The sequence below is a fragment of the Crocodylus siamensis genome, chromosome 4 (genome assembly GCF_052110815.1).
Source record: "Crocodylus siamensis isolate JL-2025a chromosome 4, ASM5211081v1, whole genome shotgun sequence".
Taxonomy (NCBI): Eukaryota; Metazoa; Chordata; order Crocodylia; family Crocodylidae; genus Crocodylus; species Crocodylus siamensis.
The window spans coordinates 87,009,367-87,297,724 of NC_143398.1; the positions used below are offsets into that span (position 1 = coordinate 87,009,367).

At 43.6% G+C, this 288,358-nt stretch overlaps 1 protein-coding gene and 1 long non-coding RNA gene across 8 annotated transcripts; one reads left to right on the plus strand and one right to left on the minus strand.

Moving 5' to 3' along the window:
- Nucleotides 1-1,479: 1,479 nt before the first annotated feature.
- Nucleotides 1,480-140,917, minus strand: ATF7IP (activating transcription factor 7 interacting protein). Of its 7 annotated transcripts, none has more exons than XM_090042749.1 (16): nucleotides 140,750-140,917; nucleotides 89,455-89,630; nucleotides 76,133-77,199; nucleotides 63,442-63,531; nucleotides 57,947-58,092; nucleotides 55,519-55,656; nucleotides 54,879-54,944; nucleotides 53,358-53,434; nucleotides 52,755-52,843; nucleotides 51,302-51,940; nucleotides 49,832-49,899; nucleotides 30,621-30,699; nucleotides 17,201-17,359; nucleotides 15,472-15,657; nucleotides 7,667-7,779; nucleotides 1,480-7,208 (listed from the first exon to the last, which is right to left on the minus strand). In XM_090042749.1, coding segments are annotated over exons 2-16 (3,336 nt in total). In that variant the 5' UTR covers nucleotides 89,457-89,630; nucleotides 140,750-140,917; the 3' UTR covers nucleotides 1,480-6,791. The 7 variants fall into 7 exon arrangements, with proteins under 7 accessions (XP_089898875.1, XP_089898877.1, XP_089898878.1 ...); XM_090042751.1 differs by lacking the exon at nucleotides 89,455-89,630 and adding an exon at nucleotides 128,469-128,531; XM_090042752.1 differs by lacking the exons at nucleotides 89,455-89,630; nucleotides 140,750-140,917 and adding exons at nucleotides 48,135-48,437; nucleotides 140,461-140,702.
- On the plus strand, nucleotides 140,651-145,152 carry LOC149865967 (uncharacterized). The gene is made up of 3 exons (XR_016441821.1): nucleotides 140,651-140,785; nucleotides 143,016-143,135; nucleotides 145,094-145,152. It is a non-coding gene; the product is annotated as an uncharacterized LOC149865967 (long non-coding RNA).
- The last annotated feature ends 143,206 nt before the right edge of the window (nucleotides 145,153-288,358 follow it).

Consider the following 288,358-nt stretch of genomic DNA (forward strand, 5'->3'; position numbering starts at 1 on the left):
TTAACTGCCCCATGAATCAGAATTTAAGCAGCAAGAGTACAGGTCCAAGCCAGCATGACTGCCAGTGTTCAAGCTCTCACAGGCAGACATTCACCAAAGTAGAGTTGCTGTGCTGTTGTAAAGGCAGAGCATCTTGCCTGCACCACTGCTCTTCCGTGGCCACAGCTCAGAATGTGGTACTCTCTGGTAGAGGGCGCGCTACAGCTAAGCTTTAGGCTTCATTCACTCTCACCCACCTGGGCTGTTGTTTACACCAATGCAAAGTGCATGTAAAAGGCTCCTGGACCACGTTGGCTGTGTTTTGCACTTAAGTTGTGCCAGGGTTAATGAGTATGTTAGGTGCAGGGAAAGGGTTCCTGAATCAACCAGAGGGGTTTAGGCCTCCAGTGTAACATGCAGCCTAAGACCGTTGCAGAGCACTTCAGTACCCAGCAGAACCTGCCCCACAGACCATGTACAACAGGTAGATTCTCATCTCAAATAAAACCACAACATGCATTAAAACAGGCCAAGTACAACTGTGCCCAGAATTTGGCTGGTTGTCTGATCGGAACCAATTTTTGGTTAGCGACAAGCCATGTTTCACGAATTGCCAGAACACTAGCGTTACTAATTCTTCTGCTACAACTAGGAGGCTACCCATGCTCCACTATTTCTGTTTTCTGATAGAGATGGGGAAACAAAGAGGTGATGTGACCTGCCCAGATTGCTGGGTCTGTTTGCTTCCTTCCAAATACTCTTTTTTAAAAATAAATTCAATTCACACGATACCTTTAACTTACTTAAGCATCTTAAACCAAAGAGCTTTTATAGAAGTATGAATTCCTTGAATAGCAGGACATGAAGAAATTCCCCTCTCTCTTCACTAGAATTGCTGTTTGTAGGCTCTGATCCTGGAGGGACTTGTGTATTTAAGCTTTATGCATTCAGTTAGACCCATTGACTTGAGTAAGACTACACAAAGCGTGTAAAGTTAGGACCATAGTTAAGTTTGACAGTCCAGGGCTTTAATGCCAACATTGCAGGAAGTGACAAGACAGCTCTTTGTAGGAACAAAATGAGCACGTGGTGGTGGGGAAGGAAGGGTAACACCCAGGCTTCTATTCTATTTTGAGAAGACAAGTTCTAACATGGGTAGCTACACATGACCTGTTAGCTTGTGTTGTCTGCTTGGGAGAGCCTGTGGCATAGAGCCTATGCAACTCTACTTTACAGAGTGAAACGGGAGCCTGGAACAGCAAAAGGTGCTAGAGAAATTATTTTGGAAGGCTGAAAGATTAAAATGAGACAACTCTTCATATTCCCAACAACAAATTGGAGTCCAAAACACTGAGAAAGGCTTAAAGATCCGAAACTCTTGTGACTTGCTGTGGCATTCCCCAGCCATCAGGATCTTTATAAGAGCTGCAACCCTGTCATTTGTGAAAGACAGGAGTCTCCTGAGATGACCAGAACACCAATCACAGATGACTCAACATGTTAAAAACCCAGTAGTTTATTTCAAAGTATAAATTTCAGGCTTGTTGGACAAAACCCCACTACAGTAACACTTATACACACACTAATCTACAGTACATACAAAAATGGGGAGGTTTTGCAACTGCCCAGTTTAAATTGGACATCAGATAGGTCCTACATTATCCTTATTTACAAGTTCAGCTGCAAAAGAAAATAAAAATCAGACTGAATTTTCTACAAAGGATTTCATATACTTGAATATTTTAATGGCTGATAAATTACTGAAGCCAAACAGGACCCTCACTTGGCTACCCAGTTCCCATATTTACAGATACACTCCATTAAATTCAGACAGCACTTAACAAAATTATTTGAGGAAAGAATGCTCAGCCTGCACAATTAGATGAGAAACAAAGATGAGTTCCAATGGGATACTGATTAAATTGGAAGATAAAGTAAAAAAACCCCACTTCATTCACATTTGGTACCTATTCCTGTTTCATTTTCCCCACCAGAAGACTGTTGTAGGGGATGCTTATATTTTTGGGTGCACTGCTTATATAGTATAGCAATGGACCAGACGCCTCTGGACTCCCTACCTAGTTTCTACCCTTTTCCCCCAAAAGAAAAACCTAAAATATAATACATCAACAATATCTATATACACACACAGACATCAATAATATATATAATCTCTCTCTAGATATATATCTAGAGAGAGAGATTATATAAGTTATTGATTTATATATATATATATATATATATATATAAAATCAATCAAGGCTTTATTTAAAAAATGTAGTTAGGATTTATTTTTGTTGCATAAATGAAAATACTAAAGAGCATAGAAGGCAGCAGTATTACAGCTTGATTTTGTGCAGTGTCTGTAGTACTCTAATACTGGGGCATGGCTACTCAGGGAAACAGAACACATCTGGGCCTGTTCCTCCATATCACATGGATTCTAGTTCATTAGATACTCGGCTAAGCAGCACAGAGAAAGGGATGAGCTGTAGTTGAGTTCCAGTACAATACTGCGATCATTTCCTAGCTAATCTTCAACAACTGCGCCCAATTCTGCTCCTACTGAAGTTGTTTGAAGATTTTCCCACTGTTGTTATTATTTTTTTTTGGAGGAGGCAGGATGTGCAAGGGGAAGATAACAGAGGCACTGCCACCTCCCAGTTCTTGTGCTAGAAATTCAAATCAGGATGGCTGAGTGCCTGAATGCTTGCGCTAGATAATCTAACATTCATCCAAGCCGGGTGGCGTGCAGTTTGGTGCAGGTTTTTCTATCGGGTTCTACTCAGGTGAGGCTGACCATATTACAAAAACGTTAAACACATGCCTGAATATAGGCATGAAGGGAACTGACCACTACACCCCACTCTTCCCGTAAGCTGCTGTCATTGGTTCAAGAATACAGAGAAAAAAAACAAAAAACACAGGTACCTACAGGTTATAAAACACCACCGTTTTAATTGAATTTGATAATGCTTTCTAAATAAGCTAAGCAATAAAGTGGGGCACAGGAGGGTCAGCAAGCTGGTGTTGGGGGGAAATGGATGGAAAATTATAGCATTTTGCTCTCAGCATTCTATTTGTGTACAGAAAGGAAACCAGTATCACTTTTCTCCAGCCAGAAATCAAATTAATTTTATACTGTTCACAATCAGGAAATTCAAGTTCTAACTATTATAATAGAAGAAAAGAACCATTTAGAAATGAGGACAGGAAATGTGGCTAAAGATGCAGTATTGCAGTTGTTAAAACCTGGAGAACAAGCTCCAATTTGGTATGAGGATATATCCAGTGGCAAGAATAAAGCCCGAAGCAGGAAGCAGCTTTTACATTGCAGTACTGAGAACACAAAAAATACTCTGACAAAGTGCAAAATTGAGATTAAAAGACAATCCTGCTTCAAATGTGGTTTAGTTTATTTCTGAACAAATATTGGAAGCTTCCAATAAAGATCAACTATTGGGACAAACACTTCCATGGAGATTATCATCCTGAAAGCAGATCGAGTTTAGTCTTGTGCTGACTACTCCAGGTTTTTTGAAATACTTTGAAAGAAAGTATTTTGCAGTGTAACTAGTTATTCCAGAATGCTTGTGGCAAGAAGTTTTGAATTTAAAAATGGTTTCTCTTGGGCAAGGTTTCTTCTTTTTAAAAAAACAAAAGATCACAAGACAAGGAAATGCAAGGGCTAGTATGTAACTCACAGCTAAGGCGCTCAATTTCATTTCTGTCAGATTATACAAGAGAAAATATCCATTTTAAAAACTGATTCTACTCTGAAACATCTATAAAATGTGGCCTAGTACAGTTCCCTATTTATTGTGGGAAGGACCTGTAGGCCAGCAAACTGGAAGACATACAAACTCACAGCTGGTAATTTTAAAATGTAACAGTGTTCTTCACAAAGCATAAACTGTCACCACCTACTAAAATGAGTATGCACTTGGAATTCACTTAACAATTAGGTTTGAGGGAGGCAGAAGAGAATCCAAGGCATTTGCCCACAGCTGTGTTAGATCCAAAGAGTAAGTCATAATTGATAACTTTTTTAGGATAACTAGGTAGAGAGCTGCTGTACAAGAAGTCAACATCCTATAGTCAGGTTAGAGTACAGCTGAATCTTAACATTTCATAAAAAGGTGATGCACCCAGTTCTGAGGATTCCTAGAGTTTGTTTTAGGGCCACAAAAATCAACTTGAAATTTCAAGAATTGCTCTTGGCTAAATTTCCCTCTTCATTTATTTGTGGCCCAGGCTTCTCAAAAGGTCTCTGAACACAATGTTAAGATGGCTCTAAGTACCATTTCCATCAGCCACAAGAAAAATCTCTGCCAAGGGTACCTGTTCCTCATCAAGACAAGATTAACAACAGTCACAGACTGGAAAAGGGCAAGAAACAGACTATAGACTGTTCTCTCCTACATGTACTGAGCTGGAGTTACAGTGGAGATGATATTAAATAAGCAGCATCAGGTCCAGGTAGTGGGTTTTTCCTCTTTAAACTAAAAATCTCTTTGTACTGAAACAGCTTCTCCCAAGGTCTTTGGTACTACTTCAAATACAAGATATTAAAACTAGTCCAAGGAAGACTACACGGACCTAGAAACTGGGAGAAATAGCATTATGAATGGCCACTGTTGGCTGTTTTAATCTCAACTTTACATACATAAACTAAATGCACTATAAAGCAGGTCTTATTTCTTGAAGATGGCAAAGAAAGTTAAACCCAGAAAATTTAAAGGCATTATTGATTCTTGGCACCAGTGAAATGGGGTGCCTGTTATTCAGCTGATGGGTTGGACAGTGTCCAAAGCTGCACCCCAAAATTAGAAAGACCCAAAAAATTAACCTGCCCCTAACAAATTCCACAAAACTTCTGTTCAAAGATCAACGGTATTTCTTACTGTATAGCTGCTAAAGAAAAGATGAGGAGGTAACACTTCCTGCTCACCTGAAAGCATGACAATCCCAGTGCCAGGCTGGAAGGAATACATATTACAGAACAGAGATGGAACAAAGAGGTGAGGGTCTCTGAAAAGATCCTGCCACGGTGTGCTATTCTACCAACATCAGCACTTCGTACGAACAAAATTAACTTACATCTTACAGCCTTGCAAGAGATTTTAGCAGCACATTTGGCATTTAAAGGCTTTTTTCTTTTTCAACTTTGTTTTAGTTTTAAACCAAGGGCTTTGAAAATTACAAGAGAACGCATGCACGCATGAGAAACCAAAACCAACCCAAACACCTCAGACAGCTCAGTCTGGTGCTGAAATGTGTCAAGGATGGCTTCATGCTCCCATTCCCCTGAAGTTGATTAATTTTGCTGAGCAGAAAAGGCGGCAGCAAACTAGGTCTGTTCTTCTGAAGGCTGCAAGGTTGCACCTTACCTGCCTCTCCTTGTCCATATGTAAAGCATGCTCTGTGTCACTATTCAAAACCAGGACAGTAACAAAGGCATGGTGAGGAGGAGGAAGCTTTCCTTTAGGCTCATCTCAGAAGCATCATGAAAGCTCCTTTAAGTCTACAACAGCTCCACAGCTTTTGGGCGAGTGAGCAAAGTAAGATGTCCAAAACTGCTCTGGGTTTGGTGATTAACACATGCAGATGGACAAGGGGCTGGGAAAAGACAGGAAATGGGAGGCCAACTTAAATGTTGACACCTTCTTGTACTAATACAACATCCAACCATGTGTGATGAGACTGAAAGCTTTCACTGTGCCACACAGATTTCCTTTGGCTAATTTGTAGCATGCAGCTTTCCCAGAACAGGAAAAAGGTGCTGATGTAGAACACTGTCTTATATTGCCTACAGTCATCTTCATAGGACAAAACCCAGCCATTCCAAGGATTTTAGTGGAAATTAAGGGTGCCAGGTGCTACACTTCCTGGAACCTACAGAACTAGACAAACGATCTGGGGCCAGAGAAACTTCAACAGACTACACGGGGAAAGAAAAAAGCTAACCAACACAAGAGATCTGGCTACATTTATTTCTGAAAGTACTCTTTAAGGCACAAAATAAATTTAAAAAAAAAAAAAAAGGGCTGAATGTATGGGAGGAGAGGACAGATAATTCATCTGAGCTAGGAAGGAAAAATGCAGTCTCTACAATCCAGTTTCACATCTGGCTTGACAATGCTCCCGGACCCTGGTGGGAAGCAGGGAGTGAAGAGAGGTTTGTATCTGTGGGAGGTAGTGGATGTTTCTTGCACCACCTCCAAATTTACACACACCCCCCTGCACTTGCCAAACTCAAGCTCCCTTGTCGCCTGGAGAGCACACTGCAGTGTGCAAGATGAGTCCAGGCTACTCAGTCTTTCAGCACAAAAGAAGTCAGACCCTGAATCCTCTTTCCCCTCACAGCCTGCCCATTGAGTGGTGGGGAGTGAGCGGGCAAGTCTGTTCCTTGTCCTCCTGTTAGCGCCATTTAACTGTTCTCTGTGGTATAGATGTGCTGATTTGCTTCAGGCAAACTGTGCAATAGATCATCCTGTTCCCAGTCTGAAGCGAAGGCCCAGATATCCAGGTCCCCCCCTGGATAAAGGGTTGGTATCTCTGGGTGAAGCAGCTCCAAGGGCAGAAGAAAATTTTGATTTCAAACTGCCCAAGACTTGAACTGGCCAGGAAGATGGGCTCTCTCGTGGCAGGGTGAGTATTTATTTTGCTCTTGTTTTTCAATGGATGTAGTGTATCACATAGGGCTGCCCAAAATTATCCTGTAGAGAGTGAATTTCATGCATGTGATTAAACCCCAAACTAATGTAACTCTTGGTGGTGGGGCAGATTTAAAGGCTGCAAAGATCTCTGGTTTAACTGGCCTGGGAAGAGATCACATCTGTGGACTGGGGGTCGCAGAAAGGTCCAAAGCGTCCATAAATGTCTTTAGCTCGGACAGCAAAGTAATATTTGCTGCCAGACACAAACTGAGTGAGAGTGCATGCCATTGGGAGGGGAAGGGCTTTCACCTCCCCAATCTTCTTCCACTGGGAGGGCATGGTGGCGCTTGGGTCCTCATGGTAGGCATACAAGTGGTAACTGTCCACACTGGCACAGCTCCGGTCCACTTCCATGACACTCCATGATAACACAATACCATTCTGGCTTTGTACTCGTGCCAGCTTTAACTGAGGCTTCTGAGGCAGACTGGTGTTGGCTGCTTCAGGGGGCAGGCGTGCTGGCTGCGGGGCCTCCGGCAGTGGTGCAGGATGCACAGGGCGTGGGGGCTCCTAAGGAACATAAAAAGGGTATAAAAGACACAGTCCATGGCTTCCGCTATACAGCAGTCCCTTTTATTGCCAACCCACACATTATATCCTTAGTCTTTGATAGACTTCAGTGACTTCTTATAGCACCAGAAGTCTTCTCCTGTCACTACAGCTTGACCCCATGAGATCCCCTGCTAGTGCTGTTCTGTAAGAACATCAATCCTCAAGTTGTGCTGTGTAGATCACTGGTGGTCAGAAGGACACTTGCTGGTGGTGCATCATGAGGTCACACGGCTACAATTCTGCTTGTTAGCAACTGCTGTGGTAACAACAGGAGGATGATAGCAACCACCTGAATGGAGTGGGAGGAGTCCACAATACACATCCACACTACAAGTAGCTTGCAAACCTTTGATGCAGCAACTGACCTGTGAATGGTGACATCAGCATAATGGTAATTACAGAATAACTGTACTTACAGCATGCACCTGTGGTGGCCGGTGATGCACTGTGAGTTGCGGGGCTCCGGATCCAAGAGTTAGCCCATTGTTCACAACATACGCAGTTGTTTGAGGCACTCGCACTGTAACACCTGCAGGGATAGTAGAAGCACAGTTAAGACTGTGGGTATTCAATACTTTGGGCCAAGCAAACCTTCACAAAAACTGAGCACACATAAAATAAGACTTGTACAGAAAGGCAAAAAGGGCCTTAATGAGGTGGTGCTCCAAGAAGGGAAGAAGACACAAACAGGTACTTTCCTCTCCCAGCAATTAAGGAGAGGCAGCAAGGGTAGGAGTCTGGATTAGCAACGGGAAGATGAGTGCCATCTGAAAGTCCATCCAGGGAGTCAAGAATAATTTTTAGCTCTGGCAAACGACAGCATTTCCCTCACCCCTGGCCATGTATCATAAGCAAAAGCAGATTGATTTGGAATGGGGAAGCTGAAAACCACCGCCACAAAATAAGATTTACCCCATGTATCAGTGCCAAACACTGTGGGTACCACAGAATGAAGCATTTCATTCCATCTGAGAAGAGCTCACCTACAGAAGGAAGTGCTCTGTTTTATGAGGATATATACACAGAAATTATCATTAAATTAGAAGCCACAGGGAACCATCCTGCACAGGCAGGAATAAGTTAGAGAACTTACAGATGACATCTGGAACATTTTGACAATTCCCAAGAAACTTTACCTTGCACCACCTTTAGTTCTTTGTTAGACTGCATGCATACATTGGTGACGCATAGGTGGTACATGCAGGTGCATGTGCACCCCCTGAGATCGCCGTGCACTCCCTGGAAGCGCCAGCCATGAAGCCGGAAATGCACCCCCCCCCCATTGGTGATCTAGTGCCCCTTCAAGACTCGAGAGGCACCAGCCCCCCATGCATGCATATATACATACATATATGGTTGGAGTGAAAGTACTCCATGAACTTCAGTTCAGGTTTTTTTGGCCAGAAGTGCATGCTGTGGGCTGCAACATCTTGTGCCACCAGCCATGGGCACAAACCATTTTAAAGGCTCACCAAAACAGGATCCAGGTGTTATGCAACTCCACAGTAGCAAGGAAGGAGAATTGGTCATAGTATACATAGACTACACAGCTCAAAGAATGACCATTACTGTCAAGTAAAGCAATTTCTTCTGCCCATAATGCAGTCCACTAGGGCTGTATGAAGCTTTGGTAGCCGATTCAATCTGGAGAAGATTTGGCCCGATTTGGGGACTGAACCTCCAAATCTGAATCGAATTGGGAAACCAAGTAAGAGCTCTGAATCAATTCGAAGCATCCAAATTGATTTGGAAAGATTCAGACAATTCAGAGATTCAGCCATAGACTAAACAGGCAGCTGACAGCTGCCTCCAACTGGTAAGTCTGTTGGGGGTGGCTGGGGGAGGGCAGGACTGAGGCTGGGACAAGCTTCCCAGCTGGGACAGGGGACTACTTGGGGAAAGTAGGGGAGCATGGGATGTGGGTGCAGCAGCACTGGCTGGGGATGGGGGCTCTGCCCTGCTGCTGCCTGCCCAGCCAGGGCAGGGGGCCAGGATGCAGGCAGGACTCACTCCAGGTGGAAGGGGGCAAGTGGCAACACGGCACGGTCCTCGCTTCCAGCGCTGCTGCACCCACATCCCATGGCTACTGCACCGGCTGGCAAGCAGTGGCAGGGCAGAGCCCTTGCTCCCAGTGCTGATGCAGGTGTGGCAGTGCTAGGAGCAGAGGCTCTGCCCTGCTGCTGCCTGGAGTAAGCCATGCCTGCACTGTGCCTCGCCCTGCCCCGACTGGGCAAGCAGCAGCAGAGCATAGCTCCTGCAGCTCCCCCCACCGGGGCAGAGGCAGGCATAGCCAGAAGAGCCATGAGAGAAGCCCCCATGACTGCCTTGCCCAGCCCCACCCCCTGCCCAGCCCAGCTTCCCAGTACTTTAAAAAAATAAAACAAAAAAAAAGCCCCATACTCTCCAGCTGTAGCAGCCTCCGGGTGCTCGTGGCAGAGCCCCCCTGCGCAGGGCAGGGCAGTGGGGATCCCCCCACCCCCTCCTGGCACCTGTGCATCAGCTGTGCAGTGTGGCTTGGCAGGGTGCTGTGTGCTGTCTAGAAGCTGGGGCTGCTGGGGCTGAGTGTTGCCAGGCTCTGGCTGACATGTGGGGCCACCCCAGCTCTCAGGTGAATCAAACAGAGAGCTGGGGAACTGAAGCAGGGCCTGGGGAATCCAGATGGGGAATCGAATTGATTTGGTTCCCCAGTTCGATTCGCCTGGGAGCTGGGGTGGCTGGGGCTGAGCACTGCCAAGCTCCAGCTGACACATGGAGCTGCCCCAGCTCCCAGACAGTGCGTAGCACCCTGCTGAGCCATGCTGCACCCACGCCATGAGGGAGCTGCCACGCAGGTGCCAGGCAGGGGAGGGGGCAATCCCCACTGCCCCGTGCTGCATTGGGGGGGGGGGGGCCTCTGACACGAGCGCCCAGAGGGCCCGATTGCTGCTCCTGCAGCTGGTGAGTGCGGGGCTTTTCCTTTTCCTTTTAAAGTGCCAGGAGGCTGGGCTGGGTGGTAGATGAGGCTGGGCAGGGCAGCCATGGGGGCTTCTTTCATGGCTCCCCCTGCCCAGGGAGAGGCAGGTACAGCCAGAGGAGCTATGGGAGAACCTGCAGCCGCCTGGCTGTTCCTGCCTCTACCTGGCCAATCTGAATTGCCAAATTCCCCGAATCAGCACCAAATCTTCCAAAGCTGATTTGGCCGAACTGATTCAGGACAGCGATCCAAGACTTTGAATCAAATTGCTGTCCTCCAAATCGGCAGAATCCAAATCGAATACTTCCCTATTTGCACAGGCCTACAGTCCACTACTGGTGACTCACACTTTCTGACCTGTATCAGAGGAGATGTGCTTTAGGAGTCTGTCTGAAAATAACTGAGGCAACCCTGTGAAAATGAGCATCAGATCTGATGCTTTGTAATGATAAGCAAACATATGCACTGCACCCCCAAACAGGTGCTTCACTTTCCAGTACTGGAACATTTCTCAAGTTAAAGAAGCTGTTTGAGCTCTTCTAGACAAAGACTGTCATCTCAACTCTTGATCAAAAGTGGCCACTTCATAACAGAGCTTTATATGACTTATGAAAGTCTAATTAGACAGTTGCTATAACGTGTATTTTCACTCTCTTCCCATAAGGTTCAATTAATAGAGGGATAACTTGAGTGTCATAGTCTTTTCAGTTAGCAAGAATGCCCTGAGAAAACTTTGGGTATGAAACAGCTTTACTTTTGTTTGAATGTAGCTTTGGGAAAAAACAGGTAGGTGCTGAGATGAAAAGTCAAAGGCTGCAGGGACAGAGTCTCACAGTTGCTCTATTTTTAACATTCTCTCTTCCCCTTCTGGTAGATGCTACTGCTTCTAAAACAGTTATTTGAATGGAAAAGTAGAAGAGAAAACATGCAGCTCTCTACCCAAAAGGCAGACCCTTTAAACTTATCAGTACCTGATTGAGATCCTAAGGAGGGAAGAGGCTGTTCTACCTGTAGACGTACCTGCATAACGCCTTACTAGAAGCTAATGGTATGTAAAGGTGGAATGCCTCTTGACTGGAAGTGGAAAGGTATCCCTAGATGATTGTTAGGGAGACTCCCAAGGAATTCTTTAGTGACAGAAGATAAAGTCATCTGCTATTTCAATCCAAAACAACCAGCTGGTGTTTATGTGCCCTAATAATGAACCTCTTCCACTTGGACAAGCAGCTTCAGAGCGTCCTTTTAACTGAGGCTGAGAATGTTCATACTTCAGCTGACCAAACCCTCTCAGCTTGTTTTGTCCAATCAATATCTATGCCTTAACATGTAGGGACCATAGAACTGGAGGAAGATTCTGCCAGTTTGAGAGATCCCATTAGCTAGAAAGGAAATTATACTGGGGAGGGGGCCTCCATGAAGAAATTTTCAGGTCTGACTACAAGAACCAAGTAGCTCACTCATGCTGGTGCTACTATGATTATCCTCACTGAATTTTTCCTTAGCTTCCCAAATTTATTTTGGATCAGCATAATGAAAAGGTAAGCATACATCAGTTCCAAGGAACAACAGATCAGAAATACATCAGACATGACCTCCTTTGGGAAAAATGTGAAGATAAAGTCTGGCGTGCTAAACTTGTGTGTGCACAAGAAGCTTCCTCAAACAAGTTCCAAATGATGTCTTGAAACCAATCTCAGATGATTAGTCAGGTCTACTAAGGTTTGGTATCTTTCTTGGTGCAAACAGGATACAGATCAAATAGCTCATTTCTATACCCCACAAAAAAGAAAACCTGTTACCAAGCAGAGCATATATAATAGGAAGATCCAGCAGTAGAACTAGTCTACTTCTGCCTAGGGTATCAGATCTGGTGCTCTGATGATACCAGTGACAATGACTGGTGATACAATAGCACAGGGGTGAGCAAAATGTGGCCTGGAGGCCAGATGCGGCCCGCCAGGCCATTCTATCCAGCCCGTGGGGCCCTTTAAAATTTAGAAAATTAATATTAATCTGTCCTGGGCTGCCAGTCATGCAGCCCTTGATGGCTTGCCAAAACACAGTAAATGGCCCTCTGCCCAAAATAACTGCCCACCCCTGCATTAGCATATCCTCTTCTAAAGTTCTAAACTTTTGGGTGCTTCCCAGGTGGTACACGTTTTCTGTGCTGGTAACAGTATAACTGCCTGCCTCTGTTGTGTTCAAGGCTTCATACATGTTTGCTTTTATACAGGAGTACAGACTCCTTGGGAGCTCTGCATTGCTCAGAATCCTCCAGAGAGCATAAAATCTCATCTATCTAATTTAAAACTCTACATCCCTTAAATGGAAGATCTTTAATTTAAATTTACCTCTTTAGGGACTCCTGATAATTTGAACTCAGAGAATTTCCTTATGACACTTATGGTGTCAGAGCATCAAGGATCACCTGGACTCTGGAGAAGCATGTTCTACAATTTTACATTTGTAAACCAAGGACAAAATCCCATAAGTGGTCTTGAGGAAGCCTACCAGCAAATTTAGAGACAGAGTCCCAAATTTAAGTAATCGTGCATTGCCAGTAGGGTCTGGTTACTGGCCATTTTAATTTGAAGATTTGATATTAAATATATTTTCCATCCAAATTTATCTAGTTTCTTCAGCTACTTGTCTTAAAATGTTGCTTTCTGCTGAGCAGTGTACATATAAAATTGAGTACGAACATGGACACATTGACCTCTCCAACAGGAATATCTTCAAACAAAAGTCTCCAGCTCATTGAGTTCAGCTTAGAAAAGACTTACAAATGGCACATTATCTAGTATGTGCTCCTCATCCAAACACAATACGCCTGTGGTGTGCACATCATTTAGAGGCACTGTTGCATGCCTAAAAGAATTATTAAACCTGGATATCTGTGTGGAGTCAAAGACAGTTCTGGATTCCAAGGCGACTCTCAGGCTATGTCTGTACCTGCAAATACTGCACTTCCTGCTCCGCTGTCAGGACAGAGCCAGGCACTTCTAGTAGTTTCATGCAGCAGCTATGCTTCTCGAGAGTCATGTACACCATAAGCAGGCACCAGGGGCTGACACAGCTGTGACAGCTGGCAGAAAGCACAGGAACATATACATCAGTGACTATCGACCAGGGTGTCAAGAAACCCTGTGTTTCCTTGAGATCCTTTCAAGGGTGCCAAGGGGATGCCATGCAGTGTTATTTGGGTGGGCTACCATGATTCACAAAATAAACTCAAAGATTTCCAATAGGAATCCACAGTATTAAAAACATTCTTATCAGGTGTGATATTTCCAAGTTCTCTGCAACAGAAAAGAGTCAAAACCTAAGTTTCTAAGGGGTGCCTCAAGTCTAAAAATAAACTTACTGGTCTACGTGAATCTTTACCTGGCTGCCAGGTGGCAGCAGGAGTCTTGCTCTACTCCATCAACGGGCTGTAACTCTGTTGGTAGAAGGAAGCATTCTGCTTTTTCACAGAAGTTTAGATACAGATGCACTCAACATTTTGCCAACAGAACCTGAGTGCTGCTAATAATACTTTGCTGTATAGATTAGGCCTCAGACAAAAATGGACAGTCTTCTTTTTGTTACAGAATAAAGAAAACATTTATCAAAAGAACGCTCAGAAGTAACCCCAAGATTGTCTGTCTCTGTTTATTCCTATTTACAAAACATGAGGCTGATCAAACAGTGAGCCAAGAGGCTCAGAGGTCGTCACAAGGTGCCACTTGCAGCCAGGGGTGGGGTTGGAAGGGCAAAAAGGAACTAAAAGACAGGCGAAGTGACCTCTTGCCCCCTTATGCAATTGGGTGCTGGCATCAGGACATTTCAGGCATGGTTTCCACAGGCCCTGCTGGCCAAATGAACAAAAACTCAAGGGCATGGGCACACATGCCCATCAAGCGTGGAATATGTATGGACAAGCACTCAAAAGAACATTTTCTGCAGACTGGCATTCCACAGTGATCTCTCAAGTACTGACCAGGCTCTGGTATGTTCAAGGCCTGAGGCAATACAGCTGCAAGAAATGAATTGCAAAGATTCTGTTTAGGCTTCATTTGCTAGAAATATACTGTTTTTACTGATACTCTGACAAGGAGGCCCATCTCAAAACTAGGGATTAATTAACTCAAGGCGCATACAACTAGCAGATATGAGTTTGCTTCATTCTCAGAACAAACAGTGGTAGTGACCATTTATAGCTGTCGCGGTAGACACGTCCATAGCAAAAGAAAGGAGACAGATGAAACAAGGAATTATAAAAAAGCAGTTAAAAAAAAACTTGCACTAAATACAGAAGTAGACTGATGTGTACATCTAAATTCCTTATACCTGACATAAGGTATTTACTCAATACTAAGAGGAGGTTCCCCATAACATTTAACATGGGGAAAAACCCCCACCTGTCTTAGAATTGAGTATGAGGCAGCAGGAGGCAGGCTGCAGCTCGGCCCTGACCTGGATGGGGGCTGCACCCCCTGCCACATCTGCACTCCCTGCCTCTCCCTTTCCAAGCCTTGGGCCCTTACACAGTTCAATTTCCTAGCTCCCCTAATTAAGTAATTAGATTCTGTATATGGAAAAATTATAACAAATTCATAAATTTCTCTGTACAGAACCTAAGTATTTCGGGGAAGGGGGAAGAGTCATCTTAAATTCAGGGCAGTCTTGGATTTGGTAAATATGGCAAGATTGACAAAAAATAAAGCTTGTTGCCGGGGGATAAAACAAGTTAATTTCCCATAGTATAGAGAGGAATTCACTAACACCTACAGCACATATTCTGCACAGCATGGGACAATGCAAGTTATGAATTTACATTAAAATGTTAGATGTGGAAGCTGAATGCCCAATTTGTAAGCCATGCCTGATTTACCATGCTGGTTTAAACAGTAACATATAACAGTAAAACAACAAATTGCTTAACAAGATTTCTTATTTCCTAATCAGGGTATCTTAACAGACATCTCTAGCCAACCAGATGTTTAATTACATTACGTGCTCATAAATGGTTTGGGCAAATCATCGCAAAGTGCATGCAAGGGAGTGTCACTGACTGCAATGACTCCCACCTGCAGGAGTTCAACCTTCCCTCATCCACGTTTGCATGAGGGGTGCTTTCAGGTAAACAGTCTTAATGGTATGAGATTCACTCACATCTTTGTAAACTAAAAATTCATCCCACAGCTTTGCATAGCACTGTTTAAAAAATCCGGGCAACAAGAAATCTGGTGTTATCAAGATACAGTGAACATGAAAAGGGACTCTTACCTCCACTCTGTGGGTTGACCTGCCTTAAACCAGGGCTCTGCATGACAGCTCCTCTCACAGGATTCGGAGCTGGAGGTGCAGGAAGAGTAGTATAGACCACCTGATGGTTAGCAGGAGCTCGTGGTACAGGGAGCCTTGCAGCAGTCTGAGTCACTGGACGATGTGTTACATTCACTGTTGTCGGAGCTGGAGGAAGGGGCAGGAGAGGGGGGCAGGGAAGAAAGGAGATCACACACTGAAGTTAGGAGTAGTCCTAAATTGGAGTCATAAAGATTAAAATGAGATCCCATTTCAGAATGCAGACATCTTATATGACTGAGCTGAGCAAAGCAATAGCAGTCTTTATGCGACTCAACTAGCTGTATGTGTTTTTAGGAAGAGATTAAGAGGATATAGCAGGTTATGGTCTAAGCAAAACTGAAACATTTTTGTCATTTCCTTAACATGTGGAAATAGCAAAATACATGTAATTTCTACGTAAACAAAGACAACCATTATAGGATACCCCAAAAAGTAAAGTTTAGGCCAAAGAATAACATTTTAGCAGGACTGCGAACACTCCAAAATGGACACACTTTACTACTAATTGCATCTCTTCTTCAAAATACTAGTTGAATTCTGATTCCAAGTGCTACTATGGGAAAGTCAGGCTGGTAGAAGAATCAGCAAAATAGATTTCTGAGGGCAGGAATCTAATAATTTCATGGCTAACTGGAAATTTTTCCTTCACATCCTTTTGACTTTGAGTCACGCTGTAAAGATGAATAAACTTGCTTTAGTGTCTAGACTTGCACAGCAACCACAGAACCTATTACTAAGGTAATTTGCAATCCAAAGAACTGTGTCTTCTGCCATGCCACACATGCATGGCAGGAAGCACAATTGGGATTTGATCCCCGATCTGACAAATCATGTGCTATTGTTGGTGCAGAGGGAGCCTGGGATTGTGATCTCAGGCTCCCTCTGCACCACCACACAGCAAGCTGGGAGCTTGGTGTTCCCGTGGCTCGCAAAGCTGTCAGCTGACTGGCGCTCCCACCTGCAGGAGTGCACAGGAGCCAAGGGCTCCCATGTGCTCCTATAGCCACAAATGACAATCAGCTGACTAGCACTCCTAGCTTCAGGAGCACATTGGAATCTTTACATACGCTTGGTTAATCACATCTTAGGTGTAATGTTTGCCAGGGGCCTGACAGCAAGTTGCTGGACTCGTTATTCTGGTGTCATCCTTTCAGTTATTCAAACCCTGCAACTAGTAGGGTACCTAGTACCTGAACACCCCTCTCTTGGACAGCTACTTATATCTTTTAGTGGCCTCTCCAGCTGCCTTTCACACGGCCAACAATGTTGCTAGGTGGGAATCTTCTACTGAACCTCCTCTTTTAATTGGAGTACAAGAAACAACTTTGTCCTGGACCATTCAAGGTTCTCCTTTTCTAATTCTGTGATTGCCAGAAAGGGGCAGCTTCTATGGGACCTAAAGCATCTAAAGCTATCCTGGACTTTGTGCCCTTCCAGGATGAGCATCTTCCTCCTGCTTCACTTTTTATACCTTTGAAAGAACCCACATAGATTAGAAAAGCCTGGCTGGGCCTTAAAAGAAGGACAATCTGCTAAAATATGGTCAGAATATTCATTGGACAAATGTAAGCAGATGCAAGGAATATACAAGAGCCTGTTTTTAAAAGACAAATTGCCACATGCATAGAACTAGCCAAAAGGAAGTTACCTGTAGGTAGTACATGTATGGTGGTCTGGGAAGGTCCACTTGTTGGCACACCTGTCTGCTGCAAAGGAGTCGTCTGCAAAGGCTGCAAGGGGCGAGCCACGGGTTGGGTGGATAGGCTCATTCCAGACACACCTGACGGATTCTGCTTTTTGGCATCTGCTTCAAAAACAGAATGAAATGGTAGACAGTAGCAAACAGAATTTGAAAAGTCATTGGGTTATTCTAGGTACTTTCCCTGCCTCGCTTGAATCACAAAAAGTCTTCCACTATGCTTGCCAGTGTGGGGGCTCTTCCATATTTTCATTCTTCAAGCTATTATGAAAAAAATCCTCTTAAGGACCTGACTCATCATCTTGATCTGAGACTCTAAATATTTCATTCTGTTATCACCACAAAATGCTTGACAGTCCACTGACAGTTCAGAGCCAAAAACCCATGAAGCCCCTGGCCTCTTTACTATTCATTTCATCCAAGAAGAGCACAGACTGACTGCAGATGCTTCCTCAGCCTGACAGAGGGTGTTTGTGCCCAAAAGCTGGCAAAGAAGAATTTTTTCCAATTACTGGAGTTGGTCTAATAAAAGATATCACATTTACCCAAAGAACCTTGTCTGCCTGTGTCCTTAGACCAACATGGCTAGAACCTATACTCATGTTACTCCTACAATGTTTAAATACTTGAAGCAGTGATTTTTCAACCACCTCCAACTGAAAAATCTCTTCCACAACTCAACAATTATGCATTATTTTTTAATTCAGTAAAGACATGGTGTACTTTGCTGAATAACTGTGGTCATGCTTCAGAATTTCCCCGCTCCTAATACTGGCTGACATGCATGCGTTCTCCTACTGAATTCATTCCTTTTAGCCTAAAATTAATTTAATTGCATTTCTCTTTTAGAATTCCTTCCAATGTTTTTTTTTCTAAGAATGATATAAATTATGATGCTCTTTCTTGCATCAAGATGCTGCTTACCTTGCCCTGCTGGAGAATGCGGAGAAATCCTACCAAGTAAAATACTCTTACGTGCTTTAGTAAAAGCAAGTTAAAATTAAGTATATCGCAATTCCTTCATCTACAAGGCTAATGAGGAAGAGAAGAGACAGCTGATCTGTTCCTAGATGTCCTGGATGCTGTAAGCAGATGGGGGAGGGATGTGTGAGGGGCGTGCGAGACAGCTACAATGAAAAAGTGAATTTTCTAGTGCTAAAAATCCCACATAAACAAGTGTGCCGAGGAAAGCTTTAATGGTTCTCCCAAAAGACCTGGACTGACAAGTGTGCTTCTAGCACCCACTGACTTATTTCAACAGCCCACCCAGAATTTTAAGATGCAAAGAATCAGACAAAATCAGCACTAGCCTCTTAATAAAGTACCAGTACATAATGGCGATAGGAAACAACATGCTTTTTTAAGGTGACAAGAGACTGCATTAACTCCATTAAAAGGTAGTAAAAATGGTTTCAAGCTTCAGGCCAACACAAACCCTGAAAAATACTCGAAGTGTTTCCACTCTTCAGAGTTATTTTTATGGTCTTACCAAGAGGTTTCAATGAAATAAAACAGCTGCTCTAAGAAAACAAAGAGAATCCTTACCAAAAAATCTGACCTTGGTTTTGACCTCATAAATTTTAACACAAACAGCAAATAGTTTTAAGCAGTACCCTTCACAAGCTGTTCTGTGGCAGTACGAAACTACCGTTAAAGACCACTTAAACAAAAACGCAATTACAAACATTAAGAATTTACAATCTTACTATTTTCCTACAATCGGACTACTCAGTATGTTTCAGCGATGTTACTCAAAGGACAAAGTAGCAGTGAGTGAAGAATGAAAACCTTTTAGAACAGGTGGGCAAAATATGGCCCGCGGGCCGCATCCGGCCTGCCAGCTGATTGGATTTGGCCTGCAGGCAGGCACCCACCAATATACTGTATCCAGCCCTGACTGTGGCTGTCCCTGCTGCACTCTGCCAGGGGCCGAGTCCTGCCCAGGGCAGAGTGTGCTACGCTCCTAGCCTCCTCCGCCAGCAGGCAAAGCTTCTGAGCAGGGTGCCTGCTGCTGCCGTTGCCCAGGGAACAGCTGGGCTCCCTCAGCCTCCAGCAACTCCTCCTGTCCCTGCTGCAGCGCTCTGGGCAGCAGGTAGGAAGGGGAAGCTACAGTATTGAGGGGAATGGGGTGGGCTCTGCCTGCAGCTCACTCTGGTCCTGCTCAGGCTGGGCAGGGGAGCGTGTATAGATGGAGGGGAGAATGGGGGACACAAAGAAGCTTGGCTGCTCACAAAGCCCTGATGGGCAGGCAGGGACAGACAGGAGTGGGGAGCAGCAGCAGAAGCCAGCGTGCAGCTCCGCCAAGCAGGCACATGAGAGAAAAGCAACGGCAGCAGGAGCCAGCACAGGCTTGGCTGCAGCCCTGCCAGGCAGGTGCAGGACAGAGACTAAGAGAGCTCGTGATGCCAGACTCAGCTCCCTGCCCCGCTCCTCTCACGCAGGGGTGTCTATTGGTGCCAGCCAGTAGGAGCTGTTTTCCTGCCCTTTGCAGCACACTGCAAGGCAGGCAGGCAGCGCCGATCCCCTCCCCTCTCCCCCGCCTGTGACGGGCTGGGCTGAGCCACATCGCAAAGAGCAGGCGGGGGGAAGTCCCGTCCCCATGCACTCACCCAACCCACCTACACCCCACACATGTGCCCTTACCCCCTGCTCCCCTCCATACCCACATACACAACCAACACTGTCCCACACCCCCAACCACATACATCACACTCACATACTCCCACACCCCTCATACACACAGACATGCACCCACATACCCTAAACACACCCTACACCTCAACCCCACACCCCACACCCACACCTCCCCACATTCACCCACACCCCCTCAAACCCACACACGTCCAACAGTTCCACTGACACTGAAACAGTAATTTTCCCCACACCCCACATATACACCTGAACCCCCCCTCACCCACACCATACCTACACACCCACACCCAGCAATCCCACACACCTCACCTCCCTCTCCTACCCCTTCACACACAATATACAAGCAAACCCCCACCCCTAAAAGGAGTACTTCATGGAAAAGGGGAGAGACGCGCAGTGGCAAAGGTCAAGAGTCAGGGGCAGGGCCACCCTCGTGGCACTTGATGCCTCACCAAAACTTGTTAAGCGGTCCTCCAGCCAAAATAACTGCCTTCCCCCATTTTAGAATGAAAGTGCTTTAAGACAAACGAAGATGAAGATCTATTTCACAGAAATGGGAACTATTTCACAGAAACTGCCTGTGTGCCTGCCTTCATGAACTGAGCCCTCCCATAACAGCAAGGTATGGCTGACATCCTATAAGCCGTTGCTTACTTAGATACACAAACAAGTTAGCATTATTCCCTAAGAAATCTTTTGCCTACCTTCAAATGGTAGCTTTTTGCACAGAAAACCAAATATTTCCCCACAATCAAGAAGTTATTTTGCTCTCTCCAGAAAGGCAGCCCATTGGTGAGGGCTACACCAGTTCACTACAAAAATTATATCAAATTGCTAAATATTTACACAAAAAGGGCAGTGGACAACCATGTTACAGTGAGGAATTTAGATGTCATCGATGTACTGAAACCAGCGAGCTAGAGATGAAAGTCTATAAATCCCATTACTAAGAACTCAAATCTTTTTCAAATCATCTTATCTAGAAACAACAGCTTGTAAAAAGATGGTATTTCTGTGACAACATGCTTCAGATTAATTGCAGAGTTTTATTAAAATAATCCAACTAAGCCTCTTAAAATTTGTTTCCCAATCATTACATTTCAAAATAAATAGATTTATTCAACCCAAATTCTACAGTTTATATATAAAACCGCTATATTAATCTACAAAAGAAATTCACTTTGATAGCAGGAATAATGAGATACAGTATGATAAAATTAACAAATGGTTATGAATAATAAAAATACCAGTTATGTGACAGAAGTGAAAAGGGTAAATTCTCAAATAAATAAAAGAAATTGAAACCAGAAAAATAGGTGAATTTGTACCTGCAGTACTTAAACTGAATAGTTAAAAACATTTTTAGAAAAAGAACAAGTACAAAGAGAACTACTTTTCTGATCCCCATTTCATGTACATCACATTTATCAAAAAACCTATGAATGCTTAACCTTTGCTTGAGAAAGTCAGAGAACTGCAGGAGAGCTTACTGTGCTCCTGTGCAGCCTCAAGTGTCATTGATAAATCAAGAGATCAGTTCAGATTCAAGAATGTTCTGTTGTAAATTATACCTGGAGAGGAAAAACCACAACTGCTTTTCAGACAACAGGTTTAGCTGTAGCACCCACTGCCAAACGTGCATGTGTTTAAACAGATATTAGCAAACTGGCAGTGGAAGCAAAACTCAGTGCTTAAATGCAGTTAACCTGCGACAGATTTCTGTTTTCTATCACAGAACATTGTAACAATGGGTGTATGCAACTCTAAGTCTATTGAGCAATGATTTTTTTTATTAAATTTATCAAATAAGAATATCTAGAAAACAGAAAATATAGCATAAAGCCAAGAAAGCAAAAACAATAATTCAACTACAGACCTGTTTATGGTCTGATGTCAGTAGCAAAAATAAAAACAATGTTTGAAGGAAAGAATGCAGACATGGAGTTAAGTGGAAAAACATGATAGGTTTTACCAATAGCATCAATTACTTGAGCCGTGCTATTTGAACTTCATTGTCTGGTAAAAGAATGGGTATCTATTCAACTCCCATGACTGCATTAACATACTGCACACGATACCACATGGGAAATTATTAAACTGCAGAATATCATTATTAGTACAGGAACTGTAATATAGGTAAGGAACTAGCTAAAGGGAAGACAATCATGGGTAGTTCTGAAAACAGAATAACTGGGGTGGAGAGCAGTTAATTGTGGTAATTCCTAAAGGATTAGTTTTGAGATTGATTTTCTTTAAGATCTTTATTTAATGCTGACACAATAAGCAGAAATGTGTTAATGGAACTAGCTGATGAAACAATGCTGGGCAGCACAGCCAACACAGAGGACAACTGATTTATCACAAAAGAAGATGACCTTGGCATTACAGTAATAAAGACACGATGAAATTCAATAGTTCAAAGATCAAGGTCACATATTTCAAGACTAACAAGGAATTCTACTATGTTTTGGAAATGACTGAGGAAGAGAAAGACTTGGGTATATTAATTGAGTGAAGAATAACTGAGCCATCAATGCAATGTACCTATGATAAAGACAACTATTACCTTAGGATGCATATCAGATTACTTAATTTCAGCAGACCCAGGGAAGAACTAAATGCCACTATACATGGTGCTAGTAAGACCTTTTATCTCAAATAGTATATGTTCTACTCACTCATATTCCACAAAGATAAACTCAAAACTGAAACAGGTACAGAGAAGGGCTTTAATGACCATCAGGAGAATGAAGAATCCATCTTATGTAACGAATACTAAAAGGATTTGCTTTAAGAAAAGCAAAGCAAAGGCTGAGAGGCAATTTGGTTGCTTTATACAGTATAGATACATCAGTCAGTGAAGGGGAATGAACTTTTTAAATTAAAGACCAATCCTGGCACAGAACTAATCTGTACGAACTGGTCATGAATAAAATTGAGCTGGAAACTAGATTAACTTTTTAAATCATCAGAAGTGGGAAACAACCTATCTGGAACAGCCTTCCAATAGAAATACTTGAGCACGGACCACCTTTTTGCCATACTTAAATACTGCCTACTACACTGATACCTGAACAAGAAAGACTAGGGCTCCTAGGTACAAAGCTAACATAATTAATTTTAAGGTGTGGCCCGATAAATTTATGTATGAGATTATATGGATGTAGTTAACTGAACTTGACAACTCAGGAAATCCTTTCCAGCCCCATTTCTTCCTATGGAATCTCTGATTCAAATGTTACTATGAATTCAATTATTTTTTAAAATGTTTAAGCAACTTACAGTTTGGATCTAAATGGCAGTCTATATACACAGCGCATTCTAGGTAGGAATATGAGCTGAGTTCTAACTTGAAGTTCTTAGGCAAACAGAGGAAGAAAAAAGGGAGAGAAAATTATACACACATGCACATATATTTAAAAAAAAATTTCACTTCCCACTACTCCCTACAATCTTCAACTTGGATAAAAGGGGCAAAGTAAGTTCATGGAAGTCATACTTGCAGGCTATGGTCTGCAAATATTTTCATGTAATATGGCAGCATAATATGCACGGGTTCCCAGAAATAAATGGGCTATCTGCCTCCTCTCTGTACATTAGTTGACAATGTAACAGTATCAGGAAAGTTATCTACCACCGTTAGATTAGCTTACTTGTTTCTTGTACATGTCAACTCTACAGAAATCATACTAGTTTAAAGGTTACTATTTAGATAATAAAATCAAAGGCTGCCATTTATCTCATCATCGTCCTAAACTCCTGTGAACATAGATAGGTTTCTCCCCTCATATGAAGTTCGGTTTCCTTCAACTTGTTCTCCCATGTAAAAGACACCTGGATGTCTGGACAGCATTTTTTTTTTTTTTTTTAAAGAGTCAGATGTTTGTTGAAACATTAAAAACACTTGTTTACTTAATTTAGATTTCACCATTCTTAGAACTGGGGACAAGCTTATACGCATAAGAAAAAAAACCTCAGCTGATCCAGAGAGTAGGGAGCTGAATAATCACACCCTTGAGTTATTTCCAGCATGATGTAGAAATCCACATTATCTATCCTCTATGCTTACGTAAAATATACAAATGTGAGTACTGATGGCATTGGTTTGAAATCTTGCTGGAGCCCTGCATTTCTCTCTGGATATTCTATGCATCTTACAATATATGCTCTATTTTAGCTGTACTGTCAACATAAGAAAATGGAAATTCCATTTTAAGAGCCGCACCATAGTGCTATGTTTAACAGAAAATCTACTGTATGGTAGACATCCATCCTTTCATATTTTTGTCATCATGTTTCCTGACAATATGTACAAATTCTTAAGTGCCAATGGGTCACAGTCCTATCAGTTGGTTTATGAAAGGAAAAGAATGTTATTTTCTCACTTGGTTTCATTGGTCTACACACCAGCTCACATGGATCCATCTCTTTGGACCTTAGGGTCAGGAAACAGCAGCTGGCTAATCAGGAACAAAGTTGTGATACTCTCTGCTGGAAAATTCCTCCCATGCTGTAATCTCAGGTTTGACTCTTACAAAAAAAGTTCTAACTTTTGGAGTAGATTGTTTATAAGGAGATAACGAGAATCTATACCAGCTACAAGAATTGAAGGAAAGGATATATGAATATCACCCTCTACAAGTTTTGGAATTGTGGGAGTGACCTCGCTAAAGGAATGACTTTATGGAGGTGTTCAGTGGAGGAACTGTTTAATATCAGACATATCCTTCCAAGAGCTGAAAGATTTTCAAACAGGTTCTCTCATTTAAAGGATATGAAGATTATCTTACTTGTTTTTCTTAAGGCACCTGATTACATTCAGGTAAAACTTGACTTGATGTTAGAATGCACGCCATATTTTTGAGGCGGTTTCATTGGCCAAGAATGCTGTTATAAGCGCTGTTTGTTTTTTGCTGCAGGAAGTACTAACAAGAAACATGTTTGTAACGTTGCGTCATTTTTGTGGTTGTGTAGTACTTAAGTTGGAAGGATAATGAAGCAAGATATAGCTGTCTTTTCACAAAAGTTAAAATGTTAAGGCTGTGTTTACTACTATTCCTATTTCCTAATTTTCAAAGGTGTAATGCAGAGAGTCTTCTCTGCATCTTCTGTGGATAACACAAACCAGAGTCTGCAACAGAATAAGTTCTGCTGAAAAAAACAATTCCCTTTCTTACTGATACCACTGTACCTGGCCTGGCCACTGAACCTGGAAAGGTCCAAAAATGACAGAGTCTATTAAACACTGACGCCTGTGCTGTTATAGTGTTTTTCAAGGAGAAGCTTAGGTCTGATAAGAAACAGATGGACAACTGACTTATAGAGGTCCACACTATAATTGAAAGCCTGAGGCATCTATATTTACAGCAAGTGAAAATGCTTTTGGGATTGTTTTTTAAAGTAAGACTAGTGGCAAGAGGTGTAAGGTACTGCAATCATTTTGGTGCAGACCCTTCTCTCACAGCACGTTGAGGCAAAAGAACGAAGAATTTTGGCACTGTCCACTTCATCACATTGGTCTGCTGCTGTTTGTCAATTTAAAGGACCAAACCAAAATGATACAATGGTAGCCTTCCATTAACAAAGGATCTTCAAGATGTTGTAAAAATCTGTAGAGATCTCACTGCAGGTGCCTGTGCAACTCTGTATGTGAGACTGGACTTTTAGCTTGCAGATCTGTCTGATCTGTATGTGCCCCATATGCTGCTTCCTACTCCTTTATAAGAGGATACAAGCTGTAACCCTTCTGTGTTCCCTTGAATTCAAAGCTTGTGTTACTGAGGATATGTAAAATTGAAATGGAATGTGGAATCCACGTTGATTATATCATCACAAAGGCCCATCCATTACTATAAGAGAGCAGATCTTTCTTTGAGTGTTTATCATTGCTAAGCCAGTTGTATCAGACTTCCATGGGTGGTGAAAGAAGGGAGTTTAAGCTTCAGTCAGTTAAAAAAAAATGATTACAGTACTGCTCTCCCAAAGTTGGCAATGCCAGGGCAAAACATTTAACATGAGTCTGTTGAGGTTACTCCATTTTGCAGTTTTTTGAGGTTGGCACATCCCTCAGGCAGTAGGTATTTTGACAGTACAGGTTTGGAGGAAGACGCTCATGAAATGCCTGGAAATTCATTAGCTGAACCGCTGAGATTCACCTGCAAGGTGGTTTAGCCTTTAAATGTCCTGGAAATGGTGCAAAAAAAAGACAAGGAGACAACTAGAAAGACTGAGGACTGTTAATGCAACATAGCAAAGTTCAGGAAATATCCAGAATCTGCACAGCTTTTCTCCCAGCCTTGACTGCAGTTTTGGGAAGATGACCAGAAAGGTAAAGTGGTTTGGGTGGAATTCTGAGACCGCTTTCGGGATGAATTGGAGATGTGGTCTCAATGCCATCCTGTCGTCCTAAAAGTATATGGAAGGTGACGATGGCATGAAGGCTCAGAGATTACTGGCTTGCCATCCTGAGGTGATGGCCAACTTGACGAAACAGTTGTGTACAAAACATTAGGTAAGTTTCAAAGACATGCTTTATGAGTGTCAGAAAAATAGTGTTGATATTCATTAGGGGGAAATATTTCTAATTAAAGAGTAAATATGAAGGAAGTCCTTGAGGGATCCGATACCTCCGTATGTGAGAAAAATTGAGTATGACCGTAGTAGAGTATGATATGCAGAAACTGACAGCAGATAAATTCAGAAAGGAAAATCCAAGGCCTATCTTTTTTTTTTTTTTTTTATAGGCAGGATGGAGTTGAAGATCTTTGGTATCTACTGGGTCCCTCATTTACCGAGAGGACAACCCTGACTAGATGAGAAGCTGAAAAGTTGCAAAACAGCTCATCAGGTCAATCACTGCCGTTTCTGTCTCTGGAATCCCAGGAACCCTCATAAGGAACTCCTGGAAGAATTTGAAGTCATCATGCACTGATACTAAAGCCAAAGATACTGCTTTATCAGGAAATGAAGATGATAAAATCAAAGGCTGATAAGTAATGCCAGTTCTTCCTGTTACTTTGGTGTCAGGAATCAGAATCAAATGACTGGGAGAGTTATCTCTTTCCCTTCAAGTGAGGTGGAGACCAACTTCTTGATGGAGAATACTGTCAACTTCAACAGGGTCACAACAGAATATCACTAAAGTACAGATGGTTTGTTGGATACTGACCAGTCCAGTGTCAGGTCTAACAAGCCACTCACTGGGCAGCTGAGCGCTTTAGGGAAACCTAGCAGATTTCATAGACATTAGGGCTGGAAGGGACCTCGGGAGATCATCGAGTCCAGCCCCCTGCCCAAAGGGCAGGAAGTCAGCTGGGGTCATAGGATCCCAGCAAGATAAGCATCCAATTTACTCTTGAGCATCCAATTTACTCTTGTAAATTACTGTGGTGTCAACTGCTGACCTCAGGGAAGAGTTTTCTACTTAGGGATGGTAAGGGTATAAACCTCAATAATAGCAAGGAGGCAGAGATCCTCTTTAGGTACGGGGCAAAAAAGAGCACGGTGCTCTCAGTCCCAATGTCTGTAATGGCAGAAACAGGCAGTTTGGTACACACTGGCTGTCTTTGATGTCTATCACAGAAGTGAAGCCCAGGGGAGAACAACAACAAACAATGCCTTGCTAGAGTTGGAACTGGTACCCATGGGATCCTGCTTGCCACTAACTTCTTCCTTACTCCAGCCGTCAACAGTATGTAGGACTCAACAGATTTACTTCAGAGAACTTACAGGATCTTCCTTAGGGCATACACCGACCACTTAGTGGACTGTTTGCATCTTAGTTCACAGCAGCATCCTCCTTCAGCGATGGACTGACAACAAAAGTGTTCACTGTGGCTTTGGTGCTATTGACATTGGACCCAGCTTGGGTGCTGAAACTGCTGGCACCAGATCTATCTGTGCCAGGCTTTGGCATTGCTTACCTATTATACAGGATACTGGATGATGCTCACTTGTCTACTAGGAGGATCCAAGGGCTCACCTCAGAGTCAGAAACAGTCCATGAAGGTCTCATAACAATACAGAGCTTCCTCCTCACATCTGGTATGTTTCCGACAGAAAACACTATGTATATTGAAAGTGTAGTCAAGTTCAGGCAACTCTCATAGGGAGAAGCATCTACTGTGCCCTTTTTAAAGGAAACAGCCCATTACAAAGCGGACAGGGCTGGAACTCCATAGGTTTCAAAACTACTACATTAAGAAGCCTTTATAGGAAGGTCTAACCGTGAACCATTTGATTCAGACAGAAAACCACTTAGCTATAGTCCCCACACTCCTTAAGTAAGGATGATATCAATGAACCATAACCATCAGCTGCCTGTGTCCAGCTTTGATCAGATTTAGATTAAAATAGCAATGAAGAACTTTGATTAGCTGATTATAATGTAAGAAGATAAATTATACACTGTAATTTCAAATCAGACATGATAATTTTCTCTGCCACATCTGGGAAACAGATAGTAATATTTAGCACTTTTGCAGCATTTTTCATAGGTAAGTGTCTTCACTCTACACACAAGAAAACGAAGGCACAGAACAATGAAGTGACTGCCCATCTGAGTCTTTTGCCCTTTCTACAACTTCCTTAATTTCATTTAGGCTGAAAAGTGATCACTTTGTGCAGAATTTCTGGAACTCTTGAGACAACATCATCTGTTCTGGCACTGAACATTGAACAAACCAAATTTAAAAGGCGGCCGATCTTTTGTCAATTAAAAGTTTGACTGCCATTTGATATGATTCATTTTCATGTTTCACAATCTTACTCAATTCCCTCTATGGTCTCATCTTTACAGGGTAATAATAAATGGGGTATAATGAATAGGTAAGATGAACTAAAAAAAACACATAGAAAACTGACGTGTAACGCAACAGCTAACTATTGGAAACCCTCCTTAATAGAATTTTCAATAATTGAGTCTACTTAGGGATCTACTCCTGATAACTGGGAAAAACATCTTTTTGCTGAAGACTAGTCTTGATTGTACGAAAGATAGGCTATAAGAAGAATGTATTAAAGGCAGGCTATAAGAAGGGCCAATTTTTTTTTTTCTTAAGTAAAGAATTACTTCCTTCTATACTCTTCCTGAGTTACAGGAATATTCTTATGGAAAGGGTAAAATCACAAGAAAATGTTTTTGCCTTCCCTGAGAAGTGCATACATGTTCCATTAGGAGTTCTGACAGCAAGCAACAGAAGACAGAGGTTGAAGACTCACGTATATCTTGAGCTGTTTCGAAGGGGGAACGTTTCAAAAGGGTAGTTACATTTTAATTGTTACATGTAAATGAGCTAAGAACTACAGAAACCTCTAACTTCAACACAGTATCACTTATATCTGTCCACTCACAAAAACATCATTTCACTTGGAAGAGGAATCAAGAGATGCGTCAGAGTACTTAGAACCTATAGAATGTAATAATAAATCTGCAGACAGATTATAGAGAGCTAAAGATGAAGTTGGAGGGCTCTTTAACAGTCACAACAGACTCTGGAGCTCCTGAAGGTAGAATATATATATTAATATACAGTCCAGAAGGTAGTTTATAACTGGGCCTGGAAATATATACCCCTTTTTTTTCTTTGGGAAGATTCCTATAATCTTTTTAGCTACTGAAGATAAGATGGGTTCTTACAAAATAAATATATTGTAAAGCCAAATAGCCAGAGTGAAAGAAGTTGTGAAAAAAGTTATCTAGGTGTTTCTTTGGTGTAAAGTTACCTTTTACTGGTAAAAAACATTTGTTAGAGCTGGACGTCACAGTCATCTGATCTACTGTACAACAAACATCTCCCCAAATCCCGTTTGTTTTCTTTGGTATTTTTGTTAGTTTATTAATTTAACTGCACAAGTGTTGAGTTAACGATCTTTTTAATTGAAAACCAAGCTTCAGTGATGACAGTGGTAAAAAGTCCTAACCGCCTATGCTACAGCTTCTAGTATTTCGAGCAGTGGTGATGAATTATAGTTATGGAATTTGTTGGCACAAATGAAGCCAAAGAGAAGTTGCATGATTTTGCATTACACTTGGCCCCATACTTTTCCATCACTTTGAATCCTTTCTGATGCTAACATAATACTGTTCTTTTATTCAAGGAAATGCTACTATATTTTTCATACTTTCTAAAAAGAGGGGAAACACAATGAGGTAAGACTAAAGTCCCAAAAAACCCCGTGTGTAAAATTTTTTTACCGTAGCAATAATAGTGCAGATGTCTCGAGAAATCTGACTTTTCAGTGATAAGATTTCAAAGAACAGTATACCTTTGAGTCCCATACAATTCAAAATGTTCATTCTAACTGGCTTAAGCATCTGGTTTCCTGCTGATAAGTACAATTTATTTAAGATCTTTCATTATAGTGACATTCTCCTGAAAGCTAGGAATCCCACCCCCACCTCTTCACATATACAATCCAATATAATTCCAGATTGTGGATCAAGTCTTTTCACAATTACCTGAGTTTAAAAGTTGTAAGGGCATGTGTGCTTCCTTAAGAGAGAGCAATGAAAAGCTGTGAGCAGCTTTGGTGCCACCAGAGACTATCACTGTTATAGTTTTCCTGTCATCACCCCCTTCCCCTCCCTAAGACTGATGTATAATCCTCCAAAAAGCAGTAGGTACTTGTTTCTCTGGATTATCCTTCAATAACAACGGGATGAAATACTATCAGTAGCGATTTTTTCTCCTTGATAAAAGTGTGCCGTTAGACTTACCTTGGGAAGAGCCATCATCTTCATCATCCAGTGTGAGGTCTATGACGCCTCCTGAATCACTTCCTGCGACCTTTCCACTCTGAAAGACAAAACTCCTGCATTTTGCAAAGGCAACTCCAGGGAACACAGAAGAAGGTGTGTGGACTGAACTTTAAATACAAAGTAGCTCAGAACTGAAACACTCTGCTTAGAGGGTGTAAAGGGCAGAAGGAAACTAGAGGTTAATTCCCAAGGAGTGGGAAGAAGGAACAGAATAACTGGTGTGCAATACAATATTATTTAAATAATTTTAAAATGTTGGGATGATGTAGTAACAAGACTGCTGATAGAAGACTGAGTTTTTTTTACTATATACTGTATATTAACGTGGGACTTTCCATACAAGAATCTGTGTTCTACCACAAAAGTCACAGCAGACTACACTGTCCGGAGAAGTTATAGGAAGCTTTGGTGATGCTACAAGGAAATGAGCAGTGGCAGAGTGGTTTTAACCACCAGAAAAACATATTAAAATAAGCAGTTCGGTTTGTCTCCAATGTAATTAACTTCACAATGAGAAAGGGAAAAACTGCATAGGGATCTGTATGTTTATAGGGCATGCCAATTAGATAACTAAATGGGAACAGCATTCTAAAGTCTTTTTATTACTTTAGTTTTAACCATGTTATAATGTTGAATTGACCTATAGATGTGGAGCAATTTGGAATCACCCTTTTAAAGACAATAAACAACTTCTTTGGCCTTCATGAAGGCTGAATGCTATAATACTCTCCAGCAGTGGCGTATTCAACCTTTTTTTCATTTGTGGACCTCTAAAAAAAATTGAATGGAGGTGCAGACCCCTGTGAATTGTAAAGGGTGAGTATTCACATACTTTTGATTGTTCATAGCCATCTTTTGATAGATCATACTCATTTATTTATTTTACCCATTTCTGCCGACCCTTAGAGATAGCCTGCCGGTCCCTCTTGGGGTCTGCAGACCACGGGTTGAAAACCATTGCTCTAGAGTATTGTTAGAACAGAGATGATTTGCCTCCGAATCAATGGGCTTTCCTTGGACATTCAGGCCTTTTTATCTATGACAGGAAATGCGGGAAAGTACATCTTTCGAGATCTCTACACACATTTTTGGAGATGTAGTCTGTGATGTGAACTCCTGGTTCTTTAAGTCTCCTGAAAGCTTTTGAATCTTACTGGTTTATGTAAGTGGCATACAGATATTTCTGGAGTATATTAAATGGCTACAGATTCAGGAACCAAGCTAACTCCCAACTTGTTTGGGCCGAGAGTGACCATAATTGATTTTATTGAAGAACGAACATAAAATAAGTGGTATGGGACAGAGTTTCATGTATTGACAGTTGAAATGCCAACAAGTATGAGAAGGTGAAAAATAGTCAGTGCTGTCAAACAGGGACACACACAGTTGTTTTCTTTATGCATGACCTGGATATTGCTTTCCCTGAAGACTGCCACTGTAACTGCTAACATCTTTGTGAAAATCCTACATGAACCAAGACTAAATCTTGGGGAGAAATTTTTTTGCTGAGGGCAAAGGAAGAGCAACCTAGAATCCCATCAGATTCCTGTGTATCTAACTGGATTTGTTGACCATTGAATTCTTCTGCTCTGTGACTTTTATAATAGAAGGATTTCCACCTGGAGTTTTCTTCATCAAATGAACTGATCAACTCATCTTAGGGTTTAGACACGACACTTTCCCCCTGATTATTTGATTAGCATGAAAGAGAAGAGATTCCTTCAATTGTGAGGCGATGGAAGGCAGATAATGCATTATCCCTGTTAATTATTTCTTTTCTGAGAGGAAGGAGAAAGGGGATTCACTAAGGAGTCAAAGGAAGAAGAAAACTAAAATGCTTAACCCCAATATAGTTTACAGATTTATCAGTTTGAAGTGATTTTCTTTCAGTCCTTCTGCCCTAATGAATTTAAGATCCTTAGATAAACCTCTAGAGAAGAGAAAGGAACTAGCAGAGAAATAGTCTTGGGAGGCCAACTTAACCTATGCTATTCACCTAACACACCTGCAAAGTTGAATTTGGGGAATTTGAAAGACCAGAACTGGGAATAAATTTTAATCATAGTATCATAGGAAGGGACCTCAGGAGGTCTAGTCCAATGCCTTGCACAAGGCAGGATCATCCATCCCTGTCTAAACATTAACTATTTATTTATTCTACCCATTTTTTTTAAACCAACTAGAATGCAGATATCATTTCTCCAGGTAATCTATTTCAACCAACCTCATAGTGAAACTTCTTGCTCATATCCAACCTAAATTTCCCTTGTTACAATTTAAGACCATTATTTCTTGTTCTGTTTCCTGAAGATGCAGAAAATAATCTATCACTAACTACCCTCTTTGCAATTATCCTTCAATTATCTGAAGACTGGCATCAAATCCCCTTAGATTTCTCTTCTCCAGGCTAAATAATGCCAGTTCTTCCAACTTTTCCTCACAAGTCTAGTAGGACTAGAGTGTTGTTGTAGCTGTGATAGTCCAGGAAAAGTATGAGGCAAGGATTTTATTGTGATACTGTGTATTTTAATGGACCAACTGTATAGTTATATAGCACCTGGACAAACTTTTGGTTACACCTTTTAGTCTTGTGCAGAATATGCCAGAAGATCATTTCCCTCGAAGGAAAGACCAAAGAAGGAGTTTAGCACCACAGTTGCCTGTCTACAGTGATGAGTGTCTGTTATTCTCTGTTGTTACCAGGATCAGGATTTTGATTCTTTAGAGCAATGGTGACCAACCTTTTGGACTGGCGTGCCACAAATTGAACTCTTTACTTTCCTCAAATGTCCCCAAAGGTGTACCTGATAAAAGTCTGTACTCTGGGCATTGAAGTGGAGACAAGGGGGCTTGAGTCTCTGTCCATATGGAACAGAATGGGAACAAAATGCTGCTATGAGATAGGTGTTACTGCCAGGACCCTTCCCTGGCCTCACAACTACTGGTTTTATATTGTGCACAACTCTCCAAAGCCCAGAATTTGGTGGCAGCTGCAGTGCCACAGGTAAGTTAAGTTGGTTCATGGTGATGACACCTGATATCTCCTCTTGCCACAGCATCCTGTCCCTACTCCATACCACCAGAAACTCCACTCCTGCCTCTCTTCTATTGGTCCCTTTTACTGAGCGCTCGGGTACAGTGTGCCATACACACCAGTTGTCTGTACCACTCCAGTTTGTATGTGATGCTCTAAAGCAGGATTGGCTAAACTGAGTTGACAAGCAGAGGGAGAGGGAGAGGGAGAGGGGGAAGGCGGGGGTGAAGTATTACTTAACTCTACCTAGGTGGCATTAAATTTCCAGGTTCTTGCAGAGTTCCTGAATCCAGAAAAAGTAAACAATACAGAACATACAAGGAATCAGATATCCAAGCGCTAATTCATAAGATTTGAGGAATCAGCTATCTAAGAGCCAATTCATACTGCTTTTGTAAAGTGAAGTGTAATTTCTTCACAAATGACGAAACATTCTGCCTAATACAATATAGGTTATTTTCACAAATGGAACGGCCAGTTGGTCAATATTTCAAGGAGAATTGTCACTTTTACCATATGATAGGAATGGGATGGAGAGACTGTAAGGAACTTTAACTACTTCAAACCAGACTATCATGGCCAAGTTGTTGGGGAAGAAGAAATACTTTCCTGTTTTTTCAAGGAAATATCTTTTTTTATTTGACCCCACCCTCCACCTTTTTAATTGAAGGAATATGTTTTGAATAAGTAAGGGGAACTGGATCACTCTGATCTGTGGCATATCACAGAATAAAGGAAACACTCTGATGCTCACGGCGTCTCACATAAAGCTAAAAGTGACCAAACTTGAAAAGCTTTATGGCCTTCTTTAACAGCAATAGATCCACCTCTGCTACATCTAGTTTCTTGAATCCCTCTCCAAAAGCACTGCTGCCTCTTCATCTTCACAACAAAACAGAATAGAAATTATAACTGGCACTTTCTGAAATTTGTGTTTGTATGGTCTATTCAGACATTTTACATCATGAGAATTTGGTATCTTTTAATATCTAATGGTCCTATATTTGCTTCTGTAATAATGACCTTCCCATAGAGTTTAGAAGAAAACATTTGATTTTGGCTTATTATAATAATAGTTTTGTACCAGTACTGTTAACATTTTGTCAATTTCTATTTAAAAGGAATCTTTTCCTAGTAGTTTATGAATTTAGCTGAAAAAATGTTATGTCCTTAAAATTAATATATAAGGTCTTCCTGAATATGACTTATTTTAAAAACAATTACAGGGATTCAGTAAGCAAAATAAAAGCCTTGTGGAAAGTAATCTTTATACTGTCTTTTTCAGGTCTTATTCAGACAGTTTATGTGTTTGCTTTTTCAAATTGGTGCGATGAAGTAAATCAATTCATGGCCAAGTGAAGCTCTCCAGACTAGTAAGTTTTCCTTTGATGTCTACTGTGGAGTCTTTTGAACAATATTAGTAATGCCAGGTGGAACTGCATAGGAGAAGCATGGGCAAGCAAAGACGACAAAGAGGCAAGACAGGATAATAAAAGTAAAGGGAAAATAAAAGAAGAGGAACGTAAAGGTAGAGGAAGAAATAAAAGGAAGCAGCAGGGGAGAAATAAGAGGCTGAAGATGAAACCCAGTAACGATCACCTTCTCTGACCAACTACATTGTGTAAGTGCTCCATGCTACCACTAGTTTTCTCATTCAGCCTTGCCGATTTTATTTATAATACATGGTGAAGGGGAGTGAGAAGAAACCACACACCCAGTAGGCAGTACTTTATTTATGTAAATCCCTCTTAAAAATGTATTTCTTTGGCAGTGAAGAGCTACCTAAACCTCCCTTCCAGTGCCACCCTATGTCTATAAAGTGGTATGCATATATCTCTATGGGACCTGTGCCTCTTCTCAACTGGCTTGCCAGGTGTTGCAGGAAGAGCACAGCGCGTAAGGAAGAAGACCATACTGACAACAGCTTTTTCGTATGACCAGCAAGATCAGAGTAGACAAAGGGAAAGACATTAGGCAGGACTAGTGGAAGGAAAAGAAGTACAAAGTCCAGAGGATCTTCAGACTCATGAACAAAACTTGGCAATTCTGTTTTTATGGATTTAATTCAGAGCCTCCATTAAAGATAGTCTAAACTTATAAGGCTCAATGCAATGCTTTAAAAGGCGCATAATGAAAAGCAGGTATAAATTGTATTTAAAAATACAAAATTTTTTAATATTTATATTTAAAAGTTGGCAGTCTTGAGGCTTCTGCTGAAGACAGCTCTTTTACTAAAAAAGGATCTGTGCCACTGGTTGTTCTTTAAATCCATTTTCAGAGATTATATCTGCTGGAAACCCGCTTACTGTCTTCTAGCTCAAGAGTCTCTAAACAGGTGACTCTAGTGAAAAAAATTAGATTTTAAGTGTGAACTACAATAACAAGGGGTTTGTGCTCAAAATTTTGTATACCTCCAAATAACAGAATGAAATCCTCTGCCTCCCCCAATTCTAGCTGAACATTTCTTTTTAAAAAGAAAACTGCAGCAATGAAAATCACTTGCACTGACCAATAGGATAGGCCTTGGGAAGATTGGTACTAAATAAAAGCAAGAGTAGAGAGATATTTGGAGACTTTCTGGAAACAGTGTCACACAAATGGTGACAGAAGACAAAGGAATACACTACACATTTCAAGAAAGACAACTTTTGGTGGAATTAAGGTGCCTGAAGCTAACTTGTTAAAAATCTACAGTTGCATTAACCTGAACTGGTAATGAAATCCCTTTATTTTGGGAGGCTGCAATAACATTTATCTTCATTAAATTTGGGTAAGGGTTAATAATACTTCAAAAATTGGCAATTTTTCTGAAAGACATGTATCCACGTCCCGCAACACAATGAAAACTTCAGGTGCTTCAGTGATTCTGAAGTTACTCCTCCCTTGGCATCTGGAGACAGTAGCATTGGTTATGACATTGCACTCTAGAGCTACAACTTTACATAAGTTTTGGACATTCTGTCTGACGCTCTCTGGAAAATGCAGGGAAGACAGACAGACTCTCTCAGCTCTCCACCAGCAGTTTTTTCAGACTACAATTACTATGAATGAGTTATTAACAAGCTAAAAAAAAAAGAAAAAAAGGCAGCAACTTTTTTTGGGGGGGGAGGGGGCAGGGGAATCTTTATATGCAAGGAATTAGATGAAATAAATTTAAGGTCAAATGGTGTGGTAGCTGCCTGTTTGATCAAGACAGCTACCACTTTAATAATCAACACAAAGAGATGTATAATAAATATTAATAGCAAATACCCTTTTTTTTTTTGAGAATCCAAGCTAAACATAATATAATCTTTACCACTAAAACCTTCAGTTTTTTGGCATGCTAAGCATCAAAATGTTGGAGGTCAACTGGATGTTCTTCTCAAATTGTAAATAATATACTATTCTCGATTTCAAAACTGTTTTGGTATTATATAACGCCATGGTCCACTAATCACATCAAAGTAACAATGCACTGTTATTAATGTAATGTAATGCCACCTGCTTTTTTTTTTAAGCAAAGAAACATTCCAGTTAAAATATAAAATTGAAAAAATTGAAAAAAATTACAATACAAAACTAAAAATTAATTCCAAACTAGAAAGGATTGAGAGTCTAAAGGCTAGCTGTGGCAGGCCTACAGTACAAAGACAATTATTATTGTTGTTAGCAGTTGCTACAAGCACAAAAAAAGAGATGAAATAAATTCAGAGTGCTGTAAAACAGACACATTTGTGCAGCATCATAACATCACAATCATACAAGACGCACCAAGGCGTTATATAATAGCAAAAACGCATTTAAGATGGGGGGGGTGTTAAAACTGAGTGCACTCTGCTTATCTACCATATTTTGGAGTCTGGTACTGACTCCCTTCTTACCCATGTATGAAACTTGTCATTTCAGGGGACACACACACACACACACACACACTTAGCCACATTACTTCAGCAACAAACAGCACCATTTAACACGTAGTAAATGGCATTTAAACACACACACACACACACACACACACACACACACACACACACACACAATTAGCCACATTACTTCAGCAACAAACAGCACCATTTAACACGTAGTAAATGGTATTTAATATTCCAGCCTTGGAAAACTTGTCATGAAAATTTACCAACTCAAATATCAGATCTATTTGCCAGTCCTTACATAGACAAAGATGAAAGTGATCATAATGAAAAGGCTAATAGGTTATTTGTCTGGTACTCCAGGCAAGTAGAATTTCACATGGCTGAAATACTTGTTATGACAGTGCAGATGCACACAGACAGAGTACATATTCTAACAAAAGACTTTTTCTGTATTATCTTTAGGAAGAGACTACAATGTTCCCCTTACTCTCATTTAGAACTGCTTATTACTTTGTTCAAAACAGGAACAAAGCAGCAAGAACAAAAGGATCAAAGAAAGAGGGACCAGCAGAGTAACCAGTTTTAATACACTCCTATTTATTATATACCCTTTCATTACATTACTGCAAATAGCGTAAGTTGGCTCTATTTCAATAGGTTTAAGATTCTTCATTATCCCACAATTATAAAACTTACTAGAACCTAAAAGCAAGATCATTGGCTTAACATTTTCTTGTTGGAGTTAAAAGTAAGGAAAAAGCCACTGACCATGCTTCAAAACAATTTTTATCACTGCCTGCTGTGGCTTTGCTTTTTCTGAATAGCATAGTTAAAAGGGTATATAATACACACATGCACATACATCCCTATTTAGTGTCTGGCACTCTTGTAAGGTGAAACATGTACTTTGCTCTCTCAAAATCTATCACTTACAAAAAAAAAGATAAATATAGAAAGGGTACTATGAATAAAGAAAGATCCCAGTACTGAACCAATGAGATCTATACACACACACACTAAATTAATTTAAACCTCTCTCTCATTATCTATCTATCTCCCTTGATAGGTTTAATTTAAATTTAATACAGCCCACTTGTACCTATTACCAATGACTTGCACAATAGAACTGGATGAATCTAGCCTGAAATCATTAGTTAAGTTTGCCTGTTGTTGAAAATTGCTGTCAGTAATTGGAGCAGTTCATGAAGCATAGAGAGGTCTTGGGAAAGATGCATCATTTTAAATTTAGGATTTTTAAAAAGAGAACTGCTTTATCCAATAGCACTACATACTGTTGAATAGGGCAGGACTCGTATAGGATTGGGTGCAGGTTAGTACACGCTGCGTTCCCCAGTTTCTAAATCTTAGATGTAGACTTGATCACAAGTAAAGGTTCCACCTTACAGGTTAGAACTAACTGAATTTTAGCAGCACAAACAGAAATCCAATATCAAAGACATACAATTCAACTGTCTTGTTTTACATAGATAAATATACATTGTTTATTTTCAGTGAAGAAAACATGAAATGCAAGGAAACATGTTTACCTGTAATGTTCAACAATATACAAGACTGATATTAGCTGCTTATAAATCTTTAAAATTGACATATCCACTCTAATCACATTGTTTACCCAACAGGCTCTACATTCACAAAGTTTTGTCTCAGTGAAGGGAAGGGGATAAAGGTTGTAAATATAATTTATCTTTTAACATGTTATCAAGTGAATTTAGAACTGCCAGCAAAATGGCCTCCATAAAGCTTTATTAAATACTCAAACAAATCAAGTAGCATTGGAAACAATGGGAAATGAAACAGGCCAGTATTTTTCATCATGTTAGTTAAAAAAATACAATGCACAGATAAGAAAGACACGGACTCAGAAGACTAAGATACACCACAGGCTAGGATAAATTAAAGTGCTCAACTGACATAAGGAGGCCCACCCTTAAAACAGATGGAAGATTTTATCCGATGATTTTTAATGCAACTATTCAAATTTGTTCACTTATAACTTAATCACGTCTTTCATCCTTATAATAAAAAACAATATAATAAATTCACTCTATATGCTATAGTTGTATGTTTATATATAATACATTATATATATTATATATAAATCTAGTATATGTACTGGGATTCACAAAAAATATATATTTCCCAAAACATTGTAAACATTAGTAATGTAATTTAAAAAAGCACGTGTCTCCATACAACCAACCAGTAATATACACCTCTAAATATGGTAAAAAGTGCCTGCTGTGTCTTCAAAAAAAAAAAAAAAATTACACTTTTAGGACCTGAGGCACTGGGAGGGTTGTGAGCAAGGAACAGTGACTGGATAGTAAGAGCAATCCTTTCTATAGCTTTGTGTGTAGAGAAGATAAGCGTTAAGAGAATTTAACAAAGGACCTAATAAACAAATTGAATAGGCTTTCTTCTCTCCTCTCTCCATATTTTCTTTTGGGGTGAGAAGTGAATGAGCGACCAAGCAAATGTGCACATCGAAGGCCTGGGAGAGAACTAGATCAGCTTCAAGGTGAAGCTCCTTGGAACACTTGCTGCTTACTGGTAGCTCTGTCTATGCTGAACTTATTAAGTATATACACACTGCGGAAGCACGAGTGCAGCACAGAAAGACAGACATGCTACACTAGAACAAGTAACTATGATAATTTCAACCAAAATCCTCAGGGACTTGGCATTTTAGACTATTACAATTCCAGAAAGGTGGGGCAGAGCAGGATGGCAGTGAGAAAGGTGAGAGAATCAGAAAAAAGTGCACGTAAATGATAAAAATTGATTTTCTAGATCTCATACACCAAACATTATAGTTTCTTTAAGCACAAACAGATTATTTTCATAGTAATGAAAAGAATAAAATATCTCAGCCCGTTGTGAGGAGTTAGGCTTACTCCCTAAGAAATGGTTCTCCCTTGGGGTTGCGAGCAGACTTTCTTAGTCTCTATTTGAGGGAGACCAGGGAAGGGAAGCTCTTTATGGTAAAAGCTTCCATGGCTTCTGACAGCAAAGCATTAATTTCTGCATGAAAAAAGTATCTGATGATTGTACAATAGAGAGAACATGGTCAATTCCCATGCTATTTTGAGAGGTCCTGCTGAGTCACGGCCACCCTAGCATGGATCTTAGTCCTTAAGAGAGTCAGTAAAAGCTCAGTGCTGCTTTCTGCACTTGAATGAAGCTTGAAGATCCAGCTCTTTGGACAAAAAGAATTGACAGTCGCTTTAAATGCATGTCATATTTAATTTTAAAATGAATTTTGAGCATCAACTTTACAGGTCTGGAGACCAAGATCCTCTCTTTATAATTAAAGCATAAGACAGGAAAAAAGTAGGTTCAGCCTCTACCCTCCTTGAGATCAATGTTGGCACTACTAATAGGTAATCTGATTAATGTCAATTTTGACAGATTCTATGATGCCACCTTTGCCACAAGTAACCGGGTGGAAATCAAATGAACTTATTCTTCACTTCTGTCATAACTGAATTTACATTATAAGTAAAACACTCTCACATATTTTGTACATAACTTGAGTAATCCTGCCTCAAAAGCTTCATATTTTCTGCCTTTGGTGGTACATGTTTAAACTCTTTAATAGGGTGGAGACTATTGATTCGGCTCTGACAGGACTGAAATAAAATAACTTTTCTACTATTATTTAGCAATGACCTAAGCTCCTTCAAACACATTTACTCTTGTTCTAAACCAGTAACAACATTATCCACTTCAAATTTTTCCCCATACTAAAGATAAATACCCCTAGTCATACTGCAGTCAATAGCATCAGAACAGCAAACATCAAATTTATGCTGACAATAGGGCTCGTATAGGTAAGACTGAAAAATTTAGTTTTACAGATCAGGTACCAAAAATCTGTCCCAAAGGAACAAGATACCCAGAGTTGTAACAAGAGTCCATTTTTTCCCTCTTTCTCTAATTTCCACATAAATTTCAGCGTGAAACCACTGGCTTTGCAGTATGCCTGTACAGGAAGTAGCACAAAAGACCAGAGCAGGGCATGTGGGCAGTATGAACACAACAAGCAGCAAAGAAAAGAGAGAGGAAAATGCATCACAACAGCACTGTTTTTGCTGGATAACATTCAACTATAGCAAGTCACAACAAAAAACAAAGAGCTACCTGAGATATGGATGAGAAAATTTTGTTTTCTATATTAGCATACATGGCAGTAGTATAGTGCTATACAGATATTTTCATATTAGTAAAAACTTGGAAGAAGTTTTCAAAAAAAAACAATTCACCATTCAAGCAATGAGGATCATGTTTTTAGGAATCCCTATTTTAAGATCTTTATTGACTCTAAAATTCCTTAAGGTAGACTACTGCACAATTTCCTTCTATTATAAGAGGTTATAGTGTTCTTCAATTTTCATATTTCCCTTTATATAGCTAATAGATAGAACTGCTTTCCCTAATACCCCAGCTTAATTTGCATCATCCTTCAGTAAAATTATAATCCTGATTCTATGACTGTCTTTATACAGAGCCAATAATGCCACAAATGTAACCCTGTAACTAACTGGAATGTGGACTGCGATTCTGAACTAATTTAACACAAATTTATTTGGCAAGCAACCAAAGGGACAGGACCATTATTATTTAAACAGTGGCTTGTGAAATAACTGTCATACATAAAATCAAAGATTGATATAGCCGTTGTATTCTTTAATGCACTTTTCAAACTGTTATACTGTCTCACGTTCCATAAGAAAATGGAACATATTACACCCATATTATGGACTGGGAAACCAACCTAGTGACTATAATGACTTGTCCAAAGGCACTAAAGGAGCCCTGGGGAGTCAGGATTAGAATTAAAAAATTCCAGGCACCTACCCTTCTTTTGATCAGACCTCTTTATAGTAACTGATTTGATACCCAGCATCTTTTCTAGCAAGAAAAGACCTCTTTTGAATTAGGGATTTAATACAATGGGTTTTCATAGAGGTATTTTAAACCATTGCAAATGAATCAGATTTGCCCAGTGAAGTTCTTAGTAGGATGGTCAAAGTTTCATTAAAAAACAACGCCCCCCCCACCAAAAAAAACACAACAAAAAACCCACAACAAAAAGCTGCATACTTCCAAAGGGCAAAAATGTCTTTTAGCAGTCATTTTAAATACTTTTCTCTCTGAAGCAGCCTCCTTTTCTTGTGGTTTCAAAGCACTGTCTCACATTTCTTAAAATACTTCTGTGTCCTATTGCAAATCAACATATGCAATTGATTGAGTAGGTATGAGAGCTACACAGAACAGAAATGTTGAGGGAAAACACCACCTCTTGTTTTTACTTGCAATAATTTTAAATGTTCTATGACATGCTAGAAATTTTTTTTTCAAGAAGAAATACTATTTAAATTGTTGAGTGTCCCTTTAATAAGTTTCCTGAGATAGGGTAGAGGAGAGTACAAAAAGTTGTTAGCTAAGCTGTCCAGTGTGGCTCGTTAAAAATTAATGTCTACGCTCCTCCCATTTCCTAAATAGCACTGAAATAAGCATCAATTATTTTTTAAACACACTTACTCTCATGTGACAAATTTTTAGCCTGTAAGAAGCTACTTCTTTGTGAATATAGTAATAGATCAGCCCACTGCAAAGCAGGCAGTAATACCTAAACTAAATCTGGAGTGGAACTATAACTAGAGGATTTGTCCGTATTGACTCTGTTGCTAGCTCCTCTTCAGTGCATACCAAACCTCAGAAATGAAATGAAACACGAAACCATCTTAGAGTGGACTGCCTGAGCACACTCTCCAGCACCTCTGTGATCCTTCAGGGCAGCCCTGAGTGCATCTATACAGCCTCATTTCCTGGATGTGGTGTGTACTGAGCAGGTACGCTTCTCAACAGCAGTCCCAGTTGTGGAACGGAGGCAAAACAGAAAAGCCTTATTTTGGACAGGGTTAGGGGAAAAGTTGGAAGAAAACAAGATATATACTTCTTTTTGGTGAAAGAAACTGAGGGAATATTACTGCACTGATACAAGTGCTTTCAGACAGTTTTACAAATGGTACAGTTATGTCTCAAAAAGGGAGAAAACACAAGCATCAAATGTTGACAAAGTTAACAGTTCATAAACCTTTCTGTCAACTGCAAGAGAAACACCTCTTCATCAGGGACAAAAAGGGTGATGAAAGTCAGGGGACACAGAGAAATGGTATGTTCAAAACTACAAGACATGCATGGAAACAGTGTATCAACTCAACCTATTCACTTCTAATGGAGTAATTCTGTTGCCTGATCATCTCCTATGAGAACACATTTTCCTCACTCCACACTGCAGAGTAGCTCCCCACACACTTGCAGCAGTTGCTATAGTAGTATTAACACAGGTTGCTATAGCTGAGGTGCAAACTTGCCGCGCACTGGCTGCAGCAGGAACACCAGAATGCCCCTAACCTCCCAAAGTCTTCACTTTGTAGGTGCAGCCCCATGCCACATGCCTGACCAGTGAGTTTATTACAGGCAGTCCTTGACTTACAATGTTTAGAATTACAACATTTCGCACTTACAATGTTTTTAAAAATTGACACCCTGTTTCAACTTTATGACGTCAGTTTTGACTTGACAATGCTTGATCCGATGCGATGCCACGCCAGCGAACAAGTTCACTGCATCATTCATCTCCCTGGAGAACATCTGTCCAAACTTCCTTGGACACTTTCTTTAAGAAAGCAAACAAGACTCCAGAAAAACCTGCAGCCAAGATTCCTGAGAGGACTCCAGCCAAGGACCCTTCAAAAAGTCCAACTAAGAGCCTTTCAAAAAGTCCAGCAAAGTCACCTCAAAGAAGTCTTTCCAAATCAATATGATTGCTATTTACAAAATAAACACATTAATGTAGCTATATTACTCTTCTATGATTGACAGAGTACAAAATTCTGGGGTATTTTGGGTGATTATTTGGGTTCAGGAACCAATCCCCCATTTATAACCTTGTTTCTTATGAGAAAATTGGTTCCCAGTTGCAACTTTTCGACTTAAGATGCTGTTTTCAGAAACCAATTGTGTTGTAAGTCCGAGGACTGCCTGTACTTGCAAATTAAACAGAGGATGGTCAAAGTTCCTCTTGAAACCCAGGGGAAGAACTGGATCTGCCTGCTCATCCAGCTGGGCAGAGTGGGGAAGGGGTATGTGTGTGCCTGACTGGGGACAGGGGTGGCAGTGGCAACCCAAGCAAGGCAGAGAGCAGGAGCAATTCCTGCGCCTGGCCAGCAGCTGGTAGGGAGGGGTGGTGTAGGGCAGCCTGTGCATGAAGCAGCTCTGTGGTGGGGCTAAAGAGGCAGAGCAAGGAGCATGTCCTAGGAGTACTGGGGGCCCCAGTATGCATGGATGGCAGCTGGCTGGGCAGTGGCACAGAATCAATGCCACTGCAGCTGTGGGTGGGTGCCCTGGTAGCTGGACTGGCTGTATGGGACAAGCCCTTTGTGTCCACAACTGCCCAGGTCAGTTCAGAGGCACCAGTGGGCCTGGAGCCCAGGAAATATGTACTGTGGGGGCTTGTGTGCTCGCTGCCATGCCCCCTGCACAAGCTGACTTGGAGGTGCTGGTGGTTCCAGAGCCTGGCAGCTGCCCACCACAGGGCTTATGTGCCCACAGCCACCGCCACTGCGCCCCATGGATGAGCAGGCACCATGCAGAGGGTGAAGAGCAGCAGGCACATGAACCCCTGGAAAGGGTGGCTGCCAGGCTTTGAGCTGCCAGCACCTTTAAGCCAGCTCGGGCAGCTGTGTGTACAAACGGCTCATCCCACATGGTCAGTTCCCCATGTGCACCTAAGCTCTGCCTTTTCAGCCTCGCTGCAGAGCTGCTTCATGCAAGGTTGCCCTATGTTGCCTCCTCTGCCAGCTGCAGGTTCCTCATGCTGCTGGCCAGGTGCAGGGCTTGTTCCCACTCTCAGGCCCCTGCTGCCACCCCTGCTCCCAGCCAGGCACACACATACACCCTTCCCCCCTCCACCCAGACAGACCTGGCTCTTCCCCTGGGTTTCCAAGAGGAATTTGACTGTCTTCTGTAATTACTTCTTCTAAGTAATAAACTCACTGGTCAGGGTGTAATAAACTAGTCCTTTCAGTTTTCATGTAGACAGGACCCAGCTGCATTTCTAATTAGTCTGTAGTCTGCTGGGGTGAGAAAAAGAAATAATCTCTAACCACTGTTGAAAAAATGGCCAGAGACAAGACTTCCTGCAAGTTGCATCAGAATTATTCCTTAGAAGAAATTTACCATGTAGAAGAGTAGAGAATATACAGTTAGATTCTCGAGCCAGCCCTCACTGCAGGGTACAGAAGGGCAGGGCCAACCCTGCATCCCAAAGCATGCTGGGATGCTGCAGGACTCATTTAACTAAAACCAGGAAGGGGTCTGGTCTAGAAGTTTCACAAACTGATTTGACCTAAATCAGTTAAGTCTGATACTATATACAAGCAGGTTCATCTTAAATCAGTTTCAGCCATTTTGAAACTGGTTTGTGTGCACTGAACTTCTGTTCTGCTACAGGTTTAAACCAGTTTCTGATCACTTAAACTGGTTTGTGTCTAACTTCCATCCCTAGCCTCTGTGGCAAAAATCCTGGGGGTGGCAGGAGGGAACAATTTTGCTCCCCCATGTACTAGGGAGCACAGGGCTGGGCAGCACAGGGCTACACCTGCATAGCAAAGACCCCGGGGAACAATTCTGGGTCCTCTAAGTAAGTGCTGAGGTCAGGTGCCCTGCTCCTACTCCCCCTTCTTTGTTAGACTACTGGTCCCAGTTCTTATCTTACTAGGAATGAAGGCAATTCAGGCACAAGGAGAGGAGGTGATCAAATAACTGCTTGTGTGTTAATGCATGTGTATGTGCCGTAATGTATTTGTATCTACTCCTCTTATTTTGCCTCTTCCTGTGAAGATTCATTATCATGTATCCGTAAAAAGCTACATCAGGGCCAATAGGCACCAGATGGCTCAACAATAAATATACTCTCCACAGCTGCAAGATATAAAGTCATACAGTGATTGAAGAAAGTTTATGTCTTCAGTTAAGTGGCAATCAATACCATCCCCGCATTATTTGAAATGGTTCTGCTTGGCCACTAGAGTCCCTGCTGCTGTTAACGGTCATCCACTCTCCAAGCCCTGCTTTTATAACTTCTGTTCTGCAGCTCACTTTGGGGGGCGAGCAGGATATTTCTTCCTGAACTAAACAGTAAGAAATGTCCTTAGTAGCCTAAGACCAAAATAAAGCAAAGCAATATGAGAACTTTTCCTTTTTTGATAATAGCAATGAATCTTAAAATCAGTTTCAGTTACAGTAGTGTCAAGTCATTGGTTCTTGTTTTAGCACATGGTTTATAAAGACAGGTTCATTACAACATCCTTGAAGACGGCTGGCAGTTAGAGACACACTAGTTACATCCTTAGGAACCAGCACCTTGGAAGAGCTGTGGTTCAACATGATGTGGCTTTTAGAACTCAGAGCCATACATCCCCCAGAGATTAAAGTCACAGAGTTAGAGCTGGGTATCACATGGTTGCTGGCTGGTGCAATAGGTTTCTTAGGAAATAAAGACATTTTGTTTTGCTCTAAAATGGCATGATTTATGGAAGAAGTAGAGGCACCAGATGCTGGCTCTTGTATCACTTCATTTGGCATAGTGTTATATAGGTAACTGGGGGGATTCTCCATTATATCGGACCAGGCTCTGTAGCGAATTTCTGCAGCTCCCCAGTAATGTCTAATAGCAGACTCAGAGCGATGGCCTGTCACTGCCATGATCTCTCTAGGCCCCAGTCCTGCTTCACATAGCAGCTGGATGGTGGTAGTTCTGAGAGAATGATTGGTATACCGTTGGGACAGCCTGGCTGCCACGCTTATTCTGGGCATCATAGTACCTAAGTAGTTTACTCCCATAGGCTCCCGTTTGTACCAGACAGGCTGCTCTTGCATCTGCTCTAGAGTTAGCTTTAAAGGATGCAGGTAAAAAGCAGGGGGCTCAGGAGGCAACTTAGACAAATAAAGCTCCAAGGAAAAAACAGGACAGTTTGGGTCCCCTGGCATATCATACATTTTCCCCATTTTATGGGGATCTTCTGCATTTTTCCCTTTGCCAGGGCATCTAAACATAGCATACCGACGCCCATTCTTGTCCTTCTCAACCACAAAGGCATCTGGAGCCAAATCTCTTAAGATTTCCCTCCCTCGTTTGGCAAAATGCAATTGCAAATCAAACCACACCTTGTTGACCAAAGCCAGGGGACTGTGTAACCCCAACACTCCAGACTGCTTAATCTTACGCAGGTCCTCAGCAGCTATGGGAGGGTGGTGGTGAGTTTCATCCTTTCCCTGCATGCGCAGCATCTTCAACACACTCACAAACACCATGTTTGCACTACCAAACTCCTTGTCCTTCATTAGGCAAATCTGACGATTATATGGTGGCATTTTAAGGTGCCGGTTCAAGCCAGCACGCATGGATTTATAACTTGCCACACTGTAGGTATTTCCATCATGGTTCCTTATTGTGTAATAAAACTCTCTTAAAATATCATTGAGTTCAGTTACTGGCACCAATTCAAAACTAGGATCCTTGCCATTTTTGGCCAGCCACTGCTTTAGTAGATTAGCTGCCCAGCCAGTCTGCTTGTGGGTGTTTTTGATGCTCTTAGCATCTTCTTCCTCTTCTTCCAAGTCAAAGAGGACATCCTCAGGGAAGTTAAAATTCGGCTGCGCTGCTTCTACTGGTTCTTTACTTTCTGATGAAGTCTCTTCCTGTTTCAACTGGTTTTTGAAACAATTGATCAAAGTTGTACCATCAAATATGCCACGGGTATACAGCGCACTGCAAACTACTTTTTGTTCCGAAAGCTGTGAAGTGTGGAGTAATACATAACGTTTTGGGTTTTACATAATAAAAAGCAGGTGGCATTAATTCGATCTTTAAATGACATAGGATGTCTTAATATCACACCTTGCTAGCCAATTTTTAAAAAAATTAGATCATTAGTAACCATGGCATTACACATGCTTTAACTTGTTTCATTCAAAGTAGCCCTAGAAACATATAATGTAACAAAAGGCTGAAAACCGGAAAGTATAATTTTTTCTCCATTCATTCAACAAACCCACCACTCTGACAGCCCATTATCACCACCAACAGGGGAAATTCACTGTTTCTAAAAAAGGGTTTTCCAGGTTTCAGGCTTTGCCAAACATGAAATGTACTTAAATGTATAATCTTATTCTTAAATTAATACCTGTTTTGAATCCATAAATTGGTCAACCTTCTCCATACTGAAGAGATTAAATATACATATCTCAACTATGGATTACATTTTTGTAGCTATAATCCACAGGTATCTATGACAAATTAAGTTCCAACCTACCACTCTTTAGCTACCAAATGCCAATATTGTTTGTGGGGCAGGATTTGGTCATTCCTCACTGTTTGTCAGCTATGCTAACTCTGCTGCTATCATGCTTGGGGAAAAAGGTTGCCAGATGGAATTTTCTTCTACTTTCACTGGGATGTCCAGCAGATTTAACACTATCTGAATGCCCGGTTAGACAGGGAAATTTTGCACAGCAGCAGCTGACTTGATTTTCCTCTTGCGCTAGTTATACACACTCGTTTAAAGCCACTAAATTCTGTAAAATTCTTTCTGATTAATACCAATATAAGTTTGAGGTGAATCATATCCTATGCTTTAATTATGAACTACGATACAGAGAGAAAAGATTACAAATAATTTAATAAAGGTTTTATTTTTCCCTTTCATCAAGATAAGGAGATCAGGATACTGCAGTTTCCTCTACATTTTCCTACAGAACGTTGTGGCATGGAACACTGGCTGAAATATCAGAGGTCCAATTATTGTAATCACCTTTGTTAATCTTCTTTTTGGCATTATGGGGCAAGGAAAGCTGCACTCATTTAATAAGTTTATAACTTTCAAATTGGGATCTTTAGAAAAAAATCTGGGTTTGATCTTTTGTAATTTTCTCTCTAATATCAAATGTATTTCTAGGGTTCTTCTAAAGCATTAATTCATTTCACACAAACCGTACTGGGACTCTTTGTAAGGGTAACCAAGAACTGATGTTTTCAGTGGAAAAACAAACAAAGGAAGACACTGTAAGCAGGAAGTACAGCAGAAAAGAAACTAAGTATTTAGTTTTAAGGAAGAAATGGTGGGGGGGGGGAATACTCCTGTGGATTATAACTTATGAATTTTATACAGAAGCACAACCCAACAACCTACCTGTGCTGTGCTCTCTGCTGCTCTCTTGTTTGCTGAAGCATCTGTTGGTGGTCTGTTTATCTGGTTCTCTGAGGGGTCAAGAAATGATTTGTTAATTTGCAGTTTCTAACTGATGACACATTAGATTAGATTTAATAATAAAATACATTGGGTGGAAACATTCCAAAATTAAGTTTCTTACTACATTCTCACCGATCTGTAATAATTATACTTTAACTTCTATAACAGCACTTTCCACTAGAGAGCTCAAACTACTTTACAAAAAAGGTATGCATATATTATTACCACTTTTCAGAGGAAGTAGCAGATTAAAAAAAAAAGATCAAAGCAACATTCCAGACATCACATTCCTCCGTCATAGGTCTCTTAAAATGCCCAGTGTATTTCTGAAACAGCTCAGCAGCCCTCTCCAGTGCAAAAATCCCCTAAATCTTCCTTTTCATGTATTTAGGCATATAGAAAATTAAGCGAAAAACAAAGATATCTATTCACTTATTTCACATATAATATAAACTCATCCCGAGTAGAGGATGAAGAAACAGATTTGATCTGAAAGGTATATATGAAATGTGCAAGAGTAAGCTTGATGAATGAAGCTTCATAACATGTAACTTAAGATAGCATTTAAATGAAATAAAATTAATTCTGATGCCAAATTCTGAGTTTTTAAAAATATCAGATAACAATTTTTCTACAAACGGTTACATGCAATATTATTGCTTTGTCAGAGGGAGCCAGTTCAGTTTGATAGAGAGGACCATTCACAGAAACATTTTAAAGCAGCTGCACTTAAATTGATTCTAAAACTGCAGAGGAACAGCAACAGCATCATTACATGGCTGGAGATGCTAGGAAATCATTTTAATCATTTCGGTTTGATATCATATAAAAACATTTGTTAGACTCAAAGGCTCTAACTGAGCATCCATTTATTAAACAAATCTTTCATTTTGCTTCAAAAACAGTTTGGAAGTTATCTGCTCTTTTAAATTTTGGGATTTTGATGTTTATTCTGATATACTGTAGAAGATGTACTCCTGTGTTTTAAACAGAATTAATACAGTATTTACTTTATTTGTAATGTGCTACTGCTTTGTAAAGCATCTGGCTTACATATAAAAATAAATACCAACTATCAGCAGCAGACAGAGAGTTTCCATTCATTAGGAACATGATATAAATCCAATTATAAACAGAGCAGCATTTAGAGGGCAAGAATTTATGTTGCATCTTATTTTAAAAAATTCAGGAATAACCAAAAATGCACTTTTTGGTCTCAATTATTTGGGTCAAACATACTTTTGATTTCAGCAGTTTAGAGAGTAATGTAAACTAGCAGAGCTATCTCAGTAAATTAAACACAACTGCCATAGAAATAAACTTGACTTCTAGCTTGTTTAAAAGCTTCACGTTTCCCATATGCAGTTATTCTATCTTCCATTCCCAAATAAATATTCAAGCATTGCTTACCAACTCTAGGTGCTGTGGGAATGGTGCTTGGTTCGGTGGGAGTTGTATTACCAAATGCAGACAGAGAGATCTTCATCTGTATGGGACCTCGATTGCTGGTAGGATTATACAGTCCTGAAGTACCCACTGTGGGCAAAGGAGTCCTTGTGGCCTGGGCGACAGGATTTGCTGTTGAAACAGCCTGAACTGCCAGTGTTGTCCCTATTGACCCAGCACTGGCTGGAGAGTTTCTCTGAACACCAGGGCTGGGCACAGATGGACTGTTATTTGGTTTAGTTGGGTTAGCTGATGCCAAAGACACTGGAGTTTTAGCAAGACCACCAACAGCAGATGGGCTTTGTACCGATATAAATTCAACATTGCCTGATTGCTGGTTAGTGACCAAAGTCCCTGTGTGGCTTTGCAGAAGCTGAGGCTGGGAGGACACTGTAAGAGGTACATGCAGGATTACAGGCAAAGGCTGCAATGAGACAGACATAGGCTGAGTGTTGCCACTGGGCACCTGACTTGTGCCAACAACAGTAGCTGCACTGGCTGTAGGAAGAACAGATGTTGTCAAGGAACTGGAAGTCACTGGAGTCTGAGGTTTGGGATGTCCACTGACCACTGTCTGAGGAGCAGCAAAACTAGGAGCAGACACTACAAAAAAAAAGACAGAAAAGAAATCAAATATATGTACCAAGTTAGCAGCTTCATTTCAATACCATAACGTAAAAAATGCAATGCCAAAATAATACATTTATAACTATAAAATTATTTTAAAATGTTATATTCAGTTTGTAACTTTTCTTTTTGCTACTTATATTTTGTAACTGTAGTCACATACATGCATTTCCTCAGAACATGATCCCTGTTGTATTAGGTGCTGTATAGATATCTAGGAAGATGACACTTTTGCCGTGAAGAGTTACACAGAAGATATTTGTACATTAAAGACTAACAACCAAAAAAACTCCACACAAATGACACGAAGAACTATAATAAAACTGAACTCATATTTACAAGAAAGTGTTACTAGACACACCTTCTTCAAACAAAAGTAAAATGCCATGAGAACCACATTAAAAAAAAAAAAATCATATTATGGAACTGCACAGCAGCCTGTTCTTTAGAAAATACAAAGGCTGTCATTACAGCCTAGTTATGCCTAGGAAGACCCTGGGCCCACAGTAACTTCTGTCACAGGGTTGAGGGCAAAGTTAAGAAACACTTTATCCTACATGTAGTTAGCTTAGCCAAGTGCTTGTTTGTAGAAGATGGTTATATCTTTTCTACAGAACCGCCTTCATAATTCTCAAGGGAAGTCAAGGATGCTACTGCTTTATATGTTGTATGTTAGAGTAACTATAGTCCCACTTTCCCTATAAAATTCTAATATGAAAACCTTACTTTTTCCATTAAATATATAAAACACACTGTATAATATGCTTCTGGAGACCAGGACGGTTTTTACCTGCGTTCAAGGGGGCTTGAAAAGTTGCTGGTGTGCTGTCACCTACGTTCCTCTTGGATTCAAGCATTTGTCTCACTGTGCCAGCATTTCTATTAAATAAAAAATTATATCAGGATCTCCCAGTCCTGAAGTGCCACAATGAGTTTTTTTATTTGTCTATTTTGAAAATTCTCCTACTACCCTGCAAATGAATCCAGCATGCCTCTTCCACAACAGATACAACACTCATACACTATTTTTGACACATTTATCCAGTTTGCCTTCCCTTATGACAAAAACTTTGACTTATTTTTTAAAAGATTACTTGAATTCAGCTTTACACTCATCTGTTCAACTTGAACAATACCAGGCTTAGGTTAATTAATTTGCTACAGCCCTTACGGGGAGTACTGTAAGAAAATGAAGAGCAGGCATTCACCTTTGAACAGCAATGGAGGGAGAGAAAGGACATTTATAAATGTTTGAAGAAAAAAAAACCTACTGAAACAAGCATAATCAGGGTATTCCATGAATTATTTACAGAAAGATCTGCTATTGTACTTCTTCTAAAAACTCACGCTCTAGAAAATTTGAAAATGACACAGTTGTGTCTTCATTCCTCACCGATATGTCAGACTGTTGGTGCTTCCAGTGTCACCTGCTGCTTTCCCTGGAGAAAAGGGCGGGGGGTTTGGCGTATTCTACAAAGAAACATAAGTCAATTTGAGATCTTTACTTCAGATTATATAGTCTATACTTGTCCATTTTTATATTACTTCTCACTGCCAAAGAATCAGATACAAGATGAAAAAACACTGTAGGATCTCCAAAAGCCCTTTAATCCCACATGCTGACTCTTCACTTTGTTTATTAATCCTGCCTTCAGATGTTTTCCACCAGAGGGAAATCAAGATTTCTTCTGCAATTCATGTAACTTTCAACCTCTAACTTTTGCTTTGGTAACTTATTCAAAAGGTTTATTCTGGACTCCAGGAAACAGGCCTATCTGTCCTGCCCCTATTTATTCATTTTTCTTAATTTCCTCCTAAAATGTGATGAGAAAGGACGAGACAATCTTTTGGATCTGCCGACATATGGCTTTCTGGCTGAGAAGCACTGTTGATTCAATAAAAGATAAATCACCATAAAACCTTTTCTTTTTCTGGAAAGACATGGCTACACCAACACTCCAACCCTATTATTTTCTGGCTGGGGAAGGCTGGACATGTTTCCCTTTAGAATAATCTGAACTCTGCTCCTGGATGGAGGGGGAGGGTGGGTCAAAAGCACCTGAAGTCTCAAAAGCCCCATCCTACAATCTAGTGGAACTGTGTCTAGTTGCTTCATTGCTATACAAGAATTTGGAATCTTATATTGCCAGAGTGTCCAAAGGGACCTTAAAGTAAATCATCAGGCCTTTGACCTTTAAAATAAAGAGGGAAACTCTAACCTTACTGTAGTCTAACATAGGCAACAGTTCCTAAGTAGCAGTGTCCACTAGTTATTAGAATCTTGCTTAATAGAATAAGTTGCATATTAGCATCAAAACTCAAAAAATAAACAACTAAAACATTGCAGTACAGGCATTTTCTGCTATTTAGTTAAATCTCCCTGAATAGAACCAGGGAGATACAGCTAAATCAACATCAAGATCTGAAACTGTACTTTATACGTGCAAGCTGTTTCATCCAACTTTTAGAACCAAATTCGCATGCGTGTGTACTGAATGGCTAGCTAATTTGCTATGCAGCCAACTATGAAAAATGAGTATATGATCAGGACATCCAAATAGACCTTTTACTTTTTTTCTCTTTATATATTGCCATTGCTTTTTAGAATTGCTGTTTATTAGAAATCAAAAGTGTTCTGCCAAACGCAATTCTAATAGATGGCAGACAATGTACTTAATTGGAAAATAGCGCTATATATATATATATATATCGCCAACACCCATTAGCAGAACAAGCAAACCAGGGCAATACCATTCTTCACTTTCTGCACATTAAAGGGTGAAAAGTTTCTTCATGGACAGTATGCAAATATTTTACTGTACTTTTAGGGAATTCACTTCATACTGAAATTCATATTCCCCCTAGGTAATATTCATACTAGGCCTAAAGAAAAATTAGAAAGAGCAATGCTTACTTCTTGTTTTTTTTTCAAATTCTCCTCAGCTGTTCCACAACGTTTTGCCAATTTAGCAATTTTAGCCTAAACAGGCAAGGGGAGAAGACCAGAGAACATTTACAACAATTAAAATTAAATCAATCAAAAGATTCAGACTAAGAGCATAAGGTAAATCAACATCCTTAAAGTAACATCAGGGAAAATAATGTCTCCCCTAAAACAAGTCACAACCTTCAAATTTTCAGTCTCCAGTGGAACTGGACATTAAAGTACCTAGTCACAGGTCTTCATTTAAATATATAGCAAAATGCAGCCCCCATTCTCCCTTCATTAAAAGAAAAGGGTTTTCATGTAGGTCATTTATTTGAAGAATATCTAGAAAGCTTGTCAGCAGAACTGAAACTGATTTACTAATAGCTAAAATATGAATTTGTCAAAAGGGATTTTTTTAAATGATTAATTGCTTGCTCGCTTCAGTCTAAGCAGCGTGATTATTTCAGGGCTTTTCCACCTCACCATCTGCAAAACTATCAGGTTGCTCTCATTTGAAAAGTTAAATGGATTCAGTTAGTAACAGATAGAGGGGTCCTATTAACCAAGAAGCTATTTTTTTTTAAGCAAAGATCCCATACAATTTAAAACATATGAATATATATACCTGTAGTTCAGTAAGCACAGTTTTATGCCTCTTGCTACACTCTATTTTCTCTACTCGGGTTTTCAGATCTGTCAGAGCCTTTTCAAATTCAGTAACCTGCAGGGCAGTAAGTTTCTCTTCTAGCAATCTCTGGATTACCTAGAAAAATATGTAAAGCATACATTACCAGCCTTTGAGAGGGCTGGAATATTTTTATGTACAACATGCATGATCAGAATTTGTCACGTACAAAAGACAGGCAGCTACGATTCTTGTCAATGAAGACTTTCTGGCCACCAACAGTTACGGTATTTAAGTATTTTTTGAAGCTGCACTATTAGAAAAAAAATTTTATACTGAGTTTTAACAGATATAAATGACCCTATATTAGTTGCTAAACAAGTTTCTCTTTTTACGGTAGGATAAAAGTGTAAAACCCTACAGTACCAATATGATAAAAAACTTAATAATGGCTTGAAGGCAGCACAGTATTGTGTATTCACAGAAACAGAGCTCTCTCACCTTATTCCTCTCACTCAACACCTTGATGTTTAAAAAAAATTGAATGTAAGATGCTCAGTAGGAGGTCTTAAGTAGGAGGATTATTATTAACAATTCTTGCCTTTTAGAAATATTTTTCTCTAGCATAATGGCTCTGTGTACTCTTATGTGGAAACTAAAGCTACCAAAGAACTGGAAGAGATACAACTGAAAATAATTTCTGCAGAAGTTCTATTGCTTTCAACACTAAAGATTTTCCCAAACCAGGAAAGTGTAAAAGAAGCACAGTTGTTTCCTGGAAATTAGAAAGAAAACCTTAAGAAGAAACAGAAACCCTACTTGTTTCCTTCTATTCATAGAATATGGTGACAAGCCTTCTTCGAAAACACTGGACTAAGGATTCCCATACAAGATTTAGAATCAACTAATGAGGCCATCAAGGGAAAGAGCAACATTTACAAAATACCTGAATTCTTAATTGGTAGAGCTGAACCCTTAAGGTTGCCAATACAAAAACATGCCTTCAGTCTCAATAAACAAGTTCCTTAGTGAAGGTGTTATTTTAGGTCTAGTCTACAATATAGATATGCTACTGCTTTAATTATGGCAGCAGCACTACAGCAGGTACCCCTCCTCCCTTCCTGAAGTTTAAGGGCCATTTACTTAAACTAGCAACAGGTAGCCATTAGCATATTTTCCTCACATACAAAGCACATCTTTTCCCCACAAAACCAACCTCCCCCCCCCCCCACCTAAATTTGGGATGTTAGATGGGGAAGCTGTTTTCTTTGCTGGAAAAGAAGCAACCCTACAGACATATGGGATGCAACTGCCAAGATGACAAGTCTTACATTAATCCTCTCACGGCCATAACTATTGGCCAGCAAGTGAGTCGGAACTATTTTGATGAGGCTTGTGATGGGGAAACAACACTTTCTTTATAAAAACGTATATCAAGAACTACTTACAGTAAAGAACCAACAATCCTGCTACTGCCCTAGCAACGGTCTGGGGCCTAACCTTGTGCAACGGAGTAAACCCTCCTGGAAACAGCGACCAGTAAGTGTGGCAGACTAGGAGCTAGTCTGTCTGAGAACTGACATCAGGAACTTCCTGCTGCCACACAACTCCCAGGACACTAAGTTCCCAGAAAGACTTATCTATGGCACGCAGTCAGATGTGCCTCTGAAACAAGTCCCCCCCGCCATATTCTGCCTTCCAAAAACAAAGTGCATATTTTATTTGGGGGTGTTGTATATAAGAAAATACAGTATCCTCCATGGACCAGCCAGTAAAGAACAAAGCATGACACTAGCAAGTGAGATTGCGTGTAGAGGAACAGACCCAGTCTAAACATTTGGCAGAGACTCAGAAATTGTGCGTTTAAGTGACTAAAACTTAGCTCTCCCATAAGAAATCTAAATTATGCTCCTAGCCTAAGTAATGACATGGTTCTCAGTAATAAGGGTTGAAAAGAGAACAGAATTAATAAAACTAGTTAGGAGATATAGTGAATCTAGAACTCATCGACTCTTGGTTCAGAGTAAGGTGCATAACAAGATCAATCATTGATCCAAGTGTAACAGCCCATTGGGTTAGTGCAGTTAAGGCACACCAGTTTCTGTAACCAAGGGCACATGAGGGAATGAGATGGCTAACATCACATCTGGTCACTTTTGAACCCCAGACTGAATACATCTGCAAACTGCACAACTGAGGCAGGCCTCAGGCAAGTCCTGAGCAAGACATACATTCATACCCTTAGCAAAACATCATAACAGTTCTACCAACATGCCCCCGACGTATACCTAATCCAGTTAGTCTTCAGTACTTTGCAGGTTAATATGGAAATTATGTTTGAATAACAAGAAAGCCTATCACTAAATATGAGACTACAACAAAATCCAATTAAAAAACAAACAAGGTCCATGCATTAAATCTACTGTACCTTTTGCACCTTCTGATTAATATCCCCTCTAGCTGTAATTTTTACTTGGAGTTCTGCTTCATAATCTTCTTCCATGTATCGACGGCGTTTGGAATGTATGCTGTCCATATCCTCTGACTTGGAACGCTTCCTTCTTGACACTTCACCTGGAAGCATATGGTGCAATTACTACTGACACATCTTCTAAAATCAACCACATAAACTCTGCAGGTAGTCTTCTTTTCCTTCAGCCCAATCATTCATAATCCAAAGAGAATGGGGATCTTGGAAGAAAGCTCAGCTTTAAATAATGGTTCTGAGACTCATAAGCCAAATACAACCCCATGCTGTTGTATCAAAGCCCTGTGTTGAGACGATACACACACTCTAGCAAAATACGGCCTGCATTCGGCCTGCCAGGCCATTCTATCTGGCACATGGAGCCCCTAAAAAAATTAGTAAATTAGTATTTATTTGCCCTGGTTCCCTGTCAAAGGTGGCTGGAGCCAGAGGCAATAGGACCCAGAGGGAGCCCTCAGCAGGCTTGAGCTGCCCATCCCCAGCCAGTTCCCTGCTTTCCTGCTCTTGCCCTGCTCCAGCACCACCTGGCTGTGGCTCCCAGCTGCATCCCTGGACCACAGAGCATGGAATTGTGCTGGTAAGGGTGTGCATATGTGTGCATGCGTGTTGGCAGGCATAGGAGCAGAGTGTGTGTGTGTGTGTGTGTGTTCATAGGGTGAGTCCCACCCACACACCCCTCCATACACATGCACCTATTCCTCCCCTCTCACTGCCACACACAAACCCCAGCCACCCTCCCACACCCCACATACCCGCAGCCCCCACAAACCTATACACACTCACAAAATACAAGAATAAGACTTCATTGTAAGCTACTGTGAAGTCACTGCTGTGTACACTACACAAACACATGTAAATGAGGACAAAAATATTTTTTGAAATCAAATTAATGCATGTTGTAGATGATCACTTTTTAGAATATAATTTGGTATTTTTCTGGTTCTGAGGTGGCAAAACCCCTTGCTGAAAGGAGTACTTCTGGGGGCAAAGGTCAAGGGGTGGGACTTCCGGTCACAAGATGGCAACTAGGGGGTGGGGCACCTGTCAAGGGGTGGAGCTACCCACACATCCCTTGACAGCTTGTCAGAACTCCGTAACCGGCCCTCCCCTGGAAATAATTGCCTGGCCCTGCTCTATACCCAAGAGTGCTAAAAGAATTGGGTGATGGAATCGTGCAAGCTATGGTCAAGGTATTTGAAGATTTCTGGGACCTCTCCTGAGTGCCATGAGACTGAAAGAAGGCCAATGTGATGACTATCTTTAAGAAAGGAGGACCCTGGGAATTACAGGCCTATCAGTTTGACCTCAATCCTGGGCTTCATTACAGGCAGGTCATGCCAGATCAACTTCATTTTCCCTATCCAGACAGTGAGTTACCTGGTCATAGAAGGAAATAAGGTTGATGTCATACACGTGGATTACAAAAAGGCCTTTTACAAAAAAGGCCTTTGACCTTGTCTCCCACGATGTCTTCATGGTCAAATTGGGAAAAAGTGGCCTTGACTACTTCACAGTCTGGTAACTAGGTAACTGGCTCCATGGTAGGACCCAAAGGGTACTGACTGATGGAACTGAGTCGTCATGGTGGAAGGTGACCAGTGGCGTCACTCAGAGATCAGTACTTGGACCAGTACTTCTCAACATGTTCATTAACAATTTGGATTCGGGTATTACAAGTAATCTGGCAGTTTCCTGACAACACCAAACTATGGGGGAGCGTCGTCACACTCAAAGAGACTGGCAATACAGGCCAACCTGGGCAGGCTAATGAAGTGAGCAGACCTCAACCTGATGTCATTTAATACAGAGAAATGCAAAGTGCTCCATCTGCGGAAAAATAATCCACAACACACTTAAAGGCTCGGCCAGCACCACAACTGAATGAGACCTAGGTGTCATGATAGACAACAAAATGAACATGAGCCACCAACGCGATGCCATAGTGGGCAGAGCTAATCAAACACTGGTATGCATCTACTGAGGCATCTCGAGCAAGGCTAAGGATGTCATCCTCCCATTCTACTCAGTCTTGGTGAGACCGCAGCTGGAGTTCTGCAGCCAGTTCTGGGCACCACTCTTCAAGAAGGATGCGGAGAACCTCGAGAGAGTCCAAAGGAGGGCCACATGCATGATTAGAGGCCTAGAGACCAGGTCATACAAGGAAAGGCTGAAAGACTTGGGACTAGTCAGCCTGGAGAAGAGAAGAGACTCAGAGGGGACTTGGTGGCCGCCTGTAAGTACACCAAGGGTGTCCATCAGGGCCTAGGGGAGCAACTTTTCACCAAGACCCCCATCCCCCATGGAGAGGACTAGAAATAATGGGCACAAGCTGATTGAGGATTGCTTCAGACTAGACATAAGAAAAAAATTCTTTACAAGTTGAGTACCAAGGGTTTGGAACAGGGCCCCCCAGAAGACCCTGTTTGGAACAGCCACCCAACCCTGGCAATCTTTGAAAAGTGTCCTGATACCCATCTTGCTGGGGTCATCTGACCCACCAGGCTTTCCTGCCCAAGTACAGGAGGGCTGGACCCAATGATCTGCAAGGTCCCTTCCAGCCCCAAACAACTGTGAAACTAAAAAAGCAACCTTTTAACCTTTAACATTCTGAGAAGTACACCACTCCTTGGTAAATTAAAATAAAGTAAGAAGAACATGCCTGGCCATCCTGAATACTCAGAACTTTTCAAACTGTTCTTTAAATAGGAAGATCATTCTAGCACCATTCTCCCCTTTGTGCTTGCTTCTTTAAAACCAGCCTTCCCTCATTTCTCAAGCACTCTCCTAAAATTAATAATGTAACTTCTGAAAAATACCTTTCCCTAAAAATCCATTAGCCAAAAAACTTTTGCCTTTTTTCCCATCTACTTGAGTATGAGCCCTTATAGGCTCCAAACAAGTTTTATGCAGGCACCTCCAAACTCTGACTGAATGACTTGATCTTAATGATCACTGCTAATTTGCAAACTTATGGCACCATTTCTTGGATGAAGGAAAACAACTTAAACTAAGACAGAGGAAATTCACTGACACCTGTACACAAAGATGGAGAGTGGTAGGACTCCCTACAAAAAAAGTCCCTTTGCAGCCTTTCTGCCCTGGAAAAACACCTGTAATGATGTAAACATAAACAAACATAGCCTGGCTCAGTTAGAAACTAGGGAGGCTATGCTAAACATCTAGAGCAGGGGAAGGCAAAATATGGCCCACAGACTGGATCCAGCCCACCAACTGCTTGGATCCACCTCACGGGTGGGCACCCAACAATTAACTGTATCTGTCTTGTGGCTGGCCCTGTAACACTCTGCAGGTGGCCACGCCCTACCCACCCCCACCCAGGGCTGCCTGTGTTGTGCTCCTGCTTGTGTCTGCTGATAGACCCAGCCCTGGTCAGCATGCACAGGTTCCTGGTGAGGCTGCTTGAGGTGCAGCTGCCTGGGTACTGCTTGGTTCCCTCTGCCTTCTGTGGTTCCTCCTCCTGTCCTTCCTGTGCCACTCCCCCACAAAATATACAACAGTAAGACTTTTTTGAGCTATTATGCAATCGCCTCTCTCTGTATATACACTAATCAAAAACACAAATACAGGTTTGCCTTGATTTACGTGGATTTGATTTATGTGAATTCACTCTTATGCAATGACCCTTTTGTACCAAAAATTCGTTATATGTGAGGTACATTTGCATATATGCGATTGGCATAGGCCTGGAGCATGCTACATAAATCAAATTCGCATAAAGCAAACCTACTTTATACAGTAATGTAAGAAATAGAGACAGGTTCCCCTGTCGACTTCTCCCACAGCCAGCTGGGGTGAGTGTGGAAGCAGAAAAAAGGAGCCCTGTAGTACAGGACATGGCACTCTCCCCAGCCCCGGCTGCAGCAGCTCCAGGAGCTCCCAAAAGCTACTGCATTGCACTGTCCCCTGAACACCCCAGGGCTCTGCCTGCCCCCACTTACCCCAGCTTCTGCTGCAGCTGTTTGGGAGCAGCTGATGCCAGCTCTCTGTAGCTGCCAGGCTGCACCGTGCCCTGGTGCAGGCAGCTGGTGCCGGCAGCTCTGGAGGCTGCTGCAGCCAGGGCTGAGGTGGAGACAGGCAGTGCCGGGAAGAGCCTGGAGCCCTTGAGCCTGCAGCAGCCGCTGTCTCCATGCTGCTCTCATCTGGCTGCAGGCGGCTGCCCATGGCTGTAGATGCAGCCCTAGGAGCAGTGGATATCACCTGCTTGTAGCTGCTGGGCTTTGGTGCATCGAGGGGTTTGGGGCATGGCACAGCCCCCGACCCCCAGGCTGCAGCAGGGGCAGGTAGCCACCTGCAGCTGGATGACAGCAGGAATGGGCTGGCAGCTGCTGAAGACTTGGACCAGCAGCTGCTGCAGACCCTTGGGCTGGTTCCAGCCTGCTCTTGTCTGGCTGCAGGCGGCTGCCCATCCCTGCTGCAGCCCTGGGAGCGGTGGATGCTCCGAGGGCTACAGCAGGGGTAGAAGCCACCTGCAGCCAGATGAGAATAAGCTGGGGCCAGCGGCTGCTGCAGGCTCAAGGGCTCCAGGCTCTTCCTGATGCTCTGCCCATCTCCACTCTAGCCCTGGCTGCAGCGGCCCTGGGAGCTGCTCGTACCAGCTGCCTGCACCAGGGCACGGTGCAGCCCAGCAGCTACACATAGCAGGCACTGGCCGCTCCCGGGACAGCTGCAGCAGGAACTGAGGTGAGTGGGGACAGGTAGAGCCCTGGGGGGTTTGGGGTACGGTGCAGCCCAGTGGGTGCTGGCAGCTCCCAGGGCCACTGCAGCTGAGGCTGGGGTGAGTGCTGTGCCCCACACCACCTGGGGTTCTGCTTGTCTGCACTCACCCCAGCCAGCCCCAGGAGAAACTGACAGCAGGACCTATCCCTATTTCTTACATTATGAAGTAGGTTTGCATTATGCAAATTCAATTTATGTGGCACGTACTGCATAAACTGAGGGAAACCTATAATGACAAAAACTATTTTTTGAAATAAAAACTAAAATGTGCTGTAGTAAATGTTTTATTTTTAGTATGCTTGTCTTTTATCTATAGTTTGTTAAAGTAACTTTTGAAAGACTGCGTGTATGGCCCTCGACAGCTCACCAAAACTCTTTAAGTGGCCCACCAATTGAAATAACTGCCCACCCTGATCTACAGGTAATTGATTTGTATAAACACCAAGAGAGGAGGGAAAACTGAGCTTTGTACAAAGAGAGAAAATTAGGATTAAGGGAGTCAATTTAGCATATGAAACAAAAATTGATTTAGTAAAAGCCTGACCAATGTATTCCATAGTTTTTTGTCTCCTCTACATTCTTTGCATATAGTACATCTTGTTTTTTTGACTGTGGTACTTCTTACATTTTTTTTTTTAATTAACTGCATGACCATCTAAACTATTTGTCAATGCTCATAAAAGTTTGAGTCTACATACTTTTTTCTGAATGTTTCTCTTCTTCTTTATGATCTTCCTTTTCGCCTTCTTTATCGTGATCCTTTTCTTTTCCTTCCTTCTCTGTCTCTTCTGAAAATACAAGAGAAAAAACTTTTTATTTATTTACATTCATTAGTAAAGCGTGATTAAAATAGGAAGCCTCATATACAACCTACACTATGACTAAAGAGCCTTGCAACTTGCAGTGTACATTTGTACAAAACTATCTGAGGAAGGAAAGAAGAGAATCAGGTGGTTGAATAGGAGGTATATACCTTGTGAACAAAACAAACACAGCACAATACAGTACAAGCCTTTTAACATGAACTTCTCCATTTCTTTAAAAAGCCAGGAAACCACTAGATTTGCTAAAAAGTTATATTTGAAATGCAATCAAGTGATTAGGCTAAAGTAAAATTAAAGTGGCTACCCACCTTGTATCTTATTTTGCTTTCTGATGTGCATGAAAGGAGAAGGTACTGGATGTAATTCTTTGCTAAATAAACCCCCTCTCATTTTTTTGTAAATAAATATATATTTAGATGATGTTTGAAACCTTAAGGTACAGAGGGAAAGGGGGTTTTATGTTTCTATTCCTCACTAGCAATTGCCAACTTTTATTTAAGTTTTCAACTTACTAAACAGTTTAAAGTTATCCTGTTATTAAGCACGGCCTGATAATTCATTTAACATTTTTTAATTGGTTTAAAATATCATGAACATGGCAATATCTTTATAAGGGGCTAAATAAAACAGAAGTTGGGGAATTCCCAGACCAAAAAAATAAAAATCTGTTAAATATAAGACAATTAATGCATTATAAAGGCTGCGTGAAAATGGAAGTGTTAGTTACTAATAGTGTTATGTCCATGTTGCACACTTACTGCATGTTTAGCCTGTTCTTGTTGAATTCATAACTTATTATTATATATATTCAAATCCAAGACAAGGTTCCCCCCACATTCAACAAGAGGGGAAAAAAGCCTCATCTTGAATTCAAGTACAGGCCATGCCACGGCTAGAGCTGCTGTCTGACCAGGGCTGTGGTGTCTCACATGGCAGGGGAGAGACTCAGTGGAGACAGTACAGTGCAGGAGGGGCTGGGGAAAGCACAGGGGAGAGTGAGTAGTGCTAGAGTTGGGGGGTGGCGGGGAGGGAAGACCATGGGGGAGATAACACAATGACAGAGGAGCTGCTGTGGCTCTAGCTCTGGTTCCAGGCCCAGCCTCGGCCAGGGATTTGAGTTGCTGCTGCTGCCAGGCTGGGGCCAGAGCCACCATGTGCTCCATGCCTCAGGTTGAAGCTGAGGCCAGAGCCTCTGCGTAGAGTAAGCAGTGCAAGTGGGGAAGGCAGCTAGCAGGAAGAGGGAGACACCAGGTGGTGGGGAAGAAACAAGGGGCAGGCTTAGGCTGCCTACTCCCATACCAGTGCTTTCCCCACTGCAGTAGTCAGGAGGATGAATTTAAAATAAGCCCCCCCAATATTTCAATTCTATATATAGGAAAACTAGAAAATTTAAGTTTTGTTATAATATGTATAGAATCTAATTATTGGGAGGGGGGGAATGGGGAGTCATCTTAAATTCAAAGTAGTGTTGAATTCAGGAACAGGCTGTCCTCAGACATATGACACAACTGGTTCCTGAAAACCGTGTCTTAAGCTGAAACTAACTTTGAACCGATTTTCCCCTAGGAAACAATGTTATAAATGTGGGATTTGTTCCTAAACCAAGGCCCAATACCCTATCTTCACCAAAAATATCCCAGAATTTTGTACAATCAATTATACGTGAGTAATATAGCTACATTAATGTATTTATAGTGTAAATAGCAATCATATTGATTTGGAAGGCCTTCTTTGAAGGGACTTCGCTGCACTTTTTGAAGGGCTCTTGGGTGGAGTCTTCTCAGGAGTCTTGTCTGCTTTCTTAAAGAAAGTGTCCAAGGAAATTTGGACAGATGTCCTCCAGGGAAATGGATGATGCAGCAAACTTGTTCGCTAGTGTGGTGCTGTGTCAGATCAAGCATTGTAAAGTCAAAACTTGCATCATAAAGTGGAAATGGCATCAATTTATAAAGGCTGTAAGTGAGAAACATCGTAACTCAAAATGTTTTAAGTCGAGGACTGCTTAAAAATACAGGTCTATTCATGATATTAAATATACATTTAATATTAGCCAAGATACAGAATACAAACTAGTCAGCGTTGCTATAGTAGCATTACTTCAGTGCCAAAGCAGAGCAATTTAAATCCCCATCTTAACTGCTGGGCTGGAAAGTGAGTTGAACATTTGCCACTCTTCAACACAGGCAGAAATATCTATTATTGGGATGGATGAATGTTGCCCCTATAGCATTAATAGCACAGTGACTATTTGTTTAACTCGTGGCAGTGATTCTTAACCTTTTCAGGCTCAAGATCACCTTCATTAGACTCAAGACACCGTTTAGAAAATGTAAGTTCTTACTTTTCACTTGTTTTTTGACCATGGAAAAACAACAGAGGAATTTTCTGTTGCAAAGAACTCAGAAAGATCACAAAAGATCAGAATGTTTTTTTACACTATGGATTCCTCTTTGAAAACTTTGGATTTATGTTGTGGATCGTTTGTACACATAACAGTGCCGTTGTGTGGCACCCCATGGCACCCTTGAAAAGATCTCAATGCACCCCGAGTGTTGTGGCACCCTAGTTGAGAATCACTGTGTTATGATGATATATTTGTGCAACAAGAAAAATGCATAAATTTGCAAGAAAACAAAGATTTCAAACTGTTAAATTTGGTGACAAATACAAGGGTGCAAGATGTGCCCTTTTCTAGTGACTTGCAGGGAGTAGGTGCCTGTGCACATAATGAGTTGTTTGCTAGGAATGCGCGAAGTGGGCGGTACTTAATTCCGATTCAGCCCCGATTCAGGGGACAGCAATTCAACTCGCCAATTTGGATCACCATCCTGATTTGATACAGCTGAATCTGAAGATTCGATGCCAGTTCACAGAATCAGCGATTCAGCCATAGACACAGCTTTGTTTTTTGTACATATCTTGAGGTACCAGGTGTGGCTCGGGAATGCCAAGATGGTGGAACGGATGGCATGCGGGTGGGTAGGTCCCGTGCACGCTCGGCAGTGGACTGGAAGTACTTCTGGTCCACTTCTGGGTCTGTTGTCGAGTATGCAGGGGAATCCCCCGCACTCCCATAGGATGCTCCATCCGTCCCACCATCTCAGCGTTTATGAGTCGCGCCTGGTACCTCAAGGTACATGGAAAAAAACTGTAACAAGCTGCGTCTATGGCTGAATTGCTAAATCTCTCCGAACCAAATCAGAGGCTTCCAATTTGATTTGGGGAGATTAATGGGTCTCCCAATTCAATTCGAATATTTAGCCGCCAAGTCAGGCTGAATCTTCTCTGAATCGAATCAGTAATTGAAGCTTCGCACAGCCCTATTGTTTACCTTGTCTAGGCAGCTTTGCTGAGCTGGGCTGATTGCTATTCAGACCCACTAGTTGCTGTCCTCAAAGACAATAAACTTTTATGAGCTTTTGCCACCAACACAAATTCAAGTCTTCCTTTCTGGGTTGCACCCAAGCTCCAGGAGGCTGCTTACAATAAACTGCTTCTGAGAACACCCTGACCCAAACAGCCTGAAAAACAAGAGCAGCAGCAGGCAAGAGACTGGTTGGGAACCCTCCCAACCCCTGCGTCTCAGAACAACAGATATGGCAATATATTTACAACACAATGAGGGTGGATCTGTACTACTGAAGGTCTCCACAACATTATCTTTTCTTTGCCCCGTATGTGTACTGGACTAGTAATATACTCCATCCCCAAGGGAGTGTCCTCAAGTAAATCACAGATTTATAGAAAATTAGGGTTGGAGGGGACATGAGGAGGTCATTAGTCCAATCTCCTGCTCAAAGCATGATCACCCCCAACTATATTACCCTAGCCAAGGCTTTGTCTAGTCTTAAAAACCTCCAAGGATGCAGATTTCATCACCGCTCTAGGCAGCCTGGTCCAGTGTTTTACTACTCTCCTTGTGAGTTTTTCCTCATATCTAACCTCAACTTCCCTTGCTACAATGCCATTGCTCCTTGTTCTGTCATCTGCCATCACTGAGAACAGTCTCTCTCCATTCTCTTGGTAACCACCTTTCAAGTAGTTGAAGGCTGGGATTTAATTCCCCTTTAGTTTTCTCTTCTCCAAACTAAACCCTGTTCCCCAGCCCCCTAACCATTTTCACTGCCCTCTGCTGGACTCTGTCCAAATTTTCCACATCCTTTCAGTAGTGAGGAGCCCAAAACTGGACACAATACTTCAGATACGGCCTTATCAGTGCAGAATAGAGGAAAATAATCACTTTCCTCAATCTGCTTGCAATGCTCCTACTAGTGCAGCCCAGCATACTCCATCCCCAAGGGAATGCCTTCCTGGCTCATACTCAGCTTACTGTCCACTGTAATCCCCAGGTCCTTTTCTGCAGATCTGCTGGTTAGCCAGTTGGTCCCCAGGCTGTTTCGGTGCATGGGATTGTTCTGTCCCAAGTGCAGGACCTGCACTTGTCCTTATCATGTGATTTCTTTTGGTCCAATCCTCTAATTTGTCAAGGTCTCTCCGAATTCTAGCCCTACCCTCCGGTGTATCCATTACTCTCCCCAGGTTGGTGTCATTGCAAACTTGCCGAGGGTGCACCCCCATCCCATCTTCCAGGTTGTTGATGAAGATATGGAACAAAACTAGCCCCAGACCTGACTCCTGGGGCACTCCACTTGATACTGGATGCCAACTGGACACTGAGAATGTTGTGGGAGACTGTACCAAAAACCTTGCTAAAGTCAAGGTATATCACATTGATTGCTCTGTGATCACATCCACAAAACCAGTTATCTCACCATAGAAGGCCATCAAAGTTGGTCAGTCATCACTTGTCCTTGGTGAATCCATGTTGACTGTTCCTAATCACATCCTTCTTCCACATGCTTAGAGGATTCCTTGAGGGCTTGTTTCATGATTTTTCCAGGACTGAGATGAGGCTGACCAGTCTGTAGTTCCCTGGATCCTCCATCTTCACTTTCTTACAGATGGACACTATTATTACTATTATTTGCCTTTTTCCAATCATCTGGGACCTCTCCAAATTACCACAAGTTTTCAAAGATAATGACCATTGGCTCCGCAACTACATTGCACAACTCCCTCAACACCCTTGGGGTGCATCCTGTTCAGCCTCATGGATTTGTACACATCCAACTTTTCTAAACATTCCCTAACCTGTTCCTTTGCTGCTGTTGGCTGCTCACCTCCTCCCCAAACAGTGCTGCCAGTAGTCTGGGAGCTGACCATGCCTGTGAAGACTGAATTAAAAAAAAGGATTGAGTACTTCAGCCTTTTACACATAACCTGTCTTTAGATGGTCTCCCCCATTGAGTAAGGCAGGGGTTGTCAACAAGGCGTACGCATACCCCTGGGGGTACCTGGAAAGGGCCTAGAGAATATGTGTGGGTGGGGATAAAGCACTGCCATGCACCACCCTGCACAACTGCCTCCCAGAAGCAGGGATTGTGGGGGAGGCGGCAGGGGAAAGAGAGGGAATAAGCACAGTGGCTCCCCTCTGAAGGCTGCACAAGCACCACCCAGCTGGCCAGACGTGGCAAGGGGGAGATCGCATGTGCTGCCTGCCATCCACTACCCTTCGTCGCTGCCACATGTAAGGCCCCCCCGCCCCCATGTCCTGTTGCCGCCACTCCCCCCACCAGAAGTGTATCCAGAAGGGGTACAGTCCTCTACAAAGGTTGAAAACCTCTGCAAGGGATCAACACTTTCCTTGATCTTCCTTTTGTCACCAACTTATTTGTGGAAACCCTTCTTGATATCCTTCATGTTCCTTGCTGGCTGCAAGCCCGAGCATTTCATCCCTGCATGCACAAACAATACTCTTCTACTCCTTAGTCATTTGTCCAAGTTTCTGCTTCTTGTAAGCTTTCCTTTTTGTGTTTTAGCTCACTGAAAATTTTCCTTGTAAACCAAGCTGGTCTTCTGCCATACTTGCTAGTCTTCCTGCACATCAGGATGGTTTGTTCGTGGACTCTTAGTAAGGTTTTTTTAAAGTTCAGCCAGCTGTCCTGAACTCCTTTCCCCACCTCAGACTGGCTTTCCAGGGCATCCTGCCCATCAATTCCCTGAGTGAGTCAAAGTCTGATTTTCTGATGTCCAGGGTTGGGTCCTTACTCTACTACTCTCCTTTCTTCCTTTTCCTCAAAATCCTGAACTCAAATCATCTTGTGGTCGCTGCTGCTCAATTTGCCATCCACTTCTATATCCCCTACCAATTCTTCGCTGGTTGTGAGCAGCAGGTCAAGAAGAGCATGGTCCCTAGCTGGCCCCCCCGCAACAGTTGCTCCAGGAAGTTGTCCCCAACACTGTCCAAAAACTTCCTGGATAGCCTGTGCATTGCTGTACTGCCCTCCCAGCAGATGTCAGGGTTGGGTTATTAGAGTTTTCCATGAGAACCAGGACCTGTGATCGAGAAACTTCCACTAGCTGTTCGAAGAAGGCTTCATTCACCTCATCATCGTGGGTCTGGTAGTCTATAGCTAAGGACTTAATTCACAGTTTTGTGGAAATGGTAAAATCCAGGATTGTCCACCAAATCAACAACAAAAAACCCTTCATAAAAATAAAATGCTGGTTCCCTACTGGGAGCCAGTGGTCCTTGCTGCCAGGAGGGGAAAGAACTGGCTGGTAGGGTGGCATGAAGGGCAACAGAGAAGGCAGTTGCCCCTTTGTCCCTCCTCCCCACCAGCCTCTCTGGGGTGGGGGCAGCATGTAATGCCTGTGAAATCAGTTCTGCATGCTGCGAGCAGGCCATGAAAAACCCTTTGTCTCACCGTGATTTAGGTAGATCTCCATCTATAGCAGATATGTACCACAACATCATCCTTTTCACTAACCCCTCTGACCCTAACCCTGATGCTTTTAACAGGCTTATCTCCAGTTTCATACTGGAACCCTGAGCAATCATATGGCTCTTCTATATAAAGCATAAGTCTACCTCTTTTCTCCTGTCCGTCCTTCCTGAACAATTTATAGCCGTCTGTGACAGTACCTCAATGTTGTGAGCTATTCCACCAAGTCTCTGTTATTCCAATCATGACAGTTCTAGGACTGCGAGAGGACTTCCAATTCTGGCTGCTTGTTTCCCAGACTCCGTGCATTTTCATGTACAGACATTTGAGGTAACTAGCCAATTGCCCTATTTTCTCAGGAAGAATGAAGGTTTCCCCTGTTGCCCCTTCCTGCTTGCGCTTCAAGGTCACCTGCTTCCCCACTTAACTCAAGGCTTTGGTAAATATAGGTAAGAAACAAATGAAAGGAGACAGAAGCAGGTCACATGTTGCTCGGTGAAGCCACACTCTTTCTAAACTGATGAATAACAGAATTAAGTCTCTTATTACTTTAGGTTAGGGCTGCATGAACTTCCTTTGTGCAGGTGGTTAGGGGAGGGAGGCAGAGGAAGCTCTTATCATTCATGGCCTTCCATTTTCAAATTCAAAGGGAACTAAAAAGGATGTTAAAACAACCAGGAAATGTGTCATCAAACAAAAAAGAAGAAAACACAAAAACTCCTTTACATGTCTCTTGGATACCAGTAAGACACAGTGAGGAACTGACTACTTTACTGCTGTAATGCTTCTTAAAAGTTTTTGCTTAAATATGATTCTTCCTGTAAGGACTTGGTAATATATTGGTTATAGCAATATACCTCTGAACAGTAAAATTTCATGTACTGTGAGCTTGACATAACTTAGTCTACTCTGTAGTTTGTACTTTGCTCATCACAGTATCCGAGCACCTTCCAGTAGTACAAAAAGCAATACGACTAACATCTCTCACCAGACATTTATTCTCTCACCTAGCCTTCGCTGGGAGCAACATATATAGTGAAATGTCTTTTTTTTAGCTGAGACCTTGTTTGGATAACTGTTTCACTTTGGCAATATGCATGTTGTATGTATATCAGAGTGCAAGGTCAAAGAAATGTACTTCATGCTTGAAAGTGGTGAGGATCAGGATAATGCTTAGTTTCTAATGCAGAACATCCTGTACCCTGGCACTCTCAAGAAAGCTGGTTTTCACAGAGATAAGTTTTAGCTGTCTTGCAGCACAGTTGTCAACCACTGTTTTCAAGCCTGAGCTTTAAGCAATCTTTTAAAAATCACCCAAAGTATGAAGCACCTGCACCTTGAAGTAAAAAATTGAGACCTTTGGATGCCCATGTAGAGAAAAAAGAACAGGGCTGATGTGCTTACAGTAGCCTGCCTTGCTGACATGCATTGCAACATTCTGTATGACTTCTTAAGTACTGAACCCTTTGCGCATGGATGTGGTCCAGGTGAAAAGAGAAAGAATAAACTGAGGCCAGGTCACCATCAGGAAAAAGGGAAAAGAATCTCTTAGCTACCTGGGCAATACAGCTGTTTCTGAGAGTCAAAGTGTTATGCAAGAGCTTGACATTGTCAATAAATACTGGCGCACACCTTAAATACAGATTGAATTTGACTACTTGAGCATATATGCCTTCAAAGGAAAGGGCACCCAAAGATGGCAAAACTAAGGAGAATAGAGAGTTGAGCCGTGCAATTCACATAGTAACAGAACAGAATATGGGGGGTGGAGCTAGACTCGTCTCAGTGGTGGCAGATGGCAGAAAAAGGAGCAGTTGTCTCAAGGTGCAGCAAGGGAAGTTGAGGTTAGATATTAGGAAGAATTTTCTCACTAGGAGGGTAGTAAAACACTGGAACAGGTTACCCAGAGAGGTGGTGGAAGCTCCAGCATTGGTGGTTTTCAAGACCTGGCTAGACAAAGCTTTGGCTGGAATGATCTAGTTAGGGATGGTCCCGCTTTGAGCAGGGGGCTGGACTAGATGACCTCCTGAGGTCCCTTCCAACCCTCATTTTCTATGATTCTATGACCAGTACTCTCAAAAAAGTTCCTTTTTAGAATACGTTAGGCTCCTCCCAACCCTCTTCCTACCCCAGCTGCATCTTTCCCCAAAATCAATCAGGTCTCCTGCTAGCACCAAAGACAAAGTTAAATATCAGTATGGACTAGTTAAATCTTCAGGAGGAGTGGCAACAGCTAATCAAGAATGAAACCTTACCTAGATGGTAAAGTCTATGTGGCAAGCTAGCGGGTGAATTTACAGAGGGCCAGTTCCTCTGCACCCTCTCTCTCGGTGTACATATTTAATGCATATAAACTTTACTCATATGTGAAAGTGGAAAAATCTACTTTGTACTATGTATACAAGAAGCGCCCATGTAAGAAGTTAAGTGTGAAATAGATGTTGTGCTATAGTCATTCCCAGATTATTTCACAGCAACTGTCTCATGTAGAAAAAGTTCTTACTGCTTTAGAAATTGTGTCCACATCGGGAATTAATTCAGAGAAGGTAGGCCACTGTAAATGTAAACTGTTACTTGCGGTGAATTTATTCTGTGGTAGACAAGCCCCTCAGACATATCAAGATTGAAATATTTCATTTATTTTTAATATAGTACCGTAGGTGTACATCATGATTTATAATCAGGTAAAAAACATAAGTTCTTGTCTTGGGAAACTTACAGTTCTAAAAAAATTGATGCATTGATGCTTTTTAACGTAGCAAAAACTTTACAACAAGACTGTCCAACTGGCAGCTCAGAGGCAGCACACAGTTTCTGAAAGATTAACCTGTGGCTCCCAGGTTCCCAGCCCAGGGGTTATTGCTCCACCACTCCAGCTGCTGCTGCTGCTGCAACCAGTCTTCTCTTCCTCTAGCTTTCTCTTCCTACCACCAAGGCCATCTTGTATAGTACAGTCACACCTACTGCATGATGCAGCAAGCACAAGGTATAAAACAATGTTCAGGGGATAGGGATTCAGAAACAGGGGGAGAAGGTGCCTGCTGCACAGGGAGGGTTGGAGGGAAAGAAACCTGTTACACAGCACAGTGGGGCATGCAGTCTGGGGGCTGTGTGGGCCTTGGCCACTGAGAAGTTGGACAGCTCTGCTTTAGAACCATTTACTGTTTTGTTCAGGGGAGGGCAATTATTTCAGTTGGAGAGCCGCTTAAGTTCTGGTGAGCTGCCAAAGGCTGCTAGGGTAGCCCTGCCCCCTGGTTACCATCTAGGGACCAGAAGTACCACACCTAACCCCTACCACCAGAAGGCCGGATCAAAGTGCTTGGCGGGCTGGATCTGGCCTGCAGGCCATATTTTGCCCACCCCGGTTTTGTTTTTTTGAAGTTGAAAGTCCATGGGAATCAATTCCTCAACTATTCATACAGTTTACAGAAAAATAATGTTTAAATACATCATGAAGTGTCCCTTCCTTTCTATGAATTCTAGTTTAATGAACTTTTCTAGGTGTTCTAGAAAATAAAGAATGTGCCCACACAAAATGCTACAAGGTGACAAGAAACTGACAGCATTTGAGAAGAGTGAAATAGGAGCACATATAGTCTAGGAAAAAAAAGATGGGTTGTTTCTTCCTGTTGCCTTAACATGCTTAGCTTGCATCTTCTTTCTTTCTTTTCTTGCATCTATTTTAATTTTCTTTATATGAGTTATTTCTGTGTTTCCCACAATCTGAGAAGTTGACCTGCCTTACTATCCATGCTACTCTGGGCTGCATACATTAAGATTAACAGACCATTACCATCCTCTGCACACCCTTCTTTTGTCATTCATTGGTGTACATTGAGTTAATTTTACAACTATTCTAGAGAACAGTAGCAATAGTATGCTTTTATTAAGTGTTTTCTAGTATGTGGTTACTAATTAGGTTAGCTAATTCCAACTGGTTGGCACTCTGTAAAGAAGCTCTACCTTAAATTGTTTACATAGTGGGATCCTCCTTCCTTTAAATAAGTGTTCTTTGTCTTTGTACTTGACAATGACATGATAGTCTTGTGTTACCTTCTAATCCCAATCTTGCAAAATCAGCTTAACCTGCAATATTATTTTGGAGAAAAACAACTACATTCCTATATCTCTGGAGCAGCTTGTTCCTGCACAGAAATAATAAAGGTTTAAAACATTTCTAGCTTATCTTCTAAAAGCAGTATAAGGCATCTTATTCATTCAAGTAATTTTTGGTGATACTTTATTAACCACAGGAAGGAATCTCTCTGACCTACTGTCTAACTTTTTCATTAACTTGAATGAGGAATGCCTATGCTTTTCTGTTTCTCAAATCACTGGATGTCATTTTTGCAGCATCCATTTTTAACATGAAAGGCAGCTCTACAAATAGTACAGGCATACCTCGTTTTACTGCGCTTCGCTTTATTGCGCTTCACAGATATTGCATTTTTACAAATTTAAGGTTTGTGGCAACCCTGTGTCGAGCAAGTCTATCAGCGCCATTTTTCCATCGGCGCCATTCGGCTCAGATGATGGTTAGCATTTTTTAGCAATAAAGTATTTTTTAATTAAGGTATGCACATTGTTTTTTAGACATAATGCTATTGCACACTTAATAGACTACAGTATAGGGTAAACATAATTTTTATATGCACTGGGAAACCAAAAAATTCGTGTGACTCGCTTTATTGCGATATTTGCGGTGGTCTGGAACCAAACCCGCAATATCTCCAAGGTATGCCTGTATTTCCAAAAGAATGGCTCCAGTCACATACATCATGTATATTTTTCTCCAATTTGCATCCAATGCCAATCTTTAATTATGCACCTATAGAAGTTCCTTTAAGGAAAAAAAAAATACACCAACACTTGTTGGAAGCTCTACAGTAAAACTTTTATACTTGTAACTACCAATCAAGAGAAAAATCACACCTGACTTTGGAGTACTATTACATTTCTCAATTATCTGTAGTAGAGTAATTCTCAAATCCTTTCTTTGTTCTCCATTTTGGGACTAGGAAAAGATGTAGCAAGAAAACTATTTACACATTAAGAAAATATTTCTGCAGCAGTTCAAAATCTGTGCATTAATTTAAACAATGAAAAAAAACCTGCCACTGTGGATTCTTTCTGGAGTGGTGGGAATCCCAACTGTTGTAAAAACTGGTAAAGATAACTACATGAGCTGCACTATATGTTTTGATGTGAACAACTCCCAAGAATAAACATGTAGAAATATTCTGTTGCAGATTAGTAAAGGCCTTATGTTAGAAAGGCCTTAAAGTTACCTCCTCTTTTCCTTGATTTTGTGCAGAGGCCAAACAATTGTGAAACAGGGAGCTACAACAGGCTCTCTGAGAGCAGCACCCTTCCCCCAATAGCAACAACACCCATCTCCTTCAACCCTGCAGAGCTTGAATTCAGTGAAAATATTTATTAATGCTTCCAATTTGTATTTTGGTATTCACATCTTAAAGAAGAGTCACATAAAATTAGCAATATTTTCTCCTGTGGAGCTCAGTAATAATATTAATATTACATTACAAATTACTGCAAAAAAAATTATTGTTCCATTTGCTACTCCTCAAAAAACCCCCATAAATTAATTCAAATCACTTCTCACAAATAAGGAACGAGCTATAGAATCACTCAAAATATGTTGTGGGAAGGCTGAAATTCTGTTAGTATACCCATAGCATATATCTAAGCTATCAAGTGAACAAAAGATCCAAATGTAAATAAAAACAACTAAAAAAAAAACATTGCAAAGGATGACTAACCTGGAAGACTTGATTTATTCATTAATATCACTTCAGCTTCTTCCTCTTTCTCACAAGGCTCCTCTTCATCAGAGAGTACTAAGAAAGCTTCCTTGGGCAAACTTTCATTGCTTTCCTGCTTAGATGGTGAACTCAAAGAATTTTCTATTTTTTCCTCTAATTCTGGGCTTGTCTCTTCCACTGGAAGCAGAGAAGCTTTCGGAAAACAACTCAGTCCATCTTCAGCTGGGGCAAGCTTTTCTAGAATTGGAATAATTTCATCTGTTTCCATAGAGTCTGTGTTTTCTAAGATACTCTCACTAGGTTCTTCTAGTGTCTTTTCAATGGTAGTTTCTGAAAGATTTATAGTGTGGTTTCCTTCATCCCTTGGTTCCTGCTCAGTTTCCACACTACTAGATATAGCCCCTTCTCCAACATCATCATCAACAGCATCTTCTTGTGCACTTTTTAGCTCTTCAACAGGCAGATCACAACTAACAGCTAGTTCATTTGTTTCTACTTTCTCTTCAAAAGAGTCATTAACCTCAAAGCTTAGTTTACATTCACCTTCAGCTGGACTGTTTCCCTCTCTTTGGTCCAAACTCTTTTTTATATTATCTTCTTCATGGAAGTGGTCATCTTTATTGCTATCAAGCACCCGATTTCCACCCTGAGACACTGAAGAATTGCCACTGTCACCCTGTTCTCTTTCAGAAGTAACATCCTCTGAAGACAACTTTTGAAATGTGGGTTCTAGATCTCCATCTCTGTTTTCTGCCCTGATGTCAGTACCTTTGACATCAGTGGTTTCCTCAGAGTCAGTTCTCTTTTCTTCAGAGTCAAGGCATGCATCTACTAAACCATTAACCTCCTTTTTGTCCTCCATACAGTCTGTGTTGCTTAACGGGGAATTTAAATCAGAATCTCCATTCTCATGTTTGCCATTTAATAGTTTAACTTCAGTGGTCTTCAATAGCTCCTCCTTGACTTTATAGACAGCCTCAAGCTGTTGTCGATCGCTTACTCTCATTGTTTTTCGGGCTTTAAAGACTTTTTTCTGAGGTTCTTCTGTGCTATCCATCTTGACCCTTTAAAAAGTGTAAAGAGAAAGTAAAATGTAATTAAACTTTTAGAGAGCCCCTTCCATTCCATTTATCTTCTGAGCCTTTTAGAGTTTTACCAGTATTTAACACAGATGTCCCAGCAAATTAAGACCTGTGTGTGTGTGTGATGTTAAAGAATAAAGAAATAAAACCTGGTTTCATTACATTCATAAAAGAAATCTAACAGTTGAACTCTATACGATTATATCCATTTCTTCTTCCCAAAGAGTAATCATTTTATAAATTTAAAACAAATACAACTTACTTTCCCCATCTAAAAAAGCAAAGCACAAGAAGGATTAAAATGACAAAAAAGATTACTGCTTATGTAGTCTAGATCATGATTAACCTGTGGATTTCTGCATCATTATTTTAACTTGGTATTTCTCTATTATAGGGCATAAAATAGCATGGAATCATAGCGGGGAAGAGGGAGAGAAGAAGGGGCTGTATGGGACCTCCAGAAATCCTCTAATCTAACTCTGTATTCAGGGCAGGAACACCCATGTCCGAACCAAGGACAAGTGTTTGTCCAACCTGCTCTTAAAAACTTCTAACGATAGAGAGTTATGACAACCTCTAAATCATTTGCTGCTTCCGTGCTTAATCACACTCATAGTTGGAAAGTGTTTCCCAATTTTCACTTCTTATCCTGGTCCCTAGACACACTTTTTATTCATCTATCATCCCCTTTATAACAATCCTTTCTGTATTTCAAAACTTACTAACCATCCTTCCTCCAGTCTTTTCTTCCCTATACTAAATATAAATTAGAAGCTGTGGTGATGTGAGAGGAACTCTCTCTACCAGTAGCATGAAACTGTTCAGTGAATGCCATGCATGAGAACCTCAACTGGTATTAATCTGGTGCTCCTGGCTCCCAGTACTTCTTTACAAATCTATAAATAGGGACCTACATAAGTTGCAGTGAGACAAAGGGCTTTTTGTGACCCACCTACAGCACAGAGAATTGATTTTTCAGACATTTCACAGCAGCCCCGGCCCTTGTTACTGACTGGTAGAAGGGCCCTGGCAGCCCAGGCCCTCGCTGCTGATTGGTGGAGGGCATCTTCACTCAGTCTATGTCACTACCACTTTTTTGGTGGTTGATTTTGTGGGAAAATCATAGCCAATGCCAGATTTTCAAGCGATTGTGAACAATGCTGGGGAGTCTTGTCTTTGCAGTTTCTGCAAAATCTGCAAAACCATGATTTAGGTAGGTCTTTATCCATAAACCTTGGAATACAATACTAAAATAATTTAACTGAAATACTAGAAGAATGCAATGACTCAGTGACCCTCAACCTCCAGCCCATGGTAGAGCACCACGATTTTTCACCAACAGAATCTCTTGAGGTTTATGAAACTGATATAACAAAAATCAGAACATCAAGAAGTCAGGATCTGATCCTAAATATAGAGCTACATGACACAAACAGGCAGATAATTTTACTCACGTAAGTATCCTGATGCTTGTACTCAAAGTTCAGAATGAGTATAAAAGGTTTGCAGCATCAGAAACAATATGTATTTCTATTAAACTTTATCAGCATAAAAATCTGACCTGAACCATATTAATTGATTTTTAAATATTAAACATGTATCAGAATTTGCACTTTAAGTTAATAAACATAAGGCAACATTTTCAAAAAACTGGCTGGATCTAAACTAGGGACTTTTAATCCATCCACTTATTACCTTAATACTCATGTGCCTCACACAATCTTTTCTAAATATATTCATCCTCAGATAAAAAAGAGCTGCGTAACTAACAAATGTGAGGCAGGGAACTTATGACATACAAAAGGTTACATGGGAAATCTGTAGCAGAGCAGAACAAATTCTGTGACTTCAATTGTGAACCCCGACAGTAGAATATAGCTGGGCCGAAGCTTTTCATTTTGCTTGGCTTGTGAAAGTTAAATGTATGGTAAGATTAGTTACAGCATAGGGTGTTTAGGCATTTGTGTTATTCTGACAGCAAGAAGCCCAATGACGCTTTGGACCTCTTTTTCAGCATAGAACATTTGAAGTATGAAGCTTCTGAACTAGATTTACATAGAATTGTTTCTATTAGCAATTAGTAAACTAACTCAACAAGTATAAATATCCACTAAGAAACTTAAAATTTAAAAAACAGAAAAATAATTAGCAAATAACAATCTTATTTACATTTTAAAATATTTTTTTTAATGTTAATTTTCTAAATTATAATTTTACCCACATTACTAAAAACACTTGAAAGACCTGTCATGAAGCAAGACTTCAGGTATGCTTGAAAAGGACACAACAGTACTCAACTAGAAGTTGGAAGGGGTGGGAGGCAGGGAAGCACTTTGATTAACCCATGTAAAAAACTGCTGTGCTGCTGCCTGGAATGATGCAATTACAATAAACCTGCATCTAATCATCAAAAGTCAATATAGGCTCCCAAATACTGTAAACACTAAAGGTGCACATGGCTTTGGCTCCATGAGCTAGAACAGAGGCAGGCAAAATATGGCCTGCAGGCCAGATCTGGAATGCCAGGCACTTTCAGCTGTCCCTTGGGTTCATAGTTGGTAGGGTCAGAAGGGACCTGAGCCGATTATCAAGTCCGACTGCCTGCCATGGGCAGGCAAGAATGCTGGGGTCAAGGTGTTTATCTAGCCTCCTTTTGAAGACCCCAGGGTAGAAGCAAGCACTGACTGTGAAGTAGAGCCTCCTGATATCTAGCCTGCACCTACTCTCCATCAACTTACGGCCATTATTCCTTGTTACTCCCAGTAGTGCTCGGGGGAATAGGGACTCTCTCCCCCATTGCCTGCTGGTCTCCCTGGTGCACACCAACAAACTGTACCCTGCCCACCCTTCTGTCCACGAGGTGGGAGTGAGGCACCCATGAAATACACCTCCCCCAACATACCTACTGCACCTCGCTCCCACCTTTGTGGGCAGAAGGGCCTGGCCAGGCCAGAACGCAACTTCTGGACAGGGCTGTTACTGCTACTGCTGCAGCTGCTGGGAGTTTCCCCAGCATCCCACTCACTCCAGGCACCAGGGATCCCCCCCCACCCCAAACACACAATTCCCACATGGTGCCCTGTCCCAGCAACCAGCAGCAGCAGTAGGCTGGGGTGTTCATGCCCGGCTCCTGGGGCTCTGGCCAGCGCTGCACATCCCTGGCTGGTCCCAGTGCATGGGGCTTCCCTCCTGTGCCGTGCGAGTGTGGGGGCTGTGAATGCGCAACAGGAAGCAACAGTAATAGAGATGGCCCAGTGGGGGCTGTACTCCTCATTGCAATGTGCAGTGCTGGCTGGAGCTCCATGCAGCCAGGCACCAGTGTGGCATGAATGCCCCAAACACCTCTCCCTGCTGTTGCACCATGGGGGGGAGTGTGGGGCAAGTCCTCGCACTCGACAAAGCCACACAACCACACCCTGCCCCCACATATACATAACCCTCCAATGTACTCTATACCCCCCCACACACACAACCACACCTCCCTCAACTCCCCCACACTCCACCATACACAATCATACCCCTCCACACAATACACAAGACTCGGAATTCATTTTTGGGTTATTATGCAATCACCTCCATACACAGTATGCAAACAGATCATGACAAAAATATTTTTTGTAATAAAATTAAAATGTTAAAGTACATGTCTGATTTTTAGTGTATGATTTCTTTTTAATCTGGTTCTAAGATGGCAACCCCCTCCTCCCAAAAGAAGCATTTCTGGGGGAGAGGCACGAAGGGGTGGGACTTCCAGTCCCAAGATGGCAACCAGGGGGCAGGGCAACTATCAAGGGGCAGGGCTACCCATGAGGCCAATGAAAGCTCAACAAACCTTCTTAAGTGGCCCTCCATCTGAAATAATTGCCTACCCCTGGGCTAGAAGAATGATGCAGTGTCAGGCTAGGCTCTATGATGCGCCCACCTGAATAAGATCCAGCTCCAGGGTCCCCACACCTCGCCCACCCCCACACCTCACCCACCCAGACCCTATGTGCCACGATTGGACGTCGTGACTAGGGACAGAAGTTACACATAAACCAGTTTAAGTCACCAGAAACCACTTTGAACCTGTAACAGAACATAAGTTCAGTGTACATAAACCAGTTTCAAAATGGCCAAAACTGGCTTCAGTTAAGTCTGGTTCAAAGTAGTATCAGACTTAACTGATTTAGGTCAAACCAGTTTATGGAACTTCTGTCCCAGACCCCTTCCTGGTTTAAGTTAAATCACAGTTCCCCCACATGCACTTCAGCCTTGGGCTGGGCTGGCCCATCTGCTCCAGAGAGCAGGGCTGGTCCCCACCCCTCTGCTGTCTAGCCAGAACCCAGCTCAACATGGCCCCCTAAGGCAAAGGGACAGGGAGGAGGAAATCCCTCTCCCACCACTCTTCCCCCAGGAGACTGCAGCTGGGGTCTGCCTGGTAGGGGCAGAACAGCCTCTCTCAGGGCCCACCTCCCTTGCTGCTACAGCAATAGGGGCGGGGGTGTGGCCAGAGCTGGCTTGCATGTCCCTGCCATACGCCCACCTTGTCTGCAGCTGAAGCTGGGGCTGAACCAGGCCAGGCCAAGGGTGCTGTTAAGGATAGGCACAGAGGGGACGGCCCTTGCAGGGCCGTGGGGGCAGAGCTCTTCCCAGCCAGCTGCGGCTATGGCAGCTGAATGACCAGATGGCTCCTGGCTCCCTTGCTGTCATGGACCCACAGCTGGCTGGGAAGGGCCCTGTCCCTGCAGCTCAGGCTAGCCTCTCCGTACCCATCCTCAGCAGCACTTTGGGCAAGACAGGTGAATAGTGGGGGGCCTGCCCAGGTTGGGCCGCAGAGGCAGGGTTCTTCCCAGTCAGCTGTGGCTTTGTGACAGCCTGGCCTGTTGTGCATGGGAGGCAGCTGGCTGGGCAGTAGTGCAGAGGTAGGCACTGGGTAGGCACCTTGGCAGCCTGACTGGCCATTCAGGATTTGTTCATTGTGCCCGTGGCTGCCCGAGCCAGCTCAGATGCCGGTGGGCTGCCGGCCATGGAGGATCACGTGCTCACAGCTACCTCCATGCCCCCTATACACAATGATAGACCAGCTGGATGTTCCTTTGCTTCCCTCACCTTCAGCAGGAGCTGCCAGGTTGAAGCTTCCTCCTCCCTCACCTGCCTAGAACAGAGCAGCAGGGGCAGGAGTGGGAGGAGTGAACTCATGCCATGCAGCCACTCCAGCTGCCAAAGCACCGGCCCTCAGTTGCATTGCCTCCATGTCACTGCCCATGTGTGCCAAGCTGGGCTGTTACAGAACCGCAGCTGGCTGGGAAGGGCCCTGCTCCCATGGCCCAGCCCTACTATCTGTCCACCTTGCCTGGGGTACTGCTGAGGGCAGGTGCACAGGGGCCAGCACAGGCTGCGGGGCGCAGGAACCTTCCTAGCTAGCTACAGCTCTGTGACAGCCTGGCCTGCCTGGGAGCAATCCAGGTGCACAGCTCCCGCAGCCCCAGCCAGCTAAAAAATGTCCTGCCAGGCCAGCCCCTCCATGTCTGCCCTCAGCAGTGCCCATGGGCTAGCTCTTCTCAGCTCCCTAGCCCCAGCCCCAGGCGAGGAGGGCAGATGGCAGGGCCATGCAAGCTAGCTCTGGCCACGCCCCACATTGTACAAGCTACCAGCAGGGCATAAAGCCAGGCAGACCCCAGCTGGGGTCCTTGTGCCAGTGGGACAGTGGGGAGACAGGGGAGCTTAATCCCCTTCCCTGCTCCTTTGCCTCAGGTGTGCTCAGACTGGTGTCTGGCCACCACAACCCCTTGAGGACAAACCTGGCAGGGGCTCCTTCCTTCCTCCCCCTCTAAGAACACCCTGGCTGGGATCTCTGCAGGCCAGGGTGGGGGTTTAACACCCCCCCCCCATCATATTTAGCAGCCTGCCAGGGCTTGGGAGTGGCTACACTCCCCTGTTGCCCCTCTCCAGTCAGCTTCCTTTCAGCCTTGTGGGTGCTGTTCTGGAAGGGAAGGGAGGGCTTGCTCTAGCGCCCCCTGACTTCTAGCCTAGGCATATGGTTGTATTTCTGGAATCAAAAGTGAATGCCTATTCACTTGCAAATCAGTTCAATCTATTTGGTTAGACTAACCTGCAAAGACTGAATCAATTCAGACTCAGGCTTTTTGAATGTCTGTACTCAGCCCAGGCCACCATGCACATCTGATCTAACATGCAAGAGCATGGCCCACAGACCTCCTCATAGATCTGTGGAACCCCACAGGCTGAATGACACAATTCTGGGGGCCAGGAGTTGGAGTTGAGCACCTCTGTTGTAAATCCTAATTAATAATTTAAACAGACATGTCAAGTTTTAGTCCTCCCATTTGAAAGATCATCAGCACTTAGATAACATTGTGATAAAACACAATGAAATATGAGAAAATAGCCACGGAGCTAAAATTAGTTTTCTTTAATCCACTGGAGGAATATTTTTAGTTCATACTTATAATCAGCAGGTTGAGGGATTTCATCTGCATACAACTGGTGACAGCCTCATTGCCACTAGAGGGAGCAAAAAAGTTATGACACCCATAAAAAAAAAATACAGTCAGTGTTTCAGTAGTATTTATTTATTTATTTTAAATTAGACCAATTGTTAATCTTTTCTTAAGTGTTAAACTGGTAACTGCATATCAATGGCAGGCGATATAGCTATCTATAGATATATCTATCTACCTACCTACAGGTAGCTGAGAGAGAGATATAGCTATATATAACTTCAATGACTTCAAAGAAAGACTATATTTTCACTTGAATATTTTGATATACAAATTAACTAAAGCATATGAAAACATTTAGAACACTGCAAAAAAGTGTTGTTTATAATACTGCACATCCCCCATCTCCTCCTTTCCTTCTACCTAACAGTATCAAATGAACCAAAGACAAATAGTCTACAACACTGGAGATCCTCCCACCAGCTTCCTCGGGTAACACAGAACATAACATTTATTATTTATCACTCTTATACCAACTTCCAATGAGAATTGTTATCAAGATAAAATTTGGAATAAAAATATGCCTAAATTTAAATAATGGAATAATTCCAGGTTTAAATAACTTCTAGGAAGATACACACACATGCACACACATACATATTCATATAGAAACAAGGCAAATAATTTATATTTATAATCTCCATGACCACAGTTTCTTCTGCAATGATCACATTGATTTCTTTTGCAAAATTCTAATTAGTATTTAAATAAATCTTTGGAAGTTTGAATCTTACACCAATTTAAAAATGGAACTGTGCTATGACTAAAATCTTAGATCCAGAAAATGGCAATGGCAATGCATATAGGAGAATGGATTTAATTCCTGACTTTTGCAGTTATAAACCTGAACTGAAACATGGAGCACAAACTGAGAAATGTCATACCTTTATTTTGCTATAGATTCCCTAAACGTGTCAATAATCAACAAGTTTCAATTCACATTTTTATTAATACTACACACCAGAAATGCCTAACTACAGGAAAGGTACTTGACTATTTTACTTTGTCAAATCACTGAAGCTTTGTATATCAGACATTAGACTTCATAAATGTTATTTTTAAGTTTGTTGTTGAAAATCCTTCTTAAAACCAGAGTTTGAAACCATTCTTAAAAATTACTTTAAAAAAAAACCAAAGACTGTCTTATCAAAAGTTTATCAGTAGTCTGTTACTGACTGAAACATGTAGCTTATCACACATAAATCACTGCAACCAAAAAGAACATTCCATTTGGCTGGCAAAAAAAGACAGGAAAAGAGCTATAAACATAAAAAAGGTTTAAATGAAAATTGTTTCTTGGTTCATTAGTTAACTATTACATATCACTTTATGCATGCCTTAAAGGATAACTTCCAGCCATACCCACAAGGGAGCACCATGCAGCTGAGTAACAAATTTCTCACAGGCACTGAGTGCAACAAGCAGCAGATAAAGAAATAAGGAAGTAGCATGCAACAGACCGGTTCAGACAGGTTTGGTCACATCCGTGCAAGCCAATCAGAAGTCTTGTTTTGTGTAATTACCTTCCTTCATTAACAAAATGAGGAAGAAAATTTAGAAATGAATAATCCAATAAAAATCTCACACTTTTTGCCTGAACAAAACATCTAAACCTGTGGCAGGGTTGTTCTAAAAGCAACTTATAAAGATACTCAAACGTATTTAATGTGTTTGCTTATAACGATTCCTCAAACAGTATTTCAGTATTTTCACAGGTCTCACTGATCAAATGACCTCAAGGAATAGCATTTGTATAGTGGAGAACAAAATGATTCCTGCAGGTAGGAGGGGAAATGTGCAATGGGTTTAATTAGATATATAAGCTTCTAAATAAATAAGTAAATAAAAAGTTTGCATGGATGGCAATCATAATCATGAAACATGAACATGCACAAATATTGTGCACATCTATTTAAATATCACGACAATTCCCTTTGCCTTCTTTTTCAGATTAAGCTTGAAAATCATATATTGTTCTGTGTAAAATAGACAAAACATACCACCAGGAACACCTCCAGTAATACTTTCAGTAGGGAGAAAAATCTGCAAGGTAAGTGACCAAACATTTGCTATATGGCAAAACCAAAAACGTGCCAGTATATTTTTAACAATACACGAAGGACCCCTCCTTCAGCCAATTAGAGTTCTTCTCTTCCCTCCCCCACATTTCTCTTGCAGAAGACAGATTACTGCTGTGAAGCAACAAAGGAAGACATTAGCATAGATGCTATGGATTAGCCTATAATCATCTGTTCATCTGAGCAGCTCAAGAGCTGCTCAAAAAGTTAGCCAGTCAGGAGCCAGCTTCCTGAATCCTGCCTGGTAACAGGAGACAGACAAAGAGAAGGTAATGGAAATGCAGTGAAACAAGCTGGAATCCAAACAATGGTTCTTTGCATAATATAGTCAATCTAGAACAGGATTCGCATGAAATCCCATGAGCACTTGTAGCATTAGCCAAAAACACCAATGAGAGAAAACACTTGACAGTGTAAAAAAGCTCCATGGAGGAAACTGTGGAAATAAAAAATGGTTCTACACTCATGATCTTTATCCAAATACGCAAATCTAGTTAACACTTAGCTTAATCAGTCAAGGAAAGTATGAAAGCAATTTGTCTGCAGCACTTTGTTCTAGAATAAGTCTCAGACTCTAAAACCAGAACTGCCCGGAACGTACATTTCTAAAGACTTGTTCCCAAAAAAATCGGTTTCAAAACTAAAATAATCCACAGTAATAAGTTAAAATAAAATGGCAATAATTTTAAAAGGTATGAAATACAATTATATCATTGCGTGTGCACACACACACACACACAAATACTGTTTCTGTATGAATCAGGCTCCAAAAAGGATAGATACTAAAATGTTCCCTGCCAATTACACAGTTGCTCATCCTGCTAAAATCATAAATTTCTTAATTCTATTTGAGCTGAATTTAGTTCAAATCACAAGGTATGCACTATATCACCTATTTGGAGGTTTATACAAAATTATTCTGCTTGAAAAATATAATAGACAAGACCACTGGTATAAAGCAGGACAAAAAATTCAATTCTTACGTGACATGCATTAAAAGACGTTTGAATCAGGTTCTCCTCTTTTAAGCTAAAATAATCTGAATATTGGCTGAACAAAATAAAATGACTGCATGTCAATTTCATGGACAATCAAAGCATTTATACCACTCTTTTCAGTAAAGTAATTACAGGGAATATGTAATAGCTTTAAACCCCTTACGTTATTTTAAATATTTATTTTCACTAGTTATAAATGTGCAGTATTTGGTGAAGTTGTAAACAAATTTAAAAAGTTAAAAAACAAACAATCAAAAAAACAACCCCGCCCCCAGCCTTTTCCTTTCCAGTACAGATGAGCCTTGTAATTTTTCCAGCAGACCCAAGAGGGAGTCTGATGCAGGCCTACTCTTACTTGATGTAAATCTCCCCACAGCAAAACACAAAGAGTCAGCACTCACTTCATTGTTACTATACTGGGAAAGAATTCAAATCTCTTATCTGATTGGCTCAAAGCAGCAGCTGCAAGATGACCAATCAGGCAACAGCTCCTCAACTCCTGCCTGGCAACAAGGGAGGCATGAGGGCACTACCAAGAATCCAGACAGGGTGTGAAAATAAGCAAGGATGAACTATTGTAAATACAAATGACATTTTAATTAATATTAACATAGATCCAAAGAAGGAGCATGTCACTTAAGTAAGAGCCCTTTTCTAGTTTTGTTTGGGTGAAAGCTGTGGAAACTTTGTTAGTTATTAATTAATGCTGTGACAAACAGGAAGTTTAGAGTGTCAATAAAAGATACAGTATTCAACACCTACAGATCCTTTCAGGATAGGATGGTAAAGAGAGGTAGCTGGTGCAGGACCCCCAATTTTCACAAAAACAGACACTGATTGACAAGCTGCCAGAGGAACAGCCACCTTTAAATTCTGCAGTAGTTAACCCTTTCTCCCCTAGAACAGTGAGCTAATATCCATGTGTTTTCCTACTGTTTGAACAGAACCGTCAAGCTCTGCTAAAAGTGCAGTTTCAGCTGTTAGAGGTAAAAAACGTTTCTTAAAGAGTGATTTCCCTTTTTTAGGTATCAATTCAGCAAAAGCACTTAACACATTTCCGTCCAACCCTACTGACTGAAGTATTTAAGCATGTGCTTAAAGATATAGGGAGGGATGTCAGTACATCTGGAATCCATTCTGCTCATGTAATCCATTTGGTGAAATGACTTTTGTGAGCAGCACTTGAACTCAAAGAATCTTTACCTGTACACCATCAGGTTAATTTGAGGGGCAATTCTCCTCCAGAAACAAAATAATATCTCCAATTTTGCCCCTCTCAAGGTTTTGCTACACTTGGACATACTAAGTAGATTAACCATCCTATCACTGCACCTCCTACTTAACAGGACAACTGCTCCTTGAAAGTCCATCGTCCCCAGTCCAGAAATTTCCCCTTTATCCTCACTGTTCCACAAAACAAAACCCAATTTGTTCAGTCCATTAATATCTGTCCTGACTAGTATTTTTAAATGCAAATATTGTTCATTTCCACAATGCTATTTTTGGTAGGCATAGAAGAGAGAGGTAGAGTTAAAAAACAACAACACTTTCAATACAGATAAACTTTCATATAGGCTCCCCTTCCCCACCCTGACAAAGTCAGGCACAAAAAATGATCAGCTTCTTAAAAACTTAAGTCTGAGCCTCTTGCTCTCTTTTACAATAATTCTTTTTTTATGTTTTATTATACAAGGCCCTTAACATTATCTTGAAGCTACAATACTTAAGTCATATTTAAATTCTGAAAACTGGTACTAGTTTTTGATGGAACTTTAGCCAAATTGATAATTTCTTTCTTCCTAGAAACATGATGGAATTTTAACTTTTATAGATTAATTAAAAGCTCAGCTTTCTATCAACTGCAATACCCTAAAACAACTAGGCATATTTATTTGTTTATTTGATATGCCATTCTTTCCAATAAAGGCTCAGGCCAGCTTACAATAAGAAAATTACTGCTACTGCACCAAATCTGTACAAAAGCAGAAGCAAATATTTTAAACAGAGTAATTTATGCAGTCAACCAAACAAGACTGCATGTTCATTTGTAAGTAAAATTTGAATTAATCCATTTTAAAATGTAATTAGTAACTTTTAAAACGTAAGTGTGGTATTTTACATTTTTTTTTACATGATACTACATAGTTGATATGCGCTTAGCATAGGATTCATAATTGCTACAGCCCATTAAGCATCATAGTTATACTGAAAGAGTAAAATGTGAACTTCCTTAGAAAAATCATGGCCCTAAGCCATCTAGAATAGGATACTACACTTATTTCGGAGATTACTGCATCAATTATAAAATTATGTAAACATATACAAATCAAAGTGTGCATGGAAACTGGGACTAGTCATACCTGTACAAAAAGCAATGCTGACAGCTTCTTTCCAAAAGAAAAATCTGAAAATTCTTTTATAAGAACTGCATTACACTTATGTTTTGTTTCGTTTCTCCTGTTGGTTACAGGGCAAAACACACCCAGCTATTAAAAAACATTTAAGGCAAATAATTCTATATAAAGGCCACATGAGAGACTACTAATATATGTAAGACCACAAAATTTCTAAATTAGGCACCTCTTCTAAAAACAAAATGTTCTGTTAGAAAGAACTCTATCTCCTATCTAATTAAGAAACTGCTACAGTTACACTTACATCTTGAAAAGGTTTTCTTTCCAAATTATGTATGCATTTTACTGCCGTGATGCAATTCTGACCTCTAAGCCTTTAGAATTGTGGCATCAGACAGCTTATCTCAAAAGTCTGATGTCATTAACAGCGGCCTTCTGAGGTCACTTTGTCAAACAAATCAGAGGAAAGTGAAGAACAAACTGCAAAAGAAAAAATGAGAAGCAGCATTAAAAAACTGTGACATATTCATTGTTTGTCACATACACACAAACATTAATAGTTTTAATTTGCCTACACAAGCACTTCAGCTTTCCCATCTGTGAACAAAAATTAAAATTTGAAAATTCATCTAAAAGGATGTGCTGTTGTTTCCTCAGAAGTGTGAAGATGCCGCTTGTATTGTTTCTTTTTCTCTAGGGGAGATCTCCCTTCTGCAGAGAGAAGAAAATATCCTTGGCTATGTTTCTTTGTTTGCTTACTCTACACCTGTTTACACATGTACTGGAAGGAATTCGAGGGAACTGCTAAATTCACACCACATCCTTCAAATCTGATTCAAGGAGGCAAGACTTCAAATTCTGATTGAGCAAGATTTTTTATTTCCTGCAATTGAAACTGAGTAGACTGGTTACTATTTTGGTGAGAGAGGATCAGGGAATCTATTTGCTTATTTTTGTACTAAAAACGATGAAATCTTTTTGCAAACATAGAACACATACCCAAAAGGGAGCCCCCTGCAGCCATGTTGCCATTTTATCAGCATTCCCAGCAACAGAGACTACACTTGACTAGTCTGACAAGGAATGACTACAGATTTGCATAGTTAGTCTGACTGGCTGCTGAAGATTAGTTTGCATAAGCCAATCAATAACTAGAAGCTGAGCCACCAGCAGGCGGCCTGGAAAAAATCTGCCCGGCGACAGGCTGAAAATAGAATCAGTGTAACGGGCTGACACCTACATCCGGTGTGAAAATAGGAACAGACTACAAGCCAAGCCACACTGCCACTGAATTTGCCAAACTAAGTAAAATGTGCATATCTTTCCTAAAAAACAAAATATCCAGCAAATATATGACTATGTAACAGAAATTGAAAAGCAACCACACTGCAAATACAAGAGCTGAAAGGACACAATCTTCAAATATTGTACTAAAAGCAAGGCAAGGCATTCGATACTACATAATACATTTTAAAGGATTTGGTGGCTTTCCTACACAAAAAAAAAAAAAAAAAAGGAAAAGGTTACATTAGGCTAGTCATTTTCATAAATAATTCTAACAAAGGACTCCTACTACACTGGGCCAAATAAATGGCACATTGTTACAATTTCATATCCATTGCTGCATTTCTCCTTTCACTGCTTCCCATTATCAAGGAGCACGGGCCTGTCCGTAAGTTTTTTTTATAATGCATCTTATTCTTTCTGCCAGGTTGACTTGCGATGTCATGACTGAAAACAACACAATCTGCTATTACAGATGTTTTAATGATTGTCAAACAATGGACTGCAGCATATCTGAAACAAAGATTTTTTATGACCAGCTTGTGAACTGAGGAGACCATTAGTAACCAATAATAACAATCAGTAGCAAACCCAGGTCCCAGATGGAGAACTATTCTCATAAGGAATCTGGTAAAACTAGCAGGCTGAATCAAGAGACCTCTTTAGAAAGTATCTTGATAATAAAATGGTATATAGTATGCAAGAAATAAAGTACATAGCAGTTTGAAAATTTTCATGTAAATACATTTCTGACGCTGCACAAAAATCAAGAAGAAAATCAGTATCCGCCTGATTTTGTCAGTTTCGTACACACAAATAAAGTAATCTATGTAAGCAGCACAATTTTAACGGACTTCACTGCCACGTAGGTGTTCGTACATGTATATTCCCCTCTGTGTTACACAAATTAAAATTAGGATTTTTTTTTTTTGGTGAGGGCAAGTATAGGCTCAAAATACGAAGGATTTAATTTCCCCGAAAAAGGCGGGAAAATAAATCTGAACACCAGTACCCACTCTTCAGTTTATTGGTATGCTAACAGCCCTGAGTAGCAGTAGGGAGCATATATTCTTTTATGTTTAACAGTCGCTTTCTAATTAACAACTGTGGTATTAAGAAGAAATCTGCTATACTAAGGACAGTCAGAATAGAAGTATTGGTGCTACCTCAGATTAAATCTTCCAGGGTCAATGGGCAGTTAATTATTATTCTATATTTGCTGTCAGGCAAATCATTCATCCCAAAGCTTTGTGCGCTCAAACAAAAGAGATTCAAAAGATTTTTCAAAAAGCATCCACTGTATTTTAATATTTCACCTTCAAACACAAGCAGTCTAGCCGTTTCTTCAACCTAACCATGCCACAAACCAAATCCTAGTCACAATCAGTAAAAAAAATAAAAATAAATAATAATAATAAAAAAAATGTTTCATAGGACCTAACAGTGAATCATTATACAGGCATACCTCGGAGATATTGCAGGTTCGGTTCCAGACCACCGCAATAAAGCGAATATCGCAATAAAGTGAGTCACACAAATTTTTTGGTTGCCCAGTGCATATAAAAGTTATGTTTACACTATACTGTAGTCTATTAAGTGTGCAATAGCATTATGTCTAAAAAAACCCAATTTTAATTAAAAAAATACTTTATTGCTAGAAAATGCGAAGTGAGCAAATGCTGTTGGAAAAATGGCGCTGATAGACTTGCTCGACGCAGGGTTGCCACAAACCTTCAATTTGTAAAAAACGCAATATCTGCAAAGCGCAATAAAGTGACGCGCAATAAAACGAGGTATGCCTGTACAAACAAATGGTGGTACTGGGAAACAGTAAGTGATTAAATGTGTAATTCTCAACCAGGGTACCAGGGCACCCTAGGATGCCAGGAGATCTTTTGAAGGGTGCCCTAAACTGTGAGGAGGTAAGTAGTAGGTGTAAGGAAATAAGTCCCAGCTCATGTTCCTCCATGCCTGGCCACCGCCCAATAATAGGTAAGCACTGTAATAAATTATTTTTTGAAATGGAGTACTACTCAATTCAATTTGTGTAGAATTGACTACAACACTCCTTTCTGGCAGCACAAGCAAGTAGGCTTCATAGGCTAGCACCAATTTTCTTCTCCCTTCATTCCTTGGAAAACAAGGTAACAAACCAAACCTAGCCAGTAAGACATTTTGATCACTTCAATCAATGTATCTACCAGTACAAGAATGTTAGGGTTTACAATCTTCAGTAAGAAAGCCAAGCATAAAGAGGCCAGAAGAACCCACAAGTACATTCATATTCAAGTGAGGGGGAACACAAGCCCAATGAGCATGGACAATCTTATCATGATGTTACACACAGCCCATGGGTGCCTCCTGAGTTTGGAGGGGCACAAGATTGCCAACTGAGCAGGGAGATGGACCCCAACAGCTGCTGCCAACCGTGGGGAATGGGGATTCCCCCTGCAGCTGATTGCCGAGCCAGCGGTGAAACCAGAAGTGCACTCCCGCCAGCACTTCCGGCTTTGCAGCTGGTGTCTTCCAGAGGATGCAAGGCCAATCTCAGGGGTGCGCATGTTTGTGCCAATGACACAGCCTGTGCTTAGCTGGCATATAATCTAGATTGTGCTTGGTTCACATATAGAGTTTAGAGGAGTGCAATTCCTCCAACCACTGAGACCTATGTAGAGTGCCAAATACACACTGGGGCAATGCTGCAGCTACACTAACTTATCGCCAGAGCTTGAATCAGACCCAGAACTGGTTACCAGCAAAGATATTAAACAAAAACAACAAAAAAAACCCAGCAGCTCCAGTCAGACCAGGGCATAAGAGCCAAAATTACCGTTTACTGCTTGATTTGGGCTCTACATCCTGAATTCATTACTCAAGCACCCGAGTAATCCAATTGCTAGCTCAGCAAAGCATACAGGTATTTACTTAAATGTTCTGTTCAGATCCCAGATTTACAATTCCCATATTGAACTGGCATCAATATAATGAAAATTGACTGCATCGGCAATTGGCTTTTTTTTAGCTGATGTGGCTGACAAAATGCCACTGATAAATGCTGGGCACATGAGAGCAGCTGCACTGCAGCATGCAGATGGCCAGGAGCACAGCCTAGCAGTATGGAGGGCAGCCAGGTTCAGCTGGTAAGTCTGTTGTAAGAGAAAGGGCGTGGGGGGTGCAGATAGAAGCCCCTGAAGTGAGGGAGGGAGTGGGGCTGGGGCAGAGAGGGGAACAGAGCTGCAAACAGCTAGTGTGGGAGGTGCGGGGTATGACTTCTGCCACAACACACATCCCCAGGAGGCACATGCCTCTGGATCTATGCATGGGTAGAGGGCAAGCTCCTGCTGCAGTCAGGGGCCAGGGTGGCTCAGAGCTCTTCCTAGCAGGGGCTGGACCGGGGCTATGCTTGGGGGGGGAGGGGGGGGGCCCAGCAGCAGCAGCACTGAGAGAGGGGGTTACAAGAGCCACAGCAAGTTTTGGGGGGCTGCAGCCATCACCATAGCTCCCTCCCAGAGCTGCTGCCCGGCCCAAGTGCAGCCCTGACCCAGCCCCTGCTGGGACAAGCCCGGTGCAGCCCCAGCCCACAGCGGAAGTTTGCCCTTGCCCCATGTGCAGATCTGGGGGCACACTCCCCCCTATGCCCTCTTGGGGTGCATGCAGCAGTGGCAGCTGCACCCTCCCCCAGTCCCTCAGACTAGCTGCTCACGGTTCCATCACCAGCTCCACTCCAGCTCTGCAGTGCTTGCTCCTGCCCCACTCCCTCCCTTACCACACAGGCCTCCATCTGCCCCCAGGATGCTCCTTCCCTCCCCCATTGCCCCTCCCCCACAGCAGACTTACCGTCCAGGTGCCATTCTCCGTGGTGCCTGGCTGTATATTGGAATTAGATCTGTATTGGCAAATATGGCTCATTAAAAATTGGCTGGTATCGGCCCAAAAATCCTTTATCGGTGCATCCCTAGTTCATATCCCTTATTCTACACCCCCCACCCTACCATGTGTATATACACATGCACACACAAGTTACACACACACACACGTAACATAACCCTGGATGCTCTCGCTATCTGTATAAAAGGCATCCTGCTTAAGCTTTTGTATCTTATGAAAAAAATTCACAGGTTAATTAACTGTTGTGCAGAAAAAGAATATTTCCTTTCAAAGCTGTTGTTTTTCCAGTTTTATTAGTTTTTCTATTTGTTCATATCCTGAAAATTGATGACTATGTAAATTATACTCTCTCTACAGCAATGCATTATTACAAGATTTATCACGTTCCCTCATTTTTATCCTTTCATTTCCATTTTTATCAAGCACTTGTTTTAGAGACACTCTTCCCCACCTGTAATTTTCTTGCTGCCCATTTTTTAAATCCTTTAGTTCTGCAATAATTTTTTGGTCTTCCCAATTTCAAAAGGTAAGTGTCTAATATGTATCCACTAATCAATGTACAAGAAGTATTTTCTAGTCTTCCTCCCCACCTTAAGTACTGGTGTTTTATTTGTTCTTTTGACTACTAACACAGTCTGAGCAAAATTTTAATGAAGTTTTCAATTCTGGGCAGTATACTTTTATTCTAGGATTTTCCATTCAACTTTTTTCTTCTTGCTTTCATGAAGCATTCCTTGTTAGAATGACAGAGCTGCACACACTTCATTATAAAAAAAGGTGGGGGGGGGTCTTCAACTTTGCTTCCTTAAAAAAACTGTCAGCAAGCTGAAAAGATGAAATGAGGGGGATCTCACTGGGACTGTCTACACCAAGGGTTGGCAACCTTTCAGCAACAACAGACCGAATTAAATGTAGCTCAATGTAAAGGCATGCTGGTGCTTACTACCTGGAGAATGAGGTTTGAGAACAACTAGAGAGGTACACTGTGGAGAATGATCTCTGGCATATTTCTAAGTCTGGAACAGGTGGGCAGGACATACCTGAGGCCAGGGCATGCTAGCACCAAGGCGCAAATATGCCCATTCAGGAGTGATGCGCTGATTTGTCTACAAAAAGACTAATTTGGGATGACAGTTATCTACATTTGCAAAGCAAATGCCAAGCATTTTCACATCAGCTGTGCCATTCATGCAATTAAATGATTATGATAGGTAATATAAGCTAGCCCTACAACATATCAACTACTTTTCTACATTCTCAGCATAATGTACATTAATGCTTTTTTAATGTTAAATTAAATATCTTGCTTAACAGTAAAAAATACTTAAAAATTAGGTACTGCCAAAGTTTTCCAGGGAAGCAGTTTCACCTCTAGTGCTAGCACCTGAGAGCTGGGTTCTATCCCCACAGCCACAACCAAACTGAAGACCTACTGTGGATGTATAGACGTGCTTAAGTATACACCTATGTGACCTAATAAGTCAGTCTGAATGAACAGATGAGGATGTCTCAAAAACTTGGTCTTCATATAGTAAGAGAGAAGCCTATTTCATATTTTCAATTGGGAACTCTTACAAATTGCTATAATCTAAGGCAAGAGTGTCCAACCTTTTTGAATGTGGGCCCGGATCATGAACTTTTTTTTATCACCCAGTGGGCCAGCGAGCCATGTTCAAAAACCTCACAGGAAGTGGTATCACATCACCCCCCCCCGAAACAAAAGTACAGTGTTGACTTTCGTTTCCTGTTGCAGCACCTCACCTCAGAAAATGGCTTGGTGGGCCACATGTTAAACAAGCCTGATCTAAGTGGAGTAGATGTATGCAGAACAGTGGCTGATTCCACCTGTGAAGTGGTAACACAAGAAATGGTAGTTAAAGTGAAGTTGGAGCCATGACGGTCCAGAACATATACAAAGCAAGAATTCGTGTAATTTCTACCAGATCAACTAAAATGGTGGGGACAGACATAGACAAGCTTTCAGGTATCACAGTACCCTTCCTGTGATGCCAAAAGCTTGTCTATCCCAACCATGCAATTGATACAATAAAAGAAAGTATCCACAGGAATTCTTGCCTCTCAAAACAAGAAACATCTTTTAAAAGGCATTTAACTGATTCTAAAATAAGATTTCCCTAATCTAGCTGGGCTGCCAATAACCAAAACAGTTCTATTTATTTTAAATACAGAAGAAAACAAAAAGCAGGCGAAAGGGGAAAGGAAGCCTTTACTATATTTCATAGCTGTGCTGGATGGTTTCACCTAGCATTCAACTATCTTTAACAAAATGTGGAGTTTCTGTCAACATTATCATAAACAGAAAGTGAATACTGGACCAAGGAAAAAGGGCAGATGGGGGGGGGGGGAGGAACATTTCTAGTTTATGATCAAATTCTAAAAGGAATATAGCTATTGAAGTTTGTAATAACTAAGCCTAAAGCAAATTAAGTTGTGCACAGACATGAATCTCACAATTCATGCATCTGTTTTTGATCATCAAGAGCACACAGTCAGTTATGAGGAAGACCAACAGCTACCTACAACTTCTGCAATTCAAAAACTCACAGGGGAGGGAAATTACTTGTCCTGGAGGGCCATTTAATGAGTTTTGGTGAGCTGCTGAGAACAGCCAAGAAGATGCCAAATTGATCCTACCTGGCTCACTGGCTGCCACGAACCTGAGGGAGGGCTGTGCCTTGTCTCATTCTGCTCTGCCACAGCCAAGGCCTGGCGAGGCAGCGTGCAGACTCCCCCCCATGGCTTCCTGTTGGAGCTGTGTAGTCCTGGCACTGTGGCTGCTGGCACCTGGGCCCACATGGTATAGAGCGCAGAGCACGATGCAACATGCTGAGTAGCAGCCCCACCTGCCCACCACAATGATCCACTGCCACTGGAGCTGCACCAGGAAAGTCAGGCGCAGTGGCCTCAGGACAAATCCTCCCTCACCTGCAACTAGTATGGACTCACCTTGTACTTTGGAAAGTATTAAAAGCAAGTCATGCAGGGATCATTTGATGTCTGCAACTGCATATGTAGGCTTGTGCTCACATTAACATTTCTGTCAGTATTTAAAATGTCCTGATTCTGAGATATAAACTACTTCTAGAAAGAAGAGAAGCATACATACAAATGTCCCAACATATGCTAAAACATAGGAGACACTGAGGAAACTAATCCAAGTGTGGTATTAAGAGGACAGCATACCTGCAATTCTTAAATATTTCTTAAGTAGCATAGAATTTTTAAGTTGGTTATACTGCTGCATACCACTATGATTCTGTGTAATGAATAATAAGAAAGAACAAAACTTTGTAATTTTATCTGCATTGCTACTTAGGCCCACTTAGGCCCACCATACCCAGCCCCACTCTAGCAATAACTTCTCCTCCATGTACATCAGTGGCTAGCTATGTTTTTGAGCCATGGACTAAAATAACTCAACCTAGGCCTGAGGCAGGTCAGCACTGCCACCACTTCTCCCTGCTGCCTGGCTATGACATGGGTAAAGCCCCTGCCACTGAATCACTACTGAAGCCCCCACAGCTCTGCAGGATAGATCAACTCCTGATTTATATTAAGAATCCCCTAGCTTGCCATTTGTTTCAGTTCAGTCTGCATGTGAAAATCTGCCCAAGTACCATTCCCTCTGGTGCGTCTTCCCTTCCCCACTTTGAAGAACTAGTATCAAATTGTACATCTGATCACTCCCTAAACTGGTTACTCAGGCAGGAAGATAGGAAGTCAAGGATCTTTTGGATACAACCTTATGAACCTAATTATTACTGGATTGCTATAAATTAGATTACTCTCACTTTTTTTCTGGTTATCACCCTGCCCCTTCTCCCCTGCCCTGAACTATAAATTACTTTTTAACAGGTTTCTGTAAATTCAAAACACGAACAGGCAAGTCTTAGGATTTATTTCTTTTGATTCCACTTTTTGTCTCTCAAGGACATAAAGGGGCAGGTACAACTTTATATACTGGGAACTAAATTCTAAAATCAGTTATAATGAGATATTCTGACAGCAAAACAGGAGGTGGTAGTGATAATAGCTGTGAAAGTAAAGAAACAATGTGGTTCAACTAAAATGCCAGTTAAATTTTTCTACTAGGATCAACCCTGCCCCACTTTTTTATATTTTGAATAATAGGATCAAAAGTCCCAGGAAACAGTTCCAGAATTAGAAAGAGAGATTTAAAGTGTTAAAGGGAAAGATGCTATACTTAAAATTCCATGTGGATTAGGCAATAAATTTATTGTAGCCTGATTTTTATGTCCTCTTTTAGGTACTTATCTCATCTTCATTAGCACAGAGATCTAAGTGCTTCATTCACACAAGCTTGAATGTAGTTATCCTTGTAAGTAGGGAAAAACAGTAATCCCCGTTTTACAGATGGGGAACTGAAGCACTGGAAGAAATTAACAGCTTACTTAGAATATTTTCTACAGAAAGTATACCTTGGCCTAGTGGGTTCCCTCTGCCATTTTTCTGCTGTTTGCTTATTTGTTCGCAGTGACATAAATTAAGCAAAGGGTTAACAACAACGGAAAAAGCTACTCAAAGTGTCTGCTCATCACTTTTTCTTATCTGTTTTGAATGTCATCTCTTTAGGGCAGGAACCACTGCTTTCTCCAGGCTTGTACAGTGTCTAGCCCTGGCTTTGATTTCTAAGTGTTACCATATACAAAAAATATTCAAGGTTTGAATTTATTCTGCATAAAAACAAATGACTAAAACTGATGAAAACATTTACTTTTAACTCTCCAGTTTAAATTATTTCCGTTTTGAAAAATGCTTACATTTGATATATCCTAAAAAAATAAAAATAAATGTACCAATCTAGATTTAGAACACAGTTGGTAATATTCTGCACCACCATTTCACACACATTTCCCAAGTGGTAAAACCCAATGTAATCACAAAAATTACACTATATCTAATATATGAATATAATGATTCATGTGGTGCATAGCACACATTTGTTCATTGTGAGTTGTCATTTTGTGCTTTAAGGGTGACCACATTTTAACAGTCCTATATGCACTGTAACAGGGGGCCTACCAGGGCTGATCTCTGCATGGCCTGCCCACCTGTTCTTGGACAAACCGCCCACCATGCCTTGGTCTTAACTGATTAATTAATAGATGTAATTAGGCAGGAGCCTGCCTATTTACTGTCCCGCTGCTAGAGGGCACTATCTGCAGCTCCATTCCACCCCTACACCGCAGCCCAAGTCTCACTGATATCATGATGTTCTCATGTGCTAGTCCCCCAAGATGGGGCCCAGAATCCTACTGTAGGACCCCACCTGGGTTTCTCCCTTCAGGCGGACTCTGCCACCGTCATACAAGGCCATATATCGCCCTGCCATCAGTTCCCCTTTGGGTGTGGTCCCCTCACAGCTCACACTAGCCCCGGCCCACCTCCAGGCCAGTTGGGACCACAGGCCCCAGGCTCTTGGGCATCCCTCTCGGTGGGCCTCCTTGCCCTTCTGACCCTCCTGGTCCTGGCCCCCACCTGGGCCAGTCAGGGGAAGCTCTGGCAGGCCTTGCTGTATGACTCATACTCTTATCCTGGGGTCCCCCTCCACAGATGTGGGGAGCCAGGGCTCACACCACGACTGGTGCCTCAGGGTCTCAGCAGTTAAAGACGACAAAGTATTAAGGATCGACTGATAGAAATGAAAACAAAGGATGTCTTTTGACCCCTATACTTTTTTTCCCTCAGAACAATGAATAACTGAGTTAAAGTAAAGGTTACTTTGTGCCTGAAAGCTTGTCAAATTTCTCTCCCAACTATACCATTGGTCCACTAAAATATATCACACAACTCTTCCCCGATACATTTCCTAGACCTAAACCTGTGGTACACGCAGCCTGTTTGGGGCATGCAGCAGATTGGGGAAATGACAGGCAGAACAGCAGCAGACAGGGCAAGTAGCACAAAGCAGGGCAGGTAATTGAGCAAGGGAAGGGGATTAGAAATAGCACTTGGGAAGGACATGGGGCTACTTTCCGGCATGCCTGCCAAAATGGCTGGCCGCTAATGGCTTAGATCATCACAGCTCCTGAACACTCCATCCATACTCCAAATAACCTATTATTAGCCTTCTCATGCTAGGGTTGTCTTATTCTTCCACAGAATTTTTGCATCCAGAAGTCTCAATCAAGAGGAATCAAGCAATTTGTTAGAAAAGCAAATCACATTAAAAAAAAAAATCTCTTTTAAATTGGAGCAAAGTGAGTTTGATGAATTCAGGAGAACTCAAACTGGAACTTCAGTTTATGAGATGCTTCTGTTCATTGTTTAAGCTACAGATATTCTTTAATTAAAAACAGCATTCTTTTCCAAGATTTACTGAAAATGCAAATTGCAAGAAGGATTTCTCCTGGAACTATAAAACTCTCGATTGTAGATCACTTATTTCTGGGAAGATGTCATTTCAGAAAAATGCTTGACAGAATTAATGTAGTAGCAGGAAGATTCGTTTCTACTCAAAACTCTGAAAAAAAGACAGGAAAAAACTGAATTGCACAAGATTCTGAAAACTCAGAACATGTTTAGCCAGCTGAACAAGTGAACAAATAAGAAACATACCGCATAAGTTATGGAATAAATGTACATCAGCCCTGATGCAATTAGACAAGCTTTAGCCAGTTACATCAAATTCATATACAACTAGACAGGTTACAAGGGTGGGCGGATGAGAATAGGATGGGTTTCAACACAGACAAGTGTAAGGTGATGCACCTCGGGAGGACAACTGGCACCATACCTACAGGTTAGGGAACTCCCCTCTTGTCAGCATGGAGGCAGAAAGGGATCTGGAGGTCATCACTGACTCCAAGATGAACACGGGCCGGCAGTGTGGGGATGCAGTCAGGAAGGCCAACTGCACCTTGGCATGCATCCACAGATGCATCTCGAGCAGGTCCAAAGAGGTGATCCTCCCCCTCTATGCGGCACTGGTTAGGCCGCAGCTGGAGTATTGCGTCCAGTTCTGGGCGCCACACTTCAAGAAGGATGTGGACAGCATCGAGAGGGTCCAGAGGAGGGCCACTCGTATGATCAGGGGACAACAGGGCAGGTACTATGAGGAGAGGCTACGGGACCTGAACCTGTTCAGCCTCCAAAAGACAAGGCTGAGGGGGGATCTTGTGGCCTGTTATAAAACTAGTCAGGGGGGAAATCAGCAGGCATTGGGGGAGTCACTGTTCCCCCGAGCACCGCCAGGAGTGACCAGGAATAACGGTCACAAGCTGGCAGAGGGTAGGTTTAGGTTAGATATCAGGAGGCGCTACTTCATGGTCAGGGCGGCTAGGGTCTGGAACCAACTTCCAAGAGAAGTGGTGCAGGCTCCTACCCTGGGGGTGTTTAAGAGGAGGTTAGATAAACATCTTGCTGGGGTCATTTGACCCCAGTATTCTTTCCTGCCCAGGCAGGGGGTCGGACTAGATGATCTGCTCACGTCCCTTCCGACCCTAGAAACTATGAAACTATGCAAGCAAGAACAAAATGGATTTAAAGCATTTTGGAGGTCAGCTGATTTAGACTTTGCACAATTAACCCAAAATACTGCCACTTCAAATTCTGAAGACACAATGAGAAGCAGACAAGCTGGAGTTAAATATTAACAGAGCTCTACAAACAGAATATTTAAATAACCATCTAGGAGGGGCAGGGCAGGAAAAAAAAAAAAAAATCAATTTATAGCTAAGTACAGGTCATTCAAAAAGCCCAAGGCAGAATTGATCCAATCATTGCAGGTTTCTTTAAAGCTGCATAGACTGGATCAGAAGTAAACACAATTTATATTTGCCTTCAGTGAAGAAAGACACAAAGAAATTTGCACTGCCTGAGGCTAGAATGTGGGGAGTGCTTCCGCATGCCTCCCAGCATGCTGGAGATTGCCAAGAGCAGCCAACCCCAATTGGCTGTCACACACATGCCTCCCCCTGCTGCAGCAGGCAGCTGCAGGCAGCCAGTGGAGGGAGATGCTACAAGCAGTGGCATGGGGGTCCACCCCAGACAATATAGAGGCCAGGGGTAGGGAAGAGTGGCTTATGAGGTGTTGGGCAGAGGCAGTTCCATCTGAATAACCTGCTTCCCCAGCCTGGGTCAGCAAGGCACAGAGTGTCCCTCTCCCCTGTCCTGGTTTTGTCCGAGTCCTGGGACTGCGCACTGAAGCGGGTCAGTAAGGGCTTGCAGGACTGCCCTCCTGCCCCAGGCCACCACCCATTTTGGGACTGCAGACACTCCCTGTGCAGCTGTAGGGTTTCCAGTCTCTTGCGGGGGGGGGGGAGGGGGAACAGCCATGTCCTGGACTTCAGCCATGTGTCCTGAACTTGGGGGGGGGGGGGAGGAGGGGGGTGCAGCCATGTCCTGGCAGCTACATGGAAAGTGGCTTCAGCTCTGAACTCAGTGCTGGCTCGGGGGGGAAGCAGTGGCAAGGACAGAATTCTGGAAGTCTTCCCTGGAGCCACTCCAGTGCGTGGTCCAGAACGTTCCTCCTCTATCCTAGAGCCCTGGGACCATGCACTGGAATGGCTCTGAAAAGGGCTTGCAGGATTTGCCTCTTTTTCCCCAGCTAACACTGAGTTCGGGGCTGAAGCTTCTTCCCATGCTGCGGCAAGGGCATGGCTGCTCCCCTCCTCCCCAGGGACTGGAGCCCCACAGCTGCACAGGAAACAGCTTTAGCCAGGGAATATGGAGCTGGTTCCAGCACAGAGGAAGAGGGGAGAGAAATCCTGTCAACCCTTCTTTGAGCTGCTCCAGCGCAGTCCCGGGGGGTTCAGACTAAACCAGGACAGGGGAGGGATTCTGTGCCCTGCCAACCCAGGCCCAGAATGCAACGGTGCACCTCTGGTACTACCTCTCCCCAGCATCTCACAAGCCCTGTTCTCCACCCATCTTCCCCCCCAACCCCCAAATCCTGTCTGTGGCTGATAGCTAGAGAGCTTGGTGGCAGGGCTGGCTAGGTGCTTGGTTGGAGCAGCAGAGCTGCAGGGGGAGGGTTAACAGGCAGCCCACAATGGCCCCTGGGATGCTGGTGGACAGCAAACTATCATGGGTTGCGAGCAGACCTGGTACTGATGATTGTTTTACCAGTCTAACCTAGATTGAGTAAGTCTAATATTACATCGATCCAGGTCTACCTTAGACCAGGATCCGTCATTTTTAAAGCAGTCTGTGTGTCCTGAACTTCTGTTACAGATATAGACTGGTTTCTGACAACCTAAACTGGAAAAAAGTGTAATGCCTGTACTTGACCTATGAAATTATACTAGCATTCTTCTATAAGCCAGTGTCAAGCTCCTGCTTTCATCAGAAAAGGCACTCTGAAAGATACTTTGAATATTCAGCAGTACCTCAATGCAGAATGGAGGGAGTGGCAATGGAGAGGCAAGGAGGAGAATTAGTTAGCCTTCCTTTCCAGGCTTACAGCTGCACTGCTGCTAACTATTCACTACAATTCAGTTGCGGCAGAGGGGGATGACACACTTGGTTGCTAAGCAACATCTCTCGGGACTAATCTCAATTCTGGCTCTCTGCCACTTGGGAATAGTTAATTGAGTCTAGAGCTTGCAGATGGAGGGCGGGGGGGGGAGGGGAAGGAAAAAAGACCAACCTAGGCAATGCACCGCTAAATGCAATCAGATGCCAACTGCAATGAATCCCTTTATAACTAACTGTTCCACAAATAAGCAGGCTACAGATGCTTCAAGATAATTCTTTACATATAAAAAAGAGAGTTTATATAATAAATGTAATGTGTTAGTAAGTAATTAAAATTTCTCCCATAAAAATCTGAGGGTTTTTGTTTTTGTTTTTTTTTTACTCTTCTTAATATTAATACCTGGTGATCAGAACAAATAGAAGATTACAGGGAAACTTACACAAAATAAAAGAAAAGGTTCAGATTTCCCTCACCTCACCTACTATTTAAATATCTGCCTGCGCATGGTTTTTCTGTGAAACATACATCAGTTTTTTTGGAACACGGTACACTGTAGTAATGCTATCGATGCAAAATTGGGCTGTACTATTACTAAAGTGCTATCTTGGCATCTCCCCAGTTCCTGCTTGGTATGAAAAAAGTACACACTAAGGTGAGAAAAGGCCTTAAAAAAAACATTATAGTAACTCAGGTTCCTTGAGTTGTATTTCACAGGTTTACCACTGACCCCAACTGAAGACAAAGAATGGACCCAACCCTATAAGCCCCCGGTTACTTTGCCAGTGCAAGATCCCAGAACTAGAAGATCCCACAGTAGCAGGAAAAGGAGGAGGGTTGTGAAATCCAAGTAGACAACGTATTTTACTTGTTAAGACTTACACATTTCAGAAATAGGGGCATTATTTAAAATGGGAAGCAATTCTGATTGAACTTGAATGGAAGAAAGTCAAATGCAGCTGGGTGGATTTCCCTTGGCTAACCTTTAATGTTTTCTTATAATGTTTTTGATCATTTCTGCTGACCTACCTAGAGTGAACAGTGTCTTCAACAGTCAAAACCATCACAGTGCATTTTTTAAATTATTTTGTCTTTTCAAGGTAACATAATAGTGGCATTACTACACTAAGGGTACAAAGTCAATCTTCCTCCAGAGCCAAGTGATTCTAGGGAAAAAGTTGGAAAATGAGTAAACTGGTACATACTGAACTTAAAACAACAACAACAACAACAACAACTTTGGGAAGGAACCTGGGATGAAGCTTGAGTAATAATCTCGTTAGGTAACACTAAGTACAACCTACCACAAAGGCCTGACGTTCCAAATTCTCATATAATAGCTATGAAAAGTTTCAATCAACAGGAGAACCTACCACTACTGTTAATATATTGAGGTTCCAAGAAAGCAAATTCACGTGACAAAGAACATTAAGGAATCCAACTACTGTAGGATGAGAAAACACAAATAAGGCCCTAGATCCAAGGTGATAAGTAGAAAGTGCTTCTACATGAACATATTTGGAGTAATAAAGCCCAAACTGTTTTAAAGTTTGTAACTAGATAGAATCTGCTAAAGGGTGGAGGTGAGGGTGGGGGGTGCAGACCATTTCCAAAGAAAACAGCTGCTGCTGAGACAGCCAAAGAAGAGAGCATCTTCCACTTGGTTTTTAAAGTAAATTCAATACATGTAAGATTTCCTACTTGGACCAAAACAGTATAGACTTCAGGCTTCTTATAGCAGATATTAGCCAGCTAGTATCTGGGCTTTCAGACGTAACAATGCTGGGTCCTGATGTACGATCTGGCCATTGTTATTTAAGTATCATGAAGAGCAGACAGAGTGGTCACTGCAAGGTTCACAAAAATCAGAGCAGAAGAACTGTAAAGCCCATGCTAGATCTATTATGACCAGTGATCTTCTATCTTGTTTCAGTTTCCTCAGGTCAATGAATATCATACGGCGCAATTAAACAGTCCCATTATCCAAGGAATGAAGTTGCCCAATAGGCAACTCAGACCGGGTCCACCTCTGGCACAGAACTCCTGACATTTTTTGCTCTGGCATATAGCAATGGATAACCCTACTTGTGAAGGATAATTTGAAATATTGGATCTTTAATCAAGTACCTGTATTTGTCAGAACTATTTGCAGAGGTTATCTGCTGCAGGGTTCCAAATGTCTGGCAGATACAGGGCCATCAACACAATTTAGCAGAAGTTCAGAAACAACAGGTTTTCTGATAGAATGAGAAAACACTTGGCTCCTTCCTTTCTTTTGAAACACTGCATTACTGTCATATTGTCTGTCCGCATCTGGATTATAGACATTTGGAGTAAAGGCAGAACTGCTTTCCATACCAAGATGATATCTCTAAGCTCCAAGATGCTTAGATTCAGACAACTTTGTGAAGATCTCATTCCTTAACCTTGAAAATAGGTGCCAGAACTCCAAACTGGAGAACCTGTCACTAGTCTTGATGGACAAATGTACAGAAAGACGTTACATACCTAAAAACTAAGATAGAAATTGCAAGGCCACAACTAAACATATCCACTCCATGTCTCCTAGGTAAATATAATGATTTTTAATTCCCTTTGCATGGAATAAGTGGATACAGGCAGTCCGTGACTTAAAACGTTTCGAGTTACATTTCTAAATTGACACCCTGTTTCAAATTTCTGACGTCAGTTTTGACTTTACAACACTTGATCTGATGTCATGACAGCAAATAAGTCGCTGTGTCACCCATCTCCCTGTAGAAAGAACATCTGTCTGAACTTCCTTGGACACTTTAGGAAAGCAGACAAGACTCCCGAAAAGCCTGCAGCCAAGACTCCTGAAAAGAATCCACCGAAGAGCCCTTCAAAAAGTCCACCCAAGAGCCCTTCAAAAAGTGCAGCAAAGTCACCTCAAATAAGCCCTTCCAAATCAATATGATTGCTATTTACAATATAAATACATTAATGTAGCTATATTACTCATCTATAATTGATTGAGTACAAAATTCTGGGTTATTTTTGGTGAAAACAGGGTATCAGACCTTGATTCAGGAACCAATCCCCCATTTATAACTGTTTCCTTAGGGGAAAATTGGTTCCGAGTTACAACGTTTTGACTTAAGACGCCATTTTCAGGAACCAATTGTGTCTTAAGTCCAAAGAACTGCCTGTACTGAAATATCTCTTACCTAGTCCCAGAAATCTGAATCATGTTCTTGGCAAAATCTCTGGATAAGGCATTCCCCACTTTGGTTTCAAACTGTCTTTTTGAAATGTAAGATATTGTTCATCTAAAATCTTACTGGGCTCCTATAAATTCAATGCTCTGAGCTATGGTAACTGTGGATACTTTTGACTTTGATGCCCATTGTTAGCCCATATTTAAAGGTTTCTTGAACCAAGCTGAGCCTCTCCACATCAACCTGTAAACAGAGTATAAACAGACAGATCCTTTATCTCTTTAAATGAACTCCTGTGGTGGGTACGTTTTGGGGGAGTAACCTTCATGCCACAGAATGACCAGAGAGTAGGACCTTATACTGGCAGCATGATGTTCCTAATAGGGATCGAAGTATTTAAAGCCAGTTTTATGCTGCTAAGATGGTGGAGGTAGAGACTGATTTAGAATAAAATACTGAGAATAAAATAAATAAATAAATAAAATCATGGAACCTGACATATCTTACTCCAAGATAAAGCAGATAATTTATCTTGTCCAGTAAGAATGGACCATAAAAAAGAACAAGAGAGGGTGATAAGAGGAGACTTGAACAGTATGGGATATATCTTTTGACACCAGTTTCCCAGACCCATAGGTTCATGGTGAGGTCAAAAAGGAGATGAAGGTAGAAGTCCTCCAAAGCTACTGCCAGGCTCCCATCTGATGGGAAAGGTGCTGGAGAGAAAAGCTGTCAAGTTGCAAGTTGTCAAGAAGCAGTCATCTACTTCCTCATTTGGCGCTGATATCCTGCATGTGTTGTGACAGCAGGAACAGAGATACAGTCAGGGATCGGAGGTCTGTCTGGCTTTCTTCTTGGAGCAGGAACATTCCTTCTGAGAGAACACAAAGTAACTTGAGATCTGCAATGGAATGGAAGGCCTTAGTCTTTCAACTGAAGGTACCACAGTCCTCAAACAGATGTTCCAGAGTCATTTAGACCCCCTTGGGTGGTCCTGATGACATCTGAAGGAACTTTCAAATCACCACTAATGTGACCATGGACTAGAGTTGCCAACTGTCTACAAATGTAGGGATGATCCATAAAAAACAGCCTAAAAACTTGTATGCAAAGTCTATTTAACCACTGCCCTCATCAAGAAAAACCCCAGACAAGCCAACAACAACCCCCGTGCCCAACAAAAACTGAGCTGCCCATAACAAACTAAGAAATACTGAGCTTGTTTCAAGATCTGCTGTCAAAAAAAAAGCTAGATTCAAATGTTGGTACTGGATAAAGCAGAGCAAGGCCACCAGTGTCCAAGGAGAAGTGCTACTTGGCACCCTACAGTGAACTGTCCATCAGAACTTCCTGGCCCACTGGAGTCTCCATACCTCCTTCTCTCATCCCATCCTAGCCAAGTACTCCCTGTAATGGCTGCTCAATTCTCAACCTGAAGGTATACAGGAGTTGTGCAGCTTTGAGCCAGGCAGGACAGAGAGGGAAGTGGTGTGACCAAGACAGAGCTGTGGGGTTGGTAGAGAGAGGATCTACCCTGGGACAAGGTGACCAGAGCTGGCAGCATGGTATAAAACATTACTGCAGTCAAGCAAGATTGCCAACCTAAGATTTTTTTTAAATTTGAATTGACAGTTGGCAAGCACTTTACCAACCAACCCCCCCACCTTTTCTTCTTTTCTTTTTTTACCTCTTGCTGGTATAAAACTCCTAAATTTGAACCCAGCCCTTCTCTCTAATTGCTCTCTAGGGCCTGGCAGAAGGGTTACATTTACAGTATATGAAACATCTCAGAAAAAAATCTGGTGTAGTATTAGTAAAAAAAATAAGTAAAAAGTATATTAGTAAACAGTTTGCAGATTGTCAGTAAACAAAAATTGTTCTTGGGTTAGCAATTCTGCCATGAACAATAATGATGTATAAGAAGCATCATAAACAGCTTGCAATCAAGTTCTGCCTTTCAGCTTCTTTTCCAATATGATAAATGTTATTTGTTCCCTTTGCTCCTTAGGAAGACTTTCAAAAGAAGAGACCATTTGTTTTAGTGTAGGTAGCCCTAATTTGTTAAGTGGGTGGTAGTCAGCAATGCACACGTGCAGTCACTGGCAACAGAGTAGACACTTCTGATTTGGATCTTTCATGAAGTAGTTTTAAGAGGTTCTGGCACAGGGTACAAGTAATAGAAAAATGAAGCCCTGTGGAGAAGGTTATCCACCCCCTGAAGTGGCAGGCAGCAATTCCGGTCTGCCAGAAGTCCTTCAACAATCCCTTGTAAATTGACATGGTGAGTCCATCAAGCATGGAAGGATGAAGACCTCTAGTAATTTGTATGACTTCTCTTGCACATTACTTCCAGGGATGCAAACACCTTTGATGCCAGAAGTTCCATCTGATCAATGGTCTTGAAAAGCAGAAGATAAAAGGAACCAACTTCATTTTCAGGAAAGAACAATGAAATTGCCAGTAGGTACTCTAACCCTTATCCCTGCCTGTTGATAATCCCCATTCCTAAGGCAAGAGGACTGAATTGGGGGTGGGGGTGGAAGGCACAGAGAACTGTCACACCATGTTAACTTGTCAGCATATACTTGATATACAAAGTATATGCTGACAACTGAGAAACCTGGACATTTGTGGTAAGAATTCTGCAACAACTTCCTTGTGAGGAGGACCTATTGTAAGGACAAACCCAACAAACACTATTCACACAGGAAACCAGAGATACCTAAAGAGACAAATGTATGAACAGATATTTACTTTCAAAAAATGATCACCTTGATCAGACTCCTCAGATTCTTTCTACAATAAGGAAAATTCTGGAGGGGATTTTTTTAGATACTACAGAAAAGAGTACCCCCTTTCAACTATTCTCAAAATCCTTGAGTCACTAGACACTGGGGGCTCAGGTGCACCCGCTGCTCACTCAGAGCCAAGCCACTTCTGGCTGCAGCCCAGCTCCATATGCCACTGAGAGCCCCTCTGGCCCCTGGGCATACACTGCAATTTTCTCTGCACTCCTTGGACAAGAACGCACTCATTGTTCATGCCGCCCCCAGCCACTTTGCCAGCATGGCACCTGCCTGCAGGCCTCTGTGTGGCTGTGCATGTGGGGGGCTGGTCCAGGGTGCTTCCCAAGGCAGGCTGCAAACACACTGGCCCAGTGAGCCATGTTAAGGCACCTGCCACGTGTAGATGTGCACCTTAAGAAAAATCGCCTTATTGTGCCTTAGGCTAAGATGCATTAAATATAGATGAGTTTAAGTGCACATGTGAACACGCCCTGTGATGCTTGGTTTCAGTTCTCAAACCATGGATTTGTCTCCAGAGTTAATATCCTTGTTAACAGCAGTATATGGAAGTGATAGATAATACACATGATTACCTACCCGTCAGCCCTATTGTCTCTCTGCGTGCTTGTGTGCATAGACTCAAGCCCTTACCTCTCTTTAAAAGCACTGTTTCAAGAACTTAAATGAATAGAGGATATCAAGCAACGAGAATGCACTTTTTGCAGAAAACAGCGTTTTAATCAAGGCATCCTGACCAGTGTTTTAAATCAAATCCACCCTGCAACTAACATCACTAAAAAGGCATGGATGAGAAACAAGACAAGTCAGTCCAAGCAAACCAGTATTTATTTACATGTTTTAAAAAAAGTATTTAAGTTACAGTCGTAGACTCGAAGCATTTTTAATGGAATAAAGAAAAGGTTAAATTCTAGAATTGTTAACTTAGCACTATAAGTGTTTCCTTTAACAAAAAACCCCCCACAAAAACAGCTGCCCAGTTACGTAAGAATCATGAGATAATATGGTATTCATTAAATTCAAACAGCCAGAACAATTAAGAAGTTTGTTACGAAAACAGCACTGGTCTTGTGGATAATTTACAAGTTTCTAAACCTGGAGATGTGAGGATACCTTATTTTCTCACCCTTTTCCCTTCAAAAATCACCCCCCACCCCCAAAAAAAAAATTTAAGTAGGGAAGCAGTTTTCTTCCCTAGAAAAGAAGCAAGCCTGGAGCCACTGTGCATGTCATGCACCTGTCAAGATGGCTGCCAAGACAACAGAGTCCTCTGTTAACCCTCTCACAGCCACAGCTGTTGGCTGAGCAATGCATCTTATTCCTGAAGCAGCAAGTGAACTGCTGGTAGTATCTCGATGGGGCCTGTAATGTTGAAATAACATTTTATTTAGAGGAGATTATATAAAAGAACCACTTATAGTAACAAACTAACAGTTCTGCTACTGTCCTTTCAATGGCTTAAAGGCAGGGATTGGCAACCCCTGGTACACGTACCAATTGTGGTACGTGGAGACATTATCCCCAGCATGCCTGGAGACATAAAAGGAAATGGTTAAAAATAAATTTAAGTTGCTGCTCTGGGCTCTCCCATGCAGGCACCAGGGGCGGAGACAGGAGAACACAGACAGGGAGGCTATGTCCTGCTGACCCCTCCCCCCCCCCCCCGGCTGCATCTTCTAGCCCAGCCTGGCCTCTGGAGGGGGTTGGGGGAGGGCAGGGCTGGGGCCCAGGCATGTGCTTTGCTGGGCCGCTGCACTGGAGGTTCCCCACAGGTGGGTGAGCCCTGGGCTTGTCCCACCAGTTTGAGGCAGAACCGGGGTGCCAGGAATTGCAGGGGCAGGCACTGCAGGCAAGCCAGCCCAGCCAGGCTCCTAGGAAGGCATGGGCTGGGTGGGAAGTGGGACCTACTTCAGGGCTCTGTGGGCTCAAGCTGTGACGGGTGGGCAGGCAGGGGCACCCAGCAGCACCTGAGACAAAGCCTGGACTGGCCCATGGAGCTCCACAGGGACGGGCTGCAGCCATCCTGCCCTCGAGGGGCAGGACACCAGACTCAGAGGACTTCTGCCTCCAGGCTCAGCCTCCCTGTGCACTGGTTATAGTGCATGCAGAGCCGCCCCCAGTGCAAGGGCCTGGCCACAGGAGCCCCTGGATCCTGGGAAAAGCTGCTATGGTTTCCCCAGCCTGCCTGGCCCCTGGCCTTGCCCACCCACAGCTCCCCTTAAGGGGCCAGGGCAGGCACTGCACAGAGCCGCTGTGCTGCAGGCTCCCAGATGGCTCGGCCCCAAGTGCCACCTGTGGCGACTATTCCCAGAGCTCAAGGGGCTCCTGCTGGAGTCCAGGGGGTTCCACCCCACTTGCATTATGCCTGGTACACACAGGGGCCAAGCTGGGAGCCCCCTGAACCTGGCATCTCACTTCAGCCAGGCAGGGCCCCCTCACAGGCAGAACAGCTGCACCCCATCCCCGCAGTGCTGTGTGGGCCAAGCTGAGCCCCACCTTGGGTGCCGCTGGGAACTCTTTCTATGGCCAAGTCTGCGAAGCCCCGTGGCAGCCCCTGCTCTCCTACAACTGCCACCTTCCTAAGGGCCTGGTCAGGTCAGCCTGCCCACGGTGCCTCCCCTCTTTCCCCATTCATCACAACATGCTTAACAGAAGAATGCACAAGTACAAAGGAAGAATATGAAGTCTTATTTACTGTCGCCAGATTCAGAATTTTTAGAAAACCTGGTATTTTCTGTAACATTTATGATTATGACACAGCAACATTTATAATTATTAACTGTATTAAATATGCCGTACATCTTGCCATGTAACCCCCAGTCCTGGTTTTGTTTTTGTGGTGTGCCGGCACTCTAGCACCTTACAAGATAGACTTTGTGTTTTTTTTGGCACTCTGACCTAAGATGTTGCCTACCCTGGTCTAGGGCCTATGCTTGTGTGACAGAGTAAGGTGTCCTGGAAATAAAGCATCCAGGAAGCGTGTCATCCCAGGAGACAGTCTGGGAGATGCAGCTGGCAGCAGGAACTTCCTGGATACTGCATTTTCCAGGTGAACTTACACTACACAGTCTCCTGTAATTCTGGAAAAAAGGATTTCTATATTCTGCCTTCCAAAAAAGCCTTACTTGGGGGTGTTGTATGCAAGCAAATATGGTAATTATCCCAATGTAGACCCTCCCCTCCACAATTATAAATTAGTTAATCCCAAAACAACTAAAAATACATCCTATACCTTTATTGCTTTAACATGACTACAAGGTTCAGATCCAGGAACCAATTTTCCTAGACTTCTCAGAAATAACCTTTGTAGAGGGAAAAAATAGTATTTCCTCTCATCTGCCAGTCAGGGAACTACAACCAATCTAGAAGCAGTGTTCACTTCTGGTTACAACCGTAATAATGGGAAAACTGGACTTAGATGTAAGAACCAATTAAAAATAAACAAACTGGGCTAAGGGAGAACAAAAGAAAAAAATGGTTTGCTTATCCCCTCTTACAGGTAAACTGTAAGGGTTCTGCTGTGGACAATCACAATTAGGTTGTTCCAAATACCATCACAAGTATTAAGGAGAAAATGACATTTGCCAAAATATTTTAACCAAAGTTTATCAAGTTTTTCTTCTGCAGATGGAAAGACAAGAAAGAAATATTATAGTACTCTGAAGCTGAACAAAGTCCACAGAAAAAAAATATACTGGTGACAGCTTAGAAATCTAATGGAGAAATATTTTAGTCCAAAACATTGTAAGAAGACGACCTTATTCAGTATGAGATCCAAATAGTATACTATTTCCAAGTTCAGTATTTTGCCCAAATTAGCCAGTTTCCTCCAGTATAGGATGACTGATTTTGCCTCATTATTTACTTTTATTCAAACAGGATGCACACTGGCTCAAAGGGTTTTAGTCCTAGCTCTGCTGTTGGTTTAAGTAATTCTGGTCCAATCAGCACACCTCTGGACTTCATAAAATTTTGAGGTCTACTTTGAGATATACCAGTGAAGAACTGCACAACACTTAGGTATTATCATTAATAATACATTTTTATATAATAGATAGCAAACAAGAGAATCACAGTGGCAGCACCCCTCTCCCCAGCCCCAATGCCCCCAGAACAGGGAGGGGGGCAGGCACATGCAGGCCAGGTGGACATGGAGCCGGGGGGACGGGCAAACACAGAGTGGCAGTGGGGAAGGTGGATGCAGAGCAAGGGCAGGGGGGTGCCAGATGTGGGGCTCCATCCCCGCCCACTCCCCCAATCAATCATTCTTGACAGGCAGTTTGCTAGTAATAAATAAATGGAAAGATTGCTACACCTTCAAGTGGAAAGGACTCACAGAAAGTCCAAACTGTAGATAACACTGGTAGAGCTTAGTAGCATGGAGACATAAATAAAAGCCCTTGAGGTTAGAGGCAAAGAAATCATCTTTGTAGACTGATGGCAGGATTAAAAAGGGAGAGAGGGGAAATTAATCTTGATTTGTATTTCAATTAACGAAATAATCTACTTCTTGTCCAGAACGGGCCTGAAAGCTCTAGATTTTACTCATAAAAAAATCTTTTATTTATTCCTGCATTACCAGTATAGTGTGTACGCAAAAGACAAAAGCAAAACATTGAACTGTTTAACAATCTGAAGTGGCTCTCCAGTGCATGCCAAAATATGTAGCCAATTACAGCCAATAGCTAAAAAGTAGATGACATTTTAAATGCAGGTCATCAAGCTGAGTATCCAGGGTTTTCTTAGGCACAGCAACACTGCAATTAGTTGTTCCACTGAGGAAGGTATATAATACTTAATATTTTTGAGGTTTTACCACAAATCTTTTGAACTTTGTTAACAGAAAGTCTGATAGAAGTGATTAACATCTGAACGTCTCAATTTTTTTGGCAAGTTAACAGGTAAAGTTTAGAATAAGAGATTAATATAGGATTTATTCTGGTTAATTCTTAAAGAAAAATGAAAGAGAGAGAGATAGCATCATAACAATAAACTAGATCTTTTGTGCTAGTAATTCTGTCCGACACCAGCTACCATACAAGACACCGGCTTAACATTTAGTGAAGCTTCTTAGAATTAGAGAGATCAAGCGATCATTTGTGGTCTCTAGCTAAGCATATAGTTTAGAATACGGCAAGACAAAGATCAGGGCAAACTGTCTGTTTTATGAATCTAGTCTTAGCTGTTGGAAGTTTTTATTCCTAAAATTAGATCCAACTGATCCTCTCTCTCTCTCAAGACCAAGTTAACTTTTATGTATTGCACAAACATACTAGTTGAAATTCCTTGGCATGCTGACATTGTAGACTTGGAGGCTGATAGTGCTTCTAGATTTCCACATCCATAAAAAAGTATGTTTATTCTAGACCAGATGAGGATTCCAGAGCCAATATATCAATTCAAAATGGTTTTTCACATAGCTCACTGTTCATATTCTGGGTTTAGTATTTAGAAACAATTGGAAGAGAATTTTAAGCACATCCTTCCCACAGGAGTGAATGACCTGTTCCAATGGAATATGGAAGGCCAATGGCAACTGAGAAATGGTTCTTCATACAAGAATACTATTCATCTAAACAGATTTTCTCGAGTCAGCTGCACAGTTTCAAACAAATTGAAATACAGCGCATTTTAAAGTAACCTCTGTGGCTAGCAAATACCAGGGTGAATAAATGTTAAGTCTCATGGCAAATTCAGAGCATTTTTCATCAATTACAGGTTTAGTATTCCCTTGGTAGTTTTATGCTATTTTCTAGGGTGGGATGGGGGGGGGGAAGGGACAGGACGGGACTGGTTTTAAACCGAAGTGTCTACATACATGTGTACAAATGAGAACTAACATTGAAAGTAGTATTAGCCAGTCTTTTACTGAGGTCTTGTTGAAGCTAAAGGCACTGTTTTACACCCTCAGAGTTGGCCTAATAACCTTGATAGATGAAAGCTAGCAAAAAGAATACTCAGTCTTCTACAGGAGACTGTTACTCCCACAGCTTGAGCTGGAGAAACAGGATGCCTACTGTTTTTTAAAGAACTTATTATACGACTCTGCTTTAGAAGCAAATCACTTCACAACTTTCACAGTCGCTGTCAACCTAAGCCACTATGTCCCATTTTTGAGGTAAGTCTTTGAGGAGGTTTCAGCATGTCAGTTCTTCAAACTTCTGGAAACATTGGATTCCATGGGTCCAGTCAATTGAGTCTTGGAGGTGGTTTGGAATAGGAACTACACTTGTTATAATGGTTGGTAATTTTCCTGACAGTAATGGAGGATGATGAAATGCCCATGCTAGACTGATGTGCTTGATATTAAGAAGAGCAGCCCAAGAGCTAATTATGATGCTGGCAGTCCTTAGTGATAACAGCAGATCGAGTTTAAGTGTTTCTGATTTGTTTGCTAGAAAATAAGGTAAGATTGGACAATTGTTTCACTGCCCCAAAGGGCTCCTGCATGAGGTATGATGCAATTAGTTTCATCCATCTCACTGTTCAAAAGGTGTCTCAGGAAAGGTAGTAAACAAAGAATGGAGTATTCATCACATCATACCAAGCAAATGTGGTGGACAAAAGCAATGGAATACACAAATACATTCCAAAACCAGAAATTGGATGACAGAATGGGCTGAAGCTGAATCCAGATAAGACAACTAATTAATGCTTGTAAATGGAGGAATTTAACAGAACGAGGTGATGAGGGTAATAACTGCCTCCCTGGTAGAAGGAGAAATGAACACATCATTTGTGATTCAGCTTCACAACACCCTTGGCAGTTTTGTTAGACCCAGAGGCTACTTAGAGAATATCAAGTATCATTGCTAGTAAACAAGACCTTCTTAATCCCCTCTATACCATTTTTGCCTGATACGACTGCAGGCACCTTTCCTCTCCCAGGTGAATTCAGAATCAGAACTTTGAGGCTAATATTGTCAACTGAGAACACAGCAAAGAAATTGACAAGCCAAAATCCAACTAGAAGAAAATTGTGCGTTTTCAGAAGTCCATCAGAATAAATACCCATTATTAAACTCTTTGTTAAAGCTGGGGTATTTTAATAACTAAATCATCTAGATACATAGCAGTAGACATCAAATAAACTGCTATTTTTAGACATTTCCAACCATAAAATAGGAAGAAAAACATAAGTCATGAAGCCACTGATTATAATCCTCTAGAGTAATTTACTATTTTTAGTTACTATCTCATTTGGGTATGTCACACACATACTTGCTTTTCCTCAACATCAGACATTTTATTCAAGGCTTATGAACTTTGCTACCTCAATTCAGGCACATAAAAAGAGGGCAGCTACTTCTGGAAAGGGCCGGGGGAACAAAAACGAACAAGAAAACAAACAAAAAAATCAGACTACAAAAATGCAGCCATAATTTATATAGCCGTAACTACTTAACCAGCAGCAGGATCAGGAAAAAACTGTTGTCCAACATGGAAAGGAGAGGGACTCCTGGAACACAGTGATTAGATATGTTAAAAAATTTGAGATGACTTGAATTGCATGATGTATTCACAGGTTGTTTATACACCTGCCGGGAGGCTGATCCAATGCACTGCAATGACATTAATCGAGTCTGCTGGAGTGTGCTAACTGGCAACCTCCAGCCAGTTTCCATGTCTTAGGTATCTGTGTCCCCACACTTCAAAATGGCATCGGGGTGCGTTAACTGAAGCTCGTTTGACAAGCTTTAGATAAAGTGCCCCAGCTCCATTCTGAAGTGTGGGAACGCTGATACACGAGATGCTGTGGGCGCTTTAATTAGAGTGGCTCTTGCAGCCACTCTAATTAAAGCACCTCCCCCCCCACCTCCCAGAGCACATGCTAAGTATCCCTAGAGTTTAAACCCAGGAGGAATGATTGTTAGATCATCTTGTCTGACCTCCTGGATAAAACTCAGCCATTAAATTCTATTATCATCTTTGCGCTGGGCCAGTAATTGTGTTCAGCTAAAAGAAAGTTCTCTCAACAAGATCTCAAGTCTCAACTTAAGACTGGAGATGCAAATCCACCATTTCTTTGTTCACTTGTTCCAACAGTTAATTATTCTTCACTCCTAAAAATATATTAGTAATTTCTAAATTTGAAATGAATCAGGTTTCCATCACTGGTTCTATGTTAGATTAAGGACCCTGGCACTGTTAACTCTGGAAAGTATTTACACACCTTAAAAACAAGTCACATTGACCTTTTTGGTAAACTAAAATAGACTGAGGGCTGAAGAACAAGCCAAACAGCAAGGGAATTCAAGACATGAGAATGAGATACAGAATTCCAACATCAGCCTCACCAAAACCAAATACAGAGATAAAATATTTCTCCTATTCCTACTCGTTGTCCTCCAGATTATATATCCAAATACTTTACTGCATCTTTTCCCCATACCACTATCCTGAGAGCTAACATTCACTGCCTGCTATGATTCCCAAATCCTTTGCAAGGCAACTGTTTCCCATGATACAATTCCCAATTTACGTATTTTCTATATGCCTGGTTCTCAGTATATAACTTTGCTTGACTACATTAAAGTATGCAGCTTGAAATGGATCAGTTTACCAAGTGATCTAGCATATCTTGTACAGGTTTTCTATCTTTCTTAGTTACGAATCTCACAATCTTTTTATTGTGCACAAATTTGTGCAGTAATTTAATATTAATTTACACTGATGGACTGAAATGTTTAATAAGTGTTGGATCTATAAGAAATCACTGAGGAGCTCCATTACACCTCCCCTGCCATTTAGAAGGGATTACATACTAACAGATACTTTGAGATCTATCAGTTAGCCAATTCTTAATCCATTTAATATCCTCTTTAGTTTTTAAAAAATATACAGAATAAATAAAAACACCTGGTATTAAATCAAGTATTTTATACATATCTAAATATAATCACCCCTATATGGTCACCTTGATTTGATAAAACTTGAAGTCAGGCTTGTTTGACAAGTTTTATTTTGTATCATACTTTCACCTTAATCTTCAGGTTAACTTGTCCATCTAGTAATGAGTTTATACTTACCTTTACTACACTACCTTTACTAGGATTTTCTGTTCCTAGTATAGTTGAATTCCCCCTTTAAAAGCTTTAGTGTTGAAAAAAATTAATCTCTTTCAAAATGTCTTTGGCTTCCCTTATCAGTTTCCTACATTTTATACCTTCCAGTCTGTTAACTAGTTATTTTGTTTCCACATTAGTTATAATCTTTTTTATTTCTAAATAGCTACCTTTGCTTTGTCAATAAACTGTGATAGGATTTTACATAATTTGTTTCTCTTTCATTATGGAAACAGGTTTTTGTATATAATTAAAGAGCTTCCGATTTTAGGATGCAGAATTCCCACATCTACTATTTTAATTTATTTTGAACTTGGACATACAGCCACAATCAGAAAAACTTTTGAAATAACAAAGTGACAACTCTATACTTCTTGGTCAGCAGAAAGCTGGAACAGCTTCCAACTAAAATTAAAGTATATAATGTGTGGTACAACAATGACAACAACTCAAAACCTCCTTTAGGCTTCCTTTCATGTCAGGCAAATGGCAATGTAGTATATCTGCCCTACATAAAGAGTACATGGAGGTGGCATGAGTACAATATGTGAAGAAAGACAATGGAAAGTATTTTAAAATTAGCAATACTTCTGAGTGTCAGTATGTTTGGCTTACAGGAACAAGCTACTTTTGTCAATACCACAGAGAAGGGGACTAGAAAAAATAGAAAATGAAAAATATCCAACTGGGTCTTGGGTTTTTTTTGCTTAAAATGTACATAACACTTAAATATATTTGACTTTGTATTGTCCCAAATTAACAGCAGATTTACACAGACAGCAGTTCAGAATCCACCATTTTAAACATCAATTTTGTCAGCTGTGATGGAAAATAAATTTAAACCACAAGCAGTTTGGTTCTTGGATGTAGGATGATGCAGTTATCCCACATGACACAAGTCAAAATACCACTAGCAGACTTGCACGTCTGCAGCCTACACCAGTAAATGAAACTAAGCTCACAACAGAATGTCTCCGTGTGCATCAGTTGGTGTCACTGTAGAGACACAATAATGGGCTAGCAAAAGAATGAACACTTGAACCAAATGTAATACAAAAAAAAAGATAAGATTCAAGATAATTTAAAATCTTCTGTTTTACCTGCAACACTCTCCCCTACATGAAGAATAACCCCAAAATACTGCTATTAAAAATCAAATTACTTCCCACAACCTCCAAAAAAAATTACAGCTAATTCCATAAATTAAGTATTTTTCAGCTTCTTGGCATTGTGCCCAAAGGGGGGCAGGGGGTAGAGGGAAACGAATAGAAAAAGGAAATTGATAGGCCTCAAAAAATTAGGCAGCAGAAGAAATTCAGTTCTCTTACCTGAAGAGGGGCCAACACATGCAAAACGAACTTCCTCCTCTGTATAAGCCACGGGCATGCAGCTCATTTGCATAAATATCAAGAGCTACAAGAAGACTTCCAGGTCAGCCATCTTGAGACACATCTTGCTTGTTTATACACAAGCAGCAGTACTATAGGGGAGCCAGAGCCTGAGCTAATGTACTACTTGTCAGTGGTCCACATCTGTTCAGTAAAGTGCAATGAAATCTCCCATTCACCCACATAAGTGAATAAACAGGTCACTAGTATCACTACGGCTCACTAAACAAGCATGCTACAGTCTCCAATTGAATATTGCAACTGAAAGTGTCCAGAGTCAGAGAACTCTTTGTACTGCTTTCTATGCTGCCAACTACTAGCACTGCAGCAACTATGTACAGTGAAGTACCTCCCACATACCACACAGTGGTACCAACAAGCAGAAATTTATGAGAGCAGAAAAGGCAGCATGTAAAAGAAAAAAGAAAAAGAAAGCTAAAATTCCTCAGTATTTCCACAGTCAGAGCCCATCTATGTTCAGGTTCCTTTCTGCACCTTTTCAAATCAATCAACCTGGTTCTTTCACCCCAGAAACCAGAATGCTTGCACACTCCACATAAAAGTCCATGACACATGTTACTTGCTGCCAAAGCTGAGCCAGACTGCAGTTACAGCTAGCTGGCGCCAGTAAAATTTACATAAAGGGGGCCTCATTACATGCCTAAACTGCAGCAGGGTATTGCCGAGTAAAGCCATCCTCCCCCCTCTCCCCAATCAGACAATTCCTGGTTCTAGAATATTAGTAAACAAATAACTAGGCTGCATCAGTCCAGATCCAAGTCACAGCAATAAGGTTAACAATTAGCTTAATATGATGGTGATAGGAAAAGGGCTTTAAGATACAGTCTACAAAAGAAGAGATTCCACTTTTTTTTAGATACACCTAGTGAGAAGGATGCCAATACTAAAGACATCATTCCAAGTGTTTTTCATAAGCACATAGCTGCAATGCAAATAACTTTTGAATGAAGCAAATTTGCTCAAGCTGCCTGCCTCAAATACTACAGCAATAACCAATACCCGAGAGCCTACCAATACTAGGCAATTACACATCAGCTTCACAGAAAAAGTGACCCAATTTTCAGCTACTATTGACAAGTGAGCAGTCTGGCCCATTTATTTTCCCTTCATCAAGCAGATGGAGCTGCAGGCTCTGTCATTTCCAGTGCCTCACATAATAAAGCTACAAGTAGACACAAGTCTGAATTTCACCCTCCTTTTAACTCCAAATGATTAATAATTACATACATGTCCCCCTCCCTCCAGGAAGAGCCCATCTGTATTAATAACTTAATGAAATATAGGTACACTTCATTAAGCTCACTCACTCTACCTTTGGAATAAGCGGACCACATTTTGCAGATATCAATTGGGAGGGAAAAAAGATCTTCAATACCCTGCTATAGTTTTAATGCCTATAGCAGCTCTTAATACATGTGAATTTTGTGCAATCCCAAAATGAAACTAAAAACAAAACTGCAGTATTGTTGGCCTTTCCATCTAGAAAAATTATTGCTGTTGCAATATGGCACCATTTAATGGACCATCTGAAGAAAAGGAAACGAATGAAAGAACAGGAGCACTTGTCAGCTCCATGCAGGTAAAGTCAAATTCCTTCCTATACAGAAAAATCAGCTTTGCTCTACTTCTCTCCCTTACTGCACCACAGTTTATCGTCTCAAAAGGAACACAAACTTTATTTTATATCGTTTCTTTTCATTACAAGAATATTTTTGCTTCAGGTCTGGTTACAGGTAGCTTGGCATTACGCAATTTATTCAAAAGAATGCATTAAGTATCTGAGAATTTTTAATCATCCAAATCAGACTTTTTTTAACTGCACCCCTTACTGTGGTGTTTGAGAGCCTGATCTGATGTATAGGCAAGAAGCTTCTTTTTCCAGAATGAGTGCCAGATTAAATCACCACCATTAATTAAGAGACCTAGTAATACTTTGCTTTTACGTCTTAGAAAGTCCTGGGATTTATATTCTTTTCAGCCAGATTTGTACTCATTAGCACTTCTAAGTACTGTGCACTATGCATCTTCCAATGACGCTTTTGTCATTTGCAGAGTGACTCATCAGATAAACAGCCTCCTTGCAATTCCCATCCAGAGCCTGAAGATAAAGGGCACCAAATGCTGCTAAGAATAAACTGCATCTCCTATATACAGCAAATTGTACTACAGCCATGTGCACATATCACCAGCCTTCTAGCAAGGCTCTCCGTATACAACAAAGCAGCTATTAAAGAAACCAGGCAACTTCCCTGTCCTTATTTTATTTTCTAGCTAGTTTGTGCTACCACCCAATTCCACTCCTCTAACGAAACTCCACTCCAGATCTTACAGCCAGCCGAAAAGATCAGCTCTCCTTCTGTTGTGTTCAGAAAGGCACCACCCTGCTTCCAGAACCTTCCCAACAAACTCAAGGACACTCCCTTGTTTTAAGTTGTTTTCCACTCCTCCCTGCATCTGGTTACATGCTCAACTAGTTCCAATTAAGCTGGTTTTCAGATGCAGACTGTAGTTAAGAACAGGAACAGCTAGCCAGCTGAGGATTCAAAAGCATACCAACTAAGTTTTAAAAAGCACAATGAACTGTTTCCATGGCAAAAGTAAACTGAAGAAACTAGAAGAGGACTTATTAAACCCCAAAGCAGCTCCAACACCTGTGTTTTTCATGTAAAGGCACGGTAACAAATGATAGCCAGCAGAGCAGCATTTGTAGATGCTTCCAAATTAATTTTTGCATACGAGAAGCATTCAACTTAGAGTATACCTACTTGAACAGCAATCTAGTCACTCACATACTCCAGTTATTTTCATTCCTAAGAAGCCTAAAATGTTTCTCTCTCCTGCTCACAGTTAGCATATCCATACACAGCACAAACGTCTAAAAAGATTTAGGTTACCTCTCCATTCTTAATGTAGGATGGATAAGAACTCTCCTCTCAATACACACCACATTTTGAATCTAAAAATCAAATTTAACCCCCCGCCCTCCAACTTCTAAATTTTGTTCAATGGAGCAATAGCAGCCATACAGGCAAAACACACAAACCCTGGAAAAAGGGCATCCATGAACTGCAAATGTCACTACAGTGGCTTGTATGCCCAAAAGAAAGCCTCTTCTAGGAAAGTCTAGCTTGCTTACAAAAAGTATTAGAAATCATTTATTCTGGATTATGATCAGTTTAAGTGATTTCTTTTAGGCATCTGATTCATATTTAGAAAGAAAAAAAACCACATAGCTAGAAGAATAAAGATCGAATCTAATGGATTAAATTTTGTTTTATCAAAGCACCTGGAGAAAAAAAATTCCCCACTGGTGTTCTTAAAAATCAGACTTTCACTTAACTTCCCCTTTATAGCACCAACCAACAATTATTCATAAATCACATGGCCAGGACTGGCATTCCCCAGCCTTCTAATTTTTAGTCTTAGAAAGATGCCAAAAACCTATACTGATTTTAACAGCGTGGAAACTGTCAACACCACACTTACATGGCCCGTTGCATTTCTCAATAGGCAGTAGCACGTGCCAAAAGAAGGGGGCAGTTACAAACCTCCTCCAACAGAGGAGCAAGTCAGGCCTCAAACAACTGAAGAGCAGCTAGCTTGTAAATACTATGCCCCCTCACCTCCTGTTTAGATAACAATTCTTAATTATAGTGCGCTTCCTCACCTGCTTACCAGAATGCTACATTTCACTCACTTCCAATTCAATTTACATGTAGACATTCACACACTATTAAATGAACACAACAAAAATGTAAGAGGTCTAAAGTTGTTAGTAAATTATGCATAAAAATTAACACTTGATCAACTGATACCTTAAGAAATCTTACTAAAATTATGCTAGAAATTCTAGGCCATTTTAACTGTTTATTCACAACATGACTGTAGTATGCTTAAATGCTAGATTCAAAGTGATTCTGCAAGGTCTGGAGTTATTTCTACTCCTTTAAAAAAAAAATACACATGAAGTGAGTGCTTCAGAAGTGATTTGCACGTATCGGTGTAGTGCGTTAATTCAGCAGTCCATTCCAGTTGGGTTTGATTCCTGCCTGAAATTGTTTGCTACCAAAACATCTACTGAAAATGAGAAGATGCAGCTGTGGAAAGTGAGACAATTCTGGGTTTTCAAAGGAAAATTAAAAAAAATAAATAAATAACCAAGCTGTGTTAGAACAGTTCCAAATGAGAGGAAGGTTTTTAAATGAGTGACTTATAAAAGGTGAGCGTGAAGTACTCATGTAAATACAGGGTACAGCTTTGTGTATTATTCACGTGCACTACTGTAATGAGCTGAGAAAACTCAATCTGCATTATTTCTTGGCACTTACTGTTTGGTGCGCTACTCAGAACTTTACATTTTTTCTGACATAAGCGATCAAAATATCCTGAGCATGCCCTTCATGTTTACTTTACCAGCCAAGTCATTTGTCTACAGTGGAGGAAGTCTCAAAAGGAAAAAAGTTACGCAGGTACCAGAACCAAGTTGAAGAAGTCAGAACTTAAAGCCCTGTTGGTTATCTCACAGCTTTTAGTTAATGTATGGCAAGCTTTTAGTTAAAAAGCCTACATTGTTCCATTAGACTGCTGTCTTAATGACTGCCATAATACATTAAATTAATGGCAAATAAATAATTGTCCCTCTGTATGCGAACCAATACTTTTTGCCTCCTTTTTCCACTGCTAAGCAGGCATTAAAGATAAGGCAGCAAGGCCAGAGGAAGACAGAGGGGGAGAAACACTATCATACAGCCTTCCTGAATAACTCTGAAGAGCTTAGAACACTGGAAATGAGGTGTGTTCTATAGCAGTATCAAAAGGTAGTTAAGGTAGCAGCTTCAAAATGTAACAGATTTTAAACATTCCAAAAAGCCACTTTAAGAAAAAAAAACAAGCAATCTTTCAAAGGTTCCCCAGTGGGCCAGTTATTTCCTGCAGCACTTGCAAAACAGCTATTGCTTCTAAAATGGCCCATAAAAGAATAAAGTAAACTAAAACAAAGCATGGGGCAAACACTAAAGTAGAAGGAGAACAGGGACTGAAGAGGAAGGATAGTTTGATGAACAACTGATTTCCTTTGCGACCTGGGCAACTTGCGTCTCTTGTTCATCTGTAAAATGGGCATAATCTACTCGGCTCACATGGGAAAGGAGGGTTAGTTTAAACACTGCTAAAGGACATAAAAAACTTTTCCTTTTGTGCAGAAATTTAAGTAATACAGTTATCCTAACACACAGAAGAGTAAAGAACCATTTGTCTTACATGTACTATAAGATGACTGGTTCTTTACTCTTCTCTGTGTGTTAAGATAACCGTGTTCCTACACTCACATCATTTGCTATGTGAGTAGAAAGGACTTAACCATAAGAACAACAGAAAATGGTACAGCTATATCTTGACAATAAATTTCTGATTATTTCACAAATTAAGAACGTGCTCATATTACTCCTTCCCTCTCTTCATTAGTACTCTCCCCGTTCTGGGTGGTTTTAGGCACAAAAATCTCATCCCCTCCAATTACTGCAAGGGAGCATGCTATTTCAATTTTAAAAGATATTAAGTGATACAAGTTCCACCCCCTGCCCAACCATGATATGGAGTTTTTACTATCTGGCATTAATCAGAAATGTGATCACACTGGTTTATATGCCCCTCCTCCCACCCTCAAGAGACTGTTTTATTTAAAAGATTTAGGGGTTAGGATTATTTCAGCCTGTATGTTTTACAGAAATATAAAGGCACCTACATGGGAGATGGGAAAGAATAAGCCTCACTGGTTTATTGCAAGAGGGAGGGTTTACACGCCAAACAAAATCTGGTAAATTATATAGGCACAGTTCTAACATGTTTATGAAGATTAACTTGTGAAAAGGAAACAAAAAGAAAAAAAACACCCTCAAACTCTGAAACTTCCAAATGTTTGAGAAAAGTTTTTAACATGTTAACTTTCATTTAGTCAATAAATAGATACCACTGAAAACCACTAAGGCTGGCTTAAGTGAAACAGTCAAGGTCACTGGACAAAAACAAAATCATAATGAAACAAAGTAAGAATACTAGCTGCTTCACTTGCATTATCGCCTAAGTTCAGGAACCCATCTTCCCATGACATATGTTTATAACTCCTTAAGTATGTGTGGGGGGAAGAATGGAGCTTTGAAAAATGCATGTATTTAATCAAGGGCGTCCAACTTCAAGGTGCCCAGGGGCCGCATGCTATACCACTCATGGACGCTGGGCTACACACTGCAGGGACTTCAAGCTGCACAGGCTTTCAGGAGCCCCCAGCACATGCAGCCCCCTGCTGTGCTGAATCACTTCCCCTTGCTGCTACCATGTAAGGCTACATGCTGCTGTGTGCACATCACCAGACTCCCCCCCCCATTCCCATCCCCCCGTCCCCCATGGAGCACCACAACCCCCACTGCACGAGTCCCCCCCCCCCCCACTTCTGCTGTCTTTGCCAAGTTACCCCCTCCAAAATCACACGGGTAGAATAAGCGCACTCCCCCTCAACACTCCCCAGTGCCGTGAGGGAGGGCCCTTCCACCTGGCATTACCATATGAGCAGCACTAGCTCCCTGCACAAATCCCCATACCCGTTCTGCTGTGTCAGCTGGCCAACCTCCACCTGCTGCCTGCGCAGTAAGCTTACTGGACCACCTCCAGAAATACTGTCCTGTCCCAAAGACCCCTGCTACTGCCACCTGCCATCAGCACCAAAGCCAATGGGGAGGAATGGCAGCTAGGCAGGAGCTTACAGGCTGCATGTTAACTCCTTGCGAGCTAGACCACCAGTTGGAAAGCCCTACATTTAATTATGGAAGAACATTTGCTCAACACAAGCAAATAATCAGAGACTGCACTCAAATGATATTATTTTATTAAATTTTTAGATTTGCCTTTCACATGCACACAAAAAAGATGACTCTCAAGCTCTTAGGAGACCCACAACCTACACTATACGCTATCAAAGAATTATATTCTCAGAGCTGTATAATTTTCACTAATTCAACAAGAAACATTAGAAATCACTTACAGAAGAAGGAATTTATAGATTTCTTAAGCCACAGAGTGCACCTTCCTTAATTAGATACAGAATATGTGCTGATAAAAAGCACACATTCAGGGACAAAGACTTAATTCTTCCCTAACATTTGCCTATTAAAGAGATAAGTTTAATAGTATCCTTAGTACTTAGTTCACCTTCAGACAGGGAACATTATGTCTCCATTTTGAACATTCACTTTTTGGGGGGCTTCCTGGAGGACATCAATATGTTCCTATTATCAGGTTTTTTAAAATTATTATTTATTTTTAAAGGACTCGTGTTAAATTCAACGTATCTAGAGCCAGTAATGGTCACTAGCAGAAAAAAATAAGAAGAGGGAAGACAATTAGCTTGTCTGGGGAGAAAAATGCCTGTTTTTAAATGAAAAAAGTAGTGTACTACTTGTACATGTGTAGTCACTTCCCTTACCTCCAAGCCTCGGACACTGATACTTATCAACTATGAGTCTATGGCTGTCAAACAGATGCGAATGCTAGGCCATGTGAAACCATGTAAACTCCCACACTCAGATCTGAATGAAACTACATAAAACAAAACCAGGAAATCATTCCTTTCATTTCTACTGTTCATTTTATGGTTCTGTAAGCTCCATACTTGGAGGTAACTGCTCTGCAATCACAAGTATGAGACCAGAAAACTATTTACTAGTAAATAAATGTTGTTCTTCCCACATGCGTGGTGGGGGTGGGGTTTAAGATTTCCATATCCAAAATGTTGGAGAAAAATAAAACAGGATTAAAAATAGGATCACTGAATGCAATGCTCATCTAACTCCTTGATTATAAATTTGCAGTAACAGATTTCTGTAGCGTTATTTTCAATTTAGTGGCATTATATAGAAAGTTTCTAGGAAACGCCAGAAAAAAACTGTGGGTTCTTCTAGCCTGAAGTAAACTGAAACTGGGAAAAGTCAAGGTTTTATACATCTGCAAAGATGACCTTTGACCTTGCCAGCCCCACCCACCACAATGCCTGTGAAAAAGTTACAGACATTTAACCTAACTCAGTGTGCTCAGATTTCCTGCTCAAAGGAAAGAAGGAAAACACACAAACCCCCCCCAAAACAACTTTAAATATTCTCATTCACCTGAGAACTAGTTCTTTTCTCTAAAGTTTGAAATTATTATTTATTAATTTATTTTGAGAAAGGAACTGTTTCTTACCTCTAAATCTGAAGCATGTGACTCCAGCAGGCTTGCTCATTTGCATACAGTCAGGCTAAACTGCTGCAATGAAGAACACTTCGTCAGCCATTTTGAGACAGCACTGACTCAGTTGCACTGCAAATGTGATTAAGATGGCTGCAACATGCACTCAAGATCAGCCACTGTTACAACTCAGCAGTGGGTAGTACATTTATACAGCAAAGCACCTCCCCCTCTTTACCACACTGCAAAAAATAATACATGCACAAGAGAAAAAATGGTTACTGCACAGGCAAAAAGTGGTTAATGCACATGCTGCAACACTGCAGCCTCTCAAAGCACAAGTGGTATTTTAAAAAAAAAAAAAAACCCACAACAACAACAACACGTGAAGCAAGAAGACAGACAGCCTCGTTACGTCTGTGAACCAGCAACCAGCCGATGGCTCAGGATTTATATTGCATACACCAAATCCTTCCCAACTCCAGCTCCCAATCCATGTCACATATTAACAGCTACAGAGATGAGCCAAATCATGCACAGAACTGACAAACATTAGGGAATACTCTTCAAGAGGAGCTTCATTTCGATCCTAAAGAAGTGAAAATCTGCTCAAGGCCATTACAGGTTTTACTATTCATCATTCCAATATCACAGAAATATTCTGGAAATCTAGTTATCCAGTACAAAGTCAGATATATTTGAACATGGAAGTTAACTTTACAAAAAAGCCACACCAAAAACAAATTAACCACCCCCACAACAACCCCCCCATCTCCATCACAAACATCAAAATAAAACACCTACAAACCTCCACACAACAGATGACTAAAATTTAAGAAAGAAATATTTCCAAGAAATTATATAATCACACCAATTTATGATCTTGTTAGACAGGATATGCAGCTGGACCACCTATAGCTATCTTGCTAAAAGGTTTCATGATAGGCTCCCCTCCATGTAATGCAGTTCTTTAGACTAACAAATAGTGACATTTTAAAAAAAAAGTACATATTTACACAGGATTTTAATGAAACCAGAATTAAAGGGGAACCTGCACCATCTCAAAGGTCAGTTATTAAACACAACTACCTGTTCTATCAGCCAGCAAAACCTCAGTTTCTAAAAGAGTCCCTCCATATTCATCTCACTGTGTCCTACAGATACAGACTATGATAGCCATACAAATAACACTGCCTGTGAAGGAGGTCTCACAGCAAGAGTACAGGGGCTTCATAGTGAAGCAAAGAAACGAACCCTTTTTCTATCCTCCAGCACAAGAGTATGCTGGGTTCTTTTGGAGGTTGAACACATGCTTAAAAGTTGTAAAAATGGAAAGCATACCCTTTCATCTGCTTGAAGCTTGCATCACCTCTTTACAAGACTTCTAAATTGCCAGAATGTATGAAACACTCTGGATGTTAATGTTGCAAGCTGTAGATGGTCATTTTCAGAACTGATTAAACATTCCAACAGTATTTGTCTGCTGTACTTGTCAACCCCAAAGTTAGTATCTGAAATAGGATGCCTGGTTAAAATGAGCGCAAAAGAAAATGCACAGCTGTGCAACTTGCAACTGAAAATAATATATATATGCCCACATAAATAAAGTCAAGTTACATCTATTAGCACTTTCAGTTGGATTGTACAGGATCAGAGGATAACTACAAAATATACTTGGAGCTCTATTTCCAACAGAACAGAATAATCCTGGAAAACAAACCCATTCATACTAGACACTAAGTTAATTCCACACACTAGTCTTAAAATGATCTGCTTCTCTCAAACATTCTTTCCACTAAGAGTCACCAGCAAATCAAACCCATTTTACAATAGTTTGTAAAGAGAAACATCCTAGATAACTAGCTACCCGTGTAAGTGTACCCAACTGTAAACATTTGTTATGTATTTTTAGTATGCAGGAATTTATGACAGCTCTAATAACTTGACTTAAAACCAAAAGAACCCAGCAGACTTGAAAATAGCATTCTGTTTTACTCAAAATATACATATGAATATATATTAACACACCATCTACTTTGGAGACGGTTCCATGTTTATGTTATTAATCATTTCCGGATCAAATATACTCTTTAAAACAAAGAAATTAAACACTTTTTTTTCCTGCCCATGAGCACTACAAGCCTGGAATTCAAGACTCAAAACATGTTCTTTTCTTCTTATTCACTGTCAGCAGTATTAAAGGTTCCAGATCATGAAGCTGCATCCATATAATACCAAGGGCTTTTAAAATTTGCCCCATCTATAGTATCTGTGAGAATTCAATTACTTGAATAGGTTCGTACAGGTGTAATCATTTGGTACTGTAACTGGAATGGCAGAAAGCAATTCCACTGCAGCATAGAAGATAGACTTCACCTCACTTCCTTTGCACTACAGACTTTGTAGAACAGAGTTAAAGCTGTATAAAAACATACACAAACACTAATCAGTTTGTACTTATGCCCCAAATCAGAACATTTAAGGATGCAACTAAGTACACATATAGGCCATGCCACCAGGAAAATGACTAGCATTTTTAGAACACAGTTTAAGCATAAGTGTCTTTGTATATACCGAGCGCTAAATGCATATAAATGATACATTAATCTACCAATCTTAATTTTCATATACCCAGACTGCTAAAAAACTATGTTAAAATGTAAGGCTATGGCTAACAGTACATATCAGTTATCAGGATAATCTACAAGAATGTTATTTTACCAAAAGACAAGGATAATAAACCCATGAGATTCTGAGTTCTTTTTTAAGTTTGGGATAACTCCAAGCATATAAAGTTATGGACAGTGTTAGGAGCCCCAGATAACCTTAACTCTGCCCCATCATGAGGCTATGCAATAACTAGATTGTTACTGTTGCAGAATTTCAGTGTTTGTGGTCACAGACTAAACAGATTTAAACAGTTTTTTCTTTCCTGCTCCCTTATAAACAAGAAACAAAAAGAATTCTGAGAGAATGCTACCATGTGATGCATCTAACTAGTTTAATCCTATGCAATGTCATCTTTAAATCATTAACAAAAAACACCCAAAAACAACAACCCACTTTCAGGGCTAAATACTCTGCTATATGCCATCTGCTTTCTACCATCACAGAAGCCACTAGAATTGGGCTTACTGTAGTGACCAGCTGCTTTATGTTGATGTTTTTTACATGAAGTGCAGATCCTGTCCCCCCCGCCCCCACACACCTTAAGTCTAGGATTCCTGACCTTCCTGCCCTCCCCTGCTAAGTAAAATATTAATGCATGCTATGAACACATACAAATTAGGCAGAATACTCCTAGTTTAGTTTAAAAATCAGTTCTTGCATTCTTGCCTGCGAAAGTCATATTAAAAAATAACCTTTTACTTGGTTATCCATATGAATAATCAAACATAAACTGAGTCTATGGGAACTCCTATCAATTATATTAGGTCTACGTACAGATCTAAAGCCAATCCATTAAATTTAAAAATAACTTGTCTAAAGAATTTACAAACAAATAAACACCCCCCCCTCCCGGTGAAACTTAATATGAAAAGCATCCTGGAATATTATGGAACATCCTAAGTGTTCAGTGAAACCAGTCCAACTTCCTTTCCTATGATTTCTCTTCCTATCTTATCACAAGGTGGTCACTGACATCCCCAGAATACAGGACACCTTGGGGGTGGGGTGAGGAGACCAGAGCCCTGCCCTCAGGCAATCAGCAGTGAGCAGTGGGGCCACTGGACCCCTTGGTCAATCATCAGCATGTGGCAGGGCCACCACAAAAAGGCCACCTCCTCCACTGTCTCTTGGGCTCCAAACCCTGCTACTCCTGGCTGTGCACTGCCCTACTTCTAGGCACAGCCAAGAGAATCATGAGGACAAATGATTGACATATACTGCTACCAATGAACTGAAAAGCAGGGCTTTTTGCAGTTCATTTCTCATTTAGAAACAGACAGAGGACAAAAGGTTTAAAACAGGACCAATGGCCACTTTATCTTATCAGTGTGATGCACATCTAAGCTCTGCTGATCATACCACTTTTAACTGGGAATGAAAAAAATCAAAATCTTCAATATTTTGTTATCATGAAAGTGCATATATATTACGATGTTGTAAAGCATACTGCTACTAAAACTACACTTAAAAGTTAGATACAACCTGGATTTCAAATAACTTTCCTGGAGTAATTATTTTAAGTTGGATGCTAATCTGTATCTGCAAAAATTTAATTCTATATTATATAAAAATATCAAATTTCTACAGCATAAACAGCTCCTTATTATCATGTAATAGAGGAGGATGCTTATGACAGTCCTAAGCAAGTGAGCTTTAAAGTATCTAGTTGACTTGAAGTTAGCTAAAACAGTCCACAATCACAGTAGTTATAACTGCTTCAATTAAAATAAATGAAGCATTGATTTATTAAAAGCATTTTCTGAAAATACACACAAAAAAGAAAAAGGTTCTCATATCTATTTACAGCAGGTTAAGATGTCCTGAGTTTTCAAAATTTGAACCAATTTGTTGCCGAATATAAAAAAACCCCATGATCAGAAGGAACACACTCACTGTAGCCACCTGACTTGACATCACTCAAGATATGTTCCTGGAAGAATAACTAGTTGATAACTTTTCAGAAAAATCTGTATTCATTATAATATGTAAGGTTCAGAGAAAAACCTCTCTCCCAGCTAGACAGAACACGCAATGTTCACAGTGCTTTTAAAAAGGTACTCAGAAATCCTGTAATAGTTTAAAGGAGCATTAGATAAACAAGCACCAAGAAAAGACCAATTACAGGTTCTTCCACAATTCTAAGTTTAACATCTACAACAAAAAATAATATTAGTATTTCCTGTGAAATACATACACACATTTAAAAAACAACCCAAAGTCAATGGATCATACAGTGAGAATTTTAAGAGAACATCTCAGCAGCATCAGGTAAGTGATAAAGCAAAAGCATTGTGCTCTAAAGTTGAACTTATTCAGTTAATTCAATGTAATTTGCCACACAGTGGTTTTACACTTTCAACTTGAAGAATATCTGAATATTTAGAAAACAAATTGTTGGCATTCTTTACTAGAATCAAAGGTTTGGAACAGATTTCAGTGGCCATCTAGCGTGTGTCCCCCCGCCCCCCTCCCACCATGCAGGATTTGGTATTCCTAAACCATTCCAGACAGGTGCCCATCCAGCCTCTCTGAAAACCTCCAAAAGAGGAAACTCCACAGTCTCCCTATGCAGCTTATTCCATTGTTTTATCACTCCCAGTATTAGGAGATCTGATCTAAAACTATTTTACTTCAATTTAAACCCACTGTCAGGTGTTCTCTCATTTGCGGCAAAGAAAAAGATATTTCTTAACCTTTACGGCAGCGTTTTAAAAATTTGAGAACTGCTGTCATGACATTCTTCTCCGAACTAAATGCGTCTAGTTCCTTTCGTTTTCTTTATGTAATTTACATTCCAACTCCTCTATCACCATTACTATCCATCTTCGGCCACTCCGTTTTCTCCACATCTTTCTTAAGATACGGTACTCAAAATTGAGCATAGGACTCTAGCTGATGTCTGACCTAGCATTAATTAGCATCCTGTCTGTTACTGCCACTTGATAAACTTTATATGCGTGATCCTCATTTTAGCCTCATCCAAAAATACTCATACATCATAAAAATCTTATCGAATACATGTCTATATTAAAATAAAACTTTTAAAGTTTTATACCATGTGAAACTCATGATCATGTTGATTTTCTTCTCATTTCAATTTGGGATGCTATAACAAACTGCACTCATGATGGAGGGTCAAGAAATAAGGCTAGTATCTTTGAAAGGAAATAGACCCTGGCAGCAATGAAGAGGATGTGAATAAAAACTGTATCAAGTAACAATTCTTTTTGGGCATGAAGGGACAAATCCACATCATTACAGCATACTGCAAAACAGTAGTCAAGTCTGTGATGACAGTAATTTTGAAGAGCTAGGTACAACTGCATTACTATTTTGTAAATGGGGGACTTGTAGCACACTAGAAATGTTCGTAAGATTACAATTCAAGGAGCATGCTGGTGTTATTACTGACACAACCACAATGGCTCAGTCACAGGTATGCTCTGGAAAGCTGGAAAACTTTTTGGTCCCGTTTTGTAATTTAAAGACCTCGTATTGATGCATTCTTCAAAGTCCATCCTTCTATCGATACTTCATTTAATTTCATGACCTTCATGACCAGTTAACAAGGTCAGACTACAGAAATAAGTCTACTCCAAAGAACATAAAATTGAACAACTCAATGCTTCCAGAAAATAAAATATTTAAATTTAATGAGAAGGGTTTAGTTTTTTTTAATTTCTCCAATTCCATTGGTGGCACTGGAGTCTTGATAGCTAGTCTGTCCAGGAAATAACATACAAGCTCCAAGGGTTTCTTTGCATTAGACTATGGACTGAAGGTATCACTAAAAAAAACCCTAACATCTCATCTAATTCTCTTATAAGAGGAAGAACAAAACCCAGAGGTATCAGTGATCAGGAAGTGATATGCCAAAAATATGGAAATTCAGTATATTTAACTTTATACTGAGATGACACAGTGCAATACGGAATTTGTCACGTGAATGTGCTCTATAATTCTCTGAAGTTGGCTGTTCACGTGTTCCAACTCTTCACAGCTGGAAAATTATCAAGGCCTGAATCTTGCGTCGATCCCTTTATGGGTTGACCATTATGCCATCAAGCAAAACCAAGCTAGCAGAAGTTTCAGCCAGTTTTTTTCTGAACACACAGAAAAAAAGAGTGCTCTGTGGCTGTCCCATCAATCCAAGAAGGATTACCAGTTAAACAAACAAATTTTAATCACGTAACTATCTCTCTGCCTGTCTGACACTTAATGGAATGTCAACAAAAAAACTAAAAACAGCTTTACTTGTATAAATGTACTATTTATGTGAGCTACAAGAGACTGAGATGGGCTCCTAAACATCATGACTGTTACAAAACAGAAATATTCCAGAACACAAATGCAAAAAACCTGTTTTATAGTTGGTAGGGTTAGAAGGGACCTGAGCAGATCATCAAGTCCGACCCCCTCCCATGGGCAGGAAAGAATGCTGGGGTCAAATGACCCCAGCAAGGTGTCTATCTAGCCTCCTTTTGAAGACCCCCAGGGTAGGAGTGAGCACTGACTGTGAAGTAGAGCCTCTTGATATTTAGCCTGAATCTACTCTCCATCAACTTATGGCCATTATTCCTTGTTACTCCCAGTAGCGCTCGGGGGAATAGGGACTCTCTCTCCCATTGCCTGCTGGTCTCCCTTGTTCAGTTTATACACGGCCACCAGGTCCCCTCTCAGCCTTCTCTTGTGGAGGCTGAACAGGTTCAGGTCTCATAGCCTCTCCTTGTAGGGTCTGCAGTTGCTACAAGATGAATACAATTTCTTGTAAATTCCCGTAAATTCTGATTTGGGGCGTGGTGTACTACCTTTCTGTTGCATCTTTGTACAGTACAACAATTCTCAACCAGGGAGCCAGGGCATGCAGGGATGCCACGATATCTGTTTAAAGGACGTGGTGTGCAGTAACTGCATTGTTAGATGTGCAAACACTTAGACTTGATTCATAAGATAAACCCAGAGATTTCAAATAGGAATCCATAGCATCAAAATCATTCCGACCTGTTGTGGTCTTCTAGTTCTTTGCAACAGAAAAGTGTCTGTTATTTTTCCATAGTCAAAAAACGACAGCAAAGCAAGGCCTTGCATTTTCACAGGCATGCCTTGCGTCTAAAAATGTTGAGAATCATTGGTAACTGCCCATAACTGAAACTCTTTAGCACTACTACCCTAAGCACCCTTTAATATAATATTAGGTAGATAGATAGAATGATGGAGAAAAACTGGTATTGAATATGATCCTAAACCTTAAGAGAGCACAGAAAGCCCACCATATAATATTCCTCCAAAGGTCTGAAGAGGGTTAATAAGGAACTATCATTACATATCCCTGGACAAACACAACCTACTAATTAAGAAGGCATTTACCCCGTTTCCTTCATATTTCCTGACAATTACTCATAAATGAAATAAATACAGCAATCTCTGGCACAAAAGATGGCTGTGACTTAGAGCTCTAGAACTAGGGGGAAAAAAAATCTTTCAAAACTTGACATTGCATTAGCTTCCAAAAAAAAAATATATATATATTACACAAGTTTTAAAACATTATAGTTTTCCTACTTAAAACTTTTTCTCCTCCAAGTTCTCTTGTGGAATTTGCAGTGAATCTGTGACCTCAAACCACAGCAAAAAACCGATACTGTAAAAACTCGGGACTAAGACTTCACAGCAGAATAGAAAGAAAAATCAGCAGATGGAGAAAGTATATTAAAACCACTAACCTTTTTCAACAATGACCTACCTGCACACTACATGTTCTGTACATCATAAAAATGTCTCAGTATAAATACCTTTAAAATGTTTGGCATAACAGTTGCTATTGACAATCAGCCAAGTAAAACTAATTACTGATTTTCCTAAATCTTTTTTCCAAACAAACAAACAAACAAAAAAGCAGTGGTCAAAAAATTCTGAGAGGGGCAAGAATTTTGGGGGCAATATCTTTTGTTGGACCAGCAGCATAGTTGAGATAAAAATGAGACAAGCTTTCAAATGCAAAGCATTCTTCTTCAGGTCTTTAACACAACTAAAACATTATTTATTTATGTTTAATTCACAGAAGCTTTGGTAAGCAAAGAGAAATTATCCTTCCAGTTCCCTGCCAAAAACTTTTCCTTTCCAGTTTTCATTCCTGAAGAAGAAAAGTCATGCTGAGAACTTGGTTAGCAGCATACTCCCATATGAAGTGGGAAGCAGGCATTTCAGAATTAGAAGAAGCTTCCTGTTTTCAACTTTGGGGGCTCAGGAATACATTGAAGGGGCCTCCACACAGGGCAACTAATGCACTGCAATTAGTATTAAACTTCAAAGTATCTGCAATGGTTCTAATTTAATATCAGAAAGAGAAGTTGATTGGCTGACACTAGAGGCATCCACACAAACACTTTACAGTCGTGTTGACTGGTTAGCTCTACAGTGAAGCTTCTGTGGCGCTATTAGGCCACAGTAAACTAATTAGCTCTGCCATACCCAACACAAGTACTATCCTACACAGGAGTTATTTAGTGCACTGGAACACAGATGTAGACAGTGACTGGGGCTGGCTCAGGCACGAGAGTGCCCTGCACTATCGAACCCTCATGCCCCTCCACAGCACACTAAACCCCTGAGCTTCCTGTCAGCCGGGGCTGTGCCACCCCAGCTCAATGTGCTGTGGTCCCAGGCACATGTGTAAATGCTGTGTCCGGCATGAACTGAACCCACATGTAGATGCACCCTCTGAAAATTAAAGGTGGCAGACACAAATGTTGGTACATGTACAAGTCTATGGGACTAATAGACTTTAAGGCTGTTGGCAAATGAGAATCTGAAATGCTCACCAGTTTTTAAATGCATGTAAAATTGTTTTCTCCCAGTAAATATGAAGCAACAGAAAGCATGTATGTCAGGTTAAAACACATGTAACATTCAGCAACGTATGAAGCAGTTCAAAGTGTTGCAGTAGGCACTACTTCAGCATCAAAATGGTTTCTTTTAAATGACAACTTTTATTTGTATAAAACTAAGCAAATTTTGTCTTCAAATTCAGTATTTCCAAACAATACAAAACAGAATAAAATAAATTAGTTGCAACATACCAAAGTAAAATGAGGTTTCCAAAATTCCAAAAGATATTTCCATATTAATATATCTGTCTATAAAAAGATAGAACATTAAATACCTCTTTTTCTCTATCACAAGTACATAAAAAATGATCTAATACCTGAAATACATATCAACATAACGAGACATTTAAAAAAAAAATGATAGCATCACCACCTGGATTCAAAAGTAACATTTAAGTTAATAAAATAATCACTGAAGTGTTCAAACATTAACTAATCTATTGTAAGCATACTCTTGTTAATTATTAATATACCCATTTTACAGATGGTGAAAGAGACAGAGCTCACATCCAGATAAGCGCGGATGTTTTGTTCACTGCGGACAACTAACACTGGGACACATTGGGCTGCTGTTATCTGTCCCTGGGGAACACCCCTGCCATGCACTCTCTGGCACGTGGCAGGTTACCCCAGGTGGGGTAGGGGAGGCTGGGGCCAACAACTGTGCTGGCCCCAGCCACCTTACCTGGGATCCTGGGGAAGCTGCAGCTGGATCGCCCCTTTAGGTTGGAGCCTACCTGGCAGCTGGAGCACAGCCCCAGTCAGCCAGGCTATGGCTTTGGGCAGCATGCACTCCCTCCACATGCACCGCCCGCTTTTTTTCCTGTGTGGGTTTTTTTGTCCCCTGAACCTCCAGGGGTCAACCCCCCCCAAACACTGCAAGGTAGCAGTGCAGGAAATGTCTGAATGCACGGTGAGTGGTACTGCAGACAGATCTGCGGCGCCACATACTACAAGGCCACACTCAACAGGCCAGAGGTTACATTACATACCAAAGATGGTATAACAAGTAGTAAGACCAAATTCAGAATTTCAAAAACTCCTAACTCTCAATCTAACACTATTATATATGTATGTGACCACATGGTAGTCTTTAATCAGAAAAATATAAAGCTTATTTCTTGTGCTCTGATCAGTTCTATATTTATTTGGCTTAGGCTAAATATTTTTAAATGAGGCGTTAAACAGACATTAAGTACATTCTCTACCCTTCCCTGGCAGAAATTAAGCAACTGATCTCTTTAAGAAGCGTAACTGAAACAGATTGGTATTGTATATAAAAACAACCTGAGATTTATTGAAATTTACAAAATAGCTCCGAACAACTAATTGACAGTAGCAATGAACTGAAAGTACATCTTTCCATAAAAAGTACTTAGCCAGAAAAACTGACCAGTTTATACATTAATTTTCGAAGTATTGTTTTGTTACTGATAATTAGGGACAAGCTTTAATAACTTGTTTTGACATAAGTTTTTTTTGGTTTTGGGGGGTTTTTTTGGTTGAGGGACACATGACAGCAGCAATTTTAACAAGTCCTTCTCCACAACTGTACTGGACAACCGTCACATCCTCCCTCCATTTTTGATCCACACCCTTATATCAGGACAATGTTATCAAGCCACCCTATCAATTTTTAAGTGTCACATGAGCAATACAATATAATGAATTATTTAAAGACAAATATGCAACATATCCATAGCAATGTCTTTGTTTCTCTCAGTCCTCAACAGGTAATCAGGAAGAAACACACCTACTAGGAAAAATAAAGGATGAAAACAGCTGCAGTACCTCCAGCACGTCTGCCTCATCTGAACTAAATGCAGGAGTGTGGGTCAAGAAAACAACTTTACAACCTATTTTTGAAAATATGTAAGGATGCAATAAGTTAAAAGGATCCACTCTGAGAAAATCGTGCACGTTACGTATGGAGTACTACATTCTCTCCCCCGCACCATTTATTTGCTGCCATGTTTATTGTACCTGGGCCGCAACAGCAACTTGAGGTACGAATTCAGCTTGCTGCTCAGGTGCCTTCACCTATCTAAAAATACCCACAATATGGAATGAACAGAGACTAGTAATACCAACAAACTTTTTTTTTTTTTAAATAACAACCCCCACCTCAGGGCTTAGTTTAATTATTCCTCACTACCAGCGCCTGTTCAGGAAGCCTCTTCTGTACGAGCTTATACCAAGAGGTTGCGCAGCATCAAAAGAAAATGATTTTCTCCTGAACACTGCCATAGCAGGGGATAGCGCTCAGCTTTACACCTATGGTATTTATACACACCCACCACTACCCCCATGCCCACCCCTCTGCACCTCCACCTTGGCAGGGGGCAGCTCCTTCCAAGCCCTACGAATTCAGGAGCAAGCCCCAGGCAGCTGCGTGTTTTTCCAGAGTTGTGGTGAGCTGGGGGCGCCAGGCAGCCCCGCCTGAGACTTACCTGGGCCCCGCAGCGACGCTTCTGCACGTGGCGAGGGAGAGGAAGCGCCCTGACAACTCACTCCCCACCTGCTCCCAGCTCAGGACGAAGAACGCCAACGCGCATGCGCGGCTCCGAATGCACTGGAGCCGGGTCACGTGCTCCCATGCAGGGCTTGCAATGCTGAGGTTCTCGCGCATGCGCGTTGTTGCGCGCAGCCAGGCACGGGGCGAGCGGCGCCACCGTTGTCCGGAGCGAGCCGAGCGCCGCCGCCGCAGCAGCGCTCTCCGGCCGGCAGCTTGTGCAGTACCTGTGTCCGGGGGGTCCCGCGGCAGCCGCAGTCTCGGTACTCCGCCGGCCGTTCTCCCTTGCGCCGCTGTAGCTCTTGCTCCCGCTGCCGGAGGTTCAAAACCAGCGCCCGCTCCCGGCACCAGAGGCCAGCGCCGCCCTCGGCTGCCCGCGCCGGGCCGTTATGCAAATGAGCCCCGCGTCTCCTCCCCCTCCCGTCTGGCCCCGCCCATGGGGAGCCCGGCCGGGGGGCTGCCTCGCTGCCGGCCAATCCGCGCGCCCGCCATCTTGGCGGCATGCAAATCCTCCGCGCTGTTATTTAAATGAGCACCTGGCTCCGCCCCTTGGCTGGGGGGGGGGGTAACGGGCAGGGGATTTAAGGTGGAGCTGGGGGGAAGGGACAAGGTGGAGCTGGAGCCAGGCCTGTGACAGGTGGTAGTTGGCAGCATGAGCATAAGCAGCTTTTTGTCCTTCTCTCTGAAGGCACTGTGCCCGCCTCAGAGATGGGCACCTGGGTGCCTGAGCCTCATGAGGCAGGAAGCCAGCTCTCTGCCCCCATTCCCACAGGGACTTAGATTCCTATGGGATTCAGTCTGATTGCCCAGCCTGGCACCTGGGCCTGGGGGAGTTCCCATCAGTTCACAATGAGGTTAAACACTTTACTTAAACAAGCTCTCCGCCTCCCCCCCAAGTCCCTTAACTGCTGAAGCTGGGGTTCTAGGAAAATGATACCTTCAGAGTTAGCAACACAGGCTGATCTCTGGCCTGGCCCCTCAACCCAGCTTCTCCCACCTTTCGGCCTTGGGAAAACTGCAGGGAATGCAACTGTCATGAGCTGTGCCAGGAAGCACCATGTGATTGGAGGACTTCACAATAGCTGTAATCACATGCTGCATCATGCAGCTGTGAGCAACAGCCGGAGCTCCCAGCTCTTCTAGTAGAGATCCAAGATCTTGCAATTCAAATGGAGTCCCTTTATTGTTGCCCACAGCACTGTGCAAGAAACAAGCCTTGACCTCCACCCTCCCCTTCCAGTGCTGCTATGAAAAAACCTCTGACCTAACACAGTTTTGCCTGGCAGAGGAGGAGGGGGAGGTCAGGACATCATCTCTGCCTCAACTTCAAGTGGAACTTCATGCATTGCAGTGAAGCTGCAGGCAAAAAAACATTTGGGTGTTAGCAGTCCTCCGGTGCACTTCCTTCAACCTCGAAAAAGTCGGACAAGATCTCTTACAGGAGACTGGGGGGATGGACAGGAAATCAGAGCATTCCAGCCAAAAGCACTGAATAGGGAAGAATTGATGAGGATTCAAGAAAGCGGATAAGGCTTTACAGTGGGGATGCTCACATCCTGACTAACCTAATTTAGGGTCTGTGGATGGGGTGCCAGCCACTCAGACTAACTTGGCAATGAAGATACAACCTTCCCCATTCCTGACTTACATGACTAGAAGAATGGGGCCAAGCCATCTTACCCATATATATACAAAAGCAGAGCTTATTCTGATTTAATTCTTCAATACTGCTCAGCATTATCAGTGTAGTGTAAACTGGATTGTGTTTTGCAGTTACAACAGCATTCTGGGTTTTTTTTTTCCTTCTTAGTGGGCGCATCTACATGTTCATTAATGAGCAGTAGTTACTGCACATTAAATTTAGCTCTTGCTTAATGAAGTACTAAGTTATAAGTGTAGTAACTATAACTACTGTGATAGCACCAGCATGCGGATTTTTAGTGACCTTACTGTGCAGTAGCATATTGGCACGGTTTTTGCCCAGCCAACTACTGCACATTAAGCATCTTGTGTAAGCATGCCCAGTAAGTAACTCATACTTTTCTTATCAAGTATGTAAGATAGAGAAGCAATGAGAAATGATGTCTTGCTATATTGCAGATAAAAGAAAGTAGATTCTCTTTCCAGTTTAAGAGTGTAAACAAGCTATTTAAATGAGCAAGTTATGCTAAATATACAGCAATAGCACAATGTCCTCCAGTCATATGTAGAGTGAATTGACCAAAATACTCTGCTCCTTGCAAGTCTTGCAGTATCTATCAGGCTGTGTAATAATCACATGCCTTAAAAAGTAGCTTTTGGGGGAGTGGGGAGGGAGTGGAGGAAGGCCTGAAAGAAAGAGGAGTAGGGTGGTGGGGATATAGTTTTAATTGTATCTTCTGTGCCTCAAGGTATGGCACAAGAGAAGCAGGGTATGGCTGTTAGCTACTGATTTGGGGCACTTTATGAGAAAGCTATATAAGGAGTGGCCATTTAAAGTAAACACTCTTGCAGTTCTTTCATAGATTTACCATTTGAATGCTGAGTCAGGAATTAAAGACAGCCTGTGGCTAAGAGATGTGTCTGTTGTAAAAGCTGAGCCCCCTTCAGACTTCTGCATCATTTTGGATACAGGTGAGTTATATTACAGTTGTGCTGGCAGGGTGGCCCTTCTTAGAATAATGCTTAGTTCACTATGGTAAGTTTTATGGACCTAGAACTTATAAGGTCTGCAATTAACTTTTAGTTAGCTGCTTTAAGTGGGTTTTTGTCCCAATTAAAGAGAGAGAACAAGAAGCAGCTCCATGCAGTGGAGGAGCAGGCATAAAGGTTCATAAATTCTTACCTGGTTTGATAAGGTCCTTTGGGTAAATGTGGTCTCTATCTTACTAGAGCAACTAAATAGTTGGTAAAAATTGTTCTTCACAAGCTTTTTGGGTACACATACCCCCTATGGCCTTCCAAAGTACCCCAACACCTAGGATGGGGTATGTGTACCCCCCAGTTGACAACTCCTGCCTTAAAACAACAGAGCTACAACCAACTCCCCCCGCCCCATACGTGGTATGAAACACTCAAAGAAATCTAGAGACTAGCTCTTTTATAGTCTGACCCCAATATCTATATAATTTTGGAAATGGGCTACTTATTTGTTTAATCAACAGAAGAGTCCTTGGGTTAAAAGCTGACTCGGCCTGGAATGTTGCTAGCTGCAAATATCCCCAGACTTTTTGTTTGCTAACAAAGGTCTGAGGTGTTTGGAAGAAAAAGGGAGGCTGCCTGATATTTTTCTCTAGCTGTGAAGAGTTCAAGTGATCTATACTACATCAGTAGCATAACTAGATGTGGGCAAGCTGGCACCAGCCCTGGGCACCAACTGAGGAGGGGCTCCAGAATCACCCTTCACTCCCACAGTCTGTGCCCTAGCAGCAAAAGCAGTGTCATGGCATTGCTCATGCAGCAGCAGCTACTGGTATGCAGACACTGCTGCTGCTTCAACAGCAACACCTAGGGTGGGCAGACCACGTTATAGCCCTCGCAAGCAGCCAACAGCAGCTGTTGCTGGGGTCTTTTTGATTCCCTACCATAGATAAGATTCCTGCACCCCATCCCCCACTTTCAGAATCCCTGCCTCTAGCAATCAATGGCACTCCCCCACACCTCCACCCTTTATCTCCCACAGGGTTTGCCCAGGGTTCAAGCCTTGCTCCTTATGTCTCTGTACTACATACTTTGTTCACACTACAAGGAGTGAGATGTGCAGGTAGATCAGAAGGAATGGGTGTACTAAAGTAGAGAAGTGTAAATATTATGTTTAAACCTTGTATTTAAATATATCAGCAACTAGGTGGAGAAGTTTATGTAACACTCAGCAGTTTAACTATCTACTAGCTTTTGTTTACAGATCATTCACAAGTATCCCAAGTATATTTAATGCATACAAAAACAGGGTAAATAAGAAATAAATGCCATACTAAGAAATAGTATGATACACTTTCTTGCTTACTGATAAGCAAATAACTATATTCATATTTTACAATGAATACAATAGCCCCGAGTTTTAATTCTGTGCAACAACTTTCTGAAAAGGCCACACTAACCTGTACTTGAGTGTATGATTTATTTAAGGCTCAGGAAAAAGTAGAATGTAATAGCATTCTTAATTTTTTTTGTACATGCCAAAAAGCAAGCTGTATTCTTACCAGATAGAATTCCTTATCAACTCTGATGCCAGATTTTATTGGTAATGGTGACCAAACACCAGAAATAAGTAAAAAATTCCCCTCGAAAGTACTTGAGGAACTGTTTTTAGAAGGGGGGAGTGCTTACTTTCAATTTCACTTTGCTTACCTGGCATTAAAATAATTAGAGCTATCATCTGAACTATCATTAAAATATGCACCAGTATGTTAAACTGTCATTGCTGCAAAATAAGTTTTATAGAAAACCCAGGAAATCCATCAGCCATGTTACTGGAAATTAATATTTTTGTAGGTAATTTCACAGGCAATATTTTTGTCCTGCTTCAATGGGACTGACAAGCATCATTTACTTACTTGTATCATGGAAATTTACTGATTTATTACTTTCAGGATATGACTGTTAATACAGCCACATCATTTAAATGACCTTCATGATACAGCAAATGTAAGTAGCAAAATGGTTAACACTTAAATTTGAAGACTGATGACTGCATCCAAATTGCACCTCAGTAAGATGAGTGATGGAAAGTTCACATTTCTATTGCTCTTCAACTGGCTGCAAACTCAAAAGAACAATTGTGTACCAGTTTATGTTGCTCAAGCTTTTTACAATTAGATAGTTTAGATATTAAGCAATGGTTTGAACATTATCAGAATTAAAGGTTTTTATTCACAAACTGTTCTTTTATAACAGCTTCACTGAATAAAGCAGGCATTGCATCAAATCTACATTTACAAGATATCAACCACCATGTAATTTACAGACTAGTTGTCCATCTGGTCCATTCTCCCATCTGAGACACTTCAGTTTACTCCAAAACAATAGCAATAAACATGGCAAAAAAAAGGAACAGGTTGGGAGGGACTTTAAAAAAAACACCTATGCCTCACCAAAATTTGATTAATGATAAATTGTGGTATTATTGGGAGCAGAACATTCTTTTTGACTACCTTAGGCAAGTAGTGTAGATTCTAAGACATGACTGTAACTATTAATTTCTTCTTTTTTTTTTTTTTTTTAACTTTTGAAGAGGATAATTGCACATGCTGCCAAACAGAACCTTTTAAGTACCCCCTAACTTCTGAAACTTTTAATAAGTACCCCAACACACCATTTTCCAGGGAATTTTATACTTACAGACCAAAGTGTGCTATATGTTGGAAGAAGGGCTGTGTATAAGGCCATGACAGGTCTGATCTGGTGTGGGTAGGGTTCCCATCTTTTACACCAGGTATGCACAGCTCAAGTATGTATCTGGGCTAGAGGTGATGTTGGCCAAAGCTAGAAGGGCTGAACCCAGTACCGTGCAATGTGCAGCGCACTACATTTTTTGCCATAGTCTGGGGAGAAGGAAGAGGCAATAGAGAGAGGAAGTGAGAGAAACAGACAAGGAAGCAGCTGCTGTCAGCCATGGAGCCCAGGCTGTTCCCAGCAGGCCGTGCTGCAAGCAGCCCAGGCTCTGCGTAGCTGGCAGCAGCTACGCAGAGCCTGGGCTCGCTGCAGCCAGGAGGCTGCAAATAGATGCTCTGGCATCATGTGCCCCAGAGTGGATGGCGGGGGCAGGCCCTGAGGCAACACAGCCTGGAAAAGCCTGATGCCACTGCCGGCCCCACCTGTAGCCAGCCTAGGCTTTGGGCAGCAGGCAGGCTACAAGCAGCTGTATTGGGCTCCGCAGCCCCAGCATCCACTCCATACTGGTGGGTGCACGTACGCCTCAAAGCAGAGAGCAGGGGAGAGTCACGCTGCCTTAGACCCTACCTCCACTCTCTCCTCTGAGGCGTGCATGCAGTTGCCACCAGCGTAGGGCTGATGCCAGGGCTGCGGAGCCTGGTGCAGCTGTTTGCAGCCTGCCTGCTGCAGCTGCCCAGAGTCCAGGCTGGCTACAAACAGCTGCACCAGGCTCTGGAGCCCAGGATCAGCTCTGTGCTGGCAGTGACTGCATGCGTACCTCAGAGCAGAGAGTGGGGATAGGGTCTGAGGCAGCACAAACATCCTCTGCTTTCTGGTCTGAGGTGTGCATGCATCCGTCAGTATGGAGCAGATGCTGGGGCTGCGAAGCCCGGAGCAGCTGTTTGCAGCCTGCCCACTGCCTGCTGCAGCTACCCAGAGCACAGGCTGGCTACAGGTAGGGGCACTGGGCTTTTCCCAGCATTCAGCAGTGGCACTGGGGGAGCAGGTTGGGGATGGCTACAGTGAATATTGGGGTGACAGCAGCCTCCCTCACATTACTACAGCCCGCCCCAAGTACTGGGAAGAGCCTAGTGCCACAGCCTGCTCTGTCCAGCACAGTGAACTGGGCCCTGGGTGGGCTGGGTCATGGGGCAATCCCCGCAGTGCAGGAGGGAGCGGGGCAGCACCCTGGTCCTACCGCACTCCCTCCTGCACTGTGGGGGTTTTGGTCTGCCCCCCACCCTCAAGCCCAGGCAGGATAAAGAAAGAAACTTACCTGCTTGTGGCTGGGTTGGCGGGGAGTGCATGGGCATCTGTGTACCCACCTTTCCCCTCCTGGAGCAGCCTGTGGCTGGCTTGGAGGTAGCGGGGGGTGCGTGGCCAGATGCAAACCCGGCAGCAGCAGGGGGAGCGGTAGCACCCCCTTGCTACAGTGGTGTTCAGCACCCACCTATCTCCGCTTGTGTCTCACGTACCCCCAGGGGTATGCATATCACGGGTTGAGCAACTATGTTATAGAACAACAGTTCCTAATTTATAGACCATAGATCACTTGCTGACTGATCACATGACATGTGTGTAATTAATATATAAAATCATTCTTGGAGAATAAATCTAATTCCCAGAGTTCACCTCTGAAGCTAACATATTTACTGACTTCCTTACCAATCAGTCTGTGATAGATTTTGCTTCCACAAAAATAAATGAGTAAGGTGAAAGCATACCCAAATAAGATCAAGGACTAGGAGGTCTCTCAAAAAGTAAGGTAAGCACTTAAAAAAAAAAAAAATTGTATAGAATTTCTAAAATGTGGTTGTATTTTCTCTGTCATTAGACTGCATGATAAGGGAGGGAAAAATGTACACTTACCCAATGACATAATTTCTCATTCACTCTTGCTAGGGCTACCAGAATTTCACTCGGCAATCTTCAAACATGCCTTAAAGAAGAATTAATCTGGTATTAACTTTCTGTTATGCAAAAATACACAAAAGAGCTTTTCATTTATATTAGTAGGCTTTTTTTCCTTTTATATAGAAGTGTGACAGGTGGGGATTAGATGGAGGGAAGTATATTTAAATATATAGTAAAACATTTTCCTGAGTATTTGCGGCTATCAAAGTACTTGGGTTGTGGGCCTCAACATAGGCTGTTATATATAAGTGGGTAGGTGAGAATTAGACTGGTATGTTTGGTAGAGCCTCACTGACAAAAAGCCTGAAATTGAGCTTATTCAATGGTTTGGAAACCATAAACTTAACAGTATTTTGGATGCTGAAAGGTATAAATATCACAAAAGTATTTGAGGTACTTTCTACATGATAGATTGAAACTGTTTAAAGCATTTTCAGGTATGTTATTTTTTATTGTACACTTGTGAATTTTTCACTGAACTTTCATAAAATGTACAGAAAACATTATTCCTACAGAGGTCTTATTTGGATGGGGGGCGGGAATTGGGGAACCATCTTGAAGATTTTCTTTAATCAAGAATATCGCTGATGGTTAATCCCAATATGACTGCTGTTTCTAAGGGCTGTTATTGAATGATCTGGATATTTACAAACTATAAGCACTGGGGTTCATTAAACACGCTAGCATTGCATTGATTTTCATCTTGTTCTCTTTTAAATTATTCTCCTGCCTTTTGAATGTTGTCTTGCATATCCTTTTATCATTATGCCAGACCAGATAAATGAGGTAACTCCATTTGTGATCAACAGGGAAAGCCCTTAATGATGTAGAGGTTTTGTACTTTAGTGTAGGGAGGTAGGCATCAGCAACCTAGAGCCCACAGGCTCAATTTAGTCCATGGAATCTTTGGATCCAGCCCGTAGAGCTGTAAATGTAGCAGGGGATTTTGCTAACACTGCAGCTGAAGGGAAGAGAGCTTTGGTATGGGGAATAGGAGGGAGGGTGGATAGGGGTCTGACCATGATGCAACCAGTTGGTGGGGAGATGTGGCAGAAGCAGCTGGGTCCTAGTGCCAGCCTATTCAGTAACAATATATGGTCTGTATCAGTGGTGCAACCCCTTACCCCTGGAGCTATGCTATACAATCCGTGGGGCTCCTCAGAAGCCTGGAAATTTGGTGGCAGAGGAGTAGTGGCAGCATTAATTAGCCAGACAACATGGCTTTGTGCACTAGATCAGGCCAGTATGCAAGGCCAGGCCAGTGAACTAACCCCCATGCCACTAATCCGTCCCATGGTATAAGAACTGTGTCAGGCTTGGGGAAGGCTAAGAGCCAAATCACAGGCTAAGTCAAGCATCAGGAGTCAGACCAGGTTACCAGAGCCAAGGGGAAATCCAGGGGCAAAGTCCAAATCACAGGCCAAATCAAGGTTTAGGAGTCAGAAGCCTGTGCCAAAAACAGTCAGGAAAAGCCAAAGTCAGGTATGCCAAAGTTCAGAGCCAGTCAGAGTATACCAAGAGTCAGAACTAGAATCAGGCAGAACCAAGTTAGAGACTGAATTAACAGATCTGAGAACATCCAAAAAGCCAGAGCCCAGGAACAGAATCAAGGAGAGTCAGGAGTTAGAAAACCAGGAGCAAAGGATCGGAGATGCTTACCAGAGCAGATCTTGAAAAAAACTGCTATAGGTAGAACTCAATGGGGAAGTGGCTGTCCCCAGTAGCTAATCAAGAGGTGCTAACAGTGGTCAGCTGTTCATTAGCTGGGTAGGGCTGCCAGTCAGAGCCCCCAGGCAGGTGTGGTGAATAAGGCAATTAGCCTTGGGTGGGCTGCCTGTTTGGGCCCCTGATACATGATGCTAGAAGGTTGGTCGCCACAGGTCTCCATTAAAGTATCCTGTTATATGGTATATCCTGATACGTGGTACATAAGGCATATTTTTCACTGTGAATTCTTAGATATAATCCCTAGCTACAACCTATTACATTCAAATTTAGGAAGAGAACCAAATTGGAACTTCTGTGACTCAGTTTTTTAGGATCAACTAAAGGTAGCCTGCCTTCTGAAAGAAACTGAAGTTTAAACTCATTCTAAAGACCAAACAGAGTTTTGCTTTGCTGCAAATAGAAGACTTTTAATAACAGTTAGGTCTGGCTCAACCCATGAGTTCTTTGATATTACAAAATTGGCATAGTTTAAGTCTCAATCCATTTTGCATTATCTCTTCTTTTCTTTCAGATAATCCTCTACTGCTAAAAGCTTTTGTGTGGAGGAGAAAAAATTCTTCATAATCTATTCTATCATTTTTAACTTTACCTAATTTTAAAAACTACTTTTTCCATTGGTTAAAATGTTTGAAATATGCTTGTATCAATATTTGGATGCATTGTTAGAAATATATAACATTGACATGTACATTTCAAACTCGCCTCACTGAATGAAGTATGCATTGGAAGCATGATGATAAATAATTTGTGGATATAGGTTTGTACAATCCTTTGGATTCTTGCTAATATTGACTCGACAGTTAACTGGATTACTTAAATCCAATTTTTACCAAGCCACCAGGCCTACTACAGATCCAAATGCCAGCTGTGCTTCCTCATCAATACAGACTACATCATCACTAGATCAAACAATACAGATTATAACATCCAGGATTCAATCACTGCTTTTCTACTAATGTTACATATGCCATCACCTGTTTATCATGTCCCTCGGTTGTCTACATTGGACAGATGGAGCAATCTCTATGTGAAAGAATGGAAGGACACTGATTTGACAATGATTCCAAAAATACACAAAACCCTGTGACAGAACACTTTAACTTCCCTGGACATTCTACCACTGTCTTCAGATTAGCCGTTCTTAAACAACAATACTTTTTCAACATGAAATTGCAGAACAAGAAGTTATCCACAGACTGAATTGTGTTAAGGAAAATCTCAACAGAGACTATGGATTCTTAACCCATTGCCTGGGCTAGCTTTTAGAACATCATATGTTCTTCAATGGGTTAAGTCACTTATTTATCCATATTGTCCTATTCAACACATCATCACATCTCTCTCAGCAATGACCCCTCCCCCTAACCTTATTATTTAATTTCCTTTCTAATTTAGAATCTTTGTTTTCTGAAAACTTATAGCATCCAGCAAAGTATGATGCCCCCCAACCAGTTAGTTTCTAAGATGCCACCCTGACCTACCTTCTACTTGACAGAGAGACAACTTCTTTAAATTAATTTTTTCCTTGGTCTTGCATAGTAAACTTTCTATACCACCTAAAAAGCTTTACATCTTTGGAATGAATGCTATGCCTCCACTTCCTTTTTTTGCAAGTATACTTAAAGTTTTTCATCTACTCTCTACTTTAGACCTTTATAAAGATGTAAAGCTTATGATGCTTAAAGTAGTTCAAACAAAAATTACTTTCCTTTTTTGAGGCTCAGTATTTTGGCACTAGCATAAATCTAGTGGTTTTGTAGTTGTCCACGGTGTCTTCTAGGGAAAACAACAGGAAAGACCTAAATTTTAAGGCCCTTTTTTTCTTTAAGTAAAAAATAGGAAAATTTAAACTCTCACATGATGTTCATTACTCATACAGAAACCAAGCAAAACAGACGTGTTTGCTAAAATGTTTTCTACTTCAGGTAAAAGAGCTAGTTTTCTTAGCCAAAGCTGTAGTAGACTCTTGAATTTCTGTGTGGCCTAGCTTTCCACCATAACAGTACACAGAGTTGATTTGGGTTAGATTTATTGGAAGTCAGGCAGAGCAAATAGCAGCTACCTCAATTTAGCCCACACTCAAACACTGAACCTACTCCACACAAACCATTCCAGATTCTCAAAATGTTATAAATCTTTCACCCTGGTCCAGGGGATTTCTTTTGAGGTGTTGCTTTTGCTTTTTATTTACCTCTGAATACAACATTTATGCCACCAGAGTACTGATCAGCCCTAAGGCAAAAAGCCATCCTCCTGCAACTCTGTGGATTCAGTCTACAGAACTTTGATATAAAACTCTTTACTGTCCTGTCAGCATCTCCCATATTTCTGCCTCTCTAATACAGACTTCTTCCCTTTTAACTTTCCTCCATATAAAGAAGTAGGTGTTGTCATGGGTTCTGTAGAGTGACGTCCTAGAGAGGGATACACAGAATGAGCAGTCATTTGGGACATTTTTGGAAGATGGGACAAATAGGGAAACCGGAATGTGAGAGTTGGGGTGGGGTGGAGGGGGAGGGACAGATGTAAAGATCCTCACCACCCCCCATTACATCACTCTGACTCCAGCCTTTCCATTTTATTGTTCCTTGCATTGCTACAACATGCCTCACATTCTCATTACTGCACTGACACCCTACTATCAGTATTCCAATAATTCCAATATACTCTCCATCACACACATTGCTCTGACCACATCTGACCAACAGTTTTGCTCCAGTCCCACCCAGCTTCTACTGCTTTGAGTAGGAAAGAATGACAGAACATTGAATACAAATGGCAGAATCCTCCTCTTCTGAAGGAAGACAGAGGGTAATATACAAAATATTTTTCAAAAAAATAAAGTTGCCCAATTCATCTCAATTGTCTGTTAGATTGTGTCTACTCTGATAGAGTCAACCTCATGGTCAGTGTAAAGCCAAGACCATCTATGCTGTAAACTCCTTAGCTTCACCCCCAGGAGCAGTCCAGCCTGACATTTGTTGAACCTTGGGTTATGAGACTGACCCCATCCCAATTCCTTTTATCATCTACTGTTTTCTGCTGGTTGTTTGGAACTTACTCAGGTGCTCAGTCTTTAAGTACAGGAAGTCCCTAAGGAGCAGCAATCCCATAATTCTCTGTTACTGACTTCTAGCCCATATTTACCCCATCTCTACTGCCTATGAGTAGAGACAACTACTGAAGAAAAGACAGGCAGCCTGCAGACTGCTTACAGTTGAGAAGGACAACATGGAGTCCTTTGATGTGTTCTACAAGGCATACTATAAAGGGGTGGCTTATGTGTTTTGGACACATAAGAGTGACCCTCAGAGTGAACACTTAATTTAATAACAGTGTACAGGTTTCCCTTGATTTATGTGGGTCCTGTATATGCGAATTTGCTCTTATGTGATGACCCTTTTTACACTTAAAATTCAGTATATGTGAAGTAAATTCACTCTTATGCAATTGGCATAGGTGCCCCCTCAGCAGGAAAGTCTGTTGGGGAGGCGAAAGGGCTGTGGGGCTGGGACCCCACTCATCCCAGCCCCTGTTGCAGCTGTGCAGCTGCTCTGGGAGCAGCCAACACCAGCTGCCTGCAGCCACTGGGCTGCACTGTACCACCACTCCGCTTGTCCCCACTCGTCCCAGCTCCTGCCATGCCATGGTGCAGGCAGGTGGTGTTGGCTGCTCCCCAGTCTACTGCAGCAGGAGCTAGGGTGAGTGGGGACAAGCAAAGCCGCAGGGGGTTCAGAGCATGGTGCAGCCCAGCAGCTGCAGGCAGCTGGTGTCGGCTGCTCCTGGGGCCGCTGCAGCAGGGGCTGGGATGAGTGGGGAGAAGCAGAGGCCTGGGGCTGCAGCAGGGAGTAAAGCAGAGGGAACTGTATGTGGGTGCAGGGCACAGGCCTGGGGGGTGCAGCTCTTGCTACTACATGCACCCTGGGAGGGCTTGACAGTGGGGGGGCTGTGCTCCCAGATCTTCAGATTCTTCAATCTGAACAACCCACACTCCTGTGCAGGAGATATGTTTGCAGGAGATATGCTAGGGTGGGACGGGCTATATCTCTCCCCAAAAGGTAAGCGTGTCTTCTCTTCCAGCTTTAAACTAGGTTCATTGGGGGATGGGGATGCAGAGGTGCAGGAGGACACTTTGATGTCAAGCCAGGTGACACTAGCAGGAACAACCCAGGTAAGTGACAAGGGCCCAGGCAAGCTTGGGAGCAAGAGGGCAGTGCGAGCACCAGTAGGAGGTCTCAATTGCAAGATGTATAGGGAATAAGCAGGAGGAACTCACCCTCCTGCTAGCTAGCAAAAACGCAGACCTGGTTGGACTTACAGAAACCTGGTGGGATTCTCTGTGTTAAAGAGCAGTACACATCCTCGATGATCAGGATTGGTTTAGAAGAGAGGCAAAGTGAGGTGCTCTGGGTTAGACTGCGAGGGGGTCATGGGGAAAGGGACTTGATAGTGGATGTCTACTACAGATCGCCTCACCAGGGGGATGAGCTGGACCTGGAATTTTCAGGTCAGCTCACGGAGGCTGTAAGGACAAGGGATGTGGTTGTCATGGGTAACCTAAACTACCTAGATATCTTCTGGGAGGATCAGTCAGCCATGTCTGAACACTCACGTAGGTTTTTAGCTTTCATACAGGACCTCCACTTAACGCAGGAGGTACACAATCCCACCAGAGGAAATGCCTTGCTGGACTTGGTCCTTGCCTCAGGCAATGAATGACCTGGTGAGGGATCTGTGGGTGCTTGACTACCTAGGCATTAGTGACCATCGTCTGCTGGAATTTACTATCCAGTGCAGGGTGGTGAAAGCAAGCAGTAAGGCAAAAGTCCTTGACTTCAGGAGGGCTGACTTCAATGAGCTGAAATTAGTAAGAGAGACACTGGGGATTCGGAGCCAGTTAGTCTCACCTTGGTCCTTGGGAAGACCTTTGAGAAAATTATCAAGGAGCACATCTGCGGGGGCCCAGCATGGGAGGTAATTCTCAGGGGCAACCAACATGGGTTCACTGTGGTCAGATTCTGCCTGACTAACCTTGTTTCCTTTTACAGCCAGGTCACAAAGTCCTTGGATGCAGGTGTTGAGGTGGATGTCGTCTACCTGGACTTCAGGAAAGCCTTTGACACTGTTTCTCACCCCATGCTCATAAAAAAACTAGGTGACTGTGGCATTGATGCCTACATAGTCAGATGGGTGGCAAATTGGCTCAATGGTTGCACCCAGAGAGTGGTGGTAGATGTGTCATTTTTGACCTCGAGGGATGTGGGCAGTGGAGTTCCCCAAAGCTTGGTCCTTGGAGCTGTGCTATTCAACATCGTTATCAGCAACTTGGAGGGGGGCATGGAAAACACGCTATCCAAATTCGCTGATGACACAAAGATGTGGGGAGAAGTGGGCACACCAGAGGCAAGGGACAGATCCAACTTGATCTAGACCGGTCACAGAGGTGGGTGGGTGAGAAAAGAATGGAATTCAGTGCAGGCAAGTGCAAAGGGCTGCATCTAGAGAGAAGGAACCTGTAACATACCTATAGGCTGGGGAACACCCTTCTCAACAACATAGTGGCTGAAAGGGATCTTGGAGTCATTGTTGACTCCAGGATGGACATGAGCCGCCAATGTGAGGAAGCGATCAGTAAAGCTAACCGCACCGTGTTGTGCATCTACAGATGCATCATAAGCAGGTCTAGGGAGGTGATCCTTCCCCTCTATGCTGTCCTGGTCAGGCCACACTTGGAGTACTGCATCCAGTTCTGGGCACTGCACTTCAAGAGGGATGTGGCTAATCTTGAGAGGGTCCAGAGGAGGGCCACTCACATGGTTGGGCAGCAGCAGGGTAGGCCCTATGAAGATAGACTAAAGGGCCTGAATCTATTCAGCCTCCACAAGCAAAGGCTGAGAGGAGATCTGTTGGCCATCTATAAACTCACCAGGGGAGACCAATGAAAAATAGGTGAGGCTCTGTTCCCCCGGGCACCACCTGGGATAACAAGGAATAATGGCCAGAAACTGACTGAGAGCAGGTTCAGGCTTGATATCAGGAGGCATTACTTTACAGTTAGGGCTGCCAGGCTCTTGAATGGGCTCCCAAGGGAGATGGTGCTCTCCCCTGCAGTCTTCAACAGGAGGTTGGATAGATATCTGGCTGGGCTATTATGATCCCAGCATTCGTTCCTGCCCAGGGCAGGGGGTCAGACTCGATGATCTGTTCAGGTCCCTTCTGGCCCTAGAAACTATGAAACTACGGATCTGCACATGGGATGAGAGCAGGCTGCCACCACAGGCCTGAATTTTGGGGTGGCAGCAGTCCCCTTCCCAATGCTGCCACCTGCCCTGAGCACTGGGAAGAGCCCAGTGCTGCCACTGGCCTCAGCCTGCAGCAGCAGCCTGTTCTCATCCTGCGCACAGATCCAGGGGCACGTGTCCCCTGGGAAGAGCCCAGCACAACCCTCCAGCCCGCAGCCCTCCTGGGGTGCGTGTAGCAGCAAGAGCCACAACCCCCAGTCCCACACCCTGTGCCCACTTACAGTTCCCTCCACTTTGCTCCCTGCTGCAGCCCCGGGACTGGCTGATGGGCTGCACTACACCCCTCCTCCCACCCCTTCCCTAGTCCCAGCCTTACTCCCTCCCTCTCTCACTGTCATGGGACCGTATCCCTATTTCTTACATTATAAACTGGGTTCCCTTTATGTAATTTTGATTTATACACAGTTTTCCGAGAACACATGTACCACATAAATTGAGGGAAACCTGTAGTTGTTTTCTTACAGTTCAGTCATTACTATTACCTTGGGGTCAGAGCTGAGGCCTTTTAGGGTAGGAGGAAAAATCCATGGATTGCCTGTGTGACCCATGTAAGAGCTGTTGCTGGGAAGAAGTTTACATGGATCAAAGTTTTAGTAGCATAGAAATGGGTAAAAGTCTTTCAAACAGCTCATCCACCTCTACTTGTACAAAAAAGAGGCCAAGAAGGAATAGCTTGGATTTGTCCCTTTTACTGTTACTAAAGTCACTGAGGGACATTAAAAAGAAGGATCTGATGTAGAATCTCAACAATTGGGCTTTCTGTCATGTTGCACATGTATGGCAGGTGGCATGATTGTGGGACTAAGCATCAGATCCCATCATGCCATCTTGCTGATGAAGGGTGGAGCCTGGGATCTTGATCGCGGGCTCCCCCTGCACCAGTGATCTTCACTTCCATAGCTGGGAGCCCATTAGTCGGTTGGAGCTCTCAAATGTGGAAGCTTATGTTGTGCTCCCACACCTGGTATCCCTGTCAGTGATCAGAGCTCCCAGCTGCAGGGGCACAGTCCTGTGGCTGGGAGTCCCATGACTGATTAGGGCTCCCCACTGGGAGAACTCATGGTGTCCCCCAAGCTGGGAGCCCCAATCAGCTGACCATGATCTGAGGCTCTGGAGCACAGGAGAGTGTACTTCAGAGGCTAGGAGCGCTGGCCACACATTCAGCTAAAGGCATGATAGGAACCAGCCACAAAGGCTGATTACAGACGTTAAAAAACAAAAAAAACCCCAAGATGCACTTTACTGGAAGAAGCAGCACATTACTTTGACGTGGCTCTGCAGTATCTGTATAGATCAGAGACATGCAATTATTTTGGGCAGAGGGCTGCTTACTGAGTTTTGGCAAGCCATCATGGGCTGCATGACAGGCAGCCCAGGGCAGATAAATACTAATTTTCTACAGTTTTTAAGGGCCCTGAAGGCCGGATAGAATCCTGGCAAGCCACATCTAGCCCCTGGGCTGCATTTTGCCTACCCTTGGTATAGATCATGTGCTTCAGCAGGGCCTTTTGGAGCTTTGATAGCCGATTCAATCAGGTATTAGATAAAAGCACCAAAAAAACTTCACTAAAGTGCCCAATCTGTCAGGTGAGCCAGGTCCAGCAAATGTACTGCTTCTTCTAGGCATGTGCTGGGCTTGGTGTAGGATTGTGCAGAGTTTAAGGTGCTGTTTGGGGGGGGAGGGGGGTGTTCCATGTCTGCAAGCAGCCAGTGTTCTTACACACGTATTTTGTATAATAACTTTGTTGTTTATTCCCACTTTATCATGCCATTAATTGAATGAATGTGTGCCCAATTCACTACTCAAGACATGTTTAATCAGTTAATCACATCTTAAGTGTAATGTGTGTCAGGAACCTGAATTTATAATTCATATCCTTATGTTCTATTAATCTGAAAAGAAGTTGTGTAGGGAAAAGTATGAATAATGGGTATGTGTGGCAGAGTGCCTTTGTTGCCTGCCACTTTAAGGGCTTAGACCAAGCAGCAGAGCAGCCTGCAGGTGGCTGCACTCCCCAATCAGGAGTCACATGGCCAGCAGGGGACTGCCTGATTGGGGAAGTGGGCTCAGCTGATAGCAATAAGCCTGAGCAGGGGAGCCAAAAGGTTGGTGGCTGCAGCTGTAGGGACAACATCACCCGCATGGGTGACTGATGTCTCCCGAGGCGGGGGGGGGGCACCAGATTGCCGACGGGGGGGTGGTGTCTGTCCTTCAGGGGCTGATTGTCGAGTGCAGAACCACCAGCAGCAAAACCAGAAGTGCACTTCTGCCAGCACTTCCAGTTTTGTGGCTGCCGCTGCAAGGGGATACACGGCCAATCTCAAGGGGTGCATGTGCACCCGCATGTACCCCGTGTGCATGTGCACCCGCATGTACCGCATGTGCATCACCAGTGATCACCCAGCTGGAGCTGCTGGTCACAACATCTTGGAGGTACAGGGCAGGAACTATGGGGATGGCAGGAGGTTCCTGGTCCTGGGGCATGACCTAAAACTATACCCTGCTAGGGTAGGATGGTGTGGGGCAGCCTTTGGAGGGGTGGTCTCCAGGAAATGCCACACCAATTGCCTTCCTAGTGAAAGGTGAGTATGGGGCACTTTTTAGCCCCAGCCTCCACAACCTGGTGGGTAACCTGGCAAGGAGGTCAGCAGGACCAAGGGGGTCCAGAGTGGGGCAAGGAGCCCAGAGTGAGTGAGGGGCAAGGAGTCCAGAGTCTGGAAAGGGCATGCAGCCTAGTGAGGGGCATGCAACCTAGTGAAAGGCTAGGAGCCCAGACTGTGTGCGAGGGACATGGAACCTAGTGAGAGGCAAGAAGCCCAGTGATTAGGAACCCAGGTATGTGTGAAGGTCAAGGAGTCCCAGTATGAGTGAAGGGCACAGAGTCTAACGAGTGAGGCTGAAGTTAGGGGCTGTGATAAGGATAGTAATCTGGATGCCATATGCAAGGCACGGGACACAGAATAGGGAAGATGGGAGCCATATATAACACCTTAGGCATTGGGGCACTTAATGGGCAGCCTCCCATATTTTTATATCGGTTTTAAAACAGCAAGACATAGCAGGCAAGACAGGGCAGACTGCCCTAGACAGGTGACTGGACTGACAATGAGACCCGGCCCTGAAGTGGCTTCCTATCATGGTATGGTTTCAATGGCTCTAAAATATAACAGTAAAATTGTATTTACAGCTAAAAAGTCTTGTTTGTGGCTGTTGCAAGAGCATATTCTGTACAAAACAGGTTCAGTATCTGTTTATTTGAATTAAATAATCCTATATATATATGTGTGTGTGTGTATATATATTAGAATGATTTTCTTTCATATTCTACAATAATAAATGTTATTAAAATATAGCATAGTAGTAGTATTCCCTACATTCATGTCATGTGTCTGTGCATGTGTAGGACATAATAGCTGCAAGCAGCCAAGCCATACCTGCTTGCTCATAAAGAGAAACACTTCTGCATAATCCTTGACTTTTGTAAATGAGCGGGATAGTTCACACTGTGTCCAGTGTTCTCACAGCTGTCAGTCAACTTTAATGAAAACTTGTTCATGGACAGCACTACTGGTATCTTCTTGATGCACCATATCATTTTCACTTCTCTGACAATGTCATCTTCTTTTTTAGCTTTTCCCCTGACCAAGTGGAATGACAATGTCCCTGTGTTGTGCTATCCTGGGCTTCTTACCCACAGCCAGGAAATCTGATCAGTTGTGGAATATGGTGTTGTTTTTGACAATTGTCTGATCCCAATACGTTTTGGCATCTTCTAATATAGTCTTGGCCTGCATTTATACCAAAGGCTGATGGCATTGATGACCATTTTTTTAAGTCAATTGCCGCTGCATCACTATGGTCATGGCATTGTATTGTTCTGTGTATTCTTAACTTATGAGACCTTGACACACCATGATATCTTGAATCATTTCACTGATGAGGCCATATACTTTGAAGTGCATTGGAGGCTTGCAGTCTGAAGTTATTTATATAAAATAAATTACACAGTTTAGACTGTTATTCATCAGTGACATAATCTAGAGTCTCACAATATCTATCTTAGTGGTTTATCCTTCAGGAAAAACCACAACAGGCTCAAGCTATCTCCTTGGAAGAACTGCATCATTGGTCTTCTTTTCATACTTCTGGCCTTTGAAGTTCATGTATGACTATGTGCACTAAGTTGTACATGAATGACCATTACTCAGGAAAAAGCAGTTATTAAAAACTCTCATGCACCTTGAATAACCTAAATGTACAGATAAGCAAGGAGTCAGGGACTGAACTAAATCTTTCGCAAAATCTACCCAAGTGACAAAGCGGTGCCTTTACCTTTTAACTTATCTGACCTGATATTACTTTGTGAGTCAACAGTAGTTCTTTACATTCTTTTGAGTCTGTTTATAGTCATTTTGTTCCAACATGCAAACATTGTTGGTAGTCAAATGATGATTTATCTTTTTGGTTAAGATGGTGATGACGATTTTGCTGAGAGAGAGCAGGTACATTTATAGATCTGAAATCTATTAGGTTGCTTACATTTCACAGTTTTGCCTTGATATATGATCCCATCTATCCAGCCCTGCTCCCTCCAAGACCCCAGCAGGGGTAGTTGGGGTAGAGGGAGGCATTTAGTAGGGGTGGCTCCATCCCTTCTCTCTCCTCACAGCTGCTGCTGACTGTTGCCAGCTTGAGGCGGAGAGGCAGGGCTGGGGAGAGGGGCAGTCTGGCAGCCTCTTAGGAGGTTGCTGGAGCACTCCTGCCTGCTGGCTTGGGCCAGTGCAGGTATGCAGGCTTGGAGGTCCCTCCCCACCAACAGGCAAACACTGGGTTTAATGGTCCTCTAACTCATGGTGCTTTGTGTAAAGTGCCATAGATAGAGTGTCCCCCTGACAAGCTACCTAAACTTCTGTACACAACTTCCATCTGCTTGGTTTCTTAATTCTCTAGGTGGTCTTGTCATGCCAGACTGACTGTGACCAAATGCTACTCCAGAAGACATGGAATTCCTGGGTTGCTAGCTTGTTCCTTTGAATGCTCTGTTTTCAGGAGCTGACAGCACTTGACAGAAGAATCTTTGGTCAGGATGAAACTGACCATTTTGCATCCTTTGTTTGATCACTTTGTGACAGCAACCCATAGAGCAACCCCAGGCTTCAACCTGCTGCTTGAGCTGCTCTTGTAGATACTGGTGTTTGCTGTGACCGTTCTGTCAGATTTTCATTTTATTACTGTCATCTTGTTTGCTGACTCTATGCTGGTGGTTTTAATGTTCTTAAAGTCAAGCATTAGGACTTTTATTTTCCTTTTCTTATCCACATTCTTTTTTTCTAGTCTTACTTTCCACCCACGGTCCTTTGACAGAACTTGCTTGTACCTCCCCTGTAACTTACTGTTGATAGCCCTTCTCACTTAAATAGTATAGCAGCACAGCACACAAGATGTATGTGCATGCTGTAAATTTTCATTCAGCACAATATGTTTAGTTAGCATGCAGCTGGTGAGCTTTACACCATACAGAAAATGTCTTCCAGTTTTTTTGTTTTCCTTGTGTTGCTGTTTGGATGTAATTGGTTGGCAATCATCTTTTGCTTAAACAGCTGGGCAAGCATTGTCAAGCTGCAGTAATTCATTTGAGGTTTGCCTTCAGATGGACAACTTTACTCAGAAGTGGTCCAAAAATTTCTCTTTAGATATTTTCCAGTTTGGCACTGGACAGGATTTTCCTGCTTTGAATGACACAGATTTGGTATGACACATATTGTTCTATCAGAGGTACATTTTGTTGTAGTTCCTTCTACACCTTAGCCATTTTTATTGTTCCCAGTTTTTTTTTCTTCTCTTTCTCTGGCAATAAAACAGGCCTGCATGACATCCATATTAAATTTTGGAGTCCAAAGCATACAGCAATGTTTGCATGATTGGGGATCTCACTTGGAAAACTCAGACTCATGTCTGGGGCTAGGAGAGGGTACTAATGGGGGAGGAAAATAAGACATTCATAGATCTCACAGATTTCTGTGCTGTAATCCCATAGAGTTTTTTCTTAGTGATGATGGAATCTTTGGACTAATTCCCAAATTAGCCAAATTTTCAGATATCCATTGCTCCATGCTTATAACTATATTGTTTAATAAATATTTATTTGAAACTACTGTAATAGGGTAAAAATCTGAAAGTTTAAAATTGTAAATTCTCACAAGGTGACTTCAGTTTCTGCTAACCTTTCATTTAGATCTTTAAAAAAATATAATTACATATGGGGTGCATCTACATGTTGCCATATGCTGACATTGCTATGGCCCCATGCTTTAGTACTTCCTTCTGGAAGTACTTTTGGAAGTACTAAAGCATGGTGCTATACTGGGGGAGTGTGCTGCTACGGAGATGTAGCTGGCGATCACGCATAGAACCACGTAATCGCTGCATCACTGTAGCACACCATACGGAGACTTAGCACGTTGTTACATCACCATAGGGCAACATATAGATGTGCCCATGGATGTCTTGCAGGACTAAGCATGCTAAGAAAATTAAACTATGGTCTCCAAAAGCTAACTCTGTCCATTTCAAGGAATAAAACAGATGTGGATTGCATCTGGTGGATTGTAGCAGTAACAGTGTTAAACACCAATCTAACATATTTAAAAAAATCTAATTTACTACTAAGATATGTGATATAAAAGAAAACATTTAAATATTATTTCATGGTATTTAAATAATATACTTACCAAAATGTATATGTATATAGAAATTGATAAATACCAAAAGCAATTTTTCAAACAGATTATTTGCATACCTGCAATATTTTGAAAAATAACATTCACTAAAAGCTATTCAACCAGACTTTCTACCTCATTCTTTGCTTTTGTTACAGCCTTCCTTTCTGGTTTCATTCTCATTTTTTCCTAAACCATTAATGGTGTACCGAATCAGGCAGGATCTTTTATATCTGTTTCTACTTTTCTATGCTCACTTTCTTTTAAAGCACAGTCTTTTCTTTATTTATATTTTGCTGCTTCCTCTTTCTCCTCCCAGTGCCCACCCCCAAGATTCTTTTGATTTAACTTCTCTTAATGCACTTACCCCCACAATCTCCCCAATTCATGACCAATTATGCACCCACAAAAGTACAAGGACTGAAATTGTGTCATACTCCTTGGTGTAGGAGGACAAAACCAAATATCCACAGAGGTATGCAAAAGATGAGAGATATGTTGCTTAGGGTTAACATCCAGGTGGGAAACCAAACTGACCTCAAGCTGCTTGGGTTTCTAGCAGGGTGCTGTCCTGGACTTTCCTTTTGGGTCACATGTTTCATATCAGTTTCATGAATATCTGCTAAATGTAAAGTCCTGTGGCTCTGGGAAAGGGGAACATGCATTCTTTGTTTTACAGAGTGTACTTGGTAGCCATGTTGGTCTGAGACAAGAAGACATACCAAAAAACTAGAACTCTTGGTTCCAGACTGATATTTTTTATTAGACCAACTGGGAAATCACAAGAAAATTGTCCTTTTCCGCAAGCTTTCAGGATCAAAGTTCCTTCATCAGGCTCTGGGAAAAGTATAGATGGTACAAAATGGTAAAAAGTCCCATCTATACTTTCCCCAGAACCTGATGAAGGGACTTTGATCCCGAAAGCTTGCAGAAAAGGACAATTTTCTTGTGATTTCCCAGTTGGTCTAATAAAAAATATCAGTTTGGAACCAAGAGTTCTAGTTTTTTGGTATGTCTTCTTTGTTTTCCTTCACTCCATCCCTTTGAGCCTCCTACCTGCCTTTGAAGGTTGGGATCTCTGCTTCTCTACCACTCTTCCAGTGTCTGGGTTTGAATCTACTTCCCAAATGGAGTCAATAGCTTCACTTCCTATTCTGGGTGCTTTTGAGGGCTTTCCCAAATTGCCCCTTTGGAAGGTGAGCTTCCTACCTTTTGCGGAAGAAGATGGTTTTCAAATTGTTTTGGTCTCTCTGAGGCTTTCCTGCTTTCTCTTTCTTTCCCCTTAGGTTGGCCTCCTCTTCCTCCTCCCCGCTGCGACTCTCTAACTCTTCTTCTTCGACTGCCCCAATGCCGTACCCCAACTGCCATGGAATCTCTGGGCTGCCGCATTCCGCCCTGCCATCCCCCAGGGACACCTCTGAACCCCGGCTCGTGTTCTTCCTTTACTCACTCTTTGACCGTGGGTGGCAAGACCCTACTTTCCTACAATGGGAAAAGAACAGGATTAGCATTTTCTCCCTGGCTCTACCTGATTTCTTTCTCACACATCTGCTTTCTCTGTGACAATTGGGGGGGGCATTATTTTTCTTATTGTTTAATTAGGAAAAATAAAATAGAATAAATCCACAGGTGAATCATGACAGTGGCAAAGCTCAAGAGCCCATTTCTGTGCAGCCTGCCTCGATTCCCATTTTTCTTTTCTTTTTGCTCAGTATTGCTTTCCGATCTGTGGAACAGTCAACTGTCCTCACATTTTGCCGGCGCTTTTGAGACTTCTGCCAACACCCTGAATCTCAGCCCAAAAGCCTGAGGTAAGGACCATCACCCTTACCTCAAAGTCTGAAGTCAGGGACCTCTAGCCTGAAGTCAGGACCTCTAGCTTTTCAGTCCCTTGATATGATAGTGGTGCAAGCTAAAAGAGTTGTTGGACAAGTATGGGTCACCTATTATGTATAATGAAAGGGAACAGGACATTCAGTGGATTTCAGGTAGATTTTGCCTCTGGTATACCACTGACGATGGTCCTGACAGGGGGTGCTGAGGCAGCAAACTGTGGAGGGGCATGAAGGAGGTGGAGAGATGTCACTATGGCAACAAACTACATCCTGAGGTGAGAGATGTTGCCTAGCAACTGGAGCTTCAGGCAGGAGATTTCTATGGGGAGGTTTGGAAAACAACAGTTGGAGAAGTGGGGGGAGGGGAGGGAGTAGAAAGAGGAAGGGACTGAATGCGATTGGGAGGAAGCAAGAGGGAGAGACAAAGAGAGAGGCAGATGGGTAGAAAAGTATTGAATGGGGAAAATGATACATCAAGTGAGGCTGAAGAGGAGAAATGAGATTCCATAAGAAGATAATGGGAAAGCAGACACCTGCATGTAATGCTGACACTGAGTAGCAGGAGATGGCACTTTGGAGAAGGCTGTCACAACATTTCAGTTATACAGTGAATTTTTCATGAAGACCCATTTTAAGGGACTAGATTTAGGGGAAACACACAATTGCATGATAGTCCAGTGGGAGATTATAGAGAATTTTCTTCCCTCCCTACAATATTTTTGGTGGGGATTGAGAAGGTAGACAAGGACACTGCATTATGATAGTGCTTTGCTCCTCGGTTCATTGTCTAAGAGCTGTACATTCATTTTTAAGTAGCACATGTAATGAATCGACTTAAGCAAAAACAACCCTGAAGAAAATGATCATTTAATTAAATTTAGGAGCCCATGTTTAGGTCTGGGCACAGCCTTTCATTTCCTCATCTCCATGAGCATGTCCTCCAATGACCAAAATAACTTCAGAGGATCTGAGAGAGATAAGCAAATACTTTGTATGATTACAGATCTGTTGTGAAATGCAAGGCAATAAGTAATGGAAGGAGTGACTAGAATACATATACACACCGATGGGCTGTAAATTAACTGTAACCACTCAAGAAAAAGGATTTAGGGCTCATTGTGGACAGATGAAAGTAAACCTCGGCTCTTTGCTAAAGCAAACAAAATGATAAACTATATGTACAACTGGAGGAAAAAAAACAGTACTTCCAATAATATAAAGTGATATGTACTCAAATGAAATACTGTACACAGGTATGATCACCTTATCTAAAAAAGATATGATATTAGCAGAAATGGGAGTTCAGAGGCAGGTGAAGAATTTGAATAGAGCACACAGGAAAGGAGAATGAAGGATCTGGGGACTGTTTGGTTTAGAGAGAAGATTAGTAAGAAGGAATGTAAAAACTATAAGAAAAAAAGTAAGGAGAGTATATACTGACTGCTTCTGTTCATTCTTTTTTATGACAGTAACAAAGATACACTCTGTGAAAACTAAAAGCAACATATAAAAACATTTAGTTGTTACACAACATAATAGAAGTAATGTGACAAGATGTCATTGAGGCCAATACTTCAGCAAGGTTTTCAAAATAGGAGTTGATTTTCATAAGATGAAAAGAACGTCTACAGGTGCATTAGACAGAATAATACTATGCAAGAAATAAATTGCTGGTATCATGTTTAACAGTTTTAGGGCATGATTCAATTATCTTTCAGTCTCCAAATTAGAGGATTCTTCAGCTACAAGATATATTTGTAGTAAGTCCAAATTTTCTGGTAATAATGCATAGCTTCACAGTACATTTTAATCAGAGGAAAACTGGAGATTTTGGACATAATAAACAATCTATGTGACTATTCATAAGTATTCACGTGCTTTTTTTGTAACTGGTATGAAAGTGCAAAACAAAACCCAATTTTAACTATGCAGTTATGACCATTTATTTGAGAACATATCAGCTTCAAATGTTTCAAATGTTTTAAACTTTAGTGCTACCCTTTTTGATGTTTAAGTCTCTGTTACATCTAAAAAACAGCCAAGTTTGAAGTTTCTCTTTTCATAGCCATGGAATTGTGTGATGCCCCGAGATGCTCCAGCTGTTCTACTAAAGGCCCAGGCAGCAAACTGGATTCCTGGCACTAGCCCCATTCTACAAAGCCACAGTTTTGGAAAGTACTACTGTTGCTATTCTGCTTTAGATCAGAACGGTCCAACTGGCAGCCAGAAGATTGCATGCAGCCCATGAGGGTTTAAGTTGTGGCCCCCAGACTCCTGCCTGGCCATGGTACTGCTAGTTTCTAGGCTTCCCCTCCCTCCTCCAGCCTTCATTAATCCCGGCCCTCCTACCTTTGCTGGTGTAGCCCACAGGGTGTTTAACCCTCAGCTGCTTGGAAGTTAGATAGCCATGCTTTAGATATTAGTTTTCCAGCCTGAGGATCTCTGCAAAAAATAGGTCTCTCTCATGCCCAAAAGTAAACCCATTCCAAAACTCTTCAAATGTTAGGATTTTTGTGCAAAGCACATTGTTACAAATCTCTATTACCATTAAGACTTTTCATGATATATGAACACATTTTATAGCTTTTCTGGTATGACATTTTATTCTTAGTTTCTAGTGACATGGTGAACTTTCCTGGCTTTCAGTCTCACCATCACTATGTGGTCAAAATATGGTCTATTAGAACACAAAAGAGTCTACATTATTTCCCTACATTTTATATTTATATATGTGTGTGTGTGCATGTGTATAATCCCATCTGTAAGCAGTTGGTGTTTTACAATCATCTTTTAGTTTAAATTGAAAACATGTTTAATATTATGGAACCCAGAGTGATAACTGCTATAGCCAAATGTGCTATTTTAAAAATAATTTTTCTCCTCTGCTCTTCACAAAGCCAATTCCATGTGTGCAAATTAGGTGTCAGGCACTACTTCTCCTCTGATTTGTCAGTGTACAATAACTGTTATTTTGCATACATGTAATAAGTCCACAATGTACAGGGAAGAGGAGAAGCAGATTCATATCTATTTAAAATTAGCTAGTAGTTTTACCTGATAGTTCCAGTAACATTAAAAAAATGAAACACATGATAGAACCCTGGTGCGACCCTGGGGGTCTACTGTGATATGCAGTGACATGGGCAGAGCTGGCATGCCATAATACCATGATCTTGGGAATGCTCCTGGCCATAGCAACTGCAGTTCAGTTACTGTAATGTAGGAGATAAGAGTCACATTAGACCTTGTGTTGCCAAGTTTGTGGTGTACCTTTATGAGGTGTAGAAGTTAAGTTAGGCTTACCATACATCTGGGTTTTCCTGGTCATGGGTCTTCCCATCTCTATCTGGGCAGTTTTTTAAAATATTAACAAATGTCTGGGATCTTGCTCTGCCTCCACTCAGCATCAATGTTTTTCCCAGCATTTCCTGGCTTGCCCCAGCAAGGAGATACTTGGGACTGTGGGTGGGAGGGGAGGGCAGGAGTTGGGAGGAGTGGAGGGGAGGGCAATTGGAGGTAGGGGCATCATGTGTGTTTTTGCATGGTCTCAGCAGCTACAGGTAGGTAAGTCTGTGGGGGTGTGGGGGTTGGAGGGCCAGGGCTAGGGACTGTCCAGAAGTGCGCGCACGCACGAGTGTGTGTGTATGTGTGTGTGTGTGTGTGTGTGTGTGTGTGTGTGTGAGAGAGAGAGAGAGGGGAGTGTGTGAGGGGATGGGCATGCAAGAGGGCTTGGGCTGGAGCAGGGCAAGGAGGCAGAGGAGGTACCTGTCCCTCCAACAGTGGAAGGGGCTGGAGGGGTTCTTTGGAGACATGACAGAGCTGCATGGGCAGCAGGGCTGGGAGGGGCAGGGTGATGTGGATCGGGAGTGAATGGTACCAGCAGGGCTGGGAGGGGTAGGGGGAGTGGGTTAGGAGTGAGGGGCACTGGCAGGGCTGGGGGGCAGGCAGGGGGTATGGGTCAGGAGTGAGGGGCATCAGCACAGCTGGGGGGCTGTGGCTTGGGAGTGACGGGCACCGGGGGGTGGGGGACTGTGGTCAGAAGCTCGGGTCACAGGCAGGGCCAAGGGGCTGCAGATCAGGAGCGAGGGGTATTAGCAGGGATGGGGATGCTGCGGGTTGACATTGAGGGTCACCAGTGTGGTTTGGGGGCAGGGTACTTTGGTTCAGGAGGGAGGGGCAGCAGCAAGGCTGGGGAGGCTGTGGCTTGGGAGTGAGGGGCAGAGGCAGGGCACGGGCATATCACTGCCCCCCACCAATCATATTACACCTCCACACCTCCAACATGTATCCTATTTTTTGAAACTGGAAATATGGTAACCCTAGTTAATTGCGTCTGTGGTCTGTCATATGAACAGGGATATTCAGGTCCTTTCTACTTGACGATTTCATTGAGAGAAGCAAGATTTGTGGAGTGAGGTAATAACTTGCATGGGGGAGATAAGTGACAGGCTTTTGGGCTTTATTCCAACTTGAGGTTCCTGTGGGCTGTTACAGGCCTCAAACACTCTTCATCAGGTCTGGGAGAGAAGCAGCCACAATCCAAGTTAAATAAAGTAAGAACACTTGCTTTAGTTTAACCTCATTATGTTGATGATTTGGCCATTTGAAAGGGGAGGGAGGAGTTTCCAAAAAGAGCTAGGAAAAGTTAGCAGAAGAGGCAAGAGGTAAGTTATAATGATCCATACAATAAGTCCTCGTGTTCTGGTGATGACGGACTCTTGAAGTCCAGAATCTCATGTTCTTTTCCTCCCAGTTGCAGAAGCTAGTCTAATAAAAGCTCTGGCCTCACCTGAAATACCTTACTTCTGTCATATTCCTGGACCATCATAGCTACAACACCACTTCTACAACAATTTCACTGGATTTTTTGCAATAGCTGAGGTTGAGGCACCTGTTTTCCTGGTCACATGTAGGGTGGCCATCATAGAGGACATTCCAGTTGTCCTCTATCCTCTATTGATACAAAACCGGATGCCTTTATATGCTCTATTTTTCTGTTGAAGAGACAAATAGAGGACATAAAGGCATCAGGTTTCATATCAATAGAGGACAGAGCAGCAGAAAACTGGAATGTCCTCTATGATGGCTACCCTAGTCACATGTATGAGTTACATTCTTCCTATTTAAATTTCTCTTGCACATTTTACTCTACCATTAGCTGCATATCCATTGTGCAGGAAGAATTTCAGTAGTTAAAAGTGAACAGCAAAGAAAAAAAATAGCAATTTATGCTCTTTTAAAATAAGATATTAGATAGGTTTGAAAGTGGGTGTTATGCTACTAGAGATAGGTAGATACTCTTTTCTTCTTCTTGTTGTACCCTCAGAAATTCAAGTTTTGTTTTACTGCTTTTTTACTGAGATATCCTTGGAGAACAAGAATTTCATCTCTCTCAGTTCTTCAGTTGAAATGGCAAATTAAATTTTTTATCAAAAGATTTTTTCCCAACTGTTTGTCTGGCATGAGTTTTTCAGCTGACCACAGAGCTTTCTACGAAAATAAAAACAGGCAGCACAAGACTTGATTTTTCTAATATAAAAAAATTAAACTTGGGCAAAGGGAAGATAGAGGAAAGAACAGGGAAATTATTATAAACCCCAGTTTATTCATCTTTTCGAGCGTTTTTTAGATAGTGGTGTAGGCCATATAACAGTGGCTGCATTTAAAAAATTATATTTTGAAAAATTCTACTGTTTTGTATTTGGTTGAACTTTATAATACAGTGACTCTAATTATACAATAATAATACCATAACATTATTATATTTTGGAATGCATATAATTATAACTAATTTATGTTTACTTTATTACTAGGAACAATTACAGTGGGAATGCAATATTATAGTATACCTGAATTCCAAACAATTCTGTTAGAAGTCCAGATGGGTAATAATTAATTCACCTGTATAGTCAGTTCATCTTCAGGGTTTACATATTGGGGTGAATTAATTATAGGACAGACAGTATATTACAAAGTAGTAACACATTAACTGTGTAACTGGAAAAAAAACTATATTGTAATTAATCATTATATGAAAATGTAAACTGGTATTTCCTATATTTTAAATGAGAAACAGATAGAAATGGTATCTCTCAAACTGATAGAAACTCTTTGGGTGCATATCCTGTACATCCTGAAGGTGTAATGAAGGGTAATTCCCCCCCCACCCATACCCCAGTGCATATCATTTTCATTGTTAATGTAGCCACTTCATTTTAAACTCTCTTAGTTTCTACCATCTCCTTAAATGAACTTGTGATAAACTCACATTTCTAGAAAAATCTGTTGAGCCACTGGTTTAGTTAAATAGGAAAAATAATATTTTCTTTGTGAAAACTTATTCCAGAGCTGATTTTTGATGCTTCTCTAATTCACAATTGGCTAATCATTAGAATATCAAATTAGTAATTCTCCTAGTCATCAAAAAAATTGGGCATGTCTACACATGCCCTTTTAGACATGATTAGCCTAAAATTGCCATTTTAAAAATCCATTAGGGTGCGGGTCTACATAAAGCTGGTATCAAATTTAGGCGTGAATAGTTAAGGTGACTTAAGGGACATGTAGACACCTTAAGGTGCCTTAATGCTGTGTATGTTCACTGAGCAGGCCGGAACTGAGCCCGTGGGGCCCTGTGCTGCCACTGGGTACTGCCAAGAAGAAGAGGTGGGTGGTGTTCTCCAAGGTGGAGACACTGCAGCTGGAATGGTGGTTCTGGCTGCGGCAGTACCTGTTGCACTTAATCCCAAGTCAGTCTGCATACCGACAGGTACCACTGCTTCAGGTCCATCATCTACACCTTGGGAGAACAGCACCTGCTGCTTCTTCTTTTTGGTGGTGTCCAGCTCTGCCTGCTCTCAACTGATGGTGGGGAGGCAGGAACACAGGGAGGGGGTTAGAGTCAGGGCTGGGGCCAGTGCTGGGCTGCATTGCCTGGCTATGCTGCCATGGGCTTCAGGGTACCAACAGGCAGATCAGTACCCTGTGGTGAGGGCCAGTGCTGAGTGCAGCTGCCTTGAGTTGCTAGACACGGCCTGGGGGCTTGGGCGCTCCCTCTACTCACTTGAGCCACCTTTGACTGTATTCCAGCAGCCCCAGCTCTGCACATGCCTCTAACAGACCCCACCACCCCTGGGTGCAGCCCGTGCCTTTCTCTGCTCTCCCGGGCCAGGAATGAGCTCATTGTTTGTGCTGCCCCCAGACACTTTTCCAGCACAGCACCCATCCACCATCTGCAGGCCCTGGTGTGCGGGTGACTGTCCAGGGTTCCACCCAGGGCAGGCTACAAACATGTTCACTCAGCATTAAGGTGCCTTAAGGCATGCATGTGTAGACACGCACCTAAATCACCTTAATGCACTTTGGAATAAGGTGCATTAAGTTAAGGTGCATGTAAATACATGTTTAGACATGCCCATTGAGAGTTAAAAAGCACTGGAATGGTTAAGGTCTTTTGTTTGTATATATTCCACATATCTATTTCAAGAAAATTCTTATCATAACTATTATGGATGAGCTGTGTTATAGCAGTGTTCTGTGACTGGGATTCCATTGAGGTAGCCAGTGTACAGAGTCTCAGCAGTAGATAGTCTCTGCCCGAATTGCCTATATTCAGAACGTTAAGACTGACACGGGGAAAGGAGATGCAGACAAAACTAACAGTGATAGTTTGCAAGTTTCACATTGGTTCCATTATATTTTTTAATGTATTTTTGTTTATTCTTAACAAATACATATTAAACATGTGCTACCTTTCAAGAATGCTCGACACCTACCTGCCAAAAAAAATCTTCTATAGTGAACTTTCAAATGGAGTACGCTTTTGTGGCACACCAAAAAAGTGGTACGAGGACACCCTTAAGATGTCCCTAGAGAGTTTTGGCATTGACATGGAGTTGTGGGAGCAAATCTCTCATGATGATCCATCCTGGAGGTCATTGGTTCAGGGTGAAGCACTGGCCTTCAAGCAGCGGCACATGGCAGAGGCAGTCAGGAAGCTCATGGCCTGGAAAACGAGGACCTCTCATGTCCAATCCTCATCACTCTCCTGCCCCTGCTGCAGCGATTGTTCAGGGCAAAGATTGGGCTTATAAGTCACCTGCGTACCCATGTGACATAGCCTTCACTCCCACTTCTCTTTCCTCTCTCTTCTTTCTCCTTTTTCCTCTCTTTCTCACTGTCTCTTTTCTCCCTCCCTTTTTCTCTCCTACTTCCTTTCTCTCTTCTGTCCTCTCCCCCCCACCACTGGATGCAATCATCTTCGCTTGTGAACAGTATACATAATAAATGCATCATAAGACAGGAGTTTGATTAGTTACATGAAAAACAAAGAAAGGAAATAAAGAGGAGGAACAACTGTAGAGCAAGGGATAGAGCATGGAGGCAGGTAGAGTGAGACTAAAATCAGAGGGATGTGAGACAGGAGAAATCAGCTGGTTAGCACAGAGGACAGAATGTTAAAGTAAAACCATAAAAGAAATCTGATGATGTTATAATCCCACTGAAACTCTTTGCATCACTACTTGTGCTAGCCTTAACCTCTGGCTACTCCTTCCTGGAAAATGTTCATTGTTTCCCTTTGTTCACAGTACTTTTGGGCGACAGGAAGATGATAGAACTTATGCTTTTGGTAGGGAACATGGGGGTGTTTGTGGGTGCATGGGGGTGTGTGTAGAGAGTGCATGGGGGAGGTGTGGAGCATCAGACAGAGAGAGAGAGAGAGAAAATGATGTTGCCTTAAAATAATGTCAATGTAGAACCAAAAACAAATTGATAAAGAAAAAAACATTTATTTACATATTTAATTTAATTTCTTCTGCAAATTTTAATTTAAACTTTATTTATTAATTAATTCACCTGCACAAATTTTACATAAATACGGAAATTTACCATTAAATGTTTCAGGATATGCCTCATTCAGGATGTATTTACAACTACATTTCCGTTTCTTTCTGAAATCATAACCATCAGCACAGACAGATTTAACTGCATGTTCTCCCAACGTCCTCTTTCTTTAAATGCCAAAAGTGAATGCAATGCTGACACCTAATTATAGTCCTCTATTGTTCTGCTGCATATGTGGGGAGCATGATGGTATGCCCATACAAGAGTATAACAAGATATTCACCTGGTATTCAAGAGCACTGAGAATGGGGGTTCAGTTACTTTGAGTCCATTGTCATAAAAGGAAGAGGCATATGACGCAGTTTGATTTTGGAAGTATCTAAACAGGACTCAAGTGGGCTCTAAGTCACAAGAAATGATTTAGATTGACTCCCCTCCACAAGACACAAACCTAAATTCTAAGCCTCCGTTTTGAACTTTGGTGTAGGCAGTGTGCCTATCCTGCAGCCTCTATGTATCCAGAAGCAATCCAAATGCTCTGTGTCACAGCGCGGAATCCTACAGGATGGCCGTGATCTTCCCAAGGCTCCCTTACCGTGCCAGGTTGGCCCAATGGACACCCTTGATTCTCACCTGCTACATCTTTGATGGAAGATATATGCGAGGCTGCCCTTATGCCCCCATGTACATGGTTTGCTGTACACTCTGACCCCATGGACTCCTGGACACCTGGTGGGTCCCGTTCTGCAGTGGGTGTTTCGGGGCACCCTAGCCTTATGGGCTATGCATGGCTCCAACCACCCCTTTACCACGCCCCACACCTCACAGATGGAACTGACGTTGTTCGGTCTGGGCCTTGTTACAATTTGGCCCCCTTGTCCTCCCTGGGCTCTCCGCGGCCCTGTCTCGCTCTGTGCCTCACTGGCACTCGGGCTCTCCGCAGCCCTGTCTCACACTGCGCCTCACTGGGCACTCAGCAATCACTGCCCCCTCTCTGGGGCTGCTTGCTGCCCCCCCCCTCTGGAGCTGGGGTTCCCACGCTGCTGTGGGTCCCCTATGAGGCCTCCTCCATCCTCTTATAGCCTCACCCAAGCCACCTGTCTTAAACAGCAAACAAAACACAAGCCCCTGGGCTATAACATAAACTCAAGTCGCCTGGCTATAACAGCATCATTCAAGCCACCCCAGAATCCATCCTTCACCAGTATCAGAGGCTGTATCTGCAGTCAGGCCTCTCCCCTTTGATTGCTCTGGGAGAGCTCCTTTCCCCTTGTCTGCTGGCAGGGAACCGCCCTCCTGGCCTTGGCCCTGGGGTTTATATGTGGGGCAGGCCCTGCCCCTTCCAGTCAGCTGACCTCTGGCAGGTATGGGCCACTAGCTCCCTCTGGTTGCCCTGGTAACCAGCAGCTGGAGCTCCCCACTCACTGCTAGGGCTCTCTCCCTAGCAGTTTCCACTCTAAGGAGCAGGGCACCTAAGTGCTCTGCAACACTGAAAAAATCCAGTTCAACCACATGGGCATCTAACTCCTGCCTGATTTCTTTTGGAATTCAGTTTGGCATTGAAGAGGCACCTAAATTCCTTGAAAGACCAGAGCAATTATATAAGTTCAGAACATCTGTAACTAGCATCAACAGCACCAAATTCAGTTGAAAAAACAGGATAGTGGCTGTTCACCACATGCTTAGCACATTGTATGCGCTTAACATTTCCTATTGGCCCCCTCTAAGTTTCTATGGGCTTTCTGGATTGCCCATAGGAGTCACGTTGTGATGGCCCCCACACTTTCTACAGTGCTGGCATCCATGTGGCTGGTCTGCAGGCTAGCCAGTTGGCATGGTGTAGCTAGAAGGAGTTCCACCAGTTGATCCAGTGCCCAAATGTGTCGGGCTTAAAGGAAGTCCAGAAGTGGACCTTGAGGGAAGAGAAGTGGGAGAACCAGCAGCAGAGCCAGAAGGGATCTGATGCATAAGTGTGGGGCCAGCATGCTTGGAGGGGCAGCGTGGGCCCATATTGCTGCTGGCACACCTGGGAAGAGCCCAGACATGATGTGAATAGCTGTCAGGGAGCCAGTAGCCCTCCCCAGGGCTAAGTCCATGGAAAAGGCCTGGAGGCTTGGACTGCCCAAGCAGCACCAGGGACTCAAACAGGCACCAGCTTGATTGCAGCAGCTGGCAGACTGAGTGGCCTGGACCTGATACTGCTATTTGGCACCCATGATGACCCTTGCCATACACAGGTCAGCTGGGGTAGGGAAAGGGCTGCTCAGTGGGCAATGCCAGAACCTACCAAGGGGAGAATCTGGTACAGGAACCCCCTGACATCTCACATTTCAGTTAAGCATTTGCGGACCCAGAGTGCCTCAGCAAGGGATTGGGAGAACTGTGAGCACCATGCAGACACAGAAGGATGCGCCTTATGGTATTCGAGTACCTGGCCAGATGGAACTTGGACCAGAAAGCATGCCAAGCAAGGGGCATCATTGACTTAAGAATCTGTGGGAGAAAGGTGTGTTGGGCACTGAGGCACTCACACACTGAAGAAAAGTGCTTGGCACATGGGCATCATTGCCATTTCCACTGTACCATCTGAGCTATTTTTGTTGAATTATTATGTTGTGATTTTTGCAAGCACATAGGACCTCAGCCAGATCCCCTACACCTGTCCTTATCACTGGGCCTCAGTGCAGGAGGAGAGGGCCCTGTCACCGAATCTGAGCATCATCCAAGCTGATCCTAAACACCTGAGTGGAAAGAGGTAGGGTGTAGGGGAGAAGGAGCTCCACAGAAGACATGCCAGCAGAGTCATCCCATGTCCTACAGGAATCATTGAACACCACCTCCAGAGGTAAAGCCCAGCATAACAGCAAGTTGTGGTGGTCAAATAGACCCAGGTGTGATATAGCCCAGGGAATGGGGCATGCCTATTGGCTGGTGCAGTGGTTGTGAGCCTGCCACATACCTATATAACCCCACTGACTATAGATGATGTTAAATGCCCAAACCTAGTCAATCTCAAATCCTTTCCTGGCCAAGGTATCTAGATTTGAGGTGTTGGTATCTCTGGGCATCTTTATATATGTGTGTGTGTGTTGGGGGGATTCTCTAATTAAAGCACCTGTAATGTCATGTATATTCACACTGAATACACGTCACGGAGGCTGCTGGAGCATGCTAATTAACACACTCCAGCAGATTTGATTAATTGAGTCTGCTCTGATGTGTGCAGACATCCAGCACATGTATAGGTGCCCTCTAAGACTAAACTGGCTCGCATCCTTGCCCTACAGGCTAAAGAGGTTGGTCAGGCAACCAAATGTTAGTCCCAATACTATCACATTTACATCAGCTCCATGTAAATGCACCTGTGATAGTCAATCTACAAATGCTAAGGTATTCAAACACAGCAGGGCTTACCGTTTTTTTGACAATTATTGTCTTATTACTATATCTCTGTGTTAATGGCTATATTATATGTAATAGGGATGAGGTTACTATATTGCAGGAATCATAATTTTTTAATTTCTTCATTTTTGTATGGTTAAACTTTTAGCCTTAAATTGCGCACAGACACACAAACATATATATAATATAGATACAAATAATATGTGTGTGGACGTGCAATTTAAAGGTTAAAAGTTTAAACATAAAAATAAAGAAATATATATAAAATATGCACAGACACACATGTGCTCACATTTTTGCATTATACATTTGTACTTCTCTGAAAGATGTCATGTAATTGTTAGACACTGGCATAATTAAGCTAGGATGAAGCATGAACAAGCTGTCTAGGCAACATACCCACCTTGTTATGCTTCTAGCCTGATTGTAACTTGTCTTGGACATCCTGCCTGTTTCTGTTTGCTCCAGCTCCTGCTTCCTTTTATCTTCTTGGATCTCCCAGTCTGCTCTCTCTCACCATGGCTTCATTTTTGCTATCCTAGCCTGCTATTGTAGGCTTGTCTCCCTTTTCTTGTTTCAAACAGCCCCCCTGCAATGCACAAACAAAAAATGTACGTCTGAGCAACAGAGGCATACAGGAGAGTGCAGCATGCTGCTCTTCAGACCATGGTGGGATGGGGATTGAGGCATGTCTGTAGTCCTTTGGCTGGTGGGGACACTAGGGAGCCAAGCAGAGAGCAGGTGCAGGAATGGAATACTTCCATACCAGATCTTGAGCAGAAATGGAACATGAAAAGAGACTGGCCAAAGGAATTCAGATGTCCATGAAGGATTGTTCTGGCAAGTCCTTTTTGGGATGAATTGTCTTTGAAATATAGAGGCAAATACTTTTGCTTTTTTCTTGGGTTCTAAAGGTTTTGAAGAGGATTCTATAAGGTGCATTGTTTACCAAGATCTCAGAAGAAGAGAAGGGGAAGATCCAGGACAGGTACAGTGGTGCAATCAAAACTCGCTTCTGTTATTACTGTCACTGTCTCCATCTGAGCCCAGAAACCTGCACAGCCTCTTCCTGCAGCTGGATACTCCAGGCTGGTGGGGAGCACTGGGGGGTGGGTAAGGAGCAGGCACAGGAAGAGGGGGTTGCCTGCTGCTGCCTCTGTCCCCAGCTGACCTCAAAGCTGTTCCTGTCCAACATCAGCCACAGGCATAGGGTGTAGCTGCACAGGATGCTGGGCTCAGCTAGTGACAGTGGAACATCCTCTCCTGTGATCACTGCTGGCTAAGGTGCAGGTTCAGGAAGAGGGAACCCAGTTGCCTCTGCAACTGTCCTCAGCTATTGCAGGCACAGGGGTAGCTCCAGAGTCACTCTTGTCCTGCTCCAGCAAAGGGCTGGAGGGCAAGGATGTGCAGGGAGCCAAACTCAGCCAGGAACAGTGGCAGTGGTGGGTGGGTTCCTCTTTCCAGGGCCTTCTCCCAGTCCAGCAGGGAACATTTTGGGAGGGCTGGGCAGAGAGCAGGTGCAGGAAGAAGAAATCTGCCCATGGATACCACTGTTCCCAGGTGAGCCTGGCACCCTGTGCAGCCACTTCCTGCAGCCACTTCTTTGCTCATCAGGTCCCATGAGGTGAGAGGAACAGCTCTGGGACTCCCCATGCCTTGGTTAGGTGAGAACAGTGGCAGCGACAGCAGGCAGCCCCCTCCTTTCTACACCTACTCCCTGCTCAGCTCCCTTCTGACCCAGGGGCACTCTGTGCACCTTACCCCCACATTGTCTGGGTGGCCACACATCACACACTCCTTTAGTAAATCCTAGATCTGCATATGGGTGTTTTCACCACACTGTTAGCATATCTTTACATTATAAGAGCACATGAGCCCTGAGCAGTTCCAGGCTGGGTTGGTACTTGGATAGGAAGCCTCCTTCTCAGTCCCTCAAAATATGTTGTAATAGCACAAGGGTTGTCAAATGGGGGGTACACGTACCCCTGGGGGTACTTGGGAAGGTGCCGGGGGTACATGGCAGTGGCATGGAGAAGCAGGGGGCAGGGCTGCCACTGCCATCCAGCACTTTGCACCAGTTCTGCTGCCAGCACTTCTGCTTTTGTTGCCATCACATGCTGCTGGCACTTCTGATTTTGCTGCATGGCCGCACCCTGCTACTTGTCTACTGGCCTCTGGGGGACCCTCCCACTTGATTGGCCACCAGGGGACCTCCTGCCCCCTCATCGACTGGCCATTGGGGATACACCAACCAAAAAAGGTTGAAAACCCCTATAGTAGCATATAACATTTCTATAATGCAGTTTCCCTATGAAGGACAAAGTTCTTTGAAGGATTATAGCATATACTATATATCACAGGAAACCTTTGTCCTGATATGGAAGCAATTTTGAGGTGAAGTAGTGGTTGTACAGTGTACCTCAATCATATAATAAGAATACAGACAGATAATAAATTATATTCAACTGAAATTACAGTGGACCTACAGAATGTAATTACTGTAATTGCAATTTGCTTGGTAGATAGAGTTCAACACCCTTACCCTTATGCAAAATTCATCAAGTCTTCAATGACTACCAATGGTCAGAATCTTGTTTACATGTCACCTAAAGGACACAACCTCCAATAGTGCATCACCTTTCTAACACCATGCTGAGGAACTGAAATAGATTAATGATTCAGAAGGAAAAGTGCCAGTGGCTGAATCATCAGACAGAATTAAGTAAGGTTTGCAAAATACTTTAAGGTCCTTTTTCGCCAAATATAGAAAGAAAAGCATTGGAAAAGTCCAGCTCTATTTCCATTAGAAGTTTCCCATTCAACTCCAATCCCACATGTTCCATGTACAAAAAGAATGAGATGCCCAAGTGTGGGATAGATGATTGTTACCATTCTGCCAGGTGTTATTGGCAGCAAAAATGGCCAGGGTCAAATATTGAGAGTGTCCTCTTATAATTAACTAACACTTGGCTAAATCATCATACAGAGGTCAGGGAAAACTAATATGATTTCTGGAGAACCCTAAAGAGAGGCAAAACTTCCTCTCTCACAAGTATTAAGTTGTGGAATGAAAAAGAAACAAACATTTTGAAGGAGGAAAAAAGGAACACAGCTTTTATTTCGGAAAACACAAAAGCAGTATATGAGTACTGTGTGGAAATGGAAAACAGGTCAGTGACTGTGGTGAGGTGGACATCCCTCACTAGCCACAGCTAGTTCCCCATCTGTCTCTGGGAATGCAACCTGCCTGTCTTTCCTGCCATGCCTTCTTGGTATTTAATAAAGTTGTTAATTAAGGCAGGAGGCTGCCCACTGTTGCACCCTGATATTGGGGGGGAGGGGTTCCACGGCTCCATTCCACCCCTACACCATGGCCCAAGCCTCGCAGATGGCATCTCAGACAGTCAGCTGAACCCTCGCCTTTGCCCATGAGCTGTGGCCCCCAGCTGTGGAGACCTTTGGATTCCGTAAGCCCTGGCCCCATCTCAGGCTCAGTTGGGACCCTGAGCTTCTGTGCTCATCATGGGCATCCCTCGTGGTGGGCCCCTGGCCCTTTTGACCCTCAGGTCCTGGCCCCAGCATTGACCAGTTGAGTCCCTCAGCAGGGTCTTTGCCTCCTGCCTGCACTTTCTGGAGTGGTGTTCCCCATTCCTGGGTCAGGTGCTCCTGGGATTGTGCCTGGCCATGGGGTCTCTCCCCAGCTGGCTTAGGCGCTTCCAGAAGCTTACCTAGCCTATTCTCCTCCACTGTTATCCTTTGTACACACCACGAATGGTACTCCAGGGTCTCACAGGGACTCTCACTCCCCACCCTGGAGTAGCAGGTCGTTGTGCTTGGCTACTGATCTTTTTCTCAACCCACCCAAAGGTGAGGGCTGGGGTTAAGGTGCCACTACTAGCCTTTCACTGGGATGATCACTGGCCTGGCATTTCCTGGGGGGTCCTGCATCACTGAGAGCCCCCCTAGGCCACCCACTCCTGGCAGGGTACGGTTTTAGGTCATGCCCGGACCAAGAAGCCTCCAGGATGATACCAGTGGCCTTGCAGCCAGGTGATGTTGCTGCCTTTCTTGCCAGCAGGGAACTAATCTGGTTATAAAGGCAGCCAGGGATCTAAAATGGCTGCTGAAATCAGGCATCTGCTGGCAGCTTGGCTCAGGCCCTTAAAATGGCAGGCACCTACAGTGTCCTGCCACAGTGGCTAAACTGAAAGCAAAGTGGCCCCAAGCACATTTATCTCCTCATCTTAGAATTCACCTGGCCTTAGTCTGTAAGCCACAAGGCAAAAAAAGAAAAAGGCTGCAGTTCTAAAGGTTCAGGGGGTTGTTTTGTATAAGGTTGTAGCAGGGAGGCAGAGTTCATGCCTGCTATGCTTACCTGGAGGATGAGTTGATGCTCGAGATTCGGTGGTGAGGCTCAAGTAAGCACAGGCATGGCCCCTTTAAACCTGACATAGGGGAATGATGTCAGGGGCACACAAAACTTAAAAAGGATGCTGAGAATCTGGGGAAAGGGGCAAGACTCCCAACTATGGGGAGTAGAGCATGGGACCTTGGAAAGAGGCCAGGACTAGGCAGGAAACTTACCAGAGCCAGTGCAGAAATGCTGGTGGGCAAATGCTGGACCAGCAGTCTCAGAAAACGATGCCTGGCAATGACGGCTTGCTGGAGTTTCTCAGGGCATTGATGGCGTAAGACTCTCCAGACCTGCTGAAGAAAAAGCAGAAAGAAACTAAAGTAGGCAGTTTCAGATGGGGACTGTAAGTAAGGAGCAAAGCTCCAAGCAAGAGGCAAGATGTGACTTAGGTGGTGAGGACCCCACTGGGGAGAACTGTAACTTGTGAACGTCAGTAGCCCTCGGGCCAGGAGACAATTCAATAGCTGATGGAAGTGGGGTTGGACCCATGTTGTGAGCACCTCTGAAGAGAAAGAGACCGTACTGGGGAATTACCAGGTGGCCAAATATGGCCAGTAACTTTCAGTTTATTATAGCCTAGATTGTAGTTCAGAGACCCCAGAACACTGTAGGCAGGGCTGCAAGAGGCTGTCCTCTTAAAGGAATCCCAGGAAGAAGAAAATTGGTGAAAGGATACGGACTCCTTACTTTATGTTACTATTTGGTTTGCAGTTATGATGAGTGACAGCAACTCTGTACTTTAAGGTACTATTTCTGTTGACAGTTTATTATAAGTAAAGAGTGAGACCCAAGGACTGGTAATTGTCTTTGACTTAGCACTTAAGTTCACAGGGTGGATAAGATCATCATAAGCCCTAACTGAAAGATCTGTTAACCAACCAGTGCTGTTAAGATATGAGATTGGAGACTGACATGGTGTAGGGAAAGACGGAGCCGTGTACTTTGACCCCAACACTAGGGCCGCATACCTAAGGCAGCCTCCCACACTATATTTCTCCAACAAGTAATACGTCAAGATATGGCAGGCGAGGGTAAGACAGGTTGCCCAGACAGAAGAATCCCTTACTTCTGTTACAAAGATGAATAACTGTCTACAAAATCATCACAATGTCTCATTTACACCTGTTGTCAAATCACATCTAGAAGGCAGGTAGTGAACTCATCACATCTTGTGAGTTAAAATGAGACTGGGCCTGGCTGGTGCTTGGAAAGGAAGCCTACAAGGAAAGCCAGATCTACTCTTCCTGCCATTTTTTCACTTCCCATAATAATACTGAAAAATATAACAAACAAACTTGCACTGAATTAGCCCTAGACTGTCACAATTCTGGCTTAAACTTGGGTCCCAAGCTGAAACATGCTAAGTAAAGACAGATTCTTGGTAGAGCTGTTGCCTATTGAAAATGTCTTCCAGGCTTCCGTAAATCAAACTGATTGCTGGAATCATTTGTCACTGCTAAAGTCTTTATAATGCCTCCTTCCTTGCTTCTTCAGAACACTAAGGCCCGGTCTATATGACATTGATTTTCAGCATACTCTTAGTTTGTTGGCATTAGCTGCCTTAGGGCCACACATTGACATTCTTTTTTTTGATTTGCCTATTGTCTCATCCTAGTTAAATATCTGGAAATAAAATAACGCCATTCTGAAATGAGTTCTACAGGAATTTAGATTTGTGTGAATGCATCTATATTTTGGATTAACTATTCCAGTTAAGATAGGCTTTCTACCACATTACTCCATTCCTGTGTTGACATGTCTGTTGACCTATGTGCCCTCAACTATTCTGAAGTCATCTTGACCAGATGTCACCTCCCTGCTCACATGCTTGTGTGCAGCTTGGTGTATCCTTTTATGATTCTGAGTTGCAAGGAAATGCACACACCCAGAGTCACATATTCATTATAACAGCCATATGCCCTGTGCTTCCATATGAACTTATCAGGGATCCCAGACTTGTCCTCTAGGGAACTAGCATATCTAAGTCTATCTGGACAGCGGTCACTGGAATGTAAAGATCTGCAAGCAGTTGGCAGAACAAATTCAAGAGAAGCAATATGCCTGGGACATGGATTAGAGCCAGCAGAAATCAAAGGTGATCTGGCAGAGCTACAGGAATGCAAAGGATAACAGTAGGACCTCTTACTAGCCTCCTCTCCTGTCAACTACCCATGCTATGAAGAGTTAACCACAGGTTTGCAAGGAAGGATCAGAAGGAGGGCAGAAATCTCACCCAGAAAGAAAAAGGGGCATTAGAGCTCTGGCTGCTGAGAGAGCTGGGTGATCCCTGACTGAGGGAAGGTGGGTGGACAGGCAGGCCAGCCAGTTTAGATGGACACTGTAAATAGCGCTGGAAGGGGCAGAGCAGATTAATGCATGGGCCCTTGGGAGGCCCTGGTTTCTAGCTGTCTAGGAGTAGAGGCGTGGAGCTTGAGGCAGTTGGACTGAAAGAAAGAGAAAAAGAGAACAATAGTATTTAGGGAAGCCCTGGAACAAAGGTCTGGAGCTGCCAGGGCCCGGAACACCGGGCTTCAGAGGGGAGCCAGTGAAGTGAGACCCAGGACCAGGGACCTGGGGAGCCAATAGACACCAAGGTCTCTGCCAGGCATTAGATCTTGCCCTAGGATTTCTCCCACTCTCTGCTTCGGGCAGGGGTAAGATACCTCCCAAATCAACGCTTCTTCCAAAAAGGTGTGGCAGGAGAGTGGGACTGGAAGGTTTCTGAGCAGGGCAGAGTGGCAGGATTGACTATAATGGGTGGAGGGACCCCCCCCCGACCCCCTCCCACATACACACACCCTGGGGTCCTGTCACAGTGATTTTAACCAGATCCTCACCATTATTAACTTGAATTCAAATCAGTTACTGCAGAACAGTGGTAGATCAAGATTTACTGAGGCCTTAGGCAAACAGAAAATTGGAGCCCTTCCCCTCCCCATTATAAACATGAATGTAGCATGCCACCCCTCCCCTGCAGCCGGGCCTCAGGTCCTGGGAGCTGGGCTTCAGCAGAGGGGGAGGGGCCCCTTCCGGGGCCCCTTCCCCTCCTGGTGTTGCCACAGCCAAGGGCAGGACAGGCCTTTGTGCCCTGCGGGGAAGGATGAATGGACCTGGCCAGGCTGGGGGTGGGGTGGCACATGCTCTCCCATCCTCCCTGCTCCCCTCTCCCCACCGCACCATTGCTGCAGTGGAGTCCAGCAGGGTGAGGGCAGAACTGGGCTGCCTGCTGTAGGCTGGGGGCTCTCTGCTCTGCTGTCTTTGCCCTTGGGGCCCTGTGCTAGCTGTGTATCCCCTGCCCACCTGGCAGCAGAGGGCACAAGTCACCACCCCCCACTGCTGCTGGGTGGGCAGGGAGCATAAGGCTGGCATGGGGCTCCCAAGGCAAAAGCAGCAGAGTGGAGAACCCTGAGCCCACAGTGAGCAGCCTGCATAGATTCATAGAGGTTAGGGTTGAAGGGACCTCAACAGATCATCAAATCTGACCCCCTGCCCTGAGCTGGAAAGAGTCTTGGGGTCAGATGACCCCAGCCAGATGCCTATCCAGCCTTCTCTTAAAGACCCCCAAGGTAGGGGAGAGCACCACCTCCCTGGGAAGCCCATTCCAAATTTTGGCCACCCTTACCATGAAGAAGTTTTTCTTGATCTCTAACCTAAATCTGCTCTCTGTCAGCTTGTAACCATTGTTCCTTTTTACCCCAAGAGGCGCCCTAGTGAACAGAGAATTTCCGATCCCTGCTGCGTCCCCTTAATGAATTTGTAGGCAGCCACAAGATCACCTCCCAGCCTTCTCTTGCGGAGGCTGAAGAAGTCCAGGTCCCTCAGGCTCTCCTCATAGGGCTTGTCCTGTAAGCCCCTAACCATACAAGTGGCCCTCCTCTGGACCCTCTCAAGTCTATCAACATCCTTTTTGAAGTACAGTGCCCAAAACTGGATGCAGTACTCCAACTGCAGTCTGACCAATGCTGCATAGAGAGGAAGTATCGCCTTCTTGGTTCTATTTGTCATGCATCTGCTGATGCATGATAAATTGCAGTTAGCTTTGCTGATGATTTTGTCACACTGACGAGTCATGTTCATCTGGAATCCACTATGACTCCGAAATCCCTTTCTGCTTCTGTGCTGCTGAGGGTCATTTCCCAGTCAGTACGTGTGCTGGATATTTTTGTGCCCTAGGTGTAGCACTCTGCACCTGTCCTTGTTGTACTGCCTCCTATTGTGTACTGCCCACTTTTCTAACCTGTCTAGGTCTGACTGCAATTGTTCCCTACCCTCTGGAGTGTACACTTCACCCCACAATTTAGTATCGTCCACAAACTTGGACAGAGTACACTTCACACCCACATCCAAATCACTGATGAAGATATTGAAGAGTACAGGTCCAAGGACCAAACCTTGCAGGACCCCACTACCCACATCCTTCCAGGTTGATACTGATACATCTACTACCACACTCTGGGTGCGACCAAGCCAATTTGCCACCCACCAGACTGTGTAAACTTCTATGCCACAGCCTCTTAATTAATTTATGAAAATGGGATGAGATACAGTATCAAAGACCTTACTAAAATCCAAGAAAATGATGTCCACCTCTACTCCTGCATCTAAGCATTTTGTGACCCTGTCATAAAATGAAACTAGATTGGTCAGGCATGATCTACCTGCTACGAATCCATGCTGGTTCTCCTGCTGCATTATTTTTCCCACTGGACTCCCACAAATATGATCCTTCATAATCTTTTCCAAGACCTTTCCAAGGATGGAGGTGAGACTGCCTGGCCTATAATTACTTAGATCCTTCCTCCCCTTCTTGAAAATAGGGACCTCATTGGCCTTTTTCCAGTCCTCCGGGACCTGACCCGAGCACCACGAATACTCAAACAGCCATGCCAGTGGTTCTGCTATGATACCGGCCAATTCCTTCAATTCCCTCAAATGCAGCTCATCCGGGCCTGCTGACTTGAACGCATCCAGTCCATCCAAGTGACTCTGCACCAAGTCAGCATCAACAGTTGGTGGGCTGGTGTCCCTCTGATGCTGGTGTCCCTCTAAGAACTCATTAGGCGACTTACCATGACCCCTGTTCAGGAACACAGAGGCAAAAAACTCACTGAATAGTTCAGCTTTATCCCCTCTGTCTGTCACTAACTGCTCCTTCTTGTTCAGTAGGGGGTCCTATGCCACCTTGCACCTTCCTTTTGCTCCCTACATACCTAAAAAAAGACTTTTTATTGTTTTTAATTTGTGTTGCCAGCCTTAGCTCTGTATAGTTGGTTTGGCTTTTCTAACTGCCTCCCTGCAAGTGTGGGCCATGTAGGTATATTCCTCTTTGGTAGCTTCCCCCTGCTTCCACTGCCTATATGCCTTCTTTTTTGCCCTTAGGCTCCCCTGGATTTACCTGTTTAGCCAAGGAAGTTTTTTGGCTCCTTTCCCCTTTTCCCTTGTAGTGGGATAATCTTCCTTTGCGGTTGAAGGATCACTTCTTTTAGAAATTACCACCCTTCCTGGTCTCCCATCTTGCCAATACTCTTATCCTGCAGTGCATCATCAATTAGACTCCTAAGCACACTGAAGTTAGCCTTCTTAAAGTCAGGCACTTCCACCCTACTAGTTATCTTACGTGCCCTACGCTGTGTGGTTTATTTGATTGATTGGTGGTCACTGTTCTGCATCTGCCCTGCACACAAATATGGGGGGGGGGGTCCATGCCCCACTATATCTCCCCTAGGAGGTATGTACAGCAGCAGGGAGCCACCCTCCCCACCCCAGACCCCCTGGATGAGCCATCTATGGCTCCATCCTGCTCCCCACCTTGGCCCTGGATCCCATGCATTGCCTTGGTTGGGCAGTGCCCCTAGCCCCTGCCCCACTCTCTCCCTCACCATGGGGGCCTCAATCTTCCCCCTGCAGTGCCACTTCCCCCCCCCCATAGACTTACCTGCAGGGAGCTGCTCTCCACACTGCCTGGCTGTGCTCCTGGCATGTGCATGCATACAGACAATGCTGCCCACCATTTCCTGGGGGAACCCAGCACCCAGGGGGCCCCTGATTGGCCCCGTGGGCCCATGTGTTAATCTGCCTTTGTTGCAGAAGTAGTTATTTTGTAGTTCACATTATGCTGCATAGCCTAGCCATTAGTGAAAATCTCTCTCCCTTGGCAAACATTATCTTTATTGTGCAATTAATGCATTAATTGTATGATAAGTTGTAACAATACAACATATGCAAGCAATTTATCGCATGATAAAATGGCAAGCCAGACACAAAGATGTTCCATGTTAAGCATATCATGCTTTAATTTTAATATGGGGCAGGTGTGGCGTGTAGGGAGCTGCTTTCAGTGCTAAGCTGCCCCATGCCTTTTGAACATTCCAGCATGGCACCATGAGATTAGGATCCCTGAACACCAGGATTTTTAAAGGCCACATACAGCTAAGCTGCATGTGTGACCTTTGAACATACCACCACTTGGGAAGCCCAAGACTGGGAAGATGTTCTGTCACTGTCATTCTGCAGCTACTCAAGGTGTAGTTCAACACTTTTTTCTCTTTTACAGGGATCTGGTAAAAAGGCACCATAAGCTAGGGAAACAGAGGGTAAGGTAAAATTATATCTGCTACCCTGACTGATTTCCCCCTTTTCTATCTGCTCCATTTGTTCACTGAAGAAAATCCATCATCAACAATGCAAATTTGTCTCTTTCCTACAATAGAAAGAGAATTCAGCCTCTTTGATTCTTCGCCTCTGCTGAAACTGCTAAAATCAAGAGGCCATTTAATGGTAGTTATTGTGATGAAGTGTCTTGTCCATATGGAGCTAGATTGAAATCCACTAGCCCATTTCATCCAAGGAGAAGAAACACATATCAGAATATAACATTTGTTGTCAAAAAAATCCAGCTTTTCAAAGCTGATTTGTATCCAACACACTGTGATCCTGAAAATCTAGTCACTTTTATTAATGGCTGTAACTGAAATGAGCTCTGTTGAACATCTGGCATTAACAGCCCATGTTACCTAGATGTAAAAGATTCCATGTTTCATTCATGCATTCATTCATACAACCTACTAAACTATCTAGTTCTCTTAAAATATATAAAAATATTCTCTGACCTCAAGACAGTGACAGGCAATTTTGGAGGACCGAATACCTATTTTATGTCTCATGTTTATGATAGAATTGCCACTGCCCTAGGTTAGATCAGGCAAATCTGGAGCCTTCAGAACACCATACTGCTCATTTCCCCAATGAAAGCATTGTGATTCAACATATGCACCTTCTAGATTTAATTTTTTCCCCAAATGTGACTGCTATAAGGTGTAGAAGGGGAAAAATTCAGTCCCATGGGCTAAAGGGTAACTAGTGTACAAAGACTGATATCAGTAATTGTATATGAAGAGAGTTTCTCAAGCCACAGAAAACCATTCCAGGTAGGACTAGAGTAAAAAGCAAGATTCGTCAGAGGGTTCAAGTTTTCAGTATAGAACTCTCAAGCTACAAAACAGACATTGCACTTGTCCTGGGATAAACTATTTTATCCCAGGACAAAATGCAATTATTCAGACATCCATGTCCTTAACTCCTAAAAAGGGTCAAGGGATAAGAAGTAGTAATAACTTACCCTGGGACATCACAATATGTGCCTGAACAGTTATCTTGGGACTGCATTATTGAATCAACAGCAGAATAGCAGCAGTGCATTCAGCCACTCACTAAACCTTGATTAGAAGGACAATGTGTGTACATGACAATGCTGGAGTATTTCTATTCTGGAACAAACACGGGCACAATTAGTCCAGAGACAAATGCAACATAGTTTGTAGCTTGTCAGCAGACAGCAACTCCTATTCTTGCAGTCCTGAAGCACAAGTAACACATGGTATACTAGAGTTTCCACATTCCCTGCTGGACCCGGGATCTCCTGTTGCAGACTCAGCAGCACGTGTGAGCCAGGCTTGGCATCATGAATGGATGGGAGGAACAGAGCTGAGCAGCTCAGACCTATTACAGAACTGTGTATAATGCAGTTGTTTAAAGACTGTTTTAAAGGAATTACACAGAATGTTAAAAATGTATCATGCAAGGATCAGGTGGAAACCCTTTCTTTCACACCATGGGATGTGGGCAGTTCCTCTTCAGACTCCCCTTCCCTGCAGTTCAGCCCTTCAGGCCAGGGTTGGGGTTAGGAAAGGCAAGAGAAAGAAGGAATTCAAAAGCCTGACACACTCTTTGGCAGCAAAGCTGTCAGACAGGAGGGAACCAGCTCAAAGAACTAAATTTGTCACATGCTTTCAAAGGCCTCAGCTGGAGACCCAGCAGTGCATTTCAGCCTTTGCATACTTTTTTTTCTTCCTTGGGCTCTTGTCTGCATCTCCTCCCTTCCCTCACCCATAGTAAACAATCCTATTCTTCATGGCAGACAGGCAGAATCTACAGCCATATTGAAGGGACTGTTCCTTTGGACATGCCTCGGGCTCCCTAAGGACATTCCTGTGCTTTTGATAACACTTCTTTAATTTTTTTGCGAAAACCTTGTTGGTCAAATAAAAGATATCACCTCTACCACAAGTTCTGATTCCTTTTGCTTCTAGACCAATACGGCTATAACCTGGATACCATTGATAACACTGGCATTTTCAACAGAGATGAGCTTTTTATACTGGAGAAAGGAGACATATACTGTGCATATCAAATGAGAATCTATATCTGATCACCTTTTTCCTCATGCCCCTCTTCAAACTTCTACCTTTGGGGCTAAGTTATAAAACACTTTATCAGATTGAAAATGAAGCTCTGCTCTTTCCCACAGTTCTGTCTTTACCTCTTGGTCTTGCTGATCCTTACAGTTAAATCATGTCATGATATCCTAGAATGGACAAACACATTATAAGCACAAAATGGGAATTTCACTAGGAGTGGTAGGAAAGTTTGTTGATCTCTCCTTCTCTACTGAGACTCTCTCTCTCTCTCTATACTTCCCACCCCCTAAACACATCCTTCTGAAAAATATTATGGAGACATAACCTCCTGTTAAAATGACATTTCCTCTCAGGCAGATTTTTCATTTGTGTTGGGGAATGGGAAGAAAGAGATCATAGCACTTTGCCCATTAGAAAGGTTTTCAGATTTTCCCACTATTATTAACATTAATTAATTCCAATCACTGTAGGCAATTATAGCATAGACAGGTTATTGGCTGCCTTTAAGCAACTACCATTGGTAACACCAATGAAGCTACATCAGTATCAGTGACTGGATTTATATTTATTTGTAAAATGCCCCTAATGTACATAGGGCCAAAGAAGTCAGTAGAATGAAACAAAATCCCTATAAATATGTATCCCTGTGGTTCCACATAACTGAAATAGGGAAAAAAACTGAAGGCAAAGCAGTTTGCTCTTTTGAATTCGTGAACTATATTCTATTTTGCCTATTAGGCATCTGAGTAAGACTTATGTGCCTCGGGACAATTGTTCTACCCTCCTTAAATCCCTGAAAAAAACATGAATACACCTATTTTTGTAACACCACCACCTTCCCCTTAAACAAAAAAGCCATGAGGAGGAGGAACCACCCGCCTTTTGCATTAATGGTTTTTCAGGGGCTTGTCTTGGGTAGAATAGAATCATTTTTAGGTATTTATGTCCCCTTAGGCTGAAACCAGACAGACCTGTTTAAACTGGGGGCTGATTGTCCTGGCTTTTGACTCACATCAAAATAGTCTGGGACAATTGCTTCCATGTGCACCTTGAATGGCAATTAACTTGAATTAACCTTGATTGTCCCAGGGTAAAGTGCTAATTGGATACTTAACAGGTACTTTAAGTGGGACAATAAGGTTGTAGGTCTGTAGGATCCCAGGATGAATATCTCTGTTCTAGGATAAACTGGCTATCTGTTTTTAGCTTTAAAAAGTGCCTAATAGGTAAAACAGAATCTAGCCCTTCGGGAGAAAGTATATTCTTCCAGGACCCTACAGACTATAATCCATTGTATCACTTAAATACCTATGAAGTACTAGAGATAAAACACTCCCCCACTGCCCTCCCTCCCCAATTATAGAATCATAGAAAATGAGGGTTGGGAGGGACCTCAGGAGGTCATCTAGGCCAATGCCCTATTCAAAGCAGGACCAGCCCTAACTACATCATCCCAGCCAAAGCTTTGTTTACCCAGGTCTTGAAAAGCTCTAAGGATGGAGATTCTGCCACCTTTCTGAGTAACCTGTTCTAGTGCTTTACTGCCCTCTTTATGAGAAAGTTCTTCCTAATATCTAACCTAAACTTCCCTTGCTACTACTTGAGACCATTACTCCTTGTTCTGTCATCTGCCACCACTGAGAACAGCCTAGCTCCATCCTCTTTGAGCCACCTTTCAGATAGTTGAAGGCTGCTATCAAATGCCCCCATCAGTCTTCTCTTCCCCAGACTAAATAAGACCAGCTTCCTCAGTCTCTCCTCATAAATCATGTGCCTTGGCCTTCTAACCATTTTAGTTGCCTTCTGCTGGACTGCAGTGGGCAGCTGCCCATTGTCCCACTTCAAGTACCTGCGAACTATGCAAGATTTAATTGTGTCAGAAGTATGTACCCCTAGCTAGACTCCTCCTTGCTCTAGGGCTGCATGTGTGAAGGGCTGTGCTGCTTCACTTTTGTCTTAAGTATTAAGATTGTCTGAGTTTTCCAGGACTGCTTCAAATAAGAGAGGTCAGCTTACAGTCCAAAGACCAGGAACACTGAATTGCAAAAATCTACAATACTAAGCAGGGAGAATCAAGTGTGTGAGCAGGGCCTGCCAAACTACTTTTAAATCAAGTGAATAGATGCCAGGTTGTGGTTGAAGTTGAAACCAGCTTGACATTAGCTACCAATAACAGCTTTCCTTCTAAAGTTCTCAAAAAAAGTCCCTCCTTAAATTGCCTATATATGGGCTATGTCATGTAGTGGATGTTTTAGCCAGGCTGGAAGTTGATTTGGACAAAAACATTTTACACTGATCAGACTCTTTTGGCAAAGCTGAAAATATCTTAAACTTTGCATGTCCCTGTGGTTAGGACACACACACTTTTCTGTGCAAACCACAACAGATGTGGTTAAAAATGTTCTCGACCACCAGAATCCCAGCTGAGCCATAAAGGGACCTAGGGTTTAACCTACCAATCAGCTATAATAAAAGCCAGACATATCCTTCTACTGTATGCTGGGATGCACAAGATGCAAGAGTTATCGGGGCAGTGTTAAGATTGCCTGAGGTACTCGATGTCTCCATTTACCTGTACTTCAAAATATGGAGTTTTAATTTATCTTAACTTTGAATTTCCAACTTTCTCACCTTTTTCCCCCAATGGCAATACTTTACTAGGTGTTCTTTTCTTTAAATTATTGATATTTTTTGCAATGTTGAGTCAGTTTAACTAAACTTATTTTAAATCAGAATTTATACTTTTCCTATGCATTGTGGTTTTTAGGATCATAGGAAAGTGGGGCTGGAAAGGACCTCACAAGTGCTAGTTAAACCCCCTGCTCAAGTTGGAGCATCCCTGAGTAAATCATGCTAGCCAAATGCCTGTCCAACCTGCTTTTGAAAATTTCCAAGGAGGGAGATTTCACAGTCTTTTTAGATAGCCTGTTCCAGTGCCTGGCCAGCCTCATAGTCAGGAAGTTCCACCTAATCTCTAACCTCAGTTTCTCCCGCTGAACCTTGAGGCCATTGCTCCTAGTCTTGTTCCAACCATGGAGAAAAGCTCATCTCCATCCTCTCTGTAATCACCCTTGAAGACTGTTATCAAATTCCCCTTCCCCCAGTCTTCTCTTTTCCTCTTGTCCAGAATTATTTCTGGTCTTCTCACCTACAGACAGCTAACTGTACCATTAAACTACCAGAAACAAACTAGTTCTGTGATTTTCACACTTTCTGAAGTCATGGAACCGTTTCATATCACTTTTGCCATGGAAGCCCTACCTCTATCCTAACAGCCGGCATGGTGCCAGGCGACCCAGGCCTCAGTGGCACCATTACCCACAGTCTCCAATGACTTGTCACAGAACCCCAGGGAACACTGTATGAAAACCACTGAGCTAGTTCACTACATGACAAACCAATGACAAGAAAGCTCACTCAACCAGATCCTCTCAATGCTGGATTTCTCTTTTTACACAAAGTAACGCTGCAACGTGGGACTGTTCAGTGACCTTTTGACAGTGAGCAGTAGAATTTGGGATGTGGAACAGACTGTGTTCCCTACCACTCAAGGTCACAGGACAATCTGGACATGCTCTGCGGGGCCCCATGTGACCCCATGTCTTCTAGCTCTTGCACATTACAAAGGCTCTGTGGGTGCAGATGGAAAGACAGCTTTGTTTCCACCCAGAGTCTTCATCCAAGAAATGGAATCCACTTTAGTGATTTAAAGGGGGGAAAAAAGCAGATCCCGGAAACAGCCAGTAGCAGCCTGCCAGTGCCAGCTGCAGCCTTTCACAAAGGCAACTGCCATTGTTTATCCGACAGGAGACAAAGGTTATTTAGTTTTAACAATGATGTAAGTAGATAATGTCAAATGTGAATGCAGAGAAAGTATTGACCACACCTAGCTACACTGCTGTAAAAACTTCCTGCCTCTTGCCCATGCTAAGATTTTACAGGAAGACAGCTAAGGGTGCTAGGTGTTTCACCCCCAAAAACATCCATTCTTTTTCAGCAGTGAAGCTGTAGCCCCAGGGCAGGCTCAAAACCAAATCTTTGTAGACAGCATTAATTGCTTGAGGAATTCATAGACATTTGGGCTGGAAGGGACCCCAGAGGATCATCGAGTCCAGCCCCCAATATTCACATGAACCTTCACAAATGTGTTGACTACCTCAAATTGACTGACAATCTGTTAATGTGAAGTAAAGTTTAGTAAAGACTTTACTTGGTGTGGGAAAGTGTGTGTTTCATGGGCCTCTTGAAGAAGCAACTAGTGCTGTTTAACATGGGTGATAGGGGACACGATTAATTTACACTCCAGGAAAGCGGGGCCTGTGTTGTTGTATGTGCAGTGGAGAAACATCTTGCTCATAACCCCAATATTTGCCCAGCATGTTTTATTTGTTGTTGTCAAAAGTCACCGTGGTTTTTTTTATTCCACAAAGATAAAAATGTTTCCTCTTTGAGGAGCAGGGTTTTGGAAATGGAAGTTACGCACCTTTTTAGTTTGTAGATGTCAAATTTGCTCAGGTGCATTTTGTTCAGTGCCATTGTTTCAGTTGTGAGGAGAGAGCAGAAGGAAGGAAGTACAGTGGTTCAGAAGGGGTGGGGTGAGAAACAGGAGAGAGAGGAAGTGACAGAGTTGTGGGAGGAAACCAATACATCAGGAAGGATGAAAAGGGCAAGAGAACATAAAGGTGGGAGGAAATGGATTTCCCTGCTTTTGCTGCAAAAATACCGGAGATTAAGATAAATGACTCACATGTACAATACAAAAGCTAATATAGGAACTGGATATAGAATATTTCCCTCAGCAGTTCCCAGACCAGCTGTGACTAACAATCATGTTCATCTGGTATGTGTGTGGGTGGGTGGGTGAATGTGGTTGGTGTTTTTTGAGTGATCTATGCAAAATAAATTGGTGGGCATGCTCCCTGTGGGAAGTGCCCACATTACAAAACCTGTCATCACATACTGCACTGAGCAGTCATTTTATTGGTAATCGCTACAAGAAAAGCCAAGGGTCAGAAGAACATTGAAACTAAACTTTTCACCCATCTGTAGAACTGGCTGATTGGGGCCAGAGCTGAACCACTATGGCAGGTAGCTGCATCTCTGTGTCAAAGCTTGTATATGCCTGCAAGGGTCCATGTACCCTTTCTGAGGATGGCATTGGTAGAGAGAGGTACTTAGCTACATTAGCCTGACTTTAGGCTCAGAGGTGTGGCAAAGCTTGGGGCAGTGTTGGCTGCTGTGCTGCCAGTGGCTATGGTGCATTCAGCCGCTTGGAAGCCAACTCTCGCAGAAGGCTGACAAGGATGAAGAAATCCAACATCGCCTCGACTGTGCAAGGACAGCCTTTGGATGCCTGAGGAAATGGGTGTTTGAAGATCATGACATCAGATCTGAAACCAAGCGCATGGTTTATCAAGCAGTTGTGGTTCCTACCTTACGGTATGGAGCTGAGATGTGGACGATGTGGACAACATACAGGAGACACCTCAAATCATTTGAGAAGTACCATCAACACTGCCCATGGAAGATCCTTCAAATCCAGTGGGAAGACAGATGCACCGACATTAGAGTCTTCTTGCAAGCAAACACCATGGGCATTGAGGTGATGATCATCTAACATCAACTTTGCTGGGCCAGCCACATCATCTGGATATCCAACTCCAGGCCCCCGAAGCAAGTTTTATTCTTTCAGTTCAGTCAAGCATATGCTCCAGGGGAAGGAAGAGAAAGCACTTCAAAAACTTCATAGGTGAGAGAGAAAATATTATTGGGGGGTTGGGGGGGGGGGCAGCATGTATGCACTTGACCACAGACATGCTCCCCCACCCAGCAGTTAGGTCTGTCATGGGGAAGAGGCGTGGTGGGGCAGACTGATGCTCACACAGTGAAGGAGAGAGTGGGGCAGACATCTGGGGTGCAGGGGAGGCTCCCAGCACTGTGCCCCCTGGATCTGTGTGTGGGGCAGAGGCAGGCTGCCACTGCACACTGGGCTGTACACCCCACTGCTGCTGCCTCAGGAGTGGCACAAGGCCATGTACCTTCTGTGTGCTGGGCAGGCAGGGGATGCAACGCAGTGGGGTGCTGAGCCCAGCACACAGCAGCAGCTTGCCTCTGCCCGGCACATAGATCTGGGGGGGGGCACATGCCCCCCAGACCCTCCCCAGGTTGCATGTAGCAGTGGGAGCCTCCCCGACACCCATGGATGAGCTGAGCAGGCTCTGAGTGTCCAATAACCCACCCCAGGGCCCCATCCACCCAGCCCCTGCCCCTGCCACACTCCCTCCCCCATCTCAGGGGCCTCAATATGTCCTCCAAGCCCCTTCCTCATGACAGATTTAACTGCTGTAGTGGGCAGTGTTCTATACACCGCTAGGCTGCTGCAGGGTGTGGCTGTGTATCTGTTGTGTGCAACCCTTACCCTGCCGCTGCAGCTGCCTGGAGCCCATGCATGGGCTGCCCTATGGCCCTCTGCACTGCCACGTATTTGGGGGGATAAGTCCCGTTAGCCCTGGCCTTCCGCCACCTATGAAAGACATCTTCAAGGCCAACTTGAGGAAATGTAACATCAACTTATGGGAGACAATTACCCAGGACTTCCCAAAATGGAGGAAGAGTCTGCTGCAAAGATCTTAGTACTATGAAACCTTATGATGACAACAGGAAACATAAAAGTGAGAGTGGCAGAAACAGCATGTTTTGGACCTAATCAAGAATCTGGAGCCACCCACCCCACATGGAACCATGCGCCCAAGTTGCAACAAAGTCTGTCAGTCCTGGATTGGCCTCATCAGCCGTCTTCAGACCCACAGATAAATAATCAGGGAAGACAATCATCATCAGTTGCAAGGGATTGTGGAAGAAGCAATGGCAGCTGTTTTTGTACTTCCTATGAATGCGATGCCCAAGGTCTGCTGCCCTGATCACACCTCCTCAGTTAGGCTACTGGCCAGGCATAAGGCAGGGCACGGTTGCACATTAGAGACTAACTCGTTCAGAGAGGCTGAAAGGTTCTGCCCTTCTGAATGGGCTAGTCTCTATGGCTGTCTGTATACTTGCTGGTTCACATTTTAATTAGAATGTGTTGGCTTTACTGTCATGACAGCATGGCTTTACTGTCATGTGTGTAAACCCCCATGTGCTTTAAAATGGCAGTGGGGTGTGTTTTAAAATGGCCTCACTGTCTAATGAGGTCATTTTTAAACATGTGGGGGCTTAATACATATGACAGTGAGGTGTTTTAATTAGAGTGGCTGTCCAGGAACTGCTCCAATTAAAATGCACCCCTCTACCCTTGAGCATGTGTATAGGCAGACTAAAATGCTACCTTGCCCTACCTTCTGCTGGGAGTTGTCACTGTCCAGGATATATCAGTGTGATACAAGATTCTCCCCTCCAGCTGCTTAATTTCATATTTTCATAGTTGTTAGGGGCTGGAAGGGGCCTTGCAGATCATTGGATCGACCCCCCTGCATGTGGGCAGGAAAAACTGCTGGGTTCAAATGATCCCAGCAAGATGGGTGTCAAGACTTTTTTTGGAGATTGCCAGGGTGGATTAGTGTACCACTTCTGGGGAGAGCCTGTTCCAAACCCTTGGCACTTGGCTTGTAAAGAAATTTTTCCTTATGTTTAGCCTGAAGTGATCTTCAATCAGCTTGTACCCATTATTTCTTGTCCTCCCCTGGGAAGCCTTGGTGAATAGATGCTTCCCCAAACTCTGATGGATGCCTCTGTGTGGCAGGACGGCCCCTAGGGGTGCCATGACCTCCCCTAGTGCCCTCACCTACCGTGCCAACCTAGGCCTTGAATGCACCCTCTATCTTGCCCGCCACGTCTTTGATCTTAGTATTGTCAGTGGAGGCTGCCTTCCTACCCTTCTTGGCACGGGGCTGATCTTACTATACCGGGATTTTCTCCAAGTCCCAGTGCTGGTCCTCTCTTGGGGCCTACTCAATATACGCGCCCCCTCCTGGGGTGTCTTTCTCGCCCAGCCCAGACTTCCCAATGGGCTTATTCCCCTCTCAGGGCTTCGTATCTCACAGGCAGTGCCCCACTCGGGCCTGCCTCCCTTATGTTCCGCAGCCACTTGCGTACTGGCCTGCGCCCCACGGTCTCTATGCCCATACTTGGGCCTGTGGTCGTGCCTCTCGAGCTCTGTGCCCGCACTCAGGCCTGTAATCGCACCTCTTGCACTCCGCTGCCCCGCCCTGGGGCCCTTACTCGTGCTCCTTGCGCTCGTCGCCTGCACTTGGGCCTGTCTATCCCCGACTCGGGCCTACGCCCCACTGGGGCTCTTCCCGATTGGGATTTCCAATTGGGGCCTGTCCCAGTAATGCCCACGCTGGGCTGGGGTCGGGACCCCCCCCCCCCACTGCTTAGACCCACCTTCCTGGGCCCACGCCCTACTGGACTCTCCCAAAGTCGCCCCAATGGGCTGGGGGTCCGGATAACCCCACAATGCGGCACCCTCCGTGGTGCCAGGAACTCCCCCACCTTACTGGGGAGCTCCTGCTGAGGCCTCCTCCACCCCTACAGCCTCACCTGGTCCTCCGGTGTAATAATCACAACTCCACAAAACTATAAGCCAGCCGGCTATAACGCATCACAAGCCCCCTGAGCTTATAATACCAACTGCACTCTATGCTGGCTCTCTCCCATACCTCCATCAGGGTTCTCTCTACCCCTGCATCATTGCAGCTGGTCAGAGTGGTCAGGCTGCAACCATTGACTCGGGCTGCTCAGCTCTCCTGCTCCTGCAGCTGTCTGGAAGGAACTGTCTCTGCCCTCAGCCTTCCCTGCTTATGAAGGCCAAGCCTCGCCCCCGGGCGGTCAGCTGATCCAATTAGTTCCCATGTCAACTGCCACCTGCTGCCCTAATAAATGGCAGCTGAATCCATTTCCTATTATCAGTAGCAGGCACCCTAGTGCCCTCCTACACCCTGATATACTTATAGGCTGCAGCCAAGTCCCCCCGAGTCTTCTCTTCTCCAGGCTGAACAATCCCAAGTCCCTCAGCCTCTCCTCATATGTCTTGGTTTTCAGGCCTCTAATCATGCATGTGGCCCTGCTCTGGACTCTCTTGAGCTTCTCCAAATCCTTCTTCAAGAGCAGCACCCAGAACTGGACACGGTACTCCAGTTGTGGTTTGACTAAGGCCAAGTAAAGTGGGAGAATGACATCCTTTGCCTTGCTTGAGATGCCTCAGTGGATGCATGCAGTTTTTGGTTAGCTCTGCCCGCTATGGCATTGCATTTGTGGCTCATGTTCACATTACTGTCAGTCATGACACCCAGGTCTCGTTCAGTTGTGGTGCTGGCAAGCAGAGCACTGCCAAGCCTGTAGGTGTGTTGTGGGTTATTTCTCCCCAGATGGATCACTTTGTATTTCTCTGTATTAAATGACATCAGGTTGAGGCCTGCCCACTTCATAAGCCTGTCCAAGTCGGCCTATATTTTCAGCCTGTCTTTGAGTGTGACAACCTAATTTCCTCTATCCAGGTGGTGAGTAACCTGATCATAGAATTAAATTAGGTTGGTCTGACACAACCTGCCCATGATAAAGCCATGTTAGCTACCTTTCAGAATATTGCCTTCAGTTAGCCTGTGTGTGATGGTTTCTTTGATGATTTTCTCCAGGATTTTACCTAGGATTGAGGTCAAATTGATTGGCCTGCTTTCCTGGGTCTTCCCTTTTCCCTTACTTAAAAATAGGTACCACATTGGCTTTTTTCCCAGTCTCCTGGGACCTCTCCTGAATGCCATGAGTCTCTAAATAGCTTTGCTATCTGTTGCACAATGATGTTGGTCAGTTCTTTTAACACTCTCAGCCAATTCTTTTAGCACTCTTTGTGCCATGGTTCTTTGTACTAGTGGTTTTCAACCTTTTTTTGTACCAGGACCCATTTGTAAACCTCAATGGCCAGTCCCGACCCAGTGCCCCTCACTTCTGACCTGTTGCCCCCCGCCCCCAGGCACCAGCCCCTCAGTGTGTGGGGCAGAGGGTGAGTTTGTGGGGTGTGGGAGAGTGTGGCACATGAAGGGCCCCAAACAGCCCCTTGGCAGGCTGGAACTTGGCCAGTCTGCAAGGGGAAAGCCATGGTTTTCCACATTTTTCTACTTTAAAGGGGAATCAATTTTTAAAGTTTGTTGATTGATTTTTAAAGTTTGTTTGCTACCGTTTCATATATTCTTGTGACCCAGTTTTGGGTCATGACCCACGGGTTGAGAAACGCTGCTTTGTAGCACATACTTTTTTCCCCTGTAGATATTTATGAAAGAGCATCTTGTTTGTCAGTTTTTCACATTGTTCCTGAAAGAGGGCAATACACAAAGTGCCTTTTGGGGTTGAAGCTCCCGGGAGCACAGGAAGAACCAGCCGGCAGAACAAGGTCCCAGGAAAAGCGCTGCCTCAAAGGGTCTGCGTGGAGCTCTAAATGCTAGCTCTGCACAAAGCCCTAATCAACAGTAAGTCTAGTGCAAGTATTATTTTCCTGACAATTGTTACTATGAATCTGTCATACCAAAACTATTAGTTAGCTTGTCTGGGAGAAGTGGTGAGGTGTATGCTCACGGTTTAATATCAGTCACTCTTGGTGAGGAAGGGGTAATCCAAGTCAGAGGTTGGTATGAGCAGAACCAGTCAATAGCTTAGCACTCTTTTCAGTATGGTGCAAGCACATGATTTTAATTGTAAGTCACCTGCTGCTGATTTCCAGGGATGAGTTTTCTTGCATGTACACTCTTATCGGTACTTGCTTCAGCAACATAGCAACGTATATAGGTTTTTTTTTAATGACAGGAGATGGCAATAGCTGATTTAAATCACCCAAGAAGTTAGTAAAATCTTTTCAACTGACCCACTTACAGGGGAAAAAAATCACGAGCTGGTATTCAGAACCAGTCTCAGGTAAATGGATTCTGGAATAACACTTAAGGGCTCATCTCTGCCTCTGCAGAACCCAAGGTGCATGGTCGCGGTACGGGACCCAAGTAAAAAGGTATGAAGGCACTCATGCCTGACACAGGTATGAGACTTGCATAGATGGTTCAAGGAATCTCTTGGTCTGTGGGACTGGCTACACCTGTTGAACAGGTTTAGTCAGCACTCCCCTTGCTGAGCCCTTCTAATACACATTGTGAGGAGGTCATAGCCCCATTAGGTCTGACCCCAGCCCAAGTCCCAGCCCCTCTGGAGCATTAATGCTATTAGAAGCACTAGCCAGTACACACTTTTGAATTCCACAGCAAATGTAAACAGGTTATAACTTTTACTCCTCTCTCTCTACAGGCATAGGAGGGGAAGAATTGTGAGGCTTCCTTGTCAACCCTCCACTCAGGACACCTTGCTAGAGTAGCCCTAACTTGCTGGAGATCCCCTCCTTTGACCAATAAAGAACAAAGAATAAGGAACCAAAGCTGTTCCCCCACGGCGGCAGCAGTCCTCTCTGCTGCTGTCACTGTGGGAGCAGCAGCACTAGTCCCTGCCATCGCAGTGGCAGCAGGTGCTGCTCCCTCGGGGTTGCTGGTGGCTCTGTGACACCTCACCAGGGTGATTTTTTGTCCATATGACAAAAGCGGTGTGCCAGAGTCATATTTCACATTGGACAGAGTTGAGACAGGATTGAGATGGGTTGTCGAGGACATTGAGGTCTCCAGGCCAACAGAAGATAGGGCATTCTTTAACTATGTGGTTTGTGGTCTGTGAGGGGGCACTGCATTCACATGTGGCACTTGATGTCAGACCCATTTGATGCATGTTATGGCGGAAGCAGCCATAGACATGGTCAAAAGTTCTGCAACACCAAGTCCTGGCTGGGCTGTCAGGGAGCCAGCCACTCCACTGCCTCCTCTCTCTCTCCCCTTCCTGCCTTGGTGGAAAGGCGGAAGGAGAGTGGAGAGCTGTGGGAGGCTGAGAAACTAAGACACCCTCCACAGAGTACAAGTACATATAACTGCACACATTACATATGATACTATAAAATGGAGAACTACAGAAAAGTTCCTATTTGAAACAGGAACATTTGTGGTGGATCCACAAGCAATTTTTGTGGAAATACAAATGGCGCGAACTCTCACTTCTTGTAGTGCTAATAGGGTACATATAGCACTGCAAATGTAGTGTGGGTCCATGGCCTGAAAAGCTCGTTTAAATTTATCCCAGCTACATCATTGGTCCAATAAAATATATCACTCTAAGAAATTCTTGCCTTACAGCCTTAAAGACGTTTCCCCCAAATCCTTGCCCATATAAGATACTGAGCTGAATTCAATTTTCACAGAGATTTAGTCCACAGTTTCTACCCAGAAAGTTTAATATAGATTGAAAACTCTGGCTTCCTTAATAGAGCTTCTAAAATGTTCCTATGCTATCTATTTCTTTTCATTTGAGCTGTAAGTAAATACTTTACCATAACTTGTTTATACATGGAGTTTTTCCCCAATAAACTCCATGTGCAGATATTCTTATTCTGGATTAAGTGCCCAGAAAAGCATTTATTTGGGAGCTTTTCAATTCATATGTTCACCCATATTCACTCTAAACTATAGTAAGGAGCAAGCATATTCTCTGATGGTCTGTCTATGTGCCAAAATAGCCTAGAATAATTTGTGAGGAAGTTGTCCACGCAGGGAGCTAGTGTGGTATACCCTTCCACACTAAGAATGATTTTTTGTTTTGGTTACTTTGGAAGTGGATTAAGAAAAAAAGACAGAAGGCCACTCTTGGTGTGTAATTAGAACTAGTGGGAAGAATTATTGTACTCCAAATTCATATCTGAATTTATTTTACAATAGCTTCCATATGCAGACAGATCCCTGGTAAATCTCTCTCACATCATCATAATATAGCATGCTTTGTTAGAGTAAGCACTGTCTGTGCTGTGGTTTCTCACACCACATGCTATTAAGAGTAGGGATTAGAGAGAAGCAAATAGCATAAAGAGAGAAGATTATGTGAACCAAAAATTAGTGCTTAGAAACCAGTGATATTGGGTTTGCATATATCTTTATATATATTTTTTTCATTCTTGGGATATATGTTGTCATGAAATGTATATCCCTAGTCATGTTACTTTGTAGCCTAGTTATCATTACTTCTCCAAAAAAAATCTTTTTGGCTTCTAATCTGAAACCAATTCAGTGCTCAAGATATATTCCAACCACAATGCACACAGTGACGCATATGCCATAATTATGGTTGATGATTAGTGTGGAGTGAAATAAGTGTTGCCAAAAAAAAAAAAAAGATAGGGGAAAGGAAAAGCAACATGTCTTAGAGTTTACATCACTTTTGATCTAGGTTTTTTTGCTGGCAGAATATTTATAAAAACTTTTTCATCTTTATTTTTGACTGAGCCAGTCTACTCTTAAAAGTTTTACTGGCAAAAGTGTGGAAGAATCAAACGCCTAATTTGGGGTGATAAACATATGGCCCAGAGGTCAGATATGGCCCATACAGCCACTCCATTCAGCTTGTGGTGTTGCCCCTGGTTTTGACCCACATTGGGCATGGCATGGGGCTGGTACAAGGACCCTCTCCCCTTTCCCATCCCCCACCATATTGGATCTGGCAGCTGCTGCACCTAGTTTGGGATTTGCACTGAGTGAGGAGTAGGTCCTGGAAAGTCTGGATGCCACATGCTGCACAGTCTGGCTGGGGGTGTGTAGCACAGATCCCAGACTGGCTGGAGCTGGTACTGTGCTACAAGCAATGCCTGCTTTGGCCAGACTGTGCCACACATGGTGCCTGCTTTGGACACATGCCTCACAAAGTGCCCAGCCTGGCAGCTCTGGGACTGCATTGCATGCAGCATCTGGTCTAGACAGTCTGGGACTCATGCCACATGCGGCATGTGAGAATATCCCATACAGCACAGGTCTCAGCCTGGAGTGGTGCTGTGAGCAGCACAGTTCCCAGAGTAAGCTCTAAGTGGCGCAGTCAGGCAGGGGTGGGCACTATGTGCAGAGTGCCACCCGTTCTGCCTAGTCTGAAAACCCTGCTATGGGTGGCCCTGGCTGGATTGCGCTGTGGTCCCAGATTGGAGTAAACAATGGATCCAGTATGCTCACAGAAAGGGGAAGGGAGAGGGTCTGGGCCTGATCTGGCCTGTGGACTGGTCCCATGTCACTCATCCAGCTCACAGGCCAAGGGTGTCAAACTCATCTGGCGCCAACTGATACCACTGTACTGTCCTAATATGCGCAGTTTCATTACTAATAATATCCTTCTGCTAATTTGCCAACATAGTTCATTTTGTTTGTGGTATAAGCGAGTGGTGATCAGCCTTTTAGAGCAGCAGGGTGGGTGCTTGCAACCTAGCTGCACCACGTGCCCCCACTCCCTTCCACTCCCTGCCGGTAGGGGAAGAGGGGAGGGGAAAGTGGGGGAGGAAAGTGGCTGTCAGTGTCAGAGGGAGGAGAAGTAGAGGGCAGGGAGAGAGAGAGAGGAATATAACTTATCTTTGGTAAGCAGTGCCTGCCTAGGAGAAGGGGCACAGGGAAATGGAGGGAGGAAGTAAGTCACTGCCATATGGGAGGGAAGAGGAGGGAGAGCACAGGGAGGGCAGGAAAGGGGACACACTGAGCTGAACTGCTTGCTTCTGATTTCTTGTGCCACAGGCTGGATCCAGTTGCTTCAATGGCTGGATCTGGCTGGCACTGGTATAAGCTATAGGAGCAAAATAATAAGTTTGTTGGTAATCATACTACCAGCTTTATCTCTGCTAGGAAAATTTGTTAGTACAGTGGTACAGCTGTACCATGAACTTCCTAATACACAAATGGCATGATGTTCTAATTGTATTCATTTATAGACCTTGCTTTTGTTGGTCAAAACCCTGCTTGCTTGCCTATCACATGCAAACCCATCTATTCAAGTCACATGAGTAAAACCAGTCGGATCTGGCTCAATGACTAGATCACACAAGAACATGGCAGGAGGTCAAAGGCTGTGACCTACTTACTAGCTTCCTGGAAGTGGGTTGCAGCCTCTTAGAAATCCACAATTCAGAGAGTAAATTCAAGTATAGGTACGTGTGCATACATGTAATCAGTGGCATAACTAGGGCAGGACAACTGCCCTGGGCACGTACTTGAGGGACAAGGGAAAAAAAAAAAAAAAGGCTGCCACTGGCTGATGTCATGGCAACAACCAGAAGTTACTGCTGGCCCTGTGCCCTGGGCATCTGGCGGTGTTGCTACGCTGCTGCATGCAATGCCTTTGTGTTTGAGTCAATGTATTCTTAGTGGAGTTAGACTCTAAGAAGTTTAACTCCATTATTAAAATGAAGCATGGTTCAGCCCTGGGGCTCCTGGATAGTCAGCAGCTGTGACTGCTTTCCTTTTCAGTTAACAGTGTGTACTCACCCTAACAGTGCAGAGCCTGCAAGCCTGTAACTAAGCACTGAAATGTGAGCTGTGGGGGAAGGGAAGGGAAGGGAAGGCAATACTGGAGGGGTGAGTAGGAGGATTTTTGTCAGAGGCAGGCACTCTGGTAGAGCACTATTATTGTGCAAGAACAAGCTATTCACATGTGTTTCCTGGGGCTGGTTACTAGAGAGGATTCTTTCTGGCTTTCTTTGGAGGAAACAAATTGTGAGTGTAAATGAGAAGAAGCACATTTTGATAGCATAATAGTGGCTTCATAGTAATATTGCACTGAGAGCTCAATGGAAAGGCTTCTGGTGACCCTCCTTACCTCTCACTTCTGAGTGTACAACTTGTTTGCACATTTTGAGTCCTGTTGAAATCAGGAGACTTTCTCCTGAAAAGATAACTCTAGGGTATGTAACAACCACACATCAGTTGCCCAGAAATTCGCTCTATTTAAAAGTCTGTTGCAGAATTTTGTAATTTTTCAGCTTTTGTTTTCTCAACCCAGAACACACTTCCATGACATTTAGGTAGTTTAGTGTACAGTCAAACACAGAATAACTTGTGAATTATTAGTTGCATAGTTAAGCTAGCAAGTGAGAAATAAGAACTAACTAGTGTAATCAAATAGGTTCTTGCTCCAGTGTGTAACAGTATATACACAAACTACCTAGCACTTTAAGACACATGTGGTCCAATATTTGGTCCAAATGTGCTCAGTAAGAATGTAGTACAAGTTGGGGGAGTGCATGCTGCAATGGCAAAGTGTTTCTCTTGTGACATGAGCATCAGCTGAATTTCAGGGGTTGTCAGCTGCTTCCATTAGAGGGAGATATCATTGATGGAGTCATCTATTTCTTTGGTTCAATTCTGCTTATTTACAAAGAGTGCAATGATGCTTTCCTGAAGGAAGAAGGAATCAAATAGCAGGGTACTGTTTTGTTTCCCCACAGCTCCAAGCCCGTTTTGGCCATCACTTAGCCTCAAAAACTCCTTCTCTTAGGTTTTTCTGAGGACACAGTTATATTTAGAGCCAATTCAGAAGGGCAGCAGTTGTTAAGTTTATTGCTGGTCTTTTTTGCCTCTTCTTTTAGACATACCACAGTTTGCACAACAATGGCTAGGAAGAAGCCCTTCACCCACATGTGTTCTATCTTTACCTTTGTTTTGTGTCTGAACAGGCCTTTGTTTGGGGAAGAGGTTGCTGCTACCTCAATCATCTGGTTTCAGCAAAGAAGCCCAAGTGTTTTTTCTTTTCATGAAAAGTGACATATATATTAACCCATAACATGGCAGAAAGATAGTTCTATGCGCACCCAGTCTCCCAAAATGAGTTAGAACAGCCTAATGAAAAATATTTCTTTCTTTACTTCAAAAGAAGGAAGAACCTTTAAAAACCCTAAATGGCTAGCAGCCATAACCTCCAGAAAGGCTGATTTAGACTGGATATTAGAAAAAAGTTCTTTATGGTGCATGTGTCCAGGGTCTGGAACAAACTCTTCCCAGAGGTGGTGCAAACACCTACTCCGGATTCCTTTAAAAAACAGCTGGATTTATTTCTTGCTGGGGTCACTTGATCCCAGCTGACTTCCCGCCTATGGTGGGGGGGCTGGACCCGAAGAACTCTTGAGGTCCCTTTCAGCCCCTAATGTCTATGAAATCTATGAAAAACTGTGGTACCTTTATTGTTGCTTCATTCAGGGTTATGTTTACAGCTTTTTGCAACATTACAAGGGCATGCAGAAGTAACAGTTATAGCTAGGGACCTACTGAATTTATGGTGGTTGTCCACCAATTTCATGGGCAGAGCGTGGGGTCCGGCAGCCATTTCATGGGCAGAGAGTGGTGGGCCCCTCATACCTCTGATGGGCCAAGGGGCCCTGGTGGTTCTGCTTCTCATCACTGATTGGCTGTGAGGGCTGCCTATCATACACTCTCACCCGCTGCTGCTGATTGACTGCAAGGCTGGTCCGTCATATGGCCCCACCCCTCACCACTGATTGGTAGAGAGGGGCAGGGCCACATGACAGGTAGCCCTTGGAGCCAGTCAGTGGTGAGGGGTGGGAGCAGCAGTTGTTTTGCTGACAGCCCTTCAAGCAGGCAGCCCCACTTCTCCCTTTACTGCCCTGGCAAGCTGCTGCAGTGCCCTGATGACTGCTGGCTCCCTCTGAAGCCAAAATTTTATTTTCAGTGAGTTTTCTTTTCTTTTTTTCCTGAGGATTTTGCAGGCATTGCCTGATTTCATGGGCAATGCCAGATTTCACAAAATCCATGAAATCTGTGAAATTGCAATTTTGGTAGGTCCCTAGTTATAGTGCAACAGTTGATGTATCTTTCCAGTAGTAACTTCCTTTCCCCTTTTGAAGTGGTAAAAAGTTACCTCTAGCCAGAGCCAGACACTGCATTTTAAAGTACTTTATTAATGTATAAAGGAATTTAGAAAGGTATTTTAAAGCTCTCATAAATATCAAGAGATTTCCTGATCAAAAAAGAGAAAACTCTTTGTAGAACACTGAGAGAAGGGGAAGAAACCCACACTGAGAAACTATGTTTGGAAATCTGTGATTGATTGGGTGCGTGATTGATTGAATTGCAGATGTCTGGCATTCTACTTTACAGCTCTCAATTCCTTTGAAGTATCTTGGCCTCGGAAAGGGACATGGCAATCCAGAACACCCCGTTGTCACTGGCATTGGCATCATCATAGAGGGAGCACCTAGATACGCTGATGCTCTCTTATTTCCTAATGCCACTGGAGCTGCCAGCTCTTTGAAGGACGCCACAGATTTCCCTGGGAAACCATTGACAAACTTCCAGCAAACACCATATATAGCACCTCTCTGTACACCAACATCCCCCACAGAGATGAATTATAAATCATGAGGGACATTTTCCCAGTGGATGGCACTGCTTCCATTTCCATCATATTCTCCTACTTTGTCTTTACACATAACTTTCAGATTTGGAGACTCCTGATACCTACAGATGAATTGCACTGCCATGGCTACATGTATGCCTCCCCAGTATATTTATGACAGATCTTGATATCTGTTTCCTCCACATCCTCCTGGTATTCCTGAGGTACACTTAGGGTGGCCACTGACAGTCCTTTGGTGAGGGGCAAGCCCCGCTTGGCCAATCTGCAGCAAGGGATAAGGCCACCTCCTCCTCCCTTCCTCCCTGGCTGGCTCAGAACCTCTTTCTTCCTGGCTGTGCATCATCCTACCTCTAGGCACGGCCAATAGAATCACGGAGACAAAAGACTGACATGTATTTACATGAATGAACTGAAAAACAGGACTTTTTGCTGTCTGTTCCTTATTCAGAAATGGACAGGGGACAAAGGATTTAAAAACAGGATGGTCCCGGATAAAACAGGACCAATGGCCACCCTAGATACACTGATAACATCTTTATCATGTGGACACATGGGCAAGAAACACTTTAATAGCTTCCAGTCTTCTAACAAACTGACTCTTGACATCATTGGTGACATGTAGGGGGTGCATGTGCACCCCCTGAGATTGTCTGTGCACTACCTGGAAATGCCAGCTGCGAAACTGGAAGTGCTGGCAGAAGTGCACTTCCAGTTTCACTGCTGGTGATTTCAGGCTTGGCGATCGGTCGCTGGGGGGCCCCCCCTCCTGGTTGGTGATCTGATGCCCCCCCAGACTCAGGAGGCAGCAGTCGCCCATGCTTGACATGTTTAAGCGTGTGAGGAAATGTGTACAGACTCAGGACCTAAGTGTTTAACTAGCTGTTTATTATCCCTGTTTGGGATTCAGTTACTTCTCTTTCCCTCAGACATATTAGTGTTTGCCCATCTCTTCTGAGCCTTCAGTACACATTCCCTTTATCTTCTCTTTTCCTCTTTCTGCACAGTGTCTCCCCCTTTCTTTACTCTTCTGTCCTCCATTCAATCATCTCTCAACTTCTGTTCTTCTGTTCCCATTGAGCTCTCTTCAGTCACTCTGGATAAATCCAAACTGTCTCTCCAGTGATCCCAAGACTGCCACTAAAAAACAAGATCCAAGTACTAGCTCCTGCACCATGCTCACCACATGCTGGAAAATGTTGAATAGTCAGCTTTTTTGGTGTTTGCCCAGGGACACTTTTAGACTCTCACTCTTGTGCATGCTCCTGAGACCGGTATTAGCTGCCATGAAACCTCTTTTCAGCATGCAGTGTATGTGGAGTGAAAGCAAGTGATCATGGCTTGCATCCCTATACTAGTCTCAGAGTCATCCTGGGCATGTCTACATGTGTCTAAATTTACTATGCTTTTGCTTAAGACCTTAAATCACTATTTTTAAAGTGTATTAAGAGTTCACAGATGTAGACATGCACCCATAGTGCGCCTTAAAAATGATCATTTTAGGTTAAGCCCACTTAAAAGAGGCAAGTGTAGATGCACTCACTGTTTGTTTCTGACCCTCATCCCTGTTCCCATCCCCTTTCTGCCTGCATCTCCCACTGCTACTCTATTTTTTCTTCCGTTCAGCTCTCCTAAAACCTCCTGTGCCTCCCCTTGCCAGTTCCTGTTGTGTCTTCCTGCCAGACACCCCACTATACCTCTTCCTCATAATCCCTGACTCATAATTACTGGCCTACACTTTGAAAAGGACAGTGCTGCTAGCAACTCTATTTTCTTCTTCTCTTCATCCTCCTGGGACTTTCAAAATATTTGTTGACTGGTACCATGGCCTCTTATTTGTCAGGCCCTCCTCAACAAAGTGTTTAAGTTTGTCTGTAACCTTAAGCACTTTTACTGTCTTGTTGTAGTCAATCGTTCTATTATGTTTAAAATATGCAGGCACAATTTCCAGAAGCTATGAAGGACCATAATTCCAAGTGAAATTAATTGGAGCTGAGGGCTTCTGGAAAAAAAACCATACCCCTTAGTTTTTGCAGACACTTGGAAGTGCCTGGTAGTTAAGGTTTCAAAACACTTCCAATTACAGTCACATTTGCACATACAAGGTTTTTTGAATAATTTGCCTATTTGGTTGAAAGTTCCATGTTTAGTCTTAGTTGAAGAATTTTCTATGTTTAGTTTCAGCTGGAGGGTGTTTTTCTGTGGTATAAGCAAAAATGTGTTCATCTGTTTTCTTAGTTCTCAGTCAAGGGAATAAAGGAAGCATCTGAACTGTTGTTTTGCTTTCTAAATATATTACTTGATTGAATACTTTGAGTGGTGCTCAAGAATCCAAGATGGGCAGCAACATCCCTTCCTCTAAAATGGTGGTTTTCAACCTGCAGTCTGCAGATCCCTGGGGGTCCACAGACTATGTCTAAGGTGTCCGTGAAAGATTATGATCAATCAAAAGTATATGACTACCCACACTTACGATTGAAAGGCAGCTGGACCTCCATTAGAAATTTCCAAAGGGGTCTGCACCTCCATTCTAAATTTTTCAGGGGTCCACAAGTGAAAAAAAAAGGTTGAAACCCACTGTTCCCACAGGTTTGGGGCCTGTGACAGGATGATGCCCAAGGCCTGCCATGATGCCCTAGTGGCAGCGCTGATCCTGCCTGTCTCCTATGCCAGCCTCTCAGGGTCTCATCGTGCTTCCTTGTCTGTCATGCCATGAAGTTAAAAAGTAACGAGGGGAGGCTGCCCTTGGAGGCTGGTGAGCCTAAGATGCTTGCTCTCTCTCTCTCTCGGTACTCGCTTCCTCAGGCCCTACTTGTCTTAAGGGCTAAATCCGTGGCCTCCTTCTGCCCCTACAGCCATACCCATTCCCCATAGGTGCTACTCTGTCCACAGTCCTGTCTTTGTGTAGAGCCCTCAGCTGTCTTGGCTTTAGCCTCCTCTTTTCTCTGCCTGCAGGCCTTTAGCCCTAACCCACTAATTTGGGCCCAGCTCTTTCAGCCTCAGTCTTGCTGTGTTTCTGGGCCCTTTGGCCCTGTGGTGCACTATTCTCAGCCTTCCTGATGCCCCTGATCCATGGCAAGGCAGTTCTCTGTCTGGCTCAGCTCGCTGGCATCCCCTACTCAGGACAAGACTGCTCTCTGTTTGGCTCAACCTAACTTGCCATTCCTGGCCCAGGGCCAGGCTTTATGCTGGGTTCCTCAACAGCACCTGTGTGGTCACCTCTTCACCCCTTACAGCCACACCTGTTCCACTGATTTAAAGCTTAAGTCACAACAGAAATACAAGCCACTGCTTCATAACTGAAAAAAGGTTTCGGGTTGCTGCCTTCTTCCCTTCCATTATGGCCAAGTAATAGGGTTTGGGTCCCTTGTTACAGGGACCTTTTGGAGCAGTAAATTTTGCTTGTGGCCAGACCAACCCCTGGTGCTCTGAGGTGCTCTAGAACATTATCCTTCTACTCCCAATGCGTAGGAGGTATAATTTCTTAAAGCTATTACACAGATAGATGCTGATGTTGATATTGATATAGATATAGATGTATGATAGGCTGATCATACAATAAAGCAAGTTTGTGAAAAGATTCTACCATCCAACTATTAAAAGAAGGGAGATTAGAAGCTCAATGACATGCAGGTAAAAAAACCCCTCCTGTAAAGATATATTGATTGTATCATACTTCTGAAGACCAAAATGCTATGCAGTCTTCATAAAGCCACACACTTTCTAAATCCTGTACAAACAAAGAGAACTGAGGAAGCTTTCTGAGACTTGGATGAGTTGAGGAAAAGTGGTGAACAGCTGACTGCAGCACCTCAAATGTCCTCAAGGAGATGACAACAATATGTTTTACAATACATGAAAGGTGAAAAGGTATATATTGATTGTCACAAAAGTTTGTAGGAAATCTCTAGCTTAATAATGCGAGAGGCAAGAATTTCTTAGAGTGATATCTTTTATTGGGCCAACTATATAGTTGGGGTAAAGTTAGACAAACTTTTGAATGCAAAACATTCTTTGTCAGGTCTCTGATCACAGGAAGCAGGCCAGCTGTGCCTAGTTGTGCATAGTTGGCTCAGTAAAAGTTATCACCCAAAGAAATTCTTGCCTCTTGCATAATTTCTGGACCACTATGGCTAAAACATCACTCTTACACTACCAGCTTATTAATGAAACTGCAGAAACATCCCAGCGATATGAAGTGAGTAGAGTAAAAGGGAAAATTGGCAAACTGTTTTTTCAAGAAATGAAGAGGTGGTTTGATGGACAAGTTCCCTTTGCCATACAGCCTGGATATATCCCATTCCACCCAACAGGTCTATTTTGGACTCTGAAAAAGGCAGGGATCCTGTGGGATCCTTTAGAAAAAATATTATGTGACATGCTGTAGTAAACAGGCAGAAAAGTCCATGCTTCCTTCCAATCTTTCCTTCTGCTCCATCCAATCCAACCTGAATCCACTCTCAGTTCCAGTTCTTCTTTTTCCCTATTCCTAGTCCAAATCTCCTTGCCTAGTCATTCCTAGTTCCCACCGTCTCTCATTTTCTCCAGGGCATCCAGGCCATATGTAGATGAAACGAAGGGTGTGTGTCCACGACACTTTAAAGCAGGCTAAATGCTTTTGTGCCACTTCAATGGTGTCAGTGTTTGCACGCCTTGGTGGCATATTCCACATTAATCCCAGCTGTTGTAGGAAATTTGGCAGCGTAATGAGCCTTAATTGACTTGGCGTGCAGCAAACTAAAACTCCTCTGAGTTTTATTTTGCTGCCCCTATAGCCTCAGAATGAAGCACCGGGCTTTGTGCAACTCCGGCTCTGCAGGAAGCTCATGCAGGCAGCCTGGCAGCAGCCTGGGAAACAGCTCTGTTCAAGAAAAGCAGCAAGCCTGATCTTTTTTTTCACACCTCCACCCTGGAGCCTGCCTGTCTGCCTGAGCTGTGTGGGGGCCCAGTGCTTTCCCCCACAGCTGCGGTGCCCCCTGGGACTGCCTGAGCCCGATGCCTGCAGGAGGGTGCTGCCGGGGGCGGGGGGTGCCCTGCCATGGAGGGAAGCACCAACACCTCCCCCTACCACACCCCACCCCAGGGACTGCTTCACCTGCCAGCAACTCGCCCCCCCCCCCCCCCCCCCCCCCCCCCCCCCCCCCCCCCCCCCACTGGAGAGGCAGGTAAGTCAGCATGGTGTATGTATGACACGGGGGTTTAATCGGGCCTAAATTAAAGCAGTGTTTTTTAAAAACCACTGCTTCAGTTTAGGGCCCCCATTTTGTCTACACCCCCCCCCCGGTCGCTGTGTTAATTCACTCCGAGGTTCCTTTGCTTTAATGGCCTCTTCCCTATTAATTCAATTCTATTTTATTAATCTCTCCTTCTGCTTTTGATCCCAGTCTTCACCTCTGTGCCCAGGAAGTCCTGCTTTATCTCCATCCTAACTCCCACTCCCAGGGTGCAGACAAAAGTGACAATTTTTGCCTGATCTTTTTGCCACAGAAAGTAGTCTACAGCCATGACCAAACAGAAGTGCGTGGCTGCAGAGTGCTTTAAAAGGGCTCGATCCAACGAAAATCCGAACCTTCATTGCATGCGGGTTCAGATGAACACACTCCCAAACAGAGCACGTTCTGTGACTTGTGTCTGCCGAGCTCCCAGCCCGTTGGTGTTTTCAGAATTGGAGGGGGGAAAGGGAGCGGAGGAAGTTTGGTCTGGGTTTTTTTCTGCTGGCACTGGCACTGGACGATGTGTGTGGGTGTGTTGGGGGGGTGGATTAGAGTACCCCTGAGGTGAGGGGGTCCAATACCCCACTCCACCCTCCAACCCTGGCTGGGGAACCCCAAGAATGAGCTCCCTCTGCCCCCCTTCTCCCTCCCATTCTGAAAACATCAGCCAGGCTGGGGGAAGGGGAATGGTGTTGCTATAGAGACAGGGCTTCAGGCTTGCAGCAAGCAGCCGGAATCCTTAACTCCCGGACCCAACAGCAAACTTCGAACTTCCACTGGGTCCAGGGGATCATTACGGCTCAGAGCGCTTCCTGCAAGGTGCTATGAGTTGCAATGAGGAGCTGCTCTTCTGTCTGCTCCCTCAATTTCCCTTTTTCCACACCTCATCCCTAGATGTGTGCTCCTTTGCAGGGCTCTTGTCTTAATCAGCTCGTACTGTCTCCTAGTCCGGCTCCTGTCAGTCCTGTATTCAAATCAGGCCGATTCGTCCTCCAAGCCCCCTCAGTGCCACCAAAGGGTCAATGACAGCACAGTTGAGATGGGTTTCCTGTTTTCCGCACTTATGTTTGTCCCTGGCCCCAGATGACAGGAACAGAGCTACAATGGTAGGGGAAGTCCTGCTCAACCTTCTGCGGGACATGCCCAGTTTAGGCAGAATTTTCAGAGCGTTTTGTTGCAAAGATGGTGATAGTGGTTTGGCATGGTTTCATTGTCTCTTTATACTTCCTCCATCTGTCTGTATCCATTTGTAGTCTTTAGCCTTACAGCCTCACACTTAAGATTGTAAAAGCTTTGAGCTAAGGGCTGTCTTTTTGTTCTGCATTTGTACAGTGCCTAGTGCCGTGGGGTCCTAGGACTAGAGCTCCAGGGGTTACAGTAATATAGATAGTAATGCCAACTGTCACAAAACCATCACGAGACTCAGGATTTCAAAGTCAAAAGAACTTTGACTTGTGATCTCTCAATCCAACCCTCAGGTCTCTGGATTTTCCCAGCTGGTAAGTGGAGAGAAAGGGGTGGGAGAGAGGGAAGGGGCATGCGGTGAAGGGAAGAGTGGGGCAGGAGTGGGGGCAGGGGTGAATGGGGCCCTAGGGCTGGGGCTGGTAATCCAGAGGTAGAGGGGAGGGATGTGGTCCCCCACAGCATTGCATATCCCTGGGGAAGGCATGGGGCATGTGCCTCCCACAGGGCAGAGGCAAGCTGCCTCCTGTGGACTGGGGCTCTGTGCCCTGCTACCTTTGCTCTGGGAGCTCAGCCGTGCAACCCCAGGGTGCCCCTTGCCACCAGGTGGGCAGGGGATGTGCCTCCTGGCCAGTGCGCCCCACCTCATCTCTCCCGGCAGGTGGCAATGGCATTGCGTGGCTGAGCTCCCAGGGCAAGGCAGCAGGGTGCAGAGCCCCAGCCCACAGCAGGCAGTCTGCATCTGCCCCACTGGGGGCATGTGTCCCCCTGCCTCCCCCAGGGATGTTCACTGCTGTGGGGGACCATGCCTCTCCCCTGCACCTCTGGCCCTGGGGCCCCATTCACCCCTGCCCCTGCTCCTGCCCCACTCCCTCCCTCACCGTGGGGGCCTTGATCTGCATCCTCACACCCATTCCCTCTCTCCCCCCATCCCTTTTCCTCCATATACCAGCTGGATGCTGTGTGTGCGTCTGTCAGTGTCTCTGTATGTCTGTGTTTGCCCGTCTGCTCCTCACTCCCAAGCCACAGCCTGCCCAGCCCTGCTGCTGTTTCTCACTCCTGACCCACAGTACCCTGCATCCTGCCAGGGTGTGTGGGGACCCTCCTTTCAGGGCTCCAAACCCCCATCCCCCCCACACATACCCATAGCCCCCAACACCTTCACAAATCACACCCCCTCCCACACACACACACACTTCAAAAATAGCATCTTATGATTTACATGCCAATCTCTTGATTTTTTTAAGAGTTCATCTCATGATTTTTGGCACAGTGGGGTTGGCAATACTGTATAGAGAAGAACAATAATAAGTCTCTACTGAGCATGGGCAACTATAGTTTTTCTTGGGTCAAGTTAGGTAGAGTTTCATGAGAATGACAGAAGGCATATTCTTGACATAAAGGCTTCCTTGTCAAATTTCAAGTCCCTGTTCAAAAACGTGGGATCATGGGAGCACTGGGGCTTCTCAAAGTAAAGGGCACCAGAGCCTTTTAACAGGGGCAAAACAATGTATCCCAGACATCATACCCAGAAAGGTCTGAAGCTTCTCAGTTGAAGTTCCTCCTCAAAAAATTAGCCTTAAGAGCACAGTTAGCATGGAGAATTTCAGTCCAAATGTTTGGATAGAATTGTTTGGCAAGATTATTAGCGACTTGAAAGAAGTGTTTAATGGGAAGTATAAGCAAACCTAATAATAGGAATACTACCAACCCCATCTAAAATACATGCACAGCAACACAAATAAAACTCCAGTTTTATAGAGCAAGTAAGTTATTAATATTGATTAGGTTTCCTTCACCCCCAGGGATCCTAAAGTGCTTTACAGCGTATCTTATCGAGCTACAGATGTAGGCAGCTAAATTCAGTTGTAACCTTTAGCTCTTACATTTCCCACCTATCCCTCCCCCAATAAACACTTTCACTGTAAGTTTTCTATTTGACTTTTAGCCCCAAGGAGATACTCTTTTTTTGAAAGCTGCAAGACTCCTATTTTGCTAGCTATGCCAGTCTTCTATCACTCCCTTTGATCACCCTTCTGCACATAACCCTTTAGTGAACCGACCTCTCAACCCAACCCACTACTACAAGGGTTGACAACAAAAGGCCCACGGGCCAGATACAGACCATGTAGCCACTGGATCTAGCTTGTGGATCCAGGGGGGGTGGGGTTGCTGGTGTTTGGTGGTATTTGGTGGGAGGATTTACCTGAGCTCATGCTGCACCAGTGCCAGGATTTTTTGGTGGGGAACTGCATCTGCATTGCATTTACTTCTCATCTGCCTCTTCCCCAACCTAGCTACAACATGGGTGTAGCTTTATCCCCAGTGTGGGGCTGTGCCAAAGCTGAAAGGCTGAAAGGTATGTCCATGCTGTACCTGGAGGCTGGTGGGGGTGGGAGGGGACAGCGACACAGAAGCAGCACTGGCATGAGCACAATTCCCACCTGTTTGGCCCTAGTACAGCTCCCCATCACCCAGCCCTGGTTCTGGCATGGGCACAGATAAAGCCTCCCACTGCTGATGTGCTGCTGAAGTTCCCTGGCCCACTTTGGACCCAAACTGGATTATTTCAACCCACAGCTTGAAAGGTTGCTGATTGCAGCATTACTATATCAAGCATCCACAAGAATTAGGGTTTTTTTTTTAATCTATGGAGTGAATCCTAAGATAGTAAAAAGATGTATGTGAAAAAATTAAAAGGAGCTACTATTAAGGTTGAGGAGTGGAGTAGCTGAGGTAATGCTAAAGTATGTGCCTGTGCATGGAGTAGAGGAAAAATTGCTTGGTTTCTTGACCTCTATTTTCAACCTTTGAGAGTTTCAGTCAGGTATACCACGTGTGAACACCTCTCACTGTTTTATAGCTGCTGTGTTGTGCATATTCATCTATGCATAACAGAAGTCCACCTCCACTGTCGCTATACTAACTTTGATACATCTGCAACAGTTTTTGTTATAAAATAAAATAATCTGCCCCCTTGTATAGCCTCAGTTTGCATTTTGAGCCATATGCAACGGAGCACTGGGTAAGGCACACCTATGGCCTACAGAAGAGCTTCTCAACTATAAATTCAGCTGAGTCAGAGTGGCATATGATGGATGAGTTGAGTGCGGCCAGTACAAAGGAAACGGAGGTCTTACAAAGACAATGGATGGGAAGAAGACTGCAGCCTGTATCAAATGGACTGGGTTGTACAGTCCAATAGAATAAGTTTCCTTAATCCACATGCTTTAAGGAAACTTTGCACTTTTGAAAATTCCAGTATCCACATGCACCCTGCTTTGTACATTGCATAGGTAAGTACCTTTTGAATTCAACCATAATCAGGCTTGATGGAGAGATGGTCACCAAAGCATTGTATAGAATCTATGCCATAGATGGTAAATTGGAAGGAGTAAGAAAGGTTTTTCTTGGGGGGAAACTGGATAGAGATCTGTACACTACCTTGCATAGAACCCCACAAATCCTAGCCATGTTAACAGAAAGGAGAGGATTTTGGTGGGAGTTGGTCACCACATAAATATTTATTAGGTGTGTATAATCATACACGGTTAAAATGCAACCACTTCTGGAGCAGAACACAATGGCTGGTTATGTCTACCTGCTAACACTGTACAGTCATTTAGGACAGGGGTGCTCAACCTCCATATCTGTCTTAACTGGTCCACTGCGCTCCCCTTGGGTCCAGAAGTTTGGCAGCATGGAAGTGGTGGCAACATTAATTGTTGCTCTCCTGCTCTGAAATTTCCAGGCTGTAGGGAGCTAAGAGGGCTGGATAGTATGGCTCTGTGCACTGCACTGGGCACATGGGGCTGGGCTGTGGGGCTGAGGCGCCAAGGGACCTGGTCCAGGCACATGAGGCTGGGATGGCAAGGTTCCCAGTTCAGGTATATGAGGCTGGAGTGGAAAGGGACATGGTCCAGGCATGCAGGGCTGGGCCAGGACAGGGCTTGATCTGGTTGTATGAGACTGGGCGGGACTGGGGGCCAACATGGGTGCACAGGGGGCAGGCTGATGCCTTGGGCCCAGGCTGTGGGGCTTGACTGAGGCAGGGTGGGCCCTGATCTGGGCACAGAGGGCCAGATCCAGATGCATGGGACTCGTCCCCACTCACTGACCCTGTAAAGGATCTGTCTCTCAGAGCAGTGTTGTGCCAACCATCTGGCTTGTAGGGCTGAACAGTTGAGCTCCACTGATTTAGGACATAATCGTTCAGGCATGCAGAGTCTTAGGGAGTCAAGATATTAATACCCAAGTTGGTTTCTGGCCAAGGCATTAGGTCGACACCCTCGTCCTTAGGGTGGAGGAGAGGGAATTAAATCTTTAATGATTACAGCTTGTTAGGACCTCATGTTGGTCACTCAATTTAAACATGGAAAAAAATCATTTCAGTGACAAATACCTTTTAGGGAGTTAAGTTTCTAAATAAACCGTTTTACCTATCCTGCATATAGACTGGAAAATTTCTAGTATATTTCCATGTTAACAAGGCAATATTTCCTCTCCATGTATCTGACAGGACCCAAATTCAGGGTTCTTTGTTTCCTTGGTAACAGTCGATAAAACCAAAGGCAATGAAAGCAGAATATTTCACTGCATACCCTGCATTGTTTTAGATATGTGTAGTGTTCTCAACCGTTGCCTGGGAAACATGAATCCTGAACTCCGGTCTTTGCAGATAAGTGGAAGAGTAATAGACACTTAATTTTATTTTGGAAGGTAAAATGTACTGTGGTTTTAGAAGTCAGGTGACTGGTGCTTTGTTCCTGATGCAGTCTGTCACAGACTTGTAGTCGAGTCATGCTAGTGAGAACAGCTTTCTCACACCTATATCCAAGGGTTTACAGCTATGACATAATAGCTGTAAGATATTTCCCCCAAAGTGTGAGAAAACTGAGCTTTTACAGCATACCAAATAGCATCTCTGAAGCAGGCAAACAAACTTAAATAATTTGTTTAATGACTGACTGTGGTACTTTGGCACACCCTTCCTACAGCAAGCTGTCTTGAGAAAGTCCTTGGAATATGGCACTGTAGGAGGGTGTCCAGAGTAGAAAAGGATCAAGAGTGAGATGTTGGCTTTTAATGTTAAGATGAGAGACTCGTCTTTCTTCTACAAATTGATCTCCTTCGAATTTAAATAAACTGATACAGAGGAAATTATGCCTGAAGCAATGCAGCAAAACAGGATTCCTTTGGCCCAGGCTTTGCCAGAAGGTAACCCAGACTTGCTGAATGTCCTCCTGTATAGTCTCACACCTCATAAATTACCTAAGGAGGATTCTTTTCACATATGTTTTCCCAGCCCCTGTGTCTGTGTCAGATCTACCAAGAATGCCGACGTGTCAGTTACAATAAATATGTCATCAAGGCCTCATAACTGAGATAAGCAGAACATTTAAATTATTATTTTTTTCTTGGTAGGGCTTACATATTTTGTGCCATCCAAGGTCAATGCCTTGAGCACTTTAAGCTCTTCTGTTTTATTTGCTTATTTTTACTAATTCCTTCACTTCAGAGACTTCCGTGGAACTAATTCATCTCTGCTCCTCACATGCCTTCCAAGCTGGCATGGCAAAGGACCTACAAGCTCATTTTGAGGTTACGCTTCCTGGAGTCATGTGATTGCACTGGGACTAACTTTTTGCTTAATGGCTCTAGAGGTTGTAACACAACCCTTAAGAAGGTGACTGAATCATAGCAGACACACGGGTGTCTGTCTGGAAACAATTAGAACTCTGTGGGAAGAAGTTTCCTGCTCCAGGCAAAAATTTTGAGAAATTTTCCATTTTTCCACACAGGGCAAAGCTAATCACTCTTTCTCTCATTGTGTCTCAACAAATATTTATTAGTTATACAAAAACTCCAAGAAGATAGATCGTGAGGGCAGAATCTACCTTTAAAGCTTCATGGCTATGGCACTCAGTTGGGATGTGTGAGATAAAGGGGCAAGGGGTCCCTCCATCTCTCTGGTTTGGGGCAGAAGCTCCAATCTTGCTCCAAGAATCCTTTCGTGTTAAAACTGCTGAATATATTCATGTAATACATTTTGTTTTCCAGGAATCAATACCTTTCTGACAAGAAACAATTTTTCTGGAAAATCTGTGACCATCTCTAGGAACAGAAGTTTTGGGAGGAGTGAACTGTCCTATGTATCTTTACAGGGTGTTAATATCAAGACATGCTGTTCTCCTGTTAATCTATTAACATCATGCAAAAGAAGAGGAGCACCGCTGGTCTGACCCACCCACACAAGGAGAGGCAAATCCAGCGGTTGAGGAGAGTACTGCAGGGCTTGGAGCTACTTCTGGAGAATGCTACTAATCAGGATGCATTGCAGACCACTCCATGTGGCAAGAAGGGGAATAATGAGTGGGGTAAGGCCACAGAGACAGAAATAGAAGAGTCCTGTGGCATGGAACCTTCATCCAGCCTTGATGTCTACAAAAGGATCTGAGAGGTTGTTAGTTTAGTCTATAAGGTGCAGATCTACCCTGCTTTTTACAAAAAGATGTCTGCATGCTCAGGAGCGCTTATTCCCTTGAGTCTGTGGGTCCATGATCTCTTCCTCCTGCTGAGAACTTGCTAGCACCTAACCACTGCTACCACTTGTGAAGCTGCACAGGTGATAGTAGCATGGTAGGAGATTTCATAAGGCTAATCTTGTGTAGGTGCACCCATAAACGATGAGGAGGTAAAAGCCATTAACTGATTGTCCTCAGTCTATAAGTGCTATCAGGAGAGAGCAGTAATACAAAACAAGAAATAGAGATTAAAAACAGAAGCTGAAAGAGATCAAAGACAGATGGAAAGATTAAAGGAAAAACGGGAGAGATTATGTAATAAACAGAAAGAAGGAAAGATTGTTCGCCTGCTGTTCAGCATTAAGTTGAATTGAGTGCATTTGCCATCAGGCTGAAATGTCAATGGTGAATTTCTGTTCCTTGTCCAGCCTAGCATAATAGAAGAAACAAAGGAACACCAAGAGCACAAGTCATATCTGCTCAGAATCAAACATGTTGCTGGAAAAGAAAAGAACCATTTGTAAAAAGATATACAGCCTGATTCTCATGTTCAGCTGAGCAATGTTACACTGCTCTATGATTACATCATGCTTCTTGTGCGGTGCACACTGACACTAGTGTAAATGAGAGTCAGCCTGAGGGATTGCTGTGGTTCACATATTCAAAACTAGAGGAAATATGTTGACAGATCATAAGCAGGGGATGTACACACATATTTTATTCTTTAATTTGCCTGGGTACAATTCAGAACTGTTGGTTTTCCCAGACTCTTCTGTATTGCTGGCAATGTCATTTGGCATTGGAAAAATACTTTTTAGCTTGTGTATCTGAGACCTTGTTGTCAATCTATAACTGTGATGTTGCCAAAGTATTATTGATCTTCATACAGGCAAACAAATGCACCTGCTTGCTAAAACTGTATTATTTTCAAGGCTATTGTTAAATGTTCAGAGACGATCCAGAAAATATTACTGTAATGCAAGGAAGTGAATGATAATTAAAGTTGACTATCAGGAAACATTTTCTAACTGGTGAGATCTATTGACCTGTGGAATCCTTTTGCCAGGAAAGTCAGAGGAACCTTAATGCATGTGCCTAGAGGTTATAGTGATGGGCCCTTTAGAAACTGGATTATATTGGCAACTACACAAGATCTCAGAGATACATTGGCAACTACACAAGATCTCAGAGATCCTATTTCAAGAAAGATTCCTGCTTTCCCCGCAGGAATGGATTCAGATGGCTTTATATTTTGTACGATTCTGCGGTAGATCAAATTTAATACTTATACTCACATCTTTGTAAAATATCTTTCATAGAGAGAAGAAACACAGAGGGGAGAGGCGATTGGAGGTAGAGTCTAACATTCACTAGAAGTCAGAACATGCACACTTAAAGGATTATAGGAAAGAGCAAATCTCCTCTCTCTTTGAACGCAGAATGGGTAAAAGGATTCCCACTCTATGATACCTTGGAAGACATACACCTCCTGGTCTCTCTTAACAGCATCCAGTTGTGCAAATGTTGGCATTTGCCAATATATTTTCTGACAGTGCTGTAATGTATCACATGTAGCACACAGACACGTGCCTTTTCTGTAAGTCATGCACGTGTGTGTAATAAGTGGCTCGACAGATATGAATGTTGCGTGCAAGCATCTATGCCTGGAGCCCCAGCTGGGATGCTTTGCATGTCCCTGTGGGGCCCTGTGCTGTGTTTTGTGTGTGTGAGTGAGTGGCACACTGGCTCCCCTCCCCCACGTGCTCTCGCACAGACACACACACTCGCTCCAGCTCCAGCTCGCTCCCCTCCCCCACCGCCTGCTGCGGCTGCACCCAGCTGCTCTCGCTGACATCGGAGCCGGAGGCCTCCTTTCCCCCTCAGCCAGCCTTAGCAGTGGGAGGCCAGGCTCAAAACCCAGCGTGGATCTCTGGCTGGAAGCAGCTCTGCTCCTGCCTCCAACTGCAGGGAGAGGCTCCAGCTCCAGGCAGGGGCTGCGCCCGCAGCTTCCAGCCGGCCCTGCGGCTCCTGGCGGCGGCTTCTGGCTTTGCCTGGCCAGGCGGCTCTGCCTCCAGCCCTGCGTGTGCGGGGATCCAGGCCGCAGCTTCCAGCCAGCCCAAGTGCAGCAATAGCCTTGGCCTCACCAGCAGCTGCGGTCTCATTCCAGCTTGCAAACCAGCCCAGACCGGCCCAGACCGGCTCAGGCTGGCTTCATGGGCCTTAAACCTCCTCCTCCTCCTCTCCCATGAGTCCCTAGAGCCTCCCTTCTAGAAACAGCCTGAGCAGAGTCGCCCCCATGCTCCACTGGCATACGGGCAGGCCCCAGTGCTCCCGGCTCCTTCAGAGCCACCTCGCAGCTACAGGGGATGCAGCGTGCTCCCCCCGCCTTGGCACCCTCCCGCGAGCACAGGGAGCACGGTGCCCCAGGCCCTGCCTTGCACCTCACCCCCCGGTACTGGGCCTGCTCCCTGCACCTTCTTCCCCACACACAACCACGGGGAATACAGCACAGCCCCCCCATTTACCCTGCCCCCTTCCCATTACTCCCCAGTCACAGAAGACATCGCTCCCCCCTGCAGCATTTCCCTCCATTACACCACAGCCAGAGCAGATGTCAAAATCCCACTCCCTTTTCATCGTCCTCCGTAACCAGTGAGGATGTACTGCTCCTTGCCCCTTCCCTGTGTCTTGACCTATAACTGCAGGGGACTTCTTCCTCAGGCTCCCCCTCATGTAATCACAGGGGACTGGGTGTTACTTTTAGCAGCTGGAGGAGATGATGTGCACCTCTAGCACATCCGCCCATCCCAGGGCTATCTGTGACAACATTGCCACGATTACCGCTCAGGGTGAAAGATCTGAGGGCTTCAGGCCCTTTCCCCTTATCTGTGGAGTATGGATGAATATGTGCACATGATCCAGTCCCGCTGACCTCAGTGAGGAAGGAGAATAAGTGTGGGTATGCAAGCACCACTGCCATGTGTCTTAAAGAGGACATGAGGAAATACAGACACTTCTCCAATCAGCACCCAGAGATCCAACACATGTGCATGTACTTCCCTCTGAATGACCTTGGAGAGGTGAGCACATGCCCCTGGGACTCCCGGGCACATCAGGAAGGCAAACACCAATGTGTAGGTGTGTGTAATTCCCACTGACAATCTGAGGGCAAAAAGAAGTATGAGTGGCCCTCCAAATGACTGCAGAGTGGTCGGGGGACAAATTCATGTGCGTGCATGTATGCCACATTTACTGGCCTCAGGGCAACAGACCCATGTGTGCCTGGCTACCACTGACCTGCGGAAGGAAGAAGTCCTGTGTATGGTGTGAGGAAAGAAGGGAAAGGTTACCAAATCTCACTGACTTCAAGGATGGAAGCAAATATATATGAACACACTATTCCTCTGACTCAGGGTGGCAAGGGGCGAACACATGCACATGCCCACTACTTCTACCAACCCCTGCAGGGTGAGCAGATGCACATCTGTGAGCCACTTCTACCATTACCCAGAGGGAAGCACATATGCATGCATGTGTATGACGCACATCACCTCCCCAGAGAACACACGTGCATGCCTATATTACTTCCACCATGCTTTTGGGGTAAATGTGTGTGAATACACTATGCCCAGGGCTGTCCCTGGGGGGAGTGAATTGGAGTGACTGCCCCAGGACCCATGCTTCGGGGGAGCTCTGTGGTCAGTCCTATATAGGCCCTGCTGTGGCTGCCACACACCGCCACAGCCGAGAGTTGCTGGCCTTGCTGCCACCATCAAGCACTGCTGGCTCTGGTTGCTTGCCCTCCCCCACCCCCAGCTCCCCTGGCTCTGGCTGCTCGCCCTCCCTCCCAGGCCCCACACAGGCTGATATGCCCCAGGCCCCCCACACCCCTAGGGATGACTCCGACTATGCCCACTGCTCTTAGGAAGGTAAAGGCATGAAAACCTTTGCATGGGTCACTCCTACCAATCTCGAAAGAATGGGGGGTGTTGAGTATATATACATTTATGTGGTATTCTTTATGACCTCAGGGAAGCACAAGTGGGACAGATGTGTACATGCCCTTTAATTGTGCAAGAGACTCCACCACCCTCAGGAAAGGCTGAGAAAAATTAATACCATTCCCAACCAACCTCATGAATAGTGAACACCTTTGTAGCCACTGCTCCCACCAACCTTCAAGGTTGGCGATATCCTAATCCTAATGATTTCTGTGGAGTTTGGGGGGAGCTTATATGTGCACACATGCAACAGGTCAACTGACCTTACTGGGGAAGGAGAAATGGATGGTGGGGAGGGAAACCAGGGGCAAACACATACATGCATGCGTGCATGGTTTATATTAATTTCTGCATGGATGAGCACACGTGTGTTCACCAATCCCACTAACTTCTGGGGGTGAACATAGGTGCATGTGCCAATTCATTCAAGCTTTTTGGGGCAGCAGGGAGAACATAAGTGCACATATGCACCAATCCCACTGACCTCAGAAAGAGGCAAGCAGAGACAAACATATATGACCTCTGGTGGGGGGGTGTTGGAGAACATAAGTATACACCGTTTCCATCAATCTCAGTAAAAACACACAAGTGTATCCTTCCCACCAACTTGCAGAGGCTGCACAGGTGAAATCGTGTACATGCAATCTCTGGATTTGAAAAGTGCGTGAGCTGCTGACCTGTGAATAGTGTGCTAAGAGGGCAAACAGACATACACATCTACCACTGGCCTCAGGAAGCCAAACATGTGCACACACATATGTTGCCCTGAAGGGTAAACTCCCTTTGTACCCGTCATGAAAGGCAAACTGCACGTATGCCATACTCAAGGCTGAACACAGAGGCATGTGGGTGACAACTCCATGGTACTGGAGAAGGGTCAAATACATGCGTGTGCACCACTTGCACTGACCTCAAGGAGGAGAACAGTTGTATGCACACCTTACTCCCACCAACCTCAGGAGGGTGAAGGGAGGCACACATATTCACATACCACTCTCACTGACATGTGCTTTTTTCCCATGGACTGGGGGTGGGGGCCAGGCGTGGAGAGGAAAATAACATCTGCTTGTGCCACTTCTGCTGACCTCATGGAAACAATGTACACAGACAAGACAAAATTTGGCCCTAAATATGTGACACTATAGACTTTTAGACTTAGACAATTTTATTAAATTGTGGGGGTAGAGAATTTTAACTACTGTACTGGTATCCATTTTAGCAGCACATTCAGCTGATTTAAGAAATGAGAGTACAGTACTGCTCTGCCAATGAAATAGTTCTAACCCAACTCTAAAAGTGAGAAGATTTAGTAAGGTAAGGGAAACATATGACTTTCAATTCACAGCAGGCTGCCTAAAGGCAATGGTCTCTTTTAGGAAGAGAAGCTCTTTTATATAAAAATATAACCGCCCCCTCACTTCTACATAAAATTCTTCCACACTTACATGTTTCAGTAGATTTAAAAGGTGTGTCTCTAATTTTTCCCATTGTTAGTTTTCCTATTTCTCCCATTTTGAAGGTCTCCCCGTGCTTTATAGCTGTTAAATATCAACAGGTTTGTCTCAGATTCTGAGAGGCTGGGCTCAAACAGGGAAAGTCACTCTCTCTCTCCCGTCCTCGCTCTCTCGGGAACAGGTCAGACCTCCCCTGAAATAATCTAGGGGAAGTGTTTGGAGTTTTGCCTGTAACAACAGGGAGCAGGGAAGGAAACAAAACCTCAGGAATTTGGGGAATTAGACGAGCATTTTATGTTGCAGTTCAATACTGATTATTTTGTAACTGGCATCTCCTGTCTGAGCAATTTGAAAAGGGCCTGAAAAGATCCTATATCCTAGGTTGCAGCAATAAGGGCGAGGCATCACTAGTCCTGGGTGTTCTCATTTGTCTCCCTCTGCTGGTCAAAGACAGCTGTTTTTTTCCAAACATACTAGTGCTTTGTGGGCTTTTGTATGTGAACACGGGTGCTTCATGCCTTTAGTAGGGGTGTCTGCATATGGAGCTCCACAGGTGTTGGGGTCTCAAAATATGTACATTTGATGTTTTTGTGTGCATGTATTTGTCTGAGTGTTCAAGGGGTTAATTAGGAATTTAGCTATTTAAAACCCACCTCTAGCATCTTGCAGTATATCTCTGGTAACCCAGAAAATAAGCCAGAAAAATTGCAAAACGGAGTGCTCAGTTTTACACAGGAACAATATGCTGGAAGACTGCCACATGTTATGAGGAGGGAGGGCAGAGATATTTACTGTTTTAAGAGGTTGTGGGGTGGGGGTGGCTGGGATATGGTCAAAGGATGCCCATCTGGCAGTCTGAGTCTAGTACGCTGAGCTGCCTTTGCCCCATCCAGGAGACAATAATTACCACCTGACCCAACATGCTGCAGAAGCGCCACTGTTTACCTTTTGCTGTCGTGAGTCATAGAAATGCAATGTTTCCATTTTTAGAAATTTCAGAGTGAATTTTATATTTGTGAATGTGAGGCTGGGAGGGGAGGGGACAGGTACTTACTGACAGATGAAATTGGCAAGGTGAGTTAAAATTGGTACCTTGTTGTTAGATTTTTTGTTCCAAATGATTTTAAGGCAGATTCTTGCAACTTTGTTGTTTTTGTTTTGGATGCATGGTGTTATTTGCTGTCATTTCTTATAACTGAAAGCTTATCCTTCAGGATGGGCAACAAATAAATGTTTTGCTGCAGAACATTGCAGGGAGACAAGAGCCCTCCTTTAAAATGGCTGCCACTCACTGTTTCCAATGGGACTCAGCCTACAAAATGTCCTTTTTCAAAATGACTGTCTTCTCCCATAATTCCCAGGGATCATGAAGCTGTGTAGCCCACAAGAAAGATGGTGATCCTTCACTTTACTTTCTTTTACAATGATGTGAAGAGAGCGAGAGAGCAAAAAGCAATACCGTGCATTTAAGAATCAGTTTAATCTAACCCGGGACTACAAACACTATTTTGGAAAGATCAGAACTGCCTTGTCATTGCCTTGCTTGTTGAACAATTCCTGTTGAAAAACAGTTCTAACAAGAAGGACATTGTCCGCTTTTCCTGGAAAACATGAGGGTTTTTTTTTAGTTTATCAAAAAGCACGTGTCGAAAACCTGAAGGATTTCAGTCTGGGGAAGCGGCATAATTGCTGTTACTTCTAGTGCTGAACTACGTCAAAACCCTTGGGCACCAGTGATGTGCCAAGTGCACCGTCCTAGAACAATGACTGTGGGCCCTTGGGGCACTCGTTCCAGTGGGTCCTGAGGCTGGTTGTCTCTGCCAGGGGGCCAAGAGAAAGGGGTGTTGTGCTAGGGTTGGCAGAAGGTTGCAAGTACCCTAGGGAAAGTGGTTTAAATAGCTTCATGTTAACATTTAACAGTAACTGTATTGAGGCCCTTGGGGACAGCAGTCAACCAGAGAGTGAAGGGGCCTCCCCAGTCCCTTTGCTGGCTGCCTGCCCAGTCCCTGCTGCTGTCCCACAGGCTCGGTACAGACTTGAGACAGCTGCACAGATCGGACCATCCCACCGTGCACACAGCTCCTGAGCAGCTCCCGTGCACACAGCCTCTCTGCTGTTCCTACCCAGGTTACTGCGCCAGGGTCTTTTCATGGAGTTTTGCCTCCTTCTGCTCCAGGCTGGGGACAGAGAGGTGCCGGTCTGCCAGCCCTTCCTACTAGTCAGAGGCTCCAACCCTGTAGCAGCCAGCCCTGCCTATGGGGAAATACCCTTCTGCCCTGGCTGCCATAGTAAAGCTGCCAGCTGCCTGGGGAAACAGGCAGAGCATTTGCATGCGATATCTTTCTCCTTAGCAAGTCAATACTGCTCTCAAAGGGTGGAAGGTGGGGGTGGGGAAGAACTAGCCCAGCAGTCCAGGGATTGGGGGTGGCTCTGCTCATTTCTTCCCCTGTATCCATATGCAATGGGGATGGCTCTTTTCTCACCTTGCAATCTCCATCCCCAGAAGTAAGCAAAAGGGCTGAGGAGCTTTTGAAGCAGCAGGAGGTACAGATACATGTGGAGGCAAGGGGGCAGACCTAATGTAGGGGACAGGCACTGATATAGACACGCAGACATTGGGGAAACAGGATTGCTTTGGAGACTGGGAGACAGAATGGTAGAGTGAGAGTTCACGTAGTAGGGCTAAAATCAACTTTTCTTCATAAATTTGGGAGAGCTGGCAGTACTGACTGTCACCTGTGCATGCACTGCGGGGCGTGAGGGGGAGGGGGTGAGTTCAAAAGTCAAGGCATAGCTCAAAACCAAAAAAAAGGAAACTATTAAAGCCCTTCTTTTTTTGGACTAATTTTAGGATTTGTTGGGGCCGATCTTAATTTTTGATCCCTTGAGGCTATCAGTACTGTATAGTATGGAAGTAGGGATGATGATAATGGTAGTTTCCTGCTTGGCAGATTTCTCTCAGGTTCCAAGGTACCTCACAGGAATTGCAGTTTGGTTGTCTCATGCTCCTATTCATTCTTGGCCAGGCACCCCAGTTAGATGGCAGTTCTCACAGTATTTTATGCAGTATCCTATTTTATGCAGGGGAGATTGTGCACCATGGGAGGTGTAGTCTGGCCTGGGAAACTGTCCATGGGGGCTCAAGATCACATCATGATTTAAGATGGTCTCTGCTCCGTGGAAGGAGTAGTGCTCCGAGGTTAGAATGAATCATAGGGTGTGTACAGAAGTTGATTGTTTCACCATTTAAAGTGCTTTATTGCCTTGACTTAACAGAAGTGCCTGGCTTTACAGCACTTTAAAAATGGGTACAGCACTTGAAATTAACCCTTGTTAAATGAGGTATTAAGTTCGAAGCACTGTATTTTACAGAACTTGAGCAACCTACAGCACTCTAAATAACTTCTGTATGTGACCAGTAGAGAAGCCCCAGGAGGCTGTGGAGCAGCCCTTGCCTCCTAGCCTGGAAAGTGCAGGGAGGCTCAGAGCTGTCCCCCTCCCCACCCCATCTTCCGCCAAGCACTGCAATTCTGTCATGTTTAATAGCACCGTAACTTCACAGTGCTATAAAAATGCTCTAAATTACAGTGCTTTAAAATGTACACAGAGCACTTCTGGACATACCCATGCTGTTTTGCGGGTGAATCCTGTGCTCTCTCTTACTGATATACATTCCATGAACTGAACTGAGAAAGCTTAAAAAACATCCGATTTTTTGTATTCAACTATGTATCAGAATCTAGAACACACAATAGGTGTGTATTTACCACATAAGTCTTTTATCTCAAAATCAACCCTCCAAAATTCACATGCGTGTTTTAGGTATGAAAACTGACTCCTGCCCTGGAATGGAAGCAGAGAGGCACTATGATGGCTGCTAGGTCTGTCCTTCTCCCCAGCCAGGGCAGAAGGGGTGGAGTTCTGTTTTCAATATCATACTTAGTGTTAACCCCTTCACAACTATCTGAGTAATCAAAAGCTGCTGTTAATTCAGCAGCAGCTGTGAGCGGGTTAAAACTGTGGCTTTTGCCTGAATAGTGATGGTTGGGATTCTGCTATGACACAGGTGAAATCTTTTTTGCTTCATTCTGCCTTCCCCAACCGAGGAACATGTTTTATGTAGGGGCATGTCTTCTGTGAGAAACTATGGTAGATTTTAGATATTGATCACAAGATGAATATAAGCCACCAATGCAATGCCGCAGCCGTCAGAGCAAACAAAATCCTTGTTTACATCTATCAATGCATCTCAAGCAAGACCCAGAAAGTCACCCTCCCATTTTGCTTGGCTTTGGTAAGGCCGCAGCTGGAGTACTGCATCCAATTCTGGGCTCTACACTTTAGAAGTAATGTGGAGAAGCTTGAGAAAATCCAGTGAAGAGCCACGTGCATGATCAGAGGACGGGAGGGAAGGCCTTATGAAAACTCCTGGAAGACCATTTTAGGCTGGACATAAGAAAAAACTTCTTTACCGTCCAAGTCCCCAGAGCCTGGAATAGACTCCCCCAGAAATGGTGCAAGCACTTACTCTGGACACTTTTAAGAAACACTTGGATGCCTATCTTGCTGGGATCATTTGACTCCAGCAGACTTCCTGCCCCCTGGGGAGGGGGCTGGACCCGATGATTTTGCAAGGTCCCTTCCAGCTCTTATGTCTAATGTCTATGAAATAAGAAAGGGTCCTGCTGGCTAGGTCTTGTATGAGCTCTAGATCAGAGGTTCTCAGCCTTTTTTGTACTATTTTTTGACCCATTTGTAAACACCGATGGTGCAGTTTTGACCCAGTGCCCCCCCGTCCCCTGCCCAGGTCCCAGGTCCCTAGTGTGTGGGGCAGGGGGGTGTGAGGTACTAGGGGCCCCAAGCAGCCCCTTGCAGGCTTGAATTCATCAGCCTGCAGGCGAAAAGTCACAGCTTTCCACATTTTTCTCTTTTAAAGGAGAATCCATTTTTAAAGTTTATGTATCCATTTTTAAAGTTTGTTTGCGACCCTTTCATATATTTGTGCAATCCACTTTTGGATCGTGACCCGCAGGATGAGAAACACTGCTCTAGATCATTGAATGATGCTTGTGTACATAGCCCGCCCCCCAAGATTTCTGCTCCAATGGCAGGGCACAGGACTGCAGCCTGGCTGGAGCCAGGGCCTGGCAACAACAGGGAAGTGTTGGTGGCAGTGGCAGCAGCAGCAGAAGCACAGAATTGTGGCCCCCCCGCAACTGTCAGCTCTTATGGACACAAGCATAAGAATTCCCAATAGGTTCCCATAAGGATGGATTTTTATTTCTGCGATATCACTTGTTTTCCGTTATCTTCATTTTCATCTTCTCTTAGCATTTGTATGCAATGAGAATTTATACTTGATAGCATTCATTCTGATCTTGCATCTAAGATTAACTTTGCTGGCACCATGTACCTGTTCGTCCTAAATTCAAGATATTTCAGAAACAATATCATACTGTGTAGGTGCTTTAGCTTTCTCACTGTGCAGAATCCTGACCAGAAAAAAATGCCTTGAGAGATAAAAGTGAATTTTATTTTTTTCCTGAAGCCTGAAAGATCAAGATACCATGACCTGAAGAGAGATTCTGGAAGCACATGTTAGATCAGATGGTAGGGATCAAAGCTGGAAAAAGAAAAAGGCTGCCACCCTTCTGCAAAGCATGAGAATTGTCTGAGGATGAGAAAATGGGAAAACATTGAAAACAGTCCTCCTTAAGAACCTAGATGTTCAGGAAGGGCACTTCTCTGTTTATCACATTTTTTTCTGGGGATAGAAAAAGAATAGGGAGTGGATTGTAATGGTCAATATCTGACAAAAAGAGATGATAGCATGTCATGACATTTCTGTGGTTTACTGGGAAAAAAAACTGTTATTGTAAATCGTGTACTGTCTGGCTGCCTATAGAGGAACATGTTCACGTTTTAATTAGAATGCATTGGAGCAGACTTGTTTAATGGAGTCTGCTTCACATTTGAATTAGAATGCGTCAGTGTCAAATCACTGGCATGTGTATTAAGCCCCCCCCCATTTCAAAATGGCCACGGGGGCATTTTAACTAAACCTCATAAAAAAATTAACTTTAGTTTAAGCGCCCTCCCCCTCCCCCCGTGGCCATTTAAAAATGTGTAGGTGGGAGGAGGAGACTTAATACATGTGATAGTGAGCCATTTTAATTAAAGCTGCTATCTGGGAACAGATCTAATTAACTCCCGCTACCACTGAACACATGTATAGGCAGGTTGCCTCTTCTGAGAGTTAGGGTGACCACCTTTTCAAAAGGGGAAGGTGGGACACATGCCCATTTTACCCCCCTTTCTCCCCCCCCCACTGCCACTGCCAACCCAGTTGGAACAGAGCTAAGTGGAGTGGGGTGGGGGCAGGTGCAGGCTGCCTGCTGCGGGCTTGGGGCTCCCTGCCCTGCTGCCTTTCCCTTGGGAGCCCTGTACTGGCCACATGCCCCCTGCCCACCTGGTAGCAGCAGGGGGCAAAGCTCCATGCCGCTGCCACCTCTGCTACTGCCAGGCAGACAGAGGGTGCCTTGCCATGGCAGCGTGGCCAGTGTGGAGCTGCCTCTCCTACGCCACCTATGCCCCCTCCTCCTGCAGGAGCTGCTCTCCAGGTTGTCCGGCTGTGTCCCTGGCCATGTGCATGTGTGTGGGTGCACACATGCACGTGGTGTGCCTTGCATCTTGCTCCTGGCAACCCCTGGCAGGCTGGAATGCTGCCAGCCAAACCCACCATTTCTCTTGGATCCTTGCATGAGGCTGGAAATGTGGGATAAGTGTTGTGCTGGAGTCATGCAACCCAGGACCAGGACTTGAGGTTCCCATTGCAGCAGTGGCTGTGCTTGTCACTTAGGCAATGGGTTGTGTGGGGGGGGCAGGCAGGAGTGTCGGTTCCCCCCCTGCAAGCACTGACTGATCACTGTGATCACTGCAGCCACTTCCAGGAGTGGCTGAGGCTGATTCTGGGAATGGTTGCGGTGATCAGCCTACTGACAGTCTCTAGTGACTTCATTTGATCAAATCTATACTTTGGAGGAGCCACTCTTGCTCCTGAACTGAAAGCCCCTAGCACCAACTGAATGTCCAATTCCAGCTATGGCTGGCTTAGGGACCTGCAGAAACCTTTTAGGTAACAGAGAACAAGTACTGACCCTGCATTGATATTTTCTGTTGGTACAGACTGCTTCAACTTTCCATGTCATTGGTATCATTTTTTACAGTGTCTGGAAGGAGTGGAGATTGTAGGTAGACTTGTCTGATGCTCCGTATAACTTCAGTGTTCCACAAAGTTTTCCAGTGTATTGCTAAGGTAGCTAGGCCTGATTCGAAAGAGCATCTCAAAGACCAAAGCCCTATTCACTTAAATGAAACAAATTTTTGTCCCGCTGTATTTTTCAGTAAGAAGATGTAAAGCTGTAGGAATTTTAGGTTGAGGAAGTGCATACTTGCAATGTTGTTCCTTCACTTCAGGGTTGTTTGTGCTACCATGTGGAGGCACTTAGAATATTAGATGGCACATCTTATTTGTTTTTGTCCTACTCCCAACGGAAAGGTTTCTTGCATAGTAAAGGAGGCTGATAAGGGGAAGTGTGCTTGGCTTGGCAGTTTGTGTGGTTGGACTTGGCTGCTTGTGAAGGGTATGTGGCCTCCTTTAGGTGATATTCCCATTATACACTGGATCCCTGATCACCAAAGAAAGCATCCATATTTAATTTGACAGTGATACTGAGTTGAATTTTAAGGTGATGCACACTGAAGAACCTCCTGGCCTAATAAAGTCAAACTTGGGGGCCAAGAAGAAAAAAGGTTGTGGCAAGAGGTCTCTTACCATCTGTTCTTCCACATGTAGGTTGCTGTTCCTTTTGCCCTTCCATATTACCTGATGAACAAAAGAGGTGCTGGGATTCATGGCAGCCTGCAGCAGTAGCAGCAGCTAGCAACAATAATCTGGATATCAGGGTTCAGTGACTCACAGTACTTAGTCCATGACAATCACAATAGCAAATGGGAAAGGCAGCCTAATTCTTTCCCAGTCCTTTTAGGAGTGTCAGATAGTTCCTACTGCTCTTTTCCATCTTCCCACGGCATGCAGGTAGGTGTACAGAGCTACAGCTTACCTGGGGGAGCTGCAGGTTCTTCAGCATAATTTTACAATAGTCCATTAAATTCTACCTGAAAGAGTCTATCCTTCATAGGGTTGCTTACTTTTTGAACTGTTTTACTATTTGATCCTCTAACTCTGATTTAGACAGCTGGCTTCTTCCCTGTTAGGAAGAAATCCCCTGGGGCCTGTGCACATGTGTGCATGCTTGAGGGATCAACACTTGTTTGTGGTCTTGCCTCCACTGTGTTGATCTGTTGTTGAGCTCTGTGGAGAAGAGCATGGAAACCAGGTGCCGATGATTATCCATCGTGCTGCATTCAATGTCTGTGCAGAAACAGAAATATTCTGTGTCCATCTGGAAACAACATTAGTCTTTTTTATTAATTTACCATTTGGAAGTTTGTCTTTCTCTTTGCCTCTGGCTCTTGATCTAATTATCTCCCTTAAGCCTGCAGGGCCACCAGATGCCAAAGAAGGGGAAACAAAGCTGAGGAGACAATCCCCCCTAAAGGACTGAATCAGCCTGGAGGCACACCTGGGAATTGGACATATTAGAAGTTTGAAATCAAGCTTAGCAGTTTTCCTCAGGAAAAGCCCGGCACCTGGCCAATCTGGCTGCAATGTAAGGGGGGCAGGGTTTTCCCTGGCTGCAAAACACTGATGGGTCTGATTTTTGCCTCCAAACTGCAACCCCCATCTGAAGGAATCTGTAAGTATTAGCATGAGGAAGAACATTCAGGGTCCCAAAAAGCAAAGTGAGGGCCTGGACATACCTCACATTGACGCTGGCATCTTAAATCAATTTTGTATATGGATGTTAGTCATTCTGATATAGGGACAGACAAGCTGATCAGCTCTCCCCAGGTAGCTGCTACAGTATTACAGCTCTTTGCTATGAGGTCAGGGGGAGTTGGTAATAACTTTTTTGCACTGAGCAAATAGCTACTCCAGGGTAGAGGAAGACACATGACAGCTACACCAATGTGCTTAAGCAAATGTAGTGTTATCTACCAGGTTTTCCACAGTAACTCAACACTGAATTCTAGTAAGTTATACTGGGCTGGATACAGAATCTATCTGCTCCTCGTTCACACTTAGGTAAGGGCAAGTTACACCAGTAAGAAAGAACATGTCCAGTATCCAGGCTGTTAGGGGCAGAGGGTAATGTGAACGCAAGATGGAGGAAGAAAGGAGTAGAATAAAGGGCACAGAGTGGAAAAAAGAAATTTTGGGAGCAGGTGAATGGGTGGGGATAGATGTTTGACAGTGAGGGAGGAGACTGATGGGGCAATAGGGAGAGAGGAATGAAAGCAGGGGAGTAAGGATAAGTGGAATAGAAAGGAATCTCCAAGACCTAGAAGAAAGCAACCAGTGCCCCTTTAGATCAGTTAAGAGGAAGCCACAAACTTTGTATGTTCATTGAAGGTACAGTCTGAACTTTAAATGATATCACAAGTTGGTGGTGGACACTTCTCCCTAAAGACTCAGCAATTAAAAGGCAGAGAAATCCTGCGTACAACCTGTACACCAATCTTCAGATTTTTTGGAGGCACCTAATGAGTCAAAGAAAGAGCTTGTGTAGGAAATATTACTGGATGCAATTTTTAGCACAAATTGCTGAGGCTCCAGGTGTCTCATGCCCTGTTAAGCCCCTTCAAAAATGTAACAGCAGATACTTTTTTGCAGTTGCATTCTTTCTTGCCTTATGCAATGTTTAGTTGGCAAACTCACTTGAGCCCAAATTATGCTCTTTTTAAAAAATGCTCATTAAACACTATTTTATGAATGACTGCAGAAGTAAATACGCCAAACCTGTGCTGTATTTGTACAAGTGAATAATAGCTTATAAACCCAAGAATATTTCCACTATTTGTATCATAAATTAAATCAGCTTCTCTTTCTTATCTACAGCTTTGTGCATGTCCTTTCCCAGCACCTGCTGAAGTGAGCTTCAGCCCACGAAAGCTTGTGCTACATGCCTATATTGATATATATATCAACTTTGGCTAGTCTATAAGTGCAAATCTATCCTGTCTTTTACTTGACTTCAGGCTAACATAGCTAATTACATCTGTTGTGGTTAACTGTCTCATTTCCTGAATTGCAGCTAAAGATGATAGTGCTGCTGATTGCAAAAAACCAGACCAAACCAACTCCTCCCCCAACGCATGCTGATAAAATGACAGAGTTAAGAAATCAAGATCCATAACCTGGAGAATAAGACTTATGTGAACAGAATTTAAGGCCAAAAGAGAATACTGACCATGTCATCTGAGTTCTTGCATAACACAAGCTACAGAGTTTCACTTAATGGTTGTCCTATCAAGCCAGATGATGTCTGATTAAAGAACAGCATATCTTTCAAAAAGATTTTCAATTTGATTTAAAGACCCCCCAGTGATGGAAAGACTGCCGTATCTCTAGGCTAGGGATTCTCAAGCAGGATGATGTAAGGTCCTTTCGCGTTTGCAATGGGGTGCCATGAAAAGTTAGCACTGTTAGATGTGCAAACATGATTCACAAGATAACCCAGAGATTTCAAATAGGAATCCATAACTTAAAAAACATTTCTGACCTGTTGTGGGCTTTCTGAGTTCTTTGTGATGGAGGAGTTGCTATGTTATTTTTCTGTAGATGCAAAATAAGTGAAAACTAAGAGCTGGAATTTTCCAAGGCCTGCCTCAAGTCTAATGAGAGGTGCCTTGAACCAAAACAGATGAGAACCACTGCTCTAGGCAAGTAATTCCAATGGGTGCTTAACCTTACTCTTAACATTCCCACCCGTCTTTCCAATTTGACTTTGTCTAGCTTCAACTTCCAGTCTATGGACTTTGCTGTGACTTTTTCCTGCTAGATCAGGGTGTTATCTGGCTTGCAGACATTTGCCCTGACCCTGGCTTTGATGGGGGACTTTCCTGCAGCAGCAGCCAAGTGCCTGGGCAAGACTTGTGGCAATGGAGCCCAGACAGCACTGTGACTTTTCCCACAGTGACTGTCAAATGCCCGCAATTCCATGTTTCTTCCTGTGGTGCTGCTGGGGCCCCAGCACCACAACACTCACTCCAGTGCTTGGCTGCCACAACAGGAACAAGCTATGGTGTCAGGCTCCTTTTCACGGTGCTGTTGGGGCTCCAGTGCTGTAGCTCTCACCCAGGCACTTGGTTGCAGCCTTGAGGAAGAAGCTGTGGTTCTGCTGCAGCTCCAGCACTGCTGCTCTCATTGGCTTGACTGCCAAGAACCCAGGCAAGACCAACAGCGCTGGAGCCTCAGCAGCACCTGGGGAAGAAGCCTGGCACTGCAGCTTGTTCCCATGGTGGCAGCCAAGTGTTCAGGATCTGGACCTCTCCCCACCTGGTCCCAGAGCAGGGGCCATGTGTGGTGGATCCAGCAAGGAGAGGGGGTGGGACTGCAGACCCAGTCTGGCCAGGCCTGCACTGTTTGGCCAGGCCATGGAACAGACTCATACCAATCATTCAGCCTATGGGGCCACACAAGTTTTACACCTCTGCACTAGGCGAAAGACTTCCTCTACTAACAAAAATGTTTGCCCAATGTAAGTTTGCCCAGGTTATGATCAAACGCTTTGTAATCTTCTGTTAATATAAAAGTTTATGTTAATGAAGATACATCAAATCATTGTAACGGTAAAATTAAAATATGAAAAACTTAAAGATATTGCATGCATGTCTAAAGTTTCAGAACCTAGTATTTCTTTCTTGTTAGATTATTGAATATATGTTTGATCACCTGAAAGTTTGTATGCTCTATATATGCACAAGGGGGAAACTGAGGTGATTTGTAAATTTAGCTTCAGCAGTGGGGAATAATAATACATGTTATTGCCTCTTAAAATTCTAATGTTAATATTAAAACACAATCTCTTTTTTAATATCACACTTTTTTTGCTGAGGAAAGATTTTGTATTTTAACGTATTTATTTTATTGATATTTCAAAGTATTTCTCAAATTAATATAAATTCTGCTTAGTAGGCAAAAAATTGTGAAATGTATGGTATTCTATACATAATTTTTTTGGATCAGAGTTTGGTAGAGAGTAAAGATCACCAATCTTTTTATATAATTTTAGACTATTAAAACAAAAGTGGCATTTGAGGAATGCTAATAATAGTTTCAGTTTTAAGTTTTTATAGAACTTCTAAAGAAGCATGTAAAGGGGAAAACGTTTGTTTTGGTCAAAAGCAACACTTTTTAGAGGTGTAGTTCACAATGCTGGCTTTATAACATGTAAAGGGAGCAAAGCTTTGTTTTTAATAGCTTCAAGAAGGAATGCCTCTAAATTCTTTGTGTCCACAGACACATCTGTATAAAGATTAATGTTACCTTTTCATTCTTGCATAAAAAAGTATAGGATTCTCTAACAGCTGACCAAAACATGCTTGCACAAGACTATATCATAGAACTTTTCCAGACACTTTTCAAAATCTTCTTCCGATGCCATCTTTCATCCAGACTGCTATCATGAAGGCCCACTCCACTCAGTCGAAAGCTTTCTCAGCAGTAAAAGCTTGTGTATATTTATAGGGGAAGAGAACTACAGAGAATAAGACAATCAATGGTGTCAGCATTTTTTCAGAATAAAACCCATGTTATCTCTGTGAAGTAATTGAGTTAGAACAGCTTTCATGCAACTGGTTACAATTTTAGTGGATATTTTAGATCAGGGCTGTCCAAGTGGTGGCCCATGGGCTATATGCAGCCCACGAGGGGCTGTCATGTAGCTGACAGGCCCCTGCAACCACCAATCCCACAGCTGCTCAATGATGGGGGATGCTACATGCCACCAGTACTGTTTGTGTGCTGGAGGCTATGTGCTGCCCATGCAGCAGGGAAGGGTAGATATTAGACAGCTGTGTACTGCTGGCACTGTCTGTGTGGTGGGGAGGTTGGAGCCCCAGAGGGGTGGGAGGAGAAGGCATCTGTGTAATATTGCATGGCATGCAGCCTCTGGCCACAGGGAAGTTGGACAGCTCTGTTTTAGATCTACCTTTAATAGCAAAAATCTATCTATTACATGTACACTGTCAAAGATCTTTATCCTTTGTAAGCATTAACAAAAGCTGTCAGGCTTACCAAAATAAGAAATAAGATGTTGTCCAATATCAAAAACATCACTATACAAGCCCCTAGTATATTCTCCATGAAATTTGGAATCAGGACCTTATAATAATAAACTGAAAATGGCACATTATTCCATGGCCTTATTACTTGGGTACCAACATATCTCATGTCCCAATATTCACACCTCATTAGTGACAGAGATTTCAATATGATTTTAGGAATAATTATCCTGCTCAACTAGTCTGTTTTGTTAGACTCAATATACGTAATTTAATAACTGTCCTAAAGTTAGCCCAGAATGATCCATAATTTAGCTTGTGGCAGTAAGTCTAAGTATAGGGGTAAAAAATAATAAGAGCTTTTCCACTCACAAATCTCTAACCTCCTATGTTTATCTCAGTCCTCCAAATCCATTTATTGTCCCTAGGCCCTACTCTAGGCTGCTCAGAACTTCTGTACTATCTATCTAAATCACCTCTTCTGCTTCCAAGAAAGCCCATTCCAGTCTGGGACTAGGAAGAGTGGCTATATGCCATCTTTCCCAAACACAGGTATAGCTAGCAAGTATTAGCAAAGATCCAAAGGGGCCAGGGGCAGGAGTTAGTCTTATCCGGCCTGAAGAGTCAAAGACCCTGGTTGCCCCTCCTCTCCCCTGTACCATGGTTGTTGCTGCCATCACCATACAGGCTTCATTGAGGGCATCCATTCTGGTGCCCTGCCCCAACATCCCTCCTTCTTCTCCGTCCCCTCACCCCAATCGTTAAAATCAGTATCTGGGGCAGGGGCCCTGCTTGTCCATCCTAGTTATGTGATGGTTTCCACCTGCTTCCAATTACTCCCTGCAGAACTCCTGCTTCCCCAATCCCTATCCTTGCAGTTCAGCTGGGAGTGTGCAGACAGACGGTTTATTTTTAAATATTTATAAATACAGTTACAAACACAGCACTGTTTCAGGGTAAAAATAACTGCACATAAGCACAATTCAGACATCGTTGTTAGTAACAGGCAAAAAAAAAAACAGCTGCATGTCCATCCGTATTAAGATACATCCCGCTTCACAGACATTGCTTTTTCTGGTCTCATTGTAGAAGGAGTCAGGACCAAGATTTTCTGTAGGTGGGTCCACCTAAAACAAGAACAACAAAAAATAATAACCAAAGAAAGATAGCAGCATTAACAGCAAATGCTGATCAGTGAAAATATGGATAGCTCTTCATTTGCAAAGTCTAATTTGCAGAATAAGTTAGTTTTCCAATACCTTCATGCTGTTTAGACCCAAAAGCTTCCTGCCCTTGGTTCCCAAATAGAAATAAAGAGAGTGAATTTCTTCTAATTTCCAGCCTTTCCTATATAATGCTGTTCTAATGACCTTCTGGTCAGGTCTCCCCTGCACACCTACATGTTGGGTGTTGTAAGACTGATAGGAGTCTACCCGTGATTTTGCCCCTTCCCAGTCCCACGTCACCTCCCATCTCACCTGCCATGACTTTTGCTTGTTGTTGGGAAGGATGGGTCCTTGGAGCCAGAAGCATCCTTGTGGGTGCATGGTCCATTCTGTCAGACCAGTCCCTACCTTGGTCCTTTGTCTTCCCTCAGTATTTCATCCTTTTCAGGGGAATGCTTCTGTAGGTTTCTGAGGGCTTGTCAAGGCTTCAGCTATCATACCCTGAGCCCCATTTTCCTCTCTTGCTGTGCCTCTGCTTTGGTCCAGTGATTAAGGCCTCAGCTCCTTGACAGATGCACCTCCTGGGGGCTCACTCTCACTGTGCTAGTTTATGCCTCTCAATTTGGAACTAACTTCTGGCCCTTATATCAGGGGAACACATTCCAGCACCCCTGTTTGTGGCCTCCTCTACCCGTGTAAGTGCAACCCAATCCTCCAGTTTCAAGTCCAAAAGGAAACAACCCCCATAAAACAACAGCTTCTTAAACAAATAGCCTTCCTCTCTTGGGTTAAAAAGTTGCCCACAGGCCCTGCCTTTGTTGAAGCCTTCTCACCTCCAGCTCCCCTGGGAAGCTGGGGTGCTTTCTTACTCACTTCCAGTAGCTCCTCTATCCCAGGCTCTCATCTTCATGGTGCAAGCCAAAGCTGGGCCCCCTGCAGGTCCAGAGACTGGGCTTATATTGTCCAGCCCAGCCTCCTTCCAGCCATGTGACTGGATCTTCTGCCCACCAGGGACTGCTAATTACTTCATTAACAGCCTGGCCTTTTTAGTCTCTGATTCAGTCCACCTGTGTCCTTGCTCCTTTGCTGCCATTCATAGTTATAGGGGCAGGGGTTTCTTGTTACAGTGTATACATCTCCTCAGAGGTGGTTTCTATTATGTTTTTTTATTCCCTTCCTTAGACATTCCCTAAACTTAAAGTGCAAAAAAAAAAAAAAGAAAGAAAGAAATCAAACAAACTCTGAAAGGCACTCTTTGGCCCAGCTAAACTAAGCAAGTGAGCAAATCAACCTTTGAATGTGTAAGGTGAAGTCATCTCAGAAACACAAGGTAAGCAATATAGTTAGAAAATTTTTCATGAAGCGAAAGGGAAAGCCATTTTTGAAATACAATAGATGTAAAATTCTCTGATTTGTTCCTAATCTTCCTAAAATATTCTATGCTAGAGTCTGATGCATAATATGAAAAGCTGGAATGCAGACTAATTGGTTTCTTTTTGCAGTAGTTTTTGGGAATTTAGTTAAAAATAGGATCACCAACAGTTTATAATAGCATTATTCTTATTTTTCCCCAGTTATTAGGTATCTAACAGCTCGCCCATATCCCTTACACCCACAAGGTGTTGCAATACTGAAACATGGCTTTTTGGTCTATATGTTCACCTTCCTCCCTGAAATAGTGCAACCCCTTTAGTATGGTACTGCATGCAGGTTAATTAGCCTTGCTAAGAGGCATGGGTAAATAACCCAGGCTCAGAGATCCACAAATGCAACTACCCTCCTTCTGGTTCAGGAGGTAGTATGGCATGTTTCAGCATCATGATACATGGCACAGTAAGTTAGTGGTAGGATCAAAGCTTGAAAAAATCACGTCATAATACATCTCCAAGCTTCCTTCTTTCAGCTCTGCCTAAATGGAAGACTGGGCAGTAAAAATAAAAGAGTATAATTAGTAGTTTCAGCCTACCCTTGGCTGAGTGCAACTCTTGATAATAAAATTAATAATATGAGTCATAAATAACCTTTGTGAAGTACTGGAAACATGTAATAATGTATTTAATGAAAAAAATCCAAGTTTGGTGCATTGGTGAGAAAGTGAGAAAAACAGATATATTCCTTGGAATGCAGATTTTTGGACTGACAGCAGTGATAACGATCACATTCTCAATTGATTAACAAAGCTGTTAAATCAGACATCACTATCATCCTTGTCATGTTGATTCACATATTTCTGCTGCTTCTGTACTTCTCATGTCTGGGCCATAGAGCACATATGTTGAGAAGTGAATTGCGTGGCTGCTTGGATTACTATTTGTTGGATGAATGCATATGTCCCAAATAGCCCAAATAATTTTTTAACTGGAGTTTTAGTAAAATTCAAGGAACTGTCCCTTGGCATAAGTTTTAGGGGGAGACCTCAACATGGTACTGGAGCCAAGAGCAGACAGACATTCTGCAAGCCTGCCCACATGTGACTGAGACGCCTGACAAAGGTTCACCTAAACATGTGATGGAATTTAAGGTTCTATCCTGGATCCCCAAAGCTGCAAAACCTGCTACACCAAAATTTCAAGATCTGGCATGGCAGAACACAAGGTTTTTAGGATATGGGAAAAAATTCTGGTACCTGACTGCACAGCCCAGTTTAAATTGTTCTGGCATTCAGGGAGCTGATGAGCTCCCTTTATGCCATCAAGTTTAAATACAGCTTTGCAGCCTGGGATTAGGATGCATAGCACTGCTTTACCACCCCACAAGTTCAAATGAAAGCGCAATATTAAGCAGGTACAAAGAGTTCCATATTAAATGGAACACCTTTGTGGCTGCTTTGTATCAAGCTTTAAACATAGAACATCTTTAGCTGTAAATGGACATCTTTTTTGAGGCCTTAACCAAACTGATCTGAGTCAAAACCTGGGACAAAAGAGGAGTGTCATAGCCCTTTATGCACATTGTCCTGTCAAGCTGCATTGCTGCTCCTTACCCAGTACGTGTTCAGGGAGAGCACATAGTCTGAAAGGCTTGACCCTGAAATGATTGGAAACTAATTTGAATGGGCTAATTAATTTAGAGAACAGCATTTTCCTGGAGGAAAAAAGTGAACTTATATCTCACATTCTTCCTAGGTATTTAAAATGGGACCATGGACTGGTATGTCTTTAGGATCCCAGGACGAATGGCTTTCTCCCAGGAGAAATGCTGTGTCTATTTACAGCCCTGGTGGCTGGTTTGCCATTTTATGGCACGATAAGTTGTTTGAATATGTGACACATTGAAATTTATCACATGATTAACACATTAATCGTGTAATACAAGTAATATCTGCCAAGGGCATGAAAAAATGCACCATCTCTGGTCAGAATGGAAGCTATAAAACCTATGGAACACAAATCACATAAAAATAAGAGAGATCATGTGCATAGTTTCCTTTCAATCTGAAGCTGATTTGATATGCATCTTAAATGGTATATTTCCAATGATAGAGGTATTTTGCCAATTTCAGATTAAACTCTATTGATCCTGTCCAGAGTCTCAGTTCAACAAACAGGTGTTCCAGCACAGCTTTGTCCCTGGGGCAGTCGTGTAATGCTCAGGGTAGCACTAGCTGCCCCAGTACCAATCACAGTGATGTAATTAGTTGCTGCTGTGGTTGCAGCTATTTTTGCATCTCTCTACAAAGGTAGTTCCTGGGGCTGCTGCCCCAGGTCAGCTCTTCAATTACATTACAGTCAACAAAATACTTAAGGAGGCCTTTAAATTCAAGCACATGGTTAATTCTTATTGAAATCAGTATGACTTAAGTACTTGCTTAGCTTTTTTCCTGAATAATGGCAGACCTGAGTAGGGCTTAACTGGCCACATTCTCAAAAACAGTAAAAACTTTCCCATTCATGTGAGTGACCAGTTGATAGTACTGATATCCTTAATATCATTGGATTATTCAGTTTAAAATGTTTTACTCTAGATCTTCCCATTACTACAGCATAGTACAACTACTTATAACAAACCTGGTTTATGATAAACTCCTGCTGTAGCAATCCCAACAACGAGAACTAATTTTTTCATCTCTATAATGCAGCACATTGACCATTCCTATGATAACAAACACTTTCTCCTAATAAACCTTCCTTCTGATCCCAAAAGAGTTTGGTATAATGAGACTGTACTGTACTTAGAACTCAGGTCTTTGTCACCTTTGTATTTCCTTCTTCCTTCCCTGAAATTATTTATTATATATACTCTTTGTATCTTTCCTTAATTTAGATTGTAAACTCTTTGGGTCAGGGACTGCTTTTTCAGTGTTTGCATGGCAACCATCACAGTGGGGCCTCAATCCTCAGTGGGTCTCATAGGTTCTACTGTAATACAAATAAATATTAATAATAATGATAGTGGTTAATTAAACATTATTTGACCAGCAAACCTTAGACATTCTAGTAAAAAAAATAACATCTGCTCCAAAATTCTCCCCTTTGCTGCTGTCACCAAGAACAACCTGTAGCAGAATTCTTGATACATTTCTTGAAGCCATCCTTTGCATCCAACAAATAAGATCCATATAATAATAAAGACTTATAAATTATTTATCAGGATATTTTAATGACTTAAATGATCTCGTCTGCTGGCAACACTGAACCAAGTAGCAATTTAATATTACAAAGCTGTACAGAGCTAAAGTACTTGCTTCCATCTGAGATACTTTACCAATGCTGCCATCTCCTGGGGGCTTTTCAGTATTGCAATATTACAATTTCCAGGGAGAATCAAGACTCAAATGCCACTATGAGCTTTTCAATTTTTCTCTTAATAAACCGTCTGGTACATATTTGAATATACCTGGATGTTTTCCTTTTTTCTTCATTTTTGTATACTTTATATCTGTGTCAATGGGTGCAATGTATCTCTTACCTCTTTCTGTAAACCACTGCCTGCTTCCTTATACTCGCCTGCCACACCTTGATGGAAACAAATGAAGGGAAGCTGAACGGTGAAACAAAAGGAAATGGCATTCTCTTGGCAAAGGGGATATGTCCTCTTTACAGGGCTCCAACCCCCCTACACCCTGTCCTTACCACACCTGCTGGGTAGGCTTTGATCTTTCACCTGTATCTGAATCTCTTGACTGGTATTGTGACCAGTTGTTCAACTTTGCCTTAGGTCTTTCCCCATCTCAAGCTCTTCAGGACACAATCTCTCCTTACTTATGCCCCTTTGTTTTCTATGCAGGCCCTCAATCTAATTAAAAAAAGGAGTCCCTGTTTAGGGCTGCTCATCACAAGAGTCCCGCTTCAATCACTTAGCCCCCTAGGCATCCTTGTTTTAGGAATAGCTTCTTAATCTACTCAGTCCCCTTTCTAAGACTTATTGATGTTATCAATACTGTCCTCAGGAATATCAAATCTGTGGCTTCCCTGATGGTATCTTTCTGGCCAGTACTACTGGCACCGGCCCATCAGCTTAATGCAAGGATCTCTAAGAGAGGCCTTATATCCAGTCCCTGCATGCAGTGTTTAACCCTTGTGTCCCGAGCTCAACACCAATGGGTTGTGTGGTCGACCCTCTTCCTCCAGCTACCCTTCACTGTCTCATTCCAATCCTGAAGTTTACCTTGGGCTCAAACCCAGGTTTGTATTACTCCTAGTCATTCTCTGTGCCTCTGCACAGACAGGCGCTGCTCTCTTCTCAAAGACAGCGCACTTCCCTCTCCAGGGATGATGGACTTGGCCCCCTCATCTTTAAACCTGCCAGGCCTTTCTGGTGCCAATAGTGTCCAGCTCCCTGGCCATGTGGGTGGCCTCAGGTGGAGATCACTGGAAGCTAGGACTTGCCAGTACTTCTGGGTTTACTCCTGGCCATGCTGGCTGATGGTGGTGGAGACCTGCTGTGATCCTAGGCTGAGTTGGACAGGGATCCAGCTGCACCCAGGAACCCTGGTGAAGGGGTCAGCTCCCAGCTGTGCCTGGGTGAGTTTGCTGGTGAAGGCAGGGGTCTGGTGTGGCTCCCAGGTAAGTGGAGTGATGAGCCTGGTTGTAACTGAAGCCCCGCTCATAACAGGGGCCAAGAGGCAGCTCCCTGTTACAATCTGTATGAGCTCTTTTCAGGAAATCTATGAGGTTGCACAAAGTTTTCACAATTCAACAATGAAAAGTAGGAAGAAAGAGATCAAGAGAAAGTTAAAAACTAACTCAAATCTGTCCAGCAATGCAATAAATGTTATGAGTTCTTCAAAAGGCTCTTTGTAGGATTTTGAAGCTCAAGGTATTGGGACTGGAATAGGTTTTATCCCTTACAAGGTCACTGATTCCAATTTAGCTAAAGGTTGAACAAACAGCTTTCAATTACAAGCATGTGACAGCTTCTGGTGGACTGTACACATAAGCTGCTAGTTCCCAATCTGGTTTTCAGCTGATGCACATATCCCCCCAAACACCCCAAGAGACTGCTCATGATCGACAATCTCAGCTAGAGGTCACCAGTGTTTTTTGACTATATGTTTTCCATAGAAAAATGACTGTTTGTTGGAACTGAAAATATTTGCTGGAAAGAGTTAGTTCTGATGCCCTACTGGTTTGGGGTTTTTTGAGGAAAAAAGGAAAAAAAATGTTGAAATATATCATTCTGACATAAAAAAATGGAAAGATTCTGTTTTTTAGTCAAATGGGGTTTAGTTTGACATGTATCTATAGTAAACAGTTTAACTTATATATGGAAAATTTTGAAATGATTGAAGTGAAATGTTTCAACTGATCCCATCTGAAATTCTTGATTGGAACATTTCTGAAATCTTGAAAATGTTCATGGAATGACAAAAACTGATTCACACCCAGCTCTAATCTTAGCAAGTAGGGCAGGAAAGATTTAACTTGACTCTAAACACAGTCGCTCCAAGGGAGGGTTGATATACATTGTCAGAGTGTGGGACATGAAACCTGAATAGTTGTCTATATTCTAGTTGGTTTTGGTAAATAAAATATTTCATTCTTCAAGGTCTACCAGACTGGCTAGTAGCTACTTTTGCCAGCATCAAATCCATTTAAAAATGAAAATAAATTAAAACAATGCATACGTTCTCAAAAGTTTCCTGCCAAGTTTCTTCTAGTTCTTCTATTAGGAGTTAAAGTTTTTCTGAGACTTGAGTTGAGCTTTCCAATTCATTTCCTGCAGGTCTCTGTCAGGTGGATAGTTTCTGGTAGAATAATGATCTATTCAGGACTGGAACCAGTGAGTTGGAAATAAAAGGCTTTATATTGCTCTATACCCCAGAGTCCCAGCCACCCCCCGAACTGGCCCAAAGTAATGCTCTCCCATACCTTCTCTGATATTGTAGCATTCAGAGGTCAGGGGGCAAAATTCCCTGTCTCTTCTCAGGTTTTTTCTTTCTTTAATTTTTCTTGGACTCCAGTTAATTGTTGTGATTATGACTAGGTAATTGATTTGCCCAGTATCACCACCCTTGATGACTGTGCTGGTTGCCACAAGAATGGAAATCAGAGAGAACAAAATGCTCTTTAAAGAGATCTTTTGTTTGAGATTGCTTTCCTCTTCTTCCCCAGGTGAAATCATGCTGTTTGACATATTTATTATGGAACAGGAGGAGGAGACGTGGAGGAGACATGGTGTGTGTTTATGAATATAACAGAAAAATAAAGCCCTTTGAAAAGCTGGAACTTGTTGGAGCAGAAATGAGAAATGGGTCACTTGGATGGTCATGCTGTGATTTGGACAAAAGGCCTAATACTGGGTTGGATTTTACAAGAATGGCTGAACCGCTTTATGGCTGATGTTTATATCTGCAGGTTTGCAAGCTAAGGTAATGCTGTAAGAGGGTTATGCTTACAAGATAAGCTGCACCTCTGCTCTTTATTGGTTTTTTATGCTCTTCTGCACATCTTGCCGGTGTCTTTCTTAGTGTGGAATCATGTCCCAATCCTATCTGAGTACCCAAGCACGTTCTCAAACAATGCTGAACCCATTGGGCAAACAGGGACCTCATTCCCTCAAAATAATATACTTAACAAGGGGGTGTCTGTGCTCAATATTATTCTAGGGCACTTATTTTTCCCTTTATTGCCATAGCTAGGGACCCACTTAATTTGCAGTTTCATGGGTTTAATGGAAACCATGAAATCTGGGATTGTCTGTGAAATCAACAACAAAAAAATTAAGAAAAATAAAATGCTGGCTCCTCAGTGGGAGACAGTGATCCTCGCCGCTGGTTGGGGAAGATGCCGCCTGGCAGGGTGGCTTGAAGGGCAGCAGACAAGATTGTGGCTGCTCCCTTGTCCTCCCTGGGGGGCTCTCCACCAATCAGCAGCCTTTGCCAATCAGTGCTGAGGGGCAGGGCTGCTGTGAAATGCTCATAAAATTAGATTTGCTTGCCATGAGCAGGCCATGCAAAACCCTTTGTCTTGCTGCGATTTAAGTAGGTCCCTAGCCATAGCCTCTGAAACCATACCCTGAGTAGAAAGCACATAGGAGTGAAAGGCTTAATTAGCTACTTGGCATTTGCAACATGGCAGTAGCATGTGCTAACTGAAGGCAAGATGGTTTTTCTACAAACACACTTGGACGCTAGCTTTGCCAATGCCATCTGTAACATCATATTGCTCTGCGTTCTGCATAGCATCTCTTAGGAGAAGGCTAAGACTTTTCACCTGGAGTGGGCTCAAGACACTTCTGGTTTCACAGTATAACTCTAGCCCCAGTTACTGGCATGAGAGAGTAAATGGGATTGTGTCATCATCAGGGTGTGCTTCAGAACAGCATCCCTGGGAGTGCTAGGAATTCAGTATTGACCTGCCCCTAGTTTCATGAATCCTCCCTCCTGAAATCAAGAATTTTCTAAAGCATAAGCCCAGCACTCTCTTTTCCAGTGGATGTGCTCTTTCTCTCTTTACCTTTCTCCAACCATATTAGAGTCTCTTCTCTCTCCCTTTCGAGGCCTTGAACTGGTCTGTTATTTCCTTCACTTGGTTTCTTTTGTCCTAAGTGAGGCTTTGATTGTTGCTGTGCTACTGTTCACCCTTTCATCCCTAGCTTGAATCTGCCTAGCTTTGATCTCTGCAGCACTGAAACCAGTCAGTTGAAGGGGTCACTGTCAAAGAGTTCAGGGCCCAAATATCGGTTTTCTGTTTAAACAAAAAAGGAAAGTTTTGATAAAGCCAAGTACTGATAGAAATGCTTCCAGGTATTAAAGAGAAGCAAGAATTTTTTAGAGTGATATCTTTCATTGAATCAACTATGTGGTTGAGATAAAGTTAGACAAGCTTTTGAATGCAAGGAATTCTTGTATTCAAGAATGGATAAAACCCAACTACATAGTTGGTCCAATAAAAGATATCACCCTAAGAAATGCTTGCCTTTCACATACTGTTTGAACCATCATGGCTACAACATCTCTCTCACACTCCTGGTATTACACAAGGCAAGATGTTCCATTTTAAAGCCTTTATGTATACAGTATAACTATCCCCAGTCTGTGTCAGAGTCCTAGTACGAAGTATATGGAATAAGAAATGCAAAACAGTGGATTCTGGGTCTTGTGATACCTGCTCCACAACTGGGATGTCATTTACCCAAATTTGTCTTTTGGAGCCCATTAAAAATAAATTGATCCGAATGAAATGTCCCATTCTGTCAGGGGGGCAGTATGTGGATGTGCCTAAATGGGTGTACTTTTCGTACATATGGGAATCTGTTTATGGCTATACAGTTCTGCCAAACTAAACTTCCAAATCATGTATGAAGCCTCCCCAAAACATGAGAATGGCTTAGAAATATGAGATTTAATGCCCCCCTCCAAGCCCCAACATGTAAGGTTATTTTTATTTGTCTCATAGTATCAGAATATTCTGGCTTCATGTTTTCACGCTTCCTCTTGCATCCATGAACATGAATACTGTGTGACCCCGGAGGCTGGGGAAGCCTGGCGGCCGCCCGCAGGTAGTGGCAGCATTGGGGGCATGGCGGTGGTGAGCGGAGAACTCCCCCAGGCAGTCACGGTGGTGTCGGCAGAGAGATGGAGGAAGGGTGATGAGTGCCAACTGGTAACTGGTGACCACTTGTAGATGCCAGCAGCAGCATTGGTGGCGGCAAGTGGCGATTGCCCACAGACCCTACTGGCAGTGTTGGCAGTGGGGCAGGAGGCGGGGGGTGGGGGGCGGTGGTGAGTGGCGACTGTCTACAGGCACCGCCAGCAGCATTGGCAGCACTTCTCTCAGGGGGTGCACCGTCAATCTCAGAAGGTGCACATGCGCCCGTGTGCACCCCCTACACGTTGCCAATAGCCATGAGGGCCAGAAACTTACTTCCTTAAAAATGGGATTTAAGGTCCTTGAGTAATAACCTGATTACAGCTGCCATGTCTCTAACAATAACACTAAATATCACATGAAGACTGGGAATGCTGGATATTGGTTGTGTGTGTGAGTGGCATGTCATGTATTGTGCAAGTTATGTGATCTCCACACCTCTGTATGGGTAAGACTGTAGGCTTGAGCTTTGGAAGCTGTGGGGAGCAGGGAGGTGGGGGAGGGGGGAGATCTACTTGGAAGTAAATAGGAATGGAAAGTGTAAAGTCAACTCTATCAGCCAGGGTATACAGATCTAAAAGGTAGATATAAAGCAAGTTGGCCACTGGCTTGTCAGTAACAGGGGTTAGTTTGATATAGGGTTCCCTGACTGGCGCAGTCATTCATGGCATATTTTCCTATATGCTACCTTCTCCTTTTGGGACAGGATGCTGCCAGCAGCCATTCTGTAAGGCCCATGTGGGGGGCAAATGGATGTACTATATCTCAGTAGGTTTGCATTTCACATTGAGAATGAGCCATACAAAGTTGTTTTTATCTTGAATTTTGAACTCTTGAGATCACTGACAGGCCAGTTGCTTAGGAGAGGCAACCCATCATAATCCTGCTTTTTCAGTGCTCTGTGACTACCCACAATAAGCTTCTACCATATATACTTGATTCGAAGATGAGACCCCACATTTAACATGGGGAAAACCCCCCCACCTCTCAGAATTGCATACAAAGGTAGTGGTTAGGGGCTGTGGGGTAGGGAGCTGCTGTGGCTTGGTCTCCAGCACCTATCTGGGTTCAGGGCTGTAGCTGCAGCTGTTGCCTGCCCTCTCCCCACATTGCTCCTGCATGCTACCATCTCTCCCCCATGCAGCATTTTTTCCCCATCTCCTCTCCCCATGCAGCCTCTGCTCCCCCACCTGCCCCTCTCCCCACCTACCTTACCTTTGCTTTGTGCTGGCAGGCTCTATCTGTGTTGCACCCTGGGGTACTGAACACGGCACCACCCTGGGCCTATAGCAGCAGTGTGCAGCCTGCAGGGCTTCTATGGGAACTGGGCCAGGATGGAAAGGGTACAGAACCTGTTGGTGCAAAGCAAGGGGAAGGGTGGGGGGAAATAGGAGGCAGAGGCTGGGGGAGTTGCGGGGAGCAGGAGGTAGAACAGAGATGAATAGGGAAAGGGGAGCCTGAGGCTGTGGGCGGAGGGGAGGGAGCAGGCAGGGAGCAGAGGTGGCAAGCACGAGTAGGGTGCAACCACCTTGACTGCCCCATATCACCTGCCCTCCCACTGCCTGCCTTCCCTGCAGTGGTGCAGGGGATAAATTAAAGACTAACCTTCAATAATTAGATTCTATACATGGAAAATTATAACATATATAGAATTAAATTATTTATTTTATCTTTATTTATTTATTGTAATTTTTCTATATAGAGAATCTAGTTATGGGGGGGGGGTCATCTTAAATTCAGGGTCATCATAGATTTGGGTAAATATAGTAATTGAGCAAGTCTAGTCACACTGTACTCCTGACAAAAAAATAAAACCTTTATTACAGTGCTGTCCAGTATTGGGAATCAGTTCCCTGTCTACCTCAAGGGAAGAAGCAAGCAGACTCTAAATAAATTAATAAATTCACATAAGTAGTCTAGGCCCTAAGACATTGTTTTGAATAACACATTCCTATTGTTGATCGTGCTACTTCTCATTTTAAGCTCTGGGGATGGCACTGTGGACTCATGTATACAAAACCAGTTGGTGCTATATCCCTAATTTTACATCTGATATGATGAGTTAAAATAATATGTACCGTGTCTCCTACATCAGGACTGTTCATGGATGTTCTCATGGGGGGGAGGGGGGTGGACATTCAGAGTCACAGCTCATTCAATTTCTATTACTGCCACCCTGTTCTTGTGCTTACTGGGTTTACTGAATATTAAAAGATCATTATGCCCAACCAGGTCTCTGAGAATTAGGTCCAAAACAAAGGGAAGATTTTCCAGATGCCAACTCCATAGCAGAGGGAGGAAGAAGGAATAGGTGCTTGCTTCCCTGATCCTGTGGGAACAAGACAATTACTTGAGCTATGAAGAAGACAGTGCAAACAGTTGTTATCTTTGCTGCCATAAACATCTTTATGGAGGCACAAAGTGAAAACAAACAGCTGTTTGGCATGCCACAAGCCTCCTTGCCACGCCACAAGGCTGCAACAAAAGGTAGTCTGAATTTGTGTTGCTGTTTTTTGGTGGGCATCTGTTTGTTTTAAGGTGGGAGAGCATGGGCAGCCTGAAGCTGCCTGTACCCTCCAGCCACCCTGGGTAATGTTCTCAGGGCTTCGGGGGCCTGATCCTCTACACTGCAAGAATTCCCCTGCAGGCCTCTGAAGCCCCAGGAGCACCTACCTGTGTTTCTTCATTTGCAGAGGTGCTCCTTAAGTCATAATCCCCAGGTATGTCTAAGTGTGGAGCTGGGATTTCCTGCTTGCAGTGGCACACCTGGGGAAACTGAATGGGGGTAGCCATCTGGAAATTGGAGAACTGTCAAATGCATGATGAGCTGAGGAGGCAAAACACCACTTCTACACCAGTGCATTTTCAAACTGCGAATCTCTGCACATGAGAGAAAAGCACACGTAGCTTCAGGGTTTTTGCATGGCAAGACAAATAGATTTAAATCCTTCATCCTTGCAAAGAAATGGGGCATGGTTTCCCAGGGAATTTGGTGCTGCACAATTCTTCACAGACACTTTTACTTAGCTGGCTACAGCCCTGGGAACACAGTGCATGGAGAACATAATGTGCTTGCTTTTCTGGGAGTGCCCTTTATAAACATGGGTGTTGGAAAAAATGCAGGTTAGAAAGAATTAACTCCTCCTACCAGCTTGCAGGAGTTGGCGCTGGGGGTAGGAAGACTGTAGCTTTTTAAAATAGATAATGGCCATCCTCTGACATGGACAAGTTAATCAGACCTCAAGTTTGAGGGGGAAGGTTTTATATGATGAATGAGATGCATTGCTTAGAGCATGGATTTTCTTCCCATCCATGGGTCCACCCTCACTTCTTGTTCAACTACAGTGAAGCCATCGTGCTGAACTGGACACCACTGCTCTCACAGTGACAATGGGTGGTGATCTTACAAGCAGGGGTGTGACTTCAGCATAAGATTGAGCAAGAGGAGAGGCTGGAAGAGAAAGTATCTGTTGAACTCAATGAGGCCAGCTCCTCTGTTCCATTGACTTTACTAGACTCAGATGAGTTTCCAGATGAAGAGCATCTGACCCCATGTACTGTGTCATGGCGCAGTACCATCTACATTGGTATGACTACCTGAAGCTGCAGCTGTGCTTTTGTGATTTTGAGTGGAAGGAAAACAGTGGGAGGACTCCATGCAGAGCTGTTTTAATCCAGAACTCAGATTGTGACACAAACCAGAAATTGCTTATTTAATTCATACTGATTACCTGGGAAACCCAGGAAGAGAGGTGGGAGGGTTTGCTATGGTGTCTTTCATTAGCTGACATATAATTTGGGTCTTGTGAATGCATGAACACTTGGCCACAAATTCCTCCAAAATTGTTGCGAGTTGCATGTCTTGTGCAATACGAGTCACACTCAGATCTCAGTTACACTACTGGAGTAAATCTGGAGTAAGTCCACTGATTGCAGTGGAGACTCTCAGTTTATACTCGTGTGAATGATATCAGAATGTGTTTTAAGGTAAATTTCTTCCAATTTGTAATGAGGTCTCAGATTAGATCTATGTTCTTAAAGCTGTCAGGAATTACTGATTTCCTTGTAGATGATTTGGAAGCAAATGAACACATAGTATGTTTTGGCATTTTGAGAGCACCATATTAACTTACAGGGATAAATTTAATTAGTAGAACACATCAATTAAAAAAATCGGATTATTTGCATTCAGATTACTGATCCCTTGCTTGAGAAGCAAGCCTAGTTGCAACTATTTGGCAACAAAGGTTATAAATTGGCATGTGAGGCTTAATGATTGCTTTTTATGTTTTGACAAAAACGGCTTTTATACAGAAACAGTTGCTTCTTACCTACAGTGAAATTTGTCACCATGGTAACCTTCTGAATTTGGAAGGGTGGGAAAATGTAGGAAAATGTGCAGCTTCAGGAATCCTTATCCCACTTGGATATGATCTTTTACGTTTTTCTTTTTAAAGTGTTGTATGGTTCTGGGGCATTGGACAGTAATCTCCATACGCAGAGTTCTGAAGCCTTAGGAATTACCTCTCATTTTCTCTATTGTAAAGAAATGGTGCTTTACATTTTGGGGAACGTCTTCTATATTTATTTGCCTCCTTATCTCAGCAATGGCAGCCAGTCCAGAGATGTCAGTCCAGAGAGCCCACCTGGTTCTGCTTGGGTGCTTCTGATATCGTCAGCCACTGTAGGGGAAATAAGGTCCTCAACACTGGGGTCCCAGTAGCTGAGAATCAGAGGAAACGCTCTTTTCAAAGATTAGTTTTGTTATACAAATGTCGTCAGTATGTTGAAAGTGACATAGACATCTCAGAATGATCTGGGATCTGAAACAGGTGTCTTGAGTGTTTAACAAAGAAAGACATATTTGTTGTTCAGTGTTTTAGGAATGATCTGATTAAGAACAGGCAACAATGAATAACCCTGTGTCAGTACAACACTATTACTGAGATGTGGCCAATCACCACCTTGACGGCTACACTATATTATATTACTAATAATAACAGATACTGCATTGCACCCCGGCACTAACTTCTTCCCCTCTTTAGAGTATAAGAAGGAGAAGTATTTTGTGGTTGAAGCAGTGGACTAGAAAGCAGCAGATGTAAGTCCAATTGGTGGCTGTCCTACAGGCTTCCCGCATGATCCTGGAGAACTCATTCATTCTGTGCCTCAGTTCCCAGTCCATATAAAGTGTAAATAAAGTTAAATAAGAAAGGAAATATTTTCATAATACATATGTATTAATGTAAATGTTCGGGTATGGCCTCGACCGCCTCACCACGTTGGGGCCACTTACCGGTTGCCAAGTATCGGCTCACCTGGGATTGGGCGCTTTACACGTGCTTGCCTCGCCTGCCACGACTTTGATGTTAACTGAGTTGGTTTGGATGGTCCGGTGTGTGTTATTCAAAAATGAGACTCCTCGGCGTCCCGCGGGTCCCGCATTGATGAGGGCTCTGCCACCCCTACACCCTCGCCCATTCCACCGGGTGGTGGCCACCAATCTGGCCCAGCCACATGTCCGTGGATCACCCAGATAGTTCATAAAAGAAAATATAAGGGTCAACACAAAATGCTAAGGCCAGGGGTTCCCTGGATCGGGTGACTGCTTCAGTCTTATGCAGACGACCGCCAATATTCCCCTGTATGCCGTGGGATCTAAACCCCCTCTCCAGCTCTTGCTGAGCTCTTCGGGAGGCTTTGTCTGACTCCTCAGTTCTAATTAAGGCTCCATGTGGCCGCTCTGCCCCTATTACCGGAGCTACGGTGCCCACAGTCAAGTAGTGCCCTTATATTAGAGTTTATAAGGTACTCGGCTCCTGCTGAGTCCCAGCCACTCCTGGCTGGTCAAAACAACAGTCCGAGGCCCTGCTGGGCCAGCCGCCTCGGCTTAAAAGCCCCGCTGGGGCTTACCTCTTCCCCAAAGGCTCCTACTACGTCTGAGAGCTGCTCGCAGCCACTGCAACATGCCCTGGCCAGCTTCCACTCCACCGCCGCCTTCCTCCAGTTCCGCATCCGCCCGTCTTGCCGGCCCCTGCCTCTCTTTTATGTCGGTCCTGGGAGTACCGGTCCCTCGCTTTCCCACACACCAGGAAAAGGTGAGTTCCCGCCCTGTGTCTTGGGCCTGTGTGTGCGTGCCTAGCGAGCTTCCGCTTGGGCGTGGAGCCCCGGAGCCAGCCGGCTCCTTCTCTCCCTCACATATCCCGCCCTTCAAGACGCTGCTAGGTGTTTCTCTTTCTTGCCTTAATCCCTCCTGCTCTGCTCCTTCTCCGTCTCCGTTGTCCTGTTCTTCTGGCTTCAAGTTGGGGTTCTCCTCCTTACACCTCGACAGGAAGTCTGCCAGGGTGTTCAACTTCCCCAGTCTGTATGCCACATGGAATTGGAAGGGTTGGAGAGTCAGGGCCCACCTCATAATATGGGCATTATCAGTCTTGGCCATATTTAACCATTTTAGAGGGGGCATGGTTGGTTATTAGCTTGAATTCCCACCCTAAGAGGTAGTACCTAAAGTAGTCTACCCCCCACCGGATCGCTAAACACTCCCGCTCTATTGTGGAGTACTTTCTTTCATGTTCGTTTAGCTTCCGGCTGGCGTAAGCTATCAGTCGCTCCACTCTGTCTATCTCCCGGGATAGTACCGCTCCGAGTGCAAAGGCTGAGGCGTCTGTCTGTACAGTGAAAGGCAGAGCAAAGTTGGGAGTATGGAGGATTACCTCTTGGCAAAGACCCTGTTTGAGTTCTTCGAAGGCTTTCTGCCGTTCCATGTTCCACTCTATGCTGTACGTCCTCCGGCCCTTCATTGTCTCGACCAGTGGGTTGGCTATCTCCACGAACCTGGGTATGAATCTCCTGTAATAACTGGCAAGCCCCAGAAATGCCCGCATTTGTTTCTTAGTTACTGGTGCTGCATAGTCCTTAATAGCCTTTACTTTGTCCGCAAGGGGTCTTATGCGTCCCTGTCTCACCAAGAAACCTAAGTATTTGGTCTCCGTCTTGCCCAGGGCACATTTCTTTGGGTTCACCATCAAGCCCGCCTACCTTAAGTCAAGCAGTATGGCCCTTAACACTCTGAGGTGCTGTTCCCATGTTTCTGTGTAAATCACAATGTCATCTATATAAGCTGAGGCATACCCTCAATGGGGTGCGAAGATCCAGTCAATCAGCCTTTGAAAAGTGGCTGCTGCCCCATTAAGTCCAAAAGGCATTCTTTTAAATTCGAAAAGGCCCCAAGGTGTACCGAAGGCTGTTTTTGGCTGGTCCTCCGTTCTCAACGGGATTTGCCAATAACCCTTTGACAAATGGAGCGTAGATATGAACTTTGCCTGTCCTATGCGTTCCACTAGTTCACTCACTTGGGGCATAGGAAACACGTTGAATTGCGTCAGGGCATTTAATTTCAGAAAGTCCACGCACAGCCTCAGGCTCTCGTCTGGTTTTGTCACGGCCACTAATGGGCTGCGCCATGGACTACGAGATGGTGTGATAATCCCTTGCTCCAGCATTTTCCCTAACTCTTCTTTGATAGGCTGGTACCTATGGTACAGGATTCTGCGCCACTTTTCGTGCGCCACCTGACCCTCTTTGGTTATAATTTTGTGTTCTACCCCGGCTGCTTTCCCTGGCCTGTCAGTGAAGACGTCCTTAAATTCCTTCACTAAGTCGTGCAATTGTTGTAATTGTTTAGTCTTCAGCTGCCTCCCCACCGGGACCTGATCTCCACCCTTGGGGTATTCTGGATGGTCCCTGACTTGTACCTCAAATTTGTCCGCCTCGGGCTCGTGCCACTCTTTAAGGAGATTGATATGATAAATCTGTTTCCCACTTTTCACCCCCGGGCGCAATACTTCGTAATCTACGGGACCTACTCTCCTTACTACAGTAAACGGGCCCTGCCAACAAGTCAAAAACCTGCTAGTTGAACTTGGCAGCAGCACTAGCACTTTTTGCCCTACTTTTAGCTCCCGTTCCTTTGTCTGCGTGTCGTATCTTTCTTTCTGTTTACTTTCTCCAAATTCTCATGGGCCACCTCCCTGATGACCCGCAGACGCTCCTGCAACTCCCTAATGTGCTCTGAGGCTCCCCTGCCTGGATCCGGGTCTGCCTCCCACCCTTCTCTTATGATATCTAACAGGCTGCGCGGCCGGTGCCCGAATGTTAATTCGAACGGTGAATAACCCAGCGATGCTTGTGGGGCATCCCAGACTGCAAACAGCAAAGGGGGTACCATTAGGCGCCACTTCTTCGGCTCTATTTGTGCGCACCGGCATATCACCCCCTTCTAGGTGCCATTAAAACGTTCTACCAAACCATTTGTTTGGGGGTGGTACACTGCCGTCTTTAGATGACATATCTGTAGCACTTTGCACATAGCCCCCAGCACCAAGGACATAAAATTAGTCCCTTGGTCCGTAACTATTTCTCTGGGGATTCCAAATTTGGCTACCCACTTCATTAACTCCTCCGCCACCTTGGGCCTGGTAACTGCTCTCAGTGGGATAGCCTCCGGGAATCTGGTTGTGTAGTCTATGAGTACTAATACAAACTGGTGTCCCACCACACTCCGGGGCAGCGGGCCTACTACAGCTAAAGCCACCCTGGCGAATGGCTCTTGTTTGACTGGCATCGGCCGCAAGGGTACCTTAGGGGGCTTATACGTGCGCACCTTCTGGCATAATTCACATACTTCACAATATTCTTCTACGTCTTCGTACATGTGAGGCCAGAAACACCACCTGGCTAAGCAAGCCTCCGTCTTGTGTTTTCCTAGGTGCCCCCCAAGGGGATTCCTATGCGCTAGGCGCAGCAATGGCTCTCGGTAGGGTCGGGGTATAAGGAGTTGGGTGAGTTCCTCTCCCTCGCCCCTACCCCATTTAACCCGGTATAGTCACCCGTTCCTGATCTCCACCTGGGGCACCTGCTTATTCTGCGCGGGGGATGTTACCTGCTGGTCGGTTCTTGACTGAACAGTCTCCCAGAATGACCGCAGTTCCCCATTGCTCTCTTGGGCCTCCTGGAACTGGCTGCTGTTAGACAAGGCCTCTATTTCCAGGTCATCTGGTGCCTCCAGACTGGTCCTGGCCAGCCCCTCTCTTTGGTTCTCATGGCAGTGGAGAGAGGCTAGTACTTCGACTATCTCGGGCCAATCACGACCCAAAATCATGGGGTACAAGATTCCTTCGTCCAGTCCCACCAGAATTCGTCTATGGATCCCATTCACTTGTATGTCTAATAGACGTCTTTCAAAGTAAGACTTTTGTTTATGAAGGCATACCATTTGCACCCTGGCACATCGCGGCGTGTGCTTCCAACCAATCAAGGATGGGCGCACTAGCGACTGCATGCATCCTGTGTCCATGACCTCCGGTACTGACTGTCCCTCGACCCACACCTGCACTTCCGGTAAGGGCTGAACCGTGGCGGTCCCGCTATTGCCCACCCCACAGTCCATCAGTTCAGGCTCCAGGGCTTTCTCCGATCTCGCCTGGTGGTCTGGGGCTACTAGGTCCTTTTCGGGCCTTGACCGCCAACCCCGAGGGCAGTTCCGCGCTATATGCCCCTTTTGTCCACAAAGGAGGCATACTAGTCCTGGCGGGCTCCCCCTCCTGCTTCCTTTATTCTCCTGTTCCTTTTTCATATTGAGGTCTTGCCCCCTCCTACCTTGGTCCCGCTGCATTTTGCCTTGGGCCATATCAAAATGCTCGGCCAACTGTAGAACCTCCCGGGATGATGTTGGGCAATGGCATCTTACCCACTTCTGGGTGTCCTCATCCAGATCTGCAATGAATTGCTCTAGCAGTATCTTATCACAGATCTCCTCTTTAGAGGTAGCCTCTGGTCTGAGCCATTTATTCATTAGGTCCGTCAGGCTCTGCCATAATAGTCGAGGGGTCTTCACCTCTCTTGACTTCCTCCCTCGGAATGCCTGGCAATGCCTCTCCGGCGTTATATCCAATCTCCTTAAGATCTCGTCTTTTACTTTATCATAGTCTTGGGCATCACTGCAGGTCATAGCCCTATATGCCGCCTGGGCCTGCCTGATTAACAGAACCCCCAGCTGTCCAGCCCATTTTGTTTTCTCAATTCCCGCGGCTATGGCCGCCCTTTCAAACGTTTCCAAAAAGGCCTCGGGGTCATCCTCTTTGGACATCTTAGGCACTCTGAAGTCCCCTGGGCCTCAATGTGCCCACACCTGCTGCTGGAGCAAATGCTCCTGTATACTCGTCTGTCCCATTGCCTGTTGCTGCTGTTGCTGCAGCACTTGGGCCATCAAGTTCATTTCCTGTTGAAGGGATTCTGTCCCCGTTAATCCAGGCTGGTGCTCCATCTGGACCCCTTAGTCCTGCCGGGGAAGCTGCTGCTGCGTTTCCCGGCCAATGCACCACTGTCGGTGTATGGCCTCGACCGCCGCCCCACATCGGGGCCACTTACCAGTTGCCAAGTATCAGCTCACCTGGGATTGGGCGCTTTACATGCGCTTGCCTCGCCTGCCACGACTTTGATGTTAATTGAGTTGGTTCGGATGGTCCAGTGCGTATTGTCCAAATATGAGACTCCCCAGCATCCCGCGGGTCCTGCATTGATGAGGGCTCTGCCACCCCTACACCCTCGCCCGTTCCACCGGGTGGTGGCCGCCAATTTGGCCCAGCCACATGTCCGTGGATCACCCAGATAGTTCATAAAAGAAAATATAAGGGTCAACACAAAATGCTAAGGCCAGGGGTTCCCTGGATCAGGTGACTGCTTCAGTCTTCTGCAGACGACCGCCGATATTCCCCTGTACGCTGTGGGATCTAAACCCCCTCTCCAGCTCTTGCCAAGCTCTTCGGGAGGCTTTGTCTGACTCCTCAGTTCTAATTAAGGCTCCATGTGGCCGCTCCGCCCCTATTACCGGAGCTACGGTGCCCACAGTCAAGTAGTGCCCTTATAGTAGAGTTTATAAGGTACTTGGCTCCTGCCGAGTCTCAGCCGCTCCCGGCCGGTCAAAACAACAATCTGAGGCCCCGCTGGGCCAGCCGCCTCGGCTTAAAAGCCCCACTGGGGCTTACCCCTTCCCCAAAGGCTCCTACTGCGTCTGAGAGCTGCTCGCAGCTGCTGCAACGTGCCCCGGCTGGCTTCCACTCTGCCGCCACCTTCCTCCAGTTCCGCGTCCGCCCGTCTTGCTGGCCCCTGCCTCTCTTTTATGTCGGTCCCGGGAGTACCGGCCCCTCGCTTTCCCACACACCAGGAAAAGGTGAGTTCCTGCCCCTTGTCTTGGGCCTGTGTGCACGTGCCTAGCGAGCTTCCGCTTGGGTGTGGAGCCCCGGGGCCAGCCGGCTCCTTCTCTCCCTCACAGTAAACAAGATATAAAAAGATTCATTTTCTTTTGCCTATTTTGTGTTTGGTCCATTTAGACAGAAGCATTTTGGGGAACAGACTCTAACTATGTGCCTGTACAAGGCCAAGTTCTGTAGTACTAATGAATAATAATGATAATAGTGAGTATGGCAGGGTAGTAATTGTGCTTTGTTTTCCACTTTGTGGGCACCACCAAAAGCCTGTCCAGACTTACACAAATACTGACACTCAGGCCCTACCTTTCTTCTCCTTATACAGACTTAAATGATAGACAGACAGGTGTAGTGCGAATTTGAAACCAGGAACACACTCCCTGTAACCCTACTAAAATTATTTTTTGCCTGCTTGAAAGAATTATGTTTTTACCTGTTTCAATTTAAAAAAAAAACACCTACTAATGTATGTAAAAGCCCAGCACAGAACTTTCTTGGATATCTTTTCACTCCATAATTCTCTGTTTCCTTTGTTTTGTCCTAAGTAAGGAGGATGGTAAGGAGACCAGCTGGTCCAACAGCTAGTGAGTTCTTCTGATGCAATAGCCAGAAGAATTCACTAAACACTGAAAGAGGAAGGCAGGGCAGGATGGTACCAAATAGACCAATTTGTTCAGAGAGGAGTGAGCTTTTTCAGACTACAGCCTACTTTGTCAGATAACTCCCCCTCTCTACTAGGAGGAGCAAAAGGGTATTACAAATCTAATGGAGGCATAGTGAGTGCCAGCAAGTATAACAACCACTGCAACATTATGAGACAGGTACACATACATTTGAGTGCATACCACTATGTCATTCAAGGCTTGAGTGCTACGGCAGAATTCTGGGTACTTGACACGTCAGGAAGATGTGGTCCATAAAAGAGGGGCACTTATAGTCTGCAACATCTATCACCTCATCTTCTTCACCTTGTCTGCTCCTCTCTCTGAAGGGGAAAGTAATGTGATGGGAAAAGGCTCAGCATACCAACAGGCTGATTTCAGAACTGCTGCATCTCCGACTTGGTCCCTTTCCTAAGAGCATGCTCTCCGCCCCCTGCACTGAACCTTCAATCTTGTTTTTACTGGTAATGAGTGATGACCCTCATGTGGAAAGTACATAAAAGTTCAGATTTTTATATGAATGTCATTCAAATTGTCTCTGTCTGCAGGATTAAGCAGGAAAATTCATGAGACTAGTTTTCCTTGAAGATTTGTAGGTAGGCGACAAATACCACAGGAAGAACCTTTCTATGGGCAATGTAGAGGTTTCCTAACTGAAACAATTAAGTGTGGAAGCAGCCATGGAAATGAACACCAATAATTTTAAAAGTTACCTGAACTTTTCCAAGCCACCGAAACTATTTGGGGTTTAAGCTGAAGGGATAATCAGAGGTTCAGCTGGGTTAAAGTTATGTTCAACTTAATTGGTCCTTTTTTCCAAGCCCCATTTTTTGTCTATGCAGCCATATCATATGTGTTTTCAGTAGACTGTGTGCTTGTGTTTCTCCCACGACCCTGCTGGCTCATTAGTGTTATTTCTGGAGGTCTAGTTTCCACAGTAACAAGCAATTATCATTGTTCCTTGGACTGCCAAAGTTACCACCAGCAACGCACAGGGAGCTGCATTCCTCTCTATATTGGGATAAAAATGCCTTCATATGTCTTGCTAGTCACTGAATGCCAGTCCTGACGCAGTTCCCTTGCCACTGGCATACCCTACCCTATCCTAGCCCCCACTATCAAAATGTGACCATACTGTCAAATAATCCAAATGATTCATTCCTATGGCTGTGTTTACACTGGCAAAAATGGGACCCATGATTCACCAGCAAGGTAACTCCACCTTGGGAACAGAGACATAGTACGCTGCAGACATGTTTCACCATTATATTGCCTAGCTCTGCTCTGAGTAGTGTGAGATGAGGACAGCAGGGAAACCATATGCACCATATTTATCCTAGCACTTCCACCATTGCTCACTGCAGTGAAACTGCATCAGTGGAGACCAGCGATGAATTACCAGTGCAATTTTGCATGGCTAAGCAAGGTTCTGAAATGGAACCAGGCAATTTCATAGTGTGCCTTAGTGCACTCCCCCACCGACCTTAACTGTCTCTTCCTTCCCCTCTGTATCATTACTTAATCTGAAAATTGATTAATTAAGGCTACATTTAAATCCTCTGAAACACACCCTAATTGTTAAGGAGCTGCCAGAAAGAAACTGGGAAGATTAAGGAGCTTGGAAGTTAACAAAGGAGATCTGGACTTTTGTGGGTGGGCACAGGGGTACTGGGAAGCTGGATGAAGTCTGTGGTTAGTCTTTTGGACTTGGAGGAACATTTTTTTCTTCCAAGCGGTTTCAGTTTTCAGCTGCCAGCTTCCACACTGAATGAGAAATCATGGCTGTCTTTTCACAAAGTGAACAAAGACACTTGGATGTGCTACATAGAAATACTTAAACACAAGTACTTAAAGAGTAAAAACTCTATTCAGGAGGGCTGGAGGGGGTATAATGAAGAAAAACAAGATTCAGGCTGTCAGGTGACATTTCTTAATGGTGATGTCTTTTCAACTGGGGAACAGTCTTCTAAACAGACGACAACAGGAAAACCATGTGGGACCTATTTAACCCCCTTAGTCCCTACAAAAAATATTTAAAATTGGACTGGCCAAAGTGCTGAAGTGAACAGTCCTGTATTGGTCAGATTATAGGACTTAGAATAGATAAAATATGGTCTATTTGGTGCAAAATGTTGGAAGTGATAGTGCCTATCTACTCAGCACTGGTTAGGCCTCATCTGGAGTATCATTCGCAGTTCTGGGCTCCACCTTTTGAAAAGGATGTGGAGAATTTAGACAGGGTCCAGATGGGGGCAACTGAAGATGATAAAGGGCTTGGAAAGCAAGTCATATGAGGAAGGGTTGAAGGAGCTAGCTATGCTCAGCTTGTGGAAAAGGCACTTAAGAGGGGACAAGATAGCAATCTTCATATATTTGAAGGGCTGCCTTAAATAAGAGAGAAAGCATCTTTTTTCTCTTGCTACAGAGCAGAGGATGTGGACCAATGGCTTGAAGTCGCAGCAAAGTGAGTTTAGATTGGATATCTGGAAAAACTTCTTCACTGTTAGAACAGTGAGGCAGTGGAATAGACTGCCTAGAGAAGTTGTGGACTTTCCATCATTGGAGGTGATCAAGAACAGGTTGGACAGCCAGATTGGGGATGATCTATAACTATGCCTGTTTTACTAGGGATATTTCCCATGCTTCTGCACTTTGCTGGTTGCTTCCGTCTCCCTTTCTTCTACGTGTTTTTAAGTCTCCATCAGTGGCATTGGGTGTTAGCTAGTTTGACATGGATGTACTAAATCTGCTGGGACCAAAGCTAGAGATTTCTGGCTAGAAGGTGCTGCTCATCTCTCAGGGTCAGACTGATCTCCATATTTGGGGTCAGATAGGAATTTTACCCCATGGTTAGATTGGTACACACTGTGACACTTTTTGCCTTCCTTTGTAGTGGAGGATGTGGTACTCTACCTGGGATCTCTTGAGCATATATTAACAACATTTCACAGAAACAGGACATTGGCTGCCATGGTTCCCCTGCTTTACCTGTGGCAGTTTAGGATGTTAGGTCTGTGTTGTGTCAGGGTTGGCAGTAGTCTTACACAGTGTTTAGATTGTGGATTGTATGGTATGGATAGGGATGATCCTGCCTCAGGCAATGCATTGGATTAGATAACCTCTGGAGGTCCCTTCCAGCCCTGCTTTTTTATGTTTCTATAATATGTTTGCCTCCAGCTTCTATGATGAATTAAAACCATTTCTCCTGCTTCAAAAAGTAGCTGTGCACATATAGTTTTGGCAATTTTTGACAAAAGGGAAATCGTAGGATAAGTGGGTTTGCTCCTTCTTTAAAAAAGGTGTGGGGGAAAAGGGATAGACAGAAGTGCAAGTATACATTAGGATAGACAGAAGTGCAAGTAGTTTCTTGCTGCCTCAGATCTGACAAGGGTAAGAAATGAAGATGGATGGCAGAGGATCAAAGGCAAATAAAGCAAACATGCTAGGATATCAATGCACCCATTCCAGTTTCTTCCAGGACATCCCTGGTTTTAAAAGTTCTGCCACACAAGCTACGCTTGGGATGTTAGAGGCCTACAGGTTGCGTTGGAGGCTAACCTAATTTCAAGATATGGTGACACAAAGGAAAAGAGTCTAAAAGAGTGACATGTGTAATTCTCTAAGGGGAAACCATCATTTATAAACCTGCAGGCTTTATTCCACCTGCTCTCACATTCTACATCTTCCAAAAACCTTGGCCTTTATCATGATTTCTGAAGGCCCCCCCCACAATATTCTTCAGATTTAAACCAGAACAGAATATTTGACAGCAATGGGCAAATCCTGGGTGGATTTATAAGTGTTCAAGCGTTGCTTTTTTTAGGTAAGATAATACATAGGAAGAGATCTTTCTCTTGTAAGAATAAATCAGGCCACTATTCTTTACATTTAAATTTCCAGGCATATGTCAGGGGCCCTTGTCTGCCTCAGGACATTTCTTCAGACAGCTGGGCTGGGTGCTGTCATTACCAGCAGTCGCTAGGTGGAGCCATTTGGTTACAATTTCACTATAGTCCTCAACATTATTAAAAGAGAGTAAGACTGTTTTTCCTTCTGGGAAGTCATTGACTGTCTCAAATAGTAGAGAGGCAAGCCAGACTTCCTAGGCTGTAGGGTGGAATGAATGGACGAGTGAAGGGTGTGTATCTGTTTGTCATGGCCGAGGTCTTTTCTCCACCATAAGCTTTTGTGAGTTGGGTTGGGATGAAGAGAAAAGAGATGTTTTTAGTACTCAGGTGTAGTCTGGCTGTGAGACTAGAATCTGCTGATACCTAGATGGAAGAAAGAATAAATGGTCATGACTGGCATTGTTTGGAGACCTCAGGAAATTTCTCCAAAAACAATTAGGAAGTGGGTGGAAAGTTTTCTGAAACAAGACACTGAAGAGATTGAAAGGTTTTATATCTAACCATGACTACAGATACAACCAACAGAGGCAAGGCATGTGCTATATTTAGGATAAGTGCATTGAAAATCTCCACCTTTAAAGCCATTCAAATGAACAGACTATATGGCTGGGTTAAAGAGAATGCTGCATGCTATTATTAGACCTAGCTGAAATGTGAAATGTGCATTTTGTGGAAAAGTCCACCATTTAAAAATGTGCCTTTATTTTTAATGGGAGCAAAATTAAATGTATTTGAACTTCTGTATGGAAATTCTGGAAAATACAGATTTTGGGGAAAACCTGAAATATTATTTCAAAATGTAATATTTGATCTGAAATGCATTTTAGTTTGATATTTCATTTTGATTTTGATTTTCAAATTATTTCACTATTAGTAATAGTGTAGGCTATCATATTTCATATCAAGTCAAGCCATCATATACTATCACTTGCTCTGTTATCGGTTAATATGTTATTATATAATATAAAACAACATAATATTATTCCACCATTTGATTTTATTTATACATTATTTTGTTTTTAAATCATTAAGGGCAGCTGCTACTTTTACTAATTGAAACCTATTATTTTCTAGATCAAAGTGTCTCTAGTTTGTACTACAATGAAACAGTTTGACACTTTTACACTTTGAAGAACAAAAGTATTCAGTGTACTAATTAGAGGAACAGCTGTTTCCAATATCCTAGAAAAACGATTCTGTGCTAACACTAGAAAAATGACAGCTCCTCTAACTACTGTTGGTATGCTATGAAATAACCTAAAACTTAAAAAATTGTAAAATGAATGAAAAGAAATATTTGGAAATAAAATTTTTCAACACAAAAATATGTTTTGATTTTTTTCCCAGGGACCATTTCAGATACTGTACCTCATTCTGGTTTTGGGGAAAAAAAATCTTTTTAATCAAAATGGTATTTTCTGAGAGAAAACTATTCTGATTCCAATTGTCTGAACAGCTCTACATGGTATGACATTCGCCACCCCTGGTCCCCATGCTGGGGTAAAGGGAATGAGGGAAGTTATTGATTTATCTTTCCTCATTATACATGCAATGATTTACAAAGCTCCATAGCTGTTCTGCAGACATGCACAATTGTAAGGCACTAATATGGATTGCAGATCTCTTCTGTCAGTCAGCTCCCTTTCCCACTGCATAACATAAACCCCAACTGCACCATGCCTGCAGATATGCATTTGCAAAGATGGCTTTTGGAGATAGTATGCACTGAACAGCCTTCCTTGCTCCGGGCTGTAGCACAGAGCTTCAGTTCAGAGTTTGGTATTTTTCCCCTCCTACCACTGAAATGCAGCCAGCTCTGAGTTGCAGCTATTAAGTGTCACACAAGCAATACTACACAACACAGTGTGGGAAGCAAACTGAATTCGCCGAAAGGCAACAACCTGTGAGAGGGACTGTGGACTGCCTTGTGAAAAAAGTATTAAAAAAATATAAGGAATTAATACCTTGTAAATAGGGGGAAAGGATAAAAACTGGAAGATGGGGAGAGAGTTGTTGAGGAGGGCACAGAAGGCTATAACTAGGAGCATCAGGATTACTCCTGTATTAGGGAGACTGTCAGTAATACTTCCTGAACAGCAAGTTTGGTAAGACTGCCAAAGAAATTCCCAGGGGAAGAGCTGGAACCTGCATTTAAAACTGGATAAAGTGTTGGAAAACGTCTTTTAAAAACAAATATGCACCGGTGGGGTAGAATAGACAACATGTAGTCAAATAGATATTTTCTATCCTCAGTGTCTCGGATTTTGTGGCAAGGGGTGGAAGGAGGATACAAGTGTTGGGGGGACAGGCAGACACACAGGAGTTTACAGCAAAATTCCAACAGGGAATAGAACGGGACCAGGAAAAAGGTCTGGAAAAGTTTTAGAGAAACTAAAATTCACCTTTGGCAGCATGAATGTCTTCAGGTCAGAAGATGGAAAATGAGGAAGGTCTGGAGTAAAGAAGTGGCGGGGGGCGGGGGGGTGCGTGAAACGAACGAGTCACACCTGCATCCGAAGAGGCAGTAATGGAACAACAAGAGTCTGTTTGTTTCAATGGTCAATGCAGTGGTAGCGTTCAGGGAGAGGAAGCCATTTTGCATTTATAGCACAAAAGGCTTTATTCTGTGAATTAAGAAAGGTGGAGGGGAGATCATCAGACACCGCTCCTCCAAATTGAACTAACAAACAAGAAGAGATTTCAAAAGTTTATTCAGGTTCTTTTCATGAATAACTCAAATTGCACAGCAACGTCACATTGCAGAATTATTATTGTCCCTTTTAGGAACTTTATCTTTACAGCTGTGGCCATCAAAATATAAATGTACCCCTGGTACATTTGATGGTGTCATGGGATCGGATGCCTGATCCCAACTACTGTGCTTTCTTCCATGTCACATGTGCATGGCAGGAGGTGTGATTTTGGAATCTGGCAGATCCCAACTGCGCCATTACTACTTGTCAGTACAGGAGGAGCCTGAGATCATAATAGTGACTCTCCCCTCACTGGCAAAGTTTGGCTGAGGCCAACAACAGCTGATTGTCAGCTGCAGCCCTGGGTCTGGGCTGGGGATAGAACTAGCCCCAGTGCATCTTGGGCCCTGGACTGACAATCAGCTGATTGTCAGCCTGGCCCCAGACCACACAGGGGCAGTTGAGTCTCCAGTGTGGTCCCAGGGTCTGAGTAGATAATCAACTGATTGTCAGTGCCAGTTGAGACAACCCCAGATCTGGTTCAACCAAGGCTGTGTAAACAGACAGTCAGCAGATTGTTGGCCCTGGCCAGACATCCCTGAACCAGTGGGGGAAGCCCTTCATCTCCCTCTTACACTGGAAGCCTCTTATCCTCCACTCCCAGAGCTGTCAGGCATGGAGTTTAAAGTTTCTAGTGGGGGAAGCCCTAATGCTGCCCCTTCCCCACCCTTACTACAGCCTCAGGCAATCAGTAGTTTGTCAGTTCTGGGGTTGTTGCAGACCCTGGTGTGCTGGGCCCCAGAATTGACTATCAGCTAACTGCCAGCCCCAGCCACACAATAAACTTAAGGCACCATACAAACTAGCCATAAAAATGTTCTACATTATATGTGGAACATTTTTTATGGCTTATTTCCCATTTTATAGCTCCTTAAACTAGGTACATGTGTAGCATTCTGGCCATTTATGCCATGATTAACATATTAATCAAGACATAAATATAATGTATAGAGTGGGCCACAGTGTTGCTAGACTTCTTACATGCTCAGTTTCTGCCCCTCACAGGAAAACTCCATGTAGTGGAATTCCAGATCTCTCTAATTTGCTCCATGCTTGAAGCTTGGACCCACCATTCTGCAACTACCCTGTAGTAGGGCTGTGCGAAGCTTCAGTCCCTGATTTGATTTGGCAGAGATTTGGCCTGATTCGGTGGCCTAATCTCCAAATCCAAATTGAATCAGAGGACCCTTTAATTTTTTCGAATTGAATCGGAACCTTCTGAATCAATTCGGAAAGATTCAGCAATTTGGACATAGCGACAGCTTTAAATGTTTTTTCTACATACCTCTATGTAGCAGGAGGCTCATGAATGCTGCAATACTGGGGTGCATGGAGTGTCCCACAGAAGCACAGGGGGGTCCCCAGTGTGCTCAGCAGCAGGCCTGGAAGTGGACCAGAAGCACTTCTGGTCCACTTTCGGGTTTGCTGGGGAGTACATGGGGGGCTCCCACGCCCCCCCAGCTCAGCAACTGGTGCCTCCTAGGTCTGGGGGGCACCCGGGGTCCCCCTACAGCTGATTGATGAGTCAGGGCAGGCGCGGGGTGGGTGGGGCTGTGCACTCCCCAGAGGACCTGGAAGTGGATCAGAAGCACTTCTGGTCCACTTTCGGGTTCGCTGCTGAGCATGCGAGAGGCCCTTCCCCCCGCGCTCCTGTGGGATGCTCCATCTGCCCCGGCATCACAGTGATCATGAGCCACCTGGTACCTCGAGGAATGTAGAAAAAACATTTATGTATCCAGGTCTGAATCGCCAATTCTCTGAATCAGCATTGTATCTTCAGATTTGGATTCAGCTAAATCAAATCAGGGACAGTGATCTGAATCAACGATTTGAATCACTGCCCCAATTTGGGCCGAATCTAAATCGAATGGGGCCTGTTTTGCACACCCCTATCCTGCAGGGTGCTGTTTACCTTATCTTTAGTCCTCCGCTATAGGGCGTAAGGAGCTAGCAGATTATTTCAGGTCTAGTAATATTTCTAATTCTGGACTACCAATACTTGGCAGCATAACCATGCTGCAGTATGTGGGTCATCTCTCTGGTTCTTCTCTGATTCCTCCTCATGTAACTACACTGCAGTCCCTCTGTTATCCCTCTTGCAGATTTCTCATATTACCTAGTATCTTCTTCCCTTCTCTACATTTCCTGTCAATCATCCTCTTTCACTGGTAGGCAAGAGGCCTACAGGAGTTCTTAGAACCTATGAATGCCATCACCAAACTGGGCCTATGGGTTTGCTTGCAGGGCCTGAGAAAAGCTGACAGTATGTCTCACATGAGATTTCCCCTATCAGTGCAAGGATTCAGTGCCTTCCCCAGCTCTCCCTGACTGGAATTCCCGTCACCAGGAAGTAGCAGTGGCTGGCTCTCTCTTTCTCCCCAAATGCCTTGGGTGACTACCATATGAAACAGCTCATTAATCAGAAAAGATTGAGCATGGTGGTAGGGGAAAGTGACAGAACATGTGACTCCTGCTCTCTACTCCTCTTACTGAAGGCCTCCACAAATTCTGTGCCAATAACATGTCACCCTTTTGGTTATTATTTCATTATAGTGCTTTGCTTTCAATGTGCTGCATAAGGGTGCATATTAATGCCACATGGATGCAGCCCTCTTTCTGATGGAGGCCCCCTACGTCTGCTGCTTTGGAGCACTGAGCAAATGTTGAGTGAGGAAACCTGAACAAACTCCTACTCTTACAAATATCATGTTGGCAGAGTATCAGGATTATGGGGCAAAAGGTATGGGAATAAATGCTTTATTTCAGATGTTTCAGGCTGGGTTACCAGAGGCACACTTGCTGGCCTGTTTAAGCAGGAGTTCTCAGAGCTAACAGGATCACTGCACTGCCTTTCTAGAGTGCAAGATGATAATCTATGCCTTCCCTTTCAAAATCATCCCTACAAATTTTGAACAGGCAAATAAACCCATGAAAGCCAGGCTCGAGGGCCTTCAAGACTTTCTAAAGGAATTAGTCTTCTCCAGCAAAACATTTGACTAGTAAACAAATGTTTCAAGATTCTTTTCCATCTCTTCTGTAGTCCTTGGAACATCCTCCAGTGTGCTGACATGCCACACTGACAGCCCAGGCATAAAAACTAGATAGAGTGTCTCTCACTGTGTATTGCTTTAGAGGACTTACATCTGGAAAATGATCTGATTCAACAGGAGGAATGATCTCTGTGGGATCCATTTCTAAAAAAACGATCTGACATTCCTGTAAGTTTACCTGACAAAATGACACCCACTCCAGTGCAAAATAGCCCAATCCTAACAAAGGAGGAAGCTAGAGGTGTTTACTTGATTCTGTACTATTCTCTCTTCAGTGTCTTCCAGCTGAACATGATCTTCTGAATATAAAATTCTTGAGGGCTTAATTCTAAGATGTCAGTCTAGCTGAGTTTTGGATTGATCTTCCTTCCCCTTGAGGACAGGCAAAGTCAGATCATCAGGGAGCTAACTGTGATTAGAATGGTCATTACATACGCTCAAAAAAATCCACAGATACCTGCAAGCTTTTTTTGTTTTAATCTCTCCAGAGGACTGTTATCAGAAAGGGCTTATTCGAGAACTCAGGAGGGAGCAAACGGATTTCACCCTTTCTGTGACTTCACTGGATGCGTTTTTTTGACAACCTGGCTACTTTAATGAAGCAGTCAGTCACGGATTTTAGACTGCATCATCCAGACTGAAAAGATCTGCACCAGCTCTCTGCCATAGTCTGTTCGGCAGAGCAGATGGTTCCACTGGACTGGCTCTCATTTGAAAATAGCTTTCACATTTTTCAGGTTGCTCTGTACCAGTTTGTAGAGTCCAAGCCATCAGCTTGTCATGAATCTTCCATTGTTGATTTTAGATGACTAGTCTAGATTCCGTTATTATCAGAACTTGCACAATGACGACCTCTTTTAAAACCTTTTGTCAAACTTTCATAGAAATCCCAGATGCCACCCTTCCTAACCAGCTATTTTTAAAATGGTACAACTTGATATGACAGTTTCTTATTTGTTTCTTAAAGGCAGGTTTTGGAGATTAGAAGAGCTGAGAAGGGCTAGGTAAGTAGTGCAAAAGAATTGTGAAAATGTTTGAGTTCTTAAAAATCAATGCACTCTAGTCTTGTCATTATGTTCATTTTCATTAACTTTCAAGGAATCTAATTCTACTGATACATGTGCTGACAGAAAGCAAATGTCAAAGCTGCACATGAGTATTTGCAATAACTGAATTTTAAATTTACACACTCAAATACTTCCGCTAGAAGTGCTTGTGTTCTCCAGTCAGGAAGGAGAATAAATAATAGTCACAACACCATCTAATTCTCATATACTGATTTTTTTCAGTAGATCTCAAAGAACTTTGCAAAGGAGAGCAGTACCCTTATCCCCATTAGAAATGGGAAATCAAAGAAAGTTTCCCAATGAAGTGACTTGCCCCAGATCATCCAAGAGGTTATTAGAACCATGTGCCAAGCCTCAACCTGCAAAAGCAGGTGAGAACATGCATACAACTTGCTTTTTTCTCTTCAGTTCTCTATTACCACTTTACAAATAAGTCAGATTTGCACTGTAACGTGACCTATCACTTGAGACAGTCGCGGACAAAAGAGGAATGGCACAGACCTTTACATACATAGCTAGAGGTCTACTTAAATCACGGAGAAATTAAACAATTTTTTGCAGGTTGGTCATGGCATAAATAGCTAATCCTGTGGAAATTTACTGGATGTGCGGTTGCAGCCCCACCCCTTGGTGCTGATTGCTGGAGAGGCACTGGATGGGGGAGGAAGGGCGAGGGGACAGCTACCATCTTGTCTGCTGGCTGCCCTTTTAGTAGCCCTTCCCCTCAGCACTGATTGGCAGAGAGGCCATGGCAGGGGGACGAGGGGGCAGCCACCAACTAATCTGCTACCATTTGTGCCACCCCAGCAGCCAGAGCCTCCCACCTCCCCCGCCAGGTGGGCTGCAAGGCCAGGCTGCAGTGGCAACAAGGACTGCTGGCTCCCACTGGGAAGCTGGCATTTTATTTTAAAGTTTTTTTTTAAAAGTTGATTTCATGGACAATCCTGGATTTTGTGGTTTCCACAAAATCCATGGAATCATGGATTGAGTCGACTCATACACGTAGCCCTTCCAAGCTTCATAGTGGCTCCTCTGCCAGTAGGTGGCCAGGGAGAGCACACAGCCTGACAGGCTTGTCCCTGGAATGAACCACAAATAAGTTAATTGAGCCACAGGTCACTTGCAGACACACACAGTGACCTTTCTGTGTGTGCAGGGGGGAGTGTTAGCATATGTCATCAGGCATACTTCACAGATACTTGCAGTGGAACAATGGGTATCGATGTCTGTAGGATCCTAGATGAAAAGGCTTTATTTTGAGAGAAATGCAACTTTTCTTTATAGCCATAGCAACACTTACACTGCTCTGAACAACTGTCCCTCAATACAGCATAAACTCCTTGTGTACATACTTGTGCCATTGCTACTTGTCCCCAGAGAATGCTTGTGTGCATGCGCTCTGTTGCATGGCAAGTTACCCTGGGTCAGGTAGGAGAGGCTGGGGCCAGCACCTGGCCTCTTGCATCAGCTGGAATGCTGAAGCAGCCCAACCTAAAGTTGCCCCTGCACCATATACCCACTGCAGGAGTTTGGCACTGGGGGCTGCTGCCTGGCTGTGACCTGCTGCCACCTGTGACAGCATCTGCCCCCTTGGACCTGCAGCTCCATGGCTGCGTGCCTGCCAGACACGGACGGGGACTGCACAGACTCCTAGGCTGTGGTACGGGCACTGCAACAGAGCCACCTGTATCTCTGGGCCAGCTGCCAATGGGCCATGGCTGCACAGCTGGCCTTCAGGCGGCACTGCTGTCATCTCTTCTGGTGCCGCTGCTCTGCCATCTGGGCAGCTATTGCCCAGAAGATGTGCTCATTGAGGTGGCCTGCTTAGAACTGTGGAAGCATATCCTCCTGGCCCCAAATACCCATTGGAGACCCAGCTCCTCTGCCCAGATCCCACCACTTGCCTCATTAACAGGGATCCTGGTGTTCCCTATTTAAAAACTGCAAATTCTCTGATAAAAACCCCTCAAATTCTCTCATTAAAATACCTAAAATCTGCATTCTTCCATGATTTAAAATGAAACACCACTATATATATAGAGAGAGAACAGTTGGGCAATGTTTTATTGATATATTTACAATTTAAAAGCAATTTGGAAACCTACCAGTGCCTCTATCATCATAATAAAATAAATTATAAATATCTATACACTTTGGCATTTGCTTTTGGATTTTTTATTAGAGGCAAATCAGAGCTGCCCCGTCCCTTAGCTCAGCAGGATGTGAGGACAGCTGCAGCTGGACCCACAGCTGCTTTGTGGCGCTGAGCAGCACTGATATGCTGGAGCCCTGCTCCTGCCCATACTCTTGCCCCTCACTCCCAGCCCACAGCCCCACCAGTGCCCCTCACTCCTGACCCGCAGCTCCTTCTACCCACCACTTGGTCCTTCTCAGCAGCAGCTCCCTCTCAGCAGCAGGACATGGGTCCAGCTGCAGCTGTCCCAACTGCTGCTTTGTGGCTCTGAGCAGTGCCAGCCCTTGCTGTTTTGCTCCCTGCACCTGTGCCTAGGCTCCAGCAATCCCCATGCCCTTCCTGAGAAGCCCCTCACTGGGACTCATGGGCTGGCCTGGTCAAGCCCCTTCCCTTCCAGGTTGGCCTCCCCTCCAAGCCTGGCTTTGGTGGTCACTCTTACCTGGAGTGCTCCCCCATCCCTCACCCCCATCTCTCTCTCTCTCTCTCACACACACACACCTGCTGCCACTCCTGGCCCATCACTTACACCCACAGAGCCCTCTGCCACCTCAATACCCCCCAGCCCATCACACCCCCCAAGTAGTTCCTGGAACCAGGAGCACCCCCAAGAGGGGAACACAAGTCCCAGCACTGGCGTGGGCACAGGGCAGGGCTGCAATGCAGCAGTTGCCCCTGCAGCTTCTGCCAGCAGTCCCATCCTGTCTGGCGGCTGGGCATGCACGGTGTGAGATTTTTTGGGGGGTGTGGGGTTCATGGGGAGTGAGAGATAGAGAAGGGGTGTGGGGTTTGTAGGAGTTGTATGTGTGGAGTTTGTGGGAGGAACTTTGGGGGGGTTGGTGGGTGGTTGTAGGGGTAGGTGTGGGGGATGGGGTTTGTGGGAGGATTGCAGGGGGTTCATGGGTGTGGGGTTTGTAGGTGGATTGTGGTGGGCTCATGGGGGGGGGTTCGGGTGTGGGGTTTGTGGGGAGGCTGCCACATGCCTGACCACTGCCCCCCACCCCCTCCGGTTTCACAGTCCCTGTCACTAACAGCCGCAGCCAGCAGCGGGCCCTCAGGGCACTCAAGGCCCTCTGTAGGCAGAGCCCCATGGTGGCATGTGGTACTGCCTGGACCACATGTGGTGCATGGAGCTGGCCTGGCCCACTGGTCCGCGCCTTCGACCAGTACCGAGTTGGCTCTTGCCACTATTTGGGGCTCCCAGCACTGCATGTAGAATCTGTGTGCCATTGGGACAGGCTGGCTCCTTCCTCCAGATTGCCCATGCACCATTGGGCCAGGCTGGCTCCTGCCTCTATGTGTATCAAAACTTAGAGTCTATGCTGAAAATACACAGTACGGTGAAATTTTTTTAGTTTGTGGCATGCCTCCTATAGCATCTCAAACTGCTTTGAGATGCTGCAACAGACATGGGATCACTCATGTGGATGCGGCCTCTGGGTCTGTCTCTATCACTGCAATGGCAGGCCCCAGGGAGGATGAGCCTGAGTATGTTCTGTCCCTGTCCTACCCATTCACATCTGCATTCATGCTCCAGATCCAGAAATTTGCCAGTAGGTTGCTTTTGGTTTGCCCCGGCAGCTGCTCTCAGGCCCACCAGAAATTAAGGACTCAAGAGTGGGTGCTGGGGACAGGTCTGGAACAGATTCATTGATGAATTTGTGGGTCTGGAGCATTCCTGCGGGCTCTATTAGGCAGGACATGCTTGGCCCCATTCTCACCAGGACTCACTGCTGCAGCAGTACAGAGAAGGCCTCTGTCTCAAAACACATAAGCAAGGGGTTATTCAATGAAGCTAAAAGGTAATAAAATCAAAACCTGTTCATATGCAACATAATTTACCTGTGGAACTCATTGCCACTGTATGTCCTTGACGCTAAAGACTCAGGAAACTCAAAAGGGACTACACATTTGTATGAGAAAAAATAAAATCCAGAATAATTGTAGTTAAATTTAATGGTTTTTGGAAGTGACATTAAATCCTATGCTAAAGGATCACTAGATTATAGGAAAATGGGGCTGGAAGGGACCTCATGAGATTATTTAGTTCAACACCCTGCTCAAAAGAGAAGCATCCCTGACTAAACAATCCCAGCCAAGAGTCTGTTCAACCAGCTCTTGAAAATTTTCAAGGATGGATATTCCACAATTACTCTAGGCAGCTGTCCCTTGGGGTGGGGGAATTGGAGTGACCGTTTTGGGCCTTGCGCTTCGCAGGGTCCCATGGTCAGTGCTGTATAGACCCCGTGGACAGCGCCATTGGCATGTACTGAAGGCGCCACCACTCTGCACGGCTGCTGCGCTTCTTTGGCTTTACACTCTGGCTGCTCGCCCCCCTGCACAGGCCCCACACAGGCTGATGTGCCTCAGGCCCCGCATACCTCTAGAGTTGGCTCTGCTGTAGATCACCTGTTCCAATGCTTGCCCACCCTTGTAGTCAGAAAGTTCCTCCTGATGTCCAATTTAAAACTACTCTGATGCAGCTTGAGTCCATGGTTCTGGGTCCTGTCCCCTAGACCCACAGAGAAATGCCCACCTTCATCCTTTCTAGAATTGCTCTTCAGGAGTTTGAAGACAGTTATCAAATCCCCACTGAGGTATGTCTTCTCCAGATTAAATAACCCTAGCTCTGTCAGACTAAACCATTCCTCCCAGGCTTCTAATAAGTTTTGCTGGATTCTTACCAAACTGTCCACATCCTTCTTGAAGCGTGGAGCCCAAAACTGGAAACAGCACTCGAGATGAAGCTTCACCAGTGCTGAATAAATTGGGATATTCACTTCCCTTGATTTGAAAGTGACACTGTTAGTACAACCCAGTATACTGTTTGCATGTATGCAGCAAGAGCACACTATTGGCTCATACTCAGTCTATGGTCTACTGTAACCACTAGGTCCTTCTCTATAGTACTACAGTGTAGCCACTCCTTCTCCAGGCTGTATTTGAGTGTGAAATTATTTTGTCCCAAGTGCAGGGATTTGCCCTTGTCCTTCCTGAATTTCATCTGGTTGATTGTGGACCATTTTTCTAGTCTGTCTAAGTCATTCTGGTTCATAGTCCTGCCCTCCATCCAACTTGGTGTTATCCACAGATTTGCTAAGTGTGCACCCAATCCAATTGTCCAAATCATTAATGAAGATACTGAACAATATCGGACCTAGAGCAGACTTCACTCAATAACTCCTCCCAACTAGACATTGAGCCATTGATGACTACTCATTGAGCATAATGATCTAACCAGTTCTGTATCTATTTTACAGTACTTTCATCTAGTCTGTATTTTCTTAGTTCATTAAGGTTAGGCCAACCTCTAAACTACTAGGTATAGTACTAGATTTCTTGAAAAATCCTTGGAATATGTGGTGCTGATTGCTACTTGTCAAAGGCTAGTTCTTTGACTATGTAGCCATAGGTCTGGCTCGTTATAGTAATTTCTGTTAATTACCACCACAGGAAATAGCCTAGACTCTTTACCCACCTAGACTAGACCTCCATTTATAAACACCTCTTGTGAATAAGCCCCCCACAACATACAGTACAGGACTCCCTTTATTTTATTCTGCCAGGATGCAAAACCTGTACTTCCAGAGACTGAATATGCTAATTAGAGTAGTGAGACATCTCGTCCGTGCTGTCTCTCTTAAGAGTGATCATTGTTAGAATTCATTGATCTATTCCTTGTCCTCTTAAATCCAACAACATCACAGTTCTGAAGTGGAAAACCTATTTTTATAAATAAAGGTACACAGATCAATATTCCTTTTCTTGGTTGGAAGTGAAAATGAGTGAAGCATAGGCAGCCTCCCATGCTTGCTAGCAGTTGTAGTTTGGGACAAACAGCAAAATCTTGGTGGTTCATTGAATAAGAATGGGAAGTATAGGTACTTACGCAAGTTCAGGCAAAACTCTCTTTTGTTTGGAGTTTGAGAAAGAAAATCTGAGAAGCACGAAGTTTCTTGCAAGACTTCCAGAACTTCATGGATATATTTTGACTGGAAATTCCATTAAAATAGCCATTTTTATCACATCCTTTTTCTTAACATGTGCTCCAGAAGGGCAAAAATAAATAAGACCACTCTGGTTTCAAGATATGCGCTCTGGAAAAACTAAACCCAGGGGAGGTGCACCTAGGCCAAGGGTTAGTTAGGAACTAGTTAGGGAACTTCTGGAGGGACTGGATGTATTCAAATCAGCTGGTCTGGACAATCTCCACCCTAGAATACTGAGGGAATCAGCAGAGGTCATTGTGGGACCCCTGGTATGGCTGTACGAGCACTTGTGTTGCTCTGGTGTGGTGCCAGAAGACTGGAAGAGGGCCAATGTGGTTCCCATCTTCAAAAAGGGGAGGAAGGAGGACCCAGGAAACTATAGGCCAGTTAGTCTTACCTCAATCCTGGGCAAGCTTTTTGAGATAATTATTCTGGCACATATCCATGAGGGGCCAGCAGGGGAGATTATGCTTAGGGGCAACCAACATGGGTTCATTAGCAGCAGGTCCTGTGAGACCAACCTGGTGACCTTCTACGACCAGGTTACCAAATCCTTAGATGCAGGGGGAGCAGTGGACATAGTCTTCCTGGACTTTAGGAAGGCCTTCGACACTGTCTCTCACCCCATTCTCATCAAGAAACTGGGGGACTTGTGGTGTTGACACCCACACAGTCAAATGGGGCGCCAACTGGCTGGAGGGCCGCACCCAGAGAGTGGTGGTGGATGGATCATTTTCGACCTGGAGGGATGTGGGCAGTGGGGCTCTGCAGGGCTTGGTCCTTGAGCCTGCACTGTTCAACATCTTCATCAGTGATTTCATAGATTTCATAGACATTAGGGCTGGAAGGGACCTCGGAAGATCATCAAGTCCAGCCCCCTGCCCCAAGGGCAGGAAGTCAGCTGGGGTCATAGGATCCCAGCAAGATAAACATCCAAATTCCTCTTGAAGGCATTCAAAGTAGGTGCTTGAACCACCTCCGATGGCAGGCTATTCCAGACCTTCGGGGCTCAAACAGTAAAGAAATTCTTCCTTATGTCCAGCCTGAAATGGTCTTGCAGGAGTTTATAACCGTTAGACCTTGTTGTCCCTTGGGGTGCTATGGTGAACAAACATTCCTCCAGATCCTGGTGGACATCCCTTATAAACTTATAGGCAGCCATCATATCACCCCTGAGCCTGCGCTTTTCCAGGCTGAAGAGTCCCATAGCTCTCAGCCTCTCGTCGTAAGGTCTGTTTTCCTGACCTCTGATCATGCGTGTGGCTCTTCTCCAGATTCTCTCAAGCTTCTCCACATCCTTTTTGAATTGTGGAGCACAAAACTGGATGCAGTACTCACCAAGGCCGAGTACAACGGGAGAATGACGTCCCGGGATTTGCTTGAGAAGCATCTATGGATGCAAGCCAGCATTTTGGTTGCTTTACTAGCTGCAGCATCACATTGAATGCTCATGTCCATCTTGTGGTTAATCATGACCCCAAAGTCCCTTTCATCCGTAGTGCTAGCCAGCGTAGCACTGCTGAGCCTATAAGGATGCTGCAAGTTTTTCCTCCCAAGGTGGAGAACCTTGCATTTTTTGGTGTTAAACACTATCAGGTTCTCATCCAACCATTTCCTGAGCCCACTGAGGTCAGCCTGGATTGCCCTCCTGTCCTCATGTGTGGATGCTTTACCCGTATCATCGGTGAACTTGGCCAGTCCACTTCTGACTCCAGTGTCCACGTCATTAATGAAGATGTTGAACAATACAGGTCCGAGGACAGAACCTTGAGGGACCCCACTGGTCATAGGGCACCATGATGATTGACTTCTGTCAACCATCACCCTCTGGGTCCGACCACGGAGCCAATTTGAGGTGGACCCGAGGCTGCAGATGGCCAGTTTTGCCAAGAGGTGATCATGGAATACCAGATCAAAGGCTTTTTTAAAGTCAAGATATACGACATCAATCTCCTCTCCCTTGTCCAGGTGATGGGTCACCTGGTCATAAAAGGAAATAAGATTGATCAAGTAAGACCTACCTGCAACACACCTATGCTGGTTATCCCTCAGGATGTTGCTGCGGGCCAGTCCGTTAAGAATGCCCTCTTAGATAATCTTTTCTAAGACCTTCCCCAGGACAGAGGTTAGGCTGATGGGCCTATAGTTTGCCAGATCCACTCTCCTCCCTTGGATGAGGGTGTAAAAAGCACCCTGTTCAAATCTGCTGATGACACTAAGATGTGGGGGGATGTGGGTACACTAGAAGGGAGGAATACACTGCAATCAGACCTAAACAGGTTACAGAGGTGGGCGGAGGAGAATAGGATGGGATCCAACACCGACAAGTGCAAGGTGATGCACCTGTGGAGGAAGAACCAGCACCATACCTGTAGGCTGGGGAACTCCCTTCTTGTCAGTGTAGAGGCAGAGAAGGATCTTGGAGTCATCATTGATGTCAAGATGAACATGGGCTGGCAGTGTGGGGATGCAGTCAGGAAGGCCAACTGCACCTTCTCATGGATCCACAGATGCATCTCAAGCAGGTCCAAGGAGGTGATACTGCCCCTCTATGCGGCACTGGTCAGGCTGCAGCTGGAGTACTGCGTTTAGTTCTGGACACCGCTCTTCAAGAGGGATGTGGACAACATGGAGAGGGTCCAGAGGAGGCCATTCGCATGATCAGGGGGCAGCAGGGCAGGCCCTATGAGGAGAGGCTACAGGACCTGAACCTGTTCAGCCTCCAGAAGAGAAGGCTGAGGAGGGATCTAGTGGCCCGTTACAAACTAGTCAGAGGAGACCAGCAAGCACTGGGGGAGTCCCTGTTCCCCCGACCACTGCCAGGAGTGACTAGAAATAATGGTCACAAGCTGGCAGAGGGTAGATTCAGGCTAGATATCAGGAGGCGCTACTGCACTGTCAGGGAAGCTGGGATCTGGAACCAACTTTCAAGAGAAGTGGTGCTGGCTCCTACCCTGGGGGTCTTTAAGAGGAGGCTAGATGAACACCTTGCTGGGTTGTTTGACCCCAGCACTCTTTCCTGCCATGGCAGGGGATTGGACTTGATAATCTGCTCAGGTCTCTTCCGACCCTAGAAACTATGAAACTATAAACCCCACAAACCCTTCCCATAAGAGGACTTTTCTTGTATGCTATGTTAGGTATAGGATTTGCCTGGCTTCACACTGGAATCCAGCAACTAAAGTGCTAATTGGTTTCTAGAACATGTACTTGAGCTAAGCTGAAGTCCATCAGCAGAATTGTAATCCTGATACTTTGAGTGGAACTGGTTCTAGGACTCCTATTGCTTAGGCCAGTGATCCCAAGCCATGGCTTGCGGGCAACATATTATTTACAAGATCCCTGACTCTCATTGTGGCTATAGCACCTGGCTCATGAGACTGAGACAGGCAAGGGGGCCAAAGCATGATGTTACTGACAGAGCATTACTTGCTCAGTATTATTGCCCGCACAGGCTGAGGACCACTGATTAAGATGTCCAGGCAAATCATGTTATGTTACCAATGATGTTCTAGTTTGCTCCTCTCTCTCATTAAGCCTGGAGACACAGTTCTGCATTACAGCATCTTGGGAGCTACTAAGAGAGCTGTCTGGAAGCTGCTTTGACTGCTTTTACAAACTTTAGAAATCACGTTTTTGGATGCTCCTTTTTGTGTCTAAGAAAAGGCAAGCTCTTAAGTTACAGATGTCTAAGCACAGACCTTGGAGTTCCTCTCTGTTTGTGCATCAGGGAAAGGTCTCTGAACCCAGCTATCTTTTCAGTGCATGGGAGTAGAGGTGTTCCTAAAAGTCACAGGAAAGAATACTATCGCACAGCAGAGTTAGAACAGAGTGCCTATGTCCCAGCTGTCCCCCAGGCTTGTGGCTGAATTGGGTCTCTGCATGGGGGGGTTGCTCTTGTGCATATCTCTCTGCATGTATTCAGCATTGCACTCTGCTTTTGGGACCTACTGCCCTGCCCACCCCCAGGAGAGGAGGTGGGGAGAGCAGGGGCATGGCCAATGGTGCCTCCCACTGAGCAGGAGGTAAAACCTACGTCAGGCCGGAGGAATCCCACTGGAGGCCTCAGTAATGAGCCTTCACTTGTTATTTTTAAAGAACAGGGTTGCGTACATCTTAGGAAAAAAAAATCCCAAGCCCCAACAGCCCCCCGCTTCGCTCATTCTTTCATTTCCAGCTAAAAATAGGGTGACAGAGGGACCGTGGGATAAGCAGCTGGAGCGGAGCGGAGCCAGTTGCTATAGTAACCCATGAGCCATTTAGCAGCACTTGCCTTGGTCCTGTGGCTGCCGGGTGTTTTCTTTTGTGTGTTGGGGACTGAGTGGGAGTTGGGGGGGACACGATGTGCCCAGGCTGGGACACACAGCAAGTGTCCAGCTCCACCCTCACTGCAAGAACGGGCGGACCCTGCCTCCCCTCCGGAGATTCAAGCGCCTCCTCCTCTTCCTGGGTGGGTGGAGTGGGAGAGGGAACAGTGCTTAGGCATGTGGGTGTGCACACACGCATGTGGGTGTGCACGGCTATGCTACCAACTGCCTTCCTGCCCTATCAGTCCCCCTTGCATGTTTCTCTCACCAAGGATCTGTCATTGTGTCAGAGAGTTTACTGCCTTTGCTAAGCTGTAATTTCCCAGTCAGATACATGGCACATCATGCAGTGATTCCTTCACAGCCCTGAAGGAGCTGAACACAAGATGAACACAAGGGTTAAAGAAGGGGGCCTGTCCCTCTCCTCCCAGGCCCAACCTCAATCATGAAAAATAAGCATTTGGGCAATCATTTAAAATGGATATCCAACCTATTTTTTGGTTCACACGGGGCTACCCTGGATTTAACTTCATTGCATTTAAATTCCTCAGTGGGGGAAACCTATTTCCTTGAAAGAGCTGAAGCTTTAAATGGGATACCTGAGACATTTTATTTTAAGCTATAATGGATATGCCTGATATTGGTGCTCCAGTACTTGATATCCATTTCTGAGAGGTAAAAAAATAAGATGTGTATTAATAGGAAGCACAGACATTTCTAAGTATATCTTTAAACTATGAAAGTACTATTGTTGATGAAAAGGTACTGGACTGGCAGCTCCTTGGAGACTGAAGACTTCTAATAATCTCTAGAGGAGACAACAACAGTAGCAACAGCTTTGGGTGGCATGTGCTGCCCCCTCCCAGCAGTAGAATAAGCTTCAGGGTTGCTCTAATATGCCATACACACCAAAACAAAGCTGTTGGGGTAGGGTGAGAGGGGCTAAAGTGGTACAGAATCACCCTTTTCCCTCCCTTACGCTTCAGTTCCATACTGAGCTGACTTCTCAGCCAAAGAAACGCATTCATGGTTTCCCTGCTTAACCTAAACAAGAAGATAAGAATATCCCTGGGAGTTATATGAGGGAATCTATAACCATCTTTTGCTGGTGCAGCCTGGTATCGCACAGGGAGGATGGGTTGTGTCCTAACAGGCAGCCAGTTGTGAACACGCTCTGCCTAAATGGCTACATTGGTAGCAGTAGGCCAGCTGGCTTTTACCCACAAAACGTTCTGGTGTGGAAGAGCGGCTGCTGATATTCATTGTTTCCAAGAGTTGCAACTAAAGTGTCTCAAATTTGGCATCTAAAAACCCAGGTAGATAAATTCAGAAGTCGCTTTTGAAAATTTGGCCCAAGTTTTTGCTCTTTAGCATCTTCTGAGGAATTGAAACAGTTCTACCTTTCCTCCTCTTGTTATGAAGAGTGACTAATGAACAGGGTTCCTGGTTTTCTCTGTTTAAAATCACAAATTTTCAGATAAAAAATTATAAACTCTCTGATTACAAAACCCAAATTCCATGTTTTCCCATAATTAAAGAGAAATGCCACTATATGCCAGTGATATGGCAGTGCCCTGCCCATGCTATTGCCCCTCACTCCTGACCCCCCCTTTTCTGCTGGTGCCCCTCACTCCCAACCCACAGCCTCCTACCCTCCCAGCCCTGCCTGAAGGGCCCCCCAGTTGCCAGGGCTATGGGGCCAGGGACCTGGGTCTGCAACCCTCCCCCCTCGAAGAGTGCCTGAGCCCCAGCTGCCCCCCATGCAAGGTGGCAGCAGCTGTGGGCTGAGCAGGGAGCAGAGCCCAGAGCCTGGCTTCCCCTCCCTCATGGATGGCATGGCCAAAGCAGGGGCAGATGCAGGCTGCTCACTGTAGGCTTGGGGCTCCCTGCCCTCCTGCCCTTCCCCTGGGGCGCCTTGATGGCCCGGTGGGCAGGACCTGGCTCAGCAAGGCATAAAAGAAAGGGGATGCTCTGTGTTGCCTCTGTGAGCCCTGCATCGCCATGGAAAGGAAGGCACCCCCTGCCTTTCCGGAAACAGCGGGGGAAACAACTCTGCGTCACCACTCCTGCTGCTGCTGGGTAGGCAGGGGGTGCCTCGCCATGGTGGCATGGGGGGGTCACTGTGGCAGCACTGAGCCTCCCCACCCCTCCCCTCCCCTCCCTGTGACAGGTCATGGCCCAGGGAGGGGTGGGGAGGCCCCAGGGGGGAGGGTGACAGCTAGGGAGCCTAAGCCTGCAGCAGGCAGCCTGCACCTGCCCTCACATGGTGCACAAATCTGGGGGACACATGCCCCCCTGGGAATGCATGAAGTGGTGTGGACCCAGCCCCCCCCCAGCGGTCCCAGATAAGCAACCCACAACTCCATCCTGCTCCGCCCTGGGCCCCAAGCCCCACTCATCACCCTAGCTCGACAACAGCCCCAGCTCCAGCCCTAGCTCAACTCCCTCCCTCACTAGGGGGGTCTCAAGCCTGCCCTCCTGCCCCTGACTTACCTGTAGGGAGCTGCTCTCCAGGCTGCCTGGCTGCCATGTCACATGTGTGCATGAACATGCATGTAATGGCCCCTGCCTGATCGCCCTCTTCCCACTCCCTGTAGCCCCTTACAGGCTGGAACTCTGCCAACCTGCAAGTGGGAACCTGTAGTTCCCTGCTTTTTTTTTCCTTTAAAGGAGAAAATTTGGGTTTTTCTACTTAAAAAGAGAAGATCTGGGTTTTTCTCCTTAAAATGAGAAAATCCAAGTTGTACTGTATTTTTCTGTGGTGAACAGAAAACCTGGATCCCTGCTAATGAATAATAAACAGCATCACACAACAGTGCTTAAATCGATGCACATGTTCTAAATAATTAATCTTCACAACACCTCTGCAAAGCTAGAGTTATTAACCCCTGTTACAGATGGGGAAACTGGGACAATCAGGTGACCTTGCACGGGTCATACAGCAAATAAATAAAAGATGAGGAATATCCAGACTCCAAACTACATCCTACACCAAGGAGTATAAGACACCACTAAATGAGAACTCTCCTCTTGGTTATGCCAATGCTGACATGGACTGTATCAGGTCAGACCTTGGGACTAACCCCAACCCCTAAAATAGATGCTCTGTACTATACAAGTGGCATAAATGGATCATAAACTTGACTGAAACAGGCAGCTTTTGGGAACCCCTGTAAGAGCTGATTAGACAGAACTTAAACTACCCCTGCTGTAGGGAGCATGTCAGGAATACTACCATACTTTGATGGTATAATAACCTCTTTTGAGATAATTAATACCAAAGCAAGTCAGAGTTGCCCTAAGTTGCCTTACAGACCAATAACAGAAAGTGGGGATGTTCAAAGTGTGGGAAAATTATTTCTGCCCTCCTCTTTCTTCTTGGGTTCTGCACTGAACAGAGCTCAGCTATACCCAAGGAAAGGGGTTCATGTGTTCATACAACATATAGCAGCCTGATTTATTTGCCTGGAGAAATTAATCATCTCCAAATTTAACTTAAGATAGGCTCACACTACAACATTTAGCTCTGGATGTAAACATTTCCAGAGGTTGGGGAGCTTGATTCATGTTTGGTTTCAGCTTATCTCTAAATGAAACTTATAATAGTAGCCAAGTGTTGGGGTTTTTTTCCTGAAGTGACTGTTTTTTCTCACTTCATGGTGTGTTTTCTTTGCTTGTTGAACTGTATGAGTAGCCTAGAGCCATGCATCAAAAGTCTTAGCACAATCATTATAAAGAAAGAAATGAAACATACTAGTGGCCAGCTTCACTATCCAATTAAATTTGCTTTGTACCCCTTTGGCGGTAGAAAGAAGGCCTAAAATCATCTGAGTTGGTTACACCAACATAACTTCCATGCTGCACATGCTAGTCCTGGCTCTGGAATGTGGCCAGAGAACTGTGCTAAACTGAGTGTTACGCAGCTGGTGCAGTGAATCATACCTAGTACATGTAGCATATTTTTTGGTATAGTATTGTTAATATAAGATACCTTAAAACAGGTCACAAGAGTTTTGAATGACAGGAAGAAAATACCTCTATCAACAGGGGCAGAAGACAGGTCTCTCCTATTCCCTTCAAGAGTCATTTAGACCTTCAGCATGTTGACATATCTGAAGAAAGCAAATAAGAATTTGTATAGGAAGAACTGAACCCTACAGCAACAGCTTGTGGTTGTGGGGAACAGAGAGCTGATGAGCACATTGAACATCAACAACAGATGGGCTCTTGTGCAAGAGTGGTACTGCAGTTAGATTGGCAAGAAAAAAAATAATAGTTTTTCCTGAACTGAACAACCCACAGAACATTCAGGATGAATATACATGTTCTGGCTGGTCCACATGGAGGGACAAAAATCCACGCCCTGTCTGCTTTCTCTTCTCCTTTCCTTCTACCAGTACTCCTGCCTTCCTCTTTGCTCCCTAATGAGGCATCTT

Excerpts from the sequence above, each read along its gene's own strand:
- ATF7IP (XM_090042752.1), bottom strand. The coding sequence starts at position 140,639 with ATGCGCGAGAACCTCAGCATTGCAAGCCCTGCATGGGAGCACGTGACC. Across the intron at positions 77,200-140,460 it reads AGCGTCGCTGCGGGGCCCAG|GGTCAAGATGGATAGCACAG; the intron begins GTAAGTCTCAGG and ends CACTTTTTAAAG. Across the intron at positions 7,209-7,666 it reads GGCCACCACAGGTGCATGCT|GAGCCCCCACGCCCTGTGCA; the intron begins GTAAGTACAGTT and ends TATGTTCCTTAG.